Below are 269,280 nucleotides of genomic sequence, written 5' to 3'. Positions count from 1 at the left end.
TCCTGTTATATATTGCAATATTTAGGATCCTCTAGCAATTTCTCAGGCTATGACTTCATGTTCCCAGAAGCGGGCAGCAAAACTCCAAAGGCTCTGCCTTTTCCTCAATTAAAATGTCTAAAGCAGTTTTTCCTTGAGAGGAAAAGAACTATACTGTAAAGAATAGCCCTTTAAAAATGATGGTATTTAGGTGACAAAGCTAATCCTATTACAATAAATATAACATTCATTCCAAATAAGATTTTTCCTTTTCTCTGTCCTGTGAAGAAAATAATTGACTGTTTCTTCAATCTTATGTTAATTATTTGACTTATATTTCCAGAAACTCCTACCCATGTTTTTCCATTTAACTCTAGATTTGTAGATCCTACTTAGCACCAGTTTTTAAATAAATTGTTTTGTATGTGTAAGAGAAAAGGTGTTCAGGCCTGATTTATAGTTTAGGATGCCTACCTAAGTCCAAAGAGTGATCCTCAGCAGTGTCTAAATGTGTTCCTATCATAGAGTATATGTTTGTCATTCAGATAAAATGTTGTCTACATCTAATCTTTCTCATTCTTTCATTATTCAAATATCCCCGTGCCTTTCTATCTTTAGTCAGTGAATTATCTTGTAATGACAAGAGCAACTATCATTTGAACTGTTCTTAACTCACTTAGGCCGGAGGTTGCAATTTTTTTTTTGTCAAAAAATCAGACCTTGGTGATAACTTGAGCAGTAGGCTATAAGTAACTAGTAGGCTAGCCTACTATAAGTAGGCTAGGCATATTAATAGCGTATAAGGTGCTCTCACAGACATGTTTTCCCTTTGATACTCACCATAGCCCTGTGAAGTTGATAGCTACTATCCCCCATTTTACAGATAAATTTTCTAATCTGTAATCAAAATAGCTGCTCTTTGCTTGAAGAAAAAGTCCAGAGGGACACCCTATATGTCAAGAGAGCTCCAGGGGGTGGGTAATTTCTTTCATAATTGCTAGAAGAGCCAATTCTGAATGTGAGGCTTTTTCTGTCTGCTTTATTACAACCAGAGATGGAATAGGAAGGCTTTCAGTTACAGTTTATCAATTCCTTCTGCTTTTGCCAGTTAATCTCTAGCTTTACTCTTTTGAAAAAACTACCTGTTTCCCACTCCACTTCTGCTACCACCACTACCAAGTCAGAGTCCTCTTTCTATTCCAGCCAAACCTCTTCCTGTTCTTGAGAATTGCATCACATTCTTGGCTTAACGTAACCAACACCCCCACATTGGCACCAGGGAGTGTGTAGCCCTTCTTTATTGGCTGAAAGTTCTTGTCTGGTGAGCATGGAATAAGTCACTCACTTCCTGAATTTCAGCCCTGGCTAAATTTGCTTCTGGAAAAACATATATATATTCCTCAGATTTTTGTTTGTTTGTTTGCAAATCTCCTTCACTCCAGCCCTGTCCTGGAATGAGCAAGATTTACCAAATAGGGACAGCGTGAAAGGGAATTTAGAGGGTAGAGGTAGAGGGAAAAGGAGTAGTATGTGTAGCTTGCTGAATGAGATGTCTGCTCTTGCTGTTTCCATTTCTTCACTTCTCAAACAATTTTTAACCCAATCTAAACTGGCATCAGCTCCCATTGTATTGAAAGGGCTTTCACTCAGGACAGTAACGCCCCCCCGCCACCTCCCATATTACTAAATCCAGTGGATACATCAGCCTTGATCTTACTTGGCATCAGGGTAGCATGTGATGCTTTTGGTCACATCCTCTTTGATAGATTCACTCTTCCTTTGCACTATTGTTTTTTCCCTATCTTAGTCATGGGTCTTCAGCATCCTTTGCAAGCTCCTCTTTACTCCTAAAGTACTGGTGTTCCTCAGAACCCTGTTCTACATCAGCCTCTTTTCTCTCTAAACATTTTCTGTGAGAAATATTATCCCTTTCCATGGCATTATTGAGATCTATCTGCCAATTATTTCCAAATCTCTATCTTCCCTGACCTCTTTTGACTGCTTTCTAGAACTTCAATTAGAAATTCCTGAAAGCCTATTAACCAACTCCCTCCCTCAAACCTATTCCTCCAATAATGCTCCTTATCCAAACATATGCCACACCATCTACCCAGTTTTTCTAGGCAGAAATGTAGGATTCATCCTTAATGCCTCTTTTGCTCACCTTCCACATTCAGTCAATAACCAAATTCAGTATAATCTACATATTTGAATCCATCAATTTCTCCCTGTCCCCACTGGCCTAAGTGATCACCATCTATGTGGCATTTTGCACATCCCTTTGCTAGTTTCCTGCCCCCAGGTTTTCTCCCCTTGGATCATTTTCCACTAACCACTAGATGGTTCTTTATGTAAATGCAGTTCTGTAAATTCACCACTTGTGTTTAAAATCCTTTAGTTGCTTCTCACTGTCCTTAGGATGGAGTCCGAACTTCTTATCACGGTTCATAAGCCTCTCATGATCAGTAACTTGCCATCAGTCTGAACTCCACTCACACTGACCTCCAGTGTTTCAAACACACCCTGCTTCCTTTTGCCTCTAGGCCTTCACAGATGCTGTTTCCTCTGCTCGGAGCATTCTACTGTAGGGCCTCTAACATCTGTAGACTAAATTCTAGCCTCAAATTATCAGTTATCTTATTCCTGAATCAGAACTGAACTGGGATTCTTAATATTTTTTTATTAATTCTTGAATTAAAGCCAGGATTTATATTATCCTATATGTTTCTTTGAAAAATGCAAAGATATTTTCTAATGAAACTGTATTTGAACTAATTAACTTAGGGTTCAGTTTTTAAAAATCATAGCCGAATGTAAACTGGAACGTACTTTTTTTCATGGTACTGGAATGTTTTCTTGGTTGTTATTCATCGTGACATTCTAGCTTTGGAATTTTTCATTTCCAGCTGACTTCTAGCAGTCTCCTTTCTTACCTCTCAACCCCTTACCCTCTGGTTGCCCTATACTTGCCCCTAGATGGATCCAGTTTGCATGCAGTGGTAGCTGCTGTGAGGCTGCGGTTAAATAGAGCTGCTCAGACTGCAACAGGAAAGCATTGAATCGAAAGCAAAGGGGAGGAAGCGCAAACCGATACCCACCACAAAGCTGCTGAGTGCCCAGCATGACCCAAGCCGCACCCTCTGATGAGGAGTCTTGTGGAGGAGTAAGAAGCCACAGACTTTAATAAACCATCAGCACAGCCTGTCCTCCACTTCCCTGGTCCAGCCTTCCCGGATCACCATGAGTATCACCGGGTACTGACCTAAGAAGCTGGGTGATGACAGAAAAGTGACCAGAAATGTAGAGTCCAGAGGAAGGTACCCGAAATGAATGACTGTAGACCATTTTATCTCAAACTCCCTACACAGTCAAGCGTGGCGAGCACGAAGGTCCGGGGCATGAGAATGTTTCTGAGGAGCTCCCTGCTTGGGGTGATTCCCAGATGAAGACTCCTAAAAATGTTCCCTAAAAATGCCTTTGCTACCTCCCTGAAAGGCTGCTTCTAGTAGTGGCCAAAACAACTTATAAAAATTTTGTAACTAAAAATAAAGCCCTTGTGAGATACAGTTAAGAGAACTTTAAATATACACTAAGGTATGATGACTATTTTTAGATTCCTGACTTCAATGGAGGGAGGAGAAAGGAAGGAGATGGAGCAGCAAAGACATATGTTACCTACTTGATTTTGCTCATGGCCTAACCTGTTTACATTTGTCCCTTTTGCTATCAAAGGAGATATTAAGGAATTATAGGAAAGGGAATGAAAAGTGTGGAAAAATATATAGGAACTAAGTACAGATTTTAAACACTGGTAAGGTGGAGAACTCCTTGGAAATCTAGAGCTTCACAGTGGCTCTATAATTCACCTGTTCAGGTTCACTACCTCAGAATCTAAGAAGGTGAGATCTGGGCCCTACTTTTGCAGCTGGAAGGTCAGAACACAAAGAATGGAGGTGACTGACTCAGTCTGGAGGAAAGGTTGCTTGGCTTGGCTGGAAGTGGGCACTTGTGTCATCATAGAGTGCCAACCTCACACTTCAGATAACAGAACAGGAAATATTGTTAGTTCAGATGGGAGAGCAGAGGACTGACTGTGTATCCAAGACCATTAAGTTATTCAGTCACCTCTTTGTGTTGTACTTTCTATCCTACAAGGGACCAGAGCTGGCTGTGGGGAGCTTGGGCAATAGATGAAGCAGGCCATCAGGCCAGTCCCTGTTCCTTGCAGCTTTCTTCTCCCTTCTATCATGTTCAGCTTCTTTAATCTGCTCAACCCAGAAAGTCTTCCAAGATTGACATCATTACCAAAGTTTAAATGGAAGAATCTGAGGCATTTTGATAGGAGACAGGGGTGACAATTCTGGAGTAGAGGAACTGTCTCTCACAAGGCCTCTCTACTACAAGTGGTAAAAATTTGTGCTTTATTTTAACAACCACAACAACAGTGAATTGGAAAGGATCTAATAACAGAACAGAATTTGTAGTCAGACAACTTTGTTTTGAAACTATTCTTCCTTTCTTCCCTTCCTCCCTCCCTCCCTTCCTTCTTTCCTTCCTTCCTTTCCTTCAGAAAGGAAAGGACAGGGAGGATAGCCATAGAATGGGAAGCTCCTTAGACCTCAGAGGAATGCCGCAAGCTTCCCAAGTCTGAGTGCCTGCCCAGAGTTTGCCTACTTTCTTCAGTAGTCAAGGATATTCCTCAAGTTGTGTTTAATATCTATACATGAGCCAAACTGCGGTAGGTGGGTGACTGCATTCCCCAGGTGCAATCTTTCAGCATGTGACCTGATGTAGTACATTACATTCCTTAGACAAGGAAAAAATAGCGATATGAATGCAAAGAGGGGGAGGCAGAGAGTGTAAGCTACTCTAAAACACTTAGTTATGAAAGAAGAAAGATTGGCTAGAAAGCATGTGTAATAAGGAATGAATTCCATTTTTTTAATTGAGAGAGGTTCAGGAATGTTTATGTACTTGAGGAAAAAGCATAGTGAGAGATCTTAACAAGTCACTTCATTCCTAAGCTTTGATACCCCCATCCAAGGTGAGGAGGAGAGGAGAGGAGTTTCTATAAAGATTAAAATTGAATTAAAATCATATGCCCAGTAGTGGCTTATATGCCACAAAGCCCTTTACACATGTTAATTTTTATAACTATTATCATCTAGTGACTGTACAGATGAGTAAGCCCTGGTCACAGCTGTTCTATATTTTCTACCCTATATGACAGAGCTGTCAAGAGGAGACAGGCTCTTGAGTAGGCAGGGCTAAGACACATAAATAAGAGGCTAACACTGGTGTGATTTGTATCTTGACATGCTTTGAGCTTTTGGAGGATGGTGTGTGTATGTGTGTGACTTACTAGATGCAATGAGTTACCATTTATTTCAACTTGCCCTGTATTCTTATTTTAAAAATCTTACTTAAAACATGGACACATGTCAAATCCAACATGTCTCTAAAAAGATCTAATGTTTGGAGAAAATTTTAGAAATATTCACAAACTGTGCATCTGATAAAGGTCTATTTAGAATCTATAAGGAACTTAAACAATTCAACAAGCAAAAAATAACCCCATTAACAAGTGGGCAGGCCAGGTGCAGTGGCTCACACCTGTAATCCAAGCACTGTGGAAGGCTAAGGCAGGCAGACTACTTGAGGTCCAGAGTTCAAGACCAGCCTGGCCAAGATGGTGAAACCTCCCCTACTAAAAATACAAAAATTAGCCAGGTGTGGTGGTGCACACTTGTAATCCCAGATACTCGGGAGGTTGAGGCAGGAGAATCGCTTGAACTCGGAAGGTGGAGACTATAGTGAGCCGAGATGGTGCCACTGCGTTCCAGCCTGGGTGACAAAGTAAGACTCCGTCTCAAAAATAAATAAATAAATAAATAAATAAATAGAATACATTTAAAGAGTTGGAAAAGGACATGAACAGATACTTTTCAAAAGAAGTCATACAAACAGACAACAAACGTGGAAAAATACTCAACATCACTAATCATTAGAGAAATGCAAATCAAAACCACGGTGAGATACCATCTCACACCAATCAGAATGGCTATTATTAAAAAGTCAGGCCGGGCTCAGTGCCTCACACCTGTAATCCCAGCACTTTGGGAGGCCGAGGAGGATGGATCACCTAAGGTCAGGAGTCTGAGACCAACTTGGCCAACATGGTGGAACCCTGTTTCTGCTAAAAATACAAAAATTAGCCGGGTATGGTGGCACATGCCTGTAATCCCAGCTACTCAGGAGGCTGAGGCAGGAGAATTTCTTGAACCCGGGTGGCAGAGGTTACATTGAGCCAAGATCGCACCATTGCACTCGAGTCTGGGTGATAGAGCAAGACTCTGTCTCAAAAAAAAAACAACAAATAGTCAAAAGCCACAGTTGCTGGCGAGGCTACCAAGAAAAGGGAATGCTTATCTATTGTCGGTGTGAATGTAAATTAGTTCAGCTACTGTGGAAAAGTAGTTTGGTGATTTCTCAAAGAACTTAAAACAAAATTACCATTCAACCCAGCAATCTTCATTACTGAGTATATATCTAAAGGAAAATAAACCATTCTACCAAAAAGACACATGCACTCACATGTTCATCACAGCGCTATTCACAATAGCAAAGACATGGAATCAATCTAGGTGTTCATCAACAGTGGATTGGATTTTTTAAAATAGGGTATATACATAGCATGGTATAATACACAGTCAAAAAAATGAGTGAAATCATATCCTTTGTAGCAACATGGATGGAGCTAGAGGTCATTATCCTGAGTGAATTAAGGCAGAAACAGAAAACCAAATGTGTTAGTAAGATCTCACAAGTGGGAGTTAAGCATTGGGTACTCATGGACATAAAGATGACAACAATAGGTACTGGGGACTACTAGAGGCAGGAAGGAGGAAGGGGGACAAAGCTTGAAATACTTACCTATTGGTCACTATGCTCATTATCTAGGTGAGGGGATCATTCACACCCCAAACCTCAGTGTTATGCCATATACCCATGTAACAAACCTGCACATGTACTCCTGAGTCTAAAATAAAATTTAAAATTATTTTTTAAAATAAATAAATAGGTCGGGCGTGGTGGCTCACGCCTATAATCCCAGCACTTTGGGAGGCTGAGGCGGGTGGATCACTTGAGGTTAGGAGTTCAAGACCAGCCTGACCAACATGGTGAAACCCCATCTCTGAAAAATACAAAATTAACTGGGCGTGGTGGCATGCCCCTGTAATCCCAGCTACTTGGGAAGCTGAGGCAGGAGAATTGCTCGAACCCGGGAGGCAGAGGTTGCAGTGAGCCGAGATCGAGCCATTGCACTCCAGCCTGGGCAACAAGAGTGAAACTCCATCTCAAAAAAAAAAAAATTAAAATTAAAAAATAAATAAATAAACAAAATTAAAAGTTGCCATGTTGAAAAACACTAATCCATCTTGAGATGCAAGGATCTGTACAAATAAGACTATATACATGAACTTCAGGTTACATAAAGGAGCAGTTTCTGTTTGTAGGTGGGGGGAGTAAACTTTTTGTGTTTCTTTCTGGCTCATTGTAGGATCACATTATAATTTTGCTTTGATACAAATTTGGCAACAGGAATCATAATTCTTTTTCCAACTGACTACAGTGCTTGTATACTTTTAACGAATAATCCCTGTGAGTTGTACAAAGCCTTATATATTCAACAAATCAGTGAAGTTTTTATCCTCTTAATATTTACTTTGTAGCTTTGCTTTGAACCACCTCAGCCCCAGTTCTACACAGTTGGCAGTAAAGATATCTGCAAATTCCACTCCCCCATTTCCTTTCTGTTTTGCCCTTGGTTTTTCAACAGTGAGATGATTGTGCCTTCATTTCTGGGTGCATCCCTTCACTTATTCCTTATTTCCCTTCTCCATCCCTTACTCCTTCCTTCTCTTCCCCAGGCCTTCACAACCTCTAGATTTTATTACTAGCAACTTCTTAGGCCAATCCCATAGCATGCTCCTTCATGCATTACATGAACAAATTTTTTGAGGGTGCTGAACCAAACAATCAGGTGTCTTTTTTCAAGAGTGAACAAGAAGCCACTTTTTAAAAACAGTTTTATTGAGATATAATTTGTATTCTATAAAATTCGCATTTAAAGTGTACAATTCAACGGTTTTCAGTATATTTAGCAGTGCACCCGTCACCATAATTAATTTTAGAATATTTTCATCATCTCCAAAAGAAACCTTATATTCATTAGCAGTCACTCATCAATTCTATTCTCCCATACCCCACCCCTTTATTCCCTCTAGTCCTAGACAAACACTAATCTGCTTTCTGTTTCTATGGATTTGCCTATTCTGGACATTTTATATAAATGAGATCATATAATATGTGGTCTTTTGTGACTGGCTTCCTTCACTTAGCAGAATGTTTTTGAGGTTCATCTATATTGTGGCATCTATCTGTACCTCATTCCTTTTTATTGCCAAATAATATTTCATTGTATGGATATTTCACATTTTGTTTATCTGTTCATCAGTTGATGACAAATGGGTTGTTTCTACTTTTTGGTTATTGTGAGTAAAGTTTCTGTGAACATTTGTGCACAAGTTTTTGTATGGAAATATGTTTTCATTGCTTTTGGGTAGATTCCCAAGATAAAAGAATTGCTGGGTCATATGGTAACTCTATTTTTAGCATTTAGAGGGACTGTCAAACTTTTCCAATGTGGCTACACCATTTTACTTTCCCACTAGCAGTGTATGAGCTTTCCAATTTCTCCACATCCTTACCAACAATTATTATTTTCTGCCTATATTATTATAGCCATTCTAGTGGGTGAAAATTGATATCTCATTGTGCTTTTGATTTATATTTTCCTAGTGACTTTTCATGTGCTTATTTGCATATTTTTCTCTTGAAAAATATCTTGTAATCCTTTGCCCATTCCCAACTTAGATCACTTGTCATTTCTTATTGATTTGTGTTTTTTATATTCTAGTCCCTTAACAGATAGTATAATTTGCAAATATGCTCTCTGATTCTGTGGGGCTGTTCTTTCACTTGTTGGTGTCCTTTGAAGCACAGAAGTTTTTTTATTTTGATTAAGTTCAACTTATCAACTTTTTTCTCTTTTATTATTTGTGCTCTTGATGTTGCATCAAAGAAATTACTGCCTAACTCAAAGTCACAAAGATTTACTGCTTAACTCAGGTCAAAAGAGTTAGTTTTCTTCTAAAAGTTTTATATTTTAGCTTCTACATTTAGGCCTATGATTCACTTTGAGTTAATTATTGTGTACAATCTTAGGGGTCCAAATTAATTCTTTTGCATGTGGATATCCAGTTGCCCAGCACCACTTGTTGAAAAGACCATTTTTTTTCCCCCATTGAATTGTCTTGGCTCTTTCGTTGAAAATCAATTGATTGTAACTGTTAGGGTTTATTTGTGATTCTCAATTCTGTTCCATTGATCTGTATGTTTATCCTTCTGTCAGTAACACACTGTCTTTGTTACTGTAGTTTTGTTGTAAGTTTTGAAATTGGGAAGTGTGAATCCACCAACTTTGTTCTTCATTGTTTTGGCTTTTATGAGTCCCATGCATTTCCATATACATTTTAAGAGCAGCAGAAATTGACAAGTTGATTCTAAAATTCATTAAAAACCCTCACTTCTAAGAAACAATTAAAATATTTTCTTTCCAACCTAGGATGAAATTGGATAAGGAGGACTGAGCAGGTACATTTTTGAGTTGTGGTGATGGGGGATGGGTCATTTGAAAGGGGGACCAACCTGATGGAGGAGGGGAATAAAGGAGCCACAAAGTTTGGTAAACTTCCCACCCTGGTGAGAGGAATGTTTGTTCAGAGGAGGCAGTTTGTTCTAACACCAGGGAATATTATGAAAGATAATTGAAATTGTAAAGTCCATTGATATCTCCGCAGAAGACAAAAAGGTCTCTAAGTAAGCAGTATTGTTAGCTTGTTGATTCTTACAGAAGAAGATTTTCATCCAACTAAGGGAAGCAGCTGGGACTTTCTCAGGGCTGTAAGACAGAAAAAAAATGAAGAAATTCCTCTGTATCTTTTCTTACCTCTCCCTGTGGCCGGCCCTAACTTTTGTCCATTTTTGTTACCCTTCCCTTTTATAAGCTCCCCAAAAAGAGAGAGAGGAGAAAGAGAAAAAGAAGAAAACCATAGTGGGAGAGAGGGTTAGAGATCCTGGGGATGGGGGAGGAATTCTGGAGCATTTCAAATTAAAGATCCCTAAGGTACTATGGGTGGAACCTACTAAGTAATATGACAACTTGTAGCAAGAGTCATAAGGATGATCACATCTTCAACTCAGTGATCCAATTCCTGGGAATTTATGTAAGGAAATAAGACAGGCAAAAAGTGTGAGTGGGAATGTTAATGAAAATATTACCTATAATAGTGCAAACAGGAACAACCTAAATCACCAAAATAGAAGCATGTTTTATGACATCATGGCATGTAAAGATGGCAGATTATAATACTAGCTTCACTGTCAAAATATACTCTGAATTGCATCACTTTTCACTGCATTCTGTATTACTCTGGATCAAGTCACTATTATTCCTCATCTGAATTATTGCAATGGCCTCCCAACTGGCATTTCTGCTTTCACCCTTGTTCCCCACCCCCAGTCTACTCTCAACACAGCACTCTTAGCAGTCCTTTAAAAACTTAAATGTAAAATTCATATGGAATCATAAAAGGGCCTAAATAGCCAAAGCAATCCTAAGCAAAAAGAACAAATCTGGAGGCATCACATTACCCAACTTCAAATTATACTACAAGGTTATAGTAATCGAAACAGCATGGTACTGATATAAAAGTAGATGCATAGACCAGTGGAACAGACTAGAGAACCTGGAAGTAAAGCTAGATACTTAGAACCAACTGATCTTCAACAAAGCATACAAAAACATAAATTGGGAAAAGGACACCCTATTTAGTAAATGGTTCTGTGAAAACTGGAGAGCCACTGGATAGAAGAATGAAACTGGATCCATCTCTCTCACCACATACAAAAATCACCCTAAGATGGAATAAAGACTTAAATATAAGACTTGAAACCATAACAATTCTAGAAGAAAACATAGGAAAAATTCTTCTGGACTTTGGCCTAGGCAAAAAATTATGACTAAGACCCCAAAAGCAAATGCAACAAAAATTTAAACAAATAAACGGAACCTGATTAAACTGAAAGGCTTTTGTGCGGCAAAATATATAATCATCAGAGTAAAGAGAAAACCCACAGAATGGGAGAAGATATTTGCAAGTATCCATCTAAGAAAGGACTAATATCCAGGATCTACAAGGAGCTCAAACAAATCAGCAGGAAAAAAAAAACAAATAATTCCATTAAAAAGTGGGCAATTTACATGAATAGATGCTTCTCAAAAGAAGATACACAAATGGCCAATAAACATGGAAAAAATTTCAACATCACTGAACATCAGGGAAATGCAAATCAAAGCCACAATGAGATACCACTTTACCCCAACCAGAATGGCCATTGTTAAAAATCCAAAAAGCAATAGATGTTGTCACAGATGTGGTGAAAAGGGAACACTTATACACTGCTAGTGGGAATGTAAATTAATATAACATCTATGGAAAACAGTATGACGATTTCTCAAAGAACTAAAAGTAGCAATCCCACTGTTGGGTATCTACCCAAAGGAAAATAAGTCATTATATCAAAAAGGAAAATAAATCATTATATCTGCACATGTATGTTTATCGCAGCACAATTGACAATGGCAAAGGTATAGAACTAACCTAAGAGCCCATCAACCAATTAGTGGATAAAGAAAATGTGGTATATACATGCCATGGAATACTACTCAGCCACAAAAAAGAATGAAATAATGTCTTGCACAACTTGGATGGAGCTGGAGGCCATTATTTTAAGTGAAATAACTCAGGAATGGAAAACCAAATGCCATATGTTCTCACTTATAAGTGGGAGTTAAGTTATGGGTACACAAAGGCTTACAAAGTGGTATAATGGACATTTGAGATTCAGACAGGGGAAGGTTGGGAGGAAGGTGAGGGATAAAAAACTGCATATTGGGTACAATGTATACTACTAGGGTGACAGGGGTACTAAAATATCAGACTTCACCACTATACAGTTCATCCATGTAACCAAACACCACTTATACCCTTAAAGTTATTGAAATAAAAATGTATTTAAAATTTAAAAAAGAAAACCTAAATGTGTCATCCACTACTCAAAAGTTTCCATGGCTCCTTCTCATTTAGTATAAAAGCCAATGTCTTTGATTAGTCCTGGGCCCTACCTCATCTGGCCTCCATCTGTGACTTCATCTGATATTTTTCTTCCTGTAACTCCATTCTGAACATATAGGCCTCCTAACTGTTTCTTGAATATAACAGGCCTCCTCCTGCCCCAGTGACTTTTGACTCTTCCCTCTGCCTCAGAGTCTCTTCTCCCAGATATGCATTAGTTTGTTCCTTCACTGCCTTCAGATCTTTGTTCAAATGTAACCAATGATACTTTCTTTTCCTGACAATCGTATTTAAACTTGCTATCTTCCTCCCATCCCTCAGCCTCTAGCATATCCTGTTCTTCCTTGCTTTATTCTTCCAACGCTTATCATTTTACCTGACTTATTTTTCTGGGCTGTTGTCTATTCCTCCCCCTGTAACCCATGCTCTATGAGAGCAAGGATTTATGTATTTTGCTCACTACTATATCCTCAGTGTCTTGACTATTCCTGGCACAGAGTAGCTGCTTAATAAATAATTTACTGAATGAGTGAATACATCCACAAAAGTAGTGATTATGAAAATTGGGTCATAATTTGAAAAGTGGAAAGTATGTTACTGTAAGCTGTGATGTGCACAGTGGCTGTGGCAATGTGGTGTAGCACAGTCTGGGAGCTGCAGATGAGAGAGATCTGGATTTGAATCCTGAGTCCACTACTTCCTAGTTATGTGAACTTCGGCAAGTGTACCTAACCTCTCAGTTTTATCATCTGTGGAACAGGTAGAATAATACCTCCTTCATAGCATGGTGAAAATTAAATGAGAAGATGTAGGAAAAACCTGGCACATAATAGGTGTTCTATGAACATTAACTCTCTCTCTTCTCCTAAAGAATATATACACAGTGGGTAAGAATTGCAAAATAATTGGGTAAGAATTGCAAAATAATTTCAAAGACAGGGATGATGCACTTTTATAAAAAAATTTTAATACACAAGTCCTCTCTAAGCATGGATATATATATAAAAACAGTGCCAGACTAGGAGTATGGAGACCTGGGTTCTGGGTTCACCTCTGATGCAGGCTGTGTGACATTAAGCAAATCCTAACCTCTTGGGACTGTCTTTTCATCTGCAAAATGAAGAGGTAGAATTTAGTAAGTTTGAGTCCCATCAATGCTTAAAATTCTATAATTCAGAAAGGCAGGCCATTCTACCTAGTTTCATCCCGCTTTAGCTCAGCCTTACTCAGATATGCTGGCCAGATGTTTCTAATCTTACACATAAAAGACTCTGGTATTCAGAGGCCAAAAGAAACTGGACAATTTAAGAAAAGTACTAAGCGGATGAGTTTTCCTTCTGTCTGATTCTTAAACAGCTACATGACTATTATTCAAACTTAAGAAAACAGGAAAAGAAAAGCAAGTATGCATATTTAGGTTTGAATCAACTATGTGAATATTTAGCCATGAAGAAAAGTGTGTTTTTTTGTGTGTGTTTTATTAATTATTATTTGTACAACAACCAAAAAGTAGACGTCAGCAGTTTTCAACTGTAACTATAACCTTGTACCATGTGGCTGTGGGCCGAAGTGCAGGAGGGAGTAGCTGGAAGGGAATCTGGCTAGAGCCTTCCCCTGCTCTGGAAAGCTCGTGGCTTTGTTTTTTTCACATTGCTACACCGAGACGGAGGAGAGGAGGATGTTTGGGTTTACAGGCCACCAGCCACTGTCAGCAAGTTTGTAGCCCCAGCTTCACTTCCCTGAAAGGGCGGGGGAGTTTCAGCTGCCCTGGCCTCCCTCCAGCAACTGAGCCACAGAGGATTCAAATACCCCATCAGTTGCAAGGCCCTGACTTTACCCAGCTGAAAACTGACTATCTCATCTGGGAAGGGTCAGTTAAAAAATGACAGAACTGCCTAAAGTAAACAAAGGGAACAACCACAACAGAAACTTTCTCTGCAGTGTTTCCTTATAATTACCGGCCCATCCCACCAGGGCTCTGGCTTGAGTCCCCATCCACTCTCCCTGTTGCCCCCACAGGACCTTGTTTGAGTAAGCCCTAGCTGACCTGAGGATCGCCTCCCTGTCTACATGCCTCTGTCCCGCCCTCTCCATGGAGGGGAGGGAGACTCCCGATTGCAGGAAGTTTTGAGAATGGAGTTTGAGGATTGTCAGGCAAAAAGACCCTCTAGAGCTCATTCATTAGGACCCCTAATAGATGAGTAAACAGCTTAAATGAAGTGCCTAAAGTTGAGAGCAAGTATGGGACAGAACTGGTTTTCTTCTTGCTAACCAAGTGCTCTTTCCAGTAATCATATACCGTTGTAAGGGACTAAAGATAAGGAAACTAACATTGAAGTTCTTTCTCCACCTTTTCATTCTAACCAAATCCTACTTTGTCGGACTTTTACACTTTATAGATAGGCTGGGCATGGTGGCTCACACCTGTAATCCCAGCACTTTGGGAGGTTGAGGTAAGTGGATGATGATGTCAGGAGTTCAAGACCAGCCTTGCCAATATGGTGAAACCCCATCTCTACTAAAAATAAAAACAAAAAAAAAATTAGCTGGGTGTGGTGGCGGGCGCCTGTAATCCCAGCTACTCAGGAGGCTGAGGCAGAGAATTGCTTGAACCCGGCAGGCGGATGTTGCAGTGAGCTGAGATCATGCCACTGCACTCCAGCCTGGCTGACAGAGCGAGACTCAATCTCAAAAAAACAAAAACAGAAAAACACGCTTTATAGATAAACATATTTTGAATTTAGACTTAAGGACAAGGACTAAATCTTACACTCTGTGTACCTTGTTCGTACTTCAGAGTTCATGAAGTGTGTTCATGGTCAGCAGCCAAGTAGAGTGGGTAGGACATTTGCTTCAGAGTTGAGCAAGCCTCAGAATCCCATCTCTGCACATTCTAGCTGTGTAAACTTGTAGGCAGATTACCTACTCTAAAACTTAGTTTCCACATTTGCAAAAGGGGAACAATAATAGCTCCACCTCATTATTTTGTCATGAGGATTTCATGAGATGATACATGTAATGCACATTGAAAAACTCAACAAATGTTAGAAATTGTAAATAGGTCTGGAAGGCATTTATCATTCCCATTTTACAGATGAGAAAATTAAAGCTCAGAGAGTTTAAGGGCTAGAGTCATACAATTGGTTAGTAAGATAGCTAGGATTTAGCTCAGCCTCCCAGCTCCATATCCACAGTACTTGCTGCCCCACCATTGAGTGTAGACAATTGGGGATGGCTCTAAGCTATGGGCCAAATATGTCTGTCCCTATCATCATGGAATGACATGTTATTTATTAAGCCCATATATGCTTGAGGTGCCAGGAAATGGATGCTTCTGGGGTGAGGTAGGCTCTTCATGTGCAGCCTTCATGTACAGATTCCAGCCAAGGAAATCAAGCCTGGCACTAATCCCTTGTCCAAGCCCAGAGACGCTGTGCCCACGGAGTAGGTCAGAAGTCCTTGAATATCCTCAGCTTTCCTTTCCTCTGGCAATGCTTCCTTGATGCCCTAAGAATATTTTGCTTACCCTGACATTAGAGCCCTCTTCACACTCCCAAGCTTTCTAGTATTTTGGGTGTGCATCTGATTCTCCTGTTGAAACTGGACTCCAAAGTGAAGTGCTCAAAATGGTACATAGAGGTATGAGAAAAACATATGTGAATACTTGCTTCTATTTATTTTTTAATCTAAAATATTAAGAAAATTAGGCTTTACTAATATTAAAATGTCACAGTAGAGTGTATGGAATTTATAGCAAACATGCAATTATTAGGCATGTATGCTGGTTTTCTTTTCTTTCTTTCTTTTTTTTTTGATGGAGTGGTATGAAGAAAAGAGACTAGAGGTAACTGTTCTAGAAAGTAAGCTCCTACAGGCAGAAGATGTGTCTTTTTCTAATGTGTATTCTACCCCTCCCTCATTGGCACTAAATGACTCCTCCCTGATTAAATAAATTTGGTATCTATGTAAACTTGGTGGTCTTTCTTGCTTTTCCCCTCCTTTTGTCATCCATCTGATATAATGTCTTACTCAATATTCTCCCAAGACCTGAACAAATAATAAAGCTGTGTTAGTAAAGAGTGCAAATTGCCATAAAAAGACTGAAAAGTAAGATTCATAGTCCCCAAGGAGATGGTTAATGGTAGTCAATAAGGCATATAGTGGGCAAAAGAAAAGCTAAATGTAAAACTTCATGGAAGAACTCATGGACACAGTCAGGCAGGGAGCCCCAGCACTACAGTCTGAGAAATCAAATGTAATCTGAGCATATGTGTGTTTTCAAACTAACCACTGCCCTCTCTCTCCTCTGAAACTTGCAGAAAGCAATGCAACACAATGCAATGAGCCAGGGTCTTGGAGAAAGAAAGAAATCCCAACTCTGTCACTGTCCTGGTTGGGTGATCTTGGGCAAGGTCCATAATCACCCCCACTCCCAGGAAAAATAGTTCTTCACCTACAAATGAGGTTGAGCTAGATGATTTTGGAGGTTACTTTCATGTTTTGAAGCAGCCCATGTTTTCTTCCTGAGGCAATTTATACTTCAAGTGACACCATGAAGCTCACTGGACCAAAAATATCACCTTACCACCAAGCCTTTCATGGTTTGTGACATCCTCTCCTCAGGCACCATGTCTCCATGCGGTGCTTCCCAACCTAGCAATAACTTACTGGCATGAATCCACTTCAAGTATCAGTTATGTCCATGATGCATGTAGAGTGGGAAAGCAAGATATGAAAGGTTATATATGTGGTATGCGTATGTCTATAAATACCTACAAATATATGTGCATACACATAGAAAAAGAACTGAAAGATACTCAGCATACTTTCAACACTGATTATTCCTAGGGAGTAGGAAAGCAAGATGAAGGTATGAATTTTACCATTTACTTTAAATCCTCCTATATTTTTGTTGTTTTTTAAAAATAAATGATTTTACTATTTACAAATAAAAATTTTAAAAAATAAACATTAAAGTCCTATACAAATGTTTAATAATATTTATAATAAGTAGCACCAGTTTCTTCAAGAAGCCCTACCAGAAGCAAATCTGCATCTTGATACTGCATTAGAGCCTTGGCTGAAGTACTAATAATACCCGAACATTCTATGGAGGATTGGGCCCTGGACTGGGAGAACCTAATCACATAATCAGAAACTCTTATGAGTAATTTTGGGCAACTTGAGTTTTCCCAAACTTTACTTGAGTTTGTTTTTCTCAACTAGAAAACAATGCTTTTGAACTAAATCCTCTATCGGGAACTTTCTACTCTGAAGTCCTGTGATTCTTAACAACAGTACATGCAAAAGACACAGGAAAGTGAGTATGTCATATGGCATCCAGGATACTTTCCCCCAAAGCAAAGTGAAAACTGATGTGAAACTCCTTCTTCCTTCCTTATTTTCCTCTCTCTCTCTCTCTCCACCTCTGTTATCTAAATGCTCTATATTTGAAGCATTCATCACTTTATAGGCCTTGATGGGATACAGAGGACAACCTTTTACTTTAGAAGCTGAAAATGTCAGATACTTCTTTTCCAGCTTCCCTTACAGGTATGCATAGGCATAAGGATCTGCATTGCTTTTTGACTCAGGAGCTAGTGACCTCAAATAGCAAAGACTGCTGAATCTGTTCTGCAGCAGGGAGTGGCATTAGTTGTAATAACAACACTCATTTTTTAGATGCTACAGTGGTGGTGGTTCTGGTGGTTCTAGCAGCAGGGACCAGCATCCAGGCTTGGGGCATTCACCGAGCAGTGGTTTCCATGCAGTGGGGGCATTGATGACTTCATGATATTGTTCTGCAGTACAATTTTAGGTGTTGCTTCTGGCTATGTAGCCTCTAAACCTGGGTTTCTAGTCCTCCTGGAGAGCTTGTGAACTACCTAATATTTTTTAATAAATTCATTTACTGCTTAGATTAACTATAAATTGTTTCTGTTGCTTGCGACCGAAAACATTTACTAATGTACCTATTATTTTTTTAAAAATCATGCACTTGGAGATTATATATATATACACACACATATGTTTTTAAGGGAAAAAAACTCCCCTTCCCTTTGTTGATCCCTTATTTTCCCAGTTTCTTCTCTGGAGGTAGTAATAATGATTTGTTTCTTATGTATTCCTCCAGAGATATCTTGTGTGTACACAAGCACATCTATGTATTTAAGAAAAGTTACTTAAAAAATCACTCAAATAGGATCACTCCATATACACTGTTCCATAATTTGCTTGTAACCTTAAGACTCCATGTTAGAGATAATTCCATAAATATAAAGCTGCCTCATTCTTTTTCTTATTTTTATTTTTAGAGACAGGTCTTGCTCTGTCTCCCACGCTAGAGTGCTGTGGTGTGATTATAGCTCACTGCAACCTCTAACTCCTGAGCTCAGGGGATCCTCCTGCTTCAGCCTCCCAAGTAGTTGGGACAACAGGTACGTGCCACCACTCCTCGCTAATTTTTTATTTTTTGTAGAGTCAGGCCTTGCCATGTTGCCCGGGCTGGTCTCGAACTCCTGGCCTCAACTGATCTTCCCATCTTGGTCTCTCAAAGTGCTGGGATTACAAGTGTGAGTGACTGTGCCTGGCCTGCCTCATTCTTTTTATTGGCTGCTTAATATCCCTCTGAATGAATATACTGTAATTTATGTAGCCAATTTCCTCCTGTAAGCAGTTGGGTTGCTTACAGTTTTTGTGACTACAAATAATGCTGCAGTGAATATCGTTGTAAATATGTATTTTTAAAAAAATATGGAATGCTTCATGCATGTCATCCTTGTGCAGGGGCCATGACAATCTTCTCTGTATCCTTCCAATTTTAGCATATGTGCAGCTGAAGTGAGCAAGTAAATATGTCTTAATGCCCAGTGCAAGCAGATACATGTCTGATAGGGAAGTTGCAGCGTCAAAAGGTAAATGTAACTTTAACATTTTGATAGATAGCACCAAAATGCACTGCAAATTTAGTAACAATTTTTAATCCTACTAAAAATATTTTAGACTCCCCCCCACCAAATCTTTACGTCACCAGTGTATATTATCAGATTTTATAATTTTGCTGTTCTAATAGGTGAAAACTGATTTTCTCATTGTTCTGATTTTCATTCTTTAATTTATGAGTGAGGTTGAACATTTTTCATGTATTTAAAAGCCATTTGTAAGTATTCACCTGTGTAGTATATTCATGTCCTTTGCCTGTTGTTTTCTATTGGATTTTTATCTGTGTTTAATTGCTTTGTAAAAACTTCATCTTTTTTTTTTTTTTTTTTTTGAAATAGGTTCTTGCTTTGTCACCCAGACTGGAGTTGCAGTCTGGCACCCTCCTGACTTGGCCTTTTTTTTTTTTTTTTGAGACAAAGCCTCACTCTGTTGCCTGGGCTGGAGTGCAGTGGCGCAATCTCAGCTCACTTCAACCTTCACCTCCCAGGTTCGAGTGATTCTCCTGCCTCGGTCTCCCAAGTAGCTGGGATTACAGGCATGTGCTACCACTCCCGGCTAATTGTTTTGTATTTTTCGTAGAGATGGGGTTTCACCATGTTGGCCAGACTGGTCTTGAACTCCTGACCTCAAGTGATCTGCCTGCCTCGGCCCCCCACAGCACCCAGCCCTGCCTCAGCCTTTTAAAGTGCTAGGATGACAAGTGTGAGCCACTACACCTGGTCAAAATTCCATATTTTAAAGTAAATTTGCCTTTTGTCATACTTGTTGCAAAATTTTTTCCCAATTTGTTTTTGGTTTTCTGATCTTTTTAAATTTGATTTGATTTTTGGTTTTTGCTTTGCATAAATCTTTAATTTTCACAAAGCCAAATTTGTCTATATTTTTGCTTATGGCTCTGGATTTGTTTGGAATGGCTTTTGGCTGGGTAGCTTCTCATGGTTTCAACATTGAAGCTGCTAATTTAGAAAAACAATACTTGAGACTTCTGGTTAAAGACAGCAGATTAAACACATGCTCCACTCCCTCCTAGAACTCAACCAAAATTTAATGTTTTGATTAAGTGATACATTCACATGGTTTTAAAACCAGAAAAATACAAAGAGGCACAGCCTGAAACGTTTCCCTCATATATGTCTCCCATCAGCTCAGTTTCCACTTTCTCCCTGTCCAGAAATAAGGACTGTTATGCTTTCTTATGCGTGTTTCCAGAGTTTCTTTATGCATATGTAAGCAAGTAAGAATTTTGGTGAGTTTTTTTTAAGGAGAAACCTACAAGGACAAAAGAATATAAAAAGGACAAGAGTAAGAAAGATAATTTTAAAAGCTGGAACATAAGGCCGGGCACAATGGCTCACGCCTATAATCCCAGCACTTTGGGAGGCTGAGGCAGGTGGATCACTTGAGGTCAGGAGTTCAAGACCAGCCTGGCCAACATGGTAAAAACCCATCTCTACTAAAAATACAAAAATTAGCCGGGCATGGTGGCGGGTGCCTGTAGTCTCAGCTACTTGGGAGGCTGAGGCAGGAGAATCACTTGAACTGGGAAGGTCGGGGGTGGGGGTTGCAGTTAGCCGAGATTGCACCACTGTACTCCAGCCTGGGTGACAGAGTGAGACTGCGTCTCAAAAAATAAATAAATAAACAAATAAAAGCTAGAACATAGATGAATGAGTGGTAACTGAATCAAGAGACCTGAGAAAGCTGAATCCTAAGCCTGCAGATGAGAAAGGTAAAGCAACTCACTTTACATTTCAGAATCCCCCAAATGCTCAGCAATTGGTGGCACCAGGTACTTTTGGAAATAAGGGTGAAGTTGTGGCTAAAAACAGTAAGTTGCATTGAAAATCAGTTCAGGAAACAATGAAAGCTCCAGGCCCCCTCTTCCTCTTGCTGTTAGATGGATTGCCCCTTCCCCACGATGTCCAAGAATGGAGGTTTTTCTGGTGGGAGAGTAAGACAAAGAAGGGACAAGGCACTATTGTGTGAAAGGACAACATGCTGGGAAAAAACAGGAGATTATAAACCCATTGCCTTCTGCCATCTTCTCTTACTTAGGAAACCCTGACAGCCAGCCTGAATGTTAGGAAAGCCTTCTCTGAAACCCTGACACACTGGAGAGAAATGCTCCAAAGATAACTCAGAAATGACAGCATCTCTGAAAGAAAAAGAAAACAAGAAGTATTAATAATATCTCCAGAGAAATAAGAGAACTAGTGCATATATGAAATAAGAACAGAATGCTATGTTTTAAAAGGAACATTCAGAGAACAAAAAAAACTTAGAAATTTAAATATGATAGCAAAAATATAAAAAAGCTTAGTAGATTTGGAAAGTAGAAAGGAAAGCAGAAAGATAACAGATGGAAAATAAAAAATATAAGAGCAAAATTAGTTTATTTGGGAGATGACCCCAGTAAACATCTGTACGGGAGTAAAGTAACGAGAAAAGGATCCTACGGAAGTTAATATATCTTGCAAGTTACTGTGAACCAGTGGAACTTGACTCCATCGGGGAACTCTGGGAGACCTGTGTAGAAAGCATGCTTCAGGGTTAAACCCCCTCATGGTTGAGCAAGCTGGGATATTTATCTACTAACTCTCATCAGTCATTGGTTAAGGGTCTCTCCCAGGGAAAAGGGGGTTAATTCCCCAACACTTCCTGAGCAAACTTTCAGTAGCTAGAAAAAGCCCTCAGGCAAACAGACATATGTGCTGGCAGTTTTGAAGGCCTGGATGTTAAGTGCCAAGAGAATTTGGGCAGGGCACTGATGGCAAATGCTATATCTTCCCTGCACTCTCTCTTAGGAAACTACTGAAGAATGTGCTCCACCAAAACAGTGTTGTGAGTCAAGAAAGAGGAAGAGGTGGAATTCAGGAACCAGAGCACTCAACACAGAGGTGAAGAGAGTCCCCAGGATGTGGGTAAAGGGAAGTCCCAAGATGACAGATGCACAGCAGGCCTAGAGGTCAGTTAGCCCAGAGAGGAGCAGATCAGTAGGCTCTGGAAGAGCTCTCTTCCAGATGAAACTGATGGAATACCAAGTTTGTTTGGACATATTGAGAGGAGACTTAAACAACTACAGAGGAGTATGGATTAAATTAGTGGCATATGCATAGAAAAACTAGGCAAATGAAAAATGAGACAATTATTAACTCCAGAGGAAGCAAAATAGTTTTGAAGAAAGTGATCATAATTTATTATGCAACACAGGTGTGAATAGTATTTATTTGATCATAGTAATATAAACACTGAGTGTCAGTTTAATAATGACATAGAAATATAAGCCCATGTGGTATAGGAAGAGGCGAAAACTGAATCCCCATCTTCCACAGTGGAAAGTCAATAGAGAAAACTAAGAAGTAGCTATTTAGAGATACAATGATTTCCCTCCTCCCCCTAAAAAAAGATTTAGTGAAAGCATTGAAAGTGATTTCCTCTGAGGAGTGGGAAATGAAGGGGTGGAGTGGGGGAATGCTGTTTCTTGTAATTAGTAATTTAGAAATATTCGATTCTTTAAACTATGTGCATATTTAACTTTGATGTTTAAAAAAACTAAATAAAACTCAGTAATTTTTTTCCTTTGCTGTATGAAAAAGGGAGGAGGTGAGATGGAAAATGTGCCTCATTCCTAGCTGTTAAGAAAACTGGGCAGGCAAAATGAAACTTGCTTGTTCCATGAGTCCATCAACCCAGCAGGGTCAATGTCTTTTCCATCTTCTTCAGTCAGAAGAAAAGCTATGAGCAACTGGGAAATCAAAACTGAAATTCCTTTGAAAGAGCCATTGATGCCAAACTGACCTGAAATCTGGGGCTACCCTAAGAGGGCTTTGGCCTAAATAAATGGTCCAGGGTAAGTACAAAGAAAGGATTCTATCAAATGCAAAAATGAGACCAGGATTATATTAAGGGAGCTAGTAACAGCACTTGAGTGCAAGTAGAATACATTCTTAATTATGTCTAATATGAATTTCTTTAAATTCTTTAAAAGCCAGTTGTTTTAAAATACAGAAATTAAAAATATTACTATATTGATTTATAGTTTTAATTTTAAAAACCATGGGAGTACTTTGTACAGTCTTTTAATTAACCGTATCTATGACTGAAATTGCACATCGTTTAGGTCTCTGGCCCGATCATGATACCAGAGTCTGTTACTTTCTGATTGCAGGCAAAATAACTACAGGAATGAGGCCTCCTGAAGGCAGAATCAGTTCTCCTTTCTCTTCCTGCCTTCAATCTTTACCTACTAGATCCTTCTCCTCAGCCTAGAAAAATGCCCAAAAAGTTCCAATCTAAAATAAAAATAAAGAAGAAATTCTCACTTAAGCTATCACCCAAACTTTCTCTTTTCCTTCATCATAATACTTCTAAAAAAATATGCTAACTTCCTTTTCTTCCTTTACTTCCTCACCACATACTACTTCTTAACTCCTTGTAATCTAGCTTTCACTTTGACCGTTGCACTGAACCTGCTGTCTCAGAGGTCTCAAAGGACTTCTTACTTGCTAAATTTCGGTCCTGCTTAGCCCTCATCCTCCTCAACCTCTCTGTTTTTGACTTTCAAAATGTCTCACTGTGTCTCTCTCTGTTGCTCTGTCTCTCTCTCTTCTCTCTGTCTCTCTCACCCACCCACCCTCTAGACCCCTTATTCTGTGTTATTCCTCTCTTTTGGTTTTCTCTCCTCCCTTATTATTCTTCCTTTGAGTCTTCTGTCCCACTCATTCTCTTAAGAATAGGCATCCAATGAGATCCCATGACTCCCTGCAATATCTGGGATCTGCCTATGTCTCCAAACTCATATGCACCCTGTTCCCCCTTGTTCATTTCACTCCAGTCACACTGATGTTTCAGTTCCTCTAATGGGCCAATGAGCTCTTTATTACCTTAGGACCTGCTCTCTTTACCTGGGACACTCTTCCCCATGTTCCCCCACACCCAAAGCGCTTCATCTGGCTATTTCCAAATCAACTTTCAGGTCTCAGCTTCATATTACTTCTTCAGAGTGGCTCTCCCTAAGTGCATCCCCTCCCCACCCCTCCAGATTAAATCTGTTTCCCCATTTTTTCTATTTTAGAAATAGTTTTTTTATCAAATTATTATATGGTTTAAAATGAAAGACTACTTGTGTGTTTATTTGCTTAAATCTCTACCTTTCTCTCCAGAGTGTAATTTCCATGAGGACAGGAACCATGTCAGTTTTGTTTAACACTGTATCCTTAGCATTCAACACAGACCTTGAAGCAGCAGACAACAAATATTGGTTGAATAAATGAGTGAACAAAGTGCCAGGCACTACAGTAAGTACTTCTTCCTGCCAGGCGCTATGGCAAGTACTTTACATATATCACCTCGTTTTTATTCTTACCACAACCCTATGCATAGGTACTACTATCAGATGAGGAAATGGAAGCTTACAGAGACAGACCAATATGCCCAAAATCTCACAGAAAAATGAATGTAGCTATCACGACGTGAAAAGATGTAGAGGAACCTTAACTGCAGATTATTAAGTTAAAGAAGCTAATCTAAAAAGCCTTCATACTGTATGATTCCAACTATGTGACATTCTGGAAACAGCAGAACTATAGAGACAGTAGAAAGGTCAATAGTTGCTGGGGGTTGTCCTCGGGAGGGATGAAGAGGCAGAGCACAGAGGATATTTAAGGAACGAAAATACTCTGTATGATATATAATAGTGGATACGTGTCATACATTTGTCCAAACCCATAGAATGCACGATGCCAAGAGTGAATCCTAATTTACACTATGGGCTTGGATGGTGATGATGGGTTGATGTAGGTTCATCAGCTGTAAAAAATGTACCACTCTGTGTGGGGATGTTGATAATGGAGAGGGCCTTTGCATGTGTGGGGACAGGGAGTATATGAGAAATTTCTATTCTTTCTGCTCAATTTTGCTGTGAATCTAAAACTGCTCCAAAAAATAAAATATTTTAAAAATGAGTGTCAGAGGTAGGATTTGAAAACATTTGTTTGACTCTATGTAGGGCTTAATTATAATATTATACTGCTTCCCAGTTGACAAATCTAATACTTTCACCGTCCAAAACTTCCCTCACACTTACTTCCTGTTGTCTGTTTCTATGGTTTCTCTTGAGTCCTCCTTCCAGGATCCATTCCAAGCCAGACAATGGTATGTGGGTGAGAAACTGTGGTCATGGAGGAGACTGGACAGACCGGAAAGCTTTTCTTTTCTAACACATGTTTCTGAGGAGCCCTCAGGAAGCCTGTGAACCAGGAAAACCACGGTGATGGTCAATGCTCTGACAGCTCCCCTGCCCCTTTCTCCATGCTCTTCTCCTGCCGTGCCTTCCCCAAGGCTGTGGGTTGCTCCCCACTGTGCTGCTCCCCTTGGGCCTTCTCTCCCTGCCCACATATGCATGTGCCAGCCCTTTCCCCTGACAAAAATGTCAACATAGAATGGTAAGTAGAAAAAAAATAAGATGCAATATTGTACAAATAGTTGTTATGGGTTGAATTGTGTCCTCCCAAAATTGATATGTTGGAGTCCTAACCCCCGTTACCTCGGAAGGTGACCTTATTTGGAAATAAGGTTGTTGTAGGTATAATCAATCAAGTTAAGATGAGGTCATAATGAAGTAGGAGGGAACTTAATTCAAAATGACTATTATCCTTATTAAAAGAATGCCATGTGGAGAGACAGACATGCACCAAGGATACTGCCATGTGGAGAGGAAGGCAGAGATTGGGGTGATGCAGCAGAAGCTGAGAAACACCAAAGACTTCCAGAAAAACAGCAGAAGACAGGAGAGAGGCCTGGGACATATTCTTTCTCACAGTCATCACTAAGAACCAATTTGCCAACACCTTGATCTCAGACTTCTAACCTCCAGAACTGTGAGACAGCAAATTGCTGTTATTTAAGCCACTCAGTTGTGGTACCTTGTTATGGAAGTACTAGCAAGCTCATAGAAATAACAGAATCCTGATCTTGTAAAGCAAAATAAACTCATGTATTAGGGGTTATCATCTTGCATACGCACATACACATATACATAGATGAACACATAGAAACAATGAAAGGCAATATATTTTAAAAGTTATCAATACTTCTTTGGGGATAATGGATGCTGAGTAATTTTGCTTTGTACTTTTCTCTGCACCTTTGGGTATTTTCTCAGTTATCTTACCTCTACAATATTATGCATTATTACATAGACCAGCGGTCCCCAACCTTTTTGGTACCAGGGACCTGTTTTGTGGAAGACTATTTTTTCCACAGGTGGGGCAGCAGTGGGGATGGTTTCAGGATGAAACTGTTCCACTGCAGATCATCAGGCATTAGATTCTCATAAGGAGCATGCATCCTAGATCCCTTCCATGCACACTTCACAATAGGGTTTGTGCTCCTATGAGAATCTAATGCTTCCACAGATCTGACCAGGAGGTGGAGTTCAGGGGGTATATGGCCTGGTTCTTAACAGGCCATGGACTAGTACCTGTCCATGCCCCGGGGGTTGGGGATCTCCGACACAGACAGATCCCCAGACCTCAGTTTCCTCATCTGTAATTTGAGAATAGTTATACCAATCTTCCAGCATTGTTGTGAGGAATAAAGTGCCTGACACAAATAATAGGTCAGTGGGTCTTCCTAGAATAGGGAGAGCAGCTCCAAAGAAGTAAACCTGGACAGACCTCTGTACCTCTATTCATCATCAGGCTTCAGTGTTGCTGCTAAGCAGGCATGCGGATGCTGCTCAGCACTGGCCTCCCTGTGTGGTAAGTGTGGATGTGCAGAGATGAGATGGCACAGGGGAGCTAGCTGGATGTCTTGGGTTTGGGAAGGTCAGCAAAGAAAGGTAAGAGAGGGTGAAAGTTTGATTGAAGAATGTTGGCTATGTAAGGACAACTTAACCCATTGGGGTAACATTTCTTAGTTTGGGTTGGGGTCCAATGGGGCAACTGAAAAGGAAAAAGGAACCAAGAGAATAGAAAGCATAGCCAAGAAGCCCAACAATCCCCTCCTACAGGAAGAATGCCTTGCCTCCTCATTTCTTCTCTGAAACCCCTCTGGAAATGGGAGTGGACAATGTAACTTACTTATCATTTTCCACAGCCCATGGGAAGGTGTTCTTTCCCCAGGAGGAATGTTTCCCAAACAGCCCTCCTTCTGGCCTTATCTGTGATAAGTTGTTCTTTTCTGGGGACTGTTTGGGTATCCTTGACTCTGACTTACTCAGTAGGGCAGGTTAATTGTCTTGAATCTTAAATTTAGCCATCTGTGACTTCATATTAATCTTTGGTCTCCAAAAACATTGGGCTGTTTTGCCTCTTTCTACTCACTTATGTCTTCTTTATCTTAATTCCAAATCCCAGCAACTCAGAGAAGAATTGGGTCCTGCAAATGATATTCACAATCTATTGCTTTATGGGAGGTCAGTGAAGGCCTTTCCCATTTACTTTGTCAAAATCTATATCTATTTTCATTCCTAATTTTTTATCTGCAAGATTATGTAGCAACATGGGAAACATTTATAATATTAAATAGTGAAAGAAGGGGACACAAAAATTGCATGTAAATTATGATTCTATTTAAAAAAAAGACTGAGCAAATAGACAATCAAAAAGACATACACACATACGAGAAAAATAAAACTGGAAGAAAACAAAGCAAAAAATGAATAATGACTATGGTAAAGTGCTGGAATTGTGGATTTTTTAAATTCTTCTCTATTTACCTAAAAATTTTAAGGTAATAAGAAAATACTTTTATAATTAAGAAACAGACTTACTAAAATAAAGTAGGGGCAGAAATGAGGAACAAAGTTTGCTAAAATAAATAAAACAGGAAAGCTGGTAGATAAGGTTTTATGGAAGTAAATATACGTAGCTCCCAGCTTAGTGTGTGTGAGCTGATGGAGAAACACGACTACAGAGCTCTTATGGAAAGCATTTAACCATTTGTCACCCTTGCAGTCTACTTCAAGAGTGACTAAAAGGAAGAACAACATGAGGAAGACTTCAAATGGGTTGAGGATTTGAGAAGAGGGGCTAGAAGTCCAGGCATGTTAGAGGTTTTGGGGCTGTAGAGAGATACTGTAGAAGTTACTAAATTGGGGGTTTTGTGGGAAGTGCTTCAAGCATGACATTGTGAGGCTATGATACTGTTTATTTTTAGAAGTCCTGTTGAGAGGAGTATCTTTCACCTCTCACTAAATTAGCTATGCTCCTTGGAACCATGGACATCTTTCTGCTGTAGCAGCAATAGGATCAAAGCACGTGTTTAGAAAGAGAAGTGAAAAACACCAGATGTGAGCAAAACCACAAGGGGAATTTCAGACAGGCAGCATGCACCAGATGACCCAATTTGGAATGTGGCCCAGGCCCCAGGACAGGCAGACCCTGTAAGGATCAGGCTGGACAGTCAGAGGTTATTGATCCCGATTTAAGCCAAATGTTGCTAAAACTTGATCTGTGACCTTGCTTAAGCCATTGACCTCCTCTAAACCACTTTCACCATCTGTAAAATGCAAGGACTGTGAATTTCCTCTCAGGAATAGCTAATGGAAACCATGCTAAAAAGTAGAGATAAGAATGAAGCACGATCTTGCGATCTTGAACAATGGTGGTAAATTGTATTTGATTATATAAATACCACAACATACACACACTTACAGTGTATAGATGCGCACACTTTATGAGAAGAATGTGTATAAAAAACATAGAATTGGCCGGGCGTGGTGGCTCATGCCTGTAATCCCAGCACTTTGGGAGGCCGAGGCAGGTGGATATCTTGAGGTTAGGAGTTCCAGATGAGCCTGGCCAACATGGCGAAACCCCGTCTCTCCTGAAAACACAAAAATTATTGGGGCATCCACCTGTAATTCCAGCTACTTGGGAAACTGAGGCATGAGAATCACTTGAACCCAGGAGGCGGAGGTTGCAGTGAGCTGAGATTGCACCACTGCACTCCAGCCTGGGCAACAGAGCAAAACTCCATCTCGAAAAAAAAAAAAACAAAAAAAACCCCATGGATCAAAGATTGTGTTCCATCAATTCACAGAGTAAATAATCTATGTGTTGACAATTGAAGGGGTAGAAAAAATATTTTTTCTCTTACACATAGCTCTTTAAGATTCCTAGGGCCAGATTCAGCATACTGTCTAGCACAGTTAGTGACAAATGAATTCTAGTATAGAATAGAGCTTATGCTTCAAATTTCAACTGTCTTCACCACTTAGTTGCTATGTGGCTTTGGGTAAGGCACTCCATCATTTTGTGCCTTGGTTTCCTAATCTGTTAAATGGGAAAAATACTAGTATCTACCTCATAGACTTGTGAAGATTACGTAAAGTGATATATCTAAAGAGCTTAGATGAGTGCTAGGTGGATAATGTTAGTTATTACTATCTTCTAAAGTCTTCTATGTGGACTTCAAAGCTCTCTGCATTTCTTTATTTCATCTCTGTTTTCTCATTTAAATGTTTCCCACATTCTTGCTCCATTCAAGAATATTTCTTGTTTGTCTTATTCATCTATGTAGGATATTGCTCCCTGTAGACTTTAAACCAGCTTACTCATTCCCCTTCAAAGCCATTACTTTATTCCTATTTACGTCAATTTTGAGTCAGTCTCTAAGTTGACCCCACAACCAGAAATCTATGAAGCGTCACTCAATCCTCTGTTCTCCCACTCCTGGGCTTCTTATATAACAGGATGTCCTCTTAACCACAGGGGATGTTTCACTAAAATTAAAATGTATATCTTTATTTTCTTTAATAGAAGAAGTAATCAGTTATGGCATCACAGTATATAACAGAAAATCAGCTTGGGATCACTGAGCATGGCTGTCTTTAAGAGGATGGGGCAGTGAAAGGAGTCCTGGGTGCAGTGAAAATGCCTTCCACCCTTTGGAGAGATGCTGTCATTGGAGAGAAAGAGGGATGCAGTACTGGGTCCAGGAAGGGAAGATGTTGGAATTCATCTTAGGTCTCATGTACCAAGGAAGTGACTCTGTATGAGAACAGAGGGGAAAATCAACAACTGATCAGTGATAACTATGGTATTTTGGCCTTAGGGCTATTAGGGGATGATGAGGGCAAAACTGAGAGGAATGTTAGGGAATCACTTTCTCTAAAGTATCAATATAAATTGACTCTACTTTTGGCACTCACGGAAACAGCAGAAAGAGGACATCACAACCCCTACCTGGACAACTTCTGATCCAGTTTCACCAACAACAGCATCACTCCTTTCAAAGAGCACTCTTGTCTTCCACTGTTACCTTGTATGATTATGTGATTGTTATCGTCCTTATCATTATCACTCTCAAATCACTTGAATTTCTCGCATCCCTCCACTATGTTATCTTCTAAAATAATTTTACTATAAGATGATTTAATCCCATGGAAATTTTTGAGCCCCTATTATGAAGGCTAAATCCTAGGGAATACAAAGATGAGTAAAAGAGTCATTGCTCTTAAGGAGCTCATATCACAAGATTTAGGCAGATTGAAATTGCTAACCAACATTTAACCCAGGTCCAGGTGCTCCTAATTATCTTCCCTATTGGTTTGTCTTGTCCTGTTCATTTATTTAACACATATTTATTTATTTCTTTATTTGAGACGGAGTCTCGCTCTGTCGCCCAGGCTGGAGTGCAGTGGCACGATCTCGGCTCACTGTAAGCTTTGCCTCCCCTGGGTTCACGCCATTCTCCTGCCTCAGCCTCCCCAGTAGCTGGGACTACAGGCACCCGCCACCATGCCTAGCTAATTTTTTGTATTTTTAGTAGAGATGGCGTTTCACCGTGTTAGCCAGGATGGTCTCAATCTCCTGACCTTGTGTGAAAGTGCTGGGACTATAGGAGTGAGCCACTGCGCCCGGCCTTAACACATATTTATTGAGCACCTACTATGTGCTAGGCACTGGGCTAGCCTAAGGATGCAATAGCAACTAAAATAAGCATCATATTTACTTTTAGAGAATATAACTGCAATGTGAAGAATTAGGCTCAATGATATACCTGGTTGACTACAGAAGAAATATTAAGTATTCCTGTCTCTCCTCCACAGAGTGGGGTGCACTCCAGTGCACTCCTCTTCCAACCATTATGTAGTGAAGTTATAGCTGAGACATATTTAGTTCTTATGTGAGTCCAACTTGAGAGGCACCTGACAATAAGAGGACAAATCTCCACTGTAATGCTGAATAGCTGGTAGTCTCATGTCCAGTATTCCTGTGCAAACACCCTTGCAGGAACCAAGTACCCTTCATATTATGCCCTGATTCTATATGGGTTAGACATACACATCAAATAATTTTGGTTTGTCAATAAACAATCTAAATAATAGAAGGTAAAGTCAATTATGTAAAGTTTCCAAAGAAGGATAGGGGAAGAGTTTCCAAGAAAAGTTTTTTCTTATTGGAAGAAGCATATCAGATGAAGGCAAGCATTACTTTATGTATATATGTATGTATGTATGTATTTTAAGGCAGGGTCTGGCACTGTCACTCAGGCCAGAGTGCAGTGGCATGGATCTTGGCTCACTGCAACCTCAGTCTGCTGGGCTCAAGTGATGCTCCCACCTCAGCCTCCCAAGTAGCTGGGACTACAAGCATGCACCACCACATCCAGCTAATTTCTGTATTTTTTTGTAGAGATGGGGTCTTACCATGTTGCCCAGGATGGTCTCGAACTCTTGGCTCAAGTGATCCTCCTGCCTCGGCCTCACATAGTTCTGGGATTACAGATGTGAGCCACCACACCTGGTGGCTCACTAATTTTCACTAATGGCAATAAAACCACTACTTACAATATCAGAGTGTACAACTAATGTATTAGCTGACTAAATAAGGGATGTAGTAAATTTAGTCAGGGCTTCTGCCTATATAGAGTAAGACCCCAAGGCATGGAAGAATGACTCACTGTAATAAACTAAGCCAACTAAATATTGATGAGTGGTGCTCACATAACAGCATAATATTAGAACAGAAAAGAAAATTATAGATTGTACTGGATAACTCATTCAAGCATAAAATTTGGAATCTGATGGTCCTAGGTTCAAAGTCCAACTCAGCTTCCTCTTTGCCACCTCTGTGGCCTTGGGCAACTTGAGCATTTTTAAATTTGAATACTACAGATCTATATTCCTAGCTAGTAGAGTTCTTTCTCTTATGGATTAAATAAAGTAATACAATTGATGTCACATGGTGCACAGTAAGCACTTCATAAATACTCTAGTCTTCTTTTCATTGTACAGAAAAGGAACAAAAGCCTGGAGGACTGATCTAACTTTCCTGAAGGCCCACAGTTAACCAATGTCAGATCCAGATGAGAGCCCCTGGCTTCCTGACTCCTGGTCCAGCTGGCTGTCTATGATTTCCAAAACAGGGCTGTGCCAAAGACAACTGAAAATACATTTACCTCTGTTTTTTTAAAGCTGAAGAGAATGAAGTAAAAAGAGAGGAGGAGGCTGATGTGGGGTGAGAGGTATAAGAAGCAGATTTACTTTCCTGGTTTTGCATTACCTTCCTGAGTTTACACTGCCTGAGCACACACCCACTAACGGTGGGGGGAAGTGGCAGAGCGTAGCCAACATGGGATTAAAAATTGTGTTACATCAACCCACAAAGTAAATAATCTACCTGCCCACAATTGAAGGGGGTGTAACAGGGTATTGTGTTTTTTCTCACACATAGTTCTTTGGGTCTGCTAGGGTCATTCCAGATCTAATTTTCCAGAAGATCCTATATACGCCTTTCCATTGGAGTTTTGAGCTTGCTAATGTGTGGATTTGGCAGACAAATGCAAATTAAAGAAGATATATATGAAAAATCACTTGTAGCCTAAACATGATTTCTGTGTGGGACTGGTGCTCCACATGGATAAAAAAGCCATGGGCCAGAGACAGGATGCTTGACTCCTTCCCTGCACTGCTGTTAACACTCGGGGGGACCCAAGAAAGGAGATTAACTTCTCTGGGCATCTATTTTGTCACCTATAAAATACCATCAAGTAGTCATTTGAATGCAAGACGTTTGTCACATTTTATTTTTCTGTATCCTTTTAAGAGCTTCATGGGGGCAGATTGTACTCCCACATTACAAGTAAAGAAATAAGGGCTTAGAGATATTGTGACTTGTCCAACGTCATTTAGCTGGTAAGTGGTAGAATCTGACAGAACCTGGATTTGAACCCAGAATCTGCTTTCAACCTCCAAGCTACACTACTTAATATTGTGAGGGAGGGAAAGGATGTTAACCTTCAAAGTACTTTACATCAGTTTAAACAAATGTTCAATACAATCATTTATTAGGGGTATAATTCCTAGGAGGTGCCTGTACTTAAGTCATTTTCAGCTCATTGACTTTCTCATTCATTGCCTCTCATCTGACCTGTGAGCCTCAAACCACAGTTATCCTATTTCATTTCCTTTGTTTTTGGTGTCAGTACTCCTCCCACATTGGCTGATTTCAGGGGGAGCCGGTACCACTTCTCTTCAAGTAGGGGAGTGTAAGTGTAGGAAGCCACTCATACACACACACATAAATATGCGCGTGCACGCACACACACACACACATTCATATTAGTTTGTGATACACATACGTGGTTTCAGAAATTGACAATTTAAGAATATGTCATTATTATGACAGTGCATATATCATGTATAAATAATTCCCCAGAATTGGGGTTGGGTGAAAAAAACGCTGTGATAAGGTGATAGAAAGTGAAGAGACATGTACTAAGGAGAATACTAAGAGACTTAGAACCTTCTGGCTTCAGCCCCCACCTTGAATTTTAAAAGAAGTTCATGAATTTTTTCCTGCTCATTCGGTCTCCTGAAAGATCCTTACCCTTGGTAGGAAATGAGCTTGATACAACCCAGTGTTGTATCAACTGATACTGAGCTTTCACTCTGTTATCTGTATCTGCATTCCAGGTAGTGGTGGTCATCAGACTGTAAACTTTGGAGGCTCAGGGTCACATCTGTGGAATTCTCTCTTCTGTGGTCCGGCATGGCATACAATTAGCAAATTGGTGATGACAACGTTTTTCATTCCTTCTATTGCTTTTTATTTGGTTTGTTCAGGAGACAGACACAAAATATTTTGAGACTCATTTAATTATAGCCCACAACTGTCATGGCATTCAACAAATGCAGTTATTCATTAAATATGTACTTGTTGAACATCATGGTACTATTATTGAACATCACAATAATATTTCATTTTTTGCATTAACCCTTAATGGTTACAAAGTGCATCTATAATTAGTGTCACACCTAGGCTTCCTAAGAATCCTTTGAGAAGGGAGAAAGGGATAAAAGCATTACCTACCTTATGAGGATTTGTGAGAATCATACAATAAAAGACAAAAGTGCTTAGCACTGGAAGCTGATGCAGTGTAAACAATCATGAAATGTTACTACTAGCACAGTTATTAGCCCATATTACTGATGATATACCTCACTTCCTCAAGTTTGCACAGTGAAGTAGTAGAATTCAGCTAAGAATCTGTTTCCAGACCCCAAATCTGTCTTAGGAAACTATCAGTTGAGATCGCAATTATGGAAGGCAAAAAAACAGAGCCTTAAAGGGAGAGCAAACATGACAGGTTTTATGGTGGGTGAGTAGGCAGAAGTGTTTAGGGACCTTATGTGCATTGTCAAGTGCTCAGGGGAGAGGGTGAGGCCCAGGCTATGTACCACAGGCAGCTGTACAATTCATTTTTGGTTCCTCAAATGTTCTATCTTCCCTCAGCACCTTCACATAGAATGTGTTCCTTCTCCCCTGTCTTATTCTCTGTCTTCACCTCTCTTCCCAACACTTCACCCAACATTCACGCTTCCAGGCTCAACCCAAACATCTCTTCTTCCAGGATGCTCTCCCTGAGCCCCTGTCTGCACCTACTGACAGGCACTCACAGCACTCTGCATGCCTCCTTTAGAGAATAGTTGTCCAATATTTGTCTTCCCAGCTAGGAGGTAAGCACTGAGAAGTCTGCAACTTTCCCTTGCTTGCCGGCTGATGTCTCCCCAGCAGCAGTGTCCAGCACGTTTGTCAAGTGCGGAGCAGCTGCTGGCCACCTTAAAGATGGAAAGGAACGAGACTGAAAAAAGGGTGGGAAGTCATGAAAACAAATTTAAAATGCTTTACTATTTTGCCCTAGAACCACTCGGGGTGGTGCTATTGGGAAGAGCTAGGCAGTGAGAAAACATAAAGGAGGCAACAGAAAGGAGCGAGAAAAAAGACACAAGAAAGGCATGGAGAAGTCACTTGATGCAAAGAGTAGCAGACATAGGTGCTCATCCTGAAGAAGGCTGGGCCATGGATGCCAAGCCTTCCGCAGACATATGAAAGGTTGCTGAGAATTAGCCGTTTCTCTTTCTTTCAAACTTCCCCTTGTTTATGTCTGCCGTCTTTTGTCAGAAAGAGATGCAGGGGCCCTGCTCTCTCCAGAAGACTAACCCCTGCAGCAGTCCATGGAATCCAGGGCTAAATCTGCTGAGGGGAGAGGGAGGGAGGGAGAGTTTCCACCAGGATGACATATTTCTGACTCTGCCCTCTGACAACAAAGGGTGCCGGTGGTGGGACTTTTGGCAGGAAGCACCCACCTTTGGGGGAGTCAGAATCATGTTGCGGGGTGACAGTGACTGAGGCGGACCCTGGAGCCCTGGCCGTCTTCCCTGCGCGGCCCTAGGCAGCGGTGCCTGGATGATCTCCTGGGCGCCTCCTCCGAGGTTCAGGCAGGGCTGAGGGAGGATGCGATGCCCGAGCTCCGGCAGGGCCCATTTTGTTTATGTTCCCACTCCTTCGCCCTGGGAAGCCCCGAGTTCCCACACTCACTGAGGCAGGAAGGTCACCACGGACACCTCATCTGTCTGGGCCGTTGACTAACTACAGATAAGCAGCAGCTGCCACATCCATGTTGGGGTCACCTCCCAGTCTGCCCACCCTGGAACCAGGGGAGAAGCCCCCATCCCCGCCCACTTGCACATGGTGCCTCCCCAGCAAGGTCAGCTGCCCCTGAGGCCAGGATGGCGACATGGGGCCACAGAAAAACTTGCTTTTGCGGGAGAAGCAAGACATGACTAAGGGATTGAAAGGTCTTAGACATGACTACCCGAGAGCCCAGGCTTATATTTCCACCTTACCTTTTTTTTTTTTTTTAGATGGAGTTTCTCTCTGTCGCCCAGGCTGGAGTGCAGTGGTGCGAACTCTGCTCACTGCAACCTCCGTCTCCCAGGTTCAAGCAATTCTCCTGACTCAGCCTCCCGAGTAGGGATTACAGGCACGCACCCCCACGCCCGGCTAATTTTTGTATTTTTAGTGGAAATTGGGTTTTACCATGTTGGCCTGGCTGATCTGGAACTCCTGACCTCAAGTGATTCGCCCGCCTCGGCTTCCCAAAGTGCTGGGATTAAAGGCGTGAACCAGGGCACCCAGCCTACCTCACATTTGCTGAGCACTTTAGAGTTTCACAGCGCTCTACTGCCTGCATCTTTTCACATGACTCTGACCACCACCCGTGAAGATCGCAGAGCAGGTGTTTTTGTGTCCATTTTGCAGATGAGTAAACAGCCCCAGGATGTTCGAGACGCTTGCCAAATTCACACAGATAGTGGTAAAAGTCATGTTCACGGGGGCTTTGTGCTACCCCATGCAAACACACCACACCAGCTGAACAATCCCAATTTTTATCCCTAAAAGAGGACTCTTTCTCCCAGGTTTAACCTGTTTTCCACCCAAGCCTGCCGTGTAGTGAGAAACATGGCAGTTTTGGAGTTTGAATCTGATTCCTCTTCTTGTTAACCAAGTGATTTAGCAGTTGTGTATTTGGGACTTGATTTCCCTGAATATTTGCTTCCACATGTATAAAATGCAGATAATGCTGCCTAACTTGAACGGTTGTTGTAAGGTTTAAGAATAACAAGAAACATCTATTCTCTGTTTTCCATACCCTAAGCTTGGTTCTAAGCACCTTATGTTCATTGACTTATTAAATTCTCACAACATGCCTGTATGATTTCATGCATGCTATCATTATTTCATTGTACAGTTGAGGAACAATGGCAGAGAGGTAAAGAAACATACCCCAGGTTACACAGAGAGCAGATGGCAGAGCCAGGATTGCAACCCAGACTACAGAGCCGAGTGTTTAATCTCCAAGCTATATTGACTATGCAAATTATGTTTACTGTCCACAATCGGCACTCAATCAACAGCTATTACTAAGAATTGGGGAAGGGTTTGTTTGAATTACAAGAAAAATGATCAGCTAACTACCTGAACTAATTAGATGAATCAATAGTCCTGTCTACTCAAAAATATTTTCTATGTAGTATTCTGGTTTCTAATTTCTTCCCACTAGATTCATAGCTTTAGAGCACGAAGTCACCCAAGGGACTTTTGGCAATGTCTAGAGACATTTTTGGTTGTCACAAATGTGGGGTGCTACTGGCATCTAACGGGTTAGGCCAGGGATACTGCTAAACATCCTACACAGAAGAGTTCCTCAAAAAAGAATTATCTGGCCCGGAATGTCAATATGCTGAAGTTTAGAAACTACTTTAAAATTGAGTATTTAGAGTTGAGTCATGATTACTTAAGTTTTGAAGTGCCCTGCTGGATCCAAATTTGACACATATACTAATTTGTTTATTCAAATTGGACACATATACCAGTAAAGTAATGCCCTGTTTAATATCTAGTGATACATTAACATGGTTCCTTATATGTGATCATTTGTCATTACTTATTGTTGCTGCTGCTATTGTTACCAAGCAAAGCAGATGTGTGCCCTAGAAATGGTCAGGCTGATTTGGGGTTTGTGGTAGAGTTAGAAAATTGAAGCTGTTTTTCTGTTAAATTACGTTACCAACCTCCAAATTGCTGACATTTCTTCCAATATATTGAAGTAGGTCATAAATAAACTCACAGAAATGCCATTTCCTTTCAGCATACAACTCTATGAATCCCTGGTATCTTTCAGTGCAGTCAGCTCTTGTTTTGTGTGTTATGTACACACCAAACAGATTTTTAAAGTTTAATTTTGTTGGCCCCTTTTGAAAACTCCTGTAGCTAATGACATTTTCAAAATGATAAAAGTTTTATTTTGTCAAACAGAACTTTGACGAACAGAACACCCTTGGTACCCGATGCACGTGTGGCGCATCTGTGATGCCTGGCAGCATACTGAACTTTCTTACTTTGTTGGAAAACACTGCGTGTCACATCATCAACACTGATTTTCATATCATCATGCATTAGCTTCAAAGACTGTGTTTATAATCCTCAAAGGAGTTGTATCAGTCAGTTTTAGCCGGGTTGTGATACAGTAATGGATAATCCCCATATCCTAATAACAAAATAGATTTGTATTTGTTCATGTTACATGTACACCGTAAATTGGCCACTGATTACTTCATGTCTTTTGCATTCTTAATCTAGACTGAAGGAGCTGGCCCTATTTGGGATATGGTAGCATCATAGCAAGGGAAATGAGAAAGATGAAACCACATGATGGGTCTTAATAGTTTCTGCTCAGCATATATGACATATGTTTGCCTTCTATTGGTCAATGCAAGTCCATGGCCAAATTCCTTCCATAGGCCCCATAGGCAGGGGCAGCAAATATTTTAAACAATAAGATAATCTGCTATAAGAGTCTGTTTTTGCCACCAAAGTCACAAACTTCTAAAAAGCCAGGGACTCAGCCTTGAATCATTGCTTTCTAAAGATGTTTTTATCAAGAAATGGGGAGAGAATGTAAAATGAAAAAGTTGAAGAAGTAAAATTATCAGATTCTAATGGTTAATTTGATAAGGAGCAGAGTTGGGTGGCAATGCCAAGGAAAAGACAGAAATGAAAAATAATTTCTAAGATTCCAGCTTGGGTGACTGATAAATGATAGTGTCAACAAGTGAGGTAGAGAAGAGAGAAGAAAAAGAGGTTTAGAAGGAGACAAAACAAGTTTCATTTTTGATGCAATGAATATAAGGTGTCTTTGGAACATCCGTGTAGAAATATGCAGTGGACAGCTGGATATACGAGTGTGGCTCCTGAGAGAGTACTAAGCTGGAAACAAAGCTCTGAGATGCAAGACCATGTAAATAATAATAATCACTATTAGGGTTGCATTTATTGACTATTTGCTATGTGTCAGGCACTATGCTAAGAATTTTCATACAATTTGCGTATGTTGTATTATTTAATGTTCATGTAACCATATAAGCTGGGTATATATATATATATATATATATATATATATATATATATATATAGTCGATGTTATTTATACTCATTTGGCTGATGAGTTTAAAAGAGGGAAGCTTAGGGCCGGGCGCGGTGGCCCACATCTGTAATCCCAGCACTCTGGGAGGCCGAGTCCGGCGGATCATGAGGTCAGGAGATTGAGACCAACCTGGCTAACACGGTGAAACCCTGTCTCTACTAAAAATACAAAAAGTAGCCGGGCGTGGTGGCGGGCACCTGTAGTCCCAGCTACTCGGGAGGCTGAGTCAGGAGAATGGCATGAACTTGGGAGGCGGATGTTGCAGTGAGCCAAGATTGCGCCACTGCACTCCAGCCTGGGTGACAGAGCGAGACTCCATCTCGAAAAAAAAAAAAAAAAGAGGGAAGCCTAAAAGTTGATATAATTTAGCCTAGGTCTCACAGCTAGGAAGTTGCAAAAAAGATGCAAGTGTTTAATCTGTGTAACTGACATTTTAGCCAGGTACAGTCTCAGTTGGAACCATGACGGCAAATGAGAACATCCAGAAACCAAAGATAGAAAGAAAAGAGAAGAGCAGTGGGCTAAGGGCAGGACCCTAAGGAATATGAACACTTAAGGAGCAGGAAGAAAAAGAGACCTTGGAGAAGACAGAGAAGGAGCAGCTAGAGGGAGACTTGAAGAGCACAGTCTCAGAAGCCAAGTGTGCAGAGAGTGACAACGAAAGGGAGGGTCTAACAAAGTCAGGGATAACAGAGTAGCTGAAGAGCAGACCTTGGAAATGTTCCTTGGTGTTGAGAGTTAGGTCTGCCCCCTGACAGCATCCCTAATCTCAGGGAAGCATCTGTAACCAGCCTATTCCCCACCCACAACTCAGGAATAATAATAAAAAAACACAGGTGGCTAGTCACACACTGACTTTGGAAACATCAACCTGTTGCTGGTTCACTCTCTGAACTTTGTTTCTCAAGAATGCCTTGAATTTTTTACCTGTCTGGATAGATCTTTGTTTCTGGGTCTTAGTGACCTGGCTTTCAGTCTCTACCTATGTACACTTCTCTGAGGTTCTGGACTGTTCTCTCAGCTTAGGAAACCCAGCGTTACACCACATCCTTATTTTTGGTTACTACCCACTCCCACCTACAGTCAGTGAGGTTGGGCACTGACCCTCAATCCACAGGGCTGTATCTCCAGCTGATTCTCTGAAACTCAGCCTCCATACGGGAAATGAGTTGTGGTCTCAGCTGGTGGTTGCTGTATCTGTTCTGTAGATGTAGCAAATGTCTGACAACAGGGCTGCTGCCTTTGAGATCACAGGTTGCTGGTCAGATTTGCCAAGTCTTGCACTGCCTGTTGCCAGAGCAAGCTGTCTGTCTTCAGGTGAGCCTTCCCAGTTGCCATGTTATTTTTTGTCACAGCTCCACTAGTTTATGGAGATAGAAGGCTTATATTTGGGGAAGAGGATACTTATGTAAATGGGACTTCTCATGTCTTCTGGATAGTGGCCTGGCTATAGTCTGGAAGCCCACACTGTGTGGACACCACTGGGACTTTCTCATAGCCCTGATTGATTGGCAAGAGTCCTTGAAATCTGTAGAGTAGGCAACTACAGCATCAGAGTTGGGTAAGTGTCCAGACCTGCCTCACTCTCAGAGATTTGAACCGAATGAGCCAGTATTATGAAGAAAAGCAAAAAGCATCTCCTCGAAAGTCCTGCAAGAAGAGTCCCCTCTGATGTGAGGGCACCAGAAACCTGTAGCATCTCTATTATTTTTGTTTAGTTGGAGGCTGCACCCATCCATCAGCCTTCCCTGACCATATCCCTCAGTGAGGGTTACCAGACTTAGAAGATGAAAATACAGGATACCCAGTTAAATTTGAACTTCAGATAACAAATACATATTTGGTATAAGTATATGCCACACAATATTTGGGATAGATATATATTAAGACATTATTCATCATTTATTTGAAATTCAAATTTAATTGGTGTTCTGAATTTTATCTGGCCTCCCTGTGGCCACCACAACACCCATAACTTGAGACTCGGTAGGAATTCATAGGCCTTGAAATCCACTGGGGCCCTATCTCTCCCAAGAAGGCAGTGGAGAACTTTGTGAGGAAGAAAAGCAGATGACTGGGCCCTCTGCTAGGATTACTGGGATCCTAATACTGTCTGGTTCCCTCTCTCCTGGGCCAGCTCAGAAGGACCATAAAATTAGATCTTCTGAGTGCCTAGCACCTTGTCTGCCTTCCATCGTTGCATTTGGATGACAGAGAGTTTGCAGAGAACACAATGCCTCTTGACCTATGGCAGCAGCATGATCAGTATCCTGCAGGACTTTCAAGGGGATGCTTTTTGCTCTTCTTGGAAAATGTCCTAATATATCCTGAAACATCCACATGCAACCTGACTAGCTATGCTTCATACAATACTCTGGCCCCAACAGTTCTGAGTTACCTGAAACATCAGCACCTTCAAAACAGCACAGAAATGTGTGACATTTCTGAACCAAGTTCAGTGTAGCCAGTTATCTGTGATTCTGGAGTGAGAGACACCCTGGTCACTGAGGTTACCTAGACATTTTCAAGAGATGTCTAACACCATTTTGTCTTTTTCTGTGCAACTGCCCTAGTAATGACCTCCTAAAATAGAGAAGGAAGTTTCCTGATGTGCTGAGGTTGACACTATGTTTGGCAAGTCAAGACTCGCTGCACCTCTGCTCCAGTACAGCACAAGCAAGCACTGACGATGTGCCAGGCACTGCTGAAAGGGCTTGCCTATATTAACTAATTTAATACTCATGATAACCCTATGAGCTATATGCTATTATTATTGCTGTTTTGCGGATGAGGAAACTGAAACATGGAGTGATAAAGTAACTCCTATAAAGCCATACAGGTAAAAAATTTACTAAGAATAGAAATGAATGCAAGCAACTCAGCTCCACAGTGTGTCCTCTGCACCTGCATGCCAGCTCTACACAGCTGGAACCTAGCTTCATTCAGCATCACACTGTTGAGACTGGTGCTGCCAACACTGTGGAGTGGGCCACCCTGACCCAGGAGAAGCTTTATGCCACACTTCATTATCCCTGCGTGGAAAGGGGAAGGGCCTGTGGTCAAGCATGTTTTCAAGCCCTAGAGGGTCCAATGTGTGATAGGGACTTCAGTCTGCCATAGCCTGAAAGCTCAGCTCATGCTATGCAAGGCAGCTCACCTTATCTGTGCTTGGGTGCTCCATCAGCTGTGTGCCCAGCACTCAGAATCACAGACCAGATTCTCTATCCTGAAAGCCTGAGTACAAGAGGTAACAGAGAGACTCACTCTGGAAGACTATGGCTTGAGTATTTCACAATCATTCTGCTCAAATGATGTATTTTAGACATTTATGCATGGTCTTAATCCTGATACAGGGCCTCTTGGGGCAATATGGATTGATGTTAAATGCCACGAAGGTCTTTATAGGAGTAAGGCAGTGCTCATCCCTGCTAGGAAGGCCAGAATGCAGCCTCAGCACAGCCACTGGCCCTCTCTGAGGTGATATGGTCTGGTACACTACCACAAAAGCACCTGGACCCAAAGCAAAGATACCTCAGGGTTCCTCTAGAGCCGCGGTGACTCCTTCTGATCCACACTCGCATCTGAAACTCCAGTTTTGGGACTTCTATTTGTTGTCTGCCCGCTTCCTGGATTGATTGATTGATTGATTGTTATAGAGACAGGGTCTTGCTATGTTGCCCAGGCTGAACTCAAACTCATGGGCTCAGGTTATCCTCCCACCTCAGCCGCCCAAGTCATTGGGAGGTCTGCCCCTCTTGACCTCTTCCCTGACTCTGCCCTCTTCCCTCCCTGCATTGCTCCTCCACCCATTCCAGTCATTTATACCCTGATAGGTAAAAGAGGGCTTCTACTTTCATGGTCTCTCAAAGCACTGCTTTCCAACCACAGCCCTCAGCTATGCCTCAGTTTGGGCCTATCAGGTCTACATCCACATACCCACCACCCCTAGACAGGTGACAAAAGTAGTGCTTAAGAAATAAATGTGCTTTTTTGCCTCCCCCACACAACTGACTGCTCTGGCTAATATCACTGCTACACACTTTGCTTTCACTAATTATTATTGCCTGCCCTCCAGAACTGTTTTTTTTGCATACAACGGTTTTTGTCCTTAGTGTTTTTTTTACACCTCTTCTTGGTTTTATTATTATTGTTTTTTATTTTTTTATTTTTTGAGACGGAGTCTCGCACTTTGGCCCAGGCTGGAGTGCAGTGGCGCGATCTCTTGACTCACTGCAAGCTCCGCCTCCCGGGTTCACGCCATTCTCCTGCCTCAGCCTCCCGAGTAGCTGGGACTACAGGCGCCCGCCACCATGGCTGGCTAATTTTTTGTATTTTTAGTAGAGACGGGGTTTCACTGTGTTAGCCAGGATGGTCTCGATCTCCTGACCTCATGATCCGCCCGCCTCGGCCTCCCAAAGTGCTGGGATTACAGGCGTGAGCCACCGTGCCTGGCCCTCTTCTTGGTATTATTGATATTCCTGCAGCTAGACAGTACCCGGGAAGGAATGCACCAACTAGAAGGAGCTTTAATGAGCCTACTATGTTATGGCTGGCATCAGCCTTCAGAGAGGTTTGACATAGGATGCCATCTAATTCCCCGCCAGCCCATTCATTCTATCCAACTAATGGGAAAACTAGAGGATTGCTGATAATAATAGCATCAGCAAAAATAGTTACCATTTATCAAGCATTTACTATGGGCCAAGTACTATGCTAAATGCTCTGCATATATTTTCTCACTTAATTCTCAAAAAATGCAATGAGGAGAATGCTATTTTATCTCTAGCTCACAGCTGAGAAAACTGACCTGCCAAAAAAGCCGCTTAATGAATAAGTGATAGAGCAAAATTTTGAATGCAAGTTAATTTAAAGCCTGGGCATTCAGCCACTCTGCTGCCATTATCATACATCATCTGACTTCCTTCATGTCCCATCTCCCAACTTCTGTTTTTTATTTTCTCTTTTCCTGATTCTCCAGTTACCCACCCTAGCAGTGGAGGTGATATATATGAACTGCATGCCAAAGTGGGTGTAGACTCATAATGACAACATAATGACACCAACTGGACCATGGGAAATGGTGAAGGCAAGAGTAGTTATTTTAACTTGGCCCTTTGAAACAGAGACCCTGCCGCAAGTTATGAGGGGTTTAAGTATTTTCCTGTTTCATTTGCCCTTAGATCCCAAACACCTAGAACTGTGCCTAGCTCATAGTAGGAGCCCAAGAAATACCAGCATGGAAACCTGGAAAGCTGGGGTAAATCTGATGAAGAGCACAGGAGCCTTAGTAAATCCGGGTGATCTGAAACTGGCTCTTAGTTGAGCCAGATGATAGGATCTTAATGACAATTGTGCACCACTTCTCATTTCTTGCGACTCTTTGCAGGTTTGCTTCTTGCTGTCTTATTCCAACTAAAAAATTCTGTTTACTTTTCATGTATTTTCTCTACCTCAGAATTGCTGCTTATTCATAAATTCTGCCTTCTTATCACATGGTTCTGCTTCCTCATAGTTTTGGTTTGCTATAATCCTCCATGGCTCCACTCCATTGTATGCCATCCTTTCAGCTTCAGCTCCCATGGCTAACTGCTTCTTTCTATCCATGTTTCCCAATTCAAATCCCAGAAGGAGAGAATCTGATTGATCAAACTTACCTTTTCCATTCAAGCCCTGGTTTTTGGGAAGGCAGCCCCTAATGTCAAGGGCCAATCATTGGTCCAATCAGGAGCCATCCCTGGGCAAAGAACAACCTACCTCTGCTTCTCAAAGCAGGGGGCTGTGGGTGGGGCACTTTCATCTCAAAGAGGAAGTTGGGTGTGGCAGGCACTGTGTTGACATATCCAGTATAGGAGTGCCCTGGGAGCCCATCTCTCATTTCTGAAAGAGATAGCATTGTAGATCTGGACGTTTCATCACATATTCCCAGGAAGGCCCAGCCAAATGCAGCTGGTAAGTTGCTGAATGTGGAATTCCTCTTGGCCTTCCAACTCCTTGCACTCTTCCTTCTGGGACTACTTTGGTTTTTCAGTTTATTACCTGTTTGGAGTTGGCTTGTTTCTGGACTCTCTCTTCTGCTCAGGTGAGCAGACTTCTAACTGGAATACCTGGCTCTTGGACAAGGTGAGTGTTTGGATCCAACTTTGGTTCTGCACCATTCTTTCAACTTGGATGACATTGCCTCACCTCTTGTATCCTTGTCCTCTCCCTTCTACTCAATCCACTCTGCTCTGGGTTATTATTTACCTGAGGGTGCCTTCCCTTCCCAGACCCACCAACATACTCCTGAGGGAAGAACATTCAAAAGCAGCTGGTGGCTTCAGTGAGATCAATTTTTAGAGGAATGATCGGGGCAGAAGCTAGATAGAAGCAAGTTGAGGAAGTGGAAATAGTGAGTGCAAGACACTTTTCTGAGAAGTTTAGATGAAAAGGAGGGGAAGAAAACAGCTATGTGTCAAGAGTTTGGTGTGTGTGTGTGTGTTTTATTTTTTTTGAAAGAATTTGCTTCTTATTATATAACACATGATTTTGTAAAACATTTTGAAAAAAACAAAAATTATAAACAATATGTTTACAATTGCCCATTAAACTACTACGTAAGTAATTACAATAGTTACCAATTTTTGAATACCTACTAAACAGAAGAATTATGCTAGGAACTTCATGAATTATTTTTCTATTTCTTGTGCAATACAATGTCCCAGATGGGTCAGAATTCAGACAGATATGGCTGTGATGCAGAATTAGACAACGTCTCTTCCCTTTAAGCAATGATTGGCATCCATTGATTTATAAGGAGGCTGAGAAGTTTGCTGGGGGCAAAATGGAAATATTTGCCTCAGTAGGGTCTTCAGCATTCATGGGCATGTCTGGAGACAGTTCCAGAGGTAGGCAGAGTGCTGGCAGGAATGGTGGGGCCCCTGGAGAGAGCACCGTTGGTTGAGGAAGGAGTTTGTAATGGTAAGACTGGGCTTTAGACCTGGAAGGTCATGGTAAGTCTGACTGTCACAGGGAAGGGCCTAACCCAGCTTCCTTGCATGTGTCTTCCCAGAAGAAAACAAAGAAGGGCCTCTGAGTCATGGAAAGAGCCATGAAACTCTTTAATGCTCTAGGGCCTATCGCCCAGTAACTGGTAACTCAGTGTTATATTAAGGAAGAGAGCTTTTCTTTTCCCACTTTGAAAGAGGATGCTGACAGACATCACAGGGGCTATCATAGCCCTCAATTTCCCATAAAACCGGCACCACAGTGCCAGCTGTGATTGCAGAAAAAGGTTTTTATCCAAGTTGTGTTAAGGAAATAGTAGTTGATTTCAGTTAATTCAGTCATAACACTTTACCTTGAGCATTAATGCTGAAAAAGTCAACTCTCTTACTTCCTGTTTTTCAAAAGCATTATTGGCTAGGGTAACTGTGCAGGGCTCCACGCTGACACCGTTTGTGGACTTTTAGCTCACAGTGGTGCTGTCAGTGCCAGCATCTTGGTGTCTGGCTAACTATAACAATACACATGATGACAACACTGGCTTAAGAACACAGGTAAGATCTGTCCACCAATGACACCCAAATGTCTTTGTACAAAAACACCTACTCGATGAGGCCCTCCCTGACCACCTTATGTAAAACCGAGCAACCCCTCTGCCTTCCTACCCTCTGCCTACCCCGACTTTCTTTCCATAGCACTTATCATCATCTCATGTTTTGTCATTTTTGTTTCTTTTTCTTCTTTTTTAATCATCGTTTTTCCTATCCCAAAAAGCAAATGCCAAGAAAGCAGTGTCCAGGTCTGTCTGTTTATTGTTGTGTCCCCAGAGCCCACATCAGTGACTCACACAGAGTGCTCAATATTTATTGAGTTAATCCATTTCATGAATTTCTCATAAATATTTGGGGAAGGATAAGAACTATTAAGATTTTTAATTAACATGATCACATTTGGATTTATAGCTCAGGAGAACCAAGGATATTTGCTTACATTTATACCACCCTTACAAGGTCCATACTCTAATATGGCCACTTTACAGGTGAGGAAACTGAGGATCAGAGTGAAAGCAACCTGCCTCAGCCCCCATAGATAATAACGATCAGAGCCAATATAAACTGGTGTAGTAAGTAAGAAGACAAAGTAGGTAGTATTGCTATAGGTAAAGCAAGAGCTAAGGAAAGCCTTAGTTGATATGGCAGAAATAGGAACAGAGAGAAAGGGACAGAGAAGGAAGAAACTGTGAAGCCTGATTAGAAATATGGAAGGCAGAATTCAATATACTCCTAGAAGCAGCCCATGAAAATAAAATGAAGAAAGAAGGATTTTTTTTCTAAGAGGAGGGTGGCTTCAATTTCTTTCAGAAAAGATTGGCTAACTGAAAACTAAGAAAGAAACAAACCAAATCCTTGTAGCTTCTAGCACATCTATGATAAAATTCTGTTAATTGGATTTCATACTTGGATTATAACTGCACAACACAAGAGAGTAAAATGCCTTAAGACAAAAAGAGTAAAAATTGAGTCATAATATGGAGACGATACTATTCTGGCAATAGTATTCAAAGAATGGACCAGGGAGCAGTGCACAGCTTTGGGAAGCAGGGATTGTCAACATTAGGACTCAGAGTTGTTAGTGATGAGGTTCCCAGGCAACATAAGAGACCCTTGAAAAAGGCTTTGGCTTAGGGAAAAAGAATTATAGGGGCCAGACGCGGAGGCTCACACCTGTAATCCCAGCACTTTAGGAGGCCGAGGTGGGTGGATCACCTAAGGTCAGGAGTCCAGGACCAGCCTGACCAATATGGTGAAACCCCGTCTCTACTAAAAAATACAAAATTTAGCTAGGCATGGTGGTGTGTGCCTGTAGTCCCAGCTACTCCGGAGGCTGAATGACTTGAACCCGGGAGGCAGAGGTTGCAGTGAGCTGAGATTGGGCGCCACTGCACTGCAGCCTGGGGCAACAGAGTGAGACTTCGTCTCAAAAAAAAAAAAAAAAAAGAATTATAGGACCCAAGTAAGAAGGTCTGGCTCCCTTGGCATTTCTCACCCCCTGGCCCATTAGCTGGTGTTGCAGACTCCACTGTGGTACTCCAAGGGGTTTTAGAGAAAGAACCAGGGCAGATGACCATCCAAATCAGAAGGGCCAGGTAGGATGGTCAGCCACACATGTGAGAGGCAGATAGGGAAACAGAAGATTAATGCATATGGGAAGCCCCAGGAAGCTAAATCCATCCCAGATCACACTGGATACTGGCTCTGTTGAGGCAGGTGGTGGGGGGTCAGCCTGGTGACAGCATATTTGTTCATTCAATCAATATTTACTGAATGCTCTTTATATTCTAGGCACTGTGCCAGACATTGGGCTAGGTGCTGGGAATTGAAATAATAAACTATTTCCTGATTTCTCTTCTCTCTTCTGGAGAAAGAATTGGATTAGAACAAGGTATGGTTCTCACTGGCACGGGGATTGGGCAAGGCTGTCTGCAAGAGGCAGACATCAGCTTGGGCAATGGGGTCAAGTTGGGGATGGCAGGCCCTGGCTGATACAATACTTATATTTTACCTGAAATCTGTGTTTATTTTCTATCTTGAACCTGGTATTGTTTATATTTGATAAGCAAATTTTATGTTTTAAGTAATTCCTAGACATACAGTTAGGACATTTTGCAGGGGAGGGCTTTTGATTTTTAATCCTAAAAGCATTAGTTTGTCTGTATTGCCGGGCTTGACAATCACATAAAATAAGTGTATTTCAAATCACTCAATAGGAGTGGCTGCAAATAGGGGAAAGAACATGATCTATTACTACTTTGGATTACTACTTTTTACTGGCAAACCATAAATCACAGTGGGGAAGCCACAGTGGAGTATAAGGAACTTAAATCATGGCAAGAGTGATTTAAGGTCAGTCAGTGCAGCAGATAATCTGGAGAGATGATCCCACTCATAACCCTTTAAGACATGACACTTGGTAAACTACCTAACTCATAAGGGTGTCCTGGCAGTGAACCTCCACACCTCCTGGTTGGGGTGTGTGCTCCATCTCACCCAGCTTAAGTAGGCCTGAAAGACCACCCTGTTCTCTCAGGCAAGAGTATTCCTCTTCATTACTGGAAGGAAATTAAAAACAAAGCTGGTCTAATCAATAACCACAGGCCCTTGTCTTACTGAGAAGAATAAAAATGAATACGCAATTATTTGCCATTGTGGAATGTGTTTTCCCTAGTATCAATGCTGTATGTAATACTAAGATTTCTACAGCCTATTTAATATAGAATATATACATACATGCACATGCAAACACATACACACAGATATATATATATATATATAGTTGCCTCTTGTATGGTATCCAGTCAAGTGTCTTTACTGTAACTGGAAATCAAAATTACATCAATAGAAAAAAATGCTACACCAGTAGAAAAGGTGGGGGGGGGAGGAATAGGAGAATGAAAAAGAGGAGGAGCAAAAATGAAAATTCACTTTTAAACAAATGTAATTTTGGCTATATGGTTACAGGTATAGGTTCTGGCTGAAAAGATTTCAATGTCTGCTTTAATGTAAATTATAAGTATTCCAGAAGACAGATAATTTTATTTTACTTTTTTTTTTTGAGAGGGGGTCTTGCTCTGGCCCCCAGGTTGGAGTGCAGTGGTGCGATCTCGGCTCACTGCAATCTCTGCCTCCCAGGTTCAAGCAATTCTCCTGTCTCAGCCTCCCAGGTAGCTGGGACTACAGGCACCCGCCACCACATCCGCCTAACTTTTGTATTTTTACTTGAGATGGGGTTTCATCATACTGGTCAGGCTGGTCTCAAACTCCTGACCTAAGGTGATTCACCTGCCTCAGCCTCCCAAAGTGCTGGGATTATAGGTGTGACCCACTGCACCTGGGTGACAAGATAATTTTAGGAGCCACTTTAAAAAGTTTCCGGAACTGTAGTCTATTATTTCAGTCTCAGTCCCATACACCATGAAAAATTTAGGGCATTTCATTGCTAGAAAGAATTTTAAACCAGAATCAATCCATGTAATTAAATCTTAACATTTATTAAGTGCTTATTGTATATCAGGTACTTTTACTTTTCTAATCATTGTACAGTTATTAATTCATTCAAATCTTACAAAAGTCTATGAGTTATTGTTTCCATTTTACAGATGAGGAAATTGAGGCACAAATATTGCCCAAGATCTCACAGTTAGTGATTGACAGTAAGATTCACACTCAGACCATCTGACTCTGGAGGCCACACTTGTCATTCATGTTAATCTTACTTAACATGCTTCATGCTAACTACAGACTTAGTTATCTCCATATGCATCTTTCAAGTAAATGGCTTATCACAACAACAATTAGACCTGTTTACATGTTTGGCGCTTATTTGTTGAATGATTACCTACTACACACTGAAATTGGTTAAGTTTGTTTCTAAAACTGACAAGCTTTGTTTTAAAAACAATTCATCTTCTTCCGCTCTTTTTTTCACAAGAGGTAGTTGTTTGGATAGTAACCTTTTGAGAACCAAAGTAAGTGAAGGAGAGCTACTTTTGTGAGAATGAATGGTGGAGGGCCATTCATTCAAGAACTTGTTTTTACCAGGTACCAGTTGTCAGTATGCAAAAGCAGCGAGGTATGCCAATGTAATTCATGTTCAATAAACATCATAAAATTTATTTATATACGTTAAAATCTTCCTGTGTAACAAAATGCATGTTTTATTTTTATCTGCCACTTTTCTTAAGTCAGTACACAATTCCCTCTTCTTTCTCCCAGGCTTGATATGAGGTTAGCTTTTCACAATTGGTACTTCTGGGGGGGCAAAAAACAGGCAAAATAAGTGAATGGGAAAGCACTCAGACTTATTATTTATTAATTTGTGATATTCTAGCCTTTCAGTGACTCTTTTCATGCTATTTTTTCCAACTTCTGTGGGATGGGGAAAAAACTTATCCGGAGTGACAACATTTCTATTTTCCATTATTATTTCTTGCATAAGATATTCAAAAACAATTGTTTTGGCATCATCTCACTTCGAAGATAAAGAAAGCAATAGTAAATATCAGCCTGCATATTGGAAATTCTTCTAGAGAATATTATTTAGACTTCATGAAACAAAAGAGGAGCTAAAATTATGCTTTGTGTAAATCTCAGATAGTGGTTTTGGCTTAAAATTTGCTATCCCAGCACTTTGGGAGGCTGAGGTGGGCAGATCACGAGGTCAGGAGATCGAGCCCATCCTGGCTAACACGGTGAAACCCCGTCTCTACTAAAAGTACAAAAAAATGAGCTGGGCGTGGTGGCGGGCGCCGGTAGTCCCAGCTACTTGGGAGGCTGAGGCAGGAGAATCGCTTGAACCCAGGAGGCGGAGGTTGCAGTGAGCCGAGATCGGGCCATTGCACTCCAGCCTGGTGACAGAGTGAGACTCCGTCTCAGAAAAAAAAAAAAAAGAACTTTCTGTTGTGTTAAAGTTAACTAGCGAGGAGACTCTTGATTCCTAAGAAATATTAACCTTATATCCCCAAATATATTTCATGTGCAGTTCAACAAATGAAAGTTAGGTGCTCTGAATAGGTTTTGGGGTTAATGAGTCTATTAGAATACAGGCTTTTTGTACAGCAGCCTCGGAGAGCTAGCCCAGCCAGGCCCAGTTGCTGCTGTTTCTCAAGCACAGGAGGCTGAGAGTAGAGAAAAGTGCTCTGTAAGAAGGCTGAGCCCCTCACTGGAGGTGGAACTACTACCCTACATGTTTTGTTTGTTTAGATGATACGCTGAGAACCAAATCTACCCTGTCAGCTTACTCTTCAAGAACAAGCCAAGCAACTGAAAACTGAGTCCACGCTCAGCTAAGTCAAAGCCCAGGGGATTACTGGCATCACCACCCACCCCACCTGGAGCATGACAATGTCTGTGAGAGAATAAGAGATGGGTGGTGTCACCACTATCTTTCTCTTTCTGTTCTCCAAATTATAATAATAACAGTCTCTTTTCCTCCTCTAAACATTTTTTATAAAGGAGGTTGAACTCAGTTAAAATATCTTGAAATTACTGTGGCTGGTTTACAAGCCACTCTGGAAAGTTATGCTCTGGCATAAATTTAGCAGCTATGTTTTACTGTAAAAAGAAACCCAGGGACATAGCTTATTAAGAAAATGTGGTCAAAGTGAGAATTTTCTTTGGTTTTATGAATAAATATAGATATTATATTACAAAATTAGATTTATATCGTTGAGCTTGATACTAGACAGTAAATATTATTTCTTAGGAAAAGGTTAATACCTCATTAAATTTTAAAAGTTGAACACAAAATCTCTAACAAATTAAATTTAAATATTTCCATTTCAATATCATTGCAGACAGTTCATGGTAGTGAAGTACATTGAGAAAACTTGTTCTTTAAGAAAACAAACTTCTGGGTAAAAGATAGTAATATATCAGCAAAAAAAGATTTTTATCAAGAGGGTTGAAGGCTATAGCATCATCAAGATAAAGATCAAATAGCATGGAGGCTAAAATAAACCTGTGCTTTTTTGAGCGGGTGGTCAATAGAAATTGGCTCTGTTGCTGGAGATCCTGAATTTTAAATTCTGGTGATCAGGCCAGTAATGTGCTGATGAAGCAGAAATGTCACAGCATATTTTACCAAGTCAAAGACAGGCAACAGTTATGAGAGGGACATGGAGAACCTGGTAGAGCTCTGTGTACTATGCTGAATTAATAAATAGAGAACTAACTTAAGGTGGACAAAACTGCTGGGTGTCTCTCAGGCTTCTAATGTCTTCAAAATGTATTTGAAAACTTAAAGCCTTATAATAATAAGAAGAAGACTAGTCCAAGTTCTGTTTATTTCCTTTTAAAAGGAGTCAACACTTGAGGAGACAATTCTGTACTCCCACAACAGGAAAAATGCATCCTTTTACCGTGTGAATAATTGAACCAGAGTCATTGCCCACTCTTCAGGAAATAGCTCATGTAAACTTTTGGCCGACCTGTGCTTCACAGTGCACTTACCACTTGACATCCACCTCTGTAAACTTTTATTTGTATTACCAAATATTGACTGCAAACAAAAAAAAAAAGGAAGAAAAAGGAACCTCCCTTATACAATTACAGAACGTTAGAGCAAAAGAGAACTGAAAGATGATCTTGTGCAGGCCACCATTTTATAGATGAAGAAACAAAAGCACAGAGTGACTTGCTAATGCTTCACCAAGCTGGCACAGCCTGGCCTAGAGCTACATTCCCCTGTGTCCCAGACCCACATGCCAGCACCAACATCATGGATCCTCTCTCTCTCTCTCTTTTGAGACAGAGTCTCACTCTGTTGCCCAGGCTGGAGTGTAGTGGTGCAATCTTGGCTTACTGCAGTCTCTGCCTCCTGGGTTCAAGAGATTCTCCCGCCTCAGCTTCTTCAGTAGCTGGGACTACAGGCATACTGCCACCATAGCCTGCTAATTTTTTTGTATTTTTAGTAGAGACGGGATTTCACCATGTTGGCCAGGCTGAAGATCCTCTCTCTTATTGCTTGATGAAAAAATGTATTAGGCACTGGGAGGATAGAAATTAAAGAGCCCCAATACTTGACATCTAGGAGCTCACAACCCAATAAGAAAAGTACACATGTAGACCACCCTCCAATATTTTACTGTACTCTGTACACTGTTGCTAGAATGATCTTTCTGAAAATACAAATTGTAATGTATCTAACCCTGTGTAAAACCATGCAGTGGCTCCTTGTTCCCTATAAGGTAAAGCTTTCTCCTTTTTCTCCAGCCTTCTGTCTAACTGGGTCTATGCTGATGCTCAGGATCCAGCCATAGAGAACCAATTGCTTTTCCCTAAATATAGCAGGCTTTTCCCTAAATATAGCAGGCCCTTTCATCCTGCCAGGCCTTTGTTATGCTGTTCTCTGCCTGGAATGACCTCCTCTCATTACCCTCCAGGAGGGTTATCTCTCTTGTAATAGATTTCCTTAGGTTTCTCTCCTTCCACCTCCAACCCCACAGACAGAATTAACCATTCCTTCCTTTGTTTATTTGTCCTGCCCATATTTCTCCTACAGCACCTATAGTGCTTTGTAACATTGATTTTTTTTTTTTTTTGAGACAGAGTCTTGCTCTGTTGCCCAGGCTGGAGTGCAGTGGCGTGATCTTGGCTCACTGCAAGCTCCGCCTCCCGGGTTCACACCATTCTCCTGCCTCAGCCTCCGGAGTAGCTGGGACTACAGGCGCCCGCCACCATGCCCGGCTAATTTTTTGCATTTTTAGTGGAGACGGGGTTTCACCGTGTTAGCCAGGATGGTCTCGATCTCCTGACCTCGTGATCCGCCTGCCTCAGCCTCCCAAAGTGCTGGGATTACAGGCATGAGCCACCGCGCCCGGCCGATTGTTTTAAAATACATAAATGTACTTGCCATTTACACTTATGTCTTTCTCTACTAATTGAAGATAAGCTCCTTAAGAGCCATCTTTGTAAGGGCCATCTTTATCTTTGTACCCCTAGAATCTAGCTCAGTGCCTGGCTCAGAACAACTCCATTGAATGAATCATCCATAGAGGCCCTTACATCATGCTATGGGAATGCAACAGAAGGAGCAGTGAACTGTGCTTGGAGGAGTTGCCTTGGAAGCTGAAGCATGTATACCAAATAGAGGAACATCAGGGCAGGGCAAGGGTTGGTTCATAGCTGGTCGCCAGAATAGAATGCTCAAAGGTACAGGGGCCTGAGAAGTGGTGGAAAGGTTGGCAGGTTTGGGAAATTTGAGGATACCTGAGAGGATGCACTGTGGGATGTGGTGGTTTGCTGTTATTATTGTTATTGTTAAACCAGAAGAAGAGGCTATGAGTTAGTCAGGGGCTGTGTGTTAAAAGGCCTGGCAATTCATGCTGAGAAAGGAGTTTTGATTATATTACAAAGAGCTAAAGAAAGAAGAGTTTTGAGGGTCAGTATTCAAGAGTAGGGATGATTGGATATGCCTGTCAGAGAGAAAAGACAATGCAGTGACCAGGAGAGGTTGCTCCAGGGAGGAGTGGGACTGCATCTTAGAGTCTGGGTGGGGCACTGCTGATCTGAGGGTTCAGAGAACTGAGAATGGTCCAGGTGAAAACTGATGAGGGCCTGAGGCAAGGCAGTGGAGATGGAGAAAATGAGAATGATTGGAGAAATAAACACAGCAGTGGTGGAATGGTGAGTGGCAATCAGCTGAAGATGGGGAATAAAGGGAAATGAGGAGTCAAAAATGATCCCAAGTGTTTATCTTGAATGTTTAAGCAGATGGCGTTGTCCTGATATGGAATGCAGAAAAATAACATCGAGTTGAGTTTGTGACGCTTTCGAGATACTTAAATGAAAATGTTGAGAAAGCAGTTGAAATTACGTGTCTCATACTCAGGAAAGAGTTGAGGGCATGAGTCTCTCTAGGTAATAACTGATTCCATAGGAGAGGATGAGAGCATCTGAGAGCATGTGAGGGCGAGAGAAGGTCTAGAATGAGGCCCTCGGTTAAGGAGGAGAGAGAGGAGAATGAGACAACAAAGAAATCCAATGTGGAGTCATGAGAGCCATAGAAAAAGAGTTTATTCACAGGGAAGAAAGAGTTTGCAGTGTTAAAAATCAAAGAAAGGATATAGATTGAAAAAAAGGTCCTAAAAGAACTGTAATATAAGGCTACAAACATACTCATTGGGGGCTGGAGGAAGTCCAACATAAGCCAGCCCCAGAGTTGAGCCAGTGAATCGGAGACAAAAGGCTCCTTCTCTTTTTTAGTCCCAGCCAGTTCATAAGCCTGAGGTTGAATTGCAACTATGATTTATGCTAAATAGCTTTATCTAATTAGGGCTGGTAAAATTGAAGTGGTTGGAATACCTCTGGCAAGAACTTGATAAAAATTTGAGAGTCTTTCACGTTAATTTTAATCTTCGTTTGCATGAAATGGGATGGTTAAGGAGAAGTAAAAGAAAAACATGAAAAGGAAGGCACAATAAGAAGCATTCATTCTTTAAAGGAAAATGGTGTACCAAAGAGTCGTCCCAGAGCTCTTCCTTCTCCTGCCTCCACATAGTCTAAGGTCTGTTTACAGGAAAAACATGAGCTAGCATGGCCAATATAGGTTTTAATGGGTGAGCCAAAAAAAAAAAAAAATGCTTTCATGGCAAAAATACCAAAAGCAATTTCAATAAAAGCAAAAATTGACAAATGGGATCTAATTAAACTAATGAGCTTCCGCACAGCAAATGAAACTATCATCAGAGTGAACAGACAATTTACAGAATGGAAGAAAATTTTTGCAATCTATTCATCTGACAAAGGTCTAATATCCAGAGTTTACAAGGAACTTAAACAAATTTACAAGAAAAAAAAACCCCATTGAAAGATGGGCAAAGGACATGAACAGACACTTCTCAAAAGAAGTCATACATGTGGCCAAAAACATATGATAAAAAGCTCAAAATCACTGATCATTAGAGAAATGCAAATCAAAACCACAATGAGATACCATCTCATGCCAGTCAGAATGGCTATTACTAAAAAGTCAAAAAACAACAGATGCTGGTGAGGTTGTGGAGAAAAAGGAATGCTTTTATGCTGTTAGTTGGAGTGTAAATTAGTTCAACCATTGTGGAAGACAGTGTGGCAATTCCTCAAAGAGCTAGAGGCTGAAATAACATTTGACCTAGTAATCCAACTATTGAGTATATACCCAAAGGAATATAAATCATTATATTATAAAGATACATGCATGTTTATGTTCATTGCAGCACATTCACGATAGCAAAGACATGGAATCAACCTAAATTTCCATCAATGACAGACTGGATAAAGAAAATGTACATACATACCATGGAATACTATGCAGCCATAAAAAGGAATAAGATCATATCTTTTGCAGGGACATGGATGGAGCTGGAGGCCATTATCCTCAGCAAACTAACGCAGGGACAGAGAACCAAACACTGCATGTTCTCACTTATAAGTGGGAGATGAATGATGAGAACACATGGACACATAGGGGGAACAACACATGATGGGGTCAGTCAGAGGGGGGTGTGAGGGGAGGGAGAGTGTCGGGAAGAATAGCTAATGGTTACTGGGCTTAATAAGCAGGTGATGGGATGAACTGTACAGCAAGTCACCATGGCACACATTTACCTATGTAAGAAACCCCCACATCCTGCACATATACCCCTGAACTTAAAAGTTGAAGGAAAAAAAAAAGTAAAAAAATGCCATCATGATACAATTAGGCACTTATAAAAAATGTGTTCCAAATCCCTCAAAAGTGTTTTAGTAAGGGGCTTACTAAGTATGGAGATTTCAAATGTGGTATGTGGATGGTGCTAAAATTGAGAGTGAGCATTTAGAAATTTTTAGAGCAAATCGAGAATGCTGTAACATACAAGCACATTGTCAGTGGACTCGTGTCAATGAGCAGGGTATGGACTGGTTTGGGTGTTGTGGAATTCTCATAGTGAGTCACAGGTGGCATGACCTGTGCACTAGTCATACGCAGGAAGACACTTAGACCACAAGCTTGGAAATTAAAAAAAAATTAACCACACAGATAGTTTGAAAATCACTGCTTTAGATCACAACCCATTTGTAAGTTAAGAGGCCCTACAGCTCGTTTGGTGCAAGGAAGTTGACAGAGAGCTTGAGCATACACCAAAAAATTTAGATATAAAGTGACGGGAAATTTGAAGCCATTGTAGAAGATACGAATTGGAGATGGAACTACCCAAAATTACCTTCTATAAGGATCTTCTAGATTAAATGCAAGCTAACTTATTCTTAAAATTGTTTTGTTCATTATGATATGAACAGAGTCTATATCAGAACCTGGAACATGGCAGGCACTAAATAAATATTTTATGAATATTGAATTAGTTGTTCTAACAACATCGTGGAGAATAGCTTGAGAAGGGTAAAGGCTAGAATCAGAAAAAGTGGCTAGGAAGACTTTAAAGACTGTCTAGACATAGGTTGATGGGTGGATTAGCCTAGTGGATACAGAGATTCAGAAAATATGAATCTAAGAAATATTGGGAGGAACTTCCAGTTTTTCCCATGTCAGTAAGCACATGGACATTCACCAAAGTCCAAACCAGAAATGTAGGGTCATCCTTGACTCTTCTCTTTCTCCTTGCTCCTCATATTTGGTCACTCTCTGAATCCTAAATATCGCTACCCTGCCTTCTCCTGCTATTCACACTGCTTTAGTTCAAGCCCCACCACGTCCCTCCAGGACTTTGTTATAGCTTCCTTAAATGGTCTCCCTGCCCTGGGTTCTTCCCCATTAAGCTTTTCTTCCAAAATTGAAAATTCAGTGTTTTTCCTTTTTTGTGTGAAACCATGAAATGGCTCCTGATTTACCTTCTAAGCTTCAGCATACCTAAGCTCCATGGTAGGGCTGCTCCTTACCAGGCCTTGTGTCATCTGGCACTTGCTTTGCATGCCAGTGCATTCTTCTGCTCCTTACTTGGTGGTTCTTAAACCAGACCAACACTAAACAACTGGTAACCCCTGCCCCAAGGGTTTGCCATGCTATTTCATGCCTCTGTGCCTTTGCTTATGCTATTCCTTCTGCCTGAAATGCTCTCACTCCCAACACCCTGGCTGCTTTTCCATCTGTATTCATTTCCTGTTGCTGCTGTAACAAACTATCACAAACTTACTCTTTTTGAGGTCAGAAGTCTGAAATGAGGCTATTTCATGAGGCTAAAATTAAAGCATTGGCAGACCTTCATACCTCCTGGAGCTGGAGGAGAGACACTGTTCTTTGCCTCTTCCAGCTTCTAACCACAGTTTTTGTTTTTTTTGTTTGTTTTTGGTTTTGGCTGATTGTCCCTCATTGTCACATCTCTTTCTCTGACACTCCTGCCTCCTTTTTCTATAAGGACCCCTGTGATTACATCAGGTTCATCTGAATAATCTAATCTTCCCATCTTCCTTAAACGTAGTCATATCTGCAAAGTCCTCATTGACATGTACGGTAACATTTACAAGTTTGGGATGTGGATATCTCTGAGAAGCCATTATTCTGCTTACTGCACCACCCAACCCCAATTAATCTCTTAAAGCTCTGCTATCACTTTTTCTCTGAAACATGTTCTGCTCAGAGCTAATCACTCTCTATTTTGTGTCATATACATACTACCTTCACTGCATGGGTTGGCTTGTATTGCACATAATAACTTTTAAAACACATCTACCTCTCTATTATATTTTGATTTCTTGAGGGGACAGCTTATTTATCTTTGTATTACCAGCAGTAAGCATGTTACATGGTATATAGCAAGTAGTAGGAGCTAAATTATACTTTTTAAAAATGAATGTCCCAGGCAGTGCAATGATCCATTTGAATGTTAACTAGACATGTAGGTTTAAATGGTGACTACAGTTGCGGTGCATTCCTAACTTTGCAGGGTCGTTGCCTACCACTCTCCCTGCCCACGCTTGTCTGCTTCCCCTCCAGTCACATGGCCTTTCTAACCTTCCTTGGTCATGCTGTTCCTGTCCCATCCTCATCTCTCTGTCTGTAATGCCCTTCCTCCAACTTTTCTTTTCATAAATCCCTAATTCATTCTCAAAGCACAAATCAAAACTTTTTCCTTCTGCAATGCCTTTTATTTTTCTCAAGACAGAATTCATCACTTCCTCTTTTGAGTTGCTAAGACATTTTGTACAGATCTGTATTACATATTTCACATTGTGTTTTGCTTGGTTTTATATATATATCTGTTCCATCACAAGAATGCACAAAAGCCATATCTTGTTTATATCAGTACTAGGCATATAGCAAACACTCAATAATGTTTATGACCTTAAAGCGAACATATAAACAGATGAGAATGGAGGGGCAACAGAAAGGAACCAAAAGATTAAAAGAGTGCCTTTGATAAAAGATAAAGGGGAAGGAAGAGACTGAGAAGACCCTCAAAGACAGCATTCAGAAGACCCTAGAGGCAGAGTGTGATGAAGGCTGGAGTTAGAGTGGCTGACCTCTAATTAAAGAGGAGAATGTGAGAGGCAGCACCACATGCAGTGAGCTGCAGGCCTGAGAAAGAGAAAGGCTGTTGGATGTGACCACGAAGAAATCCTAATGGTTTTAGGAAGCATAATGAGAATGCCCAGTCAGGACCCTGGGTCTGCTCCTGTTTTTAGGTTAGGAGAGATTAGGTTAGGTTAGGATCTCCAGAGGATAAATGACTTGAGGAAAAGGAATATCACACCTCATATCCGATCAACCTGCTTGAATGCTTGAGGCCATGAACACCTCAGCACAGCCCCAAGTCAGTTTGGAAGGCTTGGCTCTTTCATCTGATACCACGACTTCAAAGTACTAGGAGATGTAGATGGTTCTCAGGGAATACAGAAGCCAACATAATGTATTCCCCTATAATAATCAGAGATTTTCATCAATAGGGCACAGTTGGCTGGGTGGTCCAGGCTCCTGAGGAACAAAGGCAAAATGTCTAAATCTGGCTTCAGAACTGAGAATAATTTCTCTTTCACGGAACTTTTCTGGATGATGATATTTCTCTATATAAAGCATTCTCTGACCCAGTGGACAAATATTTCTCACATCTCTGCCTGCCTTGAACCTTGCCCTCCTATCTTCCATCAACACTGCTGTCAGCTGTATTCTCCAACCTGTGTCTTGTTTGGCTAACCTGTATGGCCAACTGTCTGTCTTTACCTTTACAAAGCCTGATCTAGACAAACTTCTATGCCGGACATCTGCACTGATTTTTGCCCAAATCAATTGTCTAGCATCTATTTCTGTGATCTGCTTCTGCTGTGTCCTGAATCAGTCTGCTGTGGTCTGATAGGTTGCACATTCTCAATGGGAGTGAGAATTGATCTTGGGGGATAAAAAAACAACTTAATTTTTTAAATGTACAAAGTGCAGATATACATACAATGCATAAACTGATATCACAATATATCTGCGTGTATTAGGGCTCTCCAGAGAAACAGAACTGATAGCATATATTATATATAGATACACAGAAATAGATTTATTACGAGAGATTGGCTCATGCAATTATGGAACCTGTGAAGTCCCATGATCAGCTGTCTGCAAATTGGAAGCCCAGGAAAGTTAGTGGTGTATTATGACTCCAGTCCAAGCCAGAAGGCCTGAGAACCAGGAGAGCCAATCCTGTAAGTCCCAGTCCAAGTCCAAAGGCCCCAAAACCAGAAACACTACTGATATCCAAGGGCAGGAGGAGATGGATGTCCCAGCTCCAGAAGAGAGAGTGAACTTGTGCTTCCTCCACCTCTCTGTTTTATTCAGGCCTTCAAGGGATTGCATGATGCCCACTCACACTGCCAAGGGTGATCTTTTACTCACTCTACCAATTCAAATGCTAACCTTTTCCAAGAACACCCTCCCAGACACACCCACAAATAATGTTTTACCAGTGATCTCAGCAATCCGTAGCCCGCTAAAGTTGACACACAAAATTAACCATCACACTATGGTACCAAAATTTGATAGAGGAGAGCAATTTTTAAAAACATCTGAAAAGCCTCCTTAGGAAGGCAATAATGAAAAGAAAAGGGTTGAGAAATATTGTGATAGGTGATGAGGCTGCAATTCCTGTAACAGAAGGAACATAAGGAGACTGGATTGTGAGGAAATGGAGGTAGTCACAGTTATTTGACTGAGAAGTAGACTACAGAGAGAATTCCGATGAAGCAAACAAATTATGAGCACTTATTATGTGCCATGAACTGTGTGAAACCCTTTCACATTTGTTAGCAAAGAGCTTCTCCTTTAGTAGTAATGTACATATTCCTTGCAGAAAAAACAGCGACATTTTCCATTGAGACAGTAGCGCACCTATCTCTCCTCTGCTTCAGCAGCCTTTATGCTAATTACTGTTTTGGAAGTAACTCCTCATTCACTTTTTGCAACATAAGATAATGAGAAACACAGCCCAGATTTTGTTTGTAGAAGCTCCTTTCATGGCAGCCTTTCAACAGGTTGGGTAATTTAAAAGATGCAGTTGTAATCGTGACTAACTCATTAAGATGCTTGATGAACATCTTAATGAGTTAAAAAACCTGGACATTTTTAACGCACTTTTGGAAAGAGGCAAGAAAAATATAAGAGTGGGAATAATCCAAGGAAAACATTTCAAGTCTTTGAACAATAGACCCTAGAATTTCCTTAGCTTGAGATAGGTTAGGACAAGAAAACAGAATGTTGCTTAAAAGAAGCCCAGTGATCATTTGTGTCTACTTGCACTTCTGGAATATGACTTTTGTTGTTAGTAGGTTCATTTTGACTTAAAAAGTGTTTTTCGGCCAGGTGCGGTGGCTCACACCTGTAATACCAGCACTTTGGGAGGCCGAGGTGGGCAGATCACAAGGTCAGGAGATCGAGACCATCCTGGCTAACATGGTGAAACCCCGCCTCTACTAAAAATACAAAAAATTAGCCAGGTGTGTTGACGGGCGCCTGTAGTCCCAGCTACTCGGGAGGCTGAGGCAGGAGAATGGCATGAACCTGGGAGGCGGAGCTTGCAGTGAGCCGAGATTGCTCCACTGCACTCCAACCTGGGCGACAGGGGGAGACTCTGTCTCAGAAAACAACAACAACAACAACAACAAAACCCACAACATTTTTCTTTGTTCTCTCTCAGTACTCATTAAGAATTTACTACTGCGTCTTTAGATTTTATCTCAGGCAGATCAATGCTATGTATTTGTCCCCTGTACTTGATCCCTGTGCTTTCCTTCTCTCCTACTTTCCTACTCTTGTCATGAGTGCTGAGGCAGGGATGATGTTGGGGTGGAAAGCTGAAGGGCGAAGATGAATGAGCCACAGTGTCCACTTAGAATCTACAGCCAACTCTTGGCAGCTTATCCGTGGTAATTCTTGTTTCAGCTTCTTGTTGACTTTATCACCCACTCAATGTGCTTAACTCTATGATGGATGTTATCACCATCTCTGTTTATTCACAATGCCAAGAACACCAGTGGAACAGGGAAATATTCAGGAAAACCCACTTTATGGTGTCAACTTGACCAGAAAACAAAACACAACTCCATCATTGCTTTATTGAATTTGGCATCGTTCTAGAAATAAACAATCATTTATATTTTGTCAAACAAAAAGAAGAGGAGAAGAGATTTCAAAAGCACTGCTTCTGGGGAGGGTCTGGATCAAAGGTAAATGTGTGACTTTAGGTGACAGAAAAGCATCTCCACTCAGATGCATCCAATTTTGAGGGGGCACTGACTACAGGACAGTAGAGACAAGGGACACTCATGAACAAGCAGCTTTTCCAATTCTGGGTCCTTTTCAAACTGTAGTATCAACATATATTTTTAAGTTTCATAAATTCTTGGAACATTAAACATATCCATTCAAACAGTTCTTTCAATATGGTGGATATTTGTAGGCTGCCCTGGAAATCAGAACACCTTGAATTTAATTCCTGCTATGACATTGGCTGACTCTGTAACTTTCACCTTTTTTAGTTCTCCAAGATGATATAAATAATGGAAAACATACAGGACTCTAAAATGGTTGCAACATAGGTTCAAATCTGACCCCTACCACTTGTTAGCTTGTCAACATTGGATAAGTTATTTGACTTCTTTGAGCATCAGTATCTCTATTTGTTAAATGGAGATAAAGATATCTTTCTTGCAGGAATGTTGTATGGATCTAATGAGATCATGTATGCAAAACACCCAACACATAGTTGTCACTTTATAAATGGCTGTTCTAGTAGCCATTTGCACAGAGATGGGGAAAGGCTAGGTGACAAAAGGCATGGGCATTCTGAGCTCATCAGTTGATAGGGCTTCCTTAACGTCATAGCTTTATTAGAGAAGGAGGAGGATACAGCCCAGCCACATAGGAACTCAGGCCTGTTTTATTTCCGCAGGATCTGGTCACCACAACAATCAGAATGTGCAGGGGTAAGACTAAGGAAGAGAGAGAGAGGAAGAATGGATGGTGGCGGGGGGGGCGGCTCTCTTCTTCCTGGCGGCAGAGAATCCCCCAGTATTCCTTCAGTTGCAGAAACTAAATGGAAGGCAAATGGCTGTCTGCTTGTGGTGCATGCACCAAGACAAACTACTAAAGTGTTTCCTGCCCAGTCCCCACAGGTGTTGCTTCTCAGCTTTGGATAAGTCCTCCAGCAAGTACCTTGTTGAAAGCGAGAAAGGCAGCTGCATAACTCTCCAGTCCACAGAGCTAACAAATCACTGTGTCATCAAAGAAGAGGGAATCATGGGAAATAGCCTGTGGTTCACCCTCTAAGGCAGGGAGTCAGGAGGCTGTGAGGTGGCACATTTGATTCTTGCTCATTAACATAGTTTCTCTTTGTGTCCTCCTCCTCCTCTTTGCCTGCTTGCCTGTTCCACTGGGTAAGCAGCAAGTGCCTACTCAAATCATTATTTATCAAATGTGTACTATGTTCCCAACATTCATTCAATACACCTATATTGAAAGCCTTTTATGAGAATAACAAAAATAACAAGATAGATTCAGAGTAAGATTCAGAGACTGAAGCAAGTCCCCATATAGTAATCACATGTTCAACTAGTTGTTAAGTGGTATATATAATACATAGAAACCAACCGTGGAGGACCTCAGGGAAAGGAGCCAGGAAGCTGAGGAAGGCTTTGGAGAGAAGATGACATTGGAGCTAGGCCTTCACCCAAAATTCCATAGGTGTTGGTCCATTTTGCATTGCTATAAAGGAATACCTGAGACTGGGTAATTTAAGGGGAAAAGGGGTTTATTTTGGCCAGGACTGGTGGCTCACATCTATTATCCCAGAACTTTGGGAGGCTGAAGCGGGTGGATCACTTGAGGTCAGGAGTTTGAGACCAGCCTCCCCAACATGGCAAGAGCCTGTCTCTACTAAACATAGAAAAATTAGCTGGGTGTGGTGGCACAAGCCTGTAATCCCACTTACCCAGGAGGCTGAGGGATGAGAATTGTTTGAACCTGGGAGGCAGAGGTTGCAGTGAGCGGAGCTTGCACCAGGGCACTCCAGACTGGGAAACAGAGCAAGAATTTGTCACGAAAAAAAAGAAAAAAAGAAAAAAAGAGGTATGTTTGGCTCACAGTTCTGCAGGCTGTAGATGAAGCAGAGTGCTGGCATCTGCTTCTGGTGAGGGCCTTGGGAAGCTTACATTCATGCTGGAAGGCAAAGGGGAGCCAGTGTGTCATATGGCAAGAGACGGAGCAAGAGGGGGGGGGTGTCAGGCTCCTTGTAAACAACCAGGTCTACTGTGAACTAAAAGAGTGAGAACTTGCTTATCACCAAGGGGATGGCGCTAAGCCATCCATGAGGGATCTGCCCTCAAGATCCAACACCTCCCATTGGGCCCCACCTCCAACATTGGGGATCACATTTCAACATGAGATTTGGAGGGGACACACATCCAAACCATATATCACTATGGGTCCACTATATCACTATGGATCCAGGGGAGGATGGGATAGGGGAGGGGAGGCAGCAAGGGCATTATAGGCAAAGGGAAGTGCACATATGAAGGTGAAGAGGACATGAGCCCCCAGCATGTCTGGGGACTGGCTGGTAGCTTGATGTGCCTGGAACAAAGGCTATGCAATCCTGGGCAGCAGCAGGGGGAGAGGTAAATGTGGTCAGAATGCCAACGATTTTCCATGCCATCTGTCCAGTTTGGGCTCTAACTGTAGAGAATGGGGAGCCATTGGTGAGTTTTAAGTATGAAGTGATGGGTTTATACTTGTATTTTGGACAATCCTGTGGGCTTCAGAGTACTGAATGGACTAAAAGAGAGGCTAAAAGCTGGGAGACAGTTAAGAGCTCACTGAAATTGCCAATGATGTCAAATGCTGCAAACTCATCAAGGAAAATGAAGACTGAGAATGAGTTCATTGCATTTGACAGTTGGAGATCTTTGGTGACATCTAAAAGTAATTTCACTATAACGACTGAAGCAGAAGCTGGATTACTAAGCCAGTGGTTCTCAAAGTGTGGTCCCTAGATCAGCAGCACTGGCATCACTTGAGAATGTTATAAATGTAAATTATCTGGCTCAACCCACATCCCTTTCAAAACTTTGGGAATGAAGCCTAGCAATTGGCATTTTTACAAGTCTTCTGGATGATTCTGATAAATGCTAAAGTTTGAGAACAACTAGCCTAAATGACTCTTCATCTCTTCCCCAGATGTTCCTTACTCTGATGACACCTGAATTATTTGATATTTCCTAAGTAATCATTAATATGGTTTCTCAGTTATCTGCATAAATTGTTCCTGTCAGTCATGTGCAATATATGTACAGTCTCTGCCTGGTAATATTGAACTCATTGTTCAAGGCCTAACTCAAATGTCACCTCCCTAGGAAGTCTCTCCAATTTCCTCCAGGCAGCCCCCCATGGATACTTGTGCACATATTTATGTCATAAAATGTATTTTATTTGTTGTGTTGATTTGGTTTACTATCTTCCCTACTAACTAGAAGCTCTTCGGGAGTAGGGACTGCTTTATCGATCTCTATTTCCATATTGTTTTTACATCTTAAGTGCTCAATAAATGTAAGAAGAGGAAGCTGTAATAAATTGCAGAAATAAAAACAGCAAGGGACAAACCACTGTTTTAAGAGGTTTGGAAGTGAAAGATGAATTTGAAATAGAAATACAATAGAAAATGTGTGTGTGTGTGTGTGTGTGTGTGTGTGTGTGTGTGTGTGTGTGTGTGTGTGTGTCTGGAAGAAAACTGTTGGCTGAGGGATTAAGCCAGTAGAGAGGGAAAGATGAATGATGAGACAGTGGGAATCAGTGGGTATTGAATGCAAAATGGTCCTGGAGAAGGCAGAAGGGAATTAAATCAATGGCCAATGCTGAAGAATTAGCATTGAAAGAAGGAAAGACTCTTTTTTTCTGAGATACAACACAAGGAAGTAAAGGTGGGTACATAAGTGATGAGTTGTGAGGTTGAGATGGGAGATGGTAGGGAGTCCTTAGATGGCCTGTCAGTGTAGAAATGGTGAGGGCTAGGGAAGGTTTTGCAGGGGAGGTGATATTTGAACTAGGAGATGTCTTTAGTGAAGTAGGAAGTGAAGCCTTTTGCTGGGAAGAAAATGGGGAACAGAAAGAAGGAAAGAGGCTACAGCAGAGAGGTGAAGACTTGTAAATGCTAGGGAGGGGATTGGAGAACAACAGCAGGGGATTCTTTTGGGCTGATCCATCTCCCTGATTCAAGACAAAGAAAGAGTCCACTTATTCATCCAATTGTGATTGGCAATAAAAGAAGTATGGAGGGATTGTCCCCAAAGGCTGTCTTTGAAATAAGATGGACAACTTCTGGATACAGATCCCAATACTAATATAGAAAGTATTCTAGCTCTATATATTAATTAAGGCTGGAATATTTTGCAGACAATAACAATGCTATGTATGGCAACTATGTACAACAAAGGAAAATATTTATGGTATATGAATTGCCTAAGAAATCTGGATAAAAACTATATGTATGTCGGCCAGGTATGGTGGCTCATGCCTGTAATCCCAGCACTTTGGGAGGCCAAGGCAGGTGGATCACCTAAGGTCAGGAGTTCGAGACCAGCCTGGTCAACATGGTGAAACCCTGTCTCTACTAAAAATACAAAAATTAGCCAGGCATAGTCACGTGCGCCTGTAATCCCAGCTACTAGGGAGGCTGAGGCAGGAGAGTCACTTGAACCTGGGAGGTGGGGGTTGCAGTGAGCCGAGATCGCACCACTGCACTCCAGCCTGGGCGACAGAGCAAGACTCCATCTTAAAAAAACAAAACAAAACAAAACAAAACTATATGTATGTCTTGATTACAACTCTGTAAGAACATACATATGAAGAACAAATGAATAAAACACATGAAAATGCTATTAGTGGTGGTATTATAGGTCATTTTTCCTTTAAATTTTAAATTGATGTTTTAATGTTTATAATTAGTTGGCAATAAATAGAATTTTTTTTCCTTGCTGGCTTTAAAAAATTTACTAGGAACACTTAGAAGAGAGTATTTCAAAATAAAAAGTTGTAAGGTGAAAACAATCAGTAGAATTGTATGAACACCTCCCATATAAGGGGCAGATGCCAGGAAAAGAAGTCCTTAAGTTGAACCAGAGTTGGAAGCTGACAAGCAAGAGGTTGGATGCCACGATATAGAAGAGCACAAAAGAGGTATATGACCTAGCCCTTGACTCACAGTAAACTTGAGAGACTAGGCTTACAATAAATGATTCGAGGATAACTTATTCAGTTATCTAAACAACGGATGGGACTGGATCACTGAGGCAGTGACCTGTGGGCAGGCGGGACAATGCAGAGGTCAATTATGTGCCATCGGAGTTGATCAGATGGACCTGGGCTTAAATCCCTGTGCCACTGCTTAGCAGCTGTGTGATCTAAGACAACTTACTCAGGTTTCATTTTCTGCACTGTAAAGTAGAAATAATAATACCTACTCATAAGCTGTTGAAGCATTACAAACAATAAAGCAGGTAAAGTGCTTAATACAATGTTTGACACACAAAATTGCCATTATCGTTATTAACGTTTTATTGTTGCATCATCTATGAGTATTTATGATGGAGGAAACTGATTTAGACTAGGGGCACATTGAATTCTTTGGAGGGACTTCAGGGAGGTATCTTAAGAGCCGTGAGAGAGTCTCAGGGGGCAGTGAAGACTCCCTCACTGCTGGAACAATGCTGTGGGCTCACCCTAGGCCTTCAGGAGGGGAGAGAGATGTGCAAGGAGGAACTCCATGGTGGTTCTTCTTTTGCTAGTGTTTGTGCTACTTCCCCACTTCTAAACAGGTGCATAGTACTCCAGAGCACCCTTTCATCTTCCTTTCCCACTCTTCTGTTCTGTTTTTCTTCTCTTCAACTCTTCTTATTTCCCTTTTCTCCTCAAAACCAAGTGGTGGATGGGTAAGGAACTATACTATCTTTTGTGTGTTCTAACTTTGCCGTTTTTTTTTGTTTGTTTTTTTTTTTAATCTTAAAGGTTGTCTTCTAACTTCAGCACTCAGAGTTTACATAAGTAAGCCTGGGTTTACCCTACCCACTTCTTCCCTTATTTTTAAAATATCTATTTCCCCAACCATTGTCTTTAGTAAGTACTCTAAAATGACAGTCATCAGCAGAAACGCAAGGATTCCAGGCCATAAGAGTTTGATCAAGAAAGGATTTTTTGAGGTAGCTATATCTTGCAAAAGAAACAGAGGTGTGAACTGTCTGCAGGGCTCTTCTCGGCAATGAGGTGTTCCTTCTGGATTCAGATATAGATCTTAATGGGGTAAACATTCTAGGTCTTACCACCATCTGTTCTTCTTTTTCTGCTTAGACTGTTAGTACCTGTTATAAGAGGAAAGGAGGCAAAAGTGTGAAAGAGAAATGGTTGGATCAGTGGTCTGAGAAAGAGGATAAAGTAGTCATGTGACATTATTCTTAACAGAGATTAGAATGATTAAAAACAAAAACAAGTTGGTATCCAGGATATTCAGGTACAACCACCCCTCACCTGCTGATTCCAATTTCACATTCCATTCCACATTGATGAATAATAATAATGATGTACTTTTAGCTTTGTCAGAAATCCTATCTGCATATTTATAAGGTCATTATGTTTAGTTGTTGCTGATACCTGGTCTGAGTCCAGCAATTACCACCTCTGTCTCTTTGCACACACTGGTAGACATACACACCACTGATTTGTACTTTCCTATAAAATTACTCTTCCCCTTTTTAATTAGAGTGTTTTCAGAAGCAAACCCTATCGTTAAGGCCATGTATGCTTCCATTATAAATACCTGTTTCCAGCCATTAATTATCTCCCAATGAATTACTTACTTAGAAGGAGATTTTTAATGCATTTTTTTTTTTTTTTTTGGAGACAGGGTCTCACTTTGTCACCCAGACTGGAGTGGTGGAGTGGTGTGATCATGGCTTACTGCAGTCTTGACTTCTCAGGCACAGGTGATTCTTCCACCTCAGACTCCTGAGTGGCTGGGACCATAGGCGTGCACCACCATGCCCAGCTAATTTTTGTATTTTTTGTAGAGTTAGGGTTTCAACATGTTGCCCAGGCTGGTCTTGAACTCCTAGCCTCAAGCAATCCTCCCGTCTTGGCCTCCCAAAGTGCTGGGATTACAGGTGTGAATCATTGTGCCTGGCCTGTGCACACTTTTTATAATGGGATTTCTCTTCCTTACTTTTGATGTCCCCTCTCTCATACTTAGTTAACCATTTTGAATTCCACTTAGTAAGAAAAGTTTCCATTTTCTTTTTCTTCAGGGGACTTAGATATGATCTGCACCTAGATGGTAAGAAGATTTTCCATATTTTGAAGTAGAAACTTTCTGTATGCCTGAATCTTGCTGTCAAGAATGTCTTGGCTAATCATGAAGGAAGAATATAAGAATGTGAGTAAAAACAATTCAACAGTCCCTGAGAACAACGTCAATAAATATTCAAAATTGCATAACCATTTTAGTGACTAAAGCACTGAGACTCATCCAATAATACTGTGGTTTGATAATTACACAGTTGTGAATTTATGATACTGTTAAATTGGGGAGACATCTTGATGCATACAGGTCAACCCTTTCATACATCATTATATACAAAAAGTACACACCTACTTAGGAATTGAAGTGTAATACCTCCTAGCATAAAATGCTTAAAAGAAGATTTTAAGGGAGTGATACAGTGAGCATTCCTATATGAATTTTCCTGCTTATCTGAAGCATAGCAGAAGATGTGAAATTTCTAGGTAAGTTTTTTTTTTTTTTTTTTTGACAGGGTCTTGCTCTGTCACCCGAGCTGAAATGCAGCAGTGGTAACATGGTTCACTGCAGCCTCAACCTCCTGGGATCAAGTGGTCCTCCCACCTCAGCCTCCCAAGTAGCTGGGACTAGAGACATGCATCACCATGCCCAGTTAGTTTTTTAATTTTTTGTAGAGACAGGGTCTCACTTTGTGGCCCAGGCTGGTCTTGAACTCCTGGGCTCAAGCCATCCTTCTGCCTTGGACTCCCAAAGTGTTGGGATTACAGGTGTGGGCCACTGTGTCCTTCCTTAACATCAATAAAATTGAGATAATCACATTCATAAAAGGGCAAAACTATGTCAACAAGCCCACTGTATTAGTCTGTCTTCACAGTGCTGTAAAGAACTGCCCAAGACTGGGTAATTTATAAAGGAAACAGGTTAACTGACTCACAGTTTAGCATGGCTGGGAAGGCCTCAGGAAACTTAACAATCATGGCAGAAGGCAAAGGGGAAGCAAGGTACCTTCTTCATAAGGCAGCATGAAGGAAAATTAATGCAGGAGGAACTGCCAAACACATAAAACCATCAGATCTCATGAACTCACTCATTATCAGGAGAACAGCATGGGAGAAACCGCCCCCATGATTCAATTACCTCCACCTGGTCTCTCCCTTGACACATGGGGATTACAATTCAAAATAAGATATTGGGTGGGGACACAGGCAAACTATATCGCCCATATTACAATTACTTACATTACTGATTCCCTTAATTAGAGCAGAGGTAATTAATTGGGTCTAGGCTCAGTGGAAGGGTCTGGCTGGTTCTTAATTCTCAGAGCTAGTTTGAATCTTGAGGTTAACTTCTTGCCTTCTAGAACTTGTCCTGTGTTTGGCTGAACTCTGTGAACCTTTCAGAAAGTAGGTCTTTATTGAGCACATACTCTGTGCAAGGCAAAGAACCAACTACTGTGGAGTTTACAAACATGAATAAGGGGTAAGAAATGACTCTTGTCACATGGCTTACAGTCCAGCTGTGTGGGCCACCACAGTTCATATCTTTCAGGATGGGGACTGGATGAGAGGAAAGTGGACTCAAAATTAATCCCAGTGCTCTCTACTTTCCCATATCCCTGTGCTTTATCTCTGTTGTAGTTATGTTATTTGTATGTTGGCCTGCCTCACTGCTCTGTGATCTCCAAAGAACAGGGACTGGGTTTTATTTATTTCTGCATTGCCGCAGAGCCTAGTATGTGCTTTGTAGAGAACAGGCTCTCAAAAAAATTTTAAATTAAAAGAATTTATTCACTTGTTTATGTTTCCTAGTTACAGTGGGTCAGCTTGTTCTGTGCTAACATGGAAGTGACAAGAAGCTGGTGTCCCTCTACACAGAGGTCCCCACACTAAATATCATCTTGGATGTGCTTCACATTGTTGCACAAAGGTACAGTGGAGTGAGACTGAGTAAGAGGACAGAAATAGTGGGGGGTTTGTCTCAGCTCACTAATTACTTATTTAACCTTGGGCAAGATACTTAAAGCTCTATCTCAGTTTCTTCATCTGCAAAATGGGTATAATAATGACTGGGGTGCCTATTTCCCACGATTGTTTTGAGGATCAAATGAGATAATATAATTAAAAGTGTTTTTGGAAGGTCTAAATCACTGCGCAACTGCAAGGCATTATTAAAAGAAATCTTCCTTTTAATTCCTGCTTCCACAAACATCTCATCACATATCCTTGGGTTCCTGGGTTACATGGAGAGATTCGTGGTGTAGCTCAATCTATGTGTCATAGCTATCCCACAATCTCTTCTTCAACTTCTCCAACACACCAAGACATTCTTCCAGTCTTGCATTGTTCCCCAGTTTATATAGATATATATGTTCCTCATTCAGCATTTATGTAAAACATATATTATTGAGCACTTATGTGATAGAAACCGAGGCAAAACAGAAAATAAAACAGAGTTTTATTTTGAGAGTTTTTTTTACAGCTTATCGGCTCTGAGAGGACAGACATGAGAACAAATAAGTGCCCAATTCTGCATTTATTTTGGAAGGCAGTTTTATGTGAGTTTAAATCAGTAAAGACATAGATGTATATTTTTAGTTTTGATTAAAACTAAAACAATTGGTAGCCCTTATTCATATTTTTCTATCATTAAAACTTATCTTTAAAAAATGTCTTCAGTCATATTTTTCCCTTACTTCCATTCATATTTACTCTTTACTTCTCTTGTCCTTACCAGAATGTATGCAGTAAGTTTTCATATTGTAACATATTCAACAAAAGTTATATGTGAACATAATAGCTGCTTTCTTTAAAACGGTTACTTTGAGAAACTGCATACCTATTTTTTTTTTTTTTTTTTTTTTGAGACGGAGTTTCACTCTTGTTGTCCAGGCTGGAGTACAGTGGCACGATCTTGGCTCACTGCAATCTCTGCCTCCTGGGTTCAAGTGATTCTACTGCCTCAGTCTCCTGAGTAGCTGGGATTACAGGTGCTCGCCACCATGCCCGGCTAATTTTTGGTATTTTTAGTAGAGACGGGTTTTCAACATGTTGGCCAGGCTGGTCTCAAACTCCTGACCTCAGGTGATCTGCCCACCTCAGCTTCCCAAAGTGCTGGGATTATGACATAAGCCGCCACGCCTGGCCTGCACATTTATTTTAATAATGTTGTCATAGCTACAGTCGCTTCTAGAGTTGCTCTTTGGGGATAACTATCTTATATTCTTCTGAATATATTTTAATAGTGACAAAACTTATCTTTGCAGGTGATTTTTAAAATTTGTATGCAGCCAAGTCACTATGAATTATCTTTAGTGAGTAAAGAGGAAGATCGAACTGGTAACACTGTGGGTAAACAACTGAAAAATAATGTTATCTTTCTCTGAACATACTTGCACAAGACAAATTCCAAAAATATTTTGACTACATTATTTTTGAAAAGGGTTTCCAGTATTTCAATGTGACTACTTTCACTAATGGTACTTGCTTACCTAAAGTGCTTGTTAACATGCAGTTTTGGAACTTCATAGGTCTATGCCCATACTGACTTGTACTTGCTTAGTGTTGTTTCACATTCTAGTTCAACATCTATTATGTGATAGACACTGGGGATTAATAGGCTGTGGTCTTTGCCCATGAGGACCTCAAAACTTAGTTGAGAACACAGAAATACAAAGAGTCCTGTGTGAAAAATAAGTATCGGTGTTAAGATAAAGAAGCGGCAGTGGAAGACAGTGGAGGGACTGTCTGTTAGGGGGAGGAATTTATTGCGGTGTCGGCAAAGCCTTCTTTGGACTGAAGGATGAATTATGATTAGAAGTTCATTAAGAGGAGGAGGGAAGGGGACTACAGGAGTCATTCCAAGCCAAAGGAACAAAAGATACAGGGACAGAAACAGCAAGATATGTTTGGGGGAATCTCAAGTTAGTCAATACTGTTATTGTGTGAAGTTCACAACAGGGGCAGGGAGGACAGGAGATGGGGCCCAATGACGAAAAGGCCTTGTATGTACCATGTTTAGAAGTTTGAATTTTATCCTATAGGAGTCAGGGAGAGGTTCTATGGGTAGGATTTCCCATCCCAACAGGATTGTAAACTCCCACATCCAATTAGTCACACCTCCATTTTTTTTTTCTGTTTCTTTAACATTGTCTCGGATTCATTCCTTCTGAAATCTACCTTATTAGTTCAGGTCTTCTTAAATTTGTGCCTGGACTGTTCACCAACTCTTGACTGGTCCTGGGGCTCCAGTTCACCTCTTGCTCCCCCAACAATCAATTTTCTACAGAATTATCAGAGCAATCTTCCTTTCCATCAATCTCAACTCTGTTCAAAAACTTTCAATAGTTTTATGTGACCTAAGAGGTAGCTGCCTCCCCACCCTTTCAGCTTGCCATTCAAGGCTGCATAATTTGGTCCCAACCCCCTTTCCGTCCTTGACTCCTCTCACTGCTAACAGAGACAGAACTCATTTACTTACTCTTTTGACTGTACCTTTGCTTTCACGAGGGCTCTTTCCTGGAATGATATGTCCATACAACTATTGTTGCTGTTCTTACTTTTAGCTCTTTTCTTAGAAGCCCACTTGTACCCAGGTTTGATCACACCCCCTACTCTCCTGCCCTGGAAGTAACTACTATTCTGGTTATAGTCTCTTAATATCTATATCTATATATATGCATCCACAGATAATGTGTAGTATTGTCTTGAAAAAAATATACATAAATGGTATACTTTGTCTCCCTCTGTGATTAGTTTTTTCACTATCATTTAGTTTTTAAGATTTATCCCTATTGACATAAATAGCTATAGTCTTTTCAATTACTGTGTTGCATTTCATTTTATAAATATACCATACATTATTCATCCATTCCTCTAAGGGTGGGCATTTATGTTGTTTTCAAGGTTTTGCTATTACAGTGTTACAACGAATATCCTTAGCTTAGCTGGTCTCCTTGTCTTATACAAATTTTACTGACCTTTCAAGATCCTGCTTTCATCCCAGCTCCTCTGGGAAAGCCTTCCCTGAATCCCCCAGCCCACAGCGGCAAAGTCTTGGTACTCAAAGTTGCTTGTGCATCTTTGGTATCATCCCACTGCCAAGCACACAGCTACGCAAAGTAAGGCACTTAAGAAATATTCGCTACACGGATGAACAAATGAATGAATGAATGGGGCAGCACCACTCCGTGATGGCTCTATTCCTTTTTAATGGACTTTGGCGCCTTGGCCCACTTTCCTTCTTTGACAGCACTGGTCCTACTCCAGAGCATTCCTCTAGCTAGCAAAGCAGTGTGTGGATGTGTGGGTGTAGGTGGCGATACAGACCTCACTGGATGAGGACCGCCTCTCCCTGCAAGTTCACGATCCCGGCAAACTCCAGTGCTTGAAGTTCAGAGTCCTACCCCACCCCCCTCACCCCCACGCCCCTTCTGCACTGGTCAAGCCAGCGAGCCGCTGCAGCCCTGATCGAGTTAAGGCGCGGCGGCCCCCGGGGCCGCTGGAGAAGGATGCGGACGGGGCCAGTGACTCGTAGTAGATCCCTCCGCGCGGAGCTCGGGCCGGCGCTTCTTCCTGCGGGAAACCCCTGGGTGCCCAAGGCGGCGGGGCCGAGGCCGCGGCGACAGTGGGGCGGGGCTTGCGGTGGGAGGAGGCGGCTGAGGCGGAAGGACACACGAGGCTGCTTCGTTGCACACCCGAGAAAGTTTCAGCCAAACTTCGGGCGGCGGCTGAGGCGGCGGCCGAGGAGCGGCGGACTCGGGGCGCGGGGAGTCGAGGCATTTGCGCCTGGGCTTCGGAGCGTAGCGCCAGGGCCTGAGCCTTTGAAGCAGGAGGAGGGGAGGAGAGAGTGGGGCTCCTCTATCGGGACCCCCTCCCCATGTGGATCTGCCCAGGCGGCGGCGGCGGCGGCGGAGGAGGAGGCGACCGAGAAGATGCCCGCCCTGCGCCCCGCTCTGCTGTGGGCGCTGCTGGCGCTCTGGCTGTGCTGCGCGGCCCCCGCGCATGGTGAGTATCGGGCTGAGGGGCGCTGTCCGCGGCGCCCGGGGCTGCCACCTGGGGCGACCCTTCTCCCCCTCGGTCCTTCTCTGTGTGGGAAGGCCAGGCTCGGCCGCCGGCGCGGAGCGAGGCCACTCGCTGGGTTCCCAAGAGTTTGGACATCGCCGGGGGCCCCTCCCGTGGTGCCCCGCCAACCGCCGGGGTTCCCCGCCGCCTCTGCTCCCCGCGGCCCGGGACCCCTTACACGCCTCCTCGGCAGGAGGGAGGCCGGCAGCAAGTCTCAGAAACTCCTTTTTCGTAGTGCCAGGGTGCAGGGAGGTGGGCAGTTTTGCCCTTCAGGTTCCGCGTTTCTTGGGGTCGAGCGAGAGCCGACGGCGGGCCTCGGAGGGGCTGAGCGAAGGAATGCCAGATTCTGGCGTGGAGAGCGGGGGCAGGGCCGCCAAGCCAAACGGCCTGCACCGTCGCAGCCAGCCTCGCCTTTGCCAGGGGGCGGCACATGGGCCGGGTGTGTGGGCTTGGTTTGGATGGGGACGGGGTTTTGCGGCGCGCCTGAGTTTTGACACTCCAACCCCACCGAAAGTCCGGGGGAGCCGTGTGTGCTGCTCGCGTCTTTGAAAGGTGGAGGCAGGAGAAGTAGGGCAACTGGTGTGGCTGCATGCTGAGGCACATGATTTAAAAATCTCAACTGCTGTTATTCTTTCCGAGGCGCGGAGCTCTGCTGCTGTTTCAGGCTGTGTCCAGACCCAGGAATGTGGTGTGACGATCACCAATTCCTCCAACCTGGCAGCAGCATTTGCTGCTCCTTTGGCATGGCTGGGGGTGGGGCACGGGCGGGTGAGAAAAAGTGGATACGTTAATTCAAAGGGCTTCCTTAGAAAGCTTCTTTATGGTTGGATGTTTCTAACACGGTTGGACCAAGGAAAGGGAATCAAATCATATCTTCCCCATCCCACCCACACTTTTAGATTCTACATTTCTTCAGACCCTTTAGTGGAAATAACTTGGGCTTTGGAGCCCTGCTCTGTAATCCTGGATTCAAATCCAGCTCTGCTATATGAACTCACCAATAAAATGGGAAAGAAATTATCCAGCTAATAGGATTAATTAAAATAATGTATATTAAACGGATGACACTCCAAAGGTGTTCAGAAAGTCCTTTCAGGGCCGAGGCTGTGTTTTACTGCTTCTGAGATTGATGCTCCCAGTGGGATGCTGTCTTGTGCATATTTGTTGAACGGAAAGCAGCCCCTTCTTTTTCTGAGCCTAATCTGAATAAAGATTTTTACCTTCACCAAAAAACTAGTACATGAACTACATCTGTTTTCAAAGAAAAGGTTAGGAAGATGATGAGCTTCAGAAAAATATGGTCTTTGTTCATTGTTAACAGTCAGTCGACATGTCAATCGCAGATGTTTAAAAAGAGAACAAGGTTATTTATCACCCGAAAATAGTACTGGGTTGTTCAGCACCAACTAGATACTTCTTGGAAAGTTCAAATTTCGTACACGTCTAGGTCACTAAGAATTTCAGAAGTGGACCAGGAGGCTTTGTAGTGATGAAGCAGAGCCGTTGTTTCTGAAGCATTTAATAAAGAGCATATATGATGGTGTTTTTGCTTTTCCTTTTTCTTTGAGTGAAAGCTTTAAGTGTAGCTTTAGGATAGAGAGGAGTATGATCAATGAGACAGTCTGAGGGTAATAATCCTTGGTCTATCATTAACTTGTTTTGGTAAATAACTTAATCTTCATGATATGTAGTCTCCTCACCTATGAAGCAGGACTAAAGGAATAACCTGCTTTAGAGAATTGTAGGGAATAATAAATATAATTGTAAAGTGATTTGAAAAATTAAGTATTAAATAATATGATATCAGAAATGGGATTACTCTGACACATAGGGCTTCTTTTATTATAGGATCTCAGTGCATAAAACTATGCCCTCCACCTCTGCTCTGCTGAGGTGCTGCGATTATTAGCTAGCTTTTAGGTAGTCAAGTTGAGTGTTAGTCAAGTTGACTCAAAGGATAGGATTTAGATATTTTGATTTTTAGACAGGTGTTCTTTAGATGCTAAACTAATGCAGTAGAAGAGATTTAGAAGCCGTTTCTCGGTACAAATCTTAAATCTTCTTAGAGTCTACAGTGAAGGCTTCTTGAATCCTCTTAATTTATTATTGTGTTTTGCTAAGGTACCAGTTGCAGCACACCCTTCTAAACTTTTGAGTGTTCCTGTGTTTGGCTTGTGGCCAATTGTTAATTTAAACATCACGGAGTTTCTAAGGCAAGGAGATGTTAGCAGTATGTCTGATTGTCTAAACAGCTATCCAGGACCATCCTCTTGCTCCTTGTTTTCTTTTGCTTTGCAATGGGAAGTGACTCCCTGATTTTGCTGCCTGCTAGATAATTTCTCAGCTGAATTCTTCTCTTGCTTAAACAAAATCGGAGTAATTTTCTTTCAGATGGTGATGAAATTTAACCTAAAACTATTTTTCCTTTCACTTTCTTATTATTCCTTTTTTTTTGGTGTGGTGGAGAGGAGGAGGAGAGTGATTCCTAGTCTCTCTTATTTTTCTGAATGTTTAGATTTAAAAAATATTTACCCATAACTTCTTGGGATCTCTCTGCTCCATTCCCACCCTACTGCCTCTCCTGTAGGCTTCTATGACATAGAGGAGCAACTTTTGGTTCACCTGGATTGTAGTTGCTGACTTCAGGACCTTTAGAGAATGTTTAAATTCAGTGGGATATGCTTGGATGGTTCAGAGCAGCCTTACAATACATCTTAAAAATATCACACCCACAGAAATTCTATTTTGCCCACAAAATTTGCATTGATCTAGTTCCCACTCTGTGTTGCCATTCCTAGTGATCCTCCTCCCTACCTCTCCCATTATGGTAGAAAAAACTCTGTGTCCTGGCTACATCAAAATCTGTTGGGGTGGATCTTGGACTCAGCACCCAGGGATTCTGATAAGGTAAGTTTGAGAATCCATATTTTTTCAAGGTTTACAGGTGATTCTGACAAGTAACTTGGTTGCAACCCACTGATTAAGTACATTTTTTTTTACCTTCAGGTGTGTGTATGAGGTCTTTCTAAATTTAAGAAATTTCCATAACAAATGTAACCTTAGTCATTCCAGTGTTTAACGCTTCTGACTCAAGGAATTTAAAAATTGCTAACGTAAGAGATATAGAATATAATGTCATTTCTTCTATTTATCTGGGTGCAATATGTCTGCATTGACCCTTTAGAAGGGCTTCATATATTTAGATGATATAATAAATTCTCCACCTCTCCTTTTCCCTTTTCTTCTGTTATCTCTTTTTCCTTAAATGTCATTCATACATGTTGTTTTTTGACCCTTTATCTATATACGTCTGCAATGATTTTAGAGTAAAAAACTGCAAGGCGTGATTTGAATAAGGATATAAGAAATTTTACATCATTTTCTTTATATTGTGTTCACAGTCCATAGTTACATGCTTCCTTTCTTGATGTCTCAGTTCGAATGCCTAAATTTGAACTATTGATTTTCCTTCCACCCTTTCCTGATTTTCCTGTTTTTGTTTCTCCCCCTTTCTCTGCAAATGACTTGAAACCAAAAGGTCTTCTTTTCTTTCTTTGTCAGCCTACCGTATGTGTAGTATTTTGGACAGATCACTGAACTAGGAGCCAGAAGACCAGAATTCTTCTCCAGGTCTGTTATTAATTGGTTTGGTGACCTTGTAGGAGAGCCACTGTTTCCGTCCTCCATTTTCTGATGTTCATTGTTCATGGTCACAGAGCCAATTAGAGTTGAGACTAGAATTCCTTTCTTCTGGTGTCCAGTGCCTCATTCACTGTCCTCATTGCTTCCATCTCGTGTACAAATGCGCTTATGTGCACAAAAACTCTTATAACATCCTCAAGTGCTTATTGTTAATGCGTACATGAGGAAGGAATCGTGTATTTTCATTTATGTGTTTATTCTAATGCCCATACCCTACCCCTGTACCTGGCATGATGCCTTGGTATCTAATAGGCACACAATAAATACTTGTTCAGTCGAACAATTATTTTTAGCCATTTTCTTATTTTGGACAACTGTGGTACTCCTAGACATTTTAAAAACAGTATTTGCAGGAGTCATGCTTACCTTACATTTGGGGAAAAACCAAATTTTTCCCTTCCCCAGATGTTTCATTTTAACTTGTAATTTTGAATTTCTTTGTGTGTGGGGTTTCTTTCTTTCTTTTTCTGATCACTTCTGCAATTTATAAAGGTCACTTTGACTTTGGAATCTCACTTCAAAGGCACTGCCATCCACCCCCTGCCTCTCACTCAAGTTTGCTTCCACTGCTTCCTGTATTACTGTATTACTAGGCCAGCAATTTCTGTTATTTTGTCCAGAATAGCCACACCTTATTGTAATTTCATCATTTTGGGGACTAGTCATTTTTGGAATACTATTTTTAAAATTAGAGTTAACTAAGTTTATATTTATTTTGATAATTTTTTTTGAGATTTTTTTCATTGAGTTGGATATTGCAAACTTGTACTGGATTGAGAGAATATGTACATTTAGTAAAGTATATTTGCTTTTTTTTTTTTTTGAACCAAGAGAGTCCCCTGAACACCCTACTGACAAAAACTAAAGATGAAATATGATGAATAAATATTTGAGAGAATCACATGGTGTTGAGTTGTCTCTGCCACATGATTTTGATCCTTGAGGGCCAGGTCTGTGCTACACACATTTCTTCTCTGTACTACAGAACTTGTCTGGCATGTGCCCCAAATTCAGAGTCAACTGAGCAGCAGGTCTTAGTCACAGCATCTATGACTCCTGCTTTCCCACCTTTAGAACATTCTATAGGAGAGGCTGATGGTGAGTTGGAGTGTGTTTCTATGTTCTTTTTTCCTTTGAAGAGATAGGATCAGTTGAAAGCTGACCCCACCCACAGACTTTTTTTGCTATCTCTTTTAATTAATTAAGGAGTGGCTGAAATTTTCCTCTTTGTTGACTTATGCATTGGCGGGAACTTTAAAATTCATCTAGTCTTTCTGTCCATCCCATGCTGGATCTGATGTTTACAACATTCTAGTCAAGAGGTACCATATTTTCTCTCTTCTTGAACATCTCTTGTGGTAGACAGCTCTCCACAGCAGTTTATTCCATCTTTGGCCAGCTCTAATTCTTAGAAAGATCTTCTTATATTCAGCTGTAATCCGTCTCCTCATGACTTGTCCTCATTGACATCTACTCAGAAATTTGTCTCAGAGTCCTGAGACCTGTGCAGGTGATAGGGACCCAAAGAGATGCTTGTCTGTAGACTTTACTGAGCTGACACCCAGCTCTCCATAAAAGGAGTCAAACCCAGTGAGGAGCATGTCTGAGGTGATTGCTCAGGTAAAGCATCTTAGCCCTACTTGTTTCATACCTCCCTGCACAGGTGGGCACTGGTGGGAGAATAACATTTATCAAGCAGTGTTTCCCTAACCTCTCTTATGATAAGAATAGCTCAGGTGTTCTCATGGAGATTCTGATTCAGTGCATCTGGAGTGTCATCTGGGAATTTGTGTGTTCAAGAAATAGCCAGGTGATTCTTACATTAGGAAAGTTTTAGAATCACTGCAGAGTGAATCTGGGAAATCAAAGTGTTTTTGTTTGTTTGTTTTTTGAGAGTATTAGAGACAGGTTGCTTTGGCTAGATCCTGTGGTCATTTTTCCCCCTTGGAAATGCCTCCTACTTGCTGGCCTCACTTAGTACAGAGAAGAAAGCTGCTATGGTATAAGGTTAGTAAAGTTGTTTTGTCTTAAAAGAAATTTGCGAAATCCAGCATTTTCAGACTTCTGTTTGTGTTGTATGACTTTGTTGTAAGCCTCCTTATTCCTCCATTAGAATGTTACCTGAGATGTTAGAATGCATAGGAGTTCCACAGCCTTTTTGGTGTCCACTAAAGAATTCTGTCCTCAGCCGTTGCAAATGGTGCTTCCTTTGAGGATTTCTGCTTCATTAGCTCATGAACACATATTTGGTGTCGGCAGTTTCCCTCAGATGTGTTAGTGTGGAGAGATATAAAGGTCACTCATTTCTGGCAGTCCTGCTTTTGGGGTTTCTGGGCTGCTGCAGCAAATGAAATAAGGAAAGGAAAATAAAGGAGGAATCTAGGGCTTCTTGAGCAGAACAAAACAATCTGCAAGAAGGGGCACAGGATTGCTCCTCTCACAAAGACACTTGATAATACTGTCCTTGATAGGAAGAAGGAAGTGGCTTCAGATCTGAAAGGATATGCTCATAGGCTTGAGACGGGACAAACTGCATCACTGGTAGTGGTAGGAGGTTTGCCGTAGATCTGTTTTTTCTCCTGTCTCTCTTTTTTGAGGAGAATATTATCTGTATGGCAGAACATACGTTGTGGTCTTAAAAAGGAGAGTAAAGCCAAGAAAGGGGGATGATAAAGCCATAGCTTGGAATAAGAAAAGCAAAGGAATTATTGTATTAACTTGTGTATGTAAATACATAGGTTTCCATGTAATTCACTGGTAGGATCACTAGCCCTTGGCACTAACATTTGCTATCTTTGTAGCTCTGCTGTCTTAGTGGTGTATTGGGGGAGCATTGTGGTGTGTTGTCACACTTAATTTGTGTGCTTCCCTTGGCATCATGTGGTAGCAAGTACAGGGTATTCTCCTCTTCTAGATGTGTGGGAATCATTGACCAAGTAGAAAATATGGTCCTGCTCCCAAGGAGCTGACATCATCATGGAGACAAGACAGATAAGCACACAATTAGGAATATGAAATACAGTTATTTTATCATTTATCTATGCTCTCTGAAAGCAGTTTCCTGCAGTCAGGGTGACTCGGAGCTATAGGGTCTTGGGAGTAAACTTCAGGTCTTAATACCACCAGGGAAAGGCGACCTCCAGCTCACCCTTGCTGGGCTTGTCTGCTGTCGTGAGCTGTCTGCCATTTTCCTCTTTCTGTGTTGTAATTTAGAAGTATTAGAACTTGGCTTGGGGAAAAGACAAAAACCCCTTTGTCTGGTGAGGGTGTAAATATAAATTTGGCACATGTTGTGGTGTCTATTATGTCTGTTAGTGGGTTTGCGGCAAGAGAGAGTGCTGTGTTCTTAGTCCCGAATGCCAAGCCTGAACTAGGACAAGTTATGGTGGAGATATCTTCCTTGGAAGATGCAGTTCTCAGTGGCAGTGGCTGAAGGAACTTCTCGTCACAGCCAGGCAGTGACTGAAGTGTGGTGTGGACACACCCAGAGTTGCTGCCTCAGGTGGCATTGATTAATCATACTAATATCTCCCTCACCCTTTTGTACTTGTCTTGGCAAAACCCTGTTCTACTAGCTCCCCAATAGTTTGGCCTTTACTAGGTATGATTGAACAAGCTCTTGGGGGTTCACCTTAGTGTCCCTTGCCCCTCTCGCATTTCCAGCCAGCTACGTCGCTCCAGCCATGGTACCCCGGGTCCTCTGGCCAGGCAGTGAGGGGCTGGGTTTTTCTTCCCATTGGACTGAAGCACCTTTCCCTGGAGGCTTGCCTAGGGCAGTTTCTGGTCTCCGAGTCAGTTCCTTCTGCAGGATACTGGCAGCTGGCAGAACTCTGGGTTATTTGAATACATCAGCCAAACATCTTGCCAAGATGGACTCATTGTTGCATAAAGACAGGTTGGATCTATGGGTGTTGCAGAACCTGTTTCTGGGTTAAGAGTAGCTCTCTCACCCTTATTATATATGTTTATTCATATGATGAATGTATGTGTGTATTTTGTGAAGTAAGGAAAACATGATGATAATATTGTGGTTGGAGTTAGATACCTTATCCTAAATATGTTGTCTTTTTAACAAATAGCATTCCTTTAAAATACAGTTGTGCTTGATGAATAAGGTGTTGTACAAGAAGCTGTGGTTACATTCTAAAATAAACTGCCTTGTTCTGAGGCAGGCACGTTTTAAAATTGTTGTTTGCTTCTTTTTCATCTCTTTTTATTTTCATCTTTTTTTTTGTGAGAAGATTCTGTAAGTTTTTAAGCTTCAAATATTTTCAATAATCTATTTTAACGGGTACCTAGCAGGGAGAGGTTGTTCTATTGGTATACCTAACCAACATTCAAATAAGAATAATTGAATACTGTTTACTCACTAATCTGTTCTGTTGAGTTTCTAAGTATGAATAATCACAAAACTAGATAGTGCTGATATATCAACTTCTCTAAATGGTAAATGTGGTAAGTAGCAAAGACATTTTTGTTTAATTCTCTCCTTACACATGCTTTGGTTCAGACGCTGTCAAGACACATTGAAGTTTGAGGACATGTGTATTTCGATTATTTTATTATATTTTTATTTGCTGTGAATATGGGTTTATTTATTTGCTAGATCTTCTTTAGTTAGAAACATTAAGGGCATTTACTTTATTACAACATTTAAAGTGCATTCTAATCTTCATGAGGAATTTTAGGTAAAAGACCGTATCCTGAGATTCATGCAAGTCTTTGGCATTATGTTACTATTTAAAGTAAGTAATATGTAGTGGCTTCTCTGACATATTCTTTCTAAGAGAGTTAAGGAAAATAGTTGTAACTAAAAACAAACATTGAAACAGTTTAAGGTAGGTTTACGTAGCAACAGAATTATTCGTTATGTTTACAGATAATTAACTCGTATTTATACTTTGCTGATTTTCTCTGGCACCTTTACAAGATTTTTTTATTTTTGTAAAATAAAAAGTAATTATGTTTGAAAAAGTAGTTAAGGATGTTTGAAGAATCTAGAAAAGCATAAATAAAATGTCCACAATCATGCTGCCATTAATTTTTTGGTATACGTCTTTGGTTTTTTTACCCTTAGATTTAGAAAAGCTGTTGATTTATTTTTATATATATATATATATATATTTAGTTTATGAACAGATCTACATATATATATATGCACACACACATAATATACTATTGTCAACACTAGGTTTTATTTTTAAAAATCTTTACCATTTGATAAGTGGTAAATATTACTTAATCTTAATATGCCTCTCTCATTACAGTGATATTGAATGTTTTTTCATATCATCAGTGGCGTTTGTATTGCCTTTTTTTCTACTTCTTTTGGTAAATTGTGTCTTTTACTCATTTAATTATTTTCTTACTGGTTTGAAAAAGCTCTTTAAATATTAAGGGTGTTAGTCTTTTGTCTTAAATATGTCACAATATGTATGGAAATAATTAGCAGTATATAACATAACATCAAATTGCTACCAATGTTGATATAAAAATTGTTCATTTCATAGGTTAATTTTTTTAATCCTTTGGTTTCTAATGATATTGGTTAATTCATTTGTTAACTGCTATTTTCTGTAGCTACTTGAAAGTTCTTATCTGACTGTATCGTAAATCAGCATGCTTTCAGCTGTATATGTCTAGGAAATTGACATTTACTTTAATACTTAATAAAAAAATATGTTGGAGAAAAGCAGTGTATTCTGGAGTCAAATACATGATTTTGGGTGGGTGACGTAATCGGCTACTGTCCTCCTTTTCTAGATAGCCAAGATTTTTGAAGCATTTAACATCCCTGAAAGGCAGGACTAATGCTATGTCTACCATGCACTGCTAATTCTGACACTTTGACCTAATGGATAAATGCCAGTACAGTGGGTCTAGCCAGTTAGCTTGGTCAGAGAACAAGATGACTAAGATTCTCTCCCCCTTTCCTCACCAAATTGATTAGTTGTAGGACAGAACTGACTGAAGCAACCTGTTGTTTTGGCAACCCATGGACACCACCTGTTTCTTCCATTCCTCTGTCCAGCCTCTCACTGCCCTAGTGCAGTGCTGTGTGCACAGTGGGTAGGAGATCAATGTTGTTGCTAAAGAATGTAGCAATAAAGAAGAGTAGATTGCTTTTTTTCCAAGCTTTTGTGTTTTTAAGGCACCCCGCTGGTTTTGACATTCGTTGCTCCAGCTGAACTGCTCTATGCTGAAGCCCTGCAGGTCTCAAGTGTTTGGTTCAGAGTAATTTCAGGCCATATGAATGCTTTCTTAAGTATCATTGGAATTTACTGGGCTGGCTGTCTGCCAGCTATTACCATATTTAGCATGAAGAGACCTGGGGAATGAGGACATTTCTGATCAACCAAGGAAGGAAACCTATTTGAAGGATTACAATATTTTCTTTTTTTTTTTTTTTAATGGTGTAGTTCAGAAAACGCCAGTTAGACCGAGACTCAAATTTATGTCCACTGGTCTTTGTTTCTGTGCCCCATCCCAAAATTAATTTATGAATAGGAAAAGAGATTTGATAGTGAAGTTCTTTCTCACTCTGAAGTCTAATACTGTTTCTGGGAGGAAGTAAGAGAATTATTATGCCCACACTGTGCACTGAGAGGCTTAACCAGCAGGTGAAGCTGTTGATTAAAAACATAGGTTGATGAGTATTCTCATTTTTCTCCTTTGAAGCTTTCAGAAATTTTCTGCTTTGTCCTGGTCTAAATTTATTTTGGCCCAGCCCTTGTCTCCACCCTACATTTCAAACCAGTAGCCTTCCCTCTATGGCTCAACATTTCTCTGCCTCAGTTTTTTCCATTTTAAAGATGAAGATATTGTTTGGAAGGACCAGTAAATACAATTAATATAAAAATTACTTCTGTAGAATCAAACAACCTCCAACATTTCTGTTGGAAATTTATAATTTATAGAGTATTCTTACACAGTGATCTCCTTTAATCCTCACAAACTTGGTGGAAATGGAGCCTCACAGGGGTTAGGTGACTTGTATACATTGTTTACCCCTACATAATAAGTGACAGAGCTGGTACTTAAACTTGTGGCTTGATTTTTCTTTTTTTTTGAGTTGGAGTTTTGCTCTTGTTGCCCAGGCTGGAGTGCAATGGCGCAATCTTGGCTCACCGCAACCTCCACCTCCCGGGTTCAAGTGATTCTCCTGCCTCAGCCTCCCGAGTAGCTGGAATTACAGGCATGCACCACAACGCCTGGCTAATTTTTTGTAGTTTTAGTAGAGACGGGGTTTCTCTATGTTGGGCAGGCTGGTCTCGTACTCCTGACCTCAGGTGATCCGCCCGCCTCAGCCTCCCAAAGTGCTGGGATTACAGGCGTGAGCCACCGTGCCTGGTCCTTGCAGCTTGATTTTTTAAACATCAGATTTTTTTTTCTTTTTTGATTTTTATTATTATGTGTCTATCATTCTGCTAGGGGCTTTGCAAATATTGCTTTATTTAATTCATATGGCTATCCTTTGGAGTAGACAATATTTTTCTACATTATAGGTAAGGAATTTGGAACTTAGGTTCACAGCTTTGGATGTTGGCCTATGGTTAGTGAGGGGTGTAGCCAGGATTCAAACCCCTGTCTGGCTCTAGGGCCGCTGCAATAAATCATGGTGTTTTATGTACATTCATACACTTAACACTTTGCAACAACCCTAAGAGACAGGGGTAGGTATTTAGGGAAACTGGGGCTTCTAACTTGCACAGGATAATGCAGTTAGTAAGTGGCTTAGTCGAGATTCAGAGCTAGATCTGTCTCCATAACCCTCACTCATTCCAGGATACTGCAGATGCCTATTTTTATGATATGTATAAGTAAAAATTAATTTGAAAAACTACCTTCTTTGAAGGGTCAGCCAGTTAGAACTCTTTTGTATCTTCTGAATAAGTAAGAAGTGGATGGACATTAGCTGACCGATACATTGATGGCTTTTAACCTTCTATCAGTTGATTTCCATTACCAGGACAAGCAAATATAATTTGGAGGGAAAAGAGGGGAGTTTCCATTAAGGATGAATCTTTAAGCCGAAAAGGGCCACAGTGATGAACTCTTCAGAGGACTGCTCTCAGGAGCAATGGCCCTTCTCCTCTGGGCTCTGCTTGGGGCATTCCTGTTTGTATTTATGGAGACATCTTTTTGAAAGGCAGATACCAGCTTTGGTGGGGAGAAGGTTGGAAAACATACAAGCCTTGCTCTAAATTTACTAGCCCCGTGTCTTTGGGCTAGTTTCTGAAGCATGGTGTGCCTCAATTTTATTATTTTAAAAATAAAGATAGTAGCAGTATATTTTGGAGTTGTTATGAAGATAATATCAGTTAATAAATGTTAGATTCATTGGACAGTACCAGGCACATAGTTAAAGTGCAGTAAATAGTAGTTATTGTTGGTATTGGTGTTATTTTATGTTGTAGTACAGACTGGCTTCTTGGTGCATTCACTTTTCTTTAATCAAAAGTGGATGAGTGATTGGGAACCTTCATGAGGAAATAGGAACATCATCTTTGCAACCTGTGGATTGTTCACTGGTTTCCTGTGATCTAATAATTATTTAAGGGTTTCATATTTGAGTCTCTTCCCTTAATGAGGTACACTTTCAGTTTGGGGAGATTTTATCTATAGGCATACCTTATTTTATTGTGTGTTCCCTTTTATTGTGCTTCACAGATTTTGTTTTATTTTTTACAAATTGAAAGTTTGTGGCAACCCTATGTCGAGCAAATGTATCAGCACCATTTTTTCCAATAGCATATACTCACTATATGTCCCTGTGTCAGTATTTTTTAGCAATAAAGTATTTTTAAACTCAGGTATATGCATTATGCTTTAGACATAATGCTGTTGCATGCTTAATGGACTAGAGTATACTGTAAACATAACTTTTGTATGCACTGGGGAACCAAAAAATTTCTGACTTGCTTCATTGTACTGTTTGCTTTATTGAGGTGATCTGGAGCTGAAGCCACAATATCACAAAGGTATGCTTGTATTATGCAAATTGCATTGATAGGTGTTAAATCATTTTCCCATTTTTTATTAACCACACATTTGTGATTGGATGTTATGTTTAGTAAAGATATTGTGATTTTCTGAGGTACAGCTTTGAGAACAGTATCAGGTCTAACACTCTTGTTTCCAAATTTCCTATGATATGACAAACATAATCACATGCCATCCAGTGTCACCATGCAGAGTACTAATGTGAAGCCAAAATACTTGGTGTTTTAATTAGCCTTAAAGCAGTTAACGAACTATCTCTGTTAGACATTTTGAAATAATAAAAATATCCCATTGTCTTTTATTACAACCTCAGGGGCTCCTGGAGATTTTGGGATCTTGTGTGGGGAACCACCCATCTAATCCATCCTTGTTTTAAAGAGAGAAAACCAAAGAAGCAAAGTGACTGGCCCAAGTACCTAGAGCTGGGTCAGGGTTGGGGCCAGAATCCAATCTCTTGACTTTTAGTCAAGTGATTTTTCCACTATGCTCAGTACTCAAATTATGTATCAATATGTCGGCCCTTGTTTTTTGAGGTCTGAAAAGGGTTAGTGCCAGTCAACAACAGTAGAGGAGTAGAAAGGGTGTTGGGATGGGAGAGGTGTGGCTATATTTAAAATTTCAATGACAGCAGTGAAAATAATTTGCCTGTGAACCTCTGCCTGTCCCTTTGGACTTCTTTGTAGTAGTTGAGACAACCCGGCAGGTCTGGTGTCATTAGTGATTCAGAATTGGATTAACCTGGACTGGTGGAGTTACTTTCTCAGAAAAGGGCTTTATATTTTAACATTTGTTTCCCTTGACAGTTTGCTTCTTCTCAAGTTTTGGCAGCCTTGAACAAGGGTTGTCAGGTTTTTATTTTGTTTTGTTTTAAGAAAAAATTCCAAATTTTATTTTGCCGATTTAGTAAGTTATCCTCTACCTGCCACTCCCTTCTGCTCCCTCTATAATTATTTCTAAGACTTTATTTTTCCATTGTGGGAACATTATGGAAGGTTTTCTTTTACAGTCTGAGATATTTATAATTACGTGTAAGCACACAGTTTATAGAATATGTAAATGGTCCATATGTTAACTTAAATACCCTTAAAATATTTTCCAATAATTTAAATCTTTCCATAAAAGTAGCTGAAGCTGCTTATAATAAAAGAGAAGTATACACGAAGGATAGCAGAATTTGGATGTAGTTAATATAGATAAATATGAATGTCACTTTGGAGGAACTGGAAGTATTTGCATGAATACTGATCAAGCCATGCCTCCTTGTTAATAGAGTGAACAAAACAGATGAATGTTTCTGTTTTCATGAAGTTTATGTGACTATCAGTAGCTTCCATATTCTGAGGGTTTATTATGTGACAGATGCTTGGGGACAAAATACTTTACTTGTTTCCTTTAGTCCTTAAAATAGATGTTAGGATTCTTGTTTACAGAAAAGTTAAGGAATGTTCATCCAGATCACCTAGCCAGTCAGTGGTAAAGAACAGTCACTGGAACCCCTCTTTCCTGATCCAAAGCCAACATACTTAACCATAATAAATAATACCATTGTCTGGTGGAATCCTGTAGTCCCTTAGATAGTGTAATTTTGTATTTAATGTAAACATTTTGTGCACTAGACTGACTTACATTTTACTTTTTAAAACAATATTTTAATTCTGAATGAACATTTGCATAATAGGAGAATGATCTAAATTGCAAACTTCCATTTTGAAGAGTTGTAGTTCTTTTAAATCTTTTTGTAACTGGGAAGAAGAATGGAATTATGTTTGTTATAATCCAAGGAAAGTTGGTTAGCATTCTTTCCTGTTACTTTTTGATCCCAAAAGAAATTCTTTAGTAGATCAAGACCAGGAATGAATGTGTGGATTTTTTTAAATAAAAAATTGAGAGAGATTGTAACTAGCAATTCAGAGCCAGATTTATGTTCAGAAATGTTTGATGCCAGCCGTTTTAGTTACAAATAACTTTTTCTTGACTGTACAGTTGTGTTCTTATGGTACCATTCTGAAAGTGATGTAAGAGACCATGTAAAATGATTGGAATGCCTCAGCATCTGAACAATGCACATAGCCAATTATTAAAATTACCCAGTACTAACCTGTCTTGGCTTAGGAACTATGGAATTAACTGTGGGTAGCATTTCTACACATATCATTACAGAACAAGCATAAAGACAAGCTTGTTTTTTTCCTTTTCTGTGGATTTGTTTTTTCTTATTACCATATCTTTTGTTACTGAAAACTGGTGGTCATCTGTACTAATAGATAAGAGAAGTGTGTTTGACACCAATACCTAATCTTAGATTATCCCTGCTATTTTAAAACACCGTCCTTCACCTGCATGCTCAGACATGTGGGTTCTTTCAAACATACTGGACTTCCTCCTTAGGTTTTAGTTGTGTTAGTTAATAGTTGAATGTTGAAGGAGAGGATGCCAAGGGATATTAAAGAAGGTAAAAGAGATAAGTGACAGCAAACATTATTTATTTTTAATTATCTCTCAGAATGACTTTTAGATACCCTTCCCTACTACATTTTGATTTTTGCTTTAGCATAGCTGGTGAGTTTTGGAATCAGAGAGACTGGGCTCTGATTTGTACTAGCTAAGAATATTAGACAAGCCACTTAACTTCTTTAAGTCTCAGTACCCGTATTTATATAATGGGAATAATAGTAATATCTAACTTGCAGGATTGTTTGTAAAGATTGAAAGCAACATATTTAATTGTGCTTGCGTGGTTCTGGGCACAGAATAGGCACCCGAGTGTAGGGGCCCCTGAACTTTAAAGTTCATTACTTTCATGGTAATTCCTCCTTTGGAATATATAGCCTGGGAACATTTGTCTCTAGACCTTGTTTCAGTTTCTTTTAATGACTCCTTTTAGGCTCTGCTTCATGGCCAACGCAAGATTATGGATCACCTAAAGAGTAGACTAAAAGTACTATTGTCTAGTAACTTCAAGTTTGTAGGTTAACTCACTGTGAATCAAAAGCTTTTAAAAATCTTTTGCGTGGTCATAGTTTGTAGTGTCTTGTACCTCTCATCTCAGAAGCAATTGATTCATAGAAAAAATTATTTAGGATTTCAGATTAAAGATGAAGAACTCTTCCAATAAGAAGGAACTGATTTGGTTGGATTATTTGTTTCTTTCACCCCTGAGTTTTCATGGAAATCAGGTTTAAAATGTTAGAAGCAGTTGGTTTTCAGCATTGGGAAAGCATATCTGATCAGGCATGCGAAGTGGCCTATGTCGGATTTCTGAGCTAGGAAAGGCTAGGGGAGGTTGAGGAGATTATTGTACTTGTAATTCCTGAGCATGGTTGAGACACAAGGAGAGGATTGTGGAAATTGTTTTTAAAAAATTGTTGAAGTTAATGCATTCTTGGGTGGATTTGCAAAACAGAACAAAACAAAAAGTTGTTGAAGTTAGTTACACTGGTCTAACAACGTATACTTACCACCCCCATTTGGGCTGGAGGAATGGATCTAATAATAATATAGGTGTTTGTGATCTAATTTGAATCATGTAATCATTTATCATTTCTGGGTTAGATGGTAAGGATTTTCTGTTTCACAGATTTTTAGACTGGGAATTGTGCTATTATAAAATAATATTTTACATTAAATAATGCTTTCTAGGTTGTAATCACCTTAATAGACATGATTTATTTGGGCCACAAATGAACTCTGGTAAGAATGGAGGGCTGGTTACATTATTTTAGTTTTACAGATGAAAATAATCAGTCTCAAATAGCTTAAGGGAATTCCTTTAGACCATATGGTTAGTATATGGAAAAGCCAGAGCTAGAACCCAGGTTCTGATTTCCAGAGCAGTTCTTATTTCATGATACCGCATAATTTTATAATGTCCCTAAATCCGAATTTCATTTCTCATGATGTGAAAGGATTCTCTTTATTTCTGTTTGGTTAGCTGCATCAGAGCATGACAGAAATGGAGCAGAATTCGAGTATTCTTTCCCCAGATGGGTCAGTTAGCTTTTCTTAAAGCTATTCTGTGCTTACATTGTTAATCAGTTGTCCCTGGTTCCTAGACAGGATGTTGATCCATGTGAAATAGGCAGGAATATGTGTCTGACTCAGCTTAACTCATCACAACTTTCATATGTCCTGCTAGTGGGTCTATAATGTCACCCTCGTTTACAGGCGTTTTTAATTTTCTGATGTCTATTTCTTAGTATTTTTCCTCAGCCATTTTTAATGTCTCAAGCCATAGTTCTTCCTGAGTGGCCTGAAGTGATTTTGCTGCTCTTTAAAGCTTCCTTAAGGTTTTTCAAGAGCGTACAACATAGGCTGCTTCTAAGTGTATTTTTATTTCCTAGCTCTTAGCATTTCTCACCTTATCATTATAACTTTAAATTTAAACAGAATACAAATTGTGTACACAGATGGGTGTGTCACTATTGCACTGTCACTTATGTAAGTGCAGTTTAGCATTTCTTCTTTCCTTTTAATCAAAATGAGGAAATAGAAAATGTTTTGTTATGGTAGTTTTACACATACACCCACAAGGAAATGTGTATCTAGAGTCTGTGGGAACTGTGACTTGATACATTTCAGGGAATAAAATGTATGATGGCTAAAATTTTAACTCTGCCAAATGTTCACGGGGAAAGAAAAATTAACAAACTCACATTTTACACTTTATTTTAGCCTAGTCTCTGCCTTGTTTACATCTATATGATAATGAAGCTATACTTGTCTTTCCACAACAGTGTATTTTATAAGTTGTACCTTTTGTTTAAGGGAGCCTTCTTAACAAACTTTCTTTCAGTTGTCCAGTGTACAGAAGCTTACTGGAAGGAGTGGCCAACTAGTTAAAGGTTTGACACCTCAATATCAACAAAATGCCAAGTGGATCATTTTGACTCTCACAGCAATCCAACTGGACATTTGACCATGCCCCGTGGTCAGTGGAGAGCTTCTTCTCTGAAGGCCACTTTTATCTAGCACATCAAGGCTATACACCTCTTTCACTAAGAAGAATTTGGCACTTTTATGTTGTGAGAGCTGAGATTCACCATTCTCCACCATCCTGAGAAGAGCTTTGATAGAAGGGCTACTCCTGAGGTACATAGATTATCCAAAATACATACAATTTTTTCATAGAAAATTATATATGTATTATAATTTTTATTCAAGACAGGTTGAAATTAATAGATTTCTTACATTCACTGCATTAAAGGAATATTTATGGCTTTGGTAATATTTTAAATTTCAAATTAAAAAATTTGAATATCTGAATTAAGTATCTCTGATTTAACTCTGTGTGTGTGTGCGTGTGTGTGTGTGTGTGTGTGTGTGTGTGTGTGTGTGTGTGTGTGTTGGGAGGAGGAATAGACCTTGGAATTGTTTTTTCAAAACTTTTTTTATAATAGTGCCTAATCTCAGTTGGCAAGGAATAGCTGTCCAGAATGCTGCATAGATCTAGTGAAAAGATTTAGGGAAGTTGTAACTAGTTTAATAACCATCTGTGGAGTGACATAGATTGACACACCCAATTACACAAGACCTGAGTCTGAGAACTGTTGATGTGCAATCATCCCATCAGCATCTGCTCGTCATTATCAACAACAATAATGGCTCAACTATTTCTTTGAGGCCACATGAAAAGACAGTGTACCCATAGCAAAGGATAAGTCAGACCTGAAAAAAACATAGCCCTCTGCATCCCCTTGTTCCCAAACTTCTTTTTAAACATAACCTTTTGTGAAGTTCTGAAAGAATTCATTTTATGTTTTCTTTTTATTAATTTTTCTTCTTAAATACCATGTCTTTCTGGCTGAAATCCTTGCCAAAACCAGGAAGGGCCAGTGTACTGTGGGTGATTTTTCTAATTCATTTCTTTGTCATTTGAAGCCTTCTGTGGCTTCATGCTGCTTTATGTGTGTGTAAATATTCAGTATCTTTTCTAGTTTACACTTTTGTCACAACTGCTATTAAGCCACCTATGGACACATTCTAATATAAATTATTTTGGCCACTGTGAGTGGGAGGGAAAGAATCAGTTCACAGGGATAAATTTGCATGTTGAGAAGATAATATATAATAGTTTGCAAAACACTTCTATGTACATTGTATCTTTTATAGAGACAAGGCCATGTTTTTATTTGTAGAGACTGAGACAGAGACCCCATGAGATCTAATGCAGAGTCACATGACTCCAAAGCCAGGTCTTCTATCTGCTCTTTGGTATATAACTGGATCATTATTCTATTGACAGAAATAAGGAATCTTCTTATTTTTCAAAGGCACCCTTTTGCCCTTGGAAGGTATATTTAGAAATCCTTTACCAGAGTAGAAAGAAGACAGTTATATTTTCCTGCCTTTTGATAAAAAACAGTGTGTTTTTTCTAAATCTTGTTGTGTTTGACTAGAGTCTGATTAAGGTACCTTTTGGGAAATTAAGGTTCTATAGAAATTACTGGGCTCAATCTAGTGATACAAATATGTGTTGTTTGATTTATCAACACATTACAAACCTTAACTTTGGAGTTTTAATATCTGGTTATCTTTAATATCTGGTTATCTTCTTTCTGAAGTGTATGTACACAAAATTGATGCTAAATAAGGTCTTGTTGTTTTGGCAAATAGTGAAATGCAAGGTATTGGTAGATCAGTACTGTTATAACTTTGGTGCAAAGTTGCTGCATGCAGATTGGCTGTGGGACCTTGTTCATTTTTTGAGAACTAATGTAGAGTTTGAAAAAACACCGTAAGCCTGCATTCCAGAAGTTCTGGTATGGATAGTGTGAGCCCAGGGAATGTGCTTAGATAAAAGATCATTTAACAAATAGGTTTTGCATTTTTTTAGCAATCAGGCTTTGTGCTGAATATTAGAGTGGTTGTTTCAGAGAGTTTGCAGCAATTAGGCTTTATTGGTGCACTAAGGAGAAGCAGAGAGGAGAAGCAATTCTTGGTAACTTCCTTGGAAGTTGCAGCTAACTCTGAAAAGTCTGGGTTGAACTAGGTAAGTAACTAATTCCTAGAATCAATAAACTTTGCAGGAGTCCGTTTGATTGTACATGTAGCTCCCTGGAATTGCTATTGGTCCCTAAATCATCAGTTTGTAATGCTGGTTTTCAAACTTGAGTGCACATCAAGTTTTGGAGGACTTGTTAGAATACAGATTGCTGGGCTCACCCCCAGAGTTTCTGATCTGGTAGGTCTGGAGCGGGACCTGGTAGATTGCATTTCTAAAAAGCGTCCAGGTAATACTGCTGCTGTTTGGGAAAGTACACTTTGAGAGTCACTGGCTTACAACAATCTCAAGGTGTTTGGATTTTTGGGCAGGGGTGCTGTGCAGGCGTTGCTGGGATCTCTTCACAGCACCTCCACTGCATAGAGGTGAGCCTCCAGATGTTTTCATTCATTCAACAAATATATGTACCTATTGTGTGCTGGGCACTGCTTAAGTTGCGAGGGGATATTGTGAAGAAAGTAAGCAAAACCCCTTTGTTTGTAGAATTTCAGTGAGCATAGTCCTGGGTTAACCTGACAACAGTCCTACTGTTTATTGATGCTTATAGGTGAGCCTATTTCTCTTTCTAGCTTTCTTCCACTTAATTTACTTTCTTTTGGAATTCTTGAATTTAATAATAATAATATTGATGTTATTAGTCATCACTATAACTTTTTATTGAGTGTGTATTTTATGTCAGACACAGTGTGGCTAAGTGCTTTACATACATTATCTCATCTAATCCTTAGAAAAAACCCTGGTGTATTAGTCTTAATTTAAAAGATGTACTTTGGAAAGGTTAGTAGTTTACCCAAGATTATGCAGCTAGTTAAAAGTGGTGCTGGGGCTGGGCTTGGTGGCTCACACCTGTAATCGCAGTGCTTTGGGAGTCTGAGGCAGGAGGATCGCTTGACACCAGGAGTTTGAGACTAACCTGGGAAACATAGCAAGACCCCATCTTTACGAAAATAAAAAAATTAGCCAGGAGTGGGGGTGCACACCTGTGGTCCCAGCTACTTGGGAGGCTGAGGCAGGAGGATTGCTTGAGCCCCAGAGGTTGAGGCTGCAGTGAGCCATGATTATGCCACTGCACATCTGTCTGGGTGACAGAGCAAGATCCTGTCTCCAAAAAAAAAAAAAAAAAAAAGTGGTATTGGGCCTGTCTAATTGCCAAGCCACATTCTTTACTGCATGCTTTAGTCCATTGTTTTTTACACTGCAGATCATGACCACGAATGGGTCATGAAACCAATTTGGTAGGTCTCCAACAGCACTTTGGGGGAAAAAAGGGTAGAATAGAGAGTATCACATAGTATGGACAAGCATTGTTTCTTGAAATTTTTGTTTTTGCTATGCACGTATATATGTGAATATTGAGGTCTGGTACAAGATATATTTCTCACTGTAGGTCACAGTAAAACATGTTGGTAAGCTACTATTTTCTTGGCTATGGGACTATATGTCATCTAATCACTTTTTAAAAACAGATTACAAACTGTAGGCCTTAGAAAGGTAAGTAATTTTTCAGCTGGGCATGGTGGCTCATGCCTGTTAATCCCAGAACTTTGGGAGGCCAAGGCAGGCGGATCACGAGATCAGGAGTTCAAGACCAGCCTGGCCAATGTGGCAAAACCCCGTCTCTACGGAAAAAAATGCAAAAATTAGCTGGACATGGTGGCGTGCACCTGTAATCCCAGCTACTCAGGAGGCTGAGGCAGGAGAATCGCTTGAACCTGGGAGGCGGAGGCTGCCATGAGCTGAGATCACGCCATTGCACTCCAACCTGGGCAATAGAGAGAGACTGCATCTCAAAAAAAAAAAAAAAAACCAAGGTAAAGTAATTTTTCAAGAGCACAAAAATAGTCAGTGGCAGTACAAAGACAAGATGACTGACTTTTTTTTTTTTTTTGAGACAGGGCCTCACTCTGTCACCCAGACTGGAGGGCAGTGGTGCGATGTTGGCTTACCACAACCTCCACCTCCCAGGCTCAAGCGATTCTCCTGCCTTAGCCTCCCGAGTAGCCGGGATTACTGGGGTGTGCCACTACCACCCGGCTAATTTTTTTGTATTTTTAGTAGAGACGTGGTTTCACCATGTTGGCCAGGCTGGTTTTGAACTGCTGACCTCAAATGATCCACCTGCCTCAGCCTCCCAGAGTGCTGGGATTACAGGTGTTAGCCACTGTGCCAGGCCAGATGTCTGACTTTTTAGCCCTTGGTCCATTGCTTTATTCTTCACACCATACCACTTCCTTAGAAGTGCACCTGGGAATGCCTGGGAATTGAATTTTATCTTTCCACATGATGGCAGATATGCTATGGAACCTTCAGGGATGTCGATGAAACCTGAAAAGGGAAGTTGAATCTCAGCCTGCTCTGAGTAGGTGAAAATTCTGCCTTGGATCCCCCAAAGTCTGCAGATAAAGATGTGACATTTCTCGTGTTCTGCTGTGCTTGAAGGAAAGAGGGTAATAATCTTAACAGTGCCAAGCTGTAAGCATGTTGCATATATTAACTTGTTTAATTACTAATTATTTTGATACAGCGGCCATGCCTGGGATATGAACTCAGCTGTTTTGAGTGAGAAGGGGCATCCTACCAGTGTGAGTTAACACTTCTCTGTACTCTCCCCGGTTCCTCATTTTGTTCCTGCTGAGTTCAGAGCGATGTTCCTCATAGCCTGGCTTACCTGTGGATGTTCTCAGCCTCATTTTCTTTTGCTAGATCATATATCTTCATTAGGTGGGTGATTTTGGTTTCTGTTACTTTTTCCTTAATATTAGTATATTGCTGATTTGGATCAGGGGCCAGGCTGTAGATTTTCAGCATGGTGAGGTGATAATACATGTTGGTCCCCCATGCAGAATGCTGCCTCTAGCACTTTAGCCAAAGGAGCTCTACAGTCTGTCCAGAAGTACTGGGGGACACTGGTAATAACCTGAGAACACTTACAGAGCCTTCCAGAAAGTGCCCTTTCACATCATATAAACAGATCATGGGAAGCTGAGGGAATGCAAAGTCAAGGCCTCATTGGAGAGCGGAAAGGAGGCTGAGATTGGTGGAGAGGAGTGGCTGTTACATTCTAATTAGAAGAATGACATGTGCAGGGCCATGAAGCAACTAAAGATGGGATGAAAAACTTAACTTGTGAATCGCAAAATTTGAGTAGGAAGGAGCTGGAAAGGCCTGGAAGTGCGAAGTGATTGGCCCTTGGTCAGATGGCTAGAAGATAGAGAGCCAGGCATAGAACCCAGAATCCAGGCCATCATTTTGTGGCCTCTTTTATCCTAATGACATGTTAGCCAGAGGTGTCTTCCAAAGCACCTGATTATAGGGAAGAATGAATGTCACTTACCCTAGAGTGAGTGAAATAGAGATGCCAGGAAGATATACCAGGTTTATCCAGTTTCTTTGCATTTTTCTGGCATACTGTATACTCTTGAGCGCATATGTATCCTACTTTGTGAAATCTGGGGGTAAAGCAGGACCCTTCAAACCCTTAAAAAATGTATACCCCAAGAAAAACATTTTTAAAGCATGAACGCTTCCTCAAGTAAATACATATTTATACATTATATAAATGTCTGGCTATTAAACCATGTATGCATATGTTAACTCTAAGTAAAGCTTATATGTTTTTTAGCCCATAAATATGGAGATGTTTTAAAATTTCTTCCAGTGCCCCAGTGGATGGTCTTACACCTCCCCTGCTTCTGGGGTACACACACCTAATTTTGCAGACCACTGGTCCAGAATGTAAATTGAAGAGTTTAATGTCTAAGATATTTGTTCTTTTGTTTGTAGCTTATCTTTTACTCCCCACGTTTCAAATATCCCTTTGCAAAATAATTTTTGAGTTAAAATTTTCAATTAAAAAACTGTATACTTGAGGTAGAAAAGATAAAGATAGAAGATATATGTGAATTAGGTTGTATCTCTCCTTAAGAGGGAATACTGTTTTTTATCTAAGGAGAACTAACAACCCTCCCTTTCATTGTCTGGGTTGGTATAAGTAAAAATCCTTGTTTGAAGTTATTAAGCCTTCCCACCCATATGATGATTAGTTTGGTTCATAAGCTAGAGTTAGGGCTTGGTAAAGGCTCCTTTTTTTTTTTTTTTTTTAAAGTCTTTCCACCTTAACTAGCAAGTAAGCTAGAAATGACAGAGCAGTAGAAGGGGGAATCTACCAGAGTGTCCTACAGGACCTTGTTGAATGCTACTGCTGCATGCAAGGGTTGTGGATTTGGTGTGGGCCTTCTGCAGTATCACCCAAATTTGAGCAGTACATGTAACTAAAAGTAAGAAAAATAAATTAGACAGTTTATTTCATTTCAGACTTTGGAAGCCCAGGACTGTGGGGATTAGCTATTAGCTAAGACAATGATTCACTGAGCAAATGCAGTGAAAGATTCTTTTGTTACACTGATCATCATTTGTGGAGAGACTCTGAAGAAGGATAAAGCTCTGGCTGCATAGTCAAACCAGACCTACTACTCAAGGACATGCATACTAGATATGTAGGTGTTTCCAAATATTTTTTTCAGTTGTGGCGGTGCAAATCATTTCAATAGTAGAGTAACTCAGTTCATTACTGTTACTGGAAAAACAAGTTTAACCAAGCACATATCCTACTGAGGGTGAGTCAACAGTGTCATTTTAACATAAGAAGGACAGTACATGAAGTGAGTTATTCCAAGTCCTGTGGTTTTCCTACAGCTGAGCAAAGACAGCTGTTCTTTCGGAAGTGGGGCTCTAAAAAGAAGTTGCCCATCTCCTTTCTTTCTTGATTATAGCCTTTTAGTTTTCTTTTGGCCTGAGACATTTCAAAAATTCATTTCCTCCTTAGATTTCTATCACCAAATACCCTGAATTTTGATAATTTATTTATAGAGTATATTATTTATTATAGACTTATTATAGTTTAAAACTTTATTTTAATTTATCTCCCATTTCAAGATCCACATTTGCTATATGTGTCAGATAATAAAAATGCCATAAGGAAAACAGAGGAGTGATCTTTTTTAATATGTCATTATTTTCTATAGTTCTTTAGTGGTATGGACATGGAATAAGGTGGCATTTTGTGGGACAGTATACCAAACTTAGTGATAAAATTTATACTTTTAATTTTGGAGGACAAAAGTCTTGTATTCTCAGCCTTGTGGATAAGACAGTGCTCTGAGCTGTCTGAGGTTTCCTAAATTGGGATTCAACATCATGAAGGGTATGTGTCTGGATAGTTTATTTGTTGGTTTGGGAAGGTGAGTTTTTGTCTTTTTTCCCCCTCTGAGTTGATTTCTTTAGTTGGAGAGAAGCAGACCAGATGAAGAAAATACTTTATCTCTTATGGCATTTTTGGTTTACCACATTAGTTATGACCCGTCTTCTCTGAGCAGCAGGCCATGCTTCTCTGTTCAGTAGTTCAGTTTTCACTAACTTAACTGCAGATGTGTTCTTGGAGGGATTTATTTCTAATCAATTGAATTATGGGTACTTGGATAAAATGATGATGGGTTACCTACTTTTAATAGGGCCTTCATTTTTAAGAGTAAAATCTTGTCAAGATAGGGTATATCATACTTATGATCTGGTTCCATCTCTAACTCCATAATTTCCTTTTGCTCCTGTGTTGCTACTCTATTATTGAGAAGAGATGGTATCTTGTCAGTGTCAATTTTACAAAGAAAAAATTCTAAACAATTTCAGTCATAGGGTAGTTTTTTTTTTTTCCTGGAGAAATAATGCATAGTGTAGTATGTTGAATCCTAGAGTTGGCAAGTTTTCAAAAGTGGGGTTCTTTTGTTGTGTAGGTAGGGGTGATGCTAGTCAATGGGTGTTAGTCATTAGGGCATGTGTATGAGTGGTAGTTCTGAGATACAGCATTGGCAGCCCCTCTTGTCCCTGGTTTTGTTTTTGATAAGCAAGTCCTGGTTTTGTTTTAATAAGCAGGTCATTAGCTGATCTTTCGTGTAAATGTTTTTGATGTGCATAGCTGGTATGTGGGTGGTTACCCACCTGAGAATGTTGTAGTCACAAATGTATATTATGGAAGTTTGCAGATTATGGTGGATATCAGGTTTTTCTAACTGCGTATTTACAGATGTAGTGAGTGAAAGGAATGTTGGGTCAGTAGGTAAAAGACTTGCGCTCTGGTCCTGGTTCAGACATCTTGATTTGTGTGACTTTGGGCAAGGCCCTTATTTCTTTGAGTTGCAGTTTCTTGTGTAAAATGGTGCTAATACCAATTTACATGCCTCATAGTGTTGTTGTGGGGATCAAATGAGATCACTGTTTATGAGCAGCCTTCTCAGGAGTGAGAAATAGAGGGTTGTGAGCTGACTTTCTGATTTGTTTGGCTGAGGTGTTCACACAAGCCATAGAATGCTTTGTAGACTTGGGTGGAGGAATGTAGATGGAAATCAGCTGAAAATCCCTGCCTATTAGAAGCTGAGATGTTAATCCTAAATATATTGTATGGAGTACTATCAGATGCCTTGCTTTTCTTCATGATGCCCTATTAGCTTCATCTTCAGGTAGCATAGGTGCCTGTTACTCTCATTTTACTTGAAGAAACTGACCAGCCAACTGATTTAGGATATGGCTGGCTATCTTCTGGAACTCACATTAGAGTTACTCCTTGAGAGTAAAGTCTTGTATTTTCTGAAGGTTGCTGCTTTTGGGGTATTTTCCGTGGAGGTGGGTGGGCACACACAAAAACTCACTGTGCTCAAATTTATAAACTTGTTCTTCTTAACAATTTTAAAGCCAGATTACATTGGATTGGGGGAGGGGAGGATACTAGATTTATTTAGTGTTTTTTAATGTAAAACTTTGTATTTGAAACTTTATGTGGTAACATATATTTAGGCTCATAGCCAAAGTGATTACAATGCATTGGTTTTAATATTTTCAGTGAGGTAATGTGTGCTTTAGTGGGGAGGAGGAGAAATATTACTTAATCACCAACACTACACTAATAACCACATTTACTAAATCCTTTGTCCCTTTGCTTGAACTGAGGGTTCCTTGCTTTTATACTGGTTTTCCAAAGGACTTCATCTTGTTAATGTGATGAGGTGATGATGGGAAGGACATTCCCACTGGGCCCGAAGTGGTGAAACTGGTAAAACTCCCTTTGTAAGTCCCTCTTGTTCAACATGAGTGTCACTCCCATGTCCCTAAAGTAGAATGGAGTTTTATTGAAGAGAGAATTTTAAGAGTGATAAACAAAAGAGATGGAAATATCTCCTGTGCCAGGTCATTGTTACCATTAAAGACTAGAATAAACTGTAATTTTGCAGATTTTCTTTTTGTCTTATGGGAAATTAAAGACTTGGTTATCCTCTCTCGGAGGAAGATAGAAAACTACTGGGCCTGCTCATTAACAGTTTAGCTTGGCTGACATTTTTCAAGCACTTACCATGGTATTATAGCTGGGCTGAAGCTAGGTGGAGCAGACCTCACTTAGGTGTTGCCTAGCTCCAGAATCTGTCTTCTGGTGGAATTCCCTTAGGCTTCCAGACAGGAGTGGCAACAAAGCAGATGAAATGGAAGGTAGGCCAGGGCATCTGCTCGTTCGCTCGCTCGCTTGCTCTTTCTCTCTTTCCCTTTTCTTTCCTTTCCTTTCCTTTCCTTTCTCTCTCTCCTTTCTTTCTTTTGCTTCCTTCCTCTCTCTTTCCCTTTCCCTTCCTCTCTCTCTTTTCTTTTTTTCTTTCTTTTTTTTCTTTTCTTTTCTTTCTTTTCTCTCTCTCTCTTTCTTTAGCAGTTTATTACTCATTTGTGAGAATCAGGGAAGCACTGGGCTCAAGAAAGCCAATACCCCTTCTAGGGCTTACCCCCCATTTTAAAATTTAATATATTGGAATTTATATTGTTTCTTTTGATCCGAGATCTTCAGGCTGAAGCTGGAGAGAAATCTTTTGACCTCTCTAGAACAAAGAAAGCCTTTATCAAAGACAGTGTAACTTTTTGAGTTTGCCAAATTAGGTGTTGCTGCAAATGGAGAAACCTAGAGTTCTCTTCTGTGCTTAAAGACACAAACATGGAAAGTTTTAAGTTCCAATATGGTCACTTAATATATACAAAATTTTCTGTCTTTGCTGTCTTTGTCATTCCAGCAACAACTGGATGAGCAAATAGAATGATTGTGAGCACTTGCAAACCAAATTGTGACTGTTAGTGTGTTGAGCTGCTTTTTTATTAAAATGACTGCTACAACTCTGCAGAAATCTGAGTAGTCTTGAAGATAAATTCTTGCTTGCATTTACAATAAAGAAAGAATATGAGTAATCAAAAGGCTGATGGAGTTGGAGGACTGGCGTTTTTAAGAGGAACTGATTTGGACATTGAGATTATCAGCTCCTCATCAAATATCATTAAGTACACATTATTATTTTTTTCTGTTGACCAGGAGACCCAAGTTGTGTTGATGTGGGACATAGCTGTATGTCTGAAGAAACAAAGCAAGGGAGAATAAAATAAATAAAAATTGAAGTTCAGGAATATATATATATATATATATTTTTTTTTTTTTTTTTTTTTTTTTTTTTTTGCAGGCAGAGTCTTGCTCTGTCGCCCAGGCTGGAGTGCAGTGGCACAATCTCGGCTCATTGCAAGCTCCGCCTCCCGGGTTCATTCCATTCTCCTGCCTCAGACTCCCTAGTAGCTGGGACTACAGGCACCCGCCACCATGCCCAGCTAATTTTTTTTTTGTATTTTTAGTAGAGATGTGGTTTCACCGTGTTAGCCAGGATGGTCTCGATCTCCTGACCTCGTGATCCGCCCACCTCGGCCTCCCAAAGTGCTGGGATTAAAGACATGAGCCACCGCGCCTGGCCGTTTAGGGCTATATTTTATGTTTTCTTCTCCCTTTGGTATTTAATAAAGATTTGATATTTTTCTATTATCTGCTTTCCTCTGTTCCAAGGTTTTTGGCCTCAGGTGTGTTCTCTGGAAATGGCAATGATAGGCATTTATAATCTCCATATTTAGATATTTCCCTCACAGTGCTAGTTTCTGAGCTTATTAGAACCTAATGTTAAATGACGAGTTAATGGGTGCAGCACACCAACATGGCACATGTATACATATGTAACAAACCTGCACGTTGTGCACATGTACCCTAAAACTTAAAGTATAATAATAAAATAAAAGAAATATCCTGGCTATGAGTCAAGGGTTTAGGACCTTTTGAGGCACTTGGGTTTAGACAATTCTCAGTGATGTGTACAGGAATTTGGGTACAGGAATACTATTCACAGGTGAACAGAGTTTGATTTTGGCTGAAGGCATATTATTTGATCCAGATAATAATATAAAAATAATCCAAATGTTAGGACCTTAGCTTCTGCGAACCCTGACTTGAGAATAGTTAGCCATACATGTAGTTGGACTTTATGTAGGACTAACCAATCTCCTCTGCACTATTTTTGCACAGTACATTGATTATGGTATCCCTGATGACCTCTGTCCCCATCCTTGTGAGTAGCCTTCATTGCTACCACCCAAGGATGTTTTAAAAAGGCTATGAGGAAGGATGCATGTAGGGAAATCTGAGGTTGTTCTTTGGATTTTCCCTGTTTTGTTTTAGGAAGTATCCATGATTTTATATAATAATATGTAGCAATCTTAGGTTTTTCCATTTTCATTTTTAACATAATTTTGTTATTCATTCTGTTTGGGTGTCTACCTCTAAATTAACAAACATGAGAAATTGTGTACTCCATTTAAAAAGTGTCCTGAGCAATTTAAGCTAAAAGAATATGTTGTTTCTTTTGGGTGTATAGCAAGAAGATTATATATATTTATAAATTTTTTTCCAGCAAGTGTACTTAAAAGCGTGTACTTAAAATTAAGGACTTAAAAAAACTAAGCTGTACTTAACAAAATAATCTTTAGAAAGCTTTAAGGCCGGGCGCGGTGGCTCACGCCTGTAATCCCAGCATCACGAGGTCAGGAGATCCAGACCATCCTGGCTAACACGGTGAAACCCTGTCTCTACTAAAAATACAAAAAAAATTAGCCGGATGTGGTGGCGGGCACCTATAGTCCCAGCTACTCGGGAGGCTGAGGCAGGAGAATGGCGTGAACCCAGGAGGAGGAGCTTGCAGTGAGCTGAGATTGCGCCACTGCACTCCAGCCTGGGCGACAGAGCGAGACTCCATCTCAAAAAAAAAAAAAAAAAGCTTTAAAAAGGGAGTTTTCTAAAAGCACAGGAAATTGGTGACAGGCAAAATTTGTCTTGATAATAGTACAAATACAGATAGTGGAACAGAACAGATAATACAAGATATAAGACAAGACATGGAATAACACTTCATATTCACTTTCTTTGACCACTAAGCAGCACACAAATATATAGCAGTTTTTGTAGAGAATAATTAAATTTCTAGATATGATACAGCTTCTTCCTCTCTGTTGGGTTTTATTACACTGAGATCCTGAACCTTTTGGACATGTAAACTGTGATCATGTTGGTCAGTGTCATTTGGATCTCGTTGGTGCTTATTGTTCTGCCGATGTGTATTAGTGAACCTACTCATGGGGAAGATAATACTATACAATGAATTTTCCCATTCAGTTGGAATTTTTTTATTACTCTGTTTTCTGTTTTTCATTTAGATGTAAATTATTTTGGCTTCCATTCAACCTATTTCAGCTAGTTTTTACCATAATACACATGGCTTAAGATTTATAGGAGGCTAAGAGTGGAGAGTGTATCTTCATTCAAACAAATGGTAAGAAAGGAACTTTCAAAACTGTTTCAGTTTTGCAAAGATTAGAAAAGTACAATTCTACTTTCTCAACTTTTCATCCTTGTTAAAGGCCTGGAAATTTGCAGCATTTTGTTCTTTCTTATTTTACTTTTCTAATTTGTTACACAAAGTGAAATTCCACACATAAACATGCAAGCTGAAGGTTGGGTTTATTCTTAGGTTTTGTCTTAATTATAGATATTTAGTTTATTGAATATCTTATTGAGTATTGAGTACCTGCTGTGGTCCAGGCATCTTCTTAGGTCCCAGGTGTACAAAGAGGAGCCAATTGTGGTTACTGCCTCTATGGAATTTGCCTAGAAGTGGGAGAGAGAGAGATGAGTGAGCCAGCACTTATAATACATCTACTTAGGATAAAATGGGAGCACAGAAGAGGAACATCTGTATCAGTGGGTCTCTGAGAGCTTCTTCAGGAAAATAATGCTTTATCTGTGATTTGAAATATAGTAGGAATTTAGCAAGATAGAGAAAAAGGAAAAGGAGGTAAAATATTTTTCAGGTAAAAGAATGTACATGGGTATAGAGGTGATCATTATTAGCAAATTGGCTACATCCTAATTTGTAAGTATTTGTGGATTTTTCAAACCTTATATTTCATGTAGAAGAGCTGAATACATTAGTCTCATCTCCAAGATCCAGGTATTGAAATTTAACCCATGCATAAATTGAATTTTTTTCTGAAGTCTTTAATAAGAGAAAAATAAAAGGAAAAACTACACAGTATATAGTAGATTTCAATATAGCACAGCAAACACTGATGAATTTTTTTTGCAATAAGTTCAATATTATAAAATAGAACAAAATTGGAATTTTTAAAACCAAAAATTATTCTAGATTTATCAGCTAACTGGAATGATTTTTTTATAGTATGAAAAGTCTATTAGTAATACAAAAAATATTCATTTATAAGTTGTTATCATTGATTATATTTTCTTAAGGTATATTTTCAGTTTTTGAAAAGCAGTAATAATTTGCTATGACCCTATAGCCCAGTTCTTAATATCTGGATCTGATACTAGCATCTCTTAGGTAGAAAACACACTTTCTATATGATAATATCTGTAAAGAGCACATAAATCCTTGGAACACTATTAGGAAAACAAAATCGATTTATCTCTTATTGCTTTTTTTTGTTTTTTTTTTTCCTTTTAATCAAGACAAATTTCAAGGAGGAAGACAGATGTTTCTCCACTTCGTTTTTATTTAAATGTACCACTTGGGATTTGAAGCTTCCGCACTTCTTCTGTTTGTTTGGATTTTTTTTTCATGGCTTGATCCCAAAAAATGGAATACAAAATTTAGAGAAAGTTTTGTTTGAAATTGCAGGGCGCTATGAGAATTATTGCAAATCCCTGATGTCTCCTTGTCTGCCCTCAATTCTCCTATTTTTGGTAATAATGCAGGCAGTCATTTTAGAAAACTTTGCTTTGTTCATTTTACTGAGCCTCTTCCAGAGGCCATGTGCCAGAATCAACAGCAGCCAACCACAGCCAAGATCCTAGGGCGTAAACTCAGACTTCATCTCTCAAATATTGCTACTTGAAATTTGCATAAACATTGAAGAAAAAGTTAAAAGAGCCTGTATAACTCCTCTTCATGTATTTTAGGAGCCTCAGACAGTCAAGACGTTAAAATACCTTCCGATTGAGCAGTGGGTCTAAGCACAGATACCACACTGCACATAGGGAGAAGGATATGAAAAAAATCATGTGAGATAGACGACAGAGGCTTATTTGAAGAAGCTACAAAGCAACAAGTAATGCCAGTTTAAAACGATTACATGTTAATGCAACAAGTAAAACACATTGAAGGCTGCTCAGATTACACTGGCTGAAGTACAGACTTAATTACTCATGTTAGAGATTCCTAAAACAAAGGGAGGCTTTTAAGCCAGTGATATGTAGCTGGTATGATAGTGAAAAGCATTGGAAAACTTAGGTAAATGCCTAGAGGAAATTTTAAGGAAGATTCCATCAAGTCTGGATACCTTAGCCTTATCCTTAAATGAATAAATTTCTGAGGCGCTGGAACTGGTTAAAATCAATGGCAGCTTATTCTGTTGTTTGCAGTTTTTATGTACAATTGGGGCTGATAAACCTGAATAAATAAAAGAGCCTTGTCTGGATTGAGTTACAGTTAGTGCTAAACATCAAGGGTTCATATTGTATTTCTTAAAAGTTCTTTTTGGAGTGATTCCAAGATTGGTATTAAGAGGGTATGCCAAGGGTATATATTGGCAATTTTTATTTTGTTTGTATTTATCTTAGAGTCATTTGGGTAGGTCACATTCTCTCTGCCCCTACTCCCAACTTCTCATTAGATTGTAAGGACCATGAGGACAGAGATTGTTTGTTTTATTTGTGCTTAATTTTCATGCAGTGCCTAGTAGGGGACAATGCTGACAGTAGTTTCTCGACAAATATTAGTGGAACTGTATTAAAATTGAGTTTTTGCTCACATATATTGTTTATTTTACCTTTAGTGGATCACTTCTCCTTATGCCTTCAGTGCTATAGTTTTTTAAAAGAAGTATGTTAGTCTGTTTTGCATTGCTCTAAAGGAATACCTGAGGCTGAATAATTTATAAAGAAAAAAGGTTTATTTGGCTAATAGCTTTGCAGATTGTACAAGAAGTTTAGAGCCAACATCTGCTTCTGGTGAGGGCCCAAAAAACTTTCATGGCTGAAGGTGAAGAGGGAGCAGGTATGTAACATGGCAAGAGAGGAGGGAGCAAGAGAGATGTCAGTCTCTTTCAAACAACCAGCTCACATGGTAGCGAGAATTCACTCATTACTGTGGGTGGGCACCAAGCTATTCATGAGAGATCTGCCCCCATAACCTGAACACCTCCCAGTAGGCCCCACCTTCAACATTGGGGATTACGTTTCAACGTGAGATTTGGAAGGGACAAAATAGCCAAACTATATCAAGCACAAAGAAGATACAGAGATAGTCAATGGTGGAGCTAGTATTCAAACCCAGATTTGTCTGATTTCTGCATCCGTGCTTTCAACTGCTTAACTGCATTGCTTCAAATACTCAGAAAAGACGAAATGTTTTCCATATCCCAGGAACTTAAAAGTGAAAAAGCAGAGAGCTAGAAGACCATGTAGTGCTGAATTGAGAGTCATGAGTGTTACAAGGATAGGGGGTGGTGGCCCTGTGAGGACCAGAACCCTCCAGGGGAAGCTTTCTGGGTGAGGCAAGAGGTGAACTGGGCCTTGAAGGAATGGGTAGAATTTAGATAGTAATGAGGAAGGCAGAAATCAGTGGAAGCACAGACATGCATGGAGGAATGGAACTGAGTTCAATGACGATCTGTTCAGTAAAGAGGGCATAAACTGGGCAGAGAATGCAGTGGAAGTGGTGGGGAGTAATACTGGGCAGGTAAGGTAAGCTCTGATCTGGAAGGCCAGCATGGGAGCCTAGACTCGTTAAAGTAAGAAATGGCTTGTCCTTGGAAGAAAAAGTGTCAAACTTGGTACTGTGTGAAGGTACTGCACAGACCTCCCAACTGGTTCTTAAGAGAGCCAAACTGAGGCTAAGTTCTGAGAACTAAGTAAGAACTGACAGCCCTTGTAGGTTAGAAAGTAGTGGGGCAACATGTTACAAGTAGTGCTTCTGGAAGGTTAGATGCGGTTAGAATAAAATCATTGCCATTTTGGGGAGCTGGGAAAATGGATGTCTTCAGTCTAGTCTAAAAAGGGATGACTTGAATAAGCTTATATAAGAAAGAAAAGAAAAACCTTTTTACTCACTGGACCATTTCATAATCTTGACTTTTTTCAAACATAAATCTGTGTCATTTTTCTTATTTAAAACAGCTGAGTAGTTTACTCTCCTACTTAGAGCTGTGATTCTTATCATGGGCTCTTGTGATCTAACCCCAGCCTGCCTCCCTGGCCTCTGTCCTTGCTTAATAACCTCTAGCCATATGAACCTGGAATACCAGTCTAATTCCCACTTCAAGGCTTTTACACTTGTTGTTTCCTCTGCCTGGGGTGCTCTTCCCTCATATCTTCATGACACTTGTTCATTTACATTGTAGCTCAAAGCATACCTCCTCAGGGAGGCCTTTCCTAGACACTATCTGAGGTACACTCCTGCACCCCCAGCCTTCATGATTGCTTTTTATACATTACTGGGTTTTGTTTCCAATGGAACTTATCGCTTATTACTGTCCTAAATTATTTTATTTATTAATTTTTTAGCCACCTTTCTCTTATAGAAATAAGGTTCCTGAGGACAGGGAGTTTATTCTGTATACTACGGTATCCCTGACATCAGGGCTTGTGCCTGCCGATAGTAGATGCTTTCTAAATATGTTCTGAATATTAGATAGCTAGTTCCCAAATGCACTGCACTGAAAGTGTATGAAAATTGGAAATTGGCTTCTAGATTTTTGTATTATATTGCCAAATGATGGAGTGATGAGATTGAAATCTACTACTTCTTTTTGCTTTTTTTTTTTTTTTTTTTTTTGGTGGAGTAGAGGAGGGCCTGCACAAACAGCAGATACACACACAGTAAATAAGATTTATTTCAGCCAGCAAATATTTATTGACATGAAAATTGGGGTTAAATGTGACTCTTTGTGAGTGACTAGTTTCTTGGAGTCTATTAAAGCATCAGTTTAAACATCAATTCTCTATGGTATGATTAATGTTTCTTTTTTTACTTTATAAGCATGAAGCTGCCTTCAATTTTATTGTTAAATTTAAGTGTTTTACATTGGAAAAAAGTAAATTGAATTTTGAAATGAGGTCTGTCCCGGTCTCACTTTCATGGCTTCAGGTTATCAAAGTTTTAATTTCTCTTTGTATGGAAGATAATTATAGTATTCATTTTTGCTCCTGAGTAAAGCCACGAGTCTCAAGATTATTTTTCTTTTTTAAAAATTAGAATTGTCAATTTATAGTTGTATACATTTATAGGGTACAAAGTGATGTTATAATTTGCTAATACAATGTAGAACAATTAAAAGGTAGTTAGTGTATCCTTCATCTCAAATATTTAACATTTTTTGAAATTTACTCTCTTAGCAATTTTGAAATGTACAATACCCTATTATTAACTATATTCACCACTCTATGCAATATATCTCAAACATATACAAAAAAATTCTTCTTGTGTAACTGTAGCTTTTTGTACCCATTGATCATCAGGCCCACAGCTTCCGTAACCACCATTTTCCTCTCTGCTTCTATGATTTTGATGGTTTTCAATTCTACATATAAGTGAGAACATGCTGTATTTGTCTTCCTGTGCCTTATTTCACTTAGCATAATGTTCTCCAATTCTATCCATGTTGTCTCAAATGACAGAATTTATATCTAAAGGTTGAATAGTATTCCATTGTATATATCTACCACAGCTTTTTTTTTTTTTTTTTTTTTTTTTTTTTTTTGAGATGGAGTCTCTCTCTGTCACTCAGGCTGGAGTGCAGTGGAGCAATCTCGGCTCACTGCAACCTCCGCCCCCCAGGTTCAAGTGATTCTCCTGCCTCAGCCTCCTGAGTAGCTGCGATTACTGGCGTGCTGTAATTTTTGTACTTTTAGTAGAGATGGGGTTTCATCATCTTGGCCAGGCTGGTCTTGAACTCCTGACCTCGTGATCCACCCACCTCAGCCGCCCAAAGTGCTGGGATTATAGGCGTGAGCCACTGTGCCCAGCCTATCTACCACCTTTTATTTATCCATTCATCTGTTGATGGACACTTCCATAACTTGGTATGGGTGTACAGACATCATTTCAATAAACTGATTTAAAATATTTGGGGTAAATACGCAGCAGTGGGATTACCAGATCATGTGGTGATTCTATTTTCAGTTTTTTGAGGAACGTCTGCACTGTTTTTCACAATGGTTGTACTAATTTACATTCCCATTAACAGAGTAGAAGGGTTCCATTTCTCCACATCCTGTTTATTCAGACAATATGTTATCATCTAAATCATCTAAGACCTCTATATTATATAGCTTTTGAGTATTTTTAAAAGTGGACACTCAAGCGTTCATATAGTCATAGTCAGTGTGTGGTTCCTCAGACCTGTGGTATCAACATCACCTGGGAATTTGTTAGGAATGCAGATTCCCAGGCTCCCTGCGGACTTAGTCAGAAATTGTGGGGGTCGAGTCTAACACTCTTTTTTAAAAAGCCCTCCAAGTGATTCCAATGCTTACTAAAGTTTGAGAACCGTGGCTCAGTAAATGCTAAAGGTTCAAGGTAGCATGATCCCACACATCAGCCAAGTGGCATTAATTATTAGCCTGGTAAGCCCACCTTCTTTTCAGTCACTGAGTTTGATTGGTTCACTAGGGCTAGGCTGTAAAGTTATTTGCTAGATTGATTGCTACATATTGACTTTGGGTTATTTGTATTTCTCTGAACCTGTCACTGTAATGATTTGTCAGGACACTTAATAGGAACAGGCCGTGATTTTTGCACCCATGGCATTCTGAGTCATGGGTGGCTGGGTCATTATGTACTCCAGGTTTCTTCAGGCACTGGGCATGCCATTCATGTACTTATAAGGAGGGAGCTGTCGCTGGTGGATCACAGGGAACCTTCAGGGACATTTAGTTCGCTCTCAGCTTGGTACAGGTAGGGAAATTGAGCCCCCATGAAGTTGTGCTTTGCTTGCAGTTAGGGGTACAGACAGGATTTCAGGTCTCCTGAGTCCCTCCACTGCACCAGGATTCCTGCAGGGGGACAGAGCTACAGCTTTTTCTGTGCCTACAGGACATTCCTTTCCTACTGTGAGGGTTTTATTTATTTATTATTTTATTTAAAGAAAAAAAGTAAATAGAAAAAACCCCGGAAGTTCTCACTGAAACTAATAAAAGTGTCTAAAGAGAATGAAAAAATCAGTTTGAGAACTTTGGTATGGAGGAAATAACCTGACATTAACTGTTTTAATTATAGTTGTTGCATTGGGCTTATCAGTGTGGGAAGAGGGAGCATTTGAGCCTTACAGGGAAGTGGGATATGGACAACAAGATGACCCTCTTCCTGAATTTGCCTGTTTGGGCCTGCAGCCTGGTGACTCTTTGTGTGATCCCAACAGCTGTCATAGAGATGGGTTGGACTTTTACTGAGACCTGGGTCCTAGGCCCAGCACTGCCACCAGCTAGTGGCGCAATGCCCCATAAAGAGGCCACTTATTCTCTCTGGCCTCTACTATTGGTAAATGGGTATAATAATATCCACGCTGCCAATCCTGAGAAATTTCAGGTAGTGGGAAGCAGTGTATCTTGGTGGTTAAGGGCAGAGTCTCTGGATTCAAATTCTGGCTTTCTAACTCACTGGCATGGCAGTAGGCAGGCCACTTATCCTCCCTGTTTTCTCACCTGAGAGTGGGTATAATGAAATTTACTTCTAAGGGTTGTTGTGAAGATTGAATTAGTTAGCTAATTTATGTAAAGTACTTAGGATAGTGCCTGGTATTTAGTAAGTTCTATGTGTTAGCCTATTATTATTATTACTATTACCATTTAAAAATATTATTTCAAGGATGGGATGCATTTTCTGTAAACATGTTCTCAAATGATTCTACTACTGGATACAATACTGGGCTTTTATGCAGTAATTGTTGTTGGAGGAGTTGTTCTGACATCCAGCTTGCACCTGGGCTACTGGTTTCGTGGCCAGGGATGGCCAGGCCTAGCGTCTCTCTGATCTTGCACAATTTATGCATAGAGTGGTGTGGTTAGAGGAAACTTGGAGAGGGGGAACTTCTCAGTTTTGCTTTCAGGTATTTATACATTAACTATCATAAGAGATGGACATCTTAATAACTTCCAAGAAAGAGTTCATGAGCTTCAATTTGATATTTATTGTTTGACTAGGTTTCTTTCTGTCTTACCTTTCCAGTTGTTAGGGTTCTTGATATGTATTTTGGTGATGAAAATTTCAACTCTAAAAGCTAAACAATCAAGATATTGTAATTATCCAGCAAGTGATTGGCAGATTTCGAGTAGACTTCTTCCATTCTTGGCTGAAATCAATGAAAATGTCTACTATTGCTGTTGTTTTTGTTCTTTTCTCTGAAAAGTCTGTTTTTGGGAGGGCCTCAGATGGTAAAGTGCCTTTTTATTGTCTCTTAAAGGGAATGGGGGAATCAACAGTTTGAGAATTTTTGTTTTATCTGTATGTATAAAATTGCCTTCTCCTTTTATTTCTTTTGATACTCTCTCTGCAGTCTCTATTCATGATCTACTCCCCATCTTTTTATGGGCCCCTTAAAGCTAGAGATTATGTTTATTCGTTTATTTATGTATTCCATTTCTCCTTTTTTCTGGATCCTAATTTTGTGCCTGGTGCATACTAGGCTCTCAATTTTAGTTTGTCGAATTACTGTTATTGCTGTTTCTGATTACTTCTTGAAGCGGTCTGTTTTAAAACTTCACCTGAAGGCTAAGTAATTCATCAGTATAATGGTGATCTATTATTTATCTAGCATTTTCCTAAACACTCATTGATGAATCCTTATAATACTCATCTGAAGTATCTAAATCCCAAGATGATGTGTCATGCCATAGATGGTATGGCTTTAATTTTTAATTGGGAGATGGAGATGTAACAGCTGGAGATACTAAAACACAGAGAAATAAGAGCATCATTCAAGACCACAAACGTGGTTATTGTTGGAAGATAGTTTTGGGATGGGCTTCTGTGCTAGAAGCCAGAACATAAAAAACTGATTAAAACTCTAAAAAGAAACCCAGATTAGGTGGGAATGAATGCTGATCTGGATTGGATTACACTTCTTTGGTGTCTGAGGGTTATGATTAGTGACTTACTTCTAATGTGCATTTGTTTTTATTTTTAGCATTGCAGTGTCGAGATGGCTATGAACCCTGTGTAAATGAAGGAATGTGTGTTACCTACCACAATGGCACAGGATACTGCAAGTAAGTTTTTCTCTTCATATATTTTCTTTTTGCGATAGAACACTGGACAAGATTTGATTCTACTCCTCTATTTTTAATGCTTCTGTGGAATGTTACTGGTTCTTGAGCTTTCCTGGTACAGATTTTGGTTGGGGGTGAGGATGGAAGGATGTGGATGCCAGATAATTGGCTAATAAGAACTTCTTACTATCTTACTGTTATCTTTCTCACTATGAAAAAGACTTTTCAGTGAGTGGCTAGTTAATGTATATGGGGTAGACCAGGCATGGTGGCTCATGCTGGTAATCCCAGCACTTCAGGAGGCTGTGTTGGGCGAATCACGAGGTCAGGAGTTCAAGATCAGCCTGGCCAACATAGTGAAACCCTATCTCTACTAAAAATACAAAAATTAGCCAGGTGTGGTGGCGCATGACTGGAGTCCCAGCTACTCGGGAGGCTGAGGCAGGAGAGTGACTTGAACCCAGGAGGCGGAGGTTGCAGTGAGCTGACACCACATCATTGCACTCTAGCCTGGGTGACAGAGCAAGACTCCATCTCAAAAAGAAATAAAAAAAAATATAAAAAAATATATATTAGATTCCCTTGTGTTTTTCAGATTAAGGCATACTCTTAGAGTCTCCCCTTAACATGTTACCTATTATCTTGTTTTTAAGTAAAACCAAATAGATATCAACTTTAATATTCGGCCCAGTATATGTGAATATTATATTCATATTTTTTTCTAGTGTAAAAAATCTAATTCTGAAAGTGAGACAGTGAGAGAGGAAGATGTGTGCATGTGTGTAGATTGAGGGGGAGCAGGGGCTTTGGGTGTGTATTATTATATGGGGATAAAAGAGTAAGGATGAAGGAAAATGTAGGCTAGTTCTTGGCTTAAGAGCATTTTTTTTTCCTTTTTCTCCAACCATCTACTCTAGCCAAGACGTTTTGTTTGTTTGAGGAAGGCTGTGAGATAATTTCATAATAGCTTTTCTAGGTTTCCTGCAAATAATTTTTTTTTCTTCTGCCTCAATTGAAAATTTTTAAGAGGAATATGTATCCATTCTTTTTATTTCAGGGAAGATGCTGGAGAAATAAAATTTGGTAATATGAAATTTCTCTTCTTTTCCTTCATTTTTGTGAGGAGTAGTTGTTCTTTGCTTTGGTGGAGGTACTTGCTTAGTAAGCATTTTAAGTGAGTTTATCCAACACATTTTTATTTCTTACCAGGAATGTAATTACAACTTTTTTCCAGTGAGATCTGTTCTGACACCAGGATTTAGTTTTTTAATGTTATAAACAAGATTTTTTTTTTCAAGTCAGAAATAATTTTCTTCACTAAAGTGAAAATATTTTAAGCTGTGATGACAGTAAAGCTTAACAATAGGTTGTTTGGATTGGAATAAAGATAACATTGGAAATAAAGGTTTTATGTAGCTTATTATGGGCTGCTCATTTAGTTTTTCTAGCTGGGGGAAAAAAAAACGTGGTGCATTCTCCTCTAAGAATGGAGATACAACTGGAGATAATAAGGGAGGGAACTTAATACCTTAGAGTAGGCCACTGAAATCTTGTTTAGTCTTTTTGTGGCATTTGGTGCCTTAGTTGCTTGCTTTATTCTGTTATGCAACTCTTGTGGTAGTTAACCCCATTGCATTATGGTCATTTGTTGATGTGTTTCTTTTGCTAGAATGTGAGGTCTTAGTCTTATGCATTTTTTGCATAGTTAATGCCTAGTACAGTGCCTGGTGTAGTTATTGTTCAGCAATGTGTTTCTTAAACTAAAAGGTGCTAAGTAGATACCATCATGCACATGTTTCTTATCTATTTATGTTAAATAAGAAGACACTGGTTCTCTCCTTTAAAAATTTCAGTGTGGCGATTCCTCAAGGATCTAGAACCAGAAATACCATTTGGCCCAGCAATCCCATTACTGAGTATATACCCAAAGGATTATAAATCATTCTACTATAAGGACACATGCACATGTGTGTTTACTGCAGCACTATTTACAGTAGGAAAGACTTGGAACCAACCCAAATGCCCAACGGTGATAGACTGGATAAAGAAAATGTGGCATGTATACATGATGGAACACTATACAGCCATAAAAAAGAATGAGTTCATGTCCTTTGCAGGGACATGGATGAAGCTGGAAGCCATCATTCTCAGCAAACTAACACAGGAACAGAAAACCAAACACGGCATGTTCTCACTCATAAGTGGGAGTTGAACAATGAGAACACATGGACAAAGGGAGGGGAACATCACACACTGGGGCCTGTCAGGGGGTGGGGGGAAAGGGGAGGGAGAGCATTAGGATGAATACCTAATGCACGTGGGGCTTAAAACCTGGATGACGGGTTGATAGGTGCAGCAAACCACCATGGCACATGTATACCTATGAAACAAACCTGCACATTCTGCACATGTATCCCAAAACTTAAAAGTAAAATTTAAAAAAAATTTATTTACTTCACATAGCATTCAGGGTGGTAATACCATACAGAGAGGCAAATTGGTTCTATTTGAAGATCATTCAACTTGGTGACTTATATATGGAGAATTTCAAATATGTTCTAAGTGTTCGCCTATATATTTTTGGTCTGACATGGGGAAAGAAGGTTTCTAGGGGAGACTAATCTCTGAGCACTTACCAGGAGAGGACACCTAAGGGTCACTGTTGGGAAGAAGTCCAATAGTTCTTTGTTGGACTGTTGGGCTGCTAGTCTCATACTCTCCAACCAAGGTTGGAGACCATCCTGGCTAACACGGTGAAATCCCATCTCTACTAAAAATGCAAAAAAATTAGCTGGGCGTGGTGGCACGCACCTGTAATCCCAGTTACTCGGGAGGCTGAGGCAGGAGAATGGCCTGAACCCAGGAGGCGGAGCTTGCAGTGAGCCAAGATTGCACCACTGCACTCCAGCCTGAGCGACAGAGCGAGACTGTGTCTCCAAAAAAAAAAAAAAAAAAGAAAATGGAGCTGCCTAAATTCTGTCCCTGGCTACTTGTTAATTGTTGATAGGATGGAATGCTTATGGATACAGTTCTGGGTATGTCCCTCAGATGTCTTTCCTGTTTTGAGGGAAACAAACTCCTTGAGAGAGAGTAAGAAAAAATTTGGTGAGGCCATCCTTTTGGGAGACCAAGATGAACAACAAAACTTGTATAAAGAGAGTGATTCCCTACCTCAGCAAAAGTAATATTAGCATATTTAGGAGTGGCAGGGTCAACATAAGTGGACAAAGAAAAAGCAAGAACAATATCAAGGCAGCCATGTCAATCATTCTACAGTGCTTTGCCAGCCTCCACAGAATTTTAAGCAAAATTTTATGCAAAAATAATGTGTACCTAGCAGAGCTTTCAGTGTATTTTCACCAACCTTACCTTTTTTTCTGTGGAGAAAGAAGATGATCTAGCTTGTTCAGTAAATATTATTTTCACAAAATAGAAAATAAATATTAAAACACTTAGAAGATTTATAAAAATTCTATCAGGCATGCAGGGCATGTGATTATCTTTTTATTCATGCGATTGCTTAGTGGATTAAGAAAAGAAAGTTGAAGCCAAATTCCTTTTACAGGGCCAGCGTAGGGGTGAGTGGTGAGTGGTGGGATGGGAACTGGTAGAAAGTGTTTTAAAATAGAAGGAATCTGACTATCTGTTTAGACAGCATAATGCTACTGATTCAGCTAAAATATAATGATTGTTTATAGAAATTATAAAAATCCTTGATAAGATCACATTGACAGATGAAGATAACTACTTTTGAAGATTAGTTTTGTACTCAGCTCCACTGTTTTTTCTCACTGTTAGGAGCCTAAGTACCCTATCAGTCTGTGATTAGATTTTGATGCCAGATTAGGAGAACGTGTATAATCTTGCATAAAACTCAATTATTGCTGTTAAATAACTACTGTCAAATCTTAATAAAGCTGTCTCACTACAGGGAGATAAGATATTTTATTCTTTCCCTTGTCCTACTGGGAGGTGTAAATATGTAATTAAATTTGATGTCATTAATCACTTTCAAGTTGTTTGCTTCAGACTTTCAAATATAAACCATTCTAAATCCCAATTTGATTAAAGATCATGGACAACTCAAGTTCACTAGGATTCTGGGGGTAGGTTAGGTTATGATTTGTATAATTGACAAAATATGTATTTTAAGGACATTTATTGTAGTTATTTAAAATCTTTGTCTGCTGGTTCTTAACATCTGGGTTGTCTATGGATGTGTTTCTGTTTCTATCAACTGCTCCTTCTTTGGACCATGGGTATGACTTCCCTTTACTTTACACATGTATGGTAGTTTTACATTACTTACTGGACATTGTGGGTGATAGATTTTAAAGTTTATCTCCCACTAAAGAATGTTGAATTTTGTCAAGATTGGCAGATCATCTTGATCCTATGGATGCTAGGTTTTAGGACACGTTAGGGTGGGCCTACTTCTGTTCTGCCCTTAGTCCGATGACACAAATCTTAGTCATGGGATAGGGTTCTTATTCCCAAGATGTGACCCTTCTAGGGGTTCAGTGGTAAGTGTGAGGGGCCTACCAAGCCCTGAGGTGTTCATTAAGCCCCTCTAAGGCAGAACTTGTCCTCCCAGCCCCAGGAGCCTTCTGCTCAGTCTTTTCAGCCGTCCAGCTCTTACTTTCTCTTGGGTTTCTGAATCTTATCTTGCTCATGCATAGTCAGGAATTATTTAAGGATTTGAGCAGAGTTGTATGCATACTTTGAAGCTACCCACTCTGTGGTTCTGTCTTTTCCAGGAATTTTTCTCCTCATATTCTAGCTGCTGTGACAGCTCCAGATACCTCTGACTCCTCAGTATCACAGGACTTCCATTTTCTGCTTGCACACTCTTCCTCTTCTGCTGCATGAACTGGGGTGTACCTTCACGATAAAAAAAAAAACAAAACTGTAAATGTGGGTTTCATATAGTTTGCTTTGCTTTTTCTGAGGCTTATATCCCTTCTAGTTTATGCCTGCTTTCAGTGATTCTCCAGTGCCTTTGATATTTTGTCCAGAGCAAGAGGGCTAGTCTGATATAAGTTACTCTGCAATTATTTTTAATGATGAAAATTGGAAATATAAAGGGGCCTTTCAGAATTTCATACATACCACTTGGTAAATATCTAACGTAGTGTTTGTAAAACAGCAGAAAGTCACTGTGAGTTGTATACATTCCTGTAGATGGGTGCTTGCATTTGAGAATGTCCACTTTTTGCTAAAGTGCTGATCTAAAAACTACACTTTAAGGTAAATTATTATAAATATAAAGTGTTATAAAATATAACTTTGTGTCACATTTTGTCTAAAACTTGTCTGCTAGCTGTAATAAACATTAAACATTAACAGCTAACAATTTTCCTTGCCAGGATTAGGCAGTCATGTTGGTGGTCCAGATTTCCTGAATCCATCCAAGAAAAACTAGAGCCATTGCCTTCTTTGTCTTCTTGGTAAATGTCTGTATAGTAAGTAGAGAGTAGAGACACTCATAATCCCTTAGAACTTAGCTTTTTATGGAGGATGCATTCGCAATGGTTCTGTTGTGGTGCTTCTCCCCCAAAAGGGCGTTTTCAGAAGTCATGGCTGACTCAGCATTTCCCCTTTTCCTTCACCTTCTTGTGAGTGCATTCAGGGAGGCACAGGGGCATTGTCAGATCAAAGAAATAGACAGGGAAAAATATCAACTGTTAAATTACTTTCTCTTTCTTCTCAGCTGAAACTGGTTCTGCCAGCCTAGTTCCTTCAAGTACGGTGCCTATTTAGCTGAACATTGTGTATATAGTTTTTCTGGAAAATGATAGCAGAAGCTTGGCCAGTTTTCCATAGTTCATTTATCTTTTTAACATAAAACAAAGAATGCTGTTTTCTTGGCTCATTAAATACCTCTCATAGAGTAATCTTTTCTTAAAATGTAATGTGTTCAGGTTTTATTAATTCAAGAGTTATTTATTGCATGCTATTTATGAGTACCACATATAACAGATAACTCAAGTCTGTGGTAGTAGTTGCAGTTAATCAATATTGTTATCATATTATTTCACACTTCTTTGGGAAGTCATAAAATAATTACCAGTTCATTAACTTGGGCTTCTTAGAGAGGTTCAGAGTAAAGCCAAGTATGAAAAAAACTGACTATAATGTGGCCTTCTGTACAGGGGCCGCCAGTGAATGGCAGGGCTGGGACCATGGTGAGGCAAGTAAGGCACAGGCCTCTCTTGTGAAATTTAAGAGAGTGCCAAAAAACTCACTAATCAAAATAATGTTTGTATGTAGTTGTTCAAAAAATCAAAATTAATGCAAAATAAGTTGAAAATTATCAAAATTTTAAATAAGGAGATAAGTACTACTGATTTTTTCTTTTGCCTTATGATCTAGTATGGTTCAGCCTGCACTGGTGAGTGGAGTAAGGGTCCTGGAAGATCCTTGACTGGTGACATGAAGAGGACATAGTTTTTTGTTGTTGTTTTTTTTTGAGACAGAGTCTCGCTCTGTGGCCCAGGCTGGAGTGCAGTGGCGCTTTCTTGGCTCACTGTAAGCTCCGCCTCCCGGGTTCTTGCCATTCTCCTGCCTCAGCCTCTCAAGTAGCCGGGACTACAAGCGCCCGCCACCACGCCCGGCTAATTTTTTGTATTTTTAGTAGAGACGGGGTTTCACTGTGTTAGCCAGGATGGTCTCTATCTCCTGACCTCATGATCTGCCCGCCTCGGCCTCCCAAAGTGCTGGGATTACAGGCGTGAGCCACCACACCCAGCTGAGGACATAGGTTTTTTTATGCCAGATAGACTTAAGTTTGAGTCCTGATTCCTATTAACAATTGGATCTTTGGCAAGTTAAAGTCTATAATGCTAGCTAACATTATTGCGTATTAGGGTCTGTTCTCAAGTAGTTTAACATGTATTTACTTTAGTCCCCATGTGAGAGAGAGACTATATGGAAGCTAAGAGAAGTTAAATAATTCACTCAAGATCCCATCACTCTGTAGCTAACCTGAGATATACTCGTGGAAAATGTACTGTCACCTTGAGTCTCAGTTTGCCTGTCAATAAAATGGGACAGAATTACCTGTTTTAAGTTTGTAGTTCAAATGGAACCTTCTGAAAAGGAAGTGTGGAACATTTGAAAGTATACAAAAAGGGGACTTTTCAGATCAGGAATATGATTAAAACACTGCTTTATGTAATTTCTAAATTTAAAGACAGTAGCATTAGGTAGGCCTGAGTACCTCATATCATTCTAGAACACTAAATCTGCATATAGTTACATGAGTGTACATGGGCCAGGTTTGGTGAATACTGCATTTCTGAGAAATGGCCTTTAACATGAAAGCTCAATGTAATAACTGTGGATGAAATAGAAGAAGAGGGCAGTGAAGGTGGGGATAGAGGATATTGTCTATTAAAGTGTGCTTCAGTAGAGAGAACTAATTTGAAACTTCTCCTTTCTTTTTACTAATGGAACAGGAGCAAGTCCAGACAGATTTATGCAGTTGTGAAATTGAGACAGGTTAAATTCAGTGATTTTTGATAAATGTTGTTGCCAGCACAAAAGTCACAAGTTGTTGAATATGGCACCTTACATTTGCATAGTGAGTTACAGATGCATATGAGTATGTCCTGTGAGGCTTTTCCTTGTATTAGGACTTGAGATCTGGACCCTTTAACAGTACCATTCCTAAGTGATTCTTATTAATACTTATGTCCTATTAAAATCCTTTATCAAATATGATGTTTCCCTAAGGGGTCTTTTGTAAAGGAAGTCTTGGTTACTAGCATCTCCATCTGTGGCCCAGGCTTGAGTGCAGTAGAGCAATCATGGATCACTGCAGCCTCCACCTCCTAGGCTCAAGCCATCCATCCTCCTGCCTCAGTCTCCCATTTTTAAAACTTTTTATAGAGACACGGTCTCACATGTTGCTCAGGCTGGTCTCGAATTCCTGGGCTCAAGTGATCCTCCCACTTCTGCCTCCCAAAGGGCTGGAATTACAGGCCTGAACCACTGTGCCTGGCCAGTTAGTAGCTTCTTAACACATAGCAACATAATTTCCATACTATTTTCAACTAATTTTTATTCTTTCAGTTGGGACCTTTATATATTTCAGTGTTCAGTGAAGAAGTAGGAGAATCTGGTTCTTAGGCTCTGCCTATATCCTTTTACCTGTCTTGGGTAACTGCCAAGAAATTAAATCAACAAATTTTGGCCTGCAGTCTGGCATTAATAGATGTGAATTTAGCTAGGTTTCTTTCAACACAGTCTCCAGGTCAATCGTAATCTTATGTGAAGTTTCTTATTCAGGCATGTCTCATTAGCACCATTAATTTCACACAGGAATTCTTTTTTTCTCCCTTTTTTTGTGACTAAGCAAAATGAGAAATATTTCTCTTTCAGGATATGGAGAGGCTTAATTAAATTCTTTAATTTTGTCTACATCTGCCCTTATGAATGATAGCAAAGGAATGGGGGATATCAGAATATGAGAAAAAGTAATCATCTAAAAATTTCCAAGCACTTTAAAATTTGTTAAGCTAGCATAAATATGTGGGTGTGATAGAGGTTTTCATTAGGCCTCCTCTCAACATACAGTAGTTAGGAATGAAGTTTAGTGTCTCTCCGTCCTCCTGTCATATGTGTGTATGCACACATGTGTGCACATGCGACTGTGTTATGCATTTTGTTTTCATATTTCTTTTAGTTGAGTTTTACCTTACAACCCAACGTAAGGTAAATTAAACTTTCTATTGGATTTCCGCACATTTTCTAGATCCTATTTATTCACTGTCAGTGACCTTCACTAGCACTTAGTCCTCTGTGTCCAAAAATGTATTGCCAATTCTTAGACTCCATCAGCCTTCTCCTATGAAAAAGTAATGCAGTTAATTTCTGCTCGAAATGCTCTTCTCCTAAACAGTCTTCTACTTGATCTTTATGAAAAGAGTTTTATGAAAGAAAAGTGAAAATAAAGACTAAGAAAGGCATTATTTAAGTGATGGGTGATATTATTCAGCGAACACATTCAACTAGAGCATTCTATCCAGTTTTTTGCCTTCACGTAAATATGAGGAGAAAGGTAGGTGTTAATAAGAAAATAATCTGATTAGGATTTATGTAGAATGGTAGCATTTAGACTATTAAATCTGTATAGATTCAGGTCATTTTCCTGCAGTCACTGTCTATAATCCTGTGTGCTGAACACTGAAAGTTAGATGGACTCTGAAGCACTATAGAATCCTCACTTTTCAAACAAAAGTTTAATTTTTATCACACTAGTATTTATTGAGCAGGCTACTATAACTGATCACTGTACTGGGTATTGTGAATACCCAGAAAAGCCCAAGAGGCCTGTGTTACCTGACTTCCTTATTCACAAGTATACGTACCCAGAGACTGTCTGACAGTGAATGCAGTTTCTCCTGCATAAGACATGGTGGCAGTCTTCTGAAGTCTTGCTGGGGAGATGAAGCATACAGAGATGTGTAAAATAAAACAGTTTGTAATATCCCAGTGTAGGGGCACAGATAATAACTATGGACACTCAGACAAAGGAACAAGTACTGTGGGACAAAAGAGTAAAATCAGAGGACTTTTGGTGCACTGCTTAGATCCTAAATCTTTGAATATTAGTGGTGCCTTAGAAGACGGATAGGTAGGAGAAGGGTGAGAGGAAGGGAGCTGAGGAGACTAGAAGGGACTGTTATTTCCTGGAATAATCATTACCAATTTCTTCATCACATTTTCTTAATGACACAGTTTCAAACGTTTTCTTCATCTTGATTGCTGTCTTCTGTGTATATGCTGGTTTGTGTGAGGTTTTACTAAACCAGTATGTGGATTAATCTAGTTTCACAGTGACAGGTAAGTGATTTAGAAAATCCTTCCTTTAGCACATGTTAACTTGAACGTTTGGAGGTAGAATGCCTAGAGTGAGGGTGAAGGAGAGGACCTGGGGACAGGAAGAGAGGGCAGCTGGGAGCAATTATGCTCCTTCCCTCAGACCTTTTTGGCCTTGACTCTTGATTCTTGTACTTCTACCAGACAGAGAGGCGGTAGGCTTGTGGCCATGTTTTGCGAGGAAAATCAGAATCTAAGAATCTCTAAGGCAAGAGCAAGAATGGATTGGGATAGGGAAAGTGATAGGAAAACAGAGGCACTAAGAAGAGGGTTGGTTTTCATGTACTGCATAGTTCATTCCCTTAGTTGAGAAATCAGGTATCTCAACCTCAGATATCTTCTGTCCAGCATATCGCTGGCCAGATCTGATTCATATGAGGGATCCAGAGTAAGGAAGCATCTGTTAGCCAAGTCTTTGGTTACCCCAAATTAGCTCAGGTCCTTTACTGCTTGTTTCCTCTGATTATATAGTACATATCCAAACCCTCAATTTTCCAGAATAAACTAGGTCTGCCTATTCTGTGTGGAAAACATTTGATGGTGGTTAAGATTCTCTTGCCTAGACGATGGTAGTGCCTTAGTCGTTTAACTGCCTGTCACTTTAAGATTTTGAAATACTGGTTCTCGTTGTGTAAGCCAGACACATCTTGAGAATATTTTACGGGGCAACTTGCCCTTTCTGAAACCTCAGTCATCCTGAAAAGTAACTCTGTACCTCCTTGACTTTAATTTTTCTGTCTTAATTCTATTTGTATACAATGTTTGTGGTGTCTGATTCTCTGTCTCGTATTGCTGAAACTCATGGCCTTGAATTTCTGGGTCACTCTTAAAAAATAGACATAACTTGATTACTAATGAAAAAGTGACTCATTTTCTTCCAGGCAAAGGCTGACACTGACTGTCACAGTTTGTGACAGAAGCAAACTCTCTAATTAGGAGACATCACCTATTCTTTTCTAAATTTTATAAGAATTGATGATAGCATCATGAGATGGGAAGTGAGTAAGATAAGCGTTTATGCTTGTAGAGAGGATGCATAAAAATGAAATCTGGATAAAGTTCTATCTGAATTTACCATTTTAAGTGGTTGATTCCCTGTGAGCTTAAATTTAGTGCTTCTCTTCCCAGACCGTTGTCTTACATACACACTTCAGTCAGTTTTAGCCTTGTATAACTAATCAGCAGGTCAGATTCCATAGAGGCTGAAATACCTACCACCATTCTATGCTCAAGAAAACAGGCTCTCATGTTGGCCAGTTGTTTGGGATAGAAGATGGTTAGACCTTTCTATCCCTTTTAAACACAAGATTCTTTTTCATTCCCCTTATCTTATTTAAATATATTGTTCCTTCTGTTTGGTTGTTCTTTGCTTTCTTATGCATCTGTGAGGGGCTAGCTGAAAGTGTGAGTTGTGGAACAATTCATTTACATAAGTGTATATTGAATTATCTGTGCACCTAGAGGGTGATGGGCACTGTGAGGGATATTAAAAAAGAGACACAGTACAGTTCTTACCCTAGGATCCCCTGCTTGGAGTGGGACAGTGGTCAAGACATATACAACCACAAACACCCAAACATTAACATCAGCAAGCATCATTACATCCTTGGGTGGTATTGCCAAGGGACTTCAAAGGCCAAGATTATAGAGTCATCACACTTAGGAGGTCAAAGGGACTTTGGAAAGCACCTTTGTCACTCATTTTGTTTTATAAGTGAGGCGGCTGAGGTGTAATACAGCTAAGCGAATTAGCCTTTATTACATAACTCATTAGAATGTAGACTGGGACTAAGAGCTGTTTCTCCAGATCCCATTAGGCAATCTAAAGATTCTGCACTATTTCTTTTTCATTTTTGGTATCCAAATAGGTACAGTTGTTTTTGATCTAGGAAAATCCTTTTAGACTAAACAGTAAGCTTTTTAAATTACTCTGCTTTTAGATATTTTTTGGACTTCAGAACTTTGAAGGTGGTCATCCACCAACATTGGGGAATGGAAAGAAGGCTCCAACACTTTTCTTTCTAGAGATCTTCTTTAATTTTCAATGGCAGTCACTACAGAATCTAGCAGTTCATGCTATTGAGGCCACTTTGTAGGATTTTTTTTTTTCTTAGTCAGGGCTCCAGGTCCCTGGTGGTTTATGTAGTCAGTCTTTTATCAACAACCGATGAAAGACTAATAAAAGTGCAAGAGGGAATGAGGACTGTGTGTGTGTATGTCTGCACATGCACACATGCCTCTCTGTGTGTGTTGGTTAACTTCATATTTGGTAGGTGGGAGGGAAGGTGATTAAAAAATAATCTACTTTGCATGGAGTTGGCCCAATTTGACTGATATAGGGGTGAGTGGGGGTTAAGAAGTAGTCTATATATCAGGAATCTTAATTAGTTTTGAAAATCCTTTAGGTAAATAGCTCAACCCAGTTGTTCCCAAACTTCAAGTGTATTTATAGGGTCTTTTTAAGGGGTAAAGATTCCACAGAGCCCTTCATTTTGACCTTGTGCTTCTGCACTGAATAGTTGAATGCCTTCTATATGCCAGTCATTGTGTTAGGCACTGGGAGTATGAGAATTAATAATTTTAGTCTGTTGACAGATAATCATAATAAGGGCTAATGAGTAACACAGGCTCAGGGTTATAAGAACAGAGGGGGTATCAAGGCTGTTTTTCACAGGAAATAACATTTAAGTTGAGACTTAATGAAATTTTAGGGCTTAGCCATGAGAAAGTGGGGAAAAGCATTTTGGGCTGACTGAACAGCGTGTACAGAGGTCTGGAAGTGAGAAGTAGTGTACTATAGCATTTTCTAGGAGCTGAAAGGCGTTTAGCAAGAGTATAGTGCATAAAGGAGAGAGCTTGAGATGAAACAATTTCTCAGTGTGTTGTTTGAATACAATGTATACTGTCAAAATCTAAGAATTCAAGAATCATTTAATATATCTTTATGTTTTACTAGTCATAAAAGCATATACATATATTTAAATATGGACAAGATACTGTTTAGTAGTTTAGAAAGTGATTTATAAGGATTGCAATCCCTTGCAATAACTCCACAGCCCATACCTTGGGAACAACTGAGCTAACTCATTCAGTTTTGTCCATTACATCGAAGGGTGTTTTTTGTAAACTCATATGTCTAGAATGTGTTTGCCATGTTTTAATCACAAGTAGATATTTTCTCAGGGTCCAGTGCAGTGAAGTATGGTAAGATCCTGATTGTGTTCTGGAACACAGAGGAAAGACCACCTTCTGTTATAGCAACAACACAAGTCTTTTAACACTGTGTGCCCCTTCCCAATCTTTCAAGTGATGATTGAAGAGACTAGGTGCTCAGCTCAGCCTTTGAGTTCTGATAAATGAGCCCAGACTGTAAACTGGAAGATAAGGATGTTTGTAAAGTTCTTGTATAAATAAAGCATGGTTTCTCATTGCAGTGGTTACTGATTTCATAGTCTGAGTGAAGATGAATGATGCTGTGAATCAACAGCTTTAAAGTCCGTATCACTTCAGCTTCTTTTTGGTTTAGGTTTCTTAAAATCAGTGTGTATTTAATGCTTTATTCAGATGAGGGGGTGAAAAACCTAACACATGTAAACTAAGTGAGGTGGGGTTTCAGAGATAATTCCCAGCCTCACAATTCCTCGTGAAGTTCTTTTCCTGTGGGAAACTTTTAATTTGGAAGCATGCAACCTAATGTGGGAACCAAGATTAACATTTTCTGAAATACTTCTACAAGAAAAGCAGAAATGGTCTGTCCAGGAAGCTGAATTTACATAGTAGAAAAATGAGCTGCCCTGCAGTATTTGGTAGTCTTTGTGTATTAGTTGTGATAAAAGTGTGTATGTGTGTGTGTACGTGTGTGAGAGTGAGAGATTGTATACTTGTCTTTGTTTCCTTCACATACAACTAGTAAGGCCCTAGAAAAACTACACTAGAAAGTGTGTTTTACCACAAGCGTCCCAGTTCTGGACACCAATCTATACACAAATACTTTTTTTTAAAGTTCTTTTTGTTTTTCCTTCTTGCTGAGTAAGCTATAGTATTTCCTTTTTTTCTTTCTTTTTTTTTTGAGAGAAGGGGGGGTTGAGAGTAGAGTGGGAATGGCAAGAAGTAGTATGACAGAGCTTCTTCTCTTTTTTTCCCCTCTTTACCAGGAAGTTAACTAGAAGTCCTCATGCATGTTTTTAAAACAAAGTTGGTAATTAGCATAACCTAGTTAGTTACCTTTACACAGAGTGACAGAATTAAAAAGTTGACAAGCCCATCAGACCTCAGCCAGGAGGTACTGAAAGGAGGGAGACCAGTGAGTTTAGACCAATAGGTGGGTTAGGCCTCCTGAATGCCAGCCTAGAAGTTTAGACTTGATTCTATAGGCTCTGGGGTACCTACAAGTTTGTAGTCGGAGCCTTGGGAATTGAATGTTACATAGGAACTTTCACTGGTTCCAGCTAGCCTTGGCTGTTAGCAATTATTTTTATCTACTTTAACAGGGGGGACAGAGTAGGGGGGCAGGAAACTAAGCTGGCATTATGGTCACAGGAAAGAACAGACTGATTTGGAGCCTTTCAAACTGCAGACCTTTGTTACTGACCGATGCTTAATTTGGTTTCTGGGTTTTGTTAGTTTTTTCCCCTGCCCTTACCTCATTTACCTTAACGACAGCTCCCCCCTCTAGAGCTCAGCTAGGGCAGGCTGCCACTGCGGATTGGGGGGCCAAGAGGCCCAGCGCAAGAAGAAAGTGGGTTGAAAGCAGAGTTCTGTTCAAAGAATTTTCTGCTGGAAACTAGCCCAGAGGGAGTAAAGAGGAGCTTTAATGAGGAGCAGCTGCAGTGCCGACGCAACCCACATGAGACTTTTTTTCCCCTTCGTTCCACATTCTGTATAGTTTTTTTAAAAATCATGATTTTGAAATAGCTGTTTTGTAAAGCATGCCTCTCTTTTTCTTCTTGTATGTGGTGGGATTTTGCTTTGTTGTTGTTGTTGTTTTTTTTTGAATGGCCAAATCCTCGTTTTTAAAAAAAAAAAAAAAAAAGCTAAAGACAGAGCTGCAGCAAAGCCCTGGATGCAATTTGGCCTCACCCTGCTGATACAGAACATTCGGTGGAGAAAACAAGGGGAGAGAACACTGGCTTTTATTTGGAAAAGGGGCTTATTTCCTGCTCAGACTTCAGTCATCTTGGAGCTGACACAAGCTGCTACACTGTTTTAAGCTTTTCTGTAGACGAGTGGCTATTCACTTAGGAAACGTGAAAGAACAAATTTTTCTGTCCTGTATTACTAGGGAGACTGATCCTGAACTGCAGCCATTGCCAGATAGATTGGAATTGCTATTCAGATCCCAGCTTCGTTGAAATCTGTAAAGTGGCTACATGTAAACTAATCCAGGCTGCTAGTGAGATGTGAGGGTTGGGGTCTGGTTTTCATCTGCTTAAGTGAGAGGAAACTGTAGGGGTATCCTTCAAATGGAATGTTTTCTAGTTCCATTAGGAGGAATCCCTTGTTTTTCTCTGTTTTCTTCCTTCCTTTGCTTTTCTACATCCAACCCCATGCGTATGTTTGAACAGTAACAATGGAAATGTGGACCTCTCAATGTCAGAAATGACACTTTTTTTTTTTTGAGATGGGGTTCTCACCATGTTGCCCGTGTTGTCTAGGCAGGTCTCGAACTTCTGCTCTAGCAATCTGCTTGCCTTGGCCTCCCACAGTGCTGGGATTACAGGTGTGAGCCACTGTGCCCAGCTGAGACTTTTAAAGAAAAAGTCATAAATACATCTTTATGGACCTGGTAAGTATTCAGATTAGTTTATGGAGTTTAAAATGGAAAAATGCTCCCCAAACCTTTCTCTGTATTCACAACCTCATCTGTGAAGTATGTTCTTTCAGAGTTCAATGCTAGAGAAGAGAGAGTAAGTAAAAGTCACTGAGAGACATTGAAGAGACAGTTATGAAAATAATTAATAAACTCCCTACAGGAGGAAAACATTCATATAGTTTTGCGGATGAAAGGCATCTGTTAGATTTTTGTGGTTATTTTTTAGAATATACACCTTTAGTTCAAGTGGTAGACTATTTTCCAAAATGTGTGCTGGGTAGCTTAATGGAATTATAGATATGTAAGGGTTGTTGGGTGTTTAGCCATGTTTTCACTCTCTAACCAAATTCAACTTTAGCCATCTCAAGAAGACAGCTATTTAAGCCCTTGTTTTCAAGCAGAGAACCTTACTTTCCACCAAGACTAACAGAGTATATTTTCTCCTTATACCACAGTTGAACAGGGATTTGCAAGTTGAAAGATCTCCTGCCTTAGGAAACAAGGGTCTGTTATTTCTGACTGTCTTACCTATTACTCCCCTTTCTTCCCATGTCCATAATGCTGCTTAGCTTCCTGGGGTGTGAAGGATAATTCTGTACCTCAGGATGACTATTAGGTTGATTTGGCCTGTTATTCTACCAGACAGATCACAGAGTAGAGATGGATTTTGTGGAACATTTGGATTGAGAGACTGACTTTATCCATCACATGAAATTTAGCCTGCTTTGGAACCAGCTGCTTAGTGGGGTTTAGGTACTCAGGTATTCAGGGAACCTACACCAAGGGTTCAAGACAGGCTCTTCCCCACAAAAACTATCTAGATGGGAGTTTGAGAAAGGTACAGCAAAGACATAACAGTGGCTTAAATAAAGAAGAACCATACCAGTGGAGACAATGTAGTGCATGACATGGCACTACATCTGCTGTTGGAAGGATCAGAGATAGGTGGGATGATTTGTAGAAGGCTTACTATAGGACAGGTTTACAGCAGATTTTTGAAAAAAGGGTGGAAGAAAGGAACCTAAGTTGGAGATATACCAGAAGGGAAGCATGATGTTTCTCACTGGAAATTAAAAAGATTTTAATATAGGGGACAGTAAACAAGATTGTGGAAATAATATGGAGTGTTCGAGTTATGGATTACTAAAGAGTAAGATGGTTAGATGATTGGAATGGGACAGACAGGCAGATCAGAGATTGTAAAGAACTTGGATTTGAAAGGCTTGGTATTAATACTGTTGCTAGTTTCTGAGCAGAAGAATGACATGAAAATTATGCTTAGGAAAGATTATTCTTTTAGTCATATGCTTAGGTTCAGCAAGGAATTTCCAGACTGTCCTTAGGGAGAGGAGAGGTATGGATAGGATGCTGGTCCATTTAGGATGTTAGAGCTGATTGAATAGGTGCTAGTCTTGGGGCAAGACTTAGTCATACACTTTCAGTTAAGTACTATTTCATTGCAAGGTCTAGGTGAAGATAGGGATATATTTGTAAAACTGGGGAAATTGCTAGATTCACAGATAACCAACTTTGGGCAAATCAGTTAGCTTTGGTGTCCTTTTCAGTGCTATAGGGGTTCAGACCATTTGGTTTCTGAGATCACTGCTGAAATTCTGTGATTGTATGAGTATAATGTAAAAGTTGTCTCAATCAAGGAAACTTGGAGTAAAGACTCAATATGATGGATTTAAAAGGAATGAATGACAGTTCCAATTATTGGGTTCAAAAAACATGTGCTACAAGTATAAGATGAGAAAAATAGGGTACACTAGTAGTTCATGTGAAATAAGGCTCTGAATATTTTAGCTGAGTGTGTATTCCATAGCACATAGTAGTATTTTGTGGCTTCTAAAAAAGTACACATATCCATTGGGTATGAGTCGGAGCATTATTCTTTCTTGAACTGCGCTCTCACGATGCCTCCTCAGTTTAAGAACTTACTCTGAAATAGTAAAAGCATAGTGTCCAGATCAGGAGGTCATGGTTCAGCTCTGTGCTGCACTGGTAAGAACATGTGTTAAGCCTTTTTCCATTTTGAGCCTCACTTTTTAAAGAGGTTTTTGATGAACTGGAGTCATCCAGTGATGGGGAGGCAGGATAGCCTAGTGTTGAAGCACACGCACTCTAGAGTCTACTTGGGTTTGAATCCTGCCTCTTCCATCTACTAGCTGTGAATTTTTTTTTTTTTTTTTTTTTGAGAGGGAGTCTCGCTCTGTCGCCCAGGCTGGAGTGCAGTGGCGCGATCTTGGCTCACTGCAACCTCCAACTTCTGGGTTCATGCCATTCTCCTGCCTCAGCCTCCCGAGTAGCTGGGACTACAGGCGCCCGCCACCACGCCTGGCTAATTTTTTATATTTTTAGTAGAGACAGGGTTTCACTGTGTTAGCCAGGATGGTCTCGATCTCCTGACCTGGTGATCTGCCTGCCTCGGTCTCCCAAAGTGCTGAGATTACAGGTGTGAGCCACCGCGCCCGGCCTAGCTGTAAAATCTTAATCTTTCTAAGCTTCGAGTTCCTCATATATAAAATGGAGATTATAATATAGCACTGGAGCGAGTAATACAAGAGACAATAGCTATCAAATGCTTAGCAAATATACAATACATAGTTAAGTACTTAGAAAATATGTTTTCAGTTACTTCGGGTATATACCTGGGAAGGGAGGCAGAAAATTTTGGTCATTCTGATTATTATGACTACTATTAAGCATAGAAGCACCACTAAAAAGGTGAAGAAACCTGGAAATAACCCTATACTGAGGAATACGCCAAACCATTGAATCCTGGAAAAAAGAAAACAAAAGGCCCACATAACTGTCTTCAGATTCTTGAAGGGCTACGTGTAAGAGAAGCAGAAGGCTTGTTCTTTTTTGTTCTAGAGGGTAGAGATAACCTGGAAATTGTAGAGAGACAAAGTTTGTTCTTTTCAAAGTTAAGACATAATTTATGTATCATAAAATTTACCCTTTTAAAGTGTTTAATTTAGTAGACTTTAGTATTTCCAGAGTTATGAGACCACCACCATTATCTAATTTCGAAACATTTTTATCACCCTGAAAGAAATTCTCTACTGCTTAGTAGTCACTGTCTATTTCCCTTTCTTTACAGCTCCTGGCAACACTAATCTACTTTCTATCTCTACGGTTTTGCATATTCTGGACATTTCATATAAATGGAATTATATAATATGTGGCCTTTTGTGTGTGGCTTCTTTCACTTAGCATGTTTTCAAGGTTCATGCATGTTGTAGCATGTATCAGAATGTCATTCCTTTTCATGGCCACATATTTCATTTATGGATATACCACATTTTATTTATCTGTTCATCAGCTTATAGGCATTTGGGTTGTTTCTACTTTTTAGCTATTATGAATAATGCTGCTATGAACATTTTTATTATCTGGGCATATGTTTTCAGTTATCTCGGGTATATACCTAGGAAGGGAGGCAGAATTTGAAGAATTAAGAAAGAAAGAGCTTTCTCACAGTGGGATCCACCCACATTGAAGACTGTTCTTTTGTTGAAGTAGTCAGCCAGTAATTTCACTTAACAAATGCATAGTGTTTACTATGTGCTGGATAGTGTTCTAAGTGCTTTACCCTTATTTAAAAATCCTATGAAGTAGGCACTGTTATTACATCTCTTTTACAACAGGGAAGTTTAGTACCTTGCCCAAGATTACACATTGAGTAAATGGTGGAGTTGGGATTGAAATCCAGGTGGTCTGGTTCCAGAGTCTGTACTCTTAAGAGCAGAACAATAATAACTCCAAGCATTTATTAAATTCTTAAGATTTATCCGGCACCATGCTACATGCTTGTATTCAAGCAGAGGCTGGTGATCATCTTTTAGAAATATTTTAGAAATGATTACTTAATTGGATAGAAATTAAATTTCTTGAATCTGAAGGTTCTGTTATTCCAAGGATGGCTGGAAATGGAGGAAAAGCCAGCAACAAGATGATGTCTGGCCTGAGGCTTTTAAGATGATCAGAATTTGTATCAAAAAGGAAACTGTGAACACGAATGATAAGTATTATAGGAATTCAGTTAACAAGTCTTGTCAGAATGTGGTAATAAATTATATACAACTTAAAGAGATGAAGTTACTTTAAATTGTGTGTGGAAGCCTTAGAAAAATTGAATAATTAAAGTTTCTTGGGAAGATGATCTCCTCTTACAAATGTTTAGTTTCAAATAGTGGCAGCACATATTAGGATAGAGAGATGACTTCTAGAAAACTGAACATATGGGACTGGAACAGTGTATTTTGGAGTCAGTTACAGGAAGGAAGTTGTTTAAAACCAAGTGAACAACAACAGTAACAAATGCATTTGAGAGAAAGAGCAGTGCAGTCCAGACTTAAACATTAGGGTGGCCATAATAGATGGGGAAGAAGGAGAAATCAGCAATCCAGACTAAGACTTCACTGGGTTTTGAGTTAGACAGAGGGAGTCATAGAAGCCAAGGTAAAATGATTAAAACGGTGCGTGGAGTGGTTAGCAATTCTCCCTATAGGAGAGAGAATTTCCTTATGAAGTTTCAGATGAGACCACTGAACTTGACTAGAGGAAAGTCATTGTTTTTAGAAAACAGTTTCTAAGCAATAATTAGAATTAAAGTTTTGTTGCGGAGGGATAAGTAAGAAGTAGATGGAAAAGAAAGAGAAATATCTGAAATTAGGCTACAGTCATAGAAGGTTAGCTGTGAAACAATAATTTGGAAAGGGAAATGGGACCTCATGAAAGTGTGGGTTAAAAGAGACTTGTATATCTTCTAAGGTAAAAGTAAAGAACTAAGCTGATGTCCAGCCCTCTAAAACATTTTAAATAGAAATCAAACTTTATTAATACAGTAGGTCTAGTTTCACATAAAGCAAATATATGGTTCTGTACATGGGCTTTAGGAGAGTAAGTCTGTTGTACCTCATATGTAAGTATTATCCCATTTAGAGGAAAACCCTAAGTCTTTCTTTACAGTGGCTTAAAGGCCCCAATTGATCCACATCCCAGTTACAGCTCTCATCTATTTTCTGCTGCTCCAGATATTCTTGCTGTTTCTCAGACACGCTAGGGCTGCTCTCTGTGTTATGGCCTTTGCATTTGCTGTTCCCTTTCTCATGAATGTGTTTCCCTAAGATACCTGCATGATTACTCTCACCTTATTTAGGTCTCAACTCAAGTATTGTCAGTGAAGGTCTTCTCTGATTTTCCTATTCTAAACTGAGATACTTCTCTTTGCTCACCCCACACCCTCATCCCCAGCTCCATTCCTTCCTGTTTAATTTTTTTTCACAGCACTTAACTCCATCTATTGTGCATCTTTTACTTAGTAATTTTGTTTTCGTCTTCAGCTATTAGAATGTAAACTCCAAGAGTGTAAGAATTTTTCTAGCACTGGAAAAATGCCTGGCACATAATAGGCATTTACTAATTGTTGTGTGAATGAATGATTATAAGTTTAATATTCTTTGTGGAAACTAATAAGGTTGATTTCCTATCAGAAACCGATCATTATTAATAAGCATATTGGATGGTATTTATAGAATTAGCCTTCATATGTTCTCTACTCAGAAGTTGGCAAACTTTTTCTGTAAAGTGCCAGAGAGTAATTATTTTTGCAGGCTTTGTGGTCTCATTACAGCTACTTGACTCTGTTGTTGTAGTGGAAAATCAGCCATAGACAATCTATAAATGAATGAGCATGGCTGTGTTCCAGTAAGACTATTTATGGACACTGAAATTTGAATTGTATATAATTTTGAAATGTCAGAAAATATCCTTCTTTTGTTCTTTTTTTCTAATCATTTAAAAATGTAAAAAACTATTCACAGGCCAAACAAAAACAGGCAGTGGTCCAAATTAGACTTGCAAACTGTACTTTGTCAATCTCTGGTTTTACTGATTTCTTAAATATATCTTAGGTTAAAACTTATTTTTCCATACTTGATAGGGAGCAACAATGTGAATTAAACTGTAGAAACAAATAATTCAGAAATACATCTGTTTAGCTTTAGAAACTTCCATTTTGCTTCATTTTTGTTTTCCTGGGAACCTTATATTTCCATTATATGTTTATGATGCTACCATTTAAATGACTTTGCATTCTCTTAGCATATGCCACATGATAGTGTTAGGGTGGTGTAATAGTTCAGGAGCAAAGCTGAGCAAAGCCCACCCACGTTTAAAAATTTGCCATTATTTAGAAGGTGCATAATTCCCATATGGGAGAATGAAGAGTCATCTAATAATGCCCAGAGGGCTGCACTGTGAGTGAGAATTGTGTTGCAGTTTTTAACATTCATAACACATTTCTTGAATAAGCTGCAAATGCTTTTAATAATATATCTCAGAGTTAATTTTAGCTATGCTACATTGGCACTTTTTGCTCCTCCACTTCAAAAAACCAACACAAGAAACTATTCTCAAATCAAGCTGTGATTTGGATGGGGCATTGTATTTTCCTCAATAAGCACAAAGAAGACAGAAAAGATGTTTTCACTTGGCAAAACTTTTTTTTTTGAGATGGAATCTCACTCTGTTGCCCAGGCTGGAGTGTAGTGGCACAATCTCGTTGGCTCACTGCAACCTCCGCCTCCCGGGTTCAAGCAATTCTCATGCCTCAGCCTCCCGAGTAGCTGGGATTACAAGCGTGCACCACCACCCTGGCTAATTTTTGTATTTTTAGTAGAGCCAGGGTTTCACCATGTTGGCCGGGCTATTCTCAAACTCCTGACCTCAGATGGTCCTCACACCTCAGCCTCCCAAAGTGCTGGCATTACAGGTGTGAGCCACTGTGCCCAGCCCACTTGCAAAACTTTTTAACATTTATAAGGTTTTTTACATACTTGATTTTGTTCAGTTCTTAGAATAATCTCATGATGTAGGTGACCTTATTAACTATTTACAATGTGAGAAAATGGATAGTCAGTGAAGATAAGTAACTTGTCCAAGGTCACAGCACCAGAACTCCAAACCAGACCTTCTGACCTTCTTGATACAGACTCCTCACAGTCACCTGCATGCCATCTTTGGTTTCAGTGCTATGAACTTTCTTCACTGCCTGTTGGTCTGTAGCTACACCTACTCATGAAGATGCCCAGAGCCTTAGCCGCTCCTTGCTCCGCCATGCTTATCTTATGCAGCTCTGGGAGGGGTGAAGAGGCTGTGGCCAGTTACCTCACTACCACTATAGCTATTCACCACCCTGTTTTCTCCTTTAGCCATTTTAGCTACCGCACAATTCTTCTGGGCATTTTCTGTCTTAGTTCCCTCGTATCTGGCCTTCCTTCTTTTCTCAGTAACTGTGACCCCTGCTAGCTAGCCTTGCCAACCAATGGTTAATGAAAGGTCTTGGATATGACTGTCAAAGACAAAAGCACTCATGACCCCAGTGTTTCAGGTCACAATGATTAGGAAAATCAGGACAACAAGGCTTGGGCACAGAAGAGCTGGTTTTTGAGAGGGGGATTTAGAGTTTGGTTTAAATGTGTAATCTTTGAGGTAATGGTGGAACAGCCTACTAGATTCAGTTTTCTAGTCCCTGAAAACTAAAACGAGGAATAAGTTGAATCACATATTTGGGGCACCAGCCAAATATATAGCAGCATTTATAGTTAGAATCAAAGTGTTTGTGTTTCTTAATTTAAATGCTTCTCAGAGATTCCATTTAAACAACTTCATTATGAAAATGGAGACTTACCATGCCTTTTTGATATTGTTCAGAGAAAATTGTCATAAATAATACACACAGTTTGAAATGGTTGTACATCTTATGAATCAAGGGGTGGCATGTAAAAAGGTTCCTCAGTGCCTCAATGTGGAAAATATCATAGAATGTTATTCTTCAATTGATTCCTTCCTTCACTTTGGTGTTTATATGGTATCTTAGATATTTTATGTTATTTTAATTATATTTTGTGCCTTTTTATTTGGTTAAAAATGCCTACTACTTAAATATTAACAGATTTTTAAATATCCCTTTGAACTCTTCCCCATTCCTGTACCTCCTTTCCCTTTTTCCGTTGTAATGTCAGCCACCTGAACATAACCCAGAAAACTAGGTATCAGCCAATTGATGTTTCAGTGGAAATAAGAGAAAGAAGCGCTTACTATTTCTCAATGCTTAATTGAGGAAAAGCACATGATATCTTACATATTTTAAATTGGAGGGGATAATAGGGTCAAGTTCATGCATTATATTGTGGACATCTTAATCCTATCAAATGGCTTAGTCAAAATGAGAAAGTTAATGAATTTAAGCAGACAAGTACGAACAGTGCTCTAAAAAAGGTGCTGTTACACCATCCCAACCTGTACACACATGAAAAAAAGCTGGGGTGCATTTTGCGTTTGAATAAGGGTCATGTTGACTGGCCATGGCAGACCCTGCTAGACCATACACCTGATACTCTGTCACCTGCCAGGACTCAAAAGGACATGGGAGTATGTGGTTAAGTTCTCTAAGGACTCTTTCTTCTAAAGGGAAGCAGTTTTATAGGTGGTCCTTGTAGGTCTGTTGATTCACAATCTCGTGCTTTCTTGATTGGACTGTATTGTTTTACTGTAATTTTTTGGACTTACAAGAAGTCAGGTGTTTTCATGGACTCTTCTCTTTTCCATACAGATGTCCAGAAGGCTTCTTGGGGGAATATTGTCAACATCGAGACCCCTGTGAGAAGAACCGCTGCCAGAATGGTGGGACTTGTGTGGCCCAGGCCATGCTGGGGAAAGCCACGTGCCGATGTGCCTCAGGGTTTACAGGAGAGGACTGCCAGTACTCAACATCTCATCCATGCTTTGTGTCTCGACCCTGCCTGAATGGCGGCACATGCCATATGCTCAGCCGGGATACCTATGAGTGCACCTGTCAAGTCGGGTTTACAGGTAACTAATGAGACCAAAGCCAGTGGTTTCCTACCTTCAGCAGATACCTTTATTTAGCATCTTTTAGATCATGGTGTCTGGCTCTTAAATGTCCCCCAGCTCTGGTGCACATTTAACATTATGATAAGGAACTGGGATGTTCCAGACAACTATCCCTAACTTCCTTTTAAGAGTTTCAGGGGGCAGAGAAAGAGAAAGAAAAAGTACCAAATACTTTGACTGCTTAAAGTATATATGTCAGGGCCAGGTGCGGTGGTGCACGCTTGCAATCCCAGCACTTTGGCAGGCCAAGGCAGGAGGATCACTTGAGGCTAGAGGTTTGAGACCAGCCTGGGAAACACAGCAAGACCCCATCTCTACAAAAAAACAAGAATAAAAATAAAACAAAATTAGTCATGTGTGGTGGTGTGCACCTGTAGTCCTAACTACTTGGGAGGCTGAAGTGGAAGAATTGCTTGAGCCCAGGAGTTTGAGGCTGCAGTGAGCTATGATCGCACCACTGCATTCTAGCCTGGGTGACAGAGTGAGACCCTGTCTCAAAAAAAAAATATGTACACCAGGATGGGGAATCAGAGTTTACTTCACTAAAAGAAATAAGTACACTGTCACCAGAGGAAAAGTTGCTGAAGTTATTGACTATTTGCTTTTAGAAATCTCCCTCCCTAGACATTCAGGGCACTGGCTTTTCTGGTTTTCTGAACCCTGTTCCTTTTGCTTCTTCATTACCTTGTTCTTATCCATTAAATGTTTGTGCTCCCTGGAGCACTGTTTTTCGCCCTCTTTTGAGCCACATCACAGCTCTCCCTAGGGAATTTCACTGTCTGTATTCGCCTCCACTGCCACTGTCTTCATTAGCTTGCTGATGAATCTCACCATCATTCCCTTAGCTCCACCCAACCCTGACATTCAGGCTCATGTTTCTAGCTATCCTTTGTATGTTCTCCTTGGAGATATTCTACAGGTACTTTCAGCTCACCTTGTTGACAGAAATACGTAGCAACCATGTACATCCCAAATACCCACGCTAGAAACTCCCTGTCCCTTGTTCTGACCTCATTTCAACTCAGTCACCCAAGCCAACCTCTGAGTTGCCTTTCACCTGTCTATTCCTCCCATTTCCTCTGCTACCCTGTAGTTGAGGGCCATGTTATCTCTCACCTGGACTTCTGAAATAGTTTCTGAATACGTTTTCTTGCCTTTATTCTCTCCCCATCTCATTCACCCATGATATTACTACATCTTTGATTATAAATGCAAATATTCTAACAATCTCACCTGCTTACAATGTCTAATATTTTTTCATCATCCGCAGAATAAACTGCAAACTCTTTTACATGACTTCCATAGCTCTCTACAGCCTAGACTTTACATCTTTTTGTAGCCTGGCCTCCCCACAAGCATCTAGGCCTAGTCACACCAAATTCTCCTTATTTCCTGAAAATGTTGTACTTATTATTGCTTCCATACAGTTACACACCCTTTTGCCTGGAATGCCCTTTTCTACAACTGGTGATTGTCCAATGTTATTTAAAACTGTGTCTTAGTGACCCTTTCATGATTCCTTTAGGCAAATGGTCTCTAAGTTTTATTAGTTTTATGTATCACATTTTATTGTAATTTTTTTTTACACATATCTCACCTGAATAGATTGTGGGTTTTTCTAGGTGGGTCTGAGCTTTATTCAAAAGTGTTTATTAAATTAGATGAGAAAAGGAGGAACATTCTTCATTTTTTCTCCTGCTTTAAGCACTAAACCAAGAGTTCTATAAATGCAATAAGCAAAAAAGTGAAAAATGTACTCAGAAAACTATACTGGATCAGTTAGTGTAGAATACTGTTATATTAATTTTTCATTGTATTAGGGTTCTCTAGAGGGATGGAACTAATGGAATATATATGTATGTATATATATTCCAACCCAAAGTGTCTTGGTGGCAATCTTAATATATATATATTGGCAATCTTTATATATATATAAAGGAGAGTTTGTTAAGTATTAATTCACATGATCACAAGGTCCCACAATAGGCTGTCTGCAGGCTGAGGAGCAAGGAGAGCCAGTCTGAGTTCCAAAACCAAAGAACTTGGGGTTCGATATTTGAGGGCAGGAAACATCCAGCACGGGAAAAAGATGTAGGCTGGGAGGCTAGGCCAGTCTCGCTTTTTCATGTTTTTCTGCCTGCTTTATATTTACTGACAGATGATCAAATGGTGTCCATCCAGATTAAGGGTGGGTCTGCCTTCCCCAGCCCACTGACTCAAATGTTAATCTCCTTTGGCAACACCTTCACAGACACACCCAAGATCAATACTTTGTATCCTTCAATTCAATCAAGTTGACACACTCAGTTTTAACCACCACAAATCTACCCCTTGTCAACTTGAACCCATACACATCTCCTGAGATCACACATAATCTTCAAATAAAGACAATAATTAGGTCATAATTACACCTGATGTAGTACAACTATTCTTCATACATCCGGAAACACACCAGTCCCCAGCTGAAACACTCTTACATAAAGTTAACGATACTTAAATGCTGATGTGAAGTCAATAAATCTTATGTCACATGATAAAGGAGAAAGGAAATAAAATGAAGATATTTTCTTAGTACAAGTGTGTGCAAGCACAGACATGTTTTTAATAAAAGAAGGAGGAAATACTGAGGACAATTACAGTCCTCATTTCTGCAGCTGGTCACATGGTAGTAGCTGGTATTGATGACTACCTTCTTCTACCCATTTTGTATTCCTTTTGCCTTCAGCAAACACCTCAGCAGGTTATGTTTTTTTTTTTCCTGATGGAGAGGCCCAAACCTTCATTCATCCAGGTGGGACCATTTGTAGTTCCGCCTGGATTGGGCTGTTGTAGTTGCCCATTGACCTTAATCACAGGGCATGGTAATACTAAGAGACGCCCTAATGGATCTCCTGTATTCCATGAATACTCTTTCTTACCTCCGTTCTGGAGTAGTAGACTGATTTCATCTTGATAGCCTGGGTCTTGATAGCCTTGATGTCCCAGCCAACACTGTAACGCCTTTCTTACCCTGTTTACTTAAAGGTAGGAACCCAAAGTGTCCTGGTGGCAATCTTAACTACCAGTTTAATGGAATTGTTGTTGTGTCTTCTGGTGGCAGCATTCCTCCCTCTGGAACTAAGACCTCTAGGCCAGCAGAACTTAATGTTGCGGGAACAGGAAGCAAACATTTTGCTAGTGGATCACTAGGGGTGATGGTGAGTGGTACCACTTCCATTTCCACCCCTTGATTCCTGGACCTGTGAATCCTGGCTATGGGAGAAGCAGTACCACATATTGGACGCTGATTCAGAGCATACACAGCCTTCTTGAGAACTTTGCCCCAACCCTGCAAAGTATTCTCACCTAGTTGGCATTGTAATTGTGACTGCAAAAGGCCATTCCACCGTTCTGCTTCAGGATGTTGGGGAACATGGTAAGACCAGTGAATTCCATGAGCATGAGCCCACTGCTGCACTTCTTTAGCCATAAAGTGAATGCCTTGGTTAGAGGCAATGCTGTGTGGAATACCATGACAGTGGATAAGGCATTCCATGAGTCCGCGGATGGTAGTCTTGGCAGAACCATTGCATGCAGGATAGGCAAACCCATATCCAGAGTAAGTGTCTATTCCAGTAAGGACAAACATCTGCCCTTTTCACAATGGAAGAAGTCCAACATAATCAACCTGCCACCAAGTAGCTGGCTGATCACCCTGAGGAATAGTGCCATATCAAAGGTGCAGTGTTGGTTTCTGCTGCTGGCAAATTGGGCACTCTGTAGTGGCAGTAGCCAGGTCAGCTTTCCACCGGCCCATCTTGTTTTCTGCACTGGGAAGTTGGGGCATGAGCACAAATGTTAGGACCTGAAAGGTGGTGAACTCTGCCTGGGCAGGGCAAAGCCAGAGGAAACTCTGGTGGAGGTCCGTAGCAGTCCTGATGTGCAAATCGGTCATCCAACCTGGGTGTAGGGGCGAAAGACTAATTGAACCATCTAGTAGCTGGTTCCCTCCAAAGTTTCCCTCGGGATAGTTGGCACTCTGGCAAAAACCCCACTCTTGGTACCAATTTACTGTATTAGTCCATTTTCACGCTGCTGATAAAGATATCCCCGAGACCGGAAAGAAAAGAGGTTTAATTGGACTTACAGTTCCATATGGCTGGGGAGGCCTCCGAATTATGGTGGGAGGCAAAAGGCACTTCTTTCGTGGTGGTGGCAAGAGAAAATTAGGAAGAAGCAAAAGCAGAAACCCTGAGAAACCCATCAGATCTCATGAGACTTATTCACTATCATGAGAATAGCACAGGAAAGACTGGCCCCCATGATACAGTTACCCCACTGGGTCCCTCCCACAACACATGGGAATTCTGGGAGATACAATTCAAGTTGAGATTTGGGTGGGGACACTACCAAACCATATCATTCATCAAAAGGTGTTGGTGGGGTAGAGGGTAGTTAGGATGATCCATTATCTCCATCATGACGATGATGGTATTGATGATGTAAGTCACTGAAAATATTTGGTGTTATAAGAATAATTTCTTCCTGATTGTCAGTTTTGAGTTGTTTTGCTATTAGGAGGCAAAGTAGGGGGGCATATACCCACTTAAAATATTTTAATTCTGGCTAGTGGAAATGACAGTAATGCCTTCTTCATAATTAAAATGTCACTCTGAAATGGTCCCAAATTAAAACTTCTTCCTTTGTTGTTAAGAAGGATCTCTTCTTGGTGTGTTCTGCAAGATTCTGATCACCTTTTTTTTTTTTTTTTTTTTGAGATGGAGTATTGCTTTGTCGTCCAGGCTGGAGTGCAGGGCACAATCTCGGTTCACTGCAAGCTCCACCTCCCGGGTTCACGCCATTCTTCTGCCTCAGCCTCCTGAGTAGCTGGGACTACAGGCACCTACCGCCATGCCCGGCTAATTTTTGTATTTTTAGTAGAGATGGGCTTTCACCTTGTTAGCCACAATGGTCTGGATCGCCTGACCTCATGATCCACCTGCCTCGGCCTCCCAAAGTGCTGGGATTACAGGTGTGAGCCACCACACCCGGCCGATTCTGATCATCTTTTATACATATGCTATTTTTGTCTATCACTTTAGGAATCATCACAGATCAAAGTCATCCTTTTGGTTTTTGTGATAGCACTATACCTCAGTCAGCTTACTAGCTCATCTCCACTCAGAGATGAAGAAGCAGAGGCAGCAAGTTAGTGCCTATACATAATATATATGGAAACCAAATTCAGGGTTGATTCTTTCTTTCTTTCTCCCTTCCTTCCTTCCTTTCTCCCTTCCTTCCTTCCTTCCTTCCTTCCTTCCTTCCTTCCTTTCTTTCTTTCTTTCTTTCTTTCTTTCTTTCTTTCTTTCTTTCTTTCTTTCTTTCTTTCTCTCTCTTTCTCTCTTTCTCTCTCTTTCCCTCTCTCTTTCTGTCTGTCTTTCTTCTCACTCTGTTGCTTAGTACAGTGGCGCAGTCTCGGCTCACTGCAACCTCCACCTCTTGGGTTCGAGTGATTCTTGTGCCTCAGCCTCCCAGGTAGCTGGGATTACAGGCATGCGCCATAAAGCCCGGCTAATTTTTGTATTTTTAGAAAAGATGGCATTTCACCATGTTGGCCAGGCTGGTCTCAAACTCCTAACCACAAGTGATCTGCCCACCTCAGCCTCCCAAAGTGCTGGGATTACAGGCATCAGCCACCACTTCCGGCCCAGGGATCTTTCTGTTTCAGTTGTGGGCATCACTCTGAAAATCACACTTGCTAGAAGTGAGCATTTATATCTCTTCTCCACTGTAAATAAGTGCCTCTTAGTGACATGAGTGGAAAGACAAGAAGAATTGCAGTTCCTTCATTTTCTGTCTTAGCTCCCTGAGATGTATATGCTGTGCCTAAATTTGTGTTATAGTTTTCTCCTTTGATTTGACATTCCTTGATAGGCAGAGAGCACTTTTCTGTGCTCATATGTCACATCTCGCATCTTTTTCCCTTATAGAAAAACTCTTGTGTCTCCCATTTACCTTTCTATGAGGTCAGAGATTTAGATACTTTCCTAGACAATCAACTGGAGTATTAACAAATTCAAGGAGTTCTCGCCATCCCGTTACTGGATATATACCCAAAGAATTATAAATCGTGCTGCTATAAAGACACATGCACACGTATGTTTATTGCGGCACTATTCACAATAGCAAAGACTTGGAACCAACCCAAATGTCCATCAATGATAGACTGGATTAAGAAAATGTGGCACATATACACCATGGAATACTATTCAGCCATAAAAAAGGATGAGTTCATGTCCTTTGTAGGGACATGGATGAAGCTGGAAACCATCATTCTCAGCAAACTATTGCAAGGACAAAAAACCAAACACCGCATGTTCTCACTCATAGGTGGGAATTGAACAATGAGAACACTTGGACACAGGAAGGGGAACATCACAAACCGGGGCCTGTCGTGGGGTGGTGGGACGGGGGAGGGATAGCATTAGGAGATGTACCTAATGTAAATGACGAGTTAATGGGTGCAGCACACCAACATGGCACATATATACATATGTAACAAACCTGCATGTTGTGCACGTGTACCCTAGAACTTAAAGTATAATAATAATAATAATAATAAAAATTCAAGGAGTTCTCATCTCTGTAGTTTAAATAATAAGTGACTTAGACTAATGACAACAAAAAGCCAGCCATGTGAATACCAAATTTACTAGTTCTGTGAGGATATTTTTTTCTCTTTCTCTTTCTGCCTCAAAGAATCTGCTTTGCTTCCCCTGCCATCATGATTTAGTTTTCAACCCGTCAGAGTCTTCCTGCTAGTGCTGGTACTTTCCTACTTGAGAAAGTCCACGGAATACCTTCGAGACCTCTGTCCTCCTGATGGCTTCTATTTCATTTGTTATATAGGGACCCAGAGTTCCTTCATCATTTTCAAACACATCAACAGATATTTATAGCAAGGCCACAATTAATAAAATGTTTCCCAGAATATATGTGTGTGTTACATTTAGAGGAAACAGAAGTAGTATTGACTTGTTTCTATCACCAGAGGTCTATTTAGTAACTATATTTTGTGGAAAATATCGATATATTTTATCCATTCAACAGACATGATTTGAGAGCATACCATGGAGACCCAACCCTGCCAGTGTGGCAGGTGGTATAATAGAAGAAAATAGCAAACTTGGTGTATCTGTGTTTGCGCACATGTATGTATGTGAGGGGCACTAAGGATGACTTTACAGAGGTTGGAACTTTTGAGTACAGTTGCCAAGATAGGGAGAGTTCACTAGGAAAACAGAAGGGAAGTTGATTTTTTTTTTTTTTTTTTTGAAATAGAGTCTTGCTGTGTCGCCCAGGCTGGAGTGCAGTGGTACAATCTCGGCTCACTGCAACCTCCGCCTCCTGGGTTCAAGTGATTCTTCTGCCTCAGCCTTCCAAGTAGCTGGGATCACAGGTGCGCGCCACCATGCCCAGCTAATTTTTGTATTTTTAGTAGAGACAGGGTTTCACCATATTGGCCGGGCTGGTCTTGAACTCCTTACCTCATGATCTGCCTGCCTCGGCCTCCCAAAGTGCTGGAATTACAGGTGTGAGCCACTGCTCCTGGCCCGGAAGTTGATATTCAAACAGGAGCAGCATATGCAAAGACAGTGAGCTCTGAGAGAGTAGATGGATCCAGACTCCTATTGCTGATAGCGTCCTGCAGGATTGGGCTTCAATGTGACTAACCTACAATTGCCTCCAGGTGCTCCACCCACTGAGTCCTTGTGTCTCTGCTGAGGTCCTTGGAGAGTTACTGGAGAGGGCTCTGTGTCAGATTACCTTGAGGAGGCTCTGATTTAGCCTTTTGTAAAATGCAAAGAGTTGAGGTCTTCTCCACGCAAGAGCTCGCTGATGTCAATGAGGTATTGAGGATGGGGCCATCTCCTATTTCTGTGGCCAGTACTGAGTTTTGTTATCCTTCCTTTAGGTAAGGAGTGCCAATGGACGGATGCCTGCCTGTCTCATCCCTGTGCAAATGGAAGTACCTGTACCACTGTGGCCAACCAGTTCTCCTGCAAATGCCTCACAGGCTTCACAGGGCAGAAATGTGAGACTGATGTCAATGAGTGTGACATTCCAGGACACTGCCAGCATGGTGGCACCTGCCTCAACCTGCCTGGTTCCTACCAGTGCCAGTGCCCTCAGGGCTTCACAGGCCAGTACTGTGACAGCCTGTATGTGCCCTGTGCACCCTCACCTTGTGTCAATGGAGGCACCTGTCGGCAGACTGGTGACTTCACTTTTGAGTGCAACTGCCTTCCAGGTAAGGAGCTCCCTAGTGTCCCAGGATTAGGGGACAAACCCCTAGCACAGGAGGTAGTGGGTGTGGCTCAATTGCTGTTTTTAGGAAGCCCAAGGAAAAAGGGAAGTGAGAATTTTGTGTGGGGTGGGTTGCTAGTGAGGGAGGAGTTTTATGGGCCCACTGTGGTCCATAAACTGAGCAGGGGATAATTTAGCATGTCAGGGTTTATGATGATGAGTGGCTAGAAAATTGTTTATTGTCCCTTTTGTAGAAACAGTGAGAAATAAGAGGAACAGAGCTCTGGGAAAGGGACAGGCAAGTCTGGAATGGAAAAGAACACGATGAGAATTAGACACTGGAAAATATGTATGTGTGGTTAATAAAGTGCTTTAAACTGAATTGACATTAACAGTAGGTGATCAACTTTCCTATGTGCTTGTGCTTTTGCTTTTGATGGAGTAATTCATTGTTTTCTTATCCACCTAAATGCACCCAGCTGCCCTTGATTTTCTCTGGGCTACTGGCCTTCACAACCCTCTCCCATGTACCCTCTCTGACTTTGGGGTAACCCTCCCCTAACTTAAAGCTAGAGAATTCTGAAACTGAGGAGGGGATCCTCTGTTAATCAGTGAGCACTTTTTGATGAGCTGATAGATGATATATGAGAGACTATGCGTGGCACAATACTTTGTTACACTCTTCACTGATACAAGTGTTCTAGAGTGCACACACAACCCAAAGATAGAAACAAAAAGAGGAGCAGTGTCGGGGAGCTTGGGGCCTGGTGTTCCATGGAGAGGGAGAAAGGAACAAGCCTGGCCAATTCATTCAACTCCTTATAAAAATGATGAGGAGGCTGAAAACCAAGAATTTTGATTGGGAACAGAATACAAGCAGCTGGAGCAGATGAATTACTAAGCAACAAAGATCCTGTTTTTATACAAATATCCTTAGTACAAAAACAAAAGAAGGAAAACTGTAGGGGGGAGTAATGTGCTAAGTAAGCAGAATTGCCTCAAAAAGAAGTTGTTCTAGTTACTCTTTCAGAGTGGGAATCTTAGATTCTGGTATTGTGGATATGGTTCACATATAATGGGATTGTGTGTTTTATTTTGGAGAGATTAAAGGTCATAGGTTGGTCCTCAGTATAAAATCAACTGGTAATTTATTCATTTCATTTGGTAAAAATGTATTGACTGCCTGCTATGTTCTAGGCACCATGCTATGTATTTGGAATACAGCTATACAAAGCATTGTCACATAATTGAAATGAAAACTTTATATTATTTAAGTCACAAGAACAAGCTATTTAATTATATTACTTTTAGTTTCTCTTTTAATAAAGAATAGATAATGCTATCATTCTAGATACTAAATAAGTGTTTTCTTAACATAATATTACTATTCACTTTATCTTGTAGAAGAAATAACTAAAATACGTCTGTCTTCACTCCTGCATTTGTTTGCATTTTAAGGGTTAAAGACAGAAATAGAAATGTAAACAACTTTATTTTGAAAATATTTCAATATTGCAAATATCTCTGGGTCTGATATTCTAGTAATCTAATTGGCTAGTAATTGATGTTAGTGTGATTTATTGTTGAAGGCTAAATGTGTTTTTCAGTTTCAAGAAAATTGCTTTTAATAATTGCCTAGAACAAGAGGTTGATTTGGCAGCAAGATGTTGACGGGAAGTTAGAGAAGTCAATAAAGGAAGTTTTTAGCTGAGAGAGAGTGATTATTCACTCCCATAGCCTCTGCATTGTTATCCATTAGCCACGATAAGAACCTTAGGGAATTCTGAGAGTGTGTCCAGGAAAGGATCTGTCAAACTAGAATAGTATCTCCTCCTTGAGAAAGGAAATAACCAAGGATTCCGCAGCTGAGAGGCTGCCAGGGCTAGTGAAATAGAGTAAGGAAATCTTGGCTGTCTCTTATTCTCTGGTTGTAGTTTAACGCAAGACACTTATTTACTCACTGATGGTGTGTGTGTATGTGGGAGGGGAGATTAGCATGAGGGGTGGGAATGGGGAGATTTGATGAAGAGAAAACTAACATTTTTTTGGTGACTCAGGAACTGTGCCAGGTACTTCCATGCTTATTAGCTCAATTACACAAAAATCTTGGGACCAGGTATTATTTTTCAAGTCTTCCCACATGAAGTAACTGAAGTTTGGAGATGTTAAGTGATTCACCCAAAGTTGTACAGCTAATATGTGGTTAGGCTGGGTCCTGAAACCGAGGCAGTTTATTTTCAAAGCCTTTGCTTTGTGCATCTTACTGCGCCACATTGCACTGCACATCTGCTTCCTGAAAGCACTTTGTAGGTGTGTAAAACTTTTCGTTAAATGCTTTAAGCTGTTTGGGTTAAAAATATATGTTCATGTTATAAGAAAACCAAGACACTCCTAATTATAATCAAATAGTACTTGTTACATATCAATATGTGTGTGTGTGTGTGTGTGTGTGTGTGTGTGTGTGTGTGTGTATATATATATGGCATTGTGCAGATGTTTAAAAGTAGTTACATAGACTAGTTCTTGCTTTTCAGGGTCCCATAATCTAAACCAGATGACTTCAGCTTTGGATAAATATATAGAAGGAAATTTAAAGAGAATTCAAAACAATAGATGATGCAGTGACACTGTGAATAAATGTTATTTATACAGTTTGTAAGATTTCATGCTCATTGTTCGTATGTCCCAGGTGGAGTTCAGAAAATATTCACTTCATTTCCACAAAGGGAAATAGTGCCTAGAGATGGTTTTCTTTTAAAAAGTCCTTTTCATAATGCAGTGCCCTTCCTTCCATTGCCCTTCATTCCATTGCTTCCCATGCTTGTCAAGAGACTAAAATGTTACTTATAGTAATAGTCACTATCTCAATGTAAATAGCACCCTTATTTGATGAGAATTATTATTTCAGTTCTAAAAATGGGGAAACAAAGTCAGCAGGAGGCAAAGTAGCTTGTTAAAGTATTCTGCAACTTTCAAATGGTTGCTTCCACTGCATTTCACGTCTTGGCACTTCTAATTGAGGGTTACTCTAACCACCCTATTTAAAATTGTAACTGTCCCCCACCCCCTTAATTACTAACCCTGGTCTACTTTTTGTTTTCTTTTTCTGTAACTCTTATCTTCTTACTATATAATTTATACTATATAATTTACTTCATTATGTCTATTGTTTATTGTCTGTCTTTTCCAAATTCTACTGCCTCTTACCCTCTCCAGAATGAAAACTAGTATCTTTGTTTTTGTTTACTGATGTAACCCAAACACCTACAAACAGTGCCCAGTATATACTAGGCCCGCAAATATATATTGGCTGACTGACTGTATGGTTTAGTATCATGTCATAGTATTGAGACTGTAACTTTGGTCTTCTCATTTTCTTCTTTGTATTGTGCGTCCTAGACTTAGTTTGGCCTCTCCTTTTGTCCTTGTATACTCTAATACTGGATAAGAATTTTGGAGTCTTTTTCAACTCTGAGTCAGTGAATGCCACATAACTTAGTGACTATATTTAAATGGTTAATTTACAATTTTTTCCCTGCAAAGGATACTGTAGTCACTGTGAGTATTTTAGTATTATTGTAGGACTCAAGAGGGAATTAAAACTACAAAAATGACTCGTCTTGTATGACACAGAAAGAAATGTTTCTTCACAGAGGGAGGAGAAAAATATCTTCAAGAGAGAACTAATTGAATCAAATCAATGAACCATGTCTCATCTTTTTGGATAAGTAACTGTTAGTAATCCAGACACTTCATGAGCTTTCATTATGTAAAGTCTTTAGCAGAAGCTAAAGGAGGGGCACCAACCACAGTAATTTTAACTTAAGAACAAAATGGAGCATGAAAATAAATTATTAAATCATTTACTCCCACTATTTTTGGGTTAGGGCCAATAATGGGGAGAGAAAGAGGTAGACTAGTTTTGTGTTTGTGGCTATTTTAATAGAGTAGCACAAGTAATCAAAAAACAGTAGGCTGTTTTGAATTTACTGGCTGTCCCTTATGAGTTCACAGTTAGATTGGACTGTCCTCAATGTACTTTCTTTTTTTTCTTTCTTTCCCACATCTCTTTATTTCTCTGATTTTGTTTAAACTTCATAAAGAGCTCTCTGATCTTTCCTTTCCAAACAATGAAGGTTTATCCTTTGTAAACTACCTCTGTACTCCACAGGCTGATGATATATGATATCCCTATATCATTAAAGTAAAGCCTAAGCACATTCTGTGGCTTTTGTGTCTACTCTGTTGTTGCTGAGCTTATGAACTATTAGAAATAATTCCCTCTTGCATTTTCACACATGGGGAATGTGATGTTCTCTTGGGTATTATGCTAATCATATTTTGGCAGGTTTCTCTGAAGCAGATGCAGAAATGATCATACCACTTTCCAGGGTGTATTATTTTAGCTCCTTTGACTTGGGCCCTAAGTCTGTTTTACCTGATGTTCCTGAAAGATGTTCCTGATGTCCCTCACTGTTCTTTCATGCTGGATGTTCTTGCCTATGCTGCCTCCTCAGCTATCACCCTCTCTTCCCCTTTTTAATGTAGAACTCATTCTTAATGATTTGTCAAAGGCACCCTATTTCACTGAAATGCCTTCTATATTCCCTACCCTCCAAGTGGATTGTAGACCTTCTAAGGTCTTTTGACATCTGCATATCTCTAGCACAGCACTTATCACGGTGATTATTTATCTGTTCATCTTTCCAAGTAGACACTCTCATTTTAACTCCCTACCCTAGTCGCCAGCATCCCCAGCATAGTGCCTGTCATAAAATGGTGCCACAATGAAAATTTGAAAAATGAATGAATTGAACGTGATAAACATAGATGAGAATCCTATATTCTACAATTTTTTAAATGTACTGAAATTATTCTTTTTGAATCCTCCTATTTATTTCTGTGACTTCTTTGGTGACAAAGTTAGAAAAAAGTGGAGGTCAGTAGGGAGATATGAAGGGACGCAGGTGGAAGCAGTGAGCCTGGGCGGGTGATGGAGTGGGCGATACGTGGCACAGGGGTCAGTGAGTTAATCTGGGCTCATTCAGAGAATGGAAGTTGTGTGCCAAGAAAACTGGTTGGATAGGGATAGGTCAGGGATTCCCTCTTGCATTCTCACACTTGGGGGCATGCGTCATTTTCTTTTCTTTTCTTTTCTTTTTTTTTTTTTTTTTGAGACGGAGCATCGCTCTTTCTCCCAGGCTGGAGTGCAATGGCGCTATCTCGGCTCACTGCAACCTCCACCTCCCGGGTTCAAGCTATTCTCATGTCTCAGCCTTCCAAGTAGCTGGGACTACAGGTGCCTGCCACCATGCTCAGCTAATTTTTGTATTTTTAGTAGAGATGGGGTTTCACCATGTTGGTCAGGTTGGCCTCGAACTCCTGATCTCAGGTGATCCACCTGCCTCGGCTTCTCAAAGTGCTGGGATTCCAGGCATGAGCCACCATGCCTGGCCGCATGTGTCATTTTCTTGGGTGTTATACTGATCGTATATTTGCAGGTTTGCTTTTGTGACAGACTTCTTCTGGGGGAAAAAAAGTATCCTTCTATCTTTTTACTTTTGTCCAGTTCCAGGTATCCCTGTTTTTTTCTTCACTCTTCCTTCCTTGTTCATGGGAGTTTTTCTTGAGGACTTCAAGCCCAGCTTCGGAGAATCCTGGTTGTGTCATCTCATCTCCTTTCTGCTCTCTTCTCTACCTAGGCTTTCCACCCTCACACCTCCCGGGGTCTGAAAATGGAAAGATAAGGGTGTTTCCCTGAAAGTTGCTCTTCTGTGTGGGGATGACAGGTTCTAAAGACTCTTTTCTGGTCCCTGCCCTCATTGCCATGATTAATCAGTTAAGTGGCCCGAGGTTTTGTAACAGCACAGTCTTAAAATGCTTCTCCCAAGTTTAATTTCTCTCCATTTGACCTTTTAAGGATGTGAATTGGCTTTAAGCAGTAGACTCCCTTTAGTACGGCACTGTGAGCCTCTCAGTGAATCTGCTACATCCATTCCACCCACGGGTCTGGAAACTTGTCTGTTTACCTTTCCCTAAAAACCTAAGATATATTTTTAAGAAGTGCCTTGTAACTTTTCATATAGCCTTTCCCCTACTTTGGGTAGACTGTTTCTTACAGGAATTTGGTAGATCTTTCCAAAGAGAATTCTGTATCTCTATTTTTAAAGCATAAATCCTGTCAACTTTGGAGGAGAACTGATTTGGCTTGAGTCTTCTCAGACATGGGAACTTTTGACCTAAGTTTGTATTTTACATTGTTGAAAGGGAACTCCGGGATCCCAGAAAACATATGGACTGCAATTGGGTAAAGTTTCTGTTTCAGTACTTATTCCTACTTACTAGCCGTTTAATCTTGGTCAAGTCAGCCATGTGGCTCTCAACTTCCTCATCTGTAACATAAAAGGATTAGAGTAGACAATCTCTAACAAGTGCTATAATACCACTGACAAATAATAATATTAGCTAATATGTGTAAGGCACTGTGTTTAGTGCTTTTTCCCTTAATACAATAGCTTTGAGATATAATTTATATACCATACAATTTACTTCTTAAAAAAGTACACAATTCAGTAATTTTAGTAGATAGGAGTAACCATCACCACAGTCAATTCTAGAATATTTTTATACATCAGAAGAAACCCTTTACCCATTATCAATTACTCTCCATTCCTCCTAACTCCCTCCCAGCCCTAGGCAACTACTAGTCTACTTTCTGTCTTTATTTGCCTCTTCTGGACATTTCATACAAATGGAAACATGCAGCATGTAGTAATTTATGACAGCTTCTTTCACTTAGCATGAGGTTTTCAAAGTTCATTGATGTGGTAGCATTTATCAGTACTCTGTGCCTTTTTATGGCTGAATAATATTTTATCATATGGATTTACCACATTTTATCATTTTATTTATCCATCATCAGTTGATTGACATTTGAGTTGCTTCTACTTTTTGAGTATTATCAATAATTCTGTTATGAACATTCTTGTATAATTTTTTGGTAGACATTTATCTTCATATTTCTTGGATATATACCTAGGAGCAGAATTGCTGCGTCAGATGGTAATGCTGTTTAACCTTTTCAGGAACTGTCAGACTGTTCTGAAGTGGGTACATTATTTTACATTCCAACCAGCAGTGTATGAGAATTCCAGTTTCTCCACATCCTCATCAACAGTTGTTATTGTCTGTCTTTTTTATTATATTCGTCTGTAATGTGAAGTGTTTATCTCATTGTGGTTTTGATTTACATTTCCCTGATGGTTGATGATTTTCAACATCTTTTCATATACTTATTAGTCATTATGTATCTTCTTTGGAGAATGTCTGTTCAGATCCTTTACCTACTTTATAATTGGTTTATCTTTTTAATATTGAACTGTAATAGTTTTTAAAAAATATATCCTAAATACAAGTCTCTTATCAGATAATATGATTTGCAGATATTTTCTGTCATTCTATATACTGTCTTTTCACATTCTTGATGATATACTTTTCAGCCCAAATGTTTTTAACTTGATGGAATACAATTTATTTTTTCTTTTGTTGCTTGTGCTTTCAGTCATATTTGTGAAAACTTTGCTTATCCCACATTACAAAGATTTACTATTTCTAAGTGATTTATAATTTTACCACCTACCTTTAGGTCTCCGATCCATTTTGAGTTAATTTTTATGTGCGAGGAGGGAGTCTAACTTGATTCTTTTACATGTGGATATTTAGTTGTCCCAGGACCATTTGTTGAATTAAGTGCTGTTTTTATCTAATTCGTTTAATCTTTACAATAACCATTTAAGGTGGGTCCTGTTAATTCCCCAAGAAAGTTTAAGTATATTGCCCATATTCACTCAGCTATTGCATGGCAATGCTGAGAGTTGAGCCTAGACAGTTTGGCCCCAGAAGCCATGCTTTTAGCTATGAAATAACTGTCTTACCTACCTCCCTTCTTACCTACCTATCTACCTATTGACAGGGAAAAAGTACCTCAACAATAGTCAATCAGTTATAAAAAGAAAACACTTTATTTCTTTTCTGTTGTGGTTCTGCTGAAATGCTTCTGCTTTCTTGTCTGTGGTTGGTGAATTCAGTTAGTTGTAACATTGGCTAATATAAAGTTAGAGTCACAGTTTCTATTCCTTATAGTTGAGCTACAAGGGCTTCGCTACCTCCCTGACACCCTAGTCAACTGTATTTAGTCTTACTCATCAGAGAGATCGAGTTAGGGGAGGATGATCATTGACCTTCTACTACACCACCAGACCTCTCAAGTTTAGCAGTTGTAGGCCAGGGGCCCCATTTTCCCCAACAATCTAAAACTATGTCTTTAAATTTTCCAAAGAATATCTTCATCAAGAGCACCAGACTAGGGGCAAAGACCCTAGTTCTTACTCAAGGACCTAGTAGATCCCATAGATTCTGTAGGGGTGGGCTTCAATGGCTCATCATTTTCTGGCTCATTGGTCTATTTGTAAGACTCATATTTCTGTATGAATAATATGAAATATGAGTAATATGATACATTTTTGAAATTTGAGTAAATTTTCATAGTCTTTTTCAGGCTTCTTCAGTGATTCATCTGCTTGAATGGACTGAGTACCAAATACTTGGAGAAATATAATTTCCTTCAATAAAGCCTTCAGTGATTTCTGTCTTCCATGGAGTGATTTTTGGCTAATGTTTTTGGTCACTCAGTTTATACTTATTTATATGACTGCCATTGTATTTAGAGAAATCAGCCATGTTCCAGTGTAGCAGAGCAGATGTAGAATGCCACAGTAACTTATGGTAAGGAATAAAGCAAAGTGTGATTGATGTGTGTCCCACTCACAAGGCTGTAAATGCCACAAAAGCAGGGACTCACTGCTGTATCACCAGTGCCTAATGTAAGTCCCAGTAAGTATTTTGAGTGAGAGAGAGGAACCTTAAGGGATATTTCGAGGAAGCCAAATATGTAATCATACTATATTTCAAATAGGAGAATGTTTAGAATAGAAGCTGGTAGTCTTCTATTTAATTAGCTCAGGAGTTTGGTAGCAAGGAAAGAGAAAGTAAGAGGCCCAACATATAAACTACAAAGGACCACACTGTGGGCAGTTAGAGTGAAGTTTGGTGTACTAGTTTCATTTTTCATAAAAGAAAAAGTCAAGAGGAAGGAAGCAATGCTGTAAGTTTAGAGAAGAGCCTGATGAATTTGAAGTGCTGGTAAGCTTAGTTAGTAATAATGCCACCCAATTTTCAGATACCTTTTAACATTTGTATAGCACTTTACTCATGATGTGGCACTTATAATTAGAAAGACAGGATAGGCAAGTGGAATTAGCCTCATTTTTTACAGGTGAGGAAGTTGATGCAGAACTTTAGCTTACCATGTACGAATAGCTTGCAGGTGGTGAGATTGGGACTTGATCCATATCTTCATACTTTAAGTTCAATATTTTTCCTATATCCTCCCCCACTCCCTTCCCCACCTGGCTTGGAGGCCGCCTAGCAATCATTCAAAGAAAAAAAATAAAAGGAACTTAAATTTAATTAGGTAATATTTTATCTGTTCTTCCCATTAGTCTGGTATGGAGCTGGGGAAAATCCAATACCCTGTTTTTTTAGAACCCTTGAATATCTCTGTCCCAAGTAGACATTTATCATCCCTGGGATTTTATTTCATGAAAACATTTTGAAATACTTGTGAGGTAACTATGAAGGCATGCCATTGGCACAATGAGTCACTTTCACTGTCTAGCTATGCTTGAGGCCAGAGAAGACAGAGAATTGGGGATTTTTCATATGGTGAGTCCTGGGTGAGCAGCTGTTGAACTGAAGTCATGAAGCGGGTCTATTCTAATAACCATGTTCTGTGGGAACAGAGCAGGTCGTTTCTTCTGTATGAGATTTCATCATTTTCATTTGTTCTTCATTTACCAGGTTTTGAAGGGAGCACCTGTGAGAGGAATATTGATGACTGCCCTAACCACAGGTGTCAGAATGGAGGGGTTTGTGTGGATGGGGTCAACACTTACAACTGCCGCTGTCCCCCACAATGGACAGGTATGTACAGTGTGGAGAATCCACCAGAATGGGATATGGATTGGTAACCAGAGGCAGACTGTTTTTTTAAAATATCAGTAACAAATATCTTAGGCCTGCTCTGGAACCAGTATGTGAACTGAGCAGGATCTCCATGCTAGATCATTGCTTATTGTACTAACCTCATACATTTTCCTATGTTCACTCAAAGACATATTTTCACAGGTATTATTGGGCAGCAACTCTGAACCCAGCACCATGCTAGATGCTGTGGCAGATATGAGAGAAGAGCACTACTGTAAGCTTATTATCTGGGAAAAGCAGGACATTACCTGGAACATAGTAGATGCTTAATAAATATTAAAGAGGAAAAATTTCCTGAAATGCTAAAATAAATTGTACAGGCTACCAGAGTTCAGAGCCTATTTGTTCACGGACAGAGATCTGTCCCATCTTAATGTCATGTTCTATAACTAGGCAAAGTGTTAGGCAGGTACTCTTAATGACATTATTTTTATGATACGCATCCTACATTTGTTTTTTTCTTCTATCCCTTTTTGTACACGAACAAAAATAGTTTTTTCTGCCTCTAACATTAGAAGGGTAGTCTTGCTTAATTTTACAGCCTCTTGGAAGTTTCTCATGTAGTCTTAGGCAGGTTGAGTGATTTACGCAGACATTTGGTTCTAATTTCTCTTTATGTCTGTTTATCTACTGAAAGTAGAGACAATTAAGAACTGATTAAGGGACTAAGAGCTGGGCCTTTTTGAGAGAAATTAATTTAATGTGGAAACCCAACAGGAAGTTAGTATTATAAGAAAAAATTACAGTACCAGTAGTGGGCTATCTCCTACAAAGAATCTTAATGTTGAAGTGCAGCCATTACTACCTGGTATTCTTTAGTGTCTCTGAATTACTTTTCCTTATCTGTAGCATCTAATTATTTACAATACTCTTTAGAGCTGTAGACTATGAATAGAAAAAGATGAAAAGCATTTAAAAACTCAATCACAGGACTTACTGGGGAGGCCAAACATTTCTGCTTTTAATTCCCAAACTGTCCCTTTTAATACTTTCCCACCAGGTTTTCCTAGAATTGGGACTTCTCCTAGAATTTCTTCATGGTGTCTTGATCCTAGAACTTCACTTCTAACCCTCTGTACTTTTTGTGACATTGTCTCTTCTAGTTTTTGCCATTTTTCTATGATAGACTTTTCAGAGGCTATTTTTTCAACTTAAAAAATTACTGTAAAGTTAATTACATGACATATAGTAACTGGAAAAATTTGTGTTTTTTTTCTCTTTTTAATGATCCTTACAGTATTGGACAGGATGAGATACTTGTTAAGAACTTGACCACATTCTGATCTCTCCCTTGCTCTGTGAGACAGTAACTGTGTAGTACTGAGGCTTCTGATGCCAGTGAAGATTAAACAACATTGTAATATTGTTGCTGGTTTTTGTTCGATACTACACTTGGTTTCTTGCTTTGATATTAATTAGGAAGGCCTGCTCTTGGGGAAAACTTCCCCAGTGAAATGATTTTTTTATTCAAATTTCTTATCCCAGGACATTTAATAAATGCCTCTTTTCGCTAGAAGTCTTTATAAGATGTTTCCGTTTTTATATTTTCCAAAAAGGGTGGTGGAGATCATGGATAAGTTTAATGTGGCAGTTTTATTTCTTTTGATTTGCTGTCTGTCATTTAGAGTGACCTTCAGTTTTTTTTTTGTTATTCATCACAGGTTTTCTTCACTCATGCCAATTCTTTGATTCCCAGTGAGAAGCCTTGTTTTTGCCCTGCCCATCATCAACAGGAGAAAGTCTAAGATCCTTCTTCTGTTATATGAAGCCTTTCATGGCTTCAGCTCTGTCTGCTTCCCCAGTCTCCTTCTCATGCATCTAGCAGCATACCCTAGCAGTTCTCTGCTCACAGTTTTCCTGTACATACTGCATAGTGCTTCACATCCTGTGTCTTCATTGACACCATTCCTTTTCTCTAGGGTTTCCTTCTCCACTCCTCCCCCATTTTTCTCATCATTTTTGGCATGCCTGACTCAGATCAAGTGGTTACCTGCTTCAGGAAGGCTTCCCTGATCTTGCTCCAGGCTGAGCTAAATGTTCTACTCTGGACTCCCTTAGTACCCCATGTATTCTCCTGTAATAACACTTACCACGTTTGTATTGATATTATTATATGCTTGATGTGAGGGATGTACCGAGTTATGGGGGCGGTTGGACTATTGATGACAGCAGTTACTAGCACTCCTTACAGACCTTTGTTCTCAGTAGCATGTAGCTGAGCTATTTACCATCCCAGCCCCTATCCTATTGTAAAGAGAAAAACAGAAGGAAAATTTTGTGTCATAGGGCTTCTGTTTCTACTGATATTAGATGTATAAATTCAGATTAGTCTTTTCTGTGTTACACAAATTAAAGAAGTGAATGGAGCAGGAATCTAGTAGGAGTTAACTAATGTTTATTAGCATCCAAATACTGTGCTAATTACAATGTTTTATCTGTGTAATCTTTGCAATAACTGTATTAGAGATAGAGTTTAAATATCCTTTTTTCAGATGATGATGCGTATTCAAAAGGGTTAAATAATTTGCCCAAGACCCGTAGTGGTTGGGTTAGGGTTTGAATCTAGGCTTGTTGAACTCCAAATCTTTGCTCAAATCTGTAGTCTTTTTTCTATATAAAATTGATTTTGTAAATTATCTTGTTTTATTTTAAGAACTTGGGGTGTTTTTTAATAGACTGAAAATTTCATTATCCTGAGATTTGGTGATTTACTCCATGTGTTTTCCCTTTTTAAGAACCTAGCTGGTTATTTTGAGGTTAGAAGTTAACATTATGTGTATGCTTTAGATTCAGTCTGATGCTTTTTCACTATACCTAATAGCCTATTGCAACTTTGTTCAGAATTCCTTTTACAATTTCCACCTGTAGACTTGAAGCATTAACTATTTGGTCTGGCTTTTGACAAAATGAAAAAGGAGGGGTTGGAGTAGTGAGGTGAGAAAATGAAGGAAATGAAGTTGCCAGCTATTTGAAAAAGAATGGATAAGACTATATGGCTGAAAAAAGATAGGCATTAATTTTAAATAAATGGAGATTTGGAAATTTGCCATGCTTTTAATGAGAAGAACCTGATAGTTACGGCTTTGTTTTGTAACTACATATACATAAAAGGCTTGGTGTTTTGTAGCAAGTTCTACACTTCAAGATGAGCATAAATTCCAGCTCTATTCATGGTTTGATTTAGGGTAAATTTGTCAGCCTCCTTTTCTCAGAAGCCTTCATTTGCTATTATCTCTTTCTTGGGATATTGAAACAATCAAAAATGCAATAAAAAGTTTATTTTTTCATTTGTTCTGCCAACAGCTATTATGCTAAACATTCTAAATTCATCCTATTCTATATGGTGGCCCCTGGTTTCATCTTGCTATTGAGCATCTGAAATATGGCTAATGTGAATTGAGATGTGTTGTAATTGTCAAATAACTGATTTTGAAGACTTAGTATGGCCGGGCACAGTGGCTCATGCCTCTAATCCCAGCACTTTGGGAAACTGAGATGAATGGATCTCTTGGGCCCAGGAGTTTGAGAACAGCCTGCGTAACATGGCAAAACCCTGTCTCTACAAAAAATACAAAATTAGCTGGGTGTGGTGGCGTGCACCTGTAGTCCTGGTCACTTGGGAGGCTAATCACGCCACTGCACATTCCACCCTAGGGGACAGAGTGAGACCAAGAACCTGTCTCAAAAAAAAAAAAAGAACTTCATATGGAAAAAAAGATATCTTTTTAATAATGTTTAAATATTGATTAGATGCTGAAATAATACATTTTGGTACATTGAATTAAATATAACATAATATTAAAATTAATTTCCCCTATTCCTTTTTACCATTAAATATTTTAGTAGCCACTGGAAAATTTGAAATTATATCTGTTACTCTCATTATATTTCAGTTGGACAGCATTACTTCAGATGCAAAGATGGTCTGTAGGTATTACCATTGCTGCTGCTTTGTAGAAGCATCTGTTCTAGCCCTGAAGTAGAGGAATAGATGGTTTCCCCATGGCCTGTGGGCAGAACTGTGTTATATACCCCACTACAGGCGTTTTTACCTACTGTGGCTGTCTAATTAGTGTTTGTTTGTGCCTTCAAAAACTACCACTCTTGTGGACTAGCTTAAGCTCAGATGGAAAAAAGAAATTGGTCTTAGGGAGTGGGTGTGGGGAGATGATTTACTTCTTTATAGGGAAGTGTCTTATAGGGATAAGCCTGAATACTGGATATTCCTTTAGGAAATAGAAGTAGACCTGATGGTTGGATGAAGATAGAGCACAAACGTCTTTATTATACTGTATTTGGCCTCAGGCCATCTTATCAGAGAAGTTCTGCTCTGGCAGATATCCATTTAAGGAAAAAAGGGTTTTAAAGGGCCCAAAATTTATTAGAGCAGTGTAGATTAATGTTTTGTCTACATAGACTGTTATTTGAATTTTCTTTTTAAAGGTTCATTTCCTTCAGAATTAAAGTTGACCCTAAGCTCAACTCACAAATTCCTCTCTGTGGCTGCTTTTGACTTTGGGCTCACTTCTGGGGCAGATGTGATTTATTTTCTTGTGCTTGTTATTAATCCAGAAATATAATTTCAGCATGGGCTTGGAATAGTGCTCTGGGACATGAAGCAGAAGTGAACAATGGAAGTTAGGTGGATATGAGTCAAAGAAAACTGACCACACTTTCTCTCAGCTCTCCTTTACAGCATGATGAGCCTCAAGAGCTGGGGGAGGTTTTCATTGCTGTCAGTGCTCCCAATTCAGTAAAAATGTTTGATGTGAGTTGGCAAGTACATTTGCCAGAGGTGGTGCATGAGCTCCTTGTGTCTGGGAATGGAGATTTTCATGATGGTGCTTTTATTTTGAGCTAGATCTTCCTGTCTCAGTCTAGCCTCTAGCTGGTGATGAATTATTCTCTAGAGTAAGGCTTTTCTCACAACCATTTTTCTACTTTTTTTTTTTTAGGACTATAGGGATGGAGGTTTTTTGATTGAGAGAGAATACTACTTAATTATATATGGTATTTCAAAGCTGCTCTCTTTTATATTCTACATGGAGGAATGGGAAAATATGTCTCACATTTCAATTTTTCTGCTGTAAGCCTGATTGTGAGAAGTATAATAAGCCTGTTTTCTGAATTCTACCTCCTCACCCCAAATTCGGTTTCCTATCAGTTGGGCAGACTGCCACAGTGCTAACCTGAAGCACCCTTGCCCCAGATGTCCCAGAGTTGATTAGTGGCGCTGTTGGTGGAAACAAGGACGAGTGGATAGTCTAGCCCCACATGCAGGAGGTGAGACTGCAGGCAGGATCTTTCCTGCCCTGCAGTCCATGACTCAGGGTGTAGCCTTGGCTATGTTACAGGCACGATCCAGTTTAACTTCATGGCTCTCTAAGCCCCCATGGAACGGTTGTTAGTAGGTTCAATAATTTATCTATTGGACCTACTTACAGATATTTATTGAACAACTACTACATGGAATATATTATGCTAGATACTGTAAGAGACACAAAGAAAAAATTCCTATTTTAAGAGTGGTAAAATTGACTAGGAAGACATAAGAAAGTCCACACATAACCACACTAGGAAGCAGAAGGTGTGTGTGAATGTGAATTTGAAAGAAACAATGGTGGGAATGGGGAAGCATCTAAGTACTTGGTGGGGTAAGGAAGGTGATCGAGAAGAGTGAACTTCTGTTTTGAGTCTGAGTAATGGATGGGAACTGTTGACAGAGAAGGAGAAATAGGGTAGAAATGATGGTAAGTTGGAGATGAGTTTTCCAAGTGAAAAACATGCAGCAGTAAGACCCAGGAGCTCAGAATACAGGCAGGGACGAGAGACTCAGGGTTACCATGGAATGTGTCAAGTCTGTGAGGGAAATTGGATGGAGTGATAAGAACAGAGGATTTGGACCCGAAGTATGAGAAACATCCACACTTCAGAAAATTGACGAGGAAGGGGATCCAAAGAAGGAAAGTGAGAAAAGGGGAGGTTTGAGAGGTGGGAAGAGAGCTCGGCCATGATAGCATCCTCAAGTTAAAGGGTACAGCCTTAGAAGCTTGCCCTGAACTCAACTCCACATGCCTTGGTGGCAGCTCCTGTAATATTTTACTTCTCTTACTGCGTTATTTGTTCAGCTTGCCTAAGAGACTATCAGCCTCTGGAAGGCAGGAAACTGCTCTTACTTATTTTGACATTCCCAGAACTGATTTTAACAAACCATGGTTATTAATAACTGACAACCAGGAGACTCAAATATAAATGATAACTGCAAAATATTCATTAGAATATTTGAGTCATTAGAAATTTTCTGAAATACAGTTTTAATACAGACAAGACTAAGAAGCTAGATTGAGGAAGTTAAAGGAAAAAGTAGGCTTTGGGGAGAAGGAAGGGGCAAAATGGGTTTAGATCACTATGTAAGATTTTGCACAACTGAAAAGGAAGAGCGAGGGAGACACAACGCAGGGTTATGGGAGACAGAAACTTTATTCATCTCATTGACCATAGAGCTTGGCTACACTAAGAGTAAGGCAGCTCAAAGGGCGTTGGCTAATGAAGTGGATTATTGGGAGGGGTTTACTCTTACAGTTTTTAGTGGGGAATACTTTAGGTAAGATGTCTGCTGGGAATGGGAAAGGAAGAAGATGGGAAAGTTATAGTCAGAGAGTGGAAGTACCAAGTTTGAGATCTTGGACTAGAACAATGAGTGTCTTGTAACAGAGGTGTAGAATGTGAGCGTGCTTGTGATATGGAATGGATGCGGAGGTCTGTAAGGTTGAGAAAAGTAAGAACTCTTGACTCAGATGACCTTACTGGTCCTCAACCCAGATGTTGATATCATGCGAGACAGGAGAGGAAAGAGCGAGAACATAAGCCACATGCTTGTCATTCTAGGAAGAGGAAATTGGTCCACGAGAACGACAGACCATGGTGTGATAATTTATATTATACTATGTCTTTTTTTTAATTTTTAAAGGACTTCAATTCATCTATCTACTTTTAATGTCAGAAATTAGAATGTATTTATTGATTTCTTTCTCTCGAAGATGAGGAATTAGCATACTTCTCATAGCTTTCACTCACTCACTAGACTTTGTATAAATAATCTGGGTTTCAATATTTATATTATTGTTATCAAATTTATAAACATATACATATTCTTTAAAATTATTCTTGATATTTACAATTTTATAACCCAATTTATAATATTTTCAACTTAGTTGTATGTGCTACTTGTTTTGTGTTAACTACCAGTGCAATTATGTCACAACATTTTCATTTCTGAGTTCCTTATTTTCATTAACATTTTAGCTGAATAAGTATCTTTGAATAATTTTATTTCAGAGGAGTTACATGTTGGACCCATTTGGTTAGTCAAAAAATGTCTTTTGATTTAGTTGCCTTCATACACAAGTTGTATCTTGACTAGATATCAAATTCTTGGGTCACGAATTAATCTCATCAAATTCTTAGACATTGTTCCTTTGTGTCTTCTGGTTACTATTCTAGGGAAATGCAATGCCAGTTGAGTGTTTCTTCTTTTTCATAAGTAACACTGGGCTCCCTGCCTTCTTTTTCATTTGTTGTAGAGTTGTCAGGAAAACCTATTATCTTTGCAATTAGGTCTTCATTCTTTCTTCTGCAAAGCTAAAATCTCTCTTGATTTTTAATCTGTTCATTTTTTGTTTTGTGTTCTGTGAGAGCTCTCTTAAGGTTCTTCTTTATAACACTGACTTATATTTCTTCATTGTCAGGTCAGTCCTTTATAGCTTCTTCTGCCTGCCTCTCAGCCCCTTTGATCAGAGACTAATGTCCTATATTATTTTTTATTTCTTTGTAGAACGTAAACATGTCTAAATGTCTTGAGTGTACAGGAGCAGTTCTTTCTAAAATGTATTAGCTCCTGTAAGTGAATAATTTTCCCAGTGTGCTTTTCATCAATATCTTAAGCATTACATTCTCCATGTTTTATGTTGTAGAATCTTTTAATAGGTGCCATGTTGTTTTTTTCCATTTTACTCATTCTGAGCAGAGTAACTGCCTGCCCATAGACAGGGGAGGTGGGTGTTCCCCTGGATCCCCTCACTCTCAACCTGGCTGCAGCTAGTTTTTCCTCCTGGTGCAGTGAGGGGCTTTTATGTAAACTGGCTCAACAACCCAGCAGCCTAAGGTGGGGAGAGCCAGAGAGTGGGGCCTCCTAGCAGGAGACCAAAGCTTGGCACCACTTTCTTCTCTGTGGCGGGGGTCAGCTTTCTGAATGCCCAGTACTGGCCCAGCCTCCATGGCAATCCACCCAGTGGCTGAGCCTGGATGCTTTTCAGTGCTGCTGCCTCCGGAATCTGCCCCAGATGCACTGCAGTATTTCTCATTGCTATAGTGGCCAATAGTGGCCACAGGAGCCTGGACTCTGCAGTTCTTGAAGTTTTTGTTGACCTGGAGGGGTGAGGTGGAGTTCAGTCCATTCTCCTCACTGCAGCAGAGTGGACTTTCTGAAACATGCATTGGATCGAGTCATTTCTTTGCTGGAAACACTTCAATGGGTCCTCCTTGTCTTTGGATTTAGTCCCAAGGCTGTGCATGTAACTCCCTCTCCAGCCACACCTCTCTTCACTCCCCTAATGCATTTCTTATAATTCAACCACAAGAATTTTTTTTCATTGCCGCAAATGAACCATGCTGTCTCTTCAACTCAAGCCTATGCTTTCTGCCTGAAATACTCCGCACTCCACCCTTTCTCTACACACTCCCTCACACACTTCTCCCCTCTTTCACAACCTGGCACGCTCCTCCCAGGCCTTCTCTTAAAAGTTACATTCTCTAGTTCCTCTCTATTCTCCCTACTCTGTACTCCCAAGGCAATAGGTATCTATGAAAGCACCTGTCACTCTGTGTCATCATTGTTTGTTTGGTTATAAGTCTGCTGTTTGTAAGTTCTGCAGGCAGAAGCCATGGCTGTTTTGTTCACCATTATAATCCCATTGTGTATAGTCAGAGCCTGGCACATTGTGTTTGTGTGCGTGTGTGTGTATGTGTACATATATATATTTTAGATAAACGAATGAATGAATTACAGCATTAAATTTTCCAGTTGTTCCCAGCCCAACCTCATCTCCAAATTCACAGCTCTTCTTACCTTTCTAAGATACTTTAGTATTTTTCTTCAGTGTGTACCGAGTTTGTACTAAATCTGTAAAATTAGACTAATTATATATGAAGACTATAGTTGACAATCAATGTAAAGCACATATCATCTGGAACCTAGAAATAACTCAGTGCATATGTTTTTACTGCTGAGGTTAGTAGTGACGTTGGGGAATAAAAAGAAAACCCGCTCTTTCTCCCCTAGTTTCCTGTCAGTGGCAGTGTTTAGAAGAGGAGGACTGCAGGAGCTCTACCGCAGAGGGCTGACTGGGCTGGTGTGTTTAGGGAAAACTCAGGTTTCAGTCAAAGAAGGAAGTTGTACACCTTAATGTAGAGTTGCCCTTGAGGCGTAGTTGAAGGATTAGTGGGCAAAGGCAAGGTGAATCTGGGTGTGATACAAATGAGATAGAGTTCAGTGACACAGGAAGGGGACTGGGATGAGGGGTTTGCGTGTGAACTGGTGGTGTAGACAAGGGTGACGGACACTTTGGGTAGGAACAGAATAGAGATACTGTTGCTATGAGAAGGGTGAGTTGAAAGATAATTATTATTTTGGGATTAGGATAACTTAAATAAGAGAACCTTAAGCAGATAAACATTCATTTAACGAATATTTATTTAAGCTTGGGATTGTGTTTCATGCTGGGGATTCAGTGATGAGGTAAACAGCTACCCCCCATTTCTTCATGGCACTGACAGTCTAGTGAGAAACACAGGCATAGACAATATAATTCTCCATAAAATTTTGAACTGTACTAAATGCCTTGCAGGAAACATAGAATGTATCTGGAGAGCATATTAATAGGCAGAACTAATTGTGTTTAGTGACAAGCAAGTAAGGTCTCTTTGAGAAAGTAACATTTTCCATATAGACAATGAGTAGGAGTTGGGGAGAGTGAGGATAAGACTATCCCAGGCACAAGGAATAACGTGTGCTAGCCACTGAGGAGGGAAAGAATGTGATCATTTTGAGAAATGAAAAAAGCCCAGAGTGGCTGGAGCTAGTGATATTTCATGGTTAGAGCCTAAAGAGATAGGCAGAAAACACTGGTAGGTGTTAGAATTTTATCCTAAATGCAAAATAATTCATCAAAGGATTTGAACAAGCGAGTGGCGCATTCTACTTTACATGTTAAGATCATCCTGGCGGCTCTTTAGAAAATACATTGGTCATGATGCAGGGAAACCAGGCCTTTGAGAAGTCCTGAAAAAGATGATGCTGTCTAGAATTAGTGGAGGAATTTCTTGCATTTATTCTGTGTATGAATATCCTTTCCACAACTACATTATCCCCTTAGCCACATCTATACTCCCAGACCATCCTCTCAGTAGGCAGGCCCTGTAGACAGCAGTGTTTATACAGAATGTTTCACCCAACTTTATTCCGAGCAGGTGATGGGACACTCAAGCTTGTTCTTTGTTCTTCAGCTCCAACTTCAGCAGCGTGATAGAAAGTCTCCTGTGTATGGAGCTGAGGTTTTGTAGGATAGAAGTCCCAGGAATGATCTGCTCTGACACAGAAAGAGATGAAACTCCAGAACTCAGGGGCTTGGGTGACTGCTGGTTGGAAAGGTATATAGGAGATGGAGCTCTCTTGACTCAGCCATAGAGGAGAAGGTAGCAGACTCAGTGCAAGGGCCAGCCAAGCTCATTTTTTATTTGTTCCTCTTGTGGAGATTGTTGTTGCAATGAGAGTTGACCCTTAACTGGACCAGTAATGTGATCAGACTTTTTCCCACAGACTTCACAGTTGAGAGATGACTGGAAAGGATGAGAGTCGAGGCTCAGCACCTTACTTTTTTCAATTCCTTTCTCTTCTTTTCTTTCTTTCTCTTGTTGTCCCCCTCTATTTTTTACCCATCACTTGTAGCTCCAAATCAGATTAGTGGTTTGTGGGTGGGGCCCTTGCCTTGAGAGAGCCATAATGAGCTGTTTGTGTCCCTGCGTGTTACAGCTCATAAATGCTGACTGTTTCATGGTCTTTGGCTCACTTGGCTGAAGCGTGGTGCTAATGAGGCCCAGGCCATGGTTTCTATTTCAGCACAGACCTCTTAGGTTCACCCTGTTATATTTACTGCCACAGGCTGTGTCCATAATTTTTTTTTTTTTTTTTTTTTGAGATGGAGTCTTGCTCTGTCGCCAGGCTGGAGTGCAGTGGCACGATCTCAGATCACTGCCACCTCCGCCTCCTGGATTCAAGCGATTCTCCTGCCTCAGCCTCCCAAGTAGCTGGGACTACAGGCATGCACCATCATGCCCAGTTAATTTTTGTATTTTTAGTAAAGACGGGGTTTCACCATGTTGGCCAGGATGGTCTCAATCCCTTGACCTCGTGATCCACCTGCCTCAGCCTTCCAAAGTGCTGGAATTATAGGCGTGAGCCACCACGCCTGGCTGACTGTGCCCATAATCTTACTTGTTCAGCCTGAAGCCAGAGGATGGAGCAACAAGAAAAGATCAGCATGGAGGTGACCCTACTCCTGCAAAACCAAAACAGTATACTTCCTTTGCTAATGGTGGCTTGGTAATGCCATGTCATCTTCACTTGTAGCACTCTGAGTTTCTTCCTCTTTCCCTACATCCCTCAACAGTCAGCTCAGATTGGCCTTCTTTATTTTGAAAACTAACTTGATCTGCAGCAATCTCACACCCCAAAGTCTTTATCAGCACTGAGCTATTTTCACTTCTAATTATTTTGCCAACTAACTGTGCAAAGTTGGGCAAGTTGCTATACCTCTCAGGTCCTAGTTTCCTCATCTGTAAAATGAGCATGTTAGATTAGATGCTGTCCAAGGTCAGTTCCACCACTGACACCAAGTGTCTAGTACAGTGGCTGGCATAGATACTGAGGTGAATGGCAGACACAGTCCCTGCCCTCCTGGAGCTTATAGCGAAATGGGGAAGAGACTGTAAAGAGTAAATAAATATGAAATCACAGCTCGTGATACATTCCAGGATGGATTGAATGGAATGATGCAATGGTGGAGAATCATGAGGAGATGTGCATTTGGAGACCTACTCTATTGATAAGACAGGTACCTCGCCATGTGAATAAGCAGGGAAAAAATGTTTCAGGTGGACAGAGCAGCTTATGCAGCAGCACTGAGGCAGGAGAGAACTTAATGTTTGAGGAATCAACAAAAGTTATTGTGGTTAGTATAAACTGTACAAAGGAGAGGTGTAGATTTGAGTATATTTACGAGGCAAAAGTGATCAACCAGAAAATTGTCAGTAGTTACAGGTGGCACTCAGTGTTTAAGGTATCAGCCAAGGATATGCTAGTTTGACATTTCATTTCAGATTATTCCAGAGTCATTGTGGCATTAGAGAGGGTAGTTTTTAAAAACAAGTTATCTTCTTTCTCTTTTGCCCATAGGAAATAAGAGCCTAACTAGTCCACTGCCTCAGTCCTGATGTTAAAAAAATGACAGTAGCCTGCAATATCTGGCAGGTGGAAATTACTGAGAGGGATAATTATTGCTCTTGAAAACTTGCCTAACTGAGCTTTGTGCAACATTTTGGGAGTTCACCAGCAAAGTTTGTGTGTTGACACAGGTGATGATACATGCTGACACTTGTTTGTATTGAAGATTTAGTAGCTTGGTAGGACATGGAAACAATACAGCTCTCCTGTTTCACCAAAGGCTTTTATTTGCTAGGTAGCCTATAACTTAGTGCTCTCTCCTGCTTTCCCTACTAACATAAAGTCATTTGCTTTTAATCCCTTCTATGTTCTATTGGCCAACTTACCTTCAAACACAGTATCGATCATGTCTTTCCTCATCCTCCTTTACTTGTTGTATCAAGTTCCGAATTCATACTCGAAGTCAAAGCCTCAATGACCTCCCACTTTTTCTTCTTCTAAAACCCCAGCCAAAGAATACACTGCAGTTATTTTAATATGTTTAAGACTTAATCCTGTATTCCTCTGTAAATCTTCAACCACCAGCCCAGGCTGGTGCTTTCTTGCACCAGTGGGATAAGCTCAATGACCGTAGAGCATACACGTTAAGACCTCTAGGTGATCGCCAAGAACTTTTCCCACTCAAATATCTAGTGACCTTCTGCCTTTATTCCTTTCTAATACGAGTGTTCCTTAACTGTCTTATGCACCTATGCCTTCTCAGGGTGCTGTAAGACCCTGGGATCAGCGACCTCATCTGTAGATTGTGTTGATCACATCCAGGGCTGAATACTCAACTCTGCTGCAGTCAAAGAGCATCAGATTTGCAGTCAGATCAATCCGGGTTTCAATGCAGCACTCTCACTCACCAACCGTGTGAACTTTGGAAGATTTTATTTCCTTTTTTTTACCTTCCTGAACCTGAAGTTTTTTATTTTTAGTCTTTAGCATTGGTTTTCTCCTGTGCCAGGAGGGTGGTGACGTGAAGGGAGTTGTTATATCATAGCAGATGTTCCACTGGGAATTTTAGAATAAGCAAGTTTTATGGCCACCCTGGTTACTGTTTTTCCTATTCTGAATTTTAGAACCAGTTGATAGAATTTTAATAGGGAGAAAATAATCTGGCAGAAATAGGACTAGGAGGAAATGTGAATTTGTAGAAATGTGCCTGAACCTTAGAGAAGTGTGATCCATCCAGTAGCTAATTACTTATAAGCCACTATCTTCTTGGATCTCTAAATTTCCTGTCCCTAACAAGCACTATCGAACAGATGCATGGTCCAAAGGTGTTCAGTGAAGGCAGCTAATCTTCAAAATTCAGTCTCATTCAAAAATCAGTGGACTGTACCTAAAAATACATTTCCCTTTTAGACAGGAGTTTGCAGTCACAAGTGTTTCCAGTAACCAATTGTTTGAGTCATGATTTGAGTCCTCACCTCCTCCATCCTGTCCACTTCCCCATGTCTGTGTGCCCTTGGGAAGCCCGAGACATGCAGAGATGGCTTGATATGTTCAGGTTCTCACCTCAGGTCTTTGTTAAGAATTTTAGAGTGAGGCAGCTCCAGTTCAAATCTCAACTGTCCTTCACTCACTGGCTTACAAAGGCAAATTATTTTACCTCTTTGAGGCTGTTTCCTCAGATATAAATGAGACAATTTTTATGGGAGCCCAAGCACAGTGCTTGCTTCTCAGTAGGCAGTCAATGGCTACTGGTTTCCTCTCCCAAGAGTGCCACATTTCCTTTCCTTTATTTACCTAGTTTGTCTTGCTACATTATTTCAGTGTCTGTTTATTATGGTGCATAAGAAATGTATACAAAATAGCTTTAAACACATTGTGTCTTATAGTACCCAAAATTATCACAAAGCCTCAATAAAGAAAAATGACATCTAAATTGTTCACATTCAGCAAGTCAGTTTGGTTGGTGGGCAGTGGATATTTGAGTTAGCATAAGTATAATAGATGAGACTCAGCAATTTTCATGTTGCAGTAGCTCTTCACCTACTTCTTGGTCATGTTTTCATTTCTCAATCCCACCTGCATCCTAATAACACAGCTGTCATTACTTTGAGGTACCATTTCTGCTAGCACTATAAGACAGCAAAGTTTCTGTAATAAATGACATCATCTACCCTGAGGGAGATTATTGCCGGTGAGCTCACTCCCTCCCTCCTTCACTCTCTGATTCCTTCACTCACTCACTGACTCCCTCCCTCCCTCCCTTTCTTACCTTCCTCCCTCCCTTTCTCACCTCCCTCCATCTTTTACTCTCTCACGCATTCCCTCCCTCGCTCACTCACTCCTTGCAATCACTCCCTCACTCACTACCTCAGTGTTCTCACTTTCTTATTCATCTTCTCCCTTCCTTCCTCCCTCATTTCCCTCATTACCCTCATTACCTCCCCCATTCACTCCCTCATCCCTCACTCACTCTTTCTGTATTAATACTTTGGGATGCAGTTGACACAGCCTCGTTTCAAATTAGAAAGACCTGTTGCAAGAGGCATCTCTCAGAATGGCTATGCCACTGAGTAGGCTTACTAGTAGTTGGGCTTCAGTAGCAATTGGAACCAACAACTTGAATGCCACCATGTTTTTTTCTCTTTGTGCACATCTTTTCTATTTTTCTTTTTTTGAGACAGGGTCTTGCTCTATTGTCCAGACTGGGGTGCAGTGGCATGATCATGGCACAAGTGATTCTCCTACTTCAGCCTCCCAAGTAGTGCCTGCAGGCTGGTCTCTAACTTGTGGGCTCCAGTGATCTTCCTGTTTGGCCTCCCAAAATGTTGGGTTTACAGGTGTGAGCCACTGTGCCTGGCTCTCTGTGCACTTCTGATTCACCCATATCACTTTCTCTGCAGACCAGCCTCCTCATCTTTTTGGTCTATGTGGCAAAGTGGTCCTACTCCAATAATTTGGGAGAGATACAGTGATGTAGCTTGGATCAGATGCCCATCTTGGGTCAGTCAGCCATGGCCAGGAGGGTTTGATCATGTAAAGACATGGTTGCTCCTTCAAGAATTATATGGCTGGAGTTAGGAGAAGAGCATGGAAGGGTTATGCCGAGCACGGAGTTCCGGAGACATCCACATACCCATCCTGCCATCCTAGGCAGTTGGCTCTTGCTGGGAATACAAAAGAACCCCTCTAAACTGCAGCCAAGTAGTGGGAGACAGATGTGCAACCAAATAAGTGTGATAGAGTGATATTGGTTCTATAGTAATGGAGGTACATGTTAGATAGGAATAAAGAACAGGCAGTCAGTTAGGTTAAGTCAGACACAACTAGCATCCGCGAGTAATGATGGCTAACAGGCCTTCTACAGATACATGAGCCAGTCAAATTGCTAGGTATTCTGGGTCTAGAGATAGCCTTGGCATTTTCCAAGCACAAATATTGTGTTCTTTTTTTATTAGGAGGCCTCTTTATCAGAGTGCCTTTTAAAATTATTTGTTGAGTTTTATTTACAAAGGAAGAATGAAGGACACCTTGACATATTTTTATTTTCAACAACTTGTCATGTTTTAGAGAATTCGGATGATCTAAATTTTAGTTCCTTTGATAGCTCTCTAAACTGTTTTTAAAAGACCTCAAACAAAACCAATCACCACTTTATTTTATAGCTCATATGATCTGGCCCTATACTGTTTTTGTTAATCACAGATTCCTGGTTGTAAGTTGAAGACATTATCTTGTTCTTTGTTAAGGGATGTAGGAGCCTTTGCCTTAGTCTCCATTGTTGCTATAGTGGTGACCTGCAACCTAGCCAGATGTGGGCTCATGTTTAGCTTCCTTTAGTGTGATCTTTTTCAGGCAGTGCATACCAGTCCTTTTTCCATCTCCTAGTACATTGGGTGGACTTTCTTTGTCTTCTTCCACAAATCCCCATCCTTTAAGTATGGGTGCCTCAGGCTGAGCACAGCTTGCTCCAGTCTCATTATTCTTGGCCTTGCCCTTCACATCCATACTTCACCAGAGATTTTCAACATCTTTCATGTCTTCTCTGTACCCTATGTTGCTTGCCCTAACATTTTCAAAAATTAGACTTTTTATTTTCAGATACTTGTAGTTTTGTGCAGTTATAAGAATTAATATAGAAAGATTTCCTGTACCCTTTATCAAGGGTCTCCCAGTGGTAACATCATCTTATGGAACTGTTGCATAATATTACAACCAGTGTATTGACGTTGATACAGTCAAGATATAGAACAGTTACCCTAATGTTTGGCATATAGGTTCCTTCTCATTATTTTTTCTTACTCATTTTTATACTCTTCTCTCCTTGCTCTTCTTACTTATATGTTCATTGACCCAGGGATTAGTTAACTCGAGGGTCCTACAGGTTTTACCTTCTCTTTGATAAGTTGGCTAAACCCTAATGTTGTTAGAGTTTCTAACGGTAGTAACTATTCATCTTGAAACGATTTGCCTGGAAAAAATATCATTTAGATGGCTCAAATTGGCCTTAAAATTCATGTGAAGACCCAGCCTTCTGGAGCTCTGCTTGCCTTAATTTCAGACAGGTCACATGAAGATGAAGAGTGTGGGGGGCTGGTATGGTACTAGTCCTTTGAGACTCAAGAGCCCTAATCAAAAGTAATTTCCCCCTAAAAGGACAGTTCTGCACAGAGGATGTGGATGAATGCCTGCTGCAGCCCAATGCCTGTCAAAATGGGGGCACCTGTGCCAACCGCAATGGAGGCTATGGCTGTGTATGTGTCAACGGCTGGAGTGGAGATGACTGCAGTGAGAACATTGATGATTGTGCCTTCGCCTCCTGTACTCCAGGCTCCACCTGCATCGACCGTGTGGCCTCCTTCTCTTGCATGTGCCCAGAGGGGAAGGCAGGTAGGTAGCAGAAGGACGGATCTAGAAACAGGGAAGGGGCAGGGGGCATTCAGGACTCTGCCTTCTCTTTCATCCCAAACAGCATATTCTTTGAGTTACCATCTATGGGAACATATCACTCAGGACTGTTCCAGAAATGTAACCTGCTAGCCAAAGTGCTATGAAGATAATCTTCCTCTTTAGGACTTTAGGCTCTCTTCTCAACTCTACATACTTTAGTTTTTCATTCCAAAAAAGGAAAGTTAGTAACTATTGTCTTTGGAACATCTGCTGAAGTCCTTAAGATCTTAGACTGAAAAGCACCTCAGCTATTAAGATAAAATGGCTAATAAATGGATCCACAGGCTTCATTTTAAGAAGAAACCATCTATTTACTCAGAAGAAGTTGGCAGGAGAGAAACATTTAAGTGCCTTCTAACCCTCAATGTCTATGAAAATATTCCCCTCAGGGAAGATTTTTACATGCTACAAAGTTAACATTGCTCTAGCCTCTCAATTTAACAACTACTAGTTCTAGGAGAAGGAGAGCAATGTAAGGAGGAAGGTGATGGGAGAAGATAATTTAGCTGGGAGAACTTTCTGCCCAGCAGTTTTGAAATGTTCTTTCATGGAGGCCTTTCCAAAAGCTCTAGCTCCAGCTTTGTGGAAGAAGCTTTAGTTACCTCTTCTTAAGTTAATTGCAGACTGGAAAATCCAGTTCCCATGTGAACTATATAAAACAGGAAGCCTAGTAATATCTTCAGAGACCTGGGGCCACCTGAATCAGGAATGTTGATGCTATTAAAAGATTACTCTAGTAGAGGCTGATGGTGTTCAGGTGGCCCCATGATCATCAGGTAGCATAATATTGGGGAAGTAGGATTCCGGATAAAATATAGGATGTATGGAATATTTGAGACATACTAAAAATTACTTCTTGTTTATCTAAAATTCAACTGGACATCCTCTATTTTATTTGCTAAATCTGGCACACTATCTGGAAGATAGCTCCACTTTCCTGTCTCCGTCTTCTTATCTTCTGGCCTGTAGATGTCTCTGTCCTGGAGGAGAGGTCTAGCTGAGAGCTCAGGGTCAGAGTCTAGGGTTGCATCTAGGTGCTTTGCTGGTGGCCAAGCATGTCCCCAAGGTAGGGTCAGGCAAAGCAGAAGTTGCGTATAAATCTCCATGTTGGATTCTGAGGAACTGATCATGAGGTTTTCCCTCCTGGGTGAAAGAGAAAGCTCTTCCCCAAGTGAGAGACATTTTCTCTTAGTTGTCCTTTGCCCCACCCTGTGACAGGTCTCCTGTGTCATCTGGATGATGCATGCATCAGCAATCCTTGCCACAAGGGGGCACTGTGTGACACCAACCCCCTAAATGGGCAATATATTTGCACCTGCCCACAAGGCTACAAAGGGGCTGACTGCACAGAAGATGTGGATGAATGTGCCATGGGTGAGTAAGCAGAACTTTTTCTGTTCTGTGAAGTGTCTGTTGAGCTCAGCAAATGTTTAAACTGAAGCACATTTTACTGTAGAAGCAAATTACATACACCCAAACCTCAGATTACTCTTGCTACATGGCCAGTGTTTACAAGTGACCTTTCAGCATAGCCATAACCATATATTCCATTCTGGGGATTAACTGTATGAAACGTATGTACTTGATTCTTAATATAAAGCCCTACCTCAATGACAGTTTGGGCAGAAACTGCAATAGCAGAAATGCATAACAGTTGAGGATACTCCGCTTTTATTTCTTTTTAAATTAAGGAAAAAAAAATAGAAAATTGGGAATGATATTATTGAAGGCCTGGCCCTGATGCTATAACCATCAGATGCTCTTCTATTGTTCACATTTGTGGAAACTCAACTGCTTTGATCCCAGTAATTGGTACTTGTGTCTTTCAGCCAATAGCAATCCTTGTGAGCATGCAGGAAAATGTGTGAACACGGATGGCGCCTTCCACTGTGAGTGTCTGAAGGGTTATGCAGGACCTCGTTGTGAGATGGACATCAATGAGTGCCATTCAGACCCCTGCCAGAATGATGCTACCTGTCTGGATAAGATTGGAGGCTTCACATGTCTGTGCATGCCAGGTAAATGGGCCCATCAGCATGTTGGGTCTAGAGAGGAGGGACTGTTCTGAACTTCTCTTGGTAGAGCATTCAGTATACTATTGCAGTCTGATGAGCTCTGTCAGCATTTGATTTCCTTTGCTGACTGGGGACTAGAGGAAGTCAGGGTTCACAAGCAAACCTTCCTTACTCAAAGAGTAAGGCAGTGCTAGAATTCATCAAGCTATGTAGACCAAATTAAACAAGCCTGTTATATCAAAATCCACATGTAATAGAAAATTTCAAAAATGATTTACTGTAAGAATCCTTTAAATAGCAAGTTTTCCTGATACCTTCATGTAATTACAAATACCATACCATTCCATTTATATAAATAAATTTTATCCACAATTATATAGGAAGTTTCCATTTATCTAAAGTGCAGTACATGTTTAGTTGTATTCTGGAGCTCTTCTGCATAGACCATGTCTTTAATTTTGAGAGGATACAGCCAAATCCAGCTTGAAATGATGGCTAACATTGGCTGCTCTGCCTGATTAAGGCTGCCGGCCACTCCAGCCTTGAAAGGCACTGCTGACCTTGAACTGCACCCTGAAGGCAACAACAGCTCCAGCTCAGCTTGTCTTTAGGAACATAGAGTGGGGACATTTTGGGCCTTCCACAGTCCAGAAAGTATGGATTTATCACAGAAAATGTGGAGCAGTCCTTGTTTATATGCTAGGTCTTGCCAATGTCTTTTAATGTAATCCCTTCCCGCTTTTCACAGTGACATGGGTATTTCACAGTATGCCCTGTCCTGCTTGACACTTGGAGTGACTATTTCTCATCATGGCAGAGTTCCTTTTTTCTCTGCAGAAATGTGTGTACTCGCAAAGGATGTAGTTATCATTGCAAATTTGTGCTTCCTTGTCTGGAATACACCTTTCTCTCTCTTTAAGCCACTTGTGTGGTCTGTTTTGTTTAGGTTTCAAAGGTGTGCATTGTGAATTAGAAATAAATGAATGTCAGAGCAACCCTTGTGTGAACAATGGGCAGTGTGTGGATAAAGTCAATCGTTTCCAGTGCCTGTGTCCTCCTGGTAAGTGCCCACGACCTGGCCCTGTTTTCTCTTAAAGCACAAAGCCAACTGACCACAGGGAAGAGAGCAGGGAGAGAATGTGTGTGGGCTGTGCATGAGGAAATCATTAGAGTAAGTGCTTGGTGATAGGAGTGTGTGTGTACAGAAATAGAGAATTTGTTTTAGCTACTATATCTTACAAGTCCTTTGTGGCCAAAAGTCCAAGTCTATTCTTGAATGGCCCATGACCTCTTCGTCTGTGTATATATTTCAGAATGCTCATACCTCACAGAAGCCTTAGTTGTAGGCTATTCGGGATTTTATTTTTTTCCCATGGGTCATATTCTTGAAGGCCCTCTGTGAGACTGTTATTTTTAGACATTTCACCCATGAGTTCAGAAACAGACAACACATGCCAATTTTTCCAAGATTCTCTGTCTCTCCTTTTTTTTCCTCAAGCTATTTTTGAAGATATGCCAAATTGTCCTCCATAGATTGCATCTTACCCCATTGTATCTTCAGAGAGAAGGTTTCTGTTGCCTCTGAAGCTACAGTTACTTGTTTGAGGTTCCACCTATAAATTTCACTTCCTACATCCTTCATTTAGAAGTGAAGTCTGTCTGTGAAGAAGCAATGGTAGAGACACACCACAAGTGCCTCTGATTCCCTGAGTGTCACCTGGTTATTCCAGTTACCTGTTGGGGAGAATAATAAAGCATAGGCTTATTGACCCATTGGTATAAGCCCTGCTAGTAACCTAACATCATTCTCATGGTAAAGGGAGACACAAGATAATCCTTTGACTCATGTTACCACTGTCCCTTTTTGAGGTTTCACTGGGCCAGTTTGCCAGATTGATATTGATGACTGTTCCAGTACTCCGTGTCTGAATGGGGCAAAGTGTATCGATCACCCGAATGGCTATGAATGCCAGTGTGCCACAGGTAAGATTCTTCTCACTTTTCATCTCCTTGGTAGGTCCATCTGAACAAAATAGGGTGATTGTCCCTGTCCTCTGCTAGCTGCTGTGCCAGGCCAGTCCACTCCCAGAGGCTCCTCTGTGTTTAGGAAGAGCTGTTTCTAACAAATTTTTTGCTGCTCTCTTTTTCTGCAGCACCTGCCTCCTCCACCACAACAGTGGTCTGGCCCAGATATTTCCATTTGGTATCCATGTCTTTCTGGGACAGATTTTGGCAGCAGTAAGTTTCCAGCTGGCTAGATTGACTCATTTAGGAAAGAGAAGAAATCCAGTTGAAAGCTATTTTTCACTGGGGCTTCTCAGCAGGAGGCCTGGCTCTGTGTTTCTTGAAGCAAGTGACTGAAAGAAGGCCCAGAAATTTAAAGGCTGAATGTGTACAAGTGCAGGGGTATTCTGCATAAAAGACACCAAAATAGGATTGAGAGTCAAGTGTGTAAATGACAGGAGAGAGAGCTCTCACTGGGAAAGTTTGGGTCCTCTTTGCTGACTTCTGCAACTAGAGTCAAAAACGATCTGTGCACAAATATTCTGCATTTCTGGGTTTGTAATCACATTTTGTACTTGGGATTGGATTTCAGTAAGCCAGATGTTCCCTATTACACATTTCCTTTTACACAGGCAAATATTATACAGAAAGGCTAGAAATTATTAGAAGTGAACTTCTTTATTATCTGACTGCTTGAGAAAGAAGTTATTTATGTAATTCAAGACATTAATTTTAGAGAATGGAGTCTTAAAGATTAAAGGCATCATGCATATAATTTATTTCTGATCACAGAAAAGCAAATTTAATTGTGAAAATTAATACAAAAAGTTAATATTTTAATTATTAGACCTACTTAGTTTAGGACAACTCAGATGAGCCACTTTCTTTCTTTTTGCAAATAGTTAATGCTTGTCAGAGAATCCAGATTTTGTCTTCCCCTGGCCAGATTCTTCTTGTAGAGGATAAGTTTCAAAGAGATTAAAAACCTTTAGCTCAGGTTTAAAAGTGGGGGGAGGACTCCTGGAGTCTTTTAGGGAAAGATATAATGTTTGTCTATTTACACCTCGAAGAAAGGAAATCTTACTTGTCTCTTTTTCTTTTAAATTCTCATAACAGGTTCATTCATTTTATTCAACCAGTATTTATTTAAAACTACTATATATGCATACTACTCTCAGAGGAGTTGAGAGAAGTAAAATAAAGCTCTCTTACCTCCAAAGTCAGAATTGGGGACATAAGATACATGAAATCATTAACCTGTATATTGGACTTGGGAAGAAAGAAATACAAAGATAAATATATAAAGGAAAAATATTTTGAGCTGTTATACCTGAAGCCTAGTAAGAAATGAAGGTGCAGTTAAAGCATCTCTGCAATGAAATTATTGATCAGTTGCGAAGGTATTTCAATTCTAAAATTTGATTTGGAAATCTTTATTTTAAGCACCTCTCTCCAGGCATACTTTCTAAATCAATGCAGATCGTCGTTTTCTACTGCTCAAGACCTGCAGTATTAATTGACCACACATCGAATGTGTAGAGTAAATGGATGTAGCTACACTTGTGTTCTGGTGTGGAATATCTGCCTTGGTCTTTGAGAATCCTTGATAAAATTCTTTCCAAAGGTTTCACTGGTGTGTTGTGTGAGGAGAACATTGACAACTGTGACCCCGATCCTTGCCACCATGGTCAGTGTCAGGATGGTATTGATTCCTACACCTGCATCTGCAATCCCGGGTACATGGGCGCCATCTGCAGTGACCAGATTGATGAATGTTACAGCAGCCCTTGCCTGAACGATGGTCGCTGCATTGACCTGGTCAATGGCTACCAGTGCAACTGCCAGCCAGGCACGTCAGGTAAGCCCACTCTGTTTATGTTTGGTATGGGGTTTTCACTGTTTCTCAAATCTGTTTACACAGATGTTTCAGACTGTTGGCATATGCTCAGATACCTAAAAAACAGTCCTGATTCTGAGAAGCACAGCCAAAGCCACAAACATAAATGTCTCAAGGCAAATGGCCCTAGCCAGTGGAGAAGTCAGAGACAATAGCTCTGCCAATCTGATGATTTTGTGTGTGTGTTTGTGTGTGTTTTGTTAAATAGAGGCATACCACTTCAAAAATTAAAATTAATGATTTAAAATTGAAAACCCTCTTTTTTGTGGCTATATTATCTTTTTTTCTTTAAGTTCCACCCCACCCAGATTAATAAATTCAGTCCTTCCTTCCTTCCTTCCTTCCTTCCTTCCTACCTACCTTCCTTCTTCCCTTCTTCCCTTCCTTTAATGTATTTTCTCTTTCACAGTTCAGTCTCTTTATTGTGACATGTTTCTTCAGTCACTTGTCTCTGGTGGGGCCTTAGCCATCTTGGGGGATTCTAAGGAAGAGGAGATACCTTACAACACACCACAGTAACTAAAGTAGAACGCAGAGCTGTCATTTCCTATCCTCGGAGTTCATCATTGTTCTCTGACCTTGGTTGAATGACTCCTTGTTGGTCGTGAGGACATGCTGCTCCTTTCTGGGGGGATGTGGAATTATTTTCTCAGGCAGCAGCATCTCACAGGTTTGGATGGTTCTGTTTTACTTATTAGATGAATGATTATGGTCACAACTATGGTTAGTGGACAGAGATGTACTATGTTCCAGATCAAAGGAAAATGTATTAGTGGAAGATTAACCAATGTGTGCCTTTGTTAGAAGGAAACCTGCCAATATAAAGGAGTGATTTATTGAGAACTCATTCTGGATGTAAGGAAAATGACCTATGTAGAGAGCAGAGGTGGAGAGGGTAGTTAGCTACCCTCATTTTCTTTTACTGTTTCCAAATCCATTTCTTCAAATTTGTCAAAGGCTCTGGTCTTTACCCAAGGCTTCATACATGCCAAGTTTGAAAACAAAGTCCTTTTTGAATTGCTCAAGCATACGAAAAACATCCCATGCCGTCACAGCTGAAAATGCCTTTCCCTCCCCACATTTAGATAACTCACTAAAAGGGCTGAATAGATCTTTGTGAAAACTTCCAAAAGCAATTTGCTTCCGGGCTGTTCCTCAGACATGAGAAATTATAGTAGGAAAAGAAATTTGAGAGATTTACAAGCAATTGACTGGATGTCTTTAGAATCGAGGGGCTTTAGACTTTGCTATCATTCCCATCATAATAAACATACTGGAAACCTGGGTGAGTGGTGGGTTGGCAAGCACTTTGTTTTCTCTGGCATTATATCATTATACCAGGATATATCAGGTGTTTTCTGGGGAGGACAGAGAGGGTATGGTATAAGTAGCTGTCACTGAGAAGGTGAGAAGTCAATATGAGTGATCTGTAGGCAGCATGGAAAGGAAGGCCCGGAATCTGTCAGAACCTGCCAAAGATGTTCCTGCAGTTATTTGGAGAATTAAAGCAAGCAACGGTCAGACAACATTAAAAAAATGTTGATCTGTAATGGGTGGAGAAAGACCTGGCATGTATCAGGGACCTGGGTGGAAAATCCATTAAAAGAGGCATTATGAATAGAGTCTGAAGTTCTAGAGTAAGAATTCCTGTTCCACTTATATGGCCTAAGTTGGTAGTTTGGTGTTTGGATAGGGGAGTGGATGGAAGAAATATTTTACAGTTTGTCAGCTAAAATTGTGGTAGTCACTCACTGGGTACTTAAAGTGAGATATACTACCCAGAGTTACCTTCAGTGCGTTCTCTCATCTGTGCTTTTATGATAGTAAAGTTTTAAGTAAGTTTCTTTGTGTTTCAAGTAACAGACCAACTTGAGCTAGTTTAAGTCATCATTTACAAAAAATAAACAACAACAAAACAAAGAAACAGAAAGAGCTTAGCGAAAGCACCCAGAGCCTCTTATAGATTCCAAGCAATTGAATAATAAGGCTTTGGAGAAAAGAATAGGAAACTGGGCATTTGTAGACCAGAGGTCACACAGTCTGTGTTTCAGTGTTGTAATGAGAGAATCTCATTGGCCTGGCTTGATCCAGGCATCTTTTCCTACTCAAATAAACCATGGACAGGGGGCTGGAGTCACATTGGATCATCAGGGCTTCATTGGGAGGGGGTGCTGCCTTCTTAGTTTGAGGGTAAAGCAGGGTTGTCAGTCAAGGGTTAGAAACATCTCCTAAAGGTATCCACTCCTCTGCAGGGAATATGGAAATCTTTCCCTCATTTATGGCTAATTAGGCAGTATAGCCTCATTAATCATGGGATGACAGTACAGTGTGGTGGAAAGAGGATGCTGTGGAGCCACACAAACAGGGTTCAGAGCCCAGCTTTCCTGCCCTAATGGTGGCACTGTGCAGGTCAGCCCTGTTGTCTGTAAAATGGGTGTAACACAGACTAATGTGCAGGGTGGGTGACAGGGTTAGAGAAAACTTACATGACAGGCAAAGCAGCGTACTTTGCTCATAGAACTCAATAAACTGTTCCTCTGTAATTATTATTAATAAACATTATTGCAGAGTATGGGCACAGTGGCTCATACCTGTAATCTCAACATTTTGGGAGGCCGAGGTGGGACGATTGCTTGCGCCTGGGAGTTTGAGACCAGCCTGGGCAACATAGCAAAACCTCGTCCCTACAAAAAATAAATAAAAATTAGCCAGGTAAGGTGGTACACACCTGTAATCGGGAGGCTGAGGTGGGGGGATAGCTTGAGTCAGGGATATTGAGGTTGCAGGGAGCTGTGCTCGTGTCATTGCTCTCCAGTCTGGGTGACAGATCAGGACCCTATCTCTGAAAAAAAAGAAAGAAAAACAAAGTATGAGTGAATCACAAGTATGGCATTTTATCCTGGATGTTTTGTTTTCTTATATTCTCATTACCAGTTTTTATTTTTAGTCTTTTTAAACTACCAAAATATTATTCTGTGATACTCAGAAAGCATCACTAAATTCATACAAAAATAAAAAGTAAATATTGTTACCATTATTTGTAAAGAGATATTTGTGAAATATATTACAAATATATTTCACAAATATCTCTTTACAAATAATGGTAACAATAATGATTGTATACTGTTAATATAACCAAACTCTTCCATTCATCTGGGCAGTAGAGCAAAAATAAGGCAGCTTACCTCAGGAGGAAGTTACTAGACTCAAGATTTATCCTGAAATTTAGCCTACAATACTGACAGGCAGTGTCAAGCTCACAGTGATAGATACAAATTCCAAAATCCTAATTTTGATTTGAAAGCTTAAGTTTTATCTTTGGCAAAAATACTGTCAATTTGCTTTTCCTCAAAATGACAGGTTTGCTGCTTTCACTTAATATTTGCTAAATACTCAATTCTGATTAACCCTGGTTTGCCTGTCAGTTGCTCTTTCAATTAAAATGGGGTTTCATGAAGAAAGCAGCTATTTCAACTCACAGCTCAAACAATAGCATTATAGCTCTTCCTGGAGACAACTCTCATACTTGGCATGCCACAGAAATGCTTTATGTATACTTCCATTTCATCACATGGAGTAGTAGACATTACTCAAGGTTCGAGATTTATTAAAATTATAAAGTTACTAATTTTAACTTCCAACAAAGCCACTCTTGAGTGAAACTGGCGTTTTTGCTTGTTTAACTGTGGCATGTGGAGGTGAGCAGTAGAATAATTATAGTACAGTCTGGTTCTACTGCCTTGATTCATGCTGATGTGATCGGTTTCACCCCATTGCCTCTGCACCATCAGTTTGAATGTTAGCACAGTGAAAAGGAAAGATCATGGCTAAGTATGATTAATAAAATCCTTTGGACCTCCTGTATCTTCCTGAACGAGTCTGTGGACTGCATTTTGAGAACTTCTGCTTTATTCTGTCCAGGGTTGGCTGGAATTCACCTTAGATTTCTTACCACGTTGCTGCATCACAAGCAGAAAGCCTTAGTATTTCTGTGGTAACATTGAATGGTTTCCGTTGGGTTTTCTCTTCCAGGGGTTAATTGTGAAATTAATTTTGATGACTGTGCAAGTAACCCTTGTATCCATGGAATCTGTATGGATGGCATTAATCGCTACAGTTGTGTCTGCTCACCAGGATTCACAGGTAAAGCTCCTTTTACTGCAAGGCCCCTCCTTCAGCCCTATCACTTTGGGAATATAGCATCCAAAGGAATATTGCTTTTCAAGTGTTTCCTATTTCTTTGTCACTCTGGAGGGTTAGTAGTCTGTTTCTCTGCTTCTCTAGATCAGTTTTCTGTTCACAGACCTTTTCTAAACTGAAACATACTTTTCATTAATTAGAGTTTTTCGATTATGTGTTTATTTGCTGCCAGAAAATAATTCCTAGACAGACCATAAATTGCCTTTGCTTTGCTTGAGTTACATTGCTTCCAAAGCTATGTTTATTGATTACAGGTAGTAGTCAAGGCCTTCCGTAAAGACATATTCAAGGTAAAATCTTATGAAAATACTGAATGCTTGCTTCTGGGTACCTCCTCTTTGACATACTCAAGGTAGAATTCTGTGAAAATACTGAATGCTTATTTCTGGGTACTTCGTCTTCTGAAATATTGTTGGATGAGGTCAGAGCTTGGGGAGACCACCCTAATTTGGGTAGCATGAGAGAGATCTTTCTGCCCAGGAGGAAGAAAGTAAATGGCTAGAAGAATTTTGAATATAACTTCTCTTAAAGTATGAACAGCCTAGGCATTTACACATACACACATGTGCGTGTACATGCACACGCACACACAGACACACACACACACACACACACACACATCTTCTCTCTCTTTACTTGTCAATATTACCTTTATCTTTTACCCTCCTGATCAAAAAGTGCTAGAGGCTACTACTGCAGAAACCTGAGGCCCCTCACTGACACACCTGAGTTTCTTCTTGGCATCATCAGAAGGCACACACTGTACATTCTGTTCTTCCTGGACAGTGACACACAGAAGCAGCCACTAACATGTTACCCTTTAATAATTTCCATGTGGTTGTTTGTACTCGAATGTGAGAAACACCCTTCAGAGTTTTTGATAGAGTCTGCAGAAAGCAGCCAGAGCAAAGTGAAGTGAATGTCCACCATTCATTTGCCAAGAATGTACTTTGTTCTCTATTTCACAAGAATTTCTCCTATTTGGTATGATTGTGGACATTAGAAAGGAAAGTTTGCACCCAAATGGGTCACAGTGATCCCTGTTCAGTGAAAGATCACTGAGAAGCAAAATCTGATGAAAACTGTCATACCCAATGCCCAGTGCTGCTGTAGTAGCCTGATGTTCTGCATCCTGAAACTTGTTACTCCAAGATCAAGTGGCAGTCGAGTGAATACACAAAAATCCCTGCTAGATAGGATAATAGGTACATTGTTGATAAGTGGGTAATACAAAGAGAATAGGTAACATTTATGAAGAACTAATTTTGAGCTAGGCACTAAATTGTCAATTGTCACCGACGTTGAGAATACCTACAGAATAAGAAACCCAGAACACAGAGATGTTAAGTAATGTTACCAGTGCACAGCAGCCAGAATTACATCCCAGGCAATCTGACCCCTGAGCCCATGCTCATTCCCACTACACTGGACATCCTGATTAGGGGCCTGTTGTGTGTGTGTGTGTGTGTGTGTGTGTGTGTGTGTGTGTGTGTGTGTGTGTGTGTTTATATAAGGCTTCTACTGGACTCATTTTTTTCAGAATGCCAATGAATCATATTCTTTCTCTTTTTAATATTCAGCAAACCAGGAAGGCCAAGAAGGGAGAACATAGGCTAAAAATATTCTAAAATAAACCTAAGGTGTAGCATGAAACCTTATAAGCAAGAAATGGAATGTTTTGGTTACTAGGTGGTCCCCTGTTCATGGAACTGTTGCCTATGTCTGAGATGATTTTTTTAATCAGCTGCTAAAAACATTAGAGATGACTGTGGTATATACTCATGAGTGGTAAATGTGAGGAGTTTTATTCTTGCTCTTGTTTTATTTTAATATATTTTTCCCATATCATTCTAATAATAGCTTTGACAGCTTTAAAGGGGATTTTTTTGTTTTAATACTAAGTTATCTGTTCTCTTAGAACCTTTTTAAATGGGGGAATGTAAGGAATTATGTGATACTTCTATAAACTGCTTTTCAGTTTTACAAAGCACCTTCATGCCCATTATCTTCCTGAATTCTCATAACAATCCAGAAAGGAAGTTCTACTATACCCGTTTAACAAATAAGGCAACTGAGAGACAGACCTTGATGTATATACTCATGGCCTCTGCCAGTGAGTTGCATAGTGAGGACTGTGAGTTCCCAGAAGGCAGAGACCTCGTTTAATCATCTTTATAGCAAGTGTCTAAAGCAATGTCTGGCACGTAGGAAACGCTTAGTGAATGTTGCTGAATGAACGAATGAATGGGACTCAAATATAGCGCTTTTGCTAGCTAATGCCAGACTCTGAAGTGTGGACTATACCATGTTTTCATTTATTAAACACCAATTTATTGAGTGCCTAAGTCAGAAGAAACACTGGGTAACTTCTCATTTTAGTTACCTAGCCCAAAAAATTTCTTGGCCTTCCACTGGACTTTCCTCATGCTCAGTGGAAACTCCTTGAGGGTAGGACCTTCCTGATGGAACAGCTGTCAATCAACATAGTGGACTGCATTTAATGCTTTCAGATAAAGATGGCTTGAAAATTTATTCTGCAAAGAATAAATTTAAAAGCAAATAAAGAAAACTTGGGAGGAGTGGCTTCTGAGGAGACGCTTCCAAGAAAAGACCAAAAATGAAGAAACCTTTTTCCTGTTATCCTTCACTATATTACGGGCCGAGGCTAACTGTGTGGTTGAAGAGCTCTGGTTCATATTTTGGTGCCACTGACAAACAGCTCAAAGAATCAGTGGTTGAGGCCAAGGAAATAGTATTTAAAAATAAGCTATTAATAAAACACTTAAGAGGAAAACAGCAGCCACTTCCAGATTATGGGTTTTTACCACAAGAACCACCAATGATGGTTTAGAGAGCAATGGAGGGTGAAAAAATGTGAATACTCATACTTCATAGGAGTGGGTATCTGTTTCATTTGGAATGTCCTATTCTAAATACAGGATTGCTCTTTCTTAAATGAGAAAAATGCATGTTTTCAAAATCAGAATCAGAACATTGTGTTCTTTGAAATATATAAATTCATAGCAGTTGCTTGATGCCACTCATTTATAGAATTATAGGTAATTTTAACATTTCATATCATTTTGGAATATATAGTTAAATCTCAGTTACTCAAAATGTAACAAATGGAAACACTTGTATAACTGACCCGTATTACTTTATTCAGCCTAAGAAATATCAAGGTTATAGCAGACATCTTTTTAAAGAGCAATCTTGGCTATGTCTTGGAGGAGCAACATATTCACTTCAATTTCACTTACTCCCAGTATCCACATTGTATGATGATGATAAGTAATAATTGTCTAGAACAGAATTTCTCAAAATCTAGTTTTTACACCACCTACATTTAAAAAAATATGGTTTGCTAGATTCTATTCATCACAATCTATGGTGATAGGGCCTAGGAATCTCCACTTAAAATAACAACTTAAAGTGATGATTTTGCACATTAAAGTTTAAGAACCATAGGTCTGCAGTGACAGACTGCATTATTTTCTCTAATATCAGAAGACAACAAAATTATACTTTGAGACTCTACTTCCTGAGGTCAAAAAAAATGGATTAATAGACTCTAAGAATGAAAACAAAATAACCTTTCTTTACAATCAATTTAATTATTGAATTAAGTTACTAGCCCATTCATTAAGCATTCCAGTTAATTTGGATTTACCATAAATAGAAATGTAAGAGGCTGAGAAAATGAATTTGTGCTAAACCGGCACAAAGCATGTTAATGAATGCTTCTTTGAGTTGTACTCAGGGCAGCATTAAGAAGAGAAGCCTTCTTTGGTAACATTTGACATTCTCTTCTTAGAACCTTGTGAAGTTTCCCCATTTCTGAGTTGAAAGAAAATGCCAAATTGCTATAACACTTTTCCAGCCTTTTGTTAACTTTCCTTGATTATCAAAAGTCAATGCTCTTTGCTCCTTTGCATGGCATTAAGTGTTATTGGGTGTCTAATTCCTTACATCTTGACATTTGGTGCCTCAAGGCACCTTATGGCCTGAGCAGATGAAGGATGTCAACATAACGTGTCTTATAGTTCTGGGTCTATTTCCTAAGCATTTAGGATGTGACTAACACTGTCCCCCTTCTCCACAGGGCAGAGATGTAACATTGACATTGATGAGTGTGCCTCCAATCCCTGTCGCAAGGGTGCAACATGTATCAACGGTGTGAATGGTTTCCGCTGTATATGCCCCGAGGGACCCCATCACCCCAGCTGCTACTCACAGGTGAACGAATGCCTGAGCAATCCCTGCATCCATGGAAACTGTACTGGAGGTCTCAGTGGGTGAGTAGCTGCCCCATGTGATAGTTTCTTATTGACCTGTGTTAAGCCAGTTGGCTTGTAGTACTGGTGACAGCCTGAAGTTGTCAAATGGGGCTTTGAGCTGAAACTTTGCTGAAGATTTGGTAGTCTGCATCAAAGCCTTCTGAATTACCATTTAATCCATGGAAGCTGGCCCCTCCCTTCCATAAGTGAGGACCTAGATGGAACATAAGGAGGAATGTCTCCCTTATATGGGTCATTAGCAAGGACCTCATGGGAGGAACCCATACTCATTGTATGAATCTTTGGCAGTTATGTTTTTAGTATGTATTACTGGAATGATTTCTGAAGAATGTTCTAGCTTTTGATTTTTTTTCCCCTGCTTAAACATAGCTCAGCTCTGTTCTGTCACAGTGCCAGTGTGTGCTCTGAAGTAGGGCCGCTTCAGCCAACTTTAGAAATGTCCCTGATAAAACATTTGCAATTTTTAAGCCCCACAGACTTGTGTGATGTGTTAGTGATTTTCTAGAATCATAGAGTGACCTTAGGTCTCACGAGACGCTCTTATACTCTTGCTGCATTTGCCATAGGATATGGCTTTGGACATTTTCCTTTGCCAAACTTTGAAAGATGAAAGGATAAAGAGTGTTTAGTGGCAAATAGTAAATAAAGTTATTTAAAAATTAATTAACTCAGTATTGGTGTTTCAGAGTATAGCAGCCTTCAAGGCACCCTTATCCATCTCTCATTTTCTTAAAATTCTCCCGATAAGAAAGCTATCATTTCCTGATATCACATTCTAAGTGTTAGTGATGTTCAAATTGGAGATTATATTTACAATTCAAATACCTTCATTCCTGTGCCTTTTCCTGCAGAATACCCTAGGTGCTTTCTGAAGCCAAGTGTTAGGTCAAGACAAAGCATGACTTAGATATGAAATATCCCAGGAGCATCTTAGAGTGGCTCAGGGTCCCTGACAGTGACCTAGGTATCTATTTGGCACCAAAAACTAATGATCTTAATGTTTGCTTTACTTTAGTTTTATGTATAATAACATACATTGTGCAGATTTATCCATGATATTGTTTCCTTCAGAGTGGCCCAATATATTGTAGAAACCATTGTTTACATAAGAAATTTCATTATAATTTCACTAACTTAGTGAGCCAGGAAAGCACCAAGAAGGTTTCTTTACTGGATACACCTGATAGGGCCACATGGTACACACCATGTGCAAGGTGATGCAAGGATAGTTCCATGAAAGTAGAAATGAGATCAGTTTACCCCATTTCTTCACCAAGTCCTGTATTTCACTCTATGACTCAATCATACGTTTATACCTCCTATAGTAAAAAGTTTTGTCTTCTTTCAGATATAAGTGTCTCTGTGATGCAGGCTGGGTTGGCATCAACTGTGAAGTGGACAAAAATGAATGCCTTTCGAATCCATGCCAGAATGGAGGAACTTGTGACAATCTGGTGAATGGATACAGGTGTACTTGCAAGAAGGGCTTTAAAGGTGAAAACAAAAGTACATCTTTCTGCGTCTGCTCTTTGTCTTCTTGTTGTTGCATACTGCTTGACTCACTTCTTAGTTTCCTTTTCTCTTTTTCATTCATTCGTGTAACAAACATATTGAGCAATTAGACTTGTAAGGCACTTGGGGAATAAAAACATGAATAGATACAATTTCTACCTTCAGCCTAGCAGAGAGGTGACCTATTGAAATAGTAATTTTTTTTTTTTTTGACACAGAGTTTTGCTCTTGTTGCCCAGGCTGGAGTGCAATGGTGCGTGATCTTGGCTCACTGCAAGCTCTACCTCCCGGGTTCAAGCCATTCTCCTGCCTCAGCCTCCCTAGTAGTTGGGATTACAGGCATATGCCACCACACCCGGCTAATTTTGTATTTTTAGTAGAGACGGGGTTTCTCCATGTTGGTTAGGCTGGTCATGAACTCCTGACCTCAGGTGATCTGCCCACCTCGGCCTCTCAAAGTGCTGGGATTACAGGCGTGAGCCACCGCACCCAGCCTGAAATGGTAATATTTAAGATGAGCAGTTAAGACTCCAGTTTTACAGCATTGGCCAAGTGTCTAATTATAAGCTTCCTGGTCCAGGTTTGAGTCTATGATAGTTCAAATAGATATATGGAAGTAGAATGAAAATATTATGCTTACTATAATTAAGATAGTAGTAATATCAAGGAAGAATCCACATGTTCAGAACTCTTTCAACAAACTTTTTAACACATTGAGATATTCTTAGTTATTTAGTCATCTTTGGTCTACACCGGAGGTCCTCAACCCTCAGGCTACAGACCAGTACCTGTGTGTGGCCTGTTAGGAACCAGGCCACACAGCAGGAGGTGAGCAGCCAGTGAGGGAGCAAAGCTTCATCTGTATTTATAGCCACTCCCCGTCACTCACATTACCGCCTGAGCTCTGTCTCTGTCAGATCAGTGGTGGCCTTAGATTCTCATAGGACTGCGAACCCTATTGTGAACTCCACATGTGAAGGATGTAGATTGTGCGCTCCTTATAAGAATCTAGTGCCTGATGATCTGTCACTGTCTCCCATCACCTCCAGATGGGACTGTCTAGTGGCAGGAAAACAAGCTCAGGGCTCCCACCAATTCTACATTATAGTAAGTTGTAAAACTACTTCATTGTATATTACAGTGTAATATTATAATAATAAAAGTAAAGTGCACAATAAATGGGATGTGCTTGAATCATCATCCTAAAATCATCCCCCCAACCCCGGATCATGGAAAAATTGTCTTCCACGAAACCAATCCCTGGTGCCAAAAATGCTGAGGGACTGCTGGCCTACCCAACAAATGGATAGTCATGGGAATTGTGTAAAATCTGCTTCTGAGTTATCACTGTTATATTTCTACCATCAGTTTTCTCTTGGAAACTCACAAAAGAGAGCCGTGTGGGTAAATCATTATATTTGCACTCATCTGTCTATTTATTCATTGATTTCCTCACTCAAATATTGTGCTATGCTATTGTGATACATCAGCATGTTTTAGAGCCACTTTATTTGATTACTTGAAACATTTCTGAGACTGTATTTCAGCCATTAATTTTCTGATATATTGTATTACATTGGCAAAGAAACTTGTAGATTTCAAAACACTTTTATTTCTTTATCTTCTGAGACTTGCTTATCAGTGAACAAAATAAAATTCAAAAGGTAAAATCCCAAATTATATGCCCAGTGGGCAGCAGAATACTCCTTGAACCCATACCTCTGCATTCCTAGACCATGTTTTCTTTTCCACAGTGCCATAGTTTCTCTACTTTAAGGCTCTGTGCCAGGCCCTATTGGAGATGCAAAGGTGTGCAGTATTTGGGTACTGTGCTATCTCCACTAATTTTTTATTCCTTTTATCCTTTTCTTAGTGGGAGAAGGTTTCATGCCTTGAATCAGGAGAAAACAGCTTTGTAACTTCAGGAAGTACCACATGGGTGGTAGACATGGTGCCTATGAAAAAATGGGCATAAACCAGAGGCTTTGATTAATGTATTCAAAAACATCATCCCTTTTCCTGACCAGAAATGTTATATACAAAGAGCTTATGTTTATCATGCAACAAGCTATTGGCTGGGTGCGATGGCTCACACCTGTAATCCCAGCATTTTGGGAGGGTAAGGTGGGAGGATCACTTGGCCACAGAAATTGGAGACCAGCCTAGGCAACATAACGAGACCTCATCTCTACAAGAAATTTAAAAAATCAAGTGGGCATGATGGCATGCACCTGTGGTTCTAGCTACTCAGGAGGCTGAGGTGGGAGGATTGCTGAGCCCGAGAGGTCGAGGCTGCAGTGAGCCATGATTACACAACTGCACTCCAGCCTGAATGACAAGAGTGAGACCCCCTGTCTCAAAAATAAATAAATAATAAATAGATCCTGCAACAAGCTTTTGAACCAAGAACTTCATTATTGAGAAGTTATTTGTAGTTGGAGGGGCATTAGGCTTTCAGATCATTAGAATAGACTGTTTTTCCATTCATCTTTTCAACTAATTGCTGTCATTTACTGACTGTATTTCAGGGACATGGGGCTGAAATGAATGAACAGGTATTTCAGTGGCCTGAAGAAATGAATGCAATTTCTGATGTGTTCAGTTTTTACCCCTAAAGAGAATTGGTTAGAAATTGATGAGGCTGTCAGAAAGTTTTACTGTTTTTGGTTTTTTCCTTTTGTCTACAGGCTATAACTGCCAGGTGAATATTGATGAATGTGCCTCAAATCCATGCCTGAACCAAGGAACCTGCTTTGATGACATAAGTGGCTACACTTGCCACTGTGTGCTGCCATACACAGGTGGGTCCTGGAGGTACCAGCAGGGACCAGAGGGGATACTTGACCTTGCTTTGTCAGTGCCTGAGTCTCAGTGCCCAGGTCTGTGGGGCTGTAATGCTCCTCCGAGGGCTCACTCCTCAGTTGTCCTTCCTGCCTTTACTGACTGGATCTTGAGCTTTGAGGAAACATTGTGGCCTCCTAAGATGCAAGTGGTGGACAGTCATTTGCCTACATTGTACTTTAGTATTTGAAAGAAATTTTTTTTTAATTGTATGTGGCTGGAACCAGGCACATAGATGATGGTTGTCTATCATTTGAATGTTTCCAGGACATTAGCTATTTGTCTTAGTTTCAATAATACAGCTACCACTTATTGGTAATTTACTATGTGCCAGACACTTTTTGTACTTTGGATTATTTAATGTATTCCTCAATAATTCTACAATGTAGAAGTTCCTATTGCCATTTTACACATGAGGAGGCTGAGGCAAAGGGAGCTTGCTTGCTCAAGGTCATATAGGTAAGTAGTACATCTAGGATTTACCTGTAGGTCTCTTTGAATCTGAAGCTTTTCCTCTTAATGGCCTTTTTACTTCCCACATTCAGTACCGCTACATCTCACTCAGAGGTGTCACCCCTTCGATGGCTGTTACAACTGAGAAGACGTGAGTGTGACTGCATGTCACATAGCTGTTCTTTGTTTCAGTTGTTATGTTTGGAGTGTGCTTGGGACATTTATTCTTTGTTTTCTACTGGCTTATTATCGCCTTCTTGTGATTGGTTATATTTCTATGGCTTGTTTATCTCCTCTTCATCTATTTTTCTCATTCAGAGGGAACAAAACACAAACATAGACAATAACTTTGCCTGTTTCATCAGGTTGCGGCATGCAGTCAGGAGCATGGCTGAGTTATTACTTCCCTGGAGTCTTGAGCTGTTAATAGCAGCTGTTAATAGTGACTCTAAGTTGTGTAGAGTAGCAGAATAGCCATAGCATGACTGTGTTACCTGAAAGACTTGATAGCACATTGTTACTTTTTCCCCTCTAGAAGAAATAGTAGGCCAGGCACGGTGGCTCACCCTGTAATCCCAGCACTTTGGGAGGCCGAGGCAGGCGGATCACGAGGTCAGGAGATCACAGCCATCCTGGCTAACATGGTGAAACCCCGTCTCTACTAAAAATATAAAAAATTAGCCGGGCGTCGTGGTGGGTGCCTGTAGTCCCAGCTACTCGGGAGGCGGAGGCAGGAGAATGGCATGAACCTGGGAGGTGGAGGTTGCAGTGAGCCGAGATCGCATCACTGCACTCCAGCCTGAGAGTCAGAGTGAGACTCCGTCTCAAAAAAAAAAAAAAAAAAAAAGAAATAGTAGTGTAGGGAAACTACATTTAACAGGCCTAGTTCATAAAATCACAGTTGTAGGAGGTCCCTAACTATCTTGCCCAAGGTTACACAGTTAACAATATCAGAGCCAATGCTGGAAAGATCATGGGCTTCTCCATTTTCAAAGCCTCTTAATCAGGACTTTTGACTTGAATTCAGAGAACATCCTTGGGATAAGGAAAATTTTCGTTTTCTTACCTGTTTATCTGTCATAAACTCTGTCATTTACTTTCTAGGCAAGAATTGTCAGACAGTATTGGCTCCCTGTTCCCCAAACCCTTGTGAGAATGCTGCTGTTTGCAAAGAGTCACCAAATTTTGAGAGTTATACTTGCTTGTGTGCTCCTGGCTGGCAAGGTAAGAACATGGGTGTGGAGAAGCCAAGAACATGCATTCTGACTTTAAACAAAGTGGTCAGGTTATCAGATCATATGGAAGGCCCTGCTGGTCTTATGAGGCCTGTCCATCTTGTCAAGAGCACACAGGTTTTGCAAAGGAGCTGCTACTTGAAATGGCTTAGAAAGCCTTTCCATTGTCCTTGTCTTCGGGGCCCCCTAGCGGCTGGAAGGCTGCAACCTAAGCCTCACAAGCCATGATGTTCATTCTTCAGGGAGTTTAAGCACCTTGGCAGCAACTTCCTAGGCCACAGAAGTCTTCCTGGAACTTCCTAAAGCAGGGGGCCAACCAGTTTGTCTGTGGAATAGCTCCATGCACCCCAACTAAGCTCAGGTCCTGCGTAGATTTTTGTGGGAATCAGCTTCCAAGGACTAGGTCATTTATTGGCCCTGTGTTCCTAGGTCAGCGGTGTACCATTGACATTGACGAGTGTATCTCCAAGCCCTGCATGAACCATGGTCTCTGCCATAACACCCAGGGCAGCTACATGTGTGAATGTCCACCAGGCTTCAGTGGTATGGACTGTGAGGAGGACATTGATGACTGCCTTGCCAGTGAGTATGCCAGTCAGCTCTTAAGCCCCCAGAGGAGAGGAAAACACACAGGGAGCAGAGGAGAGCCCAGTGGAGGCTGCCGCCTTTCACGCCTGACATTGGGCATACCGGTCATTTATCCAGCATATTTAACAGTAGTGTTTTAACTCTTTCTTTTGAAGCTAGTGTCCTTGGGAATTGAGGCAGTGGAATATATTTTAAGCATTCCCTTTAATTTGTGAACATTGAAAATGTGAGGACAATGCTATGATAGTGTTTTTTAAAAAACAGATTTATTGAGGTATAATTAAGGTACATTAAACTGCAAATATTTTCAGTGTACAATTTGGCACATTTTGACATATAGTAAGTGAAACTATCACCCAAAATAATAAACATATTTGTCACCCTAAAACTATCTTCATCCCATTGCAATTTAACCTTCTCTCTTTCTTGCCTGTGGAGTCACAGTTTTACCTTCTGTCACTATAGATTATTAGTTGGCAGATTTTATCATTTTATATAAATGCAGTTAGATAAGCATAAGTCAGGAGAGGTTCTGACTTGTTTTAATGAACATAGTATTTGAGATCCGTCCATGTTGTTTATATCAATAGTACATTCTAGTTTATTGTTCTGCAGTATTCCATTGTATGGACATATTACAGTTCATTGGTTGATGGCCATTTGGGTGTTTTCCAATTTGGGGATATTACAAATGAAGTTGCTATGAATGAGTCTTTGTGTGGACATATGGTTTTAGTTCTCTTGAGTAAATACCTAGGAGTAGAATCGGTGAATCATGTCGTAAGTGTATGTTTCACTTTTTAAGAAATTGCCAGAATGTTTTCCAAGGTGGTTGTACTATTTTCATTCTCACCAGAATTGTATGAAAGTTCTGTTTGAACCATATGCTCACAAACTCTTGGTGATATCATTTAAATTTAGCTCTTCTAGTGGGTGTAGAGTGGTATTTCATTGTGATTTTAATTTGTATTATTCTCTCTGCCAATGATGTTAAGCATCATTTCGTGTGCTTTGCCCATCTGCCTATCTTCGTTGGTGAAATGTCTATTTAAATTTTTTGCCCATTTGAAATAATTAGGTTGTCTTCTTGAGTTGAAAGAGTTCTTTGTATTTTTAAATAAGAATTCTTTGACAGGTATTTGCTTCCCAATGATTTCCCTCCAATTTATAGCTTCTCTTTTGATTTTCTTTTGAAGAGGAAAATGTTAACATTGATGAAATTCAGTGTATGCATGTTTTTCCTTTATAGTTCATGCTTCATGTATCTTGTTTAACAAATCTTCACCTAATCCAAATTTGAGGTTTATCTACTGTGGTTTCTTCTAAAAGTTGTGTAATTTTAGCTCTTACATTTTGGCCTATGATTTGTTTTGAGTTAATTTTTACATATTGTGTGACTTAAAAGTCAAGTTTAATTTTGTTTTCTTACTGTACTAAACTAACTTCTTATTAGTTGTAGGTTCGTAGGTTAGCCTCTAGATAGTTTAGATTCTTAGGATTTTCTACAGATACAATCATCCTGTCTATAAATAACCCTTATGCCTTTTAATTTCTTTTCAACCCTGTATGCCTTTTATTTATTTTAGTATTATTGTACTAAGATCTTCAATAAATACAGAATAGAAGTGGTGAGAGAAGCCTTACCTTGTTTTTGATCCTAGGGGAAAAGTATGTAGTCTTTTACCATTAAGTGAGATGTTACCTATAGGTTTTCATAAAGGCCCTTTATCAAATTGAGAGACCTTGTACTTCTGGTTTTTAAGAGGTCTTTTTGTATTTTTATAATGAATGAATGTTGATTTTTTGGTGTGCAATTGATTTCTCTACATCTGTTGACATGGTGATATTATTTTTTGGTCTTTTAATGTAAGTAAATTGTCATCAACTTTATTTAACATTTTGCAAATGTTAAAAGCTAATCTTAAATTTATGGGCTATATTCCACTTGGTCATTATGTGTTATTCCTTTTATGTATTATTGGATTTGATTTGCCAAAATGTTGTTAAGGATTTCTATATCTGTGTTCATGAAGGATATTGTTCTCCAGGTTTCTTGGACTACCATTGTCTGGTTGTGATAAGAGGGCAATGCTGTCCTCATAGAACATATCAGGAAGTGTTTTTCTTTCTACTTTCTGGGAGAGTTTGTGTAGAACTGGTGTGTTTTCTTCCAAATATATAGACATGGAACCTTCTTTCTGGGAAAGTTTTTAACTACAAGTTTGGTTTTCCTAATACATATAAGTGCCATATGGGCTATCTGTTTTTAATTGAGCTTTGGTAATATCTGTCTTTCAAAGAATTAGTCCAATTCACCTGTTTTGTCAAATTTGTTGACATAACATCAATTTGTTTTATAACATTTCCTTACTGTGCTTTAATAGTCTATTAGATCTGTGATGGTTTCCTTCTCTTGTTTCTACTATTGGTAATTTGTCTCTTCTTTCTTTGAAAGGGAAGAATGTCTGTTTTGCAGATTTTTTTCATACAGTGTTCTATAAATGTTATTAATTCAAATTGGATAGGGTAGTGTTATTCAGGTCTTTTATGTCCTCTATGACTTTCTGTCTACTTATTATTCATAGAATATAATAAGGAGGCTTTCTGTTTACTTCTTATTCAAGAGTATTGAAATCTTTTACTATCATTGTATATTCATCTGTTTCTCTAGTAATTCTATTTGTTTTGGCTTAATGAATTTTGAAACTCTAATCTTAAGTGCATAAACATTTAGGGTTCTTATGTCCTTTTGAGGAATTGACCCATTTATCATTTTGAAATGGCCTTTTTAAACTCTTGTCATATTTCTCTCTCTGAAGTCTACTTTGCCTGATACTGATATAGCTACTCTAGCTTTATTTTATTATTAGAGTGTGTTTTTAAAAATCCTTTTACTTCTGGCCTGTTTCTCTAAAATGGGTTTCTTGTAGAGAGCGTATATTGGGTCTTGTCTTTTTTTCTCCAGTATGATGGTGTCTATCTTTTAATTCAGGTATTTAGACTGTTTAAATTTAATGTAGTTTTTATATGGCTGGCTTCAAAATATGCCATCTTGCTGTTTGCTTTATCTTTGTTCTTCTGTGTATTGTTTCCATTTTCCTTTTTCTGACATCTTTTGAAATAATTGAGTATTTTTATGATTACATTTTATCTACATACATAAATTTCAAAACTTTATCTATATTCACTACCATATTGGTTACATATTTTTTAGTAGTTATTGTAGGGTTTACTGGTGTGCAGCTTTAACTTATTATAATGTACCTTCAATCGTACCACTTCATATAGAGGAGAAGAGCTGTACACTCACATTTACATTCCTCCTGGCCTCTCTTCTATTGTTGTTATAAAATGTATATAGCATTAAACCCATCAAATATGTAATTAAAAGGTCAATTTTTTTCAAGATATTTGAAAAATAATTTAAAAGTCTTTAAGTTACCTACGTATTTTCAAGTCTTATTGGTCTTTATTCTTTTATGTAGATTTGTGTTTCCATCAGGTATCATTTTCCTTCTGTCTGAAAAAATCCCTTGAATATTTTGTGTAGTCTTTGTCTCCTGGTGATGAAGTCTTTCTGTTTTTGTGTGTCAGAAAGGTTTTTATTTTGCTTTAGTTTTCAAAGATATTTTCACAGGGAGGAGAATTCTAAATTGACTTTCTCTTTCAGCACTTTAAAGCTATCCTATTATCTTCTTCCTTGCATTATTTCTGAGGAGAAATCTGCTGTTATTCCACAATTCTTTTATCTGTTCCTTCATATATAATTCTCTCTCCTGTGGCTGCTTTTAAGATATCCTCTTTCCACTGATTTTTACCAACTTGATTATAATGCCTGTTGGTGTGGTGGTCTTTTTTTTTTTTTTTTTTTTTTAGACTGAGTCTCGCTCTGTCGCCCAGGCTGGAGTGCAGTGGCGTGAACTTGGCTCAATGCAAGCTCCGCCTCCTGGGTTTGCGCCATTCTTCTGCCTCAGCCTGCCAAGTAGCTGGGACTACAGGTGCCCGCCACCACGCCCGGCTGATTTTTTGTATTTTTAGTAGAGATGGGGTTTCACCGTGTTAGCCAGGGTGGTCTTGATCTCCTGATCTTGTTATCCGTCCACCTGGACCTCCCAAAGTGCTGGGATTACAGCGTGAGCCACCATGCCTAGCCTGGTGTAGTGTTCTTTATGTTTCTTCTGTTTGGAGTTTACTGATATTTTTGGTTATGGGTCCAAGTCTGGAAAATATTTTAACCATTATTTGGTAAATATTTAGCCATTATTTTTTTCAAAAGTTTTTGCGTCTCCCTTTTATAATGTTCATTATGCATTTATTAGGCTGCAAGGTTGATTTATTTATTTTTCAGTGTTTTTTCCACTTAGTGTTTTATTTTGGATTATTTTACTATTTGAAGTTATTTTGTTATACTTTCAAGTTTACTAATTGTTTCCTCTATAGTTTCTCGTTTACTGTTCATCTCATTTAGTATATTTTTCCCTCAGATATTATGTTTTTATATGTGGAAGTTTAATTCAAGTCTTTCTTTTAACGTTACCTCCCTCTTTGTCATGTTCATGCTTTTATTTCCTTCTTGAATATATTGAGTATCGTTGTTTTCTAGTTGATAATAATTGACCATATTTTATTGTCCTTACCTACTTTTCTACCATATGAGAAATTCCTGAGTATGTTTCTGTTCATATTTTTTCTACTCATTTTGAATGTATTTCCTGCTTCTTTGCCTGCCTGGTAACTTTTTACTGGATGCTAGACATCCATCTTACATTGTTCCATGCTGAATTTTTTTAAAAATCTTTTTTAAAAAAACATTTTTGAGCTTTGTTCAAATATTCAATTATTTGGACATAGTTCAATCCTTCAGAGTCTTACTTCAAGGTTTGTTAATTGGTTCCAAAATAGTCTTTAGTTGAGGGCTAATATGGCTCACTACTACAACAGGGGTCCCTCAGGACTCTACTTACTGCCACGTGGTTTTTTTCATTCTTATTGAATAAACATGAGCTGTTCTCAGCCCAGTGAAACCTCTAGGGATTATTCTGCCTACTTCTTTCTGGTGGTTCTTCCCCCAGCCTTAATAGTTTTATTACATGTATGTACTGACCGATCCTTAGTTACTTGTATAGTGATTTAACTTCAAATGAGATTATCACAATGCATTAATAATGGCACCTTAATTTACAGGATATATAACTTCAGATTATCATATAGAGGCCACCATGCTAGGTGCCGGCAGTGATAAGATAAATAAGTTTTAGTTTCTATTTTCATGAAGCTCATAGTCTGTTAGGGAAGAAAGACATATAGACACAGTTCAAGACCAGCCTGGCCACATGGTGAAACCTGGTCTGTACTAAAAATACAAAAATTAGCCAGGCGTGGTGGCAGGCACCTGTAATTCCAGCTACTCGGGAGGCTGATGCACGAGAATCTCTTGAACCCGGGAGGCGGAGGTTGCAGTGAGCCAAGATTGTGCCACTGCACTCCAGCCGGGGCAACAGAGTGAGACTTCACCAAAAAAAAAAAAAAAAAAAGACATATGGACAAATAATTTTAATGATGTATTACAAATAGTGAAAAAGTATCCAAGGCACAATTGATGGAGAACTTTAGGGAGTGAGATCAAGCTGTTTGTATTCCTTTCTCACATTAAGTAACATGTCATTCAAAATATTGAGTATTTTTAAATTTTTCTGTATGAAGTGGGACCAACAATATTTACAATGAGTTTAAAATAATTCAGTAAATTATGGATGGTGAGTTTCCTGAAAGATGCTATGGAAATTATAGTAGCTGTGTACTGTGGTTAAGAAAAACTGAAACAATTTTTACAATTGCTTTAATAGAGATTGCAGATGAGTCTTATAAGGGAATTAGTTCAAGAGATGAATAAAGTATATTAAATGTTTCGCTAATAAAATAAAGGTCACATTACCCTTTAGTTTAGTATTTAGTTTTCATTTTACATGTATGACCTGTCTTTGCAATTATATTTTTAAGTTCCTTAAGAGCCATAGCTACAGCTTATTTTTCTTGTTCTGATTTGTATGGCATATAATTGTAGAGTGCCGTGGCATGACTGTAGCTTAAAATTTGTTGGTTCCTTACTATGAGTATAAAGTGTTCCAAGATCAAGCTATGTGATATTTCAATTTTTATTTAAACTGTGTTTCATAAGGCTACTGAAATCTAAAAGAGAGAGAAAAAGAGAGAGAGAGGAGATGGAAATGAAAGGGAGAGAGAAGATTATATAATTAATATGCCTGGAAAAACATGAATATGTGTATTTTGTCCTCCCCCACACACTCCACAATCACATATACCTTTTGAAAATATTGATTGATATTCTGTGTATTGGGGCACATATTTGATTTCCAAATGTGTGAGGGACCAATGCAAGTTTTATGACTATTAATTTTACAAAACTGTTGGTGGTGACATAGATGAAGTTTATTCCAATTAATAAACAGGTTAAAAACTTCAAGCAAGTATTATTGAATTCATTTTCATAAATGAGGGAGTTGGCAAAATTGAATGAAAAAGTCAGAATTATGCTGCCCCCAGCATGACTTAGTTCAGGTCATTCACTTTTATGAATCTAAGATTAAACTGATGCTACTCTTCAGAGGTCTAATTCTTTTGTAATGGCTTAGATCCTTGCCAGAATGGAGGTTCCTGTATGGATGGAGTGAATACTTTCTCCTGCCTCTGCCTTCCGGGTTTCACTGGGGATAAGTGCCAGACAGACATGAATGAGTGTCTGAGTGAACCCTGTAAGAATGGAGGGACCTGCTCTGACTACGTCAACAGTTACACTTGCAAGTGCCAGGCAGGATTTGATGGAGTCCATTGTGAGAACAACATCAATGAGTGCACTGAGAGGTGAGCAACCAGTCCCTCGGGCATCAGCATCTTACGAGAGAAAGGGAGAAAGGGAAGGAAATTTCAGAGCACAATGCTAGAATTGTGGAGCAGGGATGAGGTGTCCACATGGATCCCAGTCCACAGTCATCTCCTATTGCCCGGTTACTGGTTCCTGATAAACATATATAATAGAAAGTTAAAGGTCAGAGGTTGCAAAGTTTATAGGGATGGTTTATTATTTCTTGCTTAGGGAACAGAAAGAGCTATAATTTTGTTCTGTTCTTCCCTTGGCCTCTCATTCATTTCAAAAATCCAAAAATTCCAGTTTTTCTGCAGAGATTGGAATTGTTACTAGTCTTTAAGTAATTTCTGGGAGTTTTGTTTCATTTCTTTTTATAATATTATGAGCATGTTTGTTCTATTTGTCTTTTATAAATAATCTATAGTGAATAGGACTTTTCAAATAAATTAAATTGACTTAGAGATAAAATGAAATGTGATACATGGGAAAACTACAGAAGGACTGGGTAAAACCTAGAAAACTTCATTTTCTGTAGGTATCTATAGTAAGCTCAGTCTTTTAAATACTTCTAAGCCTTTGATTATAGAAAGGAAGTGGGCACCTCAGAGCTTCTGGCACCCAATCTAGCTTGTAAGAAAGTTTAAGGGATATGGGTTGCTCAGAGGTATTTGCCTCTGTATGATCTTAGATTCCAGAAATCTTACTTTGTAGTAGTAAGTCACAGGCACCAGATACATAGCTGATGTTGCTCTGTTTGCTTCTTAGCTCCTGTTTCAATGGTGGCACATGTGTTGATGGGATTAACTCCTTCTCTTGCTTGTGCCCTGTGGGTTTCACTGGATCCTTCTGCCTCCATGAGATCAATGAATGCAGCTCTCATCCATGCCTGAATGAGGGAACGTGTGTTGATGGCCTGGGTACCTACCGCTGCAGCTGCCCCCTGGGCTACACTGGGAAAAACTGTCAGGTAATTGACTTCCTTCCCATTCACTCAGCTCCCCTAGAGCAGCTGAATATTATACCTGTTCACTTTCTAGTCTGAATAAGTTCCTTCTAAAAGAGAAAATTGTGGATCTCAGGGATTCCCTGAGATAATCTAGGTAACTTCTTAATAACTTGCAGATTCCAAAATGGTGCTGGCAATATGATATAGATTCACAAACATAAGATCTTGAAAAGAGGCTAACCAAGAACTGCAGAAAAATACATGTGGGAAATAAACACAGATTTTTGTTTTTTGTTTTTTGTTTTTTTGTTTTTTACATTGGAAGCACAAAAAGAACTGAAGAAAATAGAGAATAATCAAAATAACCTTTTAAAGGTCAGATGCAACATCTAAGTGTTTAATAATGATAATTGTTGTATCTTGCAATGTGGTAACATTCTCAAAACCAAACAATTTACATATCTTTTAAGTTCAAATATGTAAATACACACTTCCATTAAATTTTAGAATGGAAAGAGCCCTTATAGGCAACTAATCTAACCTTCGATTTCATGGAAGGCGAAACAGCCCCAGAGGGGCAAAGTAACTTTTCCAAAGTTGCATACCAAACAGCCCTGTGTTTAATTTAATGTTATTCTACCTCTTTAATAGTGATAGAATAATAACTCCAAAGAACATAGGAATAAATGGCCAAACTTAACTTGACTTACAGGGCGCACTTAAGTAAGGCTTAGGCTATATTAGACATGTGAGCACCCACCTCCACAAAATTAAGCAGCTTGTTGCTGATTCCATGGATCACGAGAGCATTTTTGGTTGGGCTCCTATTTGTTCTCACAGTGTAGATTGGCAGTGCTGGTGAAGCACTCCTCCCTTCCTCCAGCAAACTGTCTATATTGTGAATTTGGCCTTCCTCTCCTCAAGGGGCCAAGCCACTCCGTGTGTGAATTAAGATGAAAGGTGCCAGTCCTTGTGCACTCTTTGCTTCAGATTTTTCATAAGTCTGATTGCCTTCCTTAGAAATAAGCTCTTAAACGGTTTTAGGCTTATTAACAGGCATTAAGTCCTTTTACCCATATTCACCAAAGATAGATTTGGTCAAGACCCATGTGGATTTCTCACACAGGATTAGCACAGAAAGTATGAACCTGTCTGACAGCTTTAACTCTTTCTTTCTAGCATTACAGGGTGGCTATACATGTAGGCAAATCATGTCTAGAGCATTGGGAATAGCTTAACCTGTTGGGTTTCCCTGAATTTTTAAACTTTTTTGGTAAGAACTTTTTAAATAGAAGACCTAAGAGGAATTAGACTACAGCAGGCCCTCAAGTAACTTTGTTTCCTTCGGTGTCATTTTGTTACAACATTGAGTGGGGGAAAAATCTGTTTTTGGCCAGAGCTGCTATCTGTGTGGGGTTTGCATGTTCTCCCCATGTCTGTGTGGGTTTTCTCCAGGGACTCCAGTTTCTTTCCACAACTCAAAGTCATGTATGTTGGGTGAAGTGGACATGTCTACATTGTCCCATTGTGCCAGAATAGGCTCTGGCCACTCATGAACCTGAACTGGAGTAAGTGAGTTAGAAAATAAATGAATGGGGCCGGGCACGGTGGCTCACACCTGTAATCCCAGCACTTTGGGAGGCCGAGGCAGGTGGATCACGAGGTCAGGAGATCGAGACCGTCCTGGCTAACACGGTGAAACCCCGCCTCTACTAAAAATACAAAAAATTAGCCGGGTGTGGTAGCGGGTGCCTGTAGTCCCAGCTACTCGGGAGGCTGAGGCAGGAGAATGGCGTGAACCTGGGAAGCAGAGCTTGCAGTTAGCGGAGATAGCGCCACTGCACTCCAGCCTGGGCAACAGAGTGAGACTCCGTCTCAAAAAAAAAAAAGAATGAATATACCAATTATTATAAAATGAAAACCCATAAAGCCTATGATAATCATATGAGTGCACAACAATAAACAATGTGGTACAAAACCACCCAGCAAGCCTGCCATATTGGTTAGTGTTGCTTTCTGAGCTGTGTGGTGGTAAGAGGTGCTGACGGTTTTGCTTTGCAAACATTTATTCCTTGACTTGACCTGCCACCACTAGGACTGCTATTACTCATGGATTCACCAAAAATTGGATAAATAATTATCTTGTTTTTATTAATATTTCTTAAATGAATGTATAGCTTGTTTATTTTAATGTTTAATATCAGAAGTGGGTGTTAATTTGAAGTTTAGTGATTTTTTTTTTAACCAGAAATAAGTAGAGGAACTTAACTCTTTTTTATATCAATTAGACTGTGGTAAAATTGGTTTCGTTATATATCGTTGTCCTTAAAGTCACAGTTTCCAAGAACCTAATGATGACATTAAGTGAAGACTTAACGGTACGTAAAAATGGTTAGGTGTACCTCGGAACACTGAATCTAGTTTAAGGGCTCTTTTACTAGATGAAGGCTCTTTTTCTTTTTAATCAGTTTGCTTTTCTTTGATTTCTTGTAACACAATATAACTTCTTTTCTTCATTTCTAGTATTTGAATTTTGATGTATGTACACCCCTGCCTCTGTTTCAGACCCTGGTGAATCTCTGCAGTCGGTCTCCATGTAAAAACAAAGGTACTTGCGTTCAGAAAAAAGCAGAGTCCCAGTGCCTATGTCCATCTGGATGGGCTGGTGCCTATTGTGACGTGCCCAATGTCTCTTGTGACATAGCAGCCTCCAGGAGAGGTAAGCTTTGCTCCCTTGGGCTCAGGTCATTCACTGCAGTATTGACTGTCCAGTGGCATTTAGAGAAGGTATCATTTTTTTGTGGAATAAGAGGGAAGGGCAGATAGTAGTGGGTGGGCAGGGCTCTGGGGAAAGGGCTCAAGACAGAAGGTGTAAGGGTAGAGGAATAGGTTCAGAGATTCGGAGAAGAATGTATTTGAAATGAAACTAAGGTATATTCCACTTTCAGGGTTTATTTTTAATATGCATCTGGTACTGAGGGTTGTGAAGAACTGGCTAAGAATAAGATTGGATGTGTCAGCCAGTTTAGATTTACTTGCTCATTGGTTGATTTGAACCCCATGTGTCACATGTTCTTCTATGACATTTCTCCCTCACTGGGTTTCCCAGGTGTGCTTGTTGAACACTTGTGCCAGCACTCAGGTGTCTGCATCAATGCTGGCAACACGCATTACTGTCAGTGCCCCCTGGGCTATACTGGGAGCTACTGTGAGGAGCAACTCGATGAGTGTGCGTCCAACCCCTGCCAGCACGGGGCAACATGCAGTGACTTCATTGGTGGATACAGATGCGAGGTGAGGACACTGAGCAAGCAGAGGTCATGGACCTCCCAGGAGATTGTACAACTGTTTGAGCACTGATATATTGAATTTAGCTGCTTGTATCTTATATTGATAGTTTATAGATTTTTACCAATCCCCGTCATAATGTTTACCACTGTTTCTTTCAGCCTCTCTGTGCAATAAGTTAACAGGTCCCTAGTATGATATTTTTATAGGCGTCTGGAACCATCCCAGCTCCTTAGGCTTGCTTTTAGGATTCAGAGCCAAGAGTCACTACCAGAGTGCATTTTACAGGCCCACCCAACATAGCAGTCCACACTTCCCTGAATAGCAGCTGAGATAGGAAAAACTGCTTTGTGGAGTGTCCCTTTGGCCCCTGTCACCTTTGTATTTAGTCATTAATCAGTCAACTAGCAATTTTCTCTCAAAAAAAAAAAATGTTGCTCATCCTGTTCCCCATAGCATCATGCTAAACGTTACATGTATATATTTGAGGAAGTATGTGTCTTCAAGGTACATGTCACTATTTTAATGTCTGGGCTGATAATGGTTAGAGCAAGCAAGATATTAGCAAAATGCCTGAGACATTAATTTGATACCAATTCAAACCATCAAGCAACACTGAGAAAAGCTTTGCTTCTCTATTGTTATATAAATGAGCCAACGATAGCTTCTGTATTTTGGCCCCTAGGTTGTTTATTTCTTCACAGCAGGCTGGGGCTGGGTCTCATTAGCTCAAAAGCCTACCAGTGCCAAACCCAAATTTTGACACATCTAGTTGTTTTAAACATAGCCCCCAAATAAGCAGATTTTTAGCTATTTAGAGCTTGCCTGCTTTGCATAGCCTGTAAAACTGCAGCCAAAATCTGCTAGCCATAGTATAAGTAGGACAAGATATACCCTGGGGCCATACAGACCCCAGGCTGATGCTGGCCTTTAGAGCTCTCTGACCCAGAGATTCCTGCCACTGGCTGTTGAGTGACATCACCTAGACTCCTTCTCTGATCCTTCTTTCCCAGAGTTTACTTGCTGTCTTCCCCTTACTCACCTACCCCTCTGGAAGGTCTCATGCTATTTGGGACTTCTCCCAGGTGCAAACCTGTCAAAGTGTCCAAATAAAGCCACCTCACAGCCATATCTTTTTTCTTGGTCAGCCCTGAAATCCTTCCAACCCCTACAGCCACCACAGCCAGCCAGCCAGCCCCACCTCCCTCTACCCCTAAGCCTATCTCAACCAGTTTCTCACACATAGATCCAATTTCCTAAACCTGGAGATCAATAATTGCATGTCTGTACTACCATCCACATATGCCTTTTGACCGAGTCATAGGGTCCTCATCACATACGGAGGAATGTGTATTTTAAAGATGAGGAAACCTGTACCCAGGAGGAACAAAAGGTTTGCACACAAGTCAAATCTGAAACATCCTTCATTGTATTCAGTCCTTGCCTTCCCTTTAAAGTGCCTTTTTCAACTGAAAGAGGAGTAGGTAAATGCCAGTAAGCTGCAGGTTTTCTGTCCCTGCATAGAATGATTAGCAGAGAGTGTGATGGTTCCAGAGAAAACATACAAAAGCTAAATTAGGAGGTGGGAGACAGTCACAGAAATGTTCCAGATCTCACTAGCTCTCATGGTCTGTTTCCAGTAATGGTCCAATATTTCTTGTCCTTTTTGTTTCCTCATGGCAGTGTGTCCCAGGCTATCAGGGTGTCAACTGTGAGTATGAAGTGGATGAGTGCCAGAATCAGCCCTGCCAGAATGGAGGCACCTGTATTGACCTTGTGAACCATTTCAAGTGCTCTTGCCCACCAGGCACTCGGGGTATGAAATCATCCTTATCCATTTTCCATCCAGGGCATTGTCTTAAGTTATAAATCCATTCTTAGTGTTCAGGGGATTTTATAAAATTAAAGATAGGAAGACTAGCTTCATTCCAAGCATTTAGTTCTACATCCTAGTAATTCAAGCCATTTTATTCTCCCATCTCTTGCTAGCTCTGATGTTGTGGTTTATGTTGTCAGTTTTATCTGGTTGTTTGGCATCTTGATATTCCATGAAACACAGAATATGGAAGGGATACAACATTAGCATAACATTAAAAAATTAGCCTGGTCAGTAAGATTTCTTGTTGCTTCACAGAAAAGCAACTAATGGCCTCTAAAATAAACAATTTACATTTACCTGCTTTTGTATTTTTTTAATTAGCCAAGTCTTACCTCTATAAGGTGGGGGAATGAATGAAATGAAAATATCTGCCTATTTTCATAGCTTCAGGGGAGGATACTGATGGTGTAAGGTTCTACCTTAGGATGCAGTAAGGCCTGATGAGAGATGCAACCCTGGACTGTTGAGTGATGGGGCCATCATTCTTCTGTGGGCATTGCCACTGCTTTTGAACTGAGTGGTATGGCCATCATTCTGCTGTGGACATTGACACTGCTTTTGAACCATCCCTTGGAAAGAGCTTTGAGTATTGTTTGTTAGAAGGGATGTAGTTATGCTGGGGCCTACTCTGAGAAGGCTGTGAAAAAAATGTAAAAGGCCATCCACACTGGTGAGAAATTCATCCTTGTTAGTGTCAAAGAGAATAGAATGCCAGAGAAGTATTTGTATTGCCTTAGAGCTTTGTGTCAGTAAAGTTTGATAATTTGCCACCCCAGGTATCAGAGTTTGACTAAATTAAAATAGGAGAGTACCCTAGTAGTAGGCTGATTATTAAGGAATGAGGTTAATGGGAAGAAGAAAACTAAGGAGAAACAGTCTTTAAGTATTTGAAGAATTGTCCTGTAAAAAGGAGAATTGTTCTTTATTCTAGAAATCAGTGGTTGAGTAGAAATTAATTCCAGTTCATTGTTAGTTTGTTCCTTTGAGAAACTGTACTGGTTAGGACAAGCTACGATTCTGGTGATAGCTGTTATCGTAGTTCATTTATGTTGCTATAAAAGAATACCTGAGACTAAGTAATTTATTTTTCGAAAGAGGTATATTTGGCTCGCAGTTCTATAGGCTGTACAGGAAGCACGGTGCCAGCATCTGCCTCTGGTGTGAGCGTCAGGCTGTTTCCACTCATGGTGAAAAGTGAAGAAGATCCAGGGACCCAAACACCTCCCATTAGGCCCCACCTCCAACATTGGAGATCACATTTTAACATGTGGTTTGGTGCAGTCAAACTTCAAGCTATAGCAGCTAATTAAACCTCAAATCTCAGAGCTTAATATAACACTGATTTTGTCACTCAAATAAAGTCGAATATGTGTTGGGCTACCTTTCTCTGTGTTTTAGATATGTGGTTTGAAACACCTGGCCTCCAAGGCCTCCACAGTACAGGGAAGAGGGACAGACTTGAAGGGTCATACAGCAGCTTCCACTAGCTCAGTCTGGAAGCAACACATATCACTATCCCTCGCAGTATATTGACCGGAATTATTAAATGGTCTCTGTGACTTCAAGGGAGGCTGGGAAATATAGGAGAGTACATGAGTATTCATCAAACTCTAAAATCACTACTATACCATGAACTTTTAATTAATAAGACATGTCCAGTCCTAGAATGGATCATTTCAGAAGGAAACAAAATTTTTGTCTCTTCTAACCATATGGTAAAGATGGCTTAGAATACTAGTTTTGATATTATCATTGACAGTCTTTTTCTTTCAGCACTTTGAATATATCATCCCACTGCTTTCTGATATCCATGGTTTTTAATGAGAAATATGCTGTTAATCTTATTGAGGTTCCCTTATATGTGATACATTGCTTCTTTCTTGATGCCTTCAAGATTCTTTATCTTTTGATAGTTTGATTATGATGTATGTAGGTATGAATTTCTTTGAGTTTATCCTACTTACAGTTCCTTGGATTATTTTACTGTGTGTGCTTGTTTAGGTATGTGGAACAGTATTTTTTTATCCTGACTTAACTTCTCTGGCCATTGGTAAACATTCCAGGAAACTCTCAAGTCCCATAACCCCATTGTTAGAGTCATCACAATGTGTGTTTTGGTCACCATATTTCTAAGCCTTAGATCTTTGCCTGCATGTCCCACCAGTTTCCCAGGTCAAGGGCTAAATGTAACAGTTCTGCCTCTTCCTACTACTTTGCTTCAGGCTGAGGTTGAGTTCTCTCTCAGTTGATAGATCTGTTTATTTCTGGTGGTTCCATTCTGATGGGGAAATATGCATTTATGCTCATTTTACTAGCAATCCCTAAATATCAAATATTCTTTGAGACAGGGAGCATATACTAGATTTTGTTTGTTTTTACTTTTTTGTTTTCAATTTACTCTATGTATAAGGTGATATATGCATATATGCATATAGACCAAAAGTGTATTCACACATAGAAAAGTATACAGTGAAAATACTTCTCATTCCCATCTCTCTTCTGGTGGGCAAATTTTCCCTCTCCTGCAAACATGTAATCGCCACTTTTGGTTGTTTGTGTTTCTTTCTAGAATTTTTCAAAAACTGTATCCTTCAGAATTTCTTTATGTAGAGAGAAGCCAAATGCAAAGATATTTTATTTCCTTTACTTTTTACTCTGAAGATAGAATATTAGACACATTTTTTGCACTTGATTTTTTTTTACTTAATTGGAGATATTTTCATATCAAAATATAGAACTTCCTCTCTCTCTCTCTGAGATAGATAGATAGATAGATAGATAGATAGATAGATAGATAGATATTTGTTTGTTTGTTTGTTTTGAGATGGAGTTTTGCTCTTGTTGCCCAGGCTGGAGTGCAATGGTATGATCTCAGCTCACCGCAACCTCCGCCTCCTGGGTTCGAGTGATTTTCCTGCCTCAGCGCCCTGAGTAGCTGGGATTACAGGCATGTGCCACCATGCCTGGCTGATTTTGTATTTTTAATAGAGACAGGGTTTCTCCATGTTGGTCAGGCTGGTCTTGAACTCCTGGCCTCAAGCAATCCACCCGCCTCAGCCTCCCAAAGTGCTGGGATGACAGGCGTGAGCCACCACACCCAGCCTGAACTTCCTCAATATTTTTTATAGCTACAGAATTCCCTTTTACAGGCATACCATATTTTAACCAGTGCCATCATGATAGATATTTCAGTTATCTTGCAGGCATATAAGTATATTGGTGAAATAAATTTTCAGAAATAGAATCGCTGGATTGGATAATATGTGCATTTATCATTTTAATCAGTGATTGCAGTATATCAGCATATTGGCTTTTTCTTAAGGTGGAGAATATATTTTCATTTAAGAATCATTTTCTTTTGATTTTTTTTGCAGTTTCTTTGTTTATATATATATATATGTATATATACATATATATATATATACACACATATATCTTTTTTCCCACATTAAGTTGTTGATGTAATGTTTTGTGGAAATTGGCTATGATATAAAAAAACAAATATATTCCCAGTATTTTTTTATCTTTTTTCTTTATAGTGATTTTTAGTGCACACTTTTACTTTTTAATCAAGTTGAATTTATCACTTTTAAAATGGCTTCTGGATTTTGAGTTGTAGTTAGCAACATCATATACACTTGAAGATCGTAAAGAAATTCTCCCATATTTTCTTCAAGTACTTTTGCCATATGACTACTCATTTGTTAATACACAATTTATTGAATATTTTGTTTTTTATATATATAATGATTTGAGATGGCACCTTTGCCAGATTCTAAATTCCCATGTGTATTTTTGGTGTTCTTCTGGATTTTCTTTATTTTCTGTGTTATTCTATTAATTCACCAATAACGTTCTATTTCAATTATTAAGGATCTTCTTCTTCATAGTTTTCCTGGTTATTTTTTTTCACATAATTTTATAATCAGCTTGTCTGTTAATAAATTCCTGTTGATAATTTTTAGTGGGGTCTCATTAAATTTATGAATTATAGTATAGAGAAAACTGATAACTTTATGATGAGGAGTCTTGCTAACCAAATCCTGGTATGTCTTTCCATTTATTCAAGTCTCTTTTGTGTCTGTTAGGACAGTATTAAAGTTGTCTTCATTTAGGTGTAACACATTTCTTGTGAAGATTGTTCCTAGGTATTTTATCTTTGGTAATTTGGTAATTGCTTTTGAAAATTGGGCCTTACTTTACATTTAAAAAAAAAAATCTTGCTTTTGTTAGTGTATGCTACAATGCAAGTGGCAGGAATACATACAGAACTGTTTTCTTTTGTACCTTTTTTTTTTTTTTTTTTAAGACAGAGTCTTGCTCTGTTGCCCAGGCTGGAGTGCAGTAGCGCAATCTCGGCTTACTGCAAGCTCCACCTCCCAGGTTCATGCCATTCTCCTGCCTCAGCCTCCCGAGTAGCTGGGACTACAAGCGCCCGCCACCATGCCTGGCTAATTTTTTTTTTGTATTTTTTAGTGGAGACGGGGTTTCACCATGTTAGCCAGGATGGTCTCGATCTCCTGACCTCGTGATCCACCTGCCTTGGCCTCCCAGAGTGCTGGGATTACAGGCTTGAGCCACTGCACCCAGCCTGTACCTTTTTTTTTAATTATGATTATTATTATTTTTTGAGACAGAGTCTTGCTCTGTTGCCCAGGCTGGAGTGCAGTGGCATAACCTCGGCTCACTGCAAGCTTCATCTCCCGGTTTCAAGTGATTCTCCTGCCTCAGCCTCCCAAGTAGCTGAGATTACAGACATGTACCACCACACGCAGCTAATTTTTGTATATTTAGTAGAGATGGGGTTTCACTGTGTTGGGCAGATTGGTCTTGAACTCCTGACCTCAAGTGATCCGCCTGCCTTAGCCTCCCAAAGTGCTGGGATTACAGGTGTGAGCCACTGTGCCCAGCCTCTTTTGTGCCTTTTTGAATTAATCATAGAATAATTTCTAGAATAGTCATTGATTTCTTTTGTTTCTTTGTAAGACACTATATGCAGATATTCATACTAGATGGCTCATTTACATCTATAGTACAATAAATTAGTCCTGTTTTAAATGGAATAACTTTTGAACTCTCAGCAGGAAATTTATCCTCTATTTTTGTTAAATAAAAAGCATTGGTGCACTTATACACTATTACAGAAAAAAGCCAGTGATTATAAAACTTAAAAATGTATTTCATTCAAAATTCAGTTCCAGTTGTTACCAATATTTTTACATAACCTATGTATAGTCATGGGTCACTTAACAGTGGGGATATGTTCTGAGAAATATGCCCTTAGGCAATTTCATTGTTGTACAATCATCATGGAGTGTAATTACACAAACAGAGAGAGTATGGCTTACTACACACCTAGGCTCCAAACCTGCACCTTGTTTTACTGAACTGAATATTGTAGGCAATTATAACACAATGGTAAGTATTTATGTGTCTGAACATATTTAAGAAGAGGTACAGTAGAAGATTTAAAAGGTACAGTAAAAATACAATATAAAAGATAAAAAATAGTACACCTGTATAGGGCATTTACTATGAAAGGAGCTTGCAAGACTGGAACTTGCTGGGTGAGTCAGTGAATGGTAAGTGAATGTGAAGGCCTAGGACATTACTGTACACTACTGCAGACTTTGTAAATACTGTACACCTAAGCTACACTGAATTTATTTAAAAAGTAATTGTGCTATGACATTACAAGGCTATGATGTTACTAGGCAACAGGAATTTGTCAGCTTCAGCTTCATTATGGGACCACTGTCGTATGTGCTGCCTGCATTGACTAAAATGTCATTATGCGGTTGCATAACTGTATTTATTGTTATGTTCTTTTTTGGACTGTTTTTATATTTTGGATTATACTTTGGAAAAATTACTGAGCCTCTCTTGAGCTCCAGTTTCCTTCTCTTTGAGATGGGACAAATAATAGGACCTACACCATAGGGTGCTACTTCACTGGATTGTGTGGGAGAGTACATGCGGAGCCCTAGTATGTTCTTTCCTTTACTTGTACAACTCACCAGGATGACAGCTGTCATGAATAAAGAGTGTGCTTTGCCCTGCCCAACTACAAGGTCCCACTACCAGTTGAGGAGTATACTCTGATTCATTGTGAAAATGCCAACAAGGGTGGTTATCCCTTGCTGGAAAGCAGGTTAAAAGGATTTTCATAATTCTGTACCTCTTCTCTTTCCTCCAGGCCTACTCTGTGAAGAGAACATTGATGACTGTGCCCGGGGTCCCCATTGCCTTAATGGTGGTCAGTGCATGGATAGGATTGGAGGCTACAGTTGTCGCTGCTTGCCTGGCTTTGCTGGGGAGCGTTGTGAGGGAGACATCAACGAGTGCCTCTCCAACCCCTGCAGCTCTGAGGGCAGCCTGGACTGTATACAGCTCACCAATGACTACCTGTGTGTTTGCCGTAGTGCCTTTACTGGTGAGAAGCTCTCTAGCCTCCTGGCCACTCTGCCTTGGAGGATGGTTTTAGTGAACAAATTGGGCCCTGTGAGTTGTCCCAGACCCAAGTGAAGCTTTTCTTATATAAGAAAAACAACAGCAGCTTAATTTTTTAAAGCCAGTTTTTTCTTAGTCTGTACTTTATGGATGTTATGATCAGTGTCTACCTTTAATTTTTCCTAAGAGATTCTTTTGTTGTGCATTGATTATATCATGCTATGGCAGGAATATTTTTTACAATGTATATTGAAAGTAGTTGAACAAAATAACATTTTTTAATAGTGGCAAAATATCCAAAACCTAAAATTTACTATCTGAATCATTTTAAAGTGTACAGTGTACAGTTCAGTGGCATTGTTTAGTACATTGACATTGTTGTTCTACTATCACCCCCATTCATTCACAGAACTCTTTTCATCTGAACAAAATAACATTTTGTTTTAAGGAACCTTACGTCTAACTCCGGTTTCTTCACCCTGCCTCCTTTGACATGTGATGGCTTGAATTACTGGGTAGTTCCTGCCACCATGATCTTTCCACCCCTAGGACTCAGAGAAGCTTAGGACCCTGCTTAGATACTTAAAGGGGGCAGGTCCAAATTCAAGTGTGTTTAACCAAAGATCAGTTGATGTGGGTATGAAATGAAAAGTTGCAGTGGTCACAAGTAATGCCTTGCCCAGTAAAGGCTTGGCCATGTTCCTACTCTGTTCCCAAGCTTCTTTCTTTCATCACAGGGCCTGAAGATGACCAAGCTCTGCCTCAGAATAGGGGTCTTATCACAAGAACTTACTAGTTACTTCTGGAGAGGGCAGCATGGTGACTTTTGGGAACTAAAATAGTTGTTTGTATCCAGATGTGGCAGGATACTCAGATTTGAAATTTATCATGCATTTCCTGGGGTCTGTAGTTGTATTTCTTATATGGAGGGTGTGATCAGATTCCTTAGGAGTCAGAAAATAGGCTTTAATAGTCTGTTTACAAACAATTCATCAAGCTGAACTCTGCTACATCCTGAGCCCATCTCCAGCCATCTTTCCTTCCAACTTTAAAGATATGCTACCTTACAATCTTGGAATTTTGTAAAGAATGGGAGGGATTCTGCAATATGGAAGCTCCCTGGATACACTAACATCAAAAAAGAAATAGTCCATTGTGAACATAATAGCTATTGAGGCAATGTGGAACAGAATAAGTATGAATAATCTGTCTACAGCCTCGTATTGGCCAAACTGCACTTTGAAAGCCAAAGCATCAAAACTGGCTCCTGTTTCTTTCATTGCCCCTGAGGCTTTTTTCTCTGGAAACACAAGCATTTGCAAAGTAAGGGGGAAGCAGGAGAAGGAAGGAATGGAGACCACTTTGAAGTAGTATCCCACAGCCAGGAAGTAGTGTTTGTGCATTTTCCACATTTGTGAATGAAAAAAAAAAAATCCCTTGAATACATTGAGCACAGTTATTGTGGGATGCTGTTGCAGAGATAAACAGCAAGGGACTGGTGGTCCACCAAGCTGTGTCCATGTGGTGGCTGCTCTTGGTTAGCGGCTGCTGCTGTGATTTGAAGAGACAAACATTTATACCTCTTGCTGCTTGATCTCGTTGGCCAAAAACATTACTATTTTTATTTCATTTTTAAAGCTACCTCTTCTTTCCCAAGTGACCACCGGCCAAATGGGGCCTATCTCCTGCTGTTGGCCAGGAGTCCCAGCTGTGCCCTGCGTCTCCTCTGTGGTTCCAGTTGCCTCGTTCTTTATCTTGGAGCAGTGGCCCCCAGGGGCCTTCCGTTTTAGAACTATTCCTAGAGGAAACTAACTCTAGGAAAATTAAGCTGTGTTTTAAGGAATACGAGTTAGGTTACAGAAAGGCCAAAAAGTGATTGAAATGAGGTATCACAGATGAAAATTCTCTATACCGCAAATCACCATTTAAATGTATTGGCCTGGTGTAGCCTCTCCTATGAAGTAGATAACATTAACAAAATGCAGTGAATAGTTTTTCAACTGTTTTTTTGCAACTTATGAAAGCTAAAATGACTTCAAAAAGCTGAAGTGTGATTTCTCTTTTTTTGATGGGATTTAAGTCACTTTTCTCACCCACCCTGTTGTGTGAGTTGGTACTTACTGTGTAGGCAAGACAGAGTAAGGGACTGGCCTGAGCTGGTGACAGGCCAATCATGTTGAGATGCAGTGAGTGTTTTCTTTCTATGCTCAGATTACCACAGGCCTAGAACTGAACTCTCTCACACTTGCTTCACCTATGGCTAGTTCCCATCCCAGCAAAGTTTGTTGAGTAACTTGCAGTGACTACTTCTGCCTTTTAAAACCTTTTTTATTTTTTATTTTCTGAGGCCGGCACTGTGAAACCTTCGTCGATGTGTGTCCCCAGATGCCCTGCCTGAATGGAGGGACTTGTGCTGTGGCCAGTAACATGCCTGATGGTTTCATTTGCCGTTGTCCCCCGGTAAGTGCCCTGTTGCTCATCTAAGAAGGGGCATTGTCTCTTCCATACAATCTGTGAACAGAACTGAGATTAAACCTGGTTTTACCAATCTTCGAAATGGGAAGATTTCTCAATTTTAGCTCTTTCAGAGGAAAGTGCTTGGGTTTTTCCATTTAAAGCTGTTTACAAGTGACAAAACAAAACAAAAACAAATAAAAGCTGTTTAGACACTCCCAGAAACAGTGAGCTTCCCAATCCATGACTGTCAGTCTTAAGAAAAACTAAGGGAAAACCACAAAAAGTGGTGGAGTGCCCCCTTGAAAATAGGGCTGATGTGTGGGGCTTCTTGGCCCCAGGCTGGAGGGTAATCTCACTGCCCAGATTGGGCCAGAGTTGGTGGAAATGCTGCTCTTACATTCTTTAGCAGGAACCATTTGGAAGCAAGTTGTCTCTTAAAGTAGAGGGAAGCTCAATTTTAGCTATTTGCTATACCCATTCTTTTATCACTGCCAGAGGTTGAAACCTTCCCAAAACAAGAGATCCCTATGCCTCGGGAGATACCAAAAGGAAACCTGTCTAGTAACCTTGGCTTGGGCTGAACGGGAAGTACAGAAGGGAGTGAGATGTGGAGGTTTTCTAGAAACCTCAAACTTCCAATATGACTGTTTTCCTACCAATGCCATTTTTATTTCCTCACTGATTTCCACAGGGATTTTCCGGGGCAAGGTGCCAGAGCAGCTGTGGACAAGTGAAATGTAGGAAGGGGGAGCAGTGTGTGCACACCGCCTCTGGACCCCGCTGCTTCTGCCCCAGTCCCCGGGACTGCGAGTCAGGCTGTGCCAGTAGCCCCTGCCAGCACGGGGGCAGCTGCCACCCTCAGCGCCAGCCTCCTTATTACTCCTGCCAGTGTGCCCCACCATTCTCGGGTAGCCGCTGTGAACTCTACACGGCACCCCCCAGCACCCCTCCTGCCACCTGTCTGAGCCAGTATTGTGCCGACAAAGCTCGGGATGGCGTCTGTGATGAGGCCTGCAACAGCCATGCCTGCCAGTGGGATGGGGGTGACTGTTCTCTCACCATGGAGAACCCCTGGGCCAACTGCTCCTCCCCACTTCCCTGCTGGGATTATATCAACAACCAGTGTGATGAGCTGTGCAACACGGTCGAGTGCCTGTTTGACAACTTTGAATGCCAGGGGAACAGCAAGACATGCAAGTAAGGGCTTCACGTTTTCCAGAACTGAAGGGGACTGTCACTAACACACTTCAGTTTCTCGTTCTTGCTCCTAACCACTCCAGTGCTTCAGCCTAAGCTGCCTCTGCTTTTCAGATGGTGCCAGCCTTGTCCCATCGCACACTGCCCTGTGCTCTCCCTTGCTGACAATGGGCCAGGAATGCTCATTGCATAATGACCCTCTCTCTCTGCCTATCTTTGCCTTCTCACCTGCTGCCTTCGTGACCTCCTGGGGGATATAACTTTTGGAAGTGGTGTTTCCCACTTCAAGCAGCCTCTCACATAACCTGCCTGCAGGATGGATGGAAAGGTCTGTATCTCTCTCTTCACCCCATTCCTTTCCCTAAGACTGTTTTTCCCCATCTAGATTTATCAGGAAGCATGAATTAGATTAAGTCTGTGAACCCTCCCGGTCTTAATTGTATAGGATGCTCTATGGTTTACTTAGGAACTTTCCTATTAACTAGCCATTCCATATAATTTAATCCCAATTAATTCTCAGCAACTCACGAGGCATAGGTATTACTAACATTCTTTCATAGGTGAGAGAACTTAGGCCCAAGGGTTAAAGAACTTGCCAAAGCAAGTTGTTTCTTTGACTCCTAATCTTCTGATTGAGCTAGCATGAAAAGTTGTACCAAATAGTATAAATATCAAGGGGTAGGGGATGAGGAGAGGAGAGTATAGATGGAATAGTTTGTACATCATTTAGGTTTGGGGGTTCTAATTCCTTTTCCAAATATTGAAAGAGCCTGTACAAGTAATATCTGGTGTGCTATAAGGACATACCCATCTGCCTTTACCTTCTGTAGTTGGGATTCACTCTTGAAAGGGAAAGAAATGGGTCATGTTAATATTGTTCTCTGTATGGCAACTCTCAATGGTTCAGGGCCTTGTATCAAGTTTCTAGAGGCATCTTTCACTTCCTAAAGCCCGTTGTTACCTTACTGGGGGCAATGGATTTCTCTAAAGTAGAGGAAGCATGAACCAGGTTGACTTTTGTTTCAGATATGCAGCTTTGTTTGAAAACCTGACTTAACAGGCTTGTAAACTGCCTGGGAGCCCCTAAGCTCCTGCAGCATAGTGAGTACAATGTTCTTCATTTAGGAAGTACTCAACAAGGATGAGTGGCATAGGCATCAGGGATAGGAGATGCAAAGAAGGTTTTGTGGGGCATTTGGGTCCTGGGTGTGGGCCACAGAAAATGGGTAGGAAAATCCACAGTAGTTCCAAATGAAAAAGCAAATAGAGCTCCAGTCTAATCTGAGCTCTTTTGCCTGTTCTCTGCTTCCCCTTACCTAGGTATGACAAATACTGTGCAGACCACTTCAAAGACAACCACTGTGACCAGGGGTGCAACAGTGAGGAGTGTGGTTGGGATGGGCTGGACTGTGCTGCTGACCAACCTGAGAACCTGGCAGAAGGTACCCTGGTTATTGTGGTATTGATGCCACCTGAACAACTGCTCCAGGATGCTCGCAGCTTCTTGCGGGCACTGGGTACCCTGCTCCACACCAACCTGCGCATTAAGCGGGACTCCCAGGGGGAACTCATGGTGTACCCCTATTATGGTGAGAAGTCAGCTGCTATGAAGAAACAGAGGATGACACGCAGATCCCTTCCTGGTGAACAAGAACAGGAGGTGGCTGGGTAGGTGTTTGGTTTCTGAACTTCAAGGCTAATTTTATGAAGCCTAGCACTTTGACATATAGCACAAGTCATAACTCAACCTATAGAAATGCAAAGATCAGAAAAATAGAATGGCCCACCACTTAAGATAAACCCGTTACCCCAGTACTTACGTTTAAATGTAAAGATATGCCTTCGTCTTGGCTGAAAAGTGGGCAGGGGTACACAGGAGGCAGAATGTCTGGAAGGCCTCCTCAGATGCCAGAATCCATAACCTTTTGCCAGAGTTGCCTCAAATCCCTTTATTAGTGACATTCCTTTTTACATTAATCATTGCCTTATTGTTAAGGCCCTTCTTTAGAATATATGTCTCTTTGACACAGGTAATGATCTTCAGTTGCTCTGTCATTCACACCTCACTCTTTGTTGGTATATTGTCAAACTTTCAACCCTCCAGCTAGCTGAGATACCAATGCAGAGACAAAGGAAAATAAGGACTAAAAACACACAGGGATGTATGTTTAGAGTAGCACCAAGTACCACTGAGTAGGTATGAAAGAGTGGAAGAAGACCACTGAAACCTTCGGGAGGAAAGCACAGCTTCTCACTTTGTCATGCATTGCCTCAGCCAGAAGGCTTTGGTCAGCCAGACTAAGGAAGGTGGGACATCCTCTATGTGGGAATTAGTGTTTAAGATCTCAAGGGACAGTATTCTAATTCCTGAGATATGTCTTAAGGCAGCATCCCAGAGGTGGGGACCTGATGCTGAAGGGGAGGAAGGGAGGCTCCTGTCACCCTTTATGACATGTTCTGCCTGACCTGCACTCTTCTGTTTTACCCCCATCTCTCCTCCTCCGCTTCTCCCTTGGCATCCCACAGCTCTAAAGTCTTTCTGGAAATTGACAACCGCCAGTGTGTTCAAGACTCAGACCACTGCTTCAAGAACACGGATGCAGCAGCAGCTCTCCTGGCCTCTCACGCCATACAGGGGACCCTGTCATACCCTCTTGTGTCTGTCGTCAGTGAGTGGCACTGGTGTAAAGGGGAAAGGTGGCGGGGGAAGAGTGTCAATTGGGGGAACAATTTTCATTATGTAGCCCTCTATTTTTTCAGGACTGTTGAGGTCAAAGTTGCCCTCTAAATGAATCTAATGCTGACATTGAGAGGTTAATGTTTTATTCAGCACTTTCCCTGTCTCTGTGGACTTTCAGGTGAATCCCTGACTCCAGAACGCACTCAGCTCCTCTATCTCCTTGCTGTTGCTGTTGTCATCATTCTGTTTATTATTCTGCTGGGGGTAATCATGGCAAAACGAAAGCGTAAGCATGGCTCTCTCTGGCTGCCTGAAGGTTTCACTCTTCGCCGAGATGCAAGCAATCACAAGCGTCGTGAGCCAGTGGGACAGGATGCTGTGGGGCTGAAGTAAGAGGCATTGCCAATAAGCCACTATTCACAGTATAAGTAGGGATGACTAGAAAAGCATATCTTGTTGAATCATGATTTTAAATTCTAAGCTCTGGGCATTTACTCACATTGACCATGATTCTAAATGCCTTGTGAGTGACTGAAACCACAGTCAGAGCGTGGGTGCATCTATTCTGTGTATATTATCACAATGCCGCCCAGCTTCTGTGTTGAGGTGCCCTTTTGTTGTAAGCTCACGATCAATGGGAAGGGAAAGGATGAATGCCAAGGGAATGTCACCAAAAATACTGCCCATCTTCTCTGGGCCAAGACCCTGCAAAATTGTAATATAGCCACGGGAGTGTGTCATGGTGGAAAGTGTTGAAAACCACTGTATTAGTTTATGACTGCCATTCTTATTTTTTCTTTTTATAATCATATTAGAAATCTCTCAGTGCAAGTCTCAGAAGCTAACCTAATTGGTACTGGAACAAGTGAACACTGGGTCGATGATGAAGGGCCCCAGCCAAAGAAAGTAAAGGTGAGGTGGCCATGGTAGAACCACCATTGTCAGCCATTATCTGGTTACATTTCAAATTTCTGTCCTTTAGCTCCAGAGTGTCCTGAATGGGAGTAAAGAGTGATAGTCTTGATGTCTTACCCAGACAATAACTATCCTAGGTTCTCCTAAACAGCAGGAATCCTTAGGACGTAAATGACCTTGGGTTACCTATATATGCTCTTCAAGAATAACTCTTTAAAAATACTAAGCACATCTGTTTCCTTTAGTGTTATGCTGGCAGTAGTCAAGTCAGGAATGGTGTGTGTAGATGGCAATTCCTTCATGGCCACATCTCTTCCTTATCCTTTATGGGCACTTCTTCTATAAGAGAAGATGAAATTAAGCAGTGGAAGAAAGCCAGTTATCATTGACATTGGCAAAATGAAAGCCAGTGATCATGGCAAAACGTTGACATTGGAGGCTCCATACCTTGAGCCCAGGAAACTAAAGCCATATAAAAGCAAGTGGTAGATTGGGCTGAGACTGACATGAAAAAGCAGACCATCCATCCACAGCTGTGCATGGCTGGGAGCTGGTGGAGCATGATGGTTAAGAAGATTGCTTTAGTTAATATCAGAACTGGATTCAAATCCAAAACTCTGCCGCTTAGTAGCTGGCAAGTTACTTAACCTCTTTGTAATTATCCTTCCTTGTAAAATGCGGATAATAATAACCCTTTCCTCTGTGAGTTGTTGTGTTGGCATATGTGCCTTATCTACTTTCCTGTCATGTACTAGGTATTCAGTAAAGGGTAGCTGCTTTTAAATTATCATGATTATTATTATTGAATAGTCTTTCCTGAGTGCTTACTACATGTTGGGTGCTATGTTGAGTACAAGGAAACAACCTTGAACAAGGCTTATTTTCCCTTCTTGAGAAGCTTACAGCCTTGTGGTGGAGATGGCCATGTAGTGCTGTGTAAGCATTTAACACATGATCAGTTAAGCAGAGGTAAGCAGAGTATGCTTTTTAGGGCCAACAAGAAGAATTAAAGTTTACTTTCTAGTGGAGGGTAGGAAAAGTGAGAATTGGGTGCTCTGGAGATCTAAAGGCTAAAGCCTAGAGTTTGGGATTGGGGGAGGGAGTTGTCTAGATGATGCAGGAAAGGTAAGCAGGAGCCACATCACGAGAGCAGTGGGAAGCCAAGGCTGAGGTAATCCTCTGGAGGGGTGGAGGAGTAGGAAGAGAGAAAACAATGGGAGATAAGCAGCGGTGGTGGAGGCTCTGGACACCTTCTGATTAGCAGTTTCTGGTGGTGGCCAGATTGATAGGGAGCATTGTTTTCACCTTTCAGGCTGAAGATGAGGCCTTACTCTCAGAAGAAGATGACCCCATTGATCGACGGCCATGGACACAGCAGCACCTTGAAGCTGCAGACATCCGTAGGACACCATCGCTGGCTCTCACCCCTCCTCAGGCAGAGCAGGAGGTGGATGTGTTAGATGTGAATGTCCGTGGCCCAGGTCAGCACCGGGCCTCTTCCCCTCTTCACTGGGCTGTGTCTGCCCATGGTTCCACATTGTTGTCCCTGTGTTTGCCCTGTCCAGTCATAAACCCCTTCCCAATTTCACAGACTCTAAATCAGCTCGAGGAAATGAATGCTTAAGGAATGTAGCCACAAAGAAATTATCAGCTCAGAAAGGGAAGGATTTCACATTGCTTCATGTACAGTGTGTTGAGACTAAACAGGCTGATAAAATGGGTTAGATTGTAGTGGGATAGAAAAATAATATCCCAAAGCAGAGGATAGTTAGTATCTTATGCATGTATTAATTGTTCTATTAATATTAGATATTTTTAAATGTCCAATTAAAATAACAGCACTTAAACTTGAACAGAAAAACGTGTTTAGAGAAGAGCCCCCAGCTTAAAAAGACTTGTACTTTCCCATTATTCTTTACAGAAATGATACTATCAGAGGAAAAGGTGGCAAATGTGAAACTAATAACCAGTTACTACAAGAAGTACAGGGAATTCTTTGCCCCTAAGAATAACTTTAGTCAAATAGAGCTGTTTCAACCATAGGGTTAACTACCTTCTCCTTCTTGAGTACTTTATGGAATTTTCCATTCCTACAGATGGCTGCACCCCATTGATGTTGGCTTCTCTCCGAGGAGGCAGCTCAGATTTGAGTGATGAAGATGAAGATGCAGAGGACTCTTCTGCTAACATCATCACAGACTTGGTCTACCAGGGTGCCAGCCTCCAGGCCCAGACAGACCGGACTGGTGAGATGGCCCTGCACCTTGCAGCCCGCTACTCACGGGCTGATGCTGCCAAGCGTCTCCTGGATGCAGGTGCAGATGCCAATGCCCAGGACAACATGGGCCGCTGTCCACTCCATGCTGCAGTGGCAGCTGATGCCCAAGGTGTCTTCCAGGTAAAGAACATGAGAAGAGTCACTTGAATAATAATTCCTATGGCTCTATAATGTTTTATCGTTTTTAAAGAATTAATATCTCATTGAATTTATTCAATCATTTGAGAGATTAGGGCAGGTATTAGAGTCATGCTTGGTAGATGGGAAAGTGGGAAAAGGGAGGCAGGCAAATTGACCTAGCTATATATAGGAAGATAGTGATAGAGCCAACTGCAGACAACACCAGTCTTTCTGATTATTAGTGATAATTTGTTGTGCCAAGATGCCTCCCAAATGCGTAGATTAGATGAGAGTGATAGCTGGTCCGGAGCCTTTGACTAGTATCCGCTACTTCTTATGGATTGGCCTGACTGTATGGGCTTCTAGCTGCTCATTGGCAGTTTTCTTGACCTGAGTTCATATTATATTCCCTGATGCCTGTTTATCCTTATGAGGAAATTGGAAGCATTCTGAATCACCTTAGGCTGTATCCTGACTGAAGTTGTGATATTTCCCCACATCCCTCTTCTTTCCTGAGAAAGTAGAAGGCTCATCACTTTACATCAGCCATTATTTATTGAGCATGTATTTATTTATTCATGCAACAAATATTTATTGATTGATCATGATAGAATCTTGGGCACAAAGATAACAAGACTTTCCCTCTCCTCCAGGAATCTACACTGTAGCCTCAGCTCTGATGCCCTTGTTTCTTCACTGAGTTTCATTATTTTCCTTCATCCAGGTGACTCTCTTTTCTGTACTTTCTCCTCTTCTAGATTCTGATTCGCAACCGAGTAACTGATCTAGATGCCAGGATGAATGATGGTACTACACCCCTGATCCTGGCTGCCCGCCTGGCTGTGGAGGGAATGGTGGCAGAACTGATCAACTGCCAAGCGGATGTGAATGCAGTGGATGACCATGGTAGGGATGAAAGGCAGGGATTTGGATTCTTACCTGCAAAGCATGCCTCTGACGAGGGGAATAGAGTTACGTGACCCTTAGAGAACTGCCTGAGATCCAAATACGTGAGAGATTCACTCATTCTTTCATTCATGCATTTATTTAACATGCTGAGCTCAGAGATCCAAGCCAGTAGGAGATCCCTAATTAAAATGAGGGATTTTTAATGAGGGTTCTTGGACCTCAGAGCAGATACATGAAAGGTGTTCCCATGTAGTTTCCTAGGCATAACACTTGATTTGAGGATTTATGAGAGCTGACTTCTCTAGGAGAGTTGTAGAATATTCTCAATATAAATTCTGACATGTAATATATAGGTTTTTATCTTCAGTATGTAACAGGGTAGATTCTGCCATGTAGGGGACATGAATGCCTCATACAAGTGATCCTTTCACCTAGAGGTCTTCTGCAGGCTAGGCAGCCTGTACTGAAGTATTTCTAGAACAGAGGAAAAAGAAGAGATTACTTTGGTTTTTCCTATAGACCCCTACAGAGAACTGCTTCCTGCTGATCTCTGGGGAGTTTAAGATTTCATTGTGCAAGTCATAGTGTCTTATACTAAGAGTAGGATATGTCTGTTTATAAAAATGTTTCTCCCCTGCAGGAAAATCTGCTCTTCACTGGGCAGCTGCTGTCAATAATGTGGAGGCAACTCTTTTGTTGTTGAAAAATGGGGCCAACCGAGACATGCAGGACAACAAGGTACAGTTTGTGGGCTCTGAGCTTGAGGAGGCTCATAGCAGTGCCTCAGTTATAAGCCCATTCCCGTTTCTCCTTACAGCTTCTCTTGTTATATGTATAGACAAAGATGGAAGCAGTTTGGGCAGACACTGGGTTTCGAGAGCTTGATGAGGATATTGGGCTTGTCCAGGCATGTGTCAGGATGGAGTTCTCTGCCCTCTCAGTACTCAGCTTGCAGTAGGCTGGCTATAGATAGCTTGGTGTAACTCTTTCTCTTCCCTGACATTTCCTTTTCTCCAGTTGTCTCTTCTGTTCATAATCACTTCTTTTTCTCGTTTTCTTTCTTTTTTCCCTCCGGCTGCTTTTTTTTCTGTCCTTGGATACCCTGATGTTTTCCTGTTTGATTTTTCTCCATCTGAGTTTTTTGTCCTGCTTCCTTCTCTCATTCATCTTCTCTCAGTTTTCTTTGTTTTCCTTATCTTAGTCCTTTCTTGCACATGTTTTGTCTCTTCTTTCACTGTTTCCCTTACTTTTCCCAGTTCTGTGCATGCCTTAGTTTTTTCTCTTCCTACCTTTCTTATTTCTAACTCCTTTTCCTATTATTTCTTATTTCTAACTCCTATTCCTACCTTTCTTATTTCTAACTCCTTTTCCTTAACCTTATTTTGATAAGCTCAGTACTCTTTTAAGTGAGTCTCTGGCTCAGGGGCATGCTTTATTTTATGAATTCCCAACTAAAGAGATGTTCCCCCTAAGGGGCAAAATTGTTTTTTTGAGGAGAGGTGAAATAATCTTACTTTTTTTATGTGTAAATCACAGATACACATTCAGTACATTGGTAGAGGCACAGCCTATCTGTGGTGTTAATATTTCATCGGGGAGATAATTAGGAAAACATGTCTAAGGGGGTGATAATAAAAAAGATTGAGAAAAACTGCTATATTCTCAAGAGTGTTATTAACATGTGTTCTGTGATGGGCCTTTTCTGTAGGAAGAGACACCTCTGTTTCTTGCTGCCCGGGAGGGGAGCTATGAAGCAGCCAAGATCCTGTTAGACCATTTTGCCAATCGAGACATCACAGACCATATGGATCGTCTTCCCCGGGATGTGGCTCGGGATCGCATGCACCATGACATTGTGCGCCTTCTGGATGAATACAATGTGACCCCAAGCCCTCCAGGCACCGTGTTGACTTCTGCTCTCTCACCTGTCATCTGTGGGCCCAACAGATCTTTCCTCAGCCTGAAGCACACCCCAATGGGCAAGAAGTCTAGACGGCCCAGTGCCAAGAGTACCATGCCTACTAGCCTCCCTAACCTTGCCAAGGAGGCAAAGGATGCCAAGGGTAGTAGGAGGAAGAAGTCTCTGAGTGAGAAGGTCCAACTGTCTGAGAGTTCAGTAACTTTATCCCCTGTTGATTCCCTAGAATCTCCTCACACGTATGTTTCCGACACCACATCCTCTCCAATGATTACATCCCCTGGGATCTTACAGGCCTCACCCAACCCTATGTTGGCCACTGCCGCCCCTCCTGCCCCAGTCCATGCCCAGCATGCACTATCTTTTTCTAACCTTCATGAAATGCAGCCTTTGGCACATGGGGCCAGCACTGTGCTTCCCTCAGTGAGCCAGTTGCTATCCCACCACCACATTGTGTCTCCAGGCAGTGGCAGTGCTGGAAGCTTGAGTAGGCTCCATCCAGTCCCAGTCCCAGCAGATTGGATGAACCGCATGGAGGTGAATGAGACCCAGTACAATGAGATGTTTGGTATGGTCCTGGCTCCAGCTGAGGGCACCCATCCTGGCATAGCTCCCCAGAGCAGGCCACCTGAAGGGAAGCACATAACCACCCCTCGGGAGCCCTTGCCCCCCATTGTGACTTTCCAGCTCATCCCTAAAGGCAGTATTGCCCAACCAGCGGGGGCTCCCCAGCCTCAGTCCACCTGCCCTCCAGCTGTTGCGGGCCCCCTGCCCACCATGTACCAGATTCCAGAAATGGCCCGTTTGCCCAGTGTGGCTTTCCCCACTGCCATGATGCCCCAGCAGGACGGGCAGGTAGCTCAGACCATTCTCCCAGCCTATCATCCTTTCCCAGCCTCTGTGGGCAAGTACCCCACACCCCCTTCACAGCACAGTTATGCTTCCTCAAATGCTGCTGAGCGAACACCCAGTCACAGTGGTCACCTCCAGGGTGAGCATCCCTACCTGACACCATCCCCAGAGTCTCCTGACCAGTGGTCAAGTTCATCACCCCACTCTGCTTCTGACTGGTCAGATGTGACCACCAGCCCTACCCCTGGGGGTGCTGGAGGAGGTCAGCGGGGACCTGGGACACACATGTCTGAGCCACCACACAACAACATGCAGGTTTATGCGTGAGAGAGTCCACCTCCAGTGTAGAGACATAACTGACTTTTGTAAATGCTGCTGAGGAACAAATGAAGGTCATCCGGGAGAGAAATGAAGAAATCTCTGGAGCCAGCTTCTAGAGGTAGGAAAGAGAAGATGTTCTTATTCAGATAATGCAAGAGAAGCAATTCGTCAGTTTCACTGGGTATCTGCAAGGCTTATTGATTATTCTAATCTAATAAGACAAGTTTGTGGAAATGCAAGATGAATACAAGCCTTGGGTCCATGTTTACTCTCTTCTATTTGGAGAATAAGATGGATGCTTATTGAAGCCCAGACATTCTTGCAGCTTGGACTGCATTTTAAGCCCTGCAGGCTTCTGCCATATCCATGAGAAGATTCTACACTAGCGTCCTGTTGGGAATTATGCCCTGGAATTCTGCCTGAATTGACCTACGCATCTCCTCCTCCTTGGACATTCTTTTGTCTTCATTTGGTGCTTTTGGTTTTGCACCTCTCCGTGATTGTAGCCCTACCAGCATGTTATAGGGCAAGACCTTTGTGCTTTTGATCATTCTGGCCCATGAAAGCAACTTTGGTCTCCTTTCCCCTCCTGTCTTCCCGGTATCCCTTGGAGTCTCACAAGGTTTACTTTGGTATGGTTCTCAGCACAAACCTTTCAAGTATGTTGTTTCTTTGGAAAATGGACATACTGTATTGTGTTCTCCTGCATATATCATTCCTGGAGAGAGAAGGGGAGAAGAATACTTTTCTTCAACAAATTTTGGGGGCAGGAGATCCCTTCAAGAGGCTGCACCTTAATTTTTCTTGTCTGTGTGCAGGTCTTCATATAAACTTTACCAGGAAGAAGGGTGTGAGTTTGTTGTTTTTCTGTGTATGGGCCTGGTCAGTGTAAAGTTTTATCCTTGATAGTCTAGTTACTATGACCCTCCCCACTTTTTTAAAACCAGAAAAAGGTTTGGAATGTTGGAATGACCAAGAGACAAGTTAACTCGTGCAAGAGCCAGTTACCCACCCACAGGTCCCCCTACTTCCTGCCAAGCATTCCATTGACTGCCTGTATGGAACACATTTGTCCCAGATCTGAGCATTCTAGGCCTGTTTCACTCACTCACCCAGCATATGAAACTAGTCTTAACTGTTGAGCCTTTCCTTTCATATCCACAGAAGACACTGTCTCAAATGTTGTACCCTTGCCATTTAGGACTGAACTTTCCTTAGCCCAAGGGACCCAGTGACAGTTGTCTTCCGTTTGTCAGATGATCAGTCTCTACTGATTATCTTGCTGCTTAAAGGCCTGCTCACCAATCTTTCTTTCACACCGTGTGGTCCGTGTTACTGGTATACCCAGTATGTTCTCACTGAAGACATGGACTTTATATGTTCAAGTGCAGGAATTGGAAAGTTGGACTTGTTTTCTATGATCCAAAACAGCCCTATAAGAAGGTTGGAAAAGGAGGAACTATATAGCAGCCTTTGCTATTTTCTGCTACCATTTCTTTTCCTCTGAAGCGGCCATGACATTCCCTTTGGCAACTAACGTAGAAACTCAACAGAACATTTTCCTTTCCTAGAGTCACCTTTTAGATGATAATGGACAACTATAGACTTGCTCATTGTTCAGACTGATTGCCCCTCACCTGAATCCACTCTCTGTATTCATGCTCTTGGCAATTTCTTTGACTTTCTTTTAAGGGCAGAAGCATTTTAGTTAATTGTAGATAAAGAATAGTTTTCTTCCTCTTCTCCTTGGGCCAGTTAATAATTGGTCCATGGCTACACTGCAACTTCCGTCCAGTGCTGTGATGCCCATGACACCTGCAAAATAAGTTCTGCCTGGGCATTTTGTAGATATTAACAGGTGAATTCCCGACTCTTTTGGTTTGAATGACAGTTCTCATTCCTTCTATGGCTGCAAGTATGCATCAGTGCTTCCCACTTACCTGATTTGTCTGTCGGTGGCCCCATATGGAAACCCTGCGTGTCTGTTGGCATAATAGTTTACAAATGGTTTTTTCAGTCCTATCCAAATTTATTGAACCAACAAAAATAATTACTTCTGCCCTGAGATAAGCAGATTAAGTTTGTTCATTCTCTGCTTTATTCTCTCCATGTGGCAACATTCTGTCAGCCTCTTTCATAGTGTGCAAACATTTTATCATTCTAAATGGTGACTCTCTGCCCTTGGACCCATTTATTATTCACAGATGGGGAGAACCTATCTGCATGGACCTCTGTGGACCACAGCGTACCTGCCCCTTTCTGCCCTCCTGCTCCAGCCCCACTTCTGAAAGTATCAGCTACTGATCCAGCCACTGGATATTTTATATCCTCCCTTTTCCTTAAGCACAATGTCAGACCAAATTGCTTGTTTCTTTTTCTTGGACTACTTTAATTTGGATCCTTTGGGTTTGGAGAAAGGGAATGTGAAAGCTGTCATTACAGACAACAGGTTTCAGTGATGAGGAGGACAACACTGCCTTTCAAACTTTTTACTGATCTCTTAGATTTTAAGAACTCTTGAATTGTGTGGTATCTAATAAAAGGGAAGGTAAGATGGATAATCACTTTCTCATTTGGGTTCTGAATTGGAGACTCAGTTTTTATGAGACACATCTTTTATGCCATGTATAGATCCTCCCCTGCTATTTTTGGTTTATTTTTATTGTTATAAATGCTTTCTTTCTTTGACTCCTCTTCTGCCTGCCTTTGGGGATAGGTTTTTTTGTTTGTTTATTTGCTTCCTCTGTTTTGTTTTAAGCATCATTTTCTTATGTGAGGTGGGGAAGGGAAAGGTATGAGGGAAAGAGAGTCTGAGAATTAAAATATTTTAGTATAAGCAATTGGCTGTGATGCTCAAATCCATTGCATCCTCTTATTGAATTTGCCAATTTGTAATTTTTGCATAATAAAGAACCAAAGGTGTAATGTTTTGTTGAGAGGTGGTTTAGGGATTTTGGCCCTAACCAATACATTGAATGTATGATGACTATTTGGGAGGACACATTTATGTACCCAGAGGCCCCCACTAATAAGTGGTACTATGGTTACTTCCTTGTGTACATTTCTCTTAAAAGTGATATTATATCTGTTTGTATGAGAAACCCAGTAACCAATAAAATGACCGCATATTCCTGACTAAACGTAGTAAGGAAAATGCACACTTTGTTTTTACTTTTCCGTTTCATTCTAAAGGTAGTTAAGATGAAATTTATATGAAAGCATTTTTATCACAAAATAAAAAAGGTTTGCCAAGCTCAGTGGTGTTGTATTTTTTATTTTCCAATACTGCATCCATGGCCTGGCAGTGTTACCTCATGATGTCATAATTTGCTGAGAGAGCAAATTTTCTTTTCTTTCTGAATCCCACAAAGCCTAGCACCAAACTTCTTTTTTTCTTCCTTTAATTAGATCATAAATAAATGATCCTGGGGAAAAAGCATCTGTCAAATAGGAAACATCACAAAACTGAGCACTCTTCTGTGCACTAGCCATAGCTGGTGACAAACAGATGGTTGCTCAGGGACAAGGTGCCTTCCAATGGAAATGCGAAGTAGTTGCTATAGCAAGAATTGGGAACTGGGATATAAGTCATAATATTAATTATGCTGTTATGTAAATGATTGGTTTGTAACATTCCTTAAGTGAAATTTGTGTAGAACTTAATATACAGGATTATAAAATAATATTTTGTGTATAAATTTGTTATAAGTTCACATTCATACATTTATTTATAAAGTCAGTGAGATATTTGAACATGAATACTTGATGTTGTTAATATGTATGGCATTAGCAGTCTCATATTGACCCTAGCATCTTATTTCCATTTTCCATTATTTTGCAGAAACTTATCAGTCACACATGCATAGTTATAAATGGTAACAGTTTTTTTTTTAATGACTTGAAATCTTAGGATATGCTTCTGCTAAGCAGATAAAGGAGCCTTGTTCAAGATCTGCACAGTTAAGGTTTTAACGTAATTTAGCATTAATTGGTTATGTTCAGAATGTTTTAATTTTATATAAAACATTTTAGTCTTCATATTGGGTTTTATAATGGTGGAAGAATAAAATGAATTTGAGAGCTAAGGAATGATCACCTGTGCAGGCCGGCCACTCAGAGCTCAAGTTGCCACTTGCAAACTATTTGGGAACTAAATTGCTCCATGAAAACCTGCTTCAGTGGATCCAGGTTGCAGGCCATTGGGTGGCTGACCACATCCTGCCCCTGCAATTTTAAGTCTTGAATGCTAGCCTTTGATTATGCAGGGAGGACTCGGGGCACTCCCAGACGTGAAAGCCAAAAAAGGAGAGTAGGGCCGAAGCCAAGTGCCACCCCATCACAAAGCTGGAGCAGTAGGCTTGGACACTAGACCATGAGCATGCCAGGAGAGGGGCTAGTGCCTCAGTCATGCAACTAAAAAGCTTCACGACCCAAGGAGAGGGGCTGCTTCCTTTATCAGAACAACCTCCTTAATGCCCACATGTTTTTCAGGATGTGGGCAGTGGGGGAACTGCGAGCCTGTTAATTGCCTCTGCCACTACGTCTTTCAGCCACAGGGTATATGAAGTTGTGTGTGTGTTGTGTGTGTGAAAGAATACAACTTTTCCTTCTTTTGCCTTAGCACTTAGCAAAACACATTTAAAATATTTGTACCAGTCAAGTCCCATCCACAAAGTGTGGGCACACTCAAATTAGGATACATCAAAGAGGGCTATTTACAAAGGATTAATTACAAAAGTGTGTGTGCAATGTCAGGGACCGACACACAGTTGTGCAGAAACCCGTGTTAGCATCAGCAGAGCTATTTCCACTTGTGGGCCCAAAAGGCCAGGAGAAGTCACTAGGACCTGGAAGCAGAGTCCTGTAGAGCAGGTCCCCAACCCCCCGGGCCACAGACTGGATACCTTAGCCTGTGGGGAACCGTTAGGAACCGGGCTGCACAGCAGGAGGTGAGCAGCAGGCAAGCAAGCATTACTGCCTGAGCTCCACCTCCTGTCAGATCAGCAGTGGCGTTAGATTCTCATAGGAGCATGAACCCTATTGTGAACTGCATATGTGAAGGATCTAGGTTGCGCACTCCTTATGATAATCTAATGTCTGATGATCTGAGATGGAAGAGTTTCATCCCCAAACCATTCCCTGGCCCCAGTCCATGGAAATATTGTCTTCCACGAAACTGGTTCCTGGTGCCAAAAAGGTTGGAGACTGCTGCTGTAGAGCAGGCTACCTCAAGAAGAGCTGTGACTTCCTTCAAAGCACACAGTGGGCCTTAAGCCCTCCCAGAAAGAAGCTAGGGAATGAATGAATACCCTGATCTCATTTGCTTCACTGGGCTCTCTGTTTGCCGACTCCAAGTGGAAGCCTGCAAATATGGGAGCTGTTGATTATAATCTATCAATGTAAGTCAGCTTTCTGGCTGGGAGCTTGGTGGAGAAGGAAAGAGAGTGAATCTGAAGGGGCAAACATATTACCTAAAATAACATTCTCCTTCCAACTATATTTCTGAGAAATTTCCACTGGTAACCTGTTATTGATGTGTCTAGGCAGAAAGCATAAAGTTAAAAAAAAGTACGTATTTAGAATCCTGACTTCTTTTTCTGATCTAGTAGTGTGTTTCTTCACCACTTTGGCTTTGAGCACTCAAAGTGCAGACAGTCATCAGCAGTGGGATGGATAAATTCTGGTACATTCATTGAAATGAATGCTACGCATAAATGAAAAAGAGCAACTTGCAACAACACGTAGTATATTCATCAAAATAATGTTGAGCAAAATAAGCCAGACACAAGTAATACATTCTGTATGATTCCATTACATAAGTTTAGGAAAAACCAACCAATAGTAAATAGATAATCTGAACAGTGGCTACTTTTTGGGAGAAAGGTCTAGACTGAAGTGAGAGAAAGAAGAATCTTTCTGGAGTCTGAAAGTATCTTGACCTGGGTGGTGACTACATGAGTGTATATATACGTAAAATTTCATGTAAAATTTAACTTAAGATTTATGCATTTGACTTATGTAAATTATACTTCAATAAAATGTTTCTACAATAACCTACAGAAACGTACAAGCATCTAATATTGGAATTCATAAAATGTTGATATTTTATACTTATTTCAGATGTTTGAAGATGTATAATGCTTATGGCTTAAAACTCCTATATTTCATCCTCTAATTCCATTTCCCTTCCTGTTTTTTCCTTCCTCCTTTCTTTCCCAGTTAGTTATTTTTATAAATTTGCTCTGTGGGGATTATTTTTGTTCTGGAAAACATTGTTATTTGCAATAGTTGGTCCATGAAAAAAGTCTATTTTCAAATGCAATTGTATAAAATGTGGGACTCCATTATTGTGAATTTAATTGACCAAGTGAGACAAGCCAGGGGAGTCAGGTTGCAAGGCAGGAGTTCTGGGCTCCAGCTGAATAATTCATACCCATCTGGGTCATGGCTGCCATCTGGCACTACCTGGTAGCACTTGTGTGCCTCAGCATAAATATATGTTTGATTGAATATGGGCTTTGTAACCTGGCCGATAATTTTGAGAGCTTCAAGAGCCTCATTGTAAAACATCACCTGTCTATTGCACGTGCCTATTTGAGAAAATTTAGGCTGGGCAAGCACTGAGATGTAGGGACCCAGCCCTTGTCCCGCTGTCATGCAATTGTCTCACATTTCTGTCTCTCTCCTTTTTCTCTCTTCCATGACCCCTTTCCCTTGCCTCCTAGAAAAGTTTGAAGAAAGTGGATTTGGAAGAGGATAGGCATCAACCACTAATCATGTTACATCAGAATGTGTGTTACTGTGCTTAGGTTTTACATATAAAACTAGGGTTTTACATATAATAGTTAGAAGGTTAATACGACTATATGCCTGGACAACTGAAGAAAACAGAGGAGAACTACCATAAACTATTAGGGATTCAGTAAATAAAATGATGTAAAACCAATTCACAGAAGAACCATTTGCAGGATGTAATTGAAAAGACCACATTTACAATAGTGCACACGTGCACGCACACACACAGACACACACCCCAATAACCTTAAAAAAATTCAAACCCAGTGGAGGGGCTTCAATATATATAGCTAACTAGAGGCATGTGGTACTTGTGTTTTTAAAAAAATTCAAACCCAGTGGACGGGCTTCAATATAGCTAACTAGAGGCATCTGGTACTTGTGTTTTCTACAAAGAAGAACAAAAATAACAAGAAGATAATCACACTTCAACTAGATCATCTAAAAGAGTACACAGGAATTCAACAGAAAAGTGGCCAGAAACACCTAAGGCAAGGAAAGAGAGAAGTGAGACAGCCTGCTCAGCCATGACCAGCTGGGAGCCCAGAGAGGCTCTCCAGTGTGGAGAAAGGGTAAGTGAGAGACCCCCAGCAGTCCACATTCCCACTGTAGATTCTTGCAATCCTAGCCATGAGATAACTCCTCGACCCTTGAGGACCTTAAAACTAACATAGGAAGCTGCCTGAAGACCATACAACTCTACTGCTCTAGAATGGGAGCTCACGCTGGGTCCCGCACACACCACCCCTGGCAAATCCTAAGCAGCTACAGCAAGGTTCCATTTTGAGAGTCCATCTCTCAGCAGAATGAATCCTGTCATGAGGCTCAAAAGCCTCTGCATCTCCACATCCTGGGTCCCCCGTTGATATCCTCCACCCACAGCTGCTGCTGCTGGTTGCTGCTGTTGGCTGCTACTGCCAGGCCCAAAGTGTAAGCCATTGGCTGTGACACTGCCCACCCCCAGCAGTTGGCCACCACACATTTATAAGCAACCTAAGGACAGGCTACCTCATGCACATCTTCCACTTAGGGCCAAAGCATGCACTCCCCAACCACCTGCCCATGGTTGCTGCCACTGAAAACAACCCTGCCCACTAGCAGCAGGGTCACAGGGCATCTGCTGCCACCCTCACCCAAGCATTCTGCCAGGGACCTGGTGTATTGGTGAGAGTTCTCCAAAGGGACAGAACTAATAGGATATATGCATATATGAAAGGGAGTTTATTAAGGAGAATTGATTCACACGATCACAAAGTGAAATCCCACAATAGGCTGTTTTCAAGCTGAGGAGCTAGGAAGCCAGTAGTGGCTCACTCCAAGTCCAAAGCTCAAAAGTAGGGAAGCCGACAGTGCAGCCTTCAGTCTGTGGTCAAAGGCCTGAGAGTCTGCAGCAAACCACTGGTATAAGTCCAAGAGTCCAAAGGCCGAAGAACCTGGAGCCTGATGTTCAAGGGCAGGAAGCATCTAGCGCAGGAGAGAGAGATGAAAGCCAGAAGACTCAGCAAGTCAGCTTCTTCCACTTTCTCCCACCTGCTTTTTCTAGCTGTGCTGGCAGCTGATGGGATGGTACCCACTTAGATTGAGGGTGGGTCTTCCTCTCCCAGTCCACTGACTCAAATGTTAATCTCCTCGGCAACACCCATACAGACACACCCAGAAACAATACTTTGCATCCTTCATTCCAGTCAAGTTGACAATGTTAACCATCACATCCAGGATCACTCTGCCCCTGTCTACCACAGCTAGCACCTGCACACACTGCCAGTGGTTGTTGAAGACAGGCCTGCCTGGCCCAGCTCTGCCTCTTCCCACAGTGCCCAGGCATACTGTTCAGGAGCCTGGAGATCACCCTGCCCCATCCACCACCTTCGGCATGTGAGCACTCCTTCCAGGAGCCTAAGGATGGGCCATCCAACCTGCTGCTACCACCACAGCTGGCACCCACCTGCATGCATGACCTACGGGCTTGGGGACTGGCCCAACTAGCAAATTTCTGCCCCTGCCAACCCCAGTGCAGACTGCTTGGAAACAAGAAGGTTGTCCCACTACTGCTACTGCCATCATCTATGCCTTGCTCACTGTGCAGGGGCCCAAAGACCCACCAACCTGTCCAGCCCACCACTGCCACTGCCAGCACCAAAGCAAGCCATTTGGAGGCCCAAGAACCAGCCTGTCTAGATCTGCTAACACTGGTGCCAGTGCACATTACCCTGGGGCTCAACAACAGGCATTGTCAGCCTGCCACTGCCACCACTGGGACACAAGGACTGGCCCATTTTGTGTCCCCATCCCTAGCAGAATGTCACCACAGCCTCCACTAACAACCACACCCTATGCCACTGCTACTGATGCTGGTTACAGCCAAAGAAATCATACAGAGACTACACTACCGCATGCACCTGGAATCAAAGCCAAAGTGCCCTACACAACCAATACCATAGATACATCCTCAGAAAAAAGTCCTCCCTTATGAAAGCAAATTCACAAAATTGGAATAAGTGATTGTTACACCAGATGTGCAGATATCAGTGTAAAGACACAAGAAACATGAAAAAGCAAGGAAAGATAGCATCCTCAAAGGAACACAATAATTCTCCAGCAAAAGATTCCCATTAAAAAGAAACTTACAAAATCCCAGAAAGGAATTCAAAATAATGATTTTTTAAAGCTTAGTGAGATACAACAGAACAAAGTAAACAATACAAAGAAATTAGAAAAACAATTCAGGGTATGAATGAGAAATTTACCAGAGATAGAGGTCATACATAAAAGAACCAAACAGATTCTGAAACTGAAAAACTCATTGAATGGAATTAAAACATATATTCAAAAACTTCAATAATAGACTAGATCAAGCAGAAGAATTTCAGAGCTTGAAGACAGATCTTTTGAAATAACCCAGCCAGACAAAAATAAAGAAAAAAGAATTTAAAAGAATGAGTGAAGCCCACATGACATATAGCATACTATTAAGCAACCAAATGTTTAAATTTTTGGTGTCTCAGAAGGTGAGAGAAAATATAAGATCGAAAACCTATTTAACAAAACAATAGCTGGGAATTTTCCAAGTCTAGCAAGAGATTTAGACATCCAGATAACAGGAAACTCATAGATCTCCAAATAGATACAATTTAAAAAGGTCTTCTCCATGGCCCATTATAGTCAAACTGCCAAAAGTCAAAGACAGAGAATTCTAAAAAGAGCAAGAGAAATGTGTTTAGTCACTTATAAGGGAATCCCCATCAGACTAACAGCACATTTCTCAGCAGAAACCTTATAGGCCAGAAGATAATTAGATTATATATTCAAAGTGTTGAAAGAAAAAATGCCAACCAAGAACACTATACCCAAAATGTTATTTATAAACGAAAGAGAAATAGTCTTTCCCAAATAAGCAAATGCTGAGGGAATTCATCACCACTAGACAAGTTCTACAAGAAATGATTAAGGAAGTCCTGTACCTGGAAACAAATGGATGATATCTACCATCATGAAAACACATGAGTGTATAAAGCCCACTGGTAGAGCAAACACACAAATAAAGAAAAGAAAGGACTCAAATGTTACCACTAAGGAAAATCACCAAGCCACAATAATAAACGATAAAAGAGAAAGAAACGAACAAAGGATATACAAAAAACTCAAAATCAATTGATAAAATAAAAACAGGAATAAGCCCTCAGATATCAATAATAATCTTAAATGTAAGCAGATTAAACTTTCCACGTAAAAGATATAGACTGGCTAAATGGGTTAAAAAAACGAAATAAAACATGCTCCAACTATATGTTGCCTTCAAACATAGTGAAAGTATTCTAGCTTGATGTGTAAACAAGTTGTAAACTAACCTAGGAGTATACCCTTGTAACAAACCAACTGAGTCTCAGCCAATTATAGTAGCTGAACCTTCAGCAAATCCCAGGCTTTAAATTGCCAGATTATGCCCAAATAAAACAAACCTCAAACTGTACCAATCATTTAATCCCTGTATGTCATTTCTTGTTTCCTGATTTTTAAGTATAGCTCACCATGATGGAGGTGGGGGTATTCTGAACAATTTTTGGTTCAGAATGCTTCCCAGTTCTAAAACCTGTTTCCTGCACAAACTTTGTTAAATTTAATTTGTCTTAGTTTTTTCTTTAATAATTGTAAAATACAGCATATAAAGAAGTGAGGATAAAACTTTCAGGACTATTTTAACAAATATGTACAGCAAACCCTAGCAGTCAAGAAATATATTGCTAACACCCCAGCAAAAGCTACACCAAGCATACCCTTCTTCCTCCCTCCCTTCTTTTCCTGAGTATAGCCCCTTCCTTTCACCCTAGAAATAATAGCTCCCTGACAGGTTTAGTAATAATTTCCTCAATTTATTTTACCAACTATCCATTTGGGCTGCTATGACAAGATACCTCACGCTGGGTAATATATAAATTGAAGACAGATCTTGCTCACAGTTCTGGAGGCTAGGAAATCCAAGATAAAGACAACAGCAAATTTAGTGTCTGGTGAGGACTATTTCTTTCTTTGCTTCAAAGACGACGCTTTCTTCCTGGGTCCTCACATGACAGTAGGGGCAAAGAAGCCCCCTCAGGCTCCTTTTTAAGGGCACTAATCCCATTCATAACTCATGGGACCCTGCTGATCACCTCCCAAAAGCCCACCTCTTAATACCACCACATTGGGGATTAAGTTTTCACATTTCAACTTAGGAGAGACATAAACATTCAGACTGTAGCATTCTGCCTCTGGTGTCCCAAAATTTATTTTGTTCTTACATGCACATTCCATCCCAATAACCTCAAAACTCTTAATTTCAGCATCAACACAGAAGTCTAAAGTCCAGAGTCTTGTCTAAACATCATTTAAATCAGGTATGAGTGAGACTCAAGTTATGATTCATCCTGAGGCAAATTGCCCTCTGGTTGTGAATCTGTGAAATTAAACTTATATGCTTCCAAAATACAGTGGAGGAGAAGGCATACAATAAATGTTTCTATTCCAAAAAGGAAAAATAGGAAGGAATAAAGAGTTAACTGGTCTCAAGTAAGTCCAAAACCCCTCAGGGTAAACAACAGTAAATCTTAAGTCTTGACAATCAACTTTGACTTGATGTCCTGCCTTCTGGACATACTGGTGCAGAGGTTGGAACCTCAAGGCTCCAGGTGACCTCACCCCCATGGCTTTGCTGAGCACAGCCCACACAGCAGCTTTCAGGGGTTGGAATTAGGTGCCTGTGGCTCTCCCAGGCGGCGTTTTACACTGGAGGCTCCACAGTTCTGGGGTTTTGGGGCAGCCCTGCTCCCATGGCTCCATAAGACATTGCCCTATTGGGGACTCTCTGTGGTGACCCAACTCCCACAGTTCCACTGAGCAATGCCCTAGTGGCAGCTGTCTGTGGTGGTCCTTCCCCTGTGGCAGTTCTCAGCCTAGATTTCAAGAATCTCTGCGGTATCCTTTGAAATCAATGTGGAGGTGGCCATCCTCCCACAGTTCTTGCATTCTGAGTGCCTGGAGATTTAGCACCATGTGAATGCTGCAAAGGTTTACTACCCACATCCTCTGGAGGGCCAGCCACTGCTGCTGGCACCACAACTGGGCCCACTGGAGCCACACCGGGGGTGGCCAAAAAGTGCTGCATTTGAATCAAAGAGCAGAGATTTGAAGTGGCACTGGGCAGTGAGTTAAAGGCCCCACATATGTTCTGGGCCCCTCCTTTTAAACCATTATGCCTTCATGGCTCTGCCATTGTGGACCTGTGATGGAAATGGCAGTCCCAAAGATCTCCAAATATGTTCAGGGTCATTCTTTCATTGTCTTGATGAATGACACAGGGCTGAGTGATCCTGATCTCCTTATCAAAGAGTGATTTGGCCACACCCATGGTATTTTCTTCTGAACATGACCCGGCTGAGAATTTTCCATATATTACATTCTTTTCCCTTTTTGATTATCTGTCTTTAGCTCATTTCTGTCTTCTCACATTTTATCATAAGCAATCACGAGAAGTCATGCCACACCCTCAACACTTTGCTTAGAGATTTCTCCCCCGCAAATATCCTATTTAATCACTCAGAAGTTCTACCTTGCACAAAACACAATTCAGCTATGTTTTGTGCCACTTTATCATAAGGATTGTCTTTCCTCTCATTTTCAACAAGACGTTCCTCATTTCCATCTAATACCTCATCAGAATAGCCTTTACCATTCACATTTCTATTTAATACCAACATTCTGACCATGACCACTTAGGTAATCTCTATGAAGACTGAGGCTTTCTCTACAGTTCTTCTCTTCTAAACCCTCACCAGAATCATCCTTAATGCTTCATTAATGGCAATGTACAGTTTAAAAAGAAATCATGTACCCCCAAACTCTTCTAACCTCTACTCATTACCCAGTTCCAAAGCCACTTTTAAATTTTAGGTATTTGTTAAAGTGACAGCCTATTCTCAGTAACAATTTCTGATTGAAACTCTAAAAACAGAGATAGATTTTGCCAGGTTTTGAACTTTATATTCATTATGTTTTGTTTTTCCATATTTGTAAAATTCTTCCGTGTTGTTGCATGTAACTGATTCATCATCTCCATTGCCACAGTCACTGTTCATAGAGATTTGGATTGTTATCAGTGTGGAGAATATTGTTATGTCCATGTATCCTGGTGTACATACATACACATTTCTGTAGGATATATACCTAGAGTGGAATTGCTGGATCACAGGGTCTTCATATTTTCAGATACATAAGAAACACTAAACAGGGCTTTAAAGTGGTTTTACTGATCTACATTGCCACCAAAGGATATAAGAGTTCTTACTCTTCTACAACCTCACCTAAACTTCATGTTAATCGGCTTCCTGAATCATTTTCAACCTGATGGACATCCGATAGAAGCTTTAATTTGCAGTATTCTGATTAGTAATGTGGTTGAGAACCTTTCCAATTGTTTACTGATCATATAAATTTTCTCTTTTGTGAAGTGTTTGTTAAACTCTTTTGCTCATTTTTCTGTTAGATTATCTGTCTTGTTCTCATTGACTTGTCAGAGTCACTTACAATGTCCTTTGTCAGTTATAGGATTATTCAATATCTTGATCCAATAATAAGACAGATTACTACCTTAGATGGGAGACAGAATTATATTCCATATAAAAGAAAAATCAGAGACATACCAAAATAAATTTGTTAAAGCACATATTAGAAAGACATTTTTACAATCATAGAATGAAGAAAGACAGAAGAATGACATGAAACTCAGCAACCAGGAGTGTTTAAAATGTTCTGCATGGTGAAAAACATTATAAAAGTTAGTGACAAATAACTGACTGGAAGAAGAGATTTGCAAAATATAAATAGCTCCAACAAATCACTAAAAGCAGAACAAACCATGTAATATAAGAACGAACAGACAAATTTAAGAATAAAAAAAGTAGACTGGTTTTCAGCTACTAAATATGCTCAACTTCACTAATAACCAGAGAATGCAAATTGAAATAATGAGTTGCCTTCTTTTTATAATGCAGGTATAGGTTAAAGAGTTGGATATTATATACTACTGGAAATGTTTTAAGAATATGGGCCTACTATACCTGTACCGTATAACAACGGCAGCTACTGGTCACAAGTGGCTATTTAAATTTAAATTAGGCCAGGCGCGGTGGCTCACGCCAGTAATCCCAGCACTTTGGGAGGCCGAGGTGGGCGGATCATGAGGTCAAGAGATCAAGACCATCCTGGGCAACATGGTGAAATCCCGTCTCTACTAAAAATACAAAAATTAGCTGGGTACGGTGGTGCGTGCCTGTAATCCCAACTACTCAGGAGGCTGGAGGCTGAGGCAGGAGAATCGTTGAACCTGGGAAGTGGAGGTTGCAGTGAGCCGAGATCACGCCACTGCACTCCAGCCTGGCGACAGAGTGAGTCTCTGTCTCAATAAATAAATACATTAATTAAAAAATGAAATAAATTTAAATTAAATAAATTTTAAAGTATAAAGTTCAATTGCTCAGTCACACTAGCCACATTTCAAGTGCTCAATAGCCAGAGGTGGCTAGTGGCTACAGTATTGGGCTATGTTAACCTTTTCATCATCACAAAAAGTTCTATTGGGAAGCACTATTTTATAGATAGTTTGCAAAGAAGTAGAAGATTTTTAGTGGGAGGTTGTATTCTCCTGGATCTAACACTTTTAATTCTAGGACTCTATCACAATGTAAATGCTTTTCAGGGGCAAAGAAAATGTATGTGTATTTATTATGTGTGTGTGTATAAATTGTTGTAAATATACACATATATATTTACTGTCAAAATATAGAAAACCTTATAAACAAGATAAATGTAATATTTTAAACAACATAATTACATCATCCTTACATGAGGAAAATTGTTAAATAAATATTTGCTTCCATACTATAGAACAGTATACATCTATTGGAAGCAATAATCTAAATCAGAAAACTACTTACAATATGTTGTTCACTTTTTAAAAAAAAATAGAGACAGGCTCTCACTATGTTACCCAGGCTTGTCTTGATCATCTGAGCTCAAGTGATACACCGTCTCACTTCCCAAAGTGCTGGGATTACAGGCGTGAGGCACCACTCCTGGCCCCAATATGTTGTTCACTAAAAAAGGCAAGGGTAAAATAATATGAATAGTATGTACTTATTTATTTATTTGAACCATTTTATTAAGGTATGATTCACATGTAGAAAGTTGTACATATTTAATGTATTTACATCTCAGTGAATTTGGGGAGGAATACATACCTGTGAAACCATCACCATTATCAAGGCCATAACATAGCCATCACCTCCAAAGTTTCCTTGCACCCTCTTTATCATTATTGGCATGTGTGTGTGTGTGTGTGTGTGTGTGTGTAGAATACAAGAGATCAACCCTCTTAGTAAATTTTAAGTATACAGTACAGTACTGTTGGCTATAGGCACTGTACTGTATTATGGATCTCTAGAAGTTGTTTATCTTGCACAGCTGAAACTTTGTACCCTTTGACCATCACCTCATTTCATCCTCCCCCCAGGACCTGGAAACTACCATTCTACTCTCTGCTTCTATGACTTTGATTATTTTATTCCACATATAAGTGAGATGATACAGTATTCATCTTTTTGGGTATGGTTTATTTCACTTGGCATAATGCCGTTAAATATTACATAGTTTCTATACTTGTAAAGACATATCAGAAAATGGAGAAAGAATTATACTTATCAGTCACATCTGCGGAGGGGAGTGTATTAGACAAGCATGCAGGGTTGGAGGATAATGGAGGCTTTCATTTGTTACTCTATTATCATTCAGGGTTATTTGTATCCTTTGTGATACACATGTATAATTTCCATAAATAAAGAGAAATATTTCAAAGCAGGCTGTTTACACAAGGCTCAGGGTCCAACACTCAGATGCTACACATCTGCGTTTAGCACACAAATTATATTGTAGCAATGGGAGTTGATGAATTAGTGTTTTTCTTCAAGAAATTCTATAACAGCCCAAAGAAAAATGGTACAGAGATGAAAATGATGATTTGATTAAATAGAATAGATCCAGAAGATATATTCAAATTGCCCTCCCCAATTTAGGCTGCTGGGTGTTGCTTGAGAAAATCAAATTAATTTACAGATAGGAAACTGCAATTTCTGGTTTCCAACCTGAATTAGGCCCTCAACACACTTGGTGATACTTTTATTTTTCCCTTGTCCTCTGTCTCCTGAGCTCTCTTCTTCATCTCTTTCAGCTCTATCACCCCTACACTCCCAGCAGCTGACGTCACAGAGAAAGCTGAAGCCTTCTGACTAGCTCTCCCTTATTTTCTCACTGCACTCATAGCTTCACTGCCTGCTACCCTGCTGTCTGCTCCACCCCTGCCTCCTGCTCTGATGCCCCCAAGGAGGATCACGCTGCATCATCACCCAACCTCTCCTGGAGGCTGAGCAAGGCTCCAGCAGGGACTCTTTCCTCTAACAAGTCCTCTTTCTACCACATGGTTCCCAAGCTACTTTCTTACCTTTTCTCTCTCCTTCACCCAATTTCTTGAAAGTGCAGTCTAGGTTTGTGATCTCCTCTTTCTAACCTCCAATTTACGTTCCAACCTCCTGGTATGTGGCTTTGCTCATCAGCAGTGCCCCGAAACAGTTTGCACTAAAGTTTCTATAACCTCCTTTGTGCTCATTGCAGTGTTTCTGGAACTCTGCTCAGCATTTCACCTTTTGGTCATAACATCGTTCATGAAGTGCTTCTGCAATCACCTGTTACCCTGCCTTTCTTTTTATATCAATATCCACTACTTCACAGGTCATTGCAAGCTTCTTTCCTTCAGCCTGACCTTAAATCCTACTATTCCTGAGCGATCCAACCTGGTCTTTCTCTGCTCATTCCTCACCATCCCATGAGGCATCATCATCAGCTTTTATGGCTTCAATCAGCACCACTGTGCAGAGGACTCCAGTTCAGCTCCAACTCAGGCATCTCAGCCCAGAGGATGCTGCCTACTCGTCTGCAGTTGAGAAATCCCTTCTTCAATGCTCCTTTACTGGCACCTGGAAATCTACATTTTGCAAGCAGAGCTTTTCATATTTATTTCCTTTATCTAAATCTATTTGTTCTGATGTTTTTCTTCTTTGAGTGGTTAGAACCATGACACACACATACACCTAAGCCAGAAACATCAACATTCTTTTTCATTTTTGCCTCTTTCATTCTGGGAGAATCCATGCAAGCATTAAGTCCAGCAGAGTCTAAGTGGTTTTAAATCTCTTGGAGCTGTCAACTTTTGTCCTTCCCTAAAGAGACAACAGAGTTGACTAGTAAAGAACACAGGCTCCGGGTAGAGTTGCCTAAATGTTCACAGGGATTGCTTCAGCTGACGCCACCTTCTGAACCATGGTACGGTTTTCATGTCCTCATGTGCAAAGTATGGGTGATAATAGTAGTACCTATAACCTAGGGTCATGGTGAAGATTTAATGGGCTGATTTATGCAGAGCATAGCGGGGTGTGTAGCATGAAACGAGCCAGTCTTCCATAAGTACTGCTTATTATCAGCCCTAAGGCCATGCTTTCTGCCAACAGACAACATTGCTTGGTACAAGAGCTTTTAACTAGTCTCCCTGACTCAAGCCTGTTCCTTTTTAACCTTTCCTTGTAATTCAGCCAGATGGAATCTCCCAGGAACAAAACTGAAAATATTCCTCTCTTATCAGAATCCCTCAGAATCACCTCATGACCTTCCGATTTGCCCTTTTACGGACGATAAACCCTTCCATTTTCTGAGCCAGAGGCTTCTTCCTTTGTGGAGTCAGCCTCATCGCTCGACTAGGAACATAACCAGCTATCTACCTTTCTCAGAAAGCACTTGGGTTTGCTCTTATAACAGGCACTTTTTCTAGGTTCTTCCCACCATTGCACATGGACACACAAAAATTACACTGACCCCTGGCACCCCAAAGACAAACAGCAGAAAGCACTCCCAGGCAAAATGAGCTCAGGACCTTTCTGTTGCCTGGGCCCACAACTAAGGTTCAGGGCCTTCTCTAAAAAGAAGCCGCAGCCGAAGACAGAGGAACTGCCCAGAGTGGGGCTGGGGGTGTGGAGTCTACGCTGATACTTTCAGGCTGTTTCCACTCTTGCTGGTTCTGATGCTCCTTTCTTTTGCCACAAGCAACCCTAGTGGAAAACTGGGAAATGTCCAACAATGAAGTTAGGACAGTGGCCCATAAAACATCGGATTCCAACCTGTGTCCTAAGGTGTAAAGACACAGAGTAAAGGCAAAGATACAGTGAGCCTTTAACACGTTCTCCTTTGTTCTTCCTATTTCTCTATTCCTTCTCCATTTCCGATGGTGTTCTCTACCCTCTCTCCAACCCACGTGCCAACAGCCCCTCTTTTCTCTTTTATTCTCGCCCACGTTTCCCTCCTTTCTTCCACCTGCGCCCAACGGTACGGCCCGGAAAACGAACTGGATGCGTTGGACAGGTCACGCGCGCATTGCGGACGCCAGCTAGACCGAGCCCTGGGAGGCTACGGGCTCCCCCGGAAACCCTGCCAGGGGAGCCGGGTTTTGAGCTCAGGCGCCTCTAGCGGCGGCCCCCAGAAATCTGACTCGCGAGGCCAGAGTTGCAGGGACTGAATAGCAAACTGAGGCTGAGTAGGGAACAGACCATGAGGTCAGTGCAGATCTTCCTCTCCCAATGCCGTTTGCTCCTTCTACTAGTTCCGACAATGCTCCTTAAGTCTCTTGGCGAAGATGTAATTTTTCACCCTGAAGGGGAGTTTGACTCGTATGAAGTCACCATTCCTGAGAAGCTGAGCTTCCGGGGAGAGGTGCAGGGTGTGGTCAGTCCCGTGTCCTACCTACTGCAGTTAAAAGGCAAGAAGCACGTCCTCCATTTGTGGCCCAAGAGACTTCTGTTGCCCCGACATCTGCGCGTTTTCTCCTTCACAGAACATGGGGAACTGCTGGAGGATCATCCTTACATACCAAAGGACTGCAACTACATGGGCTCCGTGAAAGAGTCTCTGGACTCTAAAGCTACTATAAGCACATGCATGGGGGGTCTCCGAGGTGTATTTAACATTGATGCCAAACATTACCAAATTGAGCCCCTCAAGGCCTCTCCCAGTTTTGAACATGTCGTCTATCTCCTGAAGAAAGAGCAGTTTGGGAATCAGGTTTGTGGCTTAAGTGATGATGAAATAGAATGGCAGATGGCCCCTTATGAGAATAAGGCGAGGCTAAGGGACTTTCCTGGATCCTATAAACACCCAAAGTACTTGGAATTGATCCTACTCTTTGATCAAAGTAGGTATAGGTTTGTGAACAACAATCTTTCTCAAGTCATACATGATGCCATTCTTTTGACTGGGATTATGGACACCTACTTTCAAGATGTTCGTATGAGGATACACTTAAAGGCTCTTGAAGTATGGACAGATTTTAACAAAATACGCGTTGGATATCCAGAGTTAGCTGAAGTTTTAGGCAGATTTGTAATATATAAAAAAAGTGTATTAAATGCTCGCCTGTCATCAGATTGGGCACATTTATATCTTCAAAGAAAATATAATGATGCTCTTGCATGGTCGTTTGGAAAAGTGTGTTCTCTAGAATATGCTGGATCAGTGAGTACTTTACTAGATACAAATATCCTTGCCCCTGCTACCTGGTCTGCTCATGAGCTGGGTCATGCTGTAGGAATGTCACATGATGAACAATACTGCCAATGTAGGGGTAGGCTTAATTGCATCATGGGCTCAGGACGCACTGGGTTTAGCAATTGCAGTTATATCTCTTTTTTTAAACATATCTCTTCGGGAGCAACATGTCTAAATAATATCCCAGGACTAGGTTATGTGCTTAAGAGATGTGGAAACAAAATTGTGGAGGACAATGAGGAATGTGACTGTGGTTCCACAGAGGAGTGTCAGAAAGATCGGTGTTGCCAATCAAATTGTAAGTTGCAACCAGGTGCCAACTGTAGCATTGGACTTTGCTGTCATGATTGTCGGTTTCGTCCATCTGGATACGTGTGTAGGCAGGAAGGAAATGAATGTGACCTTGCAGAGTACTGCGACGGGAATTCAAGTTCCTGCCCAAATGACGTTTATAAGCAGGATGGAACCCCTTGCAAGTATGAAGGCCGTTGTTTCAGGAAGGGGTGCAGATCCAGATATATGCAGTGCCAAAGCATTTTTGGACCTGATGCCATGGAGGCTCCTAGTGAGTGCTATGATGCAGTTAACTTAATAGGTGATCAATTTGGTAACTGTGAGATTACAGGAATTCGAAATTTTAAAAAGTGTGAAAGTGCAAATTCAATATGTGGCAGGCTACAGTGTATAAATGTTGAAACCATCCCTGATTTGCCAGAGCATACGACTATAATTTCTACTCATTTACAGGCAGAAAATCTCATGTGCTGGGGCACAGGCTATCATCTATCCATGAAACCCATGGGAATACCTGACCTAGGTATGATAAATGATGGCACCTCCTGTGGAGAAGGCCGGGTATGTTTTAAAAAAAATTGCGTCAATAGCTCAGTCCTGCAGTTTGACTGTTTGCCTGAGAAATGCAATACCCGGGGTGTTTGCAACAACAGAAAAAACTGCCACTGCATGTATGGGTGGGCACCTCCATTCTGTGAGGAAGTGGGGTATGGAGGAAGCATTGACAGTGGGCCTCCAGGACTGCTCAGAGGGGCGATTCCCTCGTCAATTTGGGTTGTGTCCATCATAATGTTTCGCCTTATTTTATTAATCCTTTCAGTGGTTTTTGTGTTTTTCCGGCAAGTGATAGGAAACCACTTAAAACCCAAACAGGAAAAAATGCCACTATCCAAAGCAAAAACTGAACAGGAAGAATCTAAAACAAAAACTGTACAGGAAGAATCTAAAACAAAAACTGGACAGGAAGAATCTGAAGCAAAAACTGGACAGGAAGAATCTAAAGCAAAAACTGGACAGGAAGAATCTAAAGCAAACATTGAAAGTAAACGACCCAAAGCAAAGAGTGTCAAGAAACAAAAAAAGTAACCGGGCAATCCATACTCATTCAGTAACACAGGCTCATTTATTTAACCAGCTAATCATTTATCCAAAGGCTTTCCATTCTTCTCCCAATATTTTTTTACTTTAATTTTTCCCACAAGTTTTGATCAGCAAATAAACAGCATTCTTGTTTTGGAAACAAACCAGTGCATTCTACTTCTCGAGTGTTCACTTGCCCCTCAGTTTGTGACCAAGTTGTGGGTATTCTGAGAATCATGCTCTAATGGCTTTTCCATACACTAAAGCTCTGAAAGTAGTGAGTTTCCTAGAATTACCATGCTATTCAAGGTATAGTCTTGTTTCTCAGAATCCCAGGGAACAAAGCAATTGTCTGCCTCTCCCTCTGCCTCCCTCAACTTGATCCATGTGAACATCCGCACCTGCACCCATGCTGATCAATAAATGCCGACAACACATTTTATGAATAGAAAATGATTCTATAAGCATTTTCAGTATTTGGGGTGATCTCAGGTGGGTTAATGACGCTGAGCTGTCCTAACTCTTGCATTGCACCACAGTGCAATGATGACAAGATGATGCCAGGCCCTGGCAGTGTCCTGGGGCAAGGCTGTTAAGAAAATTTTGTGTTTGCAGTGTCTGCTTGCAGAGGCAGAGCTTTTGTGAGTGCGTGTGTGCTGAATGACACCTGGCCCTATGTTTGCCACTCTCCTAAGTAGCACAGAGGAGGAGTGAGGAACGCCTTTCAAGGACCCCCGTGTCTCTGCCTCCACATCTTCCTTCCCGTTTGCACAGTGATTTTGGTGGGAGGAGAGGACTGAGGGGTGCCTTGGCAGGAGTCAGTATCCACTTCTTATATCCAAGGGGGGATTGTCCCTCTCAGATTTGTGTCAGGCTAAGTTTTTTGGTCTTGCTCTAGGCTGGGTCTTCCTGCTTTTCTCTCATCTTACCTCAGTGCTCCTCTCCCTCCTCAGGCAACACCGCAGGCCTGCAGTGCCCCATCCCAATCTCCTGTTTCTTTTTTTTTTTTTTTTTTTTTTTTTTTTGAGACTGAGTCTTGCTCTCTCGCCCAGGCTGGAGTGCCGTGGTGCGATCTCAGCTCACTACAAACTCTGCCTCCAGGGTTCACGTCATTCTCCTGCCTCAGCCTCCTGAGTAGCTGGGACTACAGGTGCCCGCCACCACGCGCAGCTAAGTTTTTGTATTTTTAGTATAGACGGGGTTTCACCGTGTTAGCCAGGATGGTCTCGATCTCCCAACCTCATGATCCACCTGCCTTGGCCTCCCAAAGTGCTGGGATTACAGGCGTGAGCCACCACGCTCGGCCTCCTGTTTCTTAGTCACACTTCTAATGAAAGATGAACTTGCGGCAGTCTCACAGGGAAGGTTGGTCCCCAGACTGTTTTTTCTCAGCATATGTGCCAGCAGCCTTCTAAGAGCTACATGTGTATTATTAACATGCATACTGCTGACAACAGCTCCATGAGATAGGTGTCATTATTTTCTCATTTTAGAAAAGAGAAACTGAGGCACTGCAAGGTTAAATAACCTGCCCGAAGTTACACAGCTAAGTAATGACATTATTGAAGGAAACTTTATATGAAAATTAAAAAACTGAATTGAGAGCATTTATTTAAAAATCATAAGGATATTTACACATTAGGATTTTTTAAAAATTTCGATTGTGGTAAAATACACATACTATAATATTGACCGTCTTAACCATTTTTATGTGTGTGGTTCAGCAGTGTTAAGTATTTTACATTGTTGTGCAAATAATCTCCAGAACTCTTTTCGTCTTGCAAAACTGAAACCCCATACCCATTAAACAACAATTCTCCATTCTTCCATCCCTTTACCCCTCCCAACCAATATCCTGCTTTCTATCTGTGTGAATTTGGCTAATCTAGGTACTTCATGTAAATAGAATCTCATAGTATTTGCCCTTTTGTGATTGGCTTATTTCACTTAGCACAATGTCTTTAGGGTTCATCAATGTTGTAGTATTTTGTGTTGGAATTTCCTTATTTTGTAAGGCTGAATGATAGCTAGATGTTTCTGCCTACCACATTGTGTCTAATCATTCTTCACTGATGGGCACTTGGGTTGCTTCCACCTTTTGCCTATTGTGAGTAAGGCTGCCATGAACATAGGTATACAAACATCTGTTCATGTCTCTGCTTTCAATTCTTTTGGATATAAATCCAGAAGTGGAATTGCTAGATCATGGGGTAGTTCTATTTTTAATTTTTTTAGGAATTGCCATACTGTTTCCCATAACAGCTGCACCTTTTTAGATTCCCACTAGCAGTGTACAAAGGTTCCAATTTCTCTACATCCTCCCCAATACTAGTATTTTCTGGTTTTTATAGATAATGGCCATCTTAATGGGTGTAACGTGGTGTCTCATTGTGGTTATGATTTGCATTTCTCTAATGATGAGTGATATTGTGCATCTTTTCTTGTGCTTATTGGCCATAAGGATATCTTTTTCAGAGAAGTGTGTATTCAAATTTTTGTCCATTGTTTGAGGTGTTTGGTTTCTTTTTTGTTGAATTGTAGGGGTTCTTTAGATATTCTGGAAATTAACCCTGTATCCAAATATATGACTTGAAGATATTTTCTCCCATTCTGTAGGTTGCTTTTTCATTCTGTTGATTTTGTGCTTTGATGCACAGAAGTTTTAAATTTTGATGCACAGAAGTTTTTAAATTGCATAGTACAGTTTATCTATTTTTACTTTTGCTTCCCATTTTTCAGTGTCACATCTAAGAAATCCGATTACCAAATTCAATATCATAATACACTTTTTTCTGTGTTTTTTCTTTTTTTTTTGAGACGGGTTCTCACTCTCACCCAGGCTGGAGTGCAGTGGTGTGATCTCTGCTTACTGCAACCTCTGCCTTCTGGGCTCAAGCAATTCTCCTGCCTCAGCCTCCCAAGTAGCTGGGAATACAGGGCGTGCACCACCATGCCCAGCTAATTTGTATGTTTTTCTCTAAGTGTTTTATACTTTTAGGTCTTACATACAGGTATTTGATCCTTTTTTGGTTTTGTTTTGTTTTGTTTTGAGATGGGGTCATGTTCTGTCACCCAAGCTAGAGTTTGCAGTGGTGTGAACACAGTTCACTGCAGCCTCAACCTCCTGGGCTCAAGTGATCTGATCCTTTCACCTCAGCCTCCCGAGTAGCTGGGACTACAAGCATGTGCCACCACACCCAGCTATTTTTTTTCTATTTTTTTGCAGAGATGAAATTTCACGTGTTGCTTAGGTTGTCTCTAACTCCCAGGCTCAAGCAATCCTCCTGCCTCAGCCTCCCAAATTGTTGGGATTATAGGCATGAGCCACCATGCTTGGCTTTTGAACCATTTTGAGTTAACTTTTGTATGTGGTGTAAAGTGCTTTTTTCTTTTGCATGTACATATATAGTTTTGAAATCTTCTACTATTGTGGTATTTCTTCTATTTCTCCCTTCAGTTTTGTCCATGTTTGCTTTATATATATATATATATATGTGCTTTAATGTTGGGTGCATACATAGTTATGACTGTTGTATCTTGCTGGTGGATTGATATTTTATCATTGTAAAATCCTTTTTTGTCTCTTGAGACAGTTTTTGACAGAAAGTTTACTTTGCCTGATAGAAATACAGTCACTCTTGGTCTCTTTTTGTTACCATTTGCATGTAATTTCTTTTTCCACCCCTTTACTTTCAGCTGATGTGTTTCCTTAAATCTAAAATGACTTTGTCATAGACAGCATAGGTTGGGTCTTGGTTTTTATTTTTATTATTTTTTATTTATTATTTTTTTTTTGAGATGGAGTCTCATTCTGTCACTGAGGCTGGAGTGCAGTGTCATGATCGTGGCTCACTGCAACCTCCACCTTCCGGATTCAAGTGATTCTCCTGCCTCAGCCTCCCGAGTAGTGGTGCCCACCACCACGCTCAGCTAACTTTGGTATTTTCAGTAGAGACAGGGTCTCACCATGTTGGCCAGACTGGTCTTGAACTCCCGACCTCAAGTTATCCACCTACCTTAGCCTCCCCAAATGCTGGGATTACAGGTGTGAACCATCATGCCTGGCCGGCCTTGCTTTTTTGAAAAAAATCCATCCAGCCACTTTATGTCTTTTGATTGGGGAGGGTTTTAACCCATTTATATTTAAAGTTATTACTGACAGAAAAGAATTTACTGTTGGCATTTTTAAGTTGTTATCTGTTAGTCTTGCCATTCCTTTCAGTGTCTTTTCTTCTGTTTCTCTCTTCCTTTGTGTTTTGTTGGGCTGTTTTTCTTTTTTTGGTATAAGTATGCTTTGATTCCTTTCTCTTTTTTAATGTAATCTCTATGGTATTTTTTTTGTGATTACCTTGGGCTTAAATAAAACATTTTATTGTTATAACAGTTTAAGCTGATAACAACTTAAGTTTAACCATGTACAAAAACTACACTTTCAATTATCCCCCCAAACACATACTTTATGTTATTATTGTCACAATTTACATCTATTCATACTGTGAGTCTCTTAACATTTTTTAGTGATAGTTATTTTTAATACTTTGTCTATTAACTTTTATACTAGAGTTAAAAGTAATTTACCCACCACCATTATAATAATACAGTATCCTATATTTGTCTATGTATTTACCTTTACCAATGAGTTTCACTCTTTCTTTTGCTATCAGGTTGCTGTTTTGTGTCCTTTTATTTCAACTTGAAAAACTTCCTTTAGTGTTACTTGTAAGATAGGCCTAGTGGTGATGAACGCTCTCAGCTCTTGTTTGCCTGTTAAAGTCTTTTTCTTGTATATTTGAGTGAGAGTTTTGACAGAGCATTCTTGGTTATCAGGATTATTTTTTCCTTCAGGTCCTTGGATATATCACCCCAATTCCTTCTAGTCTGCAAGATGTCTGCTGAAAAATCTTCTGACAGTCTTCTGGAGGTTTTCTTTTATGTGACAAATCACTTTTGTCTTGCTGCTTTCAAAATTCTCAGTCTTTGACTTTTTACAACTTGATTACAGTGTATCTCAGTGTGGAACTCTTTGTGCTCCTTTTGTTTGGTGTCCTTCGGGCTTCTTGCATCTGTGTGTTTCTTTCCCCAGATTTGGGGAGTTTTCAGCCATTATTTCTTTGAATAAGCTTTTTATTCCTTTCTCTCTCTATTCTCCTTTTGGAACTTTCATAATGTGTATATTGGTCCATTTGATAGTTTTACATAATTCCCCTAATCATTCTTTATTCTTTAAATTTTGTTTTTGTTACTCTGACTGAATTATTTTTGGTGCCCTGTTTCAAGTTCACTGATCCTTAATTCTGCTTTATCTATGTGCTGTTAAATCCCTCTAGTGAATTTTTCAGTTCAGTTATTGTGTTCTTCCCCTTCATGATTCCCATTTAGTACTTCTCAATATTTTCTATCTCTTTTTGTTGAAATTCTCCTTTTGTTCATTTATTGTTCTCTTGGGTTTGGTGAGCATCTTTATGAGAATTATTTTTAATTTGCTGTCAAATAAACCATATAACTGTGTTTCATTAGGGTCAGTTTCTAGATATCTATCTTGTTTCTTTATTCAGAACATCCTTGCTAATTTTTTTTTCTTGACTCTCTGTGTTGGTGCCTACACATCTGAAAGGGCATGCACCTTTCTCAGTCTTTATGGGCTGTCCTTACACAAGAGAAGGTTTGCACCAGTCTTCACAGCCAGAGATTTTTGAGGCCTCTACCAACTTTCTGTCCCCAGAGAGAAGCAGATAGATGTGGCTATTGGCTCTTCACTATGTGCTAAGCCAGGGGGGAAACTATATCACCTACAGGCTCAAGCCACTATCTCTATTCTCTCCCAGGCAGACAGACAGTGCCGAACCCATTAGAATTTCAAGACTGTTGTGACAGATACTAGATCTTTGAGCATCCCTGGAAAAGTTGGAGCACTGGACACATGGATCAACGCTTTCTCCAGAGAGAATCTTAAAGCTGGGTTTTTTACCTCCTCACTCTGTGCTGAGCAGAGGGGTAGGTCAGTGGCTTCCACTAGCCCAAGTGACTGTCTCTGTTTGCCTCCAGGTGACTGTGCTGCACTGCATCCATGAGATCCCAAGACCAGTATGTGGAAATCCAGTCTTCTATGGAGTCCTTTCAGAAAAGTTGACACCAACCCCCTCCCTCCCCTAGGTGAAGCTGGAAACTAGGTTGTCTCTTCCTGACTGTAAGGGGATGAAATGGGGACAGGGTCTCTTGTGAAGGTGTCCTGAATCTCCTTATCAGCTTCATTGAATTTGATTTTTTATTTTCCCAGGGCTCAAGATGCTTTCAATGTGTGTATGATATCTCCCAAAGAGAACTTGTCTATAAATTATTGCTGAATCATGTGTTTGTGAAGAGAAGAAGGGTTGGGAACTTCCACCACCATTTTTCCCTTCTCCCAGTTATGGTAATTTTAAAGGAAAAGAAACAAATAAGAGGTCCTTTCTTCAAGGCTTAAATAAATCAACATTAAACCTTTGCTAAAAGGCTCCATTTGACCTTTCATCCCTTTTAAACATGAATTCAAGGGTTTTAATTTCTTTCCAGTGAAACTTATCCTTCACAAGAAGAATCTGAAGAATCTGTCCAGGGAAAGACAAAACCATTTGCAGAGAAAACCTTTGCACTTGCATGTATTCCACCCTTAAATTTCTGGGCCTTCTTTCAGTCACTTTCCTCAAGAAAGACAGAGAGAGGCCTCTTGTTGAGAAGCCCTGATGAAAAATACATTTCAACTGGAATTCTTCTCTTTTTCAAGGGAGTAAACCAAACCAGCTGGAAACTTATTGCTCTCAAAATTTGTCGCAGAAAGACATGGATACTAAGTGGAAATACCCAGGCCAGACCACTGTTGTGGTGCAGAAGAAAGCAGCTGTTGGAGAAAAAAAAGAGTGAGAGCAGCAAAAAATCTGCCGGAAGAAGCTCTCTAAACACAGAGTAGCCCCTGGGAGTGGTACCGGTAGAGTAGCTAGCAGAGGATGGTCCCCCTATTTTGTTCAATTGGACCTACAAGGGGATGAAGAGTGAGGAGAAACTTACCTGTGGCACACTGGCATTCATAGCTATTCGGGTGATCGGTATGCTTTGCCCCATTCGGACACGAGTACTGGAACAATCATCAGTATCAATCTGGCAAAGTGGCCAGGCCTTTTATAATCTAATTCTTAATTCTTAATTTCCAATTCTACCCTCTAACTAGAAGAGAGGAGAAGTGTGTGTGTGTATGTGTAGGGGTGTGTGTGTGTGTATGAGAGAGAGAGATGTGCGTTTCTGCTATTCTTTTACCCAAACTATCACTGAAGTGGGGCTTTATATTAAGAATCAAGTGCATACCTTCCATATGTTTAATCACGAGATTGAAATATATGGTTATGGTTACGCTGAAAGGTTAGTTGTAAACACTGCAGGTGTAGCAAGAGAAATCCGAGGTTTGGGTGTAACTTGCTCTAACAGTAAAATGTGCCTCTGTTTAAACACTTGCTGAGTTCGATAGACACTCCAAGGAATAGGAAAGGTTCTGGGTACTCCCCCATGACACAGTCGTCCACATCTTCTGGGCAGGTGCAAATATACTGCCCATTGACGGGGTTGGTGTCACACAGTGCCCCCTTGTGGCAAGGATTGCTGATGCGTGCATCATCCAGAAGACACAGGAGACCTGTCGCAGCGTGGGCAAAGGAGAATTAAGAGAAAATGTCCCTCACTTGGGGAAGAGCTTTCTCTTTCACCAAGGAGGGAAAACCTCATGATCAGCTCCTCAAAATCCAACATGGAGATTTATAGTCAACTTCTGCTTTGCCTGATCCTACCTTGGGGACACACTTGGCCACCAGCAAAGCACCTAGCTGCAACCCTAGACTCTGACCCTGAGCCCTCAGCTGGACCTCTCCTCCAGGACAGAGACATCTACAGGCCAGAAAATAGGAAGACGGAGATAGGAAAGTGGAGCTGTTTTCCAAATAGTGTGCCAGATTTAGCAAATAAAATAGAGGATGTCCAGTTGCATTTGAACTTCTGATAAACAGTGTATCTCTCTGTATTCTTATAACTGCCCATTAAACTAAAATTATCTCAGAAGAAGAAGTCTACTTTTTAACTATTATGGCAAGTAAAGATAAAGAGAAGTGATTAAAGATGCAAAGCCCTGGTATAGTACTGCTGTGAATGGTAAAGCCAAGAATGATGAGACTGGAGCAAATTGTGCTCACCCAGAGGCACCCTAGTTTCAGGGATGTGGATTCATGGAATCTGATGAAGGAAGCCCACACAATGTAACAGGATAGGTTGGCTCTGCCTGAAAAAAAGAGCACATTGAAGGATGAAAAGCATGAGACCACCTGTGCTTGATATGGTAGGCCACTACAATAGCAAAGGATGGGGGTCTAAGGCAAAGGCTCCCAGCCCCCACGACGAGGAACAAGGGTGTGGCTTTAAGTTACACCCAAGGTATTTGTGTGAGGCAGTGAGTGCAGGAGAGCTGGGATTTAAACTGGGGCTGCCTCACTCTAAAATTCTTAACAAAGACCTGAGGTGAGGACCTGACCATATCAAGCCGTCTCTGCATGTCTCGGGCTTCCCAAGGGCACACAGGCATGGGGAAGTGGACGGGATGGAGGAGGTGAGGACTCAAATCACGACTCAAACAACTGGTTACTGCAAACTCCTATCTAAAAGGGAAATGCATTTTTTAGGTACGGTTTGCCGGTTTTTGAATGAGACTGAATTTTGAAGATTAGCTGCCTTCACTGAACACCTTTGGACCATGTATCTGTTTGATAGTGCTTGTTAAAGACAGAAAATGTAGAGATTCAAGAAGATATTGGCTTGTAAGTAATTATCTACTGAATGGATCACAGTTCTCTAAGGTTCAGGCACATTTCTTCAAATTCACATTCCCTTCCAGTCTCACTTCTGCCAGATTTTTTTCTCCAGTTATTATTAAAATTCTATCAACTAGTTCTAAAATTCAGAGTGAGGAAACAGCAGCCAGTCATTGTACTTGCTTATTCTAAAAGCCCCGGTGGAATATCTGCTATGATTCAGCAACTTCTTTCATGTCACCACCCTCCTGGCACAGGAGAAAACCAATGCAGAAGCCTAAAAATAAGAAACTTCAGGCTCAGGAATTAAAAAAAAATCCTTCCCAAGTTCACACGGTTGGTGAGTGAGAGTGCTGCACTGAAACCCAGATCAGTCTGACTGCAAATCTGATGCTCTTTTACTGCAGCAGAGTTGAGTGTTCAGTCCTGGATGTGATCAACACAATCTACAGATGAGGTCCCTGATCCCAGGGTCTTACAGCACCCTGAGAAGGCATAGGTGCATAAGACAGTTAAGGAACACTCAGAGAGGGATAAAGGCAGAAGGTCACTAGATAGTGGGAAAAGTTCTTGGTGAGCACCTAGAGGTGTTAAGTGTATGCTCTAAGATCATTGAGCTTATCCCACTACTCCATGGCAAGAAAGCACCAGCCTGGGGTGGAGAAGGAAGGTTTACTGACGGCGGTAGTGAGGGGCTTAATGGGAGAAAATGGTTGGAGATCATTAGGAGATTTGACATCAAGTATAATTCTGAACTTGATACAATAAGCAAAGTAGAGTATAGGTGCATGGGTGGGAGACAACATGATCAAAGATGTGTTTGAACATTCGTTGGGCAGTAGCACATAGAAGAGACTAAAGACAGATGACTGTTAATAGGCAGAGAGGGATGAGAGAGCACTAAGTTATGAGTTACCTAAATATAAAAGCCTGGTGGAAATGGAGAGCTATGTTTTCCCCAGTGCTACCAAGCTACAAAATCTTCAGTTCAACAAGGCTGAGCATGTATTGTCATATATGTCGACACGCAAACTTTGCTGGTGAACTCCCAAAACATGTTCTACGAAGCTGAACAAGGCAAGTTTTTGAGGGCAACAATAATTCCTCTTAGTAATTTCCTCCTGCCAGATATTGCAGGCTAGAATCACTTAACATCAGGCTATGGCAGTGGGCTAATACATCTCACTTCCTAAATGCAAAAGAGAAAATAAAAACCAGCTAGTGTTTAAAAATTTTCTCTCTAATGCCACAATGAGTCTGGGCTAACCTAGTATGACATGTCACCCTCCCCAATTCTTGGCTGATACATTAAACTTAAAACACTGGAGTCACTAGTAGCTACTGATGGTTTTCTGACTGTTTACTTGTGCCTCTTAAATACGTTTCAAACCTAACTCCTTCCATTTCACATGCCACCACATTATTCTAGGAACTCAGAACCTCCCCTCTCTTCTAATCCTGTCCGACTTCAATCTATTATCCATACGACAGCCATAAAATATTTTAAAGATATAAATCAGTTAATATTTTTTTCCTGCTTAAACTTCCAATCCTTTAAATAAAATTCAAACTACTTTTCTGGACTCACATTATCCTGCATGATGCCGACTCTTCTTTCTCTACAATCTTATTTAGCTTCACTCTCCCGTTTGTACTTTTTACTTCAGCCACAACGATTTCCTTTTGGTTCCTTAAACATTAAGTTCTCTCCTGCCTCAGTGCTGCTGCATAAGCTGCTCCGTCCACCTGAAACATTTTTTCCCTGCTTATTCACATGGCGAGATACCCGTCTTATCAATAGAGTAGGTCTCCAAATGCACATCTCCCCATGATTCTCCACCACTGCATCATTCCATTCAATCCATCGTGGAATGTATCACGAGCTGTGATTCTATATTTATTTACTCTTTACAGTCTCTTCCCCATTTCGCTATAAGCTCCAGGAGGGCAGGGACTGTGTCTGCCATTCACCTCGGTATCTATGCCAGCCACTGTACTAGACACTTGGTGTCAGTGGTGGAACTGACCTTGGACAGCATGTAATCTAACATCTAATCTAATCTAATCTAACCTTGGACAGCATCTAATCTAACATGCTCATATTACAGATGAGGAAACTAGGACCTGAGAGATATAGCAACTTGTCCAACTTTGCACAGTTAGTTGGCAAAAGAATTAGAAGTGAAAATATTTCAGTGATGAAAAAGCTTTTGGGGTGTGTGATTGCTGCAGATCAAGTTAGTTTTCGAAATAAAGAAGGTCAATCTGAGCTGACTGTTGAGGGAAGTAGGGAAAGGAGAAGAAGCTCAGAGTGCTACAAGTGAAGATGACATGGCATTACCAACCCACCATTAGCAAAGGAAGTATCCTGTTTTGATTATGTAGGAGGATGCCGATATTTTCTTGTTGCTCTGTCCTCTGGCTTCAGGGTGAACAACTAAGATTATGGGCACAGCCTGTGGCAGTAAATATAACAGGGTGAACCTAAGAAGTCTGTGCTGAAATAGAAACCATGGCCTGGGCCTCATTAGCACCATGCTCCAGCCAAGTGAGCCAAGGACCACAAAACAGTCAGCATTTATGAGCTGTAACACGTGGCGACACAAACAGCTCATTATGGCTCTCTCAAGGCAAGGGCCCCACCCACAAAACACTAATCTGACTCGGAGCAACAAGTCATTAGAAAGAAAGACAGGAGGTCAACAAAGGGAAAGAAAGGAAAGAAGAGAAGAGAAAGGAATTGAAAAAAGAAAGGTTGCTGAGCCACAGTGCTCAACCTTCCTGATCATCTCTCAACTGTGAAGTCTGTGGGAAAAAGTCTGATCACATTACTGGTCCTGTTAAGGGTCAACTCTCATTGCAAAACAATCCCCACAAGAGGAACAGATAAAAAATGAGCTTGGCTGGCCCTTGCACTGAGTCTGCTACCTTCTCCTCTATGGCTGAGTCAAGAGAGCTCCATCTCCTATATACCTTTCCAACCAGCAGTCACCCAAGCCCCTGAGTTCTGGAGTTTCATCTCTTTCTGTGTCAGAGCAGATCATTCCTGGGACTTCTGTCCTACAAAACCTCAGCTCCATACACAGGAGACTTTCTATCACGCTGCTGAAGTTGGAGCTGAAGAACAAAGAACAAGCTTGAGTGTCCCATCACCTGCTCAGAATAAAGTTGGGTGAAACATTCTGTATAAACACTGCTGTCTACAGGGCCTGCCTACTGAGAGGATGGTCTGGGAGTATAGATGTGGCTAAGGGGATAATGTAGTTGTGGAAAGGATATTCATACACAGAATAAATGCAAGAAATTCCTCCACTAATTCTAGACAGCATCATCTTTTTCAGGACTTCTCAAAGGCCTGGTTTCCCTGCATCATGACCAATGTATTTTCTAAAGAGCCGCCAGGATGATCTTAACATGTAAAGTAGAATGCGCCACTCACTTGTTCAAATCCTTTGATGAATTATTTTGCATTTAGGATAAAATTCTAACACCTACCAGTGTTTTCTGCCTATCTCTTTAGGCTCTAACCATGAAATACCACTAGCTCCAGCCACTCTGGGCTTTTTTCATTTCTCAAAATGATCACGTTCTTTCCCTCCTCAGTGGCTAGCACACGTTATTCCTTGTGCCTGGGATAGTCTTATCCTCACTCTCCCCAACTCCTACTCATTGTCTATATGGAAAATGTTACTTTCTCAAAGAGACCTTACTTGCCTGTCACTAAACACAATTAGTTCTGCCTGTTAATATGCTCTCCAGATACATTCTATGTTTCCTGTAAGGCATTTAGTACAGTTCAGAATTTTATAGAGAAGTATATTGTCTATGCCTGTGTTTCTCACTAGACTGTCGGTGCCATGAAGAAATGGGTGGTTGCTGTTTACCTCATCACTAAGTCCCCAGCATACAGCATGGTGCCAAGCTTAAATAAATATTCATTAAATGAATGTTTATCTGCTTCAAGTTCTCTTATTTAAGTTATCCTAATCCCAAAATAATAATAATTTTTCAACTCACCCTTCTCATAGCAACAGAGTGTCTCTATTCTGTTCCTACCCAAAGTGTCCATCACCCTTGTCTACACCACCAGTCCACACAAAAACCCCTCATCCCAGTCCCCTTCCTGTGTCACTGAACTCCATCTCATTTGTATCACACCCAGATTCACCTTGCCTTTGCCCACTAATCCTTCAACTACGCCTCAAGGGCAACTCTACATTAAGGTGTACAACTTCCTTCTTTGACTGAAACCTGAGTTTTCCCTAAACACACCAGCCCAGTCAGCCCTCTGCGGTAGAGCTCCTGCAGTCCTCCTCTTCTAAACACTGCCACTGACAGGAAACTAGGGGAGAAAGAGCGGGTTTTCTCTTTATTATCCAATGCCACTTCCATCAGGACACCCTCCCTCTGTTCCTCCTTTGAAACTAAATCATCTTCAAATCTTCACAACTGAATTCCAGGTCAGTCTACATATATATATGTATGTATATAATATGATACATATTATATATATGTATATATATACGTGTGTGTGTGTATATATATATATATTTATTTGTTTGTTTGTTTATTTCTGGGTTCCAGGCATGGAATGCTTTGCCTCAATTGTCAAATATAATCCTCACCTAGGATTAGTCCACTTTTGCAAATGTAGTAGTGACCTGGTCCATACTAAAGACAGATACTAAAGTACTTCAGGGAAGTAAGAAGAGACTCTGACAGAACTTAATTAACAGCCTGAATTTGGAAGGAGGAGTTAGGTCCAGGAAGAACTGGCAATTTGATACTCACAGTCATTCATGCATTTGTTTTTTTAACAAATATGAACACACTATGTGCCGGGCCCTGATGTATACACACTGGGATTATTATGATAAACAGCCGCGGCTTCTACCCTGCAGAAGTTACAGATAGCAGATTTCCAACAAACAAGCAGGGATGACACAGAGTGATAGGCGCTCTCAGAGATACCTGTGGCCTTTGGAGCACAGAGGAGGGAGAAGAGAGAAGAACTAGAGAAAGGAACTTTTAGGGGAAAGCCTGTAGGGCACACAGGAGGAGTGCGCCAGGTTGTGTGAGAGTGTGGAAGTGTGTGAGGGTGTCTGAGAGAAGGGGGTAGGATGGGGAACATTTCAGGCAGATGGAAGTGATGTGCATAAACTTGAATTGAGGAGAGAACATGGCTCATTTGAGGCAATGAAAAAATATCCACATAGTTGAATTACAAGGCATGCATTAAGGGAGTGCAGAGAGGTGTGGCTGGAGAGGCAGTTACATGCATAGCTTGATCTAAAGACAAGGAGGACCCATTGAAGTATTTCCAGCAAAGAAATGACTCGATCCAATGCGTGTTTCAGAAAGTCCACTCTGCTGCAGCGAGGAGAATGGACTGAACTCCACCTCACCCCTCCAAGTCAACAAAAACTTCAAGCACTGCAGAGTCCAGGCTTCTGTGGCCACTATAGCAACGAGAAATACTGCAGTGCATCTGGGGCAGATTCCGGAGGCAGCAGCACTGAAAAGCATCCAGGCTCAGCCACTGGGTGGATTGCCATGGAGGCTGGGCCAGTACTGGGCATTCAGAAAGCTGACCCCCGCCACAGAGAAGAAAGTGGTGCCAAACTTCGGTCTCCTGCTAGAAGGCCCCACTCTCTGACTCTCCCCACTTCCTTAGGCTGCTGGGTGGTTGAGCCAGTTTACATAATAGAGCCCCTTACTGGACCAGGAGGAAAAATTAGCTGCAGCCAGGTTGAGAGTGAGGGGATCCAGGGAACACCCACCTCCCCTGTCTATGGGCAGGCAGTTACTCTGCTGAGAATAAGTAAAATGGAAAAAAACCAACATGGCACCCTATTAAAAGATTCTACAACATAAAACATGGAGAGCATAGCACTTAAGATGTTGATGAAAAGCATACTGGGAAAATTATTCACCTCCAGGAGCTAATACATTTTAGAAAGAGCTAGCTCTATTCTCTCAAGACATTTAGAAGCATATAGATTTTATAAAGAAATAAAAAATAATATGGGGCATTAGACTTTAAGGAAAAGAGGGAGAGCTAAGAGCCAGAGGACCTAGATGAGATGAGTAAATATTAAAGAAAAGAAGAATGCAATTTCAACAAAAAATCAGGATTTGAAGCTATAAAGTACAAAACTGTCAACGCAAAAAAAGAATGCAAGAAATGAAAAGCTAAGAAGCTCTTGTAAATACAAAGGGGAAAACAAACAGGTTAAAATATTGAAAGAGAACATTTGAGCTGTGGGGAAGAATGAGTGAAGACTCAATGAAAAGGTAGTAGATGTTCCTGAAGGCATGAAAACACATTGTGAATGCACTCTTTTCTAGGTTGAGGGTAGATCTAAGTTGGCAAATCTAGTACTAGGAGAAAAAATGATAAAAGACAATATGCTTAGACAAATGTTAGTTGAAAATTGAATACTTTTTTTGAAAGAGAATGTGGGGAAGCCAGGGTACCTACCAAGAAAGAAAAGACCCCAGTCTGACATTGGATGTCCCTATAATATTCTCCACCAGAAGTTAAGGAATTGTCTAGGAGCTTCATGGGATTAATTTCTCACCCAAGAATTCAGTGCTTAGGAAGAAATGGAATCTTTTCTTCTTTATGTCTTTTATAGCATCTGGAACAGTATATTAGATGAAATTGTAGTTCAAAAATTATTTTTTATTGAAGCTACTTGCAACCATTCTGTGGGAGTGTGAAAAGCCATGAAGTGAAACTGGATCTTGCCTGGAATGTAGCCAAAGTGGGCCATTAAGCATATGCCATTTGTGTATGAAAGCAACTAGATCAAAAGAGATTTTTTAAATATCCAAGGGCTCTGAAAATATGCCAACAAGTGCCCTTCCTGCAAAACAAAAATTACTCAAAGGTATGGTCATTTGATGGCAAAATAGTAATCAAAGAACTTAGGAATGAAAAAGTTGTCACATTAATGTAATGATGGTTAAGACAAACCAAATACATACTGAACTAAATCCAAATGATTATAAATTGATTTCTAAAACATTCTGAATATCAAAAATAATTTTAAAAGGCCGGGCGGGGTGGCTCATGCCTGTAATCCCAGCACTTTGGGCAGCTGAGGCAGGTGGATCATGAGGTCAGGAGATGGAGACAATCCTGGCTAACACGGTGAAACCCCGTCTCTACTAAAAATACAAAAAATTATCTGGGCATGGTGGCACGTGCCTATAATCCCAGCTACTCAGGAGGCTGAGGCAAGAGAATTGCTTGAACCCAGGAGGTGGAGGTTGCAGTGAGCCAAGATGGCGCCATTGCACTCCAGCCTGGGGGACAGAGCAAGACTCCGTCAAAAAAAAAAAAAAAAAAAATTAAAAAAGGTGTATGAGATTTTCAAATTCAATCATAATAGCAATACTACAAAATAAATGTTTAAATTCCATATATTTAAACAAAATATGGGGAGTGAAGGAAAAACAAAGGAGAAATAAGCCTATGCGAGTTTTGCATTTTACATAGAAGGGAATCAATACATATACTTTCATTTTTCACACAAATAGAGAAATTAATTCAAGCTCAAACTTTTCTAAACATGTCTTCTTTAAAAATAAAAAACACATGGTATAGTATAATTTAAATTGTCACACAATGGTCTGTTGTTCTCGTGGACCAATTTCCTCTTCCTAGAATAACAAGCACGTGGCTTATGTTCTCGCTCTTTCCTCTCCTGTCTCGCATGAAATTCAACATCTGGGTTGAGGACCAGTAAGGTCATCTGAGTCAAGAGTTTTTACTTTTGTCAACCTTACAGACCTCCGCATCCACTCCATATCACAAGCACACTCACATTCTGCACCCCTGTTACAAGACACTCATTGTTCTAGTCCAAGATCTCAAACTTGGTACTTCCACTCTCTGACTATAACTTCCCCATCTTCTTCCTTTCCTATTCCCAGCAGACATCTTACCTAATGTATTCCCCCACTAAAACCCGTAAGAGTAAACCCCTCCCAATAATCCACTTCATTAGCCAACGCCCTTTGAGCTGCCTTACCTCTTAGTGTAGCCAAGGCTGTATGGTCAATGAGATGAATAAAATTTCTACCTCCTACAGCCCTGCCTTGTCTCTCTCTTTCTCTCTCTCTTCTTTTTTAGTTGTGCAAAATTTTACATCGTGATCTAAACCCATTTTGCCTCTTCCTCCTTCCCCAAGCCTACTTTTGTCTTTAACTTCCTGTAATCCAACTTCTTTATCTCCTTTGTATTAAAATTGTATTTCAGAAGATTTGTAATGACTCAAAAATTCTGATGAACATTTTGCAGTTATCATTCATATTTGAGTCTCCTGGCTGTGACTTACTAATAACCATGGTTTGTTA

The 269,280-nt window shown here is 40.3% G+C and overlaps 2 protein-coding genes, 1 long non-coding RNA gene and 2 pseudogenes across 4 annotated transcripts, besides 9 other annotated features; 2 read left to right on the top strand and 3 right to left on the bottom strand.

Moving 5' to 3' along the window:
• On the bottom strand, positions 18,987 to 19,087 carry RNU6-465P (RNA, U6 small nuclear 465, pseudogene; annotated as a pseudogene).
• Positions 64,223 to 64,724: an enhancer, noted in NCBI's record as "NANOG hESC enhancer chr1:120623938-120624439 (GRCh37/hg19 assembly coordinates)". NCBI's record gives its function as "activates a minimal SCP1, AML or CMV promoter by ChIP-STARR-seq in primed H9 embryonic stem cells {active_cell/tissue: H9 hESC(primed)}" and the evidence as "EXISTENCE:reporter gene assay evidence [ECO:0000049][PMID:30033119]".
• On the bottom strand, positions 68,970 to 76,233 carry LOC101929178 (uncharacterized). Its single transcript, XR_254374.4, has 2 exons — positions 76,050 to 76,233; positions 68,970 to 69,793 (listed from the first exon to the last, which is right to left on the bottom strand). It is a non-coding gene; the product is annotated as an uncharacterized LOC101929178 (long non-coding RNA).
• On the top strand, positions 76,399 to 234,508 carry NOTCH2 (notch receptor 2). Of its 2 annotated transcripts, NM_024408.4 has the most exons (34): positions 76,399 to 76,727; positions 116,074 to 116,155; positions 140,473 to 140,732; positions 148,729 to 149,064; positions 158,979 to 159,101; positions 176,317 to 176,550; positions 177,829 to 177,984; positions 178,440 to 178,628; positions 179,572 to 179,685; positions 180,495 to 180,608; positions 182,254 to 182,487; positions 186,559 to 186,669; positions 190,829 to 191,021; positions 192,373 to 192,518; positions 195,224 to 195,337; positions 196,935 to 197,054; positions 197,495 to 197,647; positions 204,307 to 204,535; positions 205,305 to 205,506; positions 208,051 to 208,204; positions 208,595 to 208,779; positions 210,457 to 210,589; positions 216,849 to 217,085; positions 219,450 to 219,562; positions 220,251 to 220,756; positions 222,077 to 222,424; positions 223,283 to 223,425; positions 223,615 to 223,825; positions 224,252 to 224,348; positions 225,664 to 225,832; positions 226,448 to 226,749; positions 227,508 to 227,655; positions 228,299 to 228,396; positions 229,367 to 234,508. In NM_024408.4, exons 1-34 carry the CDS (start codon positions 76,655 to 76,657, stop codon positions 230,753 to 230,755), a joined length of 7,416 nt encoding a protein of 2,471 aa, NP_077719.2. In that variant the 5' UTR covers positions 76,399 to 76,654; the 3' UTR covers positions 230,756 to 234,508. The 2 variants fall into 2 exon arrangements, with proteins under 2 accessions (NP_077719.2, NP_001186930.1); NM_001200001.2 differs by lacking the exons at positions 216,849 to 217,085; positions 219,450 to 219,562; positions 220,251 to 220,756; ... (7 more) ...; positions 228,299 to 228,396; positions 229,367 to 234,508 and having other exon boundaries at positions 210,457 to 210,948.
• Positions 84,131 to 84,668: an enhancer, noted in NCBI's record as "H3K27ac-H3K4me1 hESC enhancer chr1:120604007-120604544 (GRCh37/hg19 assembly coordinates)". NCBI's record gives its function as "activates a minimal SCP1, AML or CMV promoter by ChIP-STARR-seq in naive H9 embryonic stem cells {active_cell/tissue: H9 hESC(naive)}" and the evidence as "EXISTENCE:reporter gene assay evidence [ECO:0000049][PMID:30033119]".
• Positions 85,745 to 86,426: an enhancer, noted in NCBI's record as "OCT4-NANOG-H3K27ac-H3K4me1 hESC enhancer chr1:120602249-120602930 (GRCh37/hg19 assembly coordinates)". NCBI's record gives its function as "activates a minimal SCP1, AML or CMV promoter by ChIP-STARR-seq in primed H9 embryonic stem cells {active_cell/tissue: H9 hESC(primed)}" and the evidence as "EXISTENCE:reporter gene assay evidence [ECO:0000049][PMID:30033119]".
• Positions 86,427 to 87,109: an enhancer, noted in NCBI's record as "OCT4-NANOG-H3K27ac-H3K4me1 hESC enhancer chr1:120601566-120602248 (GRCh37/hg19 assembly coordinates)". NCBI's record gives its function as "activates a minimal SCP1, AML or CMV promoter by ChIP-STARR-seq in naive and primed H9 embryonic stem cells {active_cell/tissue: H9 hESC(naive and primed)}" and the evidence as "EXISTENCE:reporter gene assay evidence [ECO:0000049][PMID:30033119]".
• Positions 103,409 to 103,908: an enhancer, noted in NCBI's record as "H3K4me1 hESC enhancer chr1:120584777-120585276 (GRCh37/hg19 assembly coordinates)". NCBI's record gives its function as "activates a minimal SCP1, AML or CMV promoter by ChIP-STARR-seq in naive H9 embryonic stem cells {active_cell/tissue: H9 hESC(naive)}" and the evidence as "EXISTENCE:reporter gene assay evidence [ECO:0000049][PMID:30033119]".
• Positions 103,909 to 104,410: an enhancer, noted in NCBI's record as "H3K4me1 hESC enhancer chr1:120584275-120584776 (GRCh37/hg19 assembly coordinates)". NCBI's record gives its function as "activates a minimal SCP1, AML or CMV promoter by ChIP-STARR-seq in naive H9 embryonic stem cells {active_cell/tissue: H9 hESC(naive)}" and the evidence as "EXISTENCE:reporter gene assay evidence [ECO:0000049][PMID:30033119]".
• Positions 155,187 to 155,551: a silencer, noted in NCBI's record as "S9 fragment used in the reporter construct". NCBI's record gives its function as "represses activity of a beta-globin enhancer-driven SV40 promoter in transfected K562 erythroleukemia cells {active_cell/tissue: K562}" and the evidence as "EXISTENCE:reporter gene assay evidence [ECO:0000049][PMID:30886051]".
• Positions 197,101 to 197,395: an enhancer, noted in NCBI's record as "tiled regions #11377 and #13297 (exact overlaps); K562 Activating DNase matched - State 12:CtcfO". NCBI's record gives its function as "activates a minimal TATA promoter and a strong SV40 promoter by Sharpr-MPRA in K562 cells {active_cell/tissue: K562}" and the evidence as "EXISTENCE:reporter gene assay evidence [ECO:0000049][PMID:27701403]".
• Positions 209,096 to 209,821: an enhancer, noted in NCBI's record as "OCT4-NANOG hESC enhancer chr1:120478863-120479588 (GRCh37/hg19 assembly coordinates)". NCBI's record gives its function as "activates a minimal SCP1, AML or CMV promoter by ChIP-STARR-seq in naive H9 embryonic stem cells {active_cell/tissue: H9 hESC(naive)}" and the evidence as "EXISTENCE:reporter gene assay evidence [ECO:0000049][PMID:30033119]".
• On the top strand, positions 249,546 to 252,528 carry ADAM30 (ADAM metallopeptidase domain 30). Its single transcript, NM_021794.4, has one exon. It carries the CDS (start codon positions 249,725 to 249,727, stop codon positions 252,095 to 252,097), a length of 2,373 nt encoding a protein of 790 aa, NP_068566.2. The 5' UTR covers positions 249,546 to 249,724; the 3' UTR covers positions 252,098 to 252,528.
• NOTCH2P1 (notch 2 pseudogene 1) lies at positions 259,134 to 259,755 on the bottom strand (annotated as a pseudogene).

The sequence above is a fragment of the Homo sapiens genome, chromosome 1 (genome assembly GCF_000001405.40).
Source record: "Homo sapiens chromosome 1, GRCh38.p14 Primary Assembly".
Lineage (NCBI taxonomy): Eukaryota > Metazoa > Chordata > Mammalia > Primates > Hominidae > Homo > Homo sapiens.
This window is presented reverse-complemented; position numbering and strand designations above follow the sequence as displayed.

What these genes read in the sequence shown, in the direction of transcription:
- NOTCH2 (NM_024408.4), top strand. Translation starts at nt 76,655, where the DNA reads ATGCCCGCCCTGCGCCCCGCTCTGCTGTGGGCGCTGCTGGCGCTCTGG. An exon ending in TGAATGCCAGTGTGCCACAG is followed by an intron (nt 180,609 to 182,253) that starts GTAAGATTCTTC and finishes TTCTTTCCAAAG; the next exon opens with GTTTCACTGGTGTGTTGTGT. An exon ending in CTGCTCACCAGGATTCACAG is followed by an intron (nt 186,670 to 190,828) that starts GTAAAGCTCCTT and finishes CCTTCTCCACAG; the next exon opens with GGCAGAGATGTAACATTGAC.
- ADAM30 (NM_021794.4), top strand. Translation starts at nt 249,725, where the DNA reads ATGAGGTCAGTGCAGATCTTCCTCTCCCAATGCCGTTTGCTCCTTCTA.